General features: G+C 39.6%; 21 protein-coding genes and 3 long non-coding RNA genes across 33 annotated transcripts in view; 10 read left to right on the forward strand and 14 right to left on the reverse strand.

The window, feature by feature from the left end:
• Positions 1-6,435: 6,435 nt before the first annotated feature.
• Positions 6,436-26,588, reverse strand: LOC117304655. The gene is made up of 7 exons (XM_033789215.1): positions 26,315-26,588; positions 20,148-20,291; positions 16,442-16,707; positions 15,962-16,040; positions 13,449-13,589; positions 11,888-11,981; positions 6,436-10,178 (listed from the first exon to the last, which is right to left on the reverse strand). The coding sequence occupies exons 1-7, from the start codon at positions 26,388-26,390 to the stop codon at positions 8,900-8,902; spliced, it is 2,079 nt and encodes a 692-aa protein (XP_033645106.1). The 5' UTR covers positions 26,391-26,588; the 3' UTR covers positions 6,436-8,899.
• A 3,017-nt stretch (positions 26,589-29,605) lies between these two features.
• Positions 29,606-45,317, forward strand: LOC117304378 (carbohydrate sulfotransferase 9-like). The gene is made up of 4 exons (XM_033788794.1): positions 29,606-29,622; positions 31,257-31,433; positions 32,430-32,488; positions 43,398-45,317. The coding sequence occupies exons 2-4, from the start codon at positions 31,283-31,285 to the stop codon at positions 44,874-44,876; spliced, it is 1,689 nt and encodes a 562-aa protein (XP_033644685.1). The 5' UTR covers positions 29,606-29,622; positions 31,257-31,282; the 3' UTR covers positions 44,877-45,317.
• On the reverse strand, positions 33,568-42,685 carry LOC117304377 (protein dispatched homolog 1-like). The gene is made up of 4 exons (XM_033788793.1): positions 42,292-42,685; positions 38,317-38,440; positions 37,596-37,764; positions 33,568-37,138 (listed from the first exon to the last, which is right to left on the reverse strand). The coding sequence occupies exons 1-4, from the start codon at positions 42,417-42,419 to the stop codon at positions 33,993-33,995; spliced, it is 3,567 nt and encodes a 1,188-aa protein (XP_033644684.1). The 5' UTR covers positions 42,420-42,685; the 3' UTR covers positions 33,568-33,992.
• Positions 45,318-47,304: 1,987 nt separating the features above from the next.
• On the forward strand, positions 47,305-51,644 carry LOC117304718. Of its 3 annotated transcripts, none has more exons than XM_033789318.1 (7): positions 47,305-47,385; positions 48,714-48,968; positions 49,329-49,419; positions 49,867-49,997; positions 50,347-50,451; positions 50,891-51,034; positions 51,558-51,644. In XM_033789318.1, exons 2-7 carry the CDS (start codon positions 48,792-48,794, stop codon positions 51,633-51,635), a joined length of 726 nt encoding a protein of 241 aa, XP_033645209.1. In that variant the 5' UTR covers positions 47,305-47,385; positions 48,714-48,791; the 3' UTR covers positions 51,636-51,644. The 3 variants fall into 3 exon arrangements, with proteins under 3 accessions (XP_033645209.1, XP_033645207.1, XP_033645208.1); XM_033789316.1 differs by lacking the exon at positions 47,305-47,385 and adding an exon at positions 47,728-47,894; XM_033789317.1 differs by lacking the exon at positions 47,305-47,385 and adding an exon at positions 47,728-47,861.
• Positions 51,645-55,541: 3,897 nt separating this feature from the next.
• LOC117304793 (radial spoke head 10 homolog B-like) lies at positions 55,542-67,498 on the reverse strand. The gene is made up of 18 exons (XM_033789404.1): positions 67,248-67,498; positions 66,652-66,727; positions 66,099-66,167; positions 65,580-65,753; positions 64,996-65,202; positions 64,402-64,578; positions 63,857-64,004; positions 63,277-63,401; positions 62,660-62,846; positions 62,367-62,478; positions 61,686-61,863; positions 61,178-61,339; positions 60,467-60,631; positions 59,829-59,987; positions 59,343-59,427; positions 58,662-58,793; positions 57,630-57,781; positions 55,542-57,035 (listed from the first exon to the last, which is right to left on the reverse strand). The coding sequence occupies exons 1-18, from the start codon at positions 67,466-67,468 to the stop codon at positions 56,832-56,834; spliced, it is 2,733 nt and encodes a 910-aa protein (XP_033645295.1). The 5' UTR covers positions 67,469-67,498; the 3' UTR covers positions 55,542-56,831.
• Positions 67,499-67,835: 337 nt separating this feature from the next.
• Positions 67,836-73,258, forward strand: LOC117304864 (protein FAM166C A-like). The gene is made up of 4 exons (XM_033789490.1): positions 67,836-68,012; positions 69,256-69,529; positions 70,216-70,328; positions 72,683-73,258. Exons 1-4 carry the CDS (start codon positions 67,942-67,944, stop codon positions 72,834-72,836), a joined length of 612 nt encoding a protein of 203 aa, XP_033645381.1. The 5' UTR covers positions 67,836-67,941; the 3' UTR covers positions 72,837-73,258.
• A 1,677-nt stretch (positions 73,259-74,935) lies between these two features.
• LOC117304733 (mucin-2-like) lies at positions 74,936-81,248 on the reverse strand. The gene is made up of 6 exons (XM_033789336.1): positions 81,008-81,248; positions 78,414-78,707; positions 77,831-78,052; positions 76,537-76,800; positions 75,589-75,676; positions 74,936-75,368 (listed from the first exon to the last, which is right to left on the reverse strand). The coding sequence occupies exons 1-6, from the start codon at positions 81,246-81,248 to the stop codon at positions 74,936-74,938; spliced, it is 1,542 nt and encodes a 513-aa protein (XP_033645227.1).
• LOC117304667 lies at positions 80,510-88,675 on the reverse strand. 5 transcript variants are annotated; one of them, XM_033789231.1, is made up of 9 exons: positions 88,393-88,675; positions 87,398-87,540; positions 86,796-86,846; positions 85,963-86,065; positions 85,279-85,566; positions 84,641-84,868; positions 84,007-84,240; positions 82,902-82,983; positions 80,510-81,844 (listed from the first exon to the last, which is right to left on the reverse strand). In XM_033789231.1, exons 4-9 carry the CDS (start codon positions 86,045-86,047, stop codon positions 81,433-81,435), a joined length of 1,329 nt encoding a protein of 442 aa, XP_033645122.1. In that variant the 5' UTR covers positions 86,048-86,065; positions 86,796-86,846; positions 87,398-87,540; positions 88,393-88,675; the 3' UTR covers positions 80,510-81,432. The 5 variants fall into 5 exon arrangements, with proteins under 5 accessions (XP_033645122.1, XP_033645123.1, XP_033645121.1 ...); XM_033789232.1 differs by lacking the exon at positions 86,796-86,846; XM_033789230.1 differs by having other exon boundaries at positions 86,796-87,540.
• A 1,757-nt stretch (positions 88,676-90,432) lies between these two features.
• On the reverse strand, positions 90,433-96,473 carry LOC117304668. Of its 3 annotated transcripts, none has more exons than XM_033789238.1 (7): positions 96,205-96,473; positions 94,504-94,606; positions 93,994-94,275; positions 92,917-93,144; positions 92,290-92,424; positions 91,816-91,897; positions 90,433-91,357 (listed from the first exon to the last, which is right to left on the reverse strand). In XM_033789238.1, the coding sequence occupies exons 2-7, from the start codon at positions 94,586-94,588 to the stop codon at positions 90,934-90,936; spliced, it is 1,236 nt and encodes a 411-aa protein (XP_033645129.1). In that variant the 5' UTR covers positions 94,589-94,606; positions 96,205-96,473; the 3' UTR covers positions 90,433-90,933. The 3 variants fall into 3 exon arrangements, with proteins under 3 accessions (XP_033645129.1, XP_033645128.1, XP_033645127.1); XM_033789237.1 differs by having other exon boundaries at positions 92,290-92,490; positions 96,205-96,472; XM_033789236.1 differs by having other exon boundaries at positions 92,290-92,520; positions 96,205-96,471.
• Positions 96,474-97,342: 869 nt separating this feature from the next.
• LOC117304669 lies at positions 97,343-101,944 on the reverse strand. Its single transcript, XM_033789239.1, has 6 exons — positions 101,618-101,944; positions 101,010-101,297; positions 100,089-100,313; positions 99,355-99,513; positions 98,608-98,689; positions 97,343-98,418 (listed from the first exon to the last, which is right to left on the reverse strand). The coding sequence occupies exons 1-6, from the start codon at positions 101,730-101,732 to the stop codon at positions 98,013-98,015; spliced, it is 1,275 nt and encodes a 424-aa protein (XP_033645130.1). The 5' UTR covers positions 101,733-101,944; the 3' UTR covers positions 97,343-98,012.
• Positions 101,945-104,594: 2,650 nt separating this feature from the next.
• On the forward strand, positions 104,595-110,933 carry LOC117304670 (ornithine decarboxylase-like). The gene is made up of 12 exons (XM_033789240.1): positions 104,595-104,854; positions 105,571-105,700; positions 105,953-106,049; positions 106,155-106,231; positions 106,659-106,831; positions 107,007-107,141; positions 107,769-107,934; positions 108,340-108,541; positions 108,667-108,767; positions 108,946-109,072; positions 109,606-109,693; positions 110,420-110,933. The coding sequence occupies exons 2-12, from the start codon at positions 105,590-105,592 to the stop codon at positions 110,448-110,450; spliced, it is 1,308 nt and encodes a 435-aa protein (XP_033645131.1). The 5' UTR covers positions 104,595-104,854; positions 105,571-105,589; the 3' UTR covers positions 110,451-110,933.
• A 41-nt stretch (positions 110,934-110,974) lies between these two features.
• On the reverse strand, positions 110,975-115,741 carry LOC117304671. The gene is made up of 2 exons (XM_033789241.1): positions 114,763-115,741; positions 110,975-112,208 (listed from the first exon to the last, which is right to left on the reverse strand). The coding sequence occupies exons 1-2, from the start codon at positions 114,992-114,994 to the stop codon at positions 111,385-111,387; spliced, it is 1,056 nt and encodes a 351-aa protein (XP_033645132.1). The 5' UTR covers positions 114,995-115,741; the 3' UTR covers positions 110,975-111,384.
• Positions 115,742-121,110: 5,369 nt separating this feature from the next.
• LOC117304885 (cerebral cavernous malformations protein 2 homolog) lies at positions 121,111-128,817 on the forward strand. The gene is made up of 11 exons (XM_033789528.1): positions 121,111-121,275; positions 122,395-122,598; positions 122,858-122,941; positions 123,230-123,328; positions 123,831-123,918; positions 124,503-124,558; positions 124,890-125,013; positions 125,529-125,586; positions 126,241-126,334; positions 127,065-127,203; positions 127,671-128,817. Exons 1-11 carry the CDS (start codon positions 121,231-121,233, stop codon positions 127,937-127,939), a joined length of 1,260 nt encoding a protein of 419 aa, XP_033645419.1. The 5' UTR covers positions 121,111-121,230; the 3' UTR covers positions 127,940-128,817.
• A 13,629-nt stretch (positions 128,818-142,446) lies between these two features.
• On the forward strand, positions 142,447-170,091 carry LOC117304610. Its single transcript, XM_033789154.1, has 7 exons — positions 142,447-142,625; positions 157,112-157,420; positions 158,373-158,517; positions 165,426-165,620; positions 165,946-166,091; positions 166,524-166,737; positions 167,215-170,091. The coding sequence occupies exons 2-7, from the start codon at positions 157,136-157,138 to the stop codon at positions 168,645-168,647; spliced, it is 2,418 nt and encodes an 805-aa protein (XP_033645045.1). The 5' UTR covers positions 142,447-142,625; positions 157,112-157,135; the 3' UTR covers positions 168,648-170,091.
• A 6,890-nt stretch (positions 170,092-176,981) lies between these two features.
• Positions 176,982-179,677, reverse strand: LOC117304734 (nascent polypeptide-associated complex subunit alpha, muscle-specific form-like). The gene is made up of 2 exons (XM_033789337.1): positions 178,681-179,677; positions 176,982-177,154 (listed from the first exon to the last, which is right to left on the reverse strand). The coding sequence occupies exons 1-2, from the start codon at positions 179,675-179,677 to the stop codon at positions 176,982-176,984; spliced, it is 1,170 nt and encodes a 389-aa protein (XP_033645228.1).
• A 9,541-nt stretch (positions 179,678-189,218) lies between these two features.
• LOC117304477 (zinc finger protein 708-like) lies at positions 189,219-200,026 on the reverse strand. Of its 2 annotated transcripts, none has more exons than XM_033788964.1 (2): positions 199,989-200,026; positions 189,219-191,575 (listed from the first exon to the last, which is right to left on the reverse strand). In XM_033788964.1, the coding sequence occupies exon 2, from the start codon at positions 191,468-191,470 to the stop codon at positions 189,536-189,538; it is 1,935 nt and encodes a 644-aa protein (XP_033644855.1). In that variant the 5' UTR covers positions 191,471-191,575; positions 199,989-200,026; the 3' UTR covers positions 189,219-189,535. The 2 variants fall into 2 exon arrangements, with proteins under 2 accessions (XP_033644855.1, XP_033644854.1); XM_033788963.1 differs by lacking the exon at positions 199,989-200,026 and adding an exon at positions 192,310-192,385.
• LOC117304478 (ras-related protein Rab-23-like) lies at positions 193,560-210,040 on the forward strand. Its single transcript, XM_033788965.1, has 7 exons — positions 193,560-193,697; positions 200,057-200,392; positions 201,247-201,368; positions 205,931-206,016; positions 206,517-206,673; positions 207,073-207,239; positions 208,704-210,040. Exons 2-7 carry the CDS (start codon positions 200,360-200,362, stop codon positions 208,847-208,849), a joined length of 711 nt encoding a protein of 236 aa, XP_033644856.1. The 5' UTR covers positions 193,560-193,697; positions 200,057-200,359; the 3' UTR covers positions 208,850-210,040.
• A 5,810-nt stretch (positions 210,041-215,850) lies between these two features.
• Positions 215,851-217,386, reverse strand: LOC117304568 (BAG family molecular chaperone regulator 2-like). Its single transcript, XM_033789092.1, has 2 exons — positions 216,835-217,386; positions 215,851-216,504 (listed from the first exon to the last, which is right to left on the reverse strand). Exons 1-2 carry the CDS (start codon positions 217,214-217,216, stop codon positions 216,137-216,139), a joined length of 750 nt encoding a protein of 249 aa, XP_033644983.1. The 5' UTR covers positions 217,217-217,386; the 3' UTR covers positions 215,851-216,136.
• A 176-nt stretch (positions 217,387-217,562) lies between these two features.
• On the forward strand, positions 217,563-230,151 carry LOC117304632 (ubiquitin carboxyl-terminal hydrolase 14-like). Its single transcript, XM_033789180.1, has 13 exons — positions 217,563-217,705; positions 220,529-220,704; positions 221,466-221,570; positions 221,880-221,983; positions 222,559-222,751; positions 223,225-223,379; positions 223,871-223,985; positions 224,712-224,777; positions 225,509-225,601; positions 226,258-226,383; positions 226,985-227,063; positions 227,719-227,826; positions 228,328-230,151. The coding sequence occupies exons 1-13, from the start codon at positions 217,690-217,692 to the stop codon at positions 228,489-228,491; spliced, it is 1,500 nt and encodes a 499-aa protein (XP_033645071.1). The 5' UTR covers positions 217,563-217,689; the 3' UTR covers positions 228,492-230,151.
• Positions 230,152-230,999: 848 nt separating this feature from the next.
• On the forward strand, positions 231,000-235,651 carry LOC117304843 (MRG/MORF4L-binding protein-like). Its single transcript, XM_033789461.1, has 4 exons — positions 231,000-231,205; positions 232,084-232,205; positions 232,587-232,707; positions 233,950-235,651. The coding sequence occupies exons 1-4, from the start codon at positions 231,118-231,120 to the stop codon at positions 234,111-234,113; spliced, it is 495 nt and encodes a 164-aa protein (XP_033645352.1). The 5' UTR covers positions 231,000-231,117; the 3' UTR covers positions 234,114-235,651.
• A 743-nt stretch (positions 235,652-236,394) lies between these two features.
• Positions 236,395-237,811, reverse strand: LOC117304579. The gene is made up of 2 exons (XR_004520603.1): positions 237,725-237,811; positions 236,395-237,225 (listed from the first exon to the last, which is right to left on the reverse strand). It is a non-coding gene; the product is annotated as an uncharacterized LOC117304579 (long non-coding RNA).
• On the forward strand, positions 237,181-240,057 carry LOC117304578. Its single transcript, XR_004520602.1, has 3 exons — positions 237,181-237,266; positions 238,975-239,062; positions 239,689-240,057. It is a non-coding gene; the product is annotated as an uncharacterized LOC117304578 (long non-coding RNA).
• Positions 240,058-252,314: 12,257 nt separating this feature from the next.
• On the reverse strand, positions 252,315-260,305 carry LOC117304906. Its single transcript, XR_004520628.1, has 6 exons — positions 260,223-260,305; positions 256,528-256,705; positions 255,606-255,738; positions 254,274-254,398; positions 253,652-253,701; positions 252,315-252,566 (listed from the first exon to the last, which is right to left on the reverse strand). It is a non-coding gene; the product is annotated as an uncharacterized LOC117304906 (long non-coding RNA).
• Positions 260,306-264,297: 3,992 nt separating this feature from the next.
• The window catches only part of LOC117304703 (serine/threonine-protein phosphatase 6 regulatory ankyrin repeat subunit A-like), a 57,731-nt gene continuing 36,315 nt past the window's right edge, over positions 264,298-285,713 (reverse strand). Inside the window, exons 9-29 of the mRNA XM_033789299.1 lie at positions 285,449-285,547; positions 284,848-284,949; positions 284,239-284,340; positions 282,432-282,530; positions 281,272-281,400; positions 280,185-280,313; positions 279,119-279,235; positions 277,950-278,048; positions 276,682-276,882; positions 276,004-276,102; positions 272,253-272,354; positions 271,445-271,549; positions 271,080-271,181; positions 270,616-270,858; positions 269,682-269,789; positions 268,871-269,068; positions 268,308-268,406; positions 268,078-268,185; positions 266,073-267,423; positions 265,326-265,469; positions 264,298-264,597 (exon numbers count right to left, since the gene is read on the reverse strand). Of these exons, the coding sequence (XP_033645190.1) occupies positions 264,389-264,597; positions 265,326-265,469; positions 266,073-267,423; positions 268,078-268,185; positions 268,308-268,406; positions 268,871-269,068; positions 269,682-269,789; positions 270,616-270,858; positions 271,080-271,181; positions 271,445-271,549; positions 272,253-272,354; positions 276,004-276,102; positions 276,682-276,882; positions 277,950-278,048; positions 279,119-279,235; positions 280,185-280,313; positions 281,272-281,400; positions 282,432-282,530; positions 284,239-284,340; positions 284,848-284,949; positions 285,449-285,547 (3,945 nt within the window). The 3' untranslated portion in view covers positions 264,298-264,388. The remainder of the gene's footprint in view (positions 264,598-265,325; positions 265,470-266,072; positions 267,424-268,077; positions 268,186-268,307; positions 268,407-268,870; positions 269,069-269,681; positions 269,790-270,615; positions 270,859-271,079; positions 271,182-271,444; positions 271,550-272,252; positions 272,355-276,003; positions 276,103-276,681; positions 276,883-277,949; positions 278,049-279,118; positions 279,236-280,184; positions 280,314-281,271; positions 281,401-282,431; positions 282,531-284,238; positions 284,341-284,847; positions 284,950-285,448; positions 285,548-285,713) is intronic.

Below are 285,713 nucleotides of genomic sequence, written 5' to 3' on the forward strand. Positions count from 1 at the left end.
CATTTTCAAACCACTAATTAAAGCTGTACAAACGATGCCGTTTGATTTTTGTTTGTCATATTTTTTTTATCAGTTCACGAAAACAAAACTTTGCAATTTATTTGATAGGCTATATCGTAGGCCTACAGTGTTTGCTATGTTCAGATTTGTTTCGATTTTTTTTGTACAGAGTGGGCACCAGTCATAGCAATGTAAATTGTATGGATTGGCTGGTAACCAGTTTCTGCTTAGCAATACTTGTCTGTGCTTAGCAAGTTTGTGTGATTACAGGCTTTATGAAATTGGGCCATTGAGGTAGCTCAGAGATGGCTAACACACTTAGGCCTACTATACAAAAACACATAATGTCCTGCAAAATTGGACGAGTGGACCCTTGATTGATGCCCAGTCGAAACTAGTCAACGGGGGAAGTGAGTTAAAACAATAGAGAGGGAAGCTGTCGAAAAGCCCGCGGGGGAAGTTATTGCGATCCCTTCGAGAGTCAGCATTGCGCTTCGGGGAAAACCAGCCGACGGGTCCCATGAGGAGGTTTGGGCAATTTGCAATTCATGGTGATCTAAGAATTTGTTGTATCTTCTTGAAATTCCAATGAGGATGGTGTTCGTTTTTACCCAAACATGGTTGAAATGTCAGTTACAAATCTTAAAGACAGTGGACACTGTTGGTAATTGTCAAAGACCAGTCTGCTTACTTGGTGTATCTCAACATATGCATAAAATAACAAACCTGTGAAAATTTGAGCTCAATCGGTCGTCAAATTTGCGAGATAATAATGAAAGAAAAAACACCCTTGTCACACGAAGTTGAGTGCTTTCTGATGCTTGATTTTGAGACCTCAAATTCTAAACTTGAGGTCTCGAAATCAAATTCGTGGAAAATTACTTCTTTCTCGAAAACTACGTCACTTCAGAGGGAGCTGTTTCTCACAATGTTTTATATACCACCAACCTCTCCACATTACTGGTAATCAAGAAAGGTTTTATGATGATAATTATTTGAGTAATTACCAATAGTGTCCACTGCCTTTAAGCAAATGGACACATGGCTTTCTTTCTTTATTTTTGGTCTTCGTCCTAGGCCGTTTGCCCTTGTTTTCTTCTTCAATTGTCGACTTTTGCATAACCCATTAATTGAGTAAACAATTGTTGGTGTTCATTTATAGATTTTAAGATTTTCAGAGTCTCTTTTGTGTGTTTGCGGGGATCGAGAAAAACGAACAACCCAAATCCAATTATTAATTATGTGGAGTTACCTTGTTTATTAAGTCTGCTGCCACCCAGCGTTCCAAAGTCCCCAATTATATTTTTGTTTTGTCCTTTCGACCAAAACATTACTTAATCAAAGTGTTTGATAAGTTTTCACTCCAGTAAATAGTAGTAAAATAATATTTGTTGAAATTGTGTGTCTTTTATCCCATGAAACAAACTAATGTCCAAGAAAAAATAAAGGACTTTGTTGGTTTGTGCGAAGCGTTGACGACTCTTTCCTTAGACGCGTCACATGAAAGAGTCGTCAACAGGACACACGGCATGCGCAGCAGACGACATGTGAGCAGACGACACGGCCGCCATATTTCTCACATCGCACAATGAATTGTACTTGTCAAAAGCCCGTAATAACTTTGCCCATTGTGTCAGTTTCAACGCACACAAATCAGCTACTTATAGACAATAAGTAGTGGAGATGTTCGTTAGTCGGAGGTCAGGTAAGTAGGTTTTGTGTAGATAAGTCATTGAATTTAGATGTAAATCTCTCAGTTTTTCTGACTCGAAAATGGGCACTTTTTGTTTACCATAATTTCGTGTACAGGCAATGTTTATTAATGAAGTTATTGTTTGCATACTGTAAATTATCCCTTACTTCTTCTTGTGTTCCTTGCAGAAACATGCTAGTCAGTGTAGCAGACATTGTTTTGACTGTTTTGAACCAAGGATGGACACACATGCGTGCCAACTTCAGACAATAACGTTGAGTAAGTTTCTTTGTACTTTGTAGGTTTGTCATATTTGAGCAATTGTTGTTTCTGTTTTAGCCAGATATATAATATAGCCTGGTCAATCCACTTTGTATACTTGGCCCTAGCCTGTTTGTAGACCAAACGTTTCAGGGTTTTTTCCAGCTCTGTAGTTTTTACTCGTTATCTCTACTACAGAATGAGTGCTGTATAAAATATAGCTTCTAATGGTATACACAAGCATCTTAAACATACTGCAGCTACCAAAACGGATGCCATGCTGTATTTTACATGTAACTAAACCAGGTTTTATAGCTGTGTATCGCATTGCTTCAAATCGGCGTGCCATGGTGGTTGCTTGGACTATGTAGTGTTGCTTACACTTGGGTATCACCCAGAATCCTTTGCGTACCATTTTCTTTATGCATAGGCTATGACCCCTGGGGCTGGCACGACATACGGAGCCCACTTTTCACATAATGACCACCCTGTCTGCCATTTTATGGGTCAAATAGAATGATGCGCATTGTGTGGAGGTGCGGTTCCACATTCTGCCAGAGCATCAAAAGCTCTCTTTCCCAGTGGTTCTTCTAGCAAGCATGTCGCAGTTATAGGTTGGGGCTGGGGAAAATGTGACCCTTCAATTCAATAAAAACCCAGTTCATACTTCCTGCGAATGCGCATGCAGTTTGAATTTGACGTCACATCTGTTTTCGCACTGGTATTCGCTGGAGAGCTGAGCAGAACTCAAACCCTGCGAATTATTTGTTGTGAATTTGTGACGTCAACATTCCTATCACATTCGCATTCGCAGGAAGCATGGACCGAGCTAAACCCCACCACCCTCAGGTTAATCTTAGATTTCTCTGTTTATTTCTGATTCTGATGACCTTGGTGGGGGGGAGGGGAAATAGGCCTACTACCCCTACTGTACTCCTAAAACTATGAGGTTCGTTCCACTATCGTTGTTTTGCTTTGTCTCTACTTGGAGACGATAGTGGAACGAACCTTATAGTTCAGGAGGTTCACCACCCCATGGTCCATGTAGACAGTGATATTGTTGTTGTTATTTGTTTGTTTATCTTAGTAATTTTATTCTTTGCAAAACCCAGTGCAACCAACCAGTGTTCAAGTCGGTCTACATGATTTGCATTATCTTGGGAGAAAAACCCATTAAATTCAATCACTGTGCATGTTAGCTTAATTTTTAACAATTTACAGTTTTATTTTTAATTGCAGATAGTATGCAGTTTATTTGTGGGTGTATCTGGTGAGTTGGTTTCTGTTTTCCTAAAGTCTTTCTTCTAGTCTGGGTTAAACAAAGAACAATAGACCGATCCATTAAGCTCCGCCCCATTGCGTATCCAACCACAACTCATTGCACAACCAAAAGTCCGACACTATAGACCTTATCGCAAATACCAATGCGCAATCGCAGACTGTTGAATGAGGTGCATTGTGGGATATATATGGATCAAATTTGGATACCAGCAAGACCACAATGCACCTAATTCCAAGCTTTACGTGCGCGCCCCAGTATTTGCGAAAAGGTCTATAAGGTTCGACATGCGTGCGCGTATGCTTGGCGCACGCGGCAGAGTTGTGCAGAATGGCATTGGAGAGTCTCACGTGTTCTTGCTTACACGTGCGCGGTGGGCGGAGCCTCATGGATCGGTGTATTGACAGAGCGAGACTAGAACCTACAACCTTCGAACTAACCAGCCGGCTCTTCACCAGTTGAGCTTTCTAGATGTTGGCGGTTTCCCTATTATTTCTATGTCTATTGTTCAGTGGTGCCAGTCAGAAGCCATACAACCTGTCTTATAGCAAGGTATCACATCCCATATTTATAAACATGGGAAGTGGCAGCAGAGGGATCACAAACATGAGCTAGAAGGCTCAGTAGCTAGAGCCCCGGGCATAGGTGTGGCCGGTTCAACCCAAATAAGCCTAAACCCAAATTATTACAAAAAAAATTACCATGTCAGTTTCCCTTGTGGTTTGTTACTTGATATTTAAAATGAAAAGTCACAACACTTTTAAAATGTGATCCCTCTGCTGAGAGGCTTCCCAGGTTGTATCGTAAACTTGTGATCTATTGATCCCCCTGGCTACACAGCAGTTACAGGTTGAATGGCATCTAAAAAAGCACCCTCGAACAAAGATATTAAAACAAAATACTTCCAACATAGGAACATATTGATAGCCCAGCTCCTAGAGCACCAGCACATTAATCTGGAGGTCCCAGGTTCAAATTCCTCTGTGTGTTTTTTTCTTTATGCAACCAAAAATTAACAAACAAATTGACGCAATCAGTTTTCCTTGTCATTTGTTACTCGATACTTCTGGTTTTAATGCATTTGTCCAATTTCATGTTTAAAAGGGCAAGGCCATTTTCATTTTGCAAAGGGCACTTCTTAAAGTCACATTTGGAGGGGCACCAATGCCAAGACCAGGGGCAATGGAGTCCATGGTTTTGGTGGTCTGTTTGTAATTTCAGGCCTGTTTGTATGTATTTAATAACACCTTTGTATGTGTTTGTTGCAGTGGATGAAACTGTTCATCAGTGCAGCATAGTGTGATATTGACTGTGAACCAATGATGAGCCATGTGGAGCCCTACTTGTTACTTCAAACATTGTGTGGGGTAAGTCATTTTATGTTGTAGGTCCATCAAGGAGCAAGTTTGGGTGAGCGACTAGACCATCTACCAAAAACTATGGGTGTGTTCGATTAGCTTCCCTGGGTCGACCCCGGTATGCCCCTGGTACGTTCGAATAGCTTTGACGTCATTCCAGGGGCTCACCCGGGTCAGCCCCAAGTGCCCTGCTTGTGGAGTGGGTCACTTGGGACTGGCCCCCGGTGCATGACGTCACAACAAGAGGGTGAGTGATTGTTTGATCAGCTCTTGTCAGGGGCTCACCCGAGTGAGCACCTCGGGGTCGACCAAGGGAAGCTAATCGAACGCACCTTATAGAGCACAGGGAGATTGACTATATCAACCATGCACTGGAGCATGGTTGATATGGTCAACTCGAGATGTCTAGTCGCTCAATCAAACTTGCTTGAGGTAGTTAGTTTAGACTTCTGTGAGTTTTCAAAAAGGTATTTAAGAGTTATTTACAACTCGTGTTGTAATAAATAACTCTGTTTGTTCGTTTGTGTGTTGGGGGGGTGGGGGTGGCAAGGGTTGTGATAAGGGGACATTTCCCCAGCCCCTCCCCTCCCCAGCCCCTCCCCTCCCCATACCCTTATTGCCTACTCATTAAAACAGTACTGAATAGTCAGATTTTTTTATGGCTAATTATTGTAATCATCGTGTACTAATTAATAAAACATGTACAGATGTAGTCAGTACATTATATGTATAAGCCAAACCACGTACACAGTTGCTCAAATTGAGGAACTTTAAAAGTTCATGTGCTTTTACAAGGTCTGAATTACAAGGAAATTGATTTTAAGCCAAAGAAAGTGATAGGTTTTTCCTTACACTGTCTAACTTGGCAAGACTGGGATACTAGTCTACTTGGCAGCGTATGTGACACCAGGTTCCCTTAAAACCACTTTTAACATGATACATAAAACCAAAGGAAGTAGAGTCTGGCATTTCAAAGTGTTCTCCACATACATGTAGGTGTTCAAGAGAACAAGCAGAAAGTACTCATCAATTTGTGACTTTACTAGATTATATGTGTCTTTGGTGTGTTCTGTCTATCTATCTTCCAATAAGTACATCCCTCCAGAGAAGTATAGTCGTACTTGGGTGCAAAAGTGCATTGTCACGGGAACAAATATCAAAAAAATGTGCTACAGACTGAGGTCAAGGTCCAAGTAAAAAGATACATGTATCTGTGTGGTAGACTATGGAGGGTGAGTGGGTTCAGGCAGCGTGTTGTGGTATGTTGTGGCGTATCTTGGTCAAGCAGTCTATTTCACCAGACCGAAGCTCTAGTGTTGTCAGCAGCAGATTGTGGGTTCGAATCCCAGTCATGACACTTGTGTCCTTGAGCAAGGCACCTACCATAATTGGCACTTAACCATAATCGTGAAAAGTTGGGAAGGTAGTTCATTCTGCTCTACCAGCCAGGCTCCTAGTGGATTATACCCAAGCCAACATCCTTATGGACTGTAAAGGGGGTAACAGTAGTGTTCAGCCCCAGGAGTAGGAGGCAACAGGCCCCTGGCGACAGTTGATTTGGATTGACGGTCCCCAGTCGTTTAAGTGTAGCTCTCACCTTAAAGTGGCCAGTCGGGCTTGAGTTGGGTGATATGTCGTAAAAAAATTAATAAAATAAAATAATAAAAGGCAATCTGAGTCCTTCTCAGAACCAACACAAAGGATATTTTAGTTAACGATATTTTGTGTAATAGTGTGATTTGTGAGGGAAAATGTCAGAGTGACTACAATACTACAAAACGAAATTTGTAAAACTTCAAAGTGTCAGTAGGCCTTATATAGCATTGTGCACAACAGACACTCAGTTCATGTAAATGTACATTAGTTTAATCTTGATATTCACTGAATTCACAAACATGTATAAAAACTTGATTACATAATCATTGATTGTGCTAAAAAAAGAATAGTACAAACAAAAACCTTAAAAAGCTTAACACAACAAAATTTGATTGTAACACCAAGTGCATAGTGTCAAGGTTGGTATAGTGCTAAAAGGAAGTAAGACCCCACCCCTAACCCCTTAAAAATCAAAGGACAGGTACAGATGGGCTTTCGTCTATCCCCAACCAGATTGGGCTTTCTTGTGCACCATTTCTTTACAAAATTAACACATTTCTAAAACAATGTAGATACATTACAAACAAGCCATTGTGTATGTTGAAGGCGCCACAGTATGTCCTTAAAAAATTGCACATTATCTTACTTATTAGCTTTAACCTATGACATCACATAAGCACCGACTTCCTGCAGGCACAAATTATAAACAGCTTTAACTGCATGTGGAAAGCATAATCTTCATTTGTATGACAGTTCCACCCTATGTTTTGTGTGTAAAGTTTTTGTGCACAGAATTGGGGGACGTCAAAAACTTGTTCGGCTGTTGTGTATGTTGCGATGGTGTTCATGAACAATGAAAATTCCCATAATGTACTAGTTTTGTGTCTTGCCTGCCAGGAAGGCCGTGGAATGTACAAGGTCACTCTATAAAAAATACATGTTCGCTTGGTCTTAAGCCAATGTCTGAACTAATTCTGACGGCATATAAAGTTTTCGAAAAAGTTAGTAAAACTTTACCTCAAAAGAGTTTCAAATCCATACTGGCATTGTTGCCATTCCTCCGTTCATGCGGTACAGCTTGACTTGGTGATTGCATCCACTCTATCTATAAGCTTCGATTATTGGTAGACTGGTATTACACACACTACTTGTGTACTATCTGGAAGAAGCAGCCAGTAATGGTCGAGCAGGAGTACCAGCGAGAATTGCATTCCCGAATTTAAAAACCATCGGCAAAATAAGCAAAATCTAAACCACTTAATAAATCCTTCATGTCTGTGTCGAAATTTGATGCAAACTTTACACACAAGAACCACTAAATGAAATTTAAAATAATGATCTGTACACCCCACTCATAAAGACCCGCTATCAACCCACCCTTCGGTGGTTATGACGTCATGCTATGACGTACGTATGACGCCGCCTAAACGTATTAATTGACGTCACGTTACGATGACCCATCATTTGAGTGACCTTTTTTTTCTTCAAGAACCAATCTTGTGGTCGGAACAAAAATAAGAATGCGTTCAGGAAGAAGGCAAGTAAAAATCAAACAATATACACTCCATATTTTAAACTTTTATAATGACAACTGCTATAGTTCGTAAGCCCCTTCTTTTTTGTGTCTTTGCATAAGCGGGTTTTTTTCCTGCAAGAAAAAAAAATGTTCAAAAGACACAATTAACATGGGTTTCATGAGCATCTATCTTTAGATATCTATTTAAAACGTTGTGGGGATTGTATACTTGAGTCACACTCTTAATGAAGACGCAAAGTCCATGGCCTCACTTTGACCTGATCTTGGCCTTGGTGCCCTTTTAAAACCAAATAAAAGTGCCCTTGCAACAATTAGAAATGGCCTTGCTCTCTCAAAGGTAAACTTCTAGGTCTGGGGACGTCGTAAAGTAAAGTCTGTCCCGAGCCAATGGCTCATTAGACCGGTGTTTGTATCTAGTTTCAGTTCATGCCAGTAATCCATGCACTGTCTATTTATACACAGACCACCGATATTGTTAATAATAATACTTCCCTAGATATGTAATACCCATATTTGTTCACCACAGACTCACTCTGGTTCTGTATAATCAAACCATATCACCAAATATTTTGTATTTTTGAAAGTTTTAGTATTCTGATAATTGTGTTTTTTTGAATGAACAATTTGGGAAAATTTAGTTTTTCTGAAAAATGCACTTTCTGGTTACGAAATTTTTAGAGTCCCAAGATTTTAAATAATAATAAATAAAGAAATGCAACCCTTAAGTTGTTTATAATGTGTCCTTGCTGCACTGAATTGTCTACAAAATATATACATGTTTACAAGGAATTGTTTATGTAAAGAAAATATCTTTTTACAAACTTATAAAAGATTAATATCAATCAAATATTGTAAGCTTACCAAGTTTACCAGTTCAATTCAAGAAGTTAAATGCTACTCCTCAAGATTTGATCAGTATCCACTAAAAGTAACAAGTTCTTCTCTTAACAATATTGACAAGAAATGTAAATTATTATTACACAAGTTCAAGGTGTTGTAGAGAAACTATAATTGCCTCACATTTTCTTTCACCCATCATAATCGGTAATTGGGCTTAGCCTAGTCTTGCTCGAAGCCGTTTATTCTCAATATGGACCCCCAAGACCAAAGGAGCTAAGGGCCTAGGTCTAGTCCATGAGCTAGAAGCAGTTTTTTTAAATCGACCTGAGGTCGCTTTAGTCTAAATCTTCGTAATCATGGCTCGACTCTTTCCGTATGTTTTTCACAGTCAATAATTGTGGTGTTTCGTAGTTCGTGCGAGCTTCCTCCGACATTGACCTTTCAAAGCTGGCGTCGGATACTGCATCCGGGTCAAGTGTGTGGTAAAGACCAGCGTCCTGTGGTTTGGCTGCTGGCGACTTGATTGGAGTCTGGTAATCAGACTGGTCGGGTGTTGTCGGTCCGTGGTAAAGACCAGCGTCCTGTGGTTTGGCTGCTGGCGACTTGATTGGAGTCTGGTAATCAGACTGGTCGGGTGTTGTCGGTGAGGGCACATTACTAACTCTCTCTGGGGTAGGTTTCACAGTGTGGTTGTTGGGGCGGCGGTTGAGCGAGCTGTAGTGTTCACCTGACGGGTTGACTGCTTGGAAGAATGGATTTGATTGGTGGTTGGTTGTCGGGGTGTCGTCACGTGACATATCAGCATGCGTAGACAGCGTGTCATATGAGGACAGCGAGACGCCGTCGCCCCCTTGAGACGGTGGCGTAGCCGTACTGTACAGAGATGCTATGTTGTAGTTGGATCCGATCGAGTGAATAGATGGCGAAGTGTAGTTGACGATACCGGGTGAGTGACGGGGCGGCAGCTGAAGGAGCGGCGATTTCCTCTCCAAGTTGTCGTAAGTCGAGGACGGTTTCAAGAGGGTGCTGTTCATGCTCGGAATGGAGCTGATGGATGACGTGCTACCGTCGATCACACTGCACGTACCGGACATGAGGTCAGTGACCTCGTACGCAAAGGGACCATGGAGCGCCCCTTGGTCGATGGATTCGTAGAAGTCATTTCTTGGTGAGCCGCTCGTTGGTAGAGAATTGCTCCTGCTGAAGTTAGAATGCCTGCCGAGGAATCCTTGCTTCATACGGCCTCCCTTATCACTCAAGACTCTCTTCTCTTGGTCATCCCCACCATCAGCTGTCATTTCAATGGTCTCGTAGCACTCGAAGCTGCGTTTATTTGGCACCGTCTTGCTCCGTCCACGGTTGAAGAAAGGGATCTTGTTCGCCAGCCAGTGACTGTCGACCACCACGCCACTCTCGGAGCTCCGGGGTGACTGCCTACCGGCGTCGCTCTTCTCGAAGCCCACGGTCCGTTCCTCGTCCGAGAGGTACCGGACCGGGGCTTTCCTCTTGGTACCGTTGGTCGTTGGTTTGGCATCTGGTTTTGCGTGGATGGGACAGTTGTAGGCGGAGTTCAACAGGCTGACTGGTCTCTTTCGCAGTTTGACATTTCTTTTCCTGCAAAGTTACCGAGAGAGAAACAAACATTGGATGAGACTTTGTCGTAAAAAAAGGAGAAACATTTTGATAGTCAGTCACTCCTGTGAGTGAGTAAAATCAGTTGCCTCCGCATCATTTTTTTAAACAAACTTCCTTCACTTCCCTTAGATAGAACATCACATCTTTTTACCAATCGTAACCAACACAATTCACTCGTAAAAAATGTCTGAAATATAATAACTTCACTTTTCTTAAATGGATTGAAATGGTCTGATGATTAGCTTGAGACGTGAGAGATCAACTCGTCAAAGTGCATCAAGTTGTCAGACTTGACATTACTCTAACTAGGCCTACCCCAAGAAAGAGGAGGTTTCACGTCGAATTAACCCAATGTGTTGACTAACGTTTCCAGGCATTTTATTTCTCATGATTTGTCCTGATGTCTAGGACTTTCCCAAAACCCTGAGACTTAAAATATGTCTTGGAAGAAGTAAATGGCAGTCGGCGAAGTGAGCAAGAAAGGCCATTTAATTGTGTCCAAACTTTTAGTTTAGTGTTTCTGGACGTGCATGAGTCTGTAAACCTCCTGAATTATAACATCTTGTTGTAGTTTCTTGGCCTATACTGAGAAGAATCCAAGCCCACACAATCCATTTGTGTGGAATGATCACATTCTCTAAATCTTCTCCTAGTCACACTGAAGTCAAAATTTTGAAATGTATTTCATTATCATCTTCAAAGCAACTTCAGTCCAGAGAATAAGTGATTAAAAAAAAACCTGTCAATAATATGTATTTTGTGAGTCAATCTTGAAAACCTGAACCATTTCATAGATCCAGTTCCCAAAGAAAGTATCCTTAGGTTCTAAGAAGGTCCCCTTGCCTTGAAACCGCAAAGGGCGTGGTTCATTGCTCGGATCCCTCTACAAGATCCGCCTGAACCAAATCGACTCCTGACTCCGGGAGTTAGGGGAACTCTATTGAAGGGCCCGACTTCCGCTCCCTCTCCAATATTTATTTCCTGCTGGAAATTATAAATTTTCCAATTCCCTTTGCCTATCAGGGACAGTCATGCAGTATGTATCAGACCTCTACGTTATAATCCAGATGGTTACCATGTTGTATAGGACTCTAGGGTGGCTAGCACATTATTGACAATAGGGACATGTGTTTTAAACCGGTGTTTGAAACATAAACAGCAGAACACTTCAAACAGCACAGACGTCTTGCTCACATAATTCAGCGACCATTTTTATGCACAAGCCTGGAAGTTCATCTTTGAAAGGGCAGCACATTTTCATTTTACTAAGGGCACTTCCATTGGAATATCTGAAGGTCAATTGGAAACATTTGAAGGGGCACCAAGGCCAATACCAGGGGCAATGGAGGTCTTGGCCCCGATGGCCTGAATGTAATTCCAGGCCTGTGTACAACCCAAAATCCATACCCATATTGTTGAATATCTCGCAGTATTTTCAGTTAATTTAACAGTCAACTTGAAAAGGTATTTCAATGGGTCTTTTTTCTCTGAATGGAATTTTAACTTATGTATATAATAGTAAACATTTTATTTTATTTTATTGGTTGTAGATGTATACGTAAGCCTGGTGATGTTAAGTCTTGTCAGTGTTGAAGTTAATAATTGTAGCTTTAAAACTGCCCCACTTAACTGTAGCGATAACTAGACATGCCACGCGCCAGCACCTTTAAGAAAAGATAACAACTTACGCTCTCCTTCTCCAGATGACACAATGGATCGTGACACTGACCACAAATAACACGAAAGTAACCGTGAAGATGATTATTGCTAGCATCATTGTACCTGTAAAGACATAGACAAAATCACGATGCAAATTACTTCATGGAACAAATGCTTGGGTACTAAAAACGAGAAGAAGTGATTCTGGGTTCAGAGAGGAGCCCGGGGTCGATTTTACAAAGATAGTCCTACTTAGGACTATAGTCCCCTGACTCTTTATAGGAACAGTCCCAGAGAGGAGCCCGGGGTCGATTTTACAAAGATAGTCCTACTTAGGACTATAGTCCCCTGACTCTTTATAGGAACAGTCCCAGAGAGGAGCCCGGGGTCGACTTCACAAAGATAGTCCTACTTAGGACTATAGTCCCTCTGACTCTTTATAGGAACAGTCCCAGAGAGGAGCCCGGGGTCGACTTCACAAAGATAGTCCTACTTAGGACTATAGTCCCTCTGACTCTTTATAGGAACAGTCCCAGAGAGGAGCCCGGGGTCGACTTCACAAAGATAGTCCTACTTAGGACTATAGTCCCTCTGACTCTTTATAGGAACAGTCCCAGAGAGGAGCCCGGGGTCGACTTCACAAAGATAGTCCTACTTAGGACTATAGTCCCTCTGACTCTTTATAGGAACAGTCCCAGAGAGGAGCCCGGGGTCGACTTCACAAAGATAGTCCTACTTAGGACTATAGTCCCTCTGACTCTTTATAGGAACAGTCCCAGAGAGGAGCCCGGGGTCGACTTCACAAAGATAGTCCTACTTAGGACTATAGTCCCTCTGACTCTTTATAGGAACAGTCCCAGAGAGGAGCCCGGGGTCGACTTCACAAAGATAGTCCTACTTAGGACTATAGTCCCTCTGACTCTTTATAGGAACAGTCCCAGAGAGGAGCCCGGGGTCGACTTCACAAAGATAGTCCTACTTAGGACTATAGTGCCCTGACTCTTTATAGGAACAGTCCCAGAGAGGAGCCCGGGGTCGACTTCACAAAGATAGTCCTACTTAGGACTATAGTGCCCTGACTCTTTATAGGAACAGTCCCAGAGAGGAGCCCGGGGTCGACTTCACAAAGATAGTCCTACTTAGGACTATAGTCCCTCTGACTCTTTATAGGAACAGTCCTAGGAATCATTAGGAGTCATTAAAATTTACGGCTAGTCCTAAGTTATGACGAGTAACTCGTCCTTGATCTTGAGATAAGACTGGTCAGCTTTCTCCGGAAGACGATCAGAGCATACTGATCGAAACGTCGAGTTGAAACCAACGGTTGTTTTAAGAACCACCCCAACTCATTTTATAGAGATAGTCATTACATGGTGTTACCGCAAACCTTTCCATATAAGACTAGTTTCAACTCTTTGTGAAATTCAACCCTGACCCTGGCCATATTGAGCTTAATTGGCCACCATAAAATAGTACGTGAAAGTATTTTTTAGGCCTTTTTTAAAGCATAACTTTAGACGGGAAATGTTTAAGTTTATACTGGAAATGATTAATTCATGATTAAACTCTGAAAAAATGACTTGTCTTTACCAGTTGGTTGGTTGTGAACTCCACCGGTCGGCATGGTCATTTGAGGTGGCTTGTCCCCATTCATATCTGGACCTCCACCGCCAACAGGTACGGAGTCAATCGTGACTGGTGTTGTCAGTTTGGAAACAATGGTGCTGCTCTCTGATGTAAGTACAAAGTAACACAATAAATAAATAAATTAATAGGTAAACAAGTAAATCAATTACCTTCTAGTTTAGAAATGTGTGTTGTATGAAAACAACTTCGAAAGAAATCAGTTATTCTGACAGGTGAACCCTGATTTCTTTTGATAAAGAGATATTTTGCTCCTTTTTTCCTGACGTTTCGACTCGTGTTTTCAATTTTGTCAAGGGTGAAGTGTTCTCCATGCATCAGTCTCTTATATATGAATGTTTTTGCTCTCTTTGTTTTTATGAAGAACCAAATCGTTCACCCTTCCAATAGACCAGTGACATTTCATGACCTTAAAAAATGTATGTTTTTGGCTTTTGAAAAAGCATCATACAGACTTCTCTCCAGTTCGCCCAATCCCCATCTTTTTATTTTCCACTTTCCTGTCCAGCACATTGCAACTTTTTGTAACTTTGCCTCTAAGTAAACTATTTTGTTATAAACGCTCCGTGGTACGTCACATGTTTTCCTGGTGCTCGTTGATTTTGTGTTGCCAAATTACATTGGTTTCTTGTTGGGTACCATGAAATGGCGCAGCCAACGGCGGGACAGACGCACGCGTTTAAAAATTAAAGAATGTGATGTGTTTGAAATGTTCTTCAAGAATTATAGTGACAGAAAACTATCAAAATTGAAAATGAAGTAATATCTCTAACACAACATATGACATCTTCAACAATAAATTTACTATGAGGGATTTTGTTGACGTCCTTACGTTAATGTATTGTCCGTCTGCTTTGGCTTAAAGAGAATAGGGATAACGCATGTCAGACGCGTTTTTGTGACGCGCACGTATGACATAACAAAACCAAACACAAAGTGTTGCTGGAAAAGTCACCTTAGGGCTATGAACTTTGGTTTGGCATGAAATAATACGGAAGAACGTGTTACGGTTAACACTGTATGAAAACAAGACTGCCTTGCCCGCAAAGGTTAAGTAAAAAACAGTTGGTTAAAGTTTGGCATTTTGAAGCTACGCCCCGATCGTTCTTTTCCACGAAGATTGCTTTGATGTGCTATTCTTGGCGAGCTTCAAAGAGCATTTTTTTTCTGGGTGATAGGCTGCCCAAAGCTGGCCACAAAAGCCACTTGGATTTCCAGTAAAGCACCGAGGATTTCGGTACAACCTTAGTGTTTTTATAACAAATGACAGCATAATGTAAAGGGCTTCACAGTTTCTATGTCCATTTTTTTGTTTAGCCTTCGAGAAAGACTATGCTGGGTCGAAACATGGGTTAGTAAGTTGTTTGCAACAGCGAACTATATTTTCTCTACTTTGATTAATTTAAAATGGAGAAACATATTATAACATACTAATTACCAGAACGCTCATATTGATCGCATGGCCACGTGGAAAAATGGCGTCGAGATCAGTTTTCAAAGTTGGAGAAGCCAGAGTTCAAGCCAAGGTGGCTGAAATCAAGCCGCTGAGGGCGGTTGTGTCGTTATATCTTCAATTTGGTTACATAGGTAGAATGGGATCGAGTGTGGTGGACATTGGAGGCCAATCGAATACAGAACTTCGTCACCACTCGTTTCCGTTCGGTGATGTTCGGTCATGTGGCAGGCTATTTATAGTTTCAGCCTCGTTTCGATCAATCAGCCTCATTTGGGTACATTATTTTAAATGGGGTAAACAAGATGGCTGCGCCAGAATTGAGATCCATACCGAACGGCCGAATAGCACAAAACTCTGCTAAGCACAGAAAAATTATTGGTTACCACCTAAAATACTGTGCATGCTCCATGATTTCTTATGGCTCACTGCAGTTTTCCGCTTGGTAATATGCTCAGCTAAGCAGATCGACTCCAGATGTTGGACCATAATAAAGTGGCTGAAATTACAGCTGACTTGTGCTAGCCAAAACGGGAGAGCAACTTGTTTCGGGTGGAAACAGTCAGTCAGGTTGTTGGGCTTGCTGCCCATATACCTCCTGGTGTAGGGATGTCTGATTGCCCACTTAGCACACAGATCAGATTAAGAGAACTGTTTGATATTTTGACTATATTAAGGGAAGTACCCTGTTGGCCCTTGTTTCCTCATGGGGTTCGAAATCTCATAATCATGTCTGGTTAATCTAAAGGAAAGATAGATCATTTGTTTTTACCCGTGTGTAAGCGCTGTATTCTCAGTACTTCCACGAGTTCTGTGAACATGATCAACTTCTCAGGAGTATTGGCATTGCTGTGTGGACTTTATACTTCAGTCGATGAGCTTTCAAACCGAAACTAGTATTTATGTTTTAACGTGCAATATTTGGGTAACGGATTTCTTAAACAAACCCGAAGGGTGCATGACTACTGCTTTGTAACACCTTTTTTTAAGTGGTTATAAATTATACCTTTTCTGTTTCCGTATAACGAGATATCATCCAGTGCGATGTTGCTGTGGTTGGCCAAATGGACACCTTCAAAAATAACCTGAAGGAAAAATAAGGAAACTTTTAATTATTTTGTAATCATAAGTATGCCCATAGATTTAAAGCTATCTCGATGTACAGTAAAGAGTGGAAGACAAACCATGTGACAAAAGAGTTGTAGTTCTGAACGAGCCAGGGGTCCCAACCTCGACGTTTCAAGCAGTGTACTTTATTGGTCTTCAGGAGAGAGAAGATGAACACTGACACAGCACAGAGTTCGAAACACCAGACTTATCGAACCTATAGATTTTTTTTCGTAAACTCAATATCTGTCAGGAAGAGGTTGTTGTGTTCTCTATTAGCAAACATATGGCATAGTAGTCGATTCTAAAATCAGTGCCATCTGAAATCCGTTTTATCGATAGTTGACCCATGACCCTTGACCCATGACCAGGGACTAACCTTGAAAGGGCCGCTGCATTTGACCGTTTCCTCGGCCCGCAACCAACTGCTCATCACGGGCCCGGATGGACCGGAAGTCCAAATCCTGTCCATCTTGTCGCCACATTTAATGTCCACGTTCAGCACGTTTCCCGGGGCTCCCCACGAGAAGTGGTAGAAGGAAAGCACGCCCTCACCGGTTGGAAGAGTCAAGTTTCCCGTTGTTAGTTTTGGCGCGAATGTGGACGCGATCAAATCGGTTTTTGAGGCACTGAACACGTACTTCCCTGTTGAAAAAAAAGTGGTTGAAAACTCATAATATCAAATTATTTGATAACTGCACAAAAATGTTTGCTTTACTGGTGAGAATCATCGAGTACTTCTTCATGAGTTGTTTTTCATATCGTCAATGAATATTATGCTGATCTTCACGAAGAGTGTCTGTTCACGTTATGTGCATTACCGGTAATCACATGCATTCTAGTCTTGGTACCAGACGTCATTGTTCATCATCACCCAACTATCGCTATACATGCCTATGGTTTTAGCAAGCCAATATGAACGTCTTGCACTAAGACCACATTCATTCATGTTGCATGGCGCGCTCATCCACAAAATGTTGGAGCATCCCTTGACGAGTTAAGGGAAATTGGTGATTGATGTAGACGCCCGTATGGCTGCTGTCTTGTCATCTATCATCCGGGTATCCGGATACCCGTCTAAAACGACCCCTACCTCACCTCTCCACCTGTCGATCTCAATAGCATTCATATGTAAGACTTCGACAAGTCTAAAATGGTGGGGTGGGTATTCAAATCTTAATGGCAGGCCGCGTGTCCAAGAACATGGATACAATGGTGCGTTAATCTGTATGGGTCTTCCGTAGAGATACCACCCTAAGGACTTATACATGTCTATTAAGGTGGCACGGGTGCGCACACCAGTGACTTTTTATTTATGATTGTCGTAGACCACTGATCTCTATTATATTATGTGATTGTTTTGGTGTTTCAAAATGGCGTCCGTGGTGACTTCCAATGAACGCACTGAATCCGCTATCAGCAGTCAGTATAATTATATATATCAGTGGTGTAGACCCGCACCATTATCTTTACATACGATTTTACTTTCAAAATGGCAGACTCTGGGGGAGCTGCGCCAGCTTGTGACTTCAAGGCACAAGTTCTTATACATGTACACGGGAAACATAGACAAGATGGCCGCGGTAAACATTGAGCCAGTGGCGTCACTTTGAAGCTTTTGACTGATCAGTTAGCCTATTCATCGCATTTTTGTTTCTGCATGTTATTGTTGGTGCTAGTCTATGATCCCACGTTGTACCATTGTGTGCGTAGACTGTGACCGAAGGGGTTTATGTGTCTGAATGTAACCGCCCCCTTCTTTGTTATTTTTCTACTATTTGCCACGCCTCTAGCATCAGTCATTGGGACACCCTCGTGACACCCACGTCACCACATGCTCTATCACTTAGAATACCACGCAATTCTCGCGTGAATTGGATTTCGGTTTCTCATGTTGGTTCCCACTTTTAATATAGCCGTAATGAGAGAATTTAACAAAATGTTGCATTTTAACGGGTTCCTTTATTTTTTTAGTACGCGAAACATGCACAGTCCAGAGAAAGCAAGATTGGACCTCAAAAACCATTGACAACATTAACATTAATTTTGATACAGTATGGGGGCAGTTTAACTAGCGATCCCTCGATGGAAAGATTGTCTGGAGAGGAGGCTGACTAAGCTTATAGATTCCATGAAAGGTGCTTATAAGTACAGTGTCAAATTGCGGTCATAGAACGAGTCATCCAAATCAGCGACTTTGAGATATTAGTTTGGAATTTGTGGCCTGGTACTTTGCTCTTGTTAAGGACAAAGCGGTTCTGCATTGTTGTTCAATGAGTGATGTAGACATTTTACTGCAGAATTTCAAGGGGCACCAGGGCAATAAAAGGGGCATTAGTAGTTTAGAATTTAAGCCCTGGTTGTTCTTGAAAAGGGGAATTTCATTGTTTAACGGCAATTCAATGAAGGACATAAGAATTTATTGTGGAACTCCAAGGGGCACCGAGGCAATGACACGGGGCATGATGAACTTGCCTCCATGGTACCTTTGTGTAATATAGATGGCGTTGTTTTATCTCAGGCCTGGGCAAGTTTTGCATTTTTTCAAGGGCACTTCAATTAATAAGAAAGGTCACCGAGTAAAACATGATAAAATTAACATAATCTCGTTCATGAATCCGTAGGGAACAATGCTGTATCAAGTCTGACCAGACGTGTACTGCGATTGCATCAAACGTCAACGTACCACAAGATCCCGCGAGGGTTCAGATTTGCTCGTATAGGTTCCGGGCCATACGATTAAAATGATGTGTTGTCTGTAATTATTTTTATACAGAAATTACTCTTTGCTTGAGCAGTTTTATGACATTTTGACACTGCACTTTGAGCATGGAGGCAGTTGCCTCATTTGAAGTGTCAGTCCTGTTTCTATCAATGTAAAAGCGAAGTCAGTTTTCGTTATCGTTGAAAACGAAAAAAAAGGTGTGAATTGGGCCCACGGGGTTGCCTCTGTAAGTTGTCTTCGAGAAAATTCATTTGGTCCAACTTGTTCTTGGGATTTACGTTGGTGTCTCACAGAGCATGTAGACACAAAGTTTTTCCGGGCCTTTGAGCGGGCCGGGGCTTTTCGCTTTGCGCGCGCACAGAACTCTCTCCACCGGCGCCAACACTTAATGTTTAAAGTTGGAGAGCATTGGATACGCCCGACAAAGTGATCGGGTAAAGGGGAAATCGCCAACTTTGTTCTTGTTTTGTGCATTTTTATGCCCAAAATACTCCAAGGTTTGAAAGTATCGCATGTTCAGACAGGCAAATTTAAACCGGCTGTCCACACATCGACGAGTCACCCAAATGGATGTCGAGCGTTGATATATTAAGGATAGCTGTCGCTGATTCAGTTTTGGTATTACTAGAGATTATAATTATGATCTACGGTATTACCCAGAAGTGACGGTCATTGTGACTCAGTTGTAAACAAGTTGCCCATCAAAAATTAATTCCTTCCAAGATGAATTTGTTCCTCGATCATATTGTGGTTATCTTTTTCCATCTTGCTTTTTATGCTTTTGTTTGCTTCGTGTGCAATGTTAAATACCTGTGGGTAGCAATGATTAATTTGACATTTGTAAGCCCTTCTATAGAACTGTATTTTTGTTTAGTATTTTTGAATATTTTTTGTTTGGTTGCTATGTGGGAGTTTATTTTGTGTGGGGTGCGCGTGGCGAGATTTGCGGCGTGTTTGATTTGTATACTCGCCCACAAGGGCCCAATTTCCCTGAACTGCTTACGCATCAAAATTAATAGCCAAGCACAAACATTAAGTTGTGCTAAGCAAGCAGAAAAAAGCTAAGCACAACCATTTTCTATTTTTTTTAGCTTAGCAGACTAAGGTTACCAGGCAAACTACCATAACATGCGTACACCTTTTCACTGGTATCCTGCTCATTGTTTTGCTATTAGCAGGAAACCGTTAAGCAATGTGAGACGTTATAGGACACTAGGTGCCAGCAGACTATACCAGGTTAATCCTGTCCTCGGTAATGTGCGCATGTTCAGAATTATGTAAACAATGGACATTGACCTTGTAAGTCTGCTGCCACCAAGCGTTCCAAAGTCTCCCATTTGTCCTAGTGATCTTCACTCACCATGATCAGTGCCCCACGTATGGTCCGCAGCGGGACCCTGTCTCCCCAGTAGAACTGATTTATCTTTGATATTCCAGGAGACTGTCATGGCGTGGTGGAACAAACCACACTCTTTATTTTCATCAAACGTACAGGAATAAATAACTGCAAAGAAAATATAACACAAATATGTAATTTAAAATGGTCATGAAATCAAAACCTGGTTTGCAATTTTGTTTTCTGCACTACGAAATTGCCACGGTCGTAGTGCTTTCCAATTGCAAATACCCACTGCGCAAGCGCTAACTGTTGAATGAGGTGCATGCTGGTCTAGTGCGGGATCAAACTGGAGCGCTAGCTAGACCAGCATGCACCTCAATCAACGCCTACAGCGCACGTTCCGAGTATTTGTGAAAAGGTATTTGGGATTTTTTCCTTCTAACTAAATCGATTCAAAAATGGGAATCCTTAACAAATAATTAGGGAAATGTTTGAGGATGGCAATTCTAAACAGAAAAACAAATTGTGATCCGGATCCCGCGGGGCTTGACCCATTTCGGGATCAGTGACCCTGACCTGAATATGTGTCAGGGGTCAATCTCACACCTTTACAACTTTAAGACAGTGGATATATTTTGTTATGCAGTGATAATATTTCTCTTTCAATTAGGACGGTTCGTGCGACCTTTGTGGGTGTCCAAATCGAACAAAGTTTTTGCCGAGGATGTACGTCAGTACGGCCAGGAAATTGGAAAGGCAATTCCTGCCGAGCCACAGTGAAACACAAATGAGAAGAGCAGATTTAGGCCTTTTACAAATATAAATGGGGTCACAATTTCAGGCATGCATGTTTCGTTTTTTAAAGTGCTAGAACACCAAGGAATTTTCTAGTAGTTAAAGGGCATCCTATGGGGAATTGTAAATTTCTACTGGAGCATTTCAATGGCACCAAGGCAATGGCCAGGGGGCATGGATGCAATCACCTTCGTTGCCTCAGTGAAGTATCAGGCCGGCAAGTAAAATGAGCAGTACTAATAAAATATATCCGATTCTATTTGACAACAATGGAACTTTTTTATTAAACAACTTAAAATTAATGGGGCTGGCGGAACAAAAAAGGCTGTTGCATGCGTCATAAGTGTGGAACTATAAATAGCCGTCGTGTTTGGTTTGTGTTTATTGTTGTCTTAATGGCAACGTGGAATTTATTGCAGTATGAACAGCTTAGTTGTTGTTATGTGGCGCTGTTAGCCTTGGGTGAAGAGCGAAACAGGAAAACTTGTGGAAATTTGCATATTTTGTTTGCCGAGGACGAGTGGGTTTGATGAATGTATTGTGATGAAGCGGGGTTGGTTCATTGTCAAGGGCAAGGTAGTCTTGTCGAAAAAGGTCCCTTCAATGGTGTAAAGTCTTTTGTAGCCTACAGAAAGAATGTGAACATATTAATAGTTGATTGCGTCGTAGTTTCTTCAGACCCTCACACTTTCAGTTATGTTTCTCTTCCATAAATAAAAAAGATAAACAAAAAGGGAAAACAAATTTTCAGAAAACTTAACTTCAATATTATTTCATGCAATAATGATTGCCAAAAGATCTGAAATCTGATCGTGTTTTTCTGCATTTTTATGGATTTCAATTCAGAATATTTCCTTTGATTTTTGTTAAGTCCACGGTGGAAAAAAATTACAAGACCATGCACCATTTTAGCGGAACGTACTTTTTTAAATCTCGGCACCGAAACACTGATTAATCTTCGTGTTTCAACAATCACAAAATATTTTTTCCCCAGAGTTTAGTTTTGATGTTGGCCAATCAAGTCCAAAACGAAACTATGAAACAACATTTTGCAATTTTTGAAGAAGTGTAGCGGGGTCTTTTGACAACTATATCTTACTCTAGTCGTTCAGTATTCCAGGAAACTTTATCATGTAGAACGTGATGTCAGAATAGCCGTAAGGTATATACGGCCATGAACTTGTTGTAAATAAAAACCAACCACCAAACCACAAAGTTCCTTTTTGTATCATTTTCCAAAGTGGAACTAATTTATAAGAGAAAGTATGTGAGGGCAGCGGAGGATAGGTCCTATGGTTTCGCAATACTCTCACAAAAATGTATACGAATGTATACCGTCTGCCAGAAAAAAACAACTGTCACAGAAAACAGTTATTAACAATGTATATTCCACTCGGGACTCTGTAGCAATGGGACAGCCAGGCACCAGGCTGTTGCACATAGTCATGAATTGATGGGACATAAGACAGGGACCTATTCCAGCCAGTACCCAGACGCCCATTTTGCATAAAAAGTAACGTAAAATCCCAAGGTTCTAACCCAGACTTTTATGACAAAATCCTCATCGTCTTCGACTAGAAATTGAAGTGGCATTCTTGAATAATGCACAGGATATGAGCTATGGTGACATGGACGCACGGGAATTGATCTAGGCTAGATAGAGCGTGTCCACCTGGTAAACTTCCCCCGGGGGATTGGGGGTTTGTCTACCCCTATGTCTCCCAAAAAGTCCCCAACGTCTGTTCTCTTCTCGGAGGACGTCCAATTCATCTTTACACCAACTTTACTCTTAAAATTAAAGGGTTGTAGTTTGTTAATTGGAACCCAGTCACCCACTGTTTGTTTCAATCTTATAACTGTAAATTTTACTGTACAAATTTCGCTTCAAAAGGTAGAAGCATTTTTTAGATTCGCCGAAAATCCGAGCGATTCCACGCAGAACGAAAATCCCTAAATTGAATACACAGTCTGAGAAGCGTTACTGACAGTGACGCGTCTCTGACTCAAATTTTGTGGGATAAAACTTATACATTTGTCCAAAGCCACATTACTTCCAAGTGAAATTATTCTCAAATTGTCAGTTTTTATATTTAAGACCCAGACAACTTTCTTGGAACCCTTTAATCGACGCACATTAAAGGGCCTCGCCCTGTTGTGAAACCAAAGCGATGGAAAGATATTGTAGTTTCGAATCCGGTTAGTGAAGGCTTTTAGTCCTTCTCAAGTTAATTGCTGTATTCCTGTTTCTCTTCGAATCTTAAAGGGACTATTATATTATTATTTCAGTGAATACAATGCAACCATACTTTGAGAACTCTTGGAATTAACGTCGTCCCGTTTTAAAGAGAGGGTATACCGTTGGTAATCAGTTAAAAAAGTAATGACCATAATTACCGAATTTGGTTTAAGAAACACTACATAATAGTAGTCTATGACATTTTGAGAAACAACTCCCTTCAAAGGAATTTAGTTTTTAGATTGAGGGATTTAAAAACATTTCTGTGAAACATATTTGCATTAACCGTCCCTCAGATCGTGTATTCAAAGAACGGAATATTCTTCCTGCGTGGACATGCCCCTCCAGGTTGCCGTCAATGTCTAACAGAAACCTCTACTACTTTTTAAAATTAAGTTAACAAAGGCTGCTTTGACATTAAGACATAGACGTAAGAACCTTGAAGTAAATTTGATCAATATAAGCATAGAATTTATATATTATAAATGATTGTTTTTTCCAAATTCTCTTCTACCCAGGAATCGACCTTATGCAAATGAGGTCACAAGAAGAGGTCACCTTCCCTCGGGTCGGAGGTCAAAAGCAGGTCGTTCATTGGCCTATGCTGTGCGATGCGCAAACCAAACGAGGTGGCGACTGGACAACGTGAGTACATTAAGTTCTATATTTCATGAAAAAAAACAAGGGCTATCATTGACCGAGAGTCGTGCGCTGCGCGTATACACGCGTGCATATTTTACTTCCAAGATGGCGGTCAATGACGTCATGTGCAATCCTTCCACACACTAGTAATGGACCACTTGCCGGAAATTGACTTGGCTCATTGAAAATAAAGGGGGATTTCCTCGCGTCTCATGAGGAGTACCCTTGGTGAGAGAAAATTAAAAAACAACTCTCACTGGATAGGGAACTACTGTGTGCAATATTGAACCAAGATTTTTGAGGGAACAGAAAGTCGGTCGAAGGTCAGGTGATGTTAGCTAATTTTCATTGTACTAACATAGCGGGCATGATACTTGTCCTAATTATATGTCTGATTTGGAGTAATTAAGCATACATTGTGTTAAAAAGCCTGAAGGCCTGCGCTATGTGGTACTTGTAGGACAACCGTTATACTCAATAAAATGTTCCTCCTAAGGAGCAAACAATATGCCATATCACGATTGTGTGTGGGTTCGTTTTAGCCTCCCCGGGTTGACCAAGGTCCACCCAGGTCTGACCCCACAGCAGTCCATTCGAGTATCTGTGACGTCATTATTGTGCCTCAGCTGGCTCAGACCCAAGTTACCTACTTGTTGAGCTGGCTACTTATAGCTGGTCGAGGTGCGTGACGTCACAACGCAAGGCTTTCTCAACGGCCACCATTTTGTTTGTAATTCAGCGAGTACACTCTCAGTAAATTTAACACAAGTTTTCTTAAACCCTCCCCTCCCAATCCCCCTCACCCAAGACGTGTCATTTATCAATCGCACCCACACGCGTCCGCCACGTGATCGTTGGTGCCTGTTTTATAAAGTTACTAACACCATAGGCGATTCCCTGTAATAATGTAGGAGTTGAATCATCATCCCAAAAAGCTATTTGTGACATATCCATAAACGTCTGAGAGGTTTTCTGCATCATAAAGGGAACCGCCAAGGGATAATGACCTAAGCATGGGTGTGGCCATAGAGGTTGAGATGGAGGAGGTCGACGTCCCAAAATTATTGTTCCCAGTCTCCACTTTGAGCACCAAATTATTTGTTAATTCAAGTACTCAGTGTCCAGAGCATTTCTCCTTCCAACATGTTGTCACTTGTATCAAAAACAATTCCCAGCATTCATTTCCTCATTTTGATTTGACAAGAGAGAAGAGTAATAATAACAACACGAAGGAAGAAGATTTTAAAAAAAACTTTAAAAAAAATAGATATGTGATGTTTTTTTAACAAACAAGAAAACAAAGAGTTTGAAGGAGCATAACAAAAAACAACTAACATACACATTCCTTTAAAAACTACATTGGATATCTTTTACAGATCTGAATCAGGAGGAAATTTGCCAACCTTTTTATAAAAAGGAGCATTATTTTGGACCGACTTCCCCCCCCCCCCCTCTTTCATTGACGCATCATTTGCACGTCCCTGGATATGACTATGATTAATGTGTCGAGATCTCCATGTGATTCACAGCCGCTAATGTTAGCATTTTTGCTTCCACGGTGAAAAACGGAAGCCACAAACGCCGGCTCATAAACGTCCATCCGTGACATCCAGCTTCCCCAGTAAAGGTTCGTTCAACTGGGTGTTTTTTGGGCTTAGTGTTACCCAGACGGGTGTCTGTGTGTTTTTATTGCCAACACTAATATAATCAGATCTTTATTTTAAGGGTGTGACAGAAAATGGAGTAATTGCTCCCCGCATTGCACCCTTACTAAGCTCTCTGGCTTTTCATATTATCACCAATCAACTTTAAAAGCTATATTAATATCATACATGGCCCTTTATTGTCAGGCTAAATTGATGAATTACTACATTAGGAAAACCGATGGCCGATATTATCATAGACTATAAAGCAAGAAACGGAAAGATTCAAATGAACCCAAAATAAATCTGACAATCAGAGGGATGTTTTAGTCTCACACCTCTGGGCTTGGTAATTTGATTAAATGATGACCTAATCAAAAGAAGCAAGCGTAACACTGATTATGCATAAAAAGGCACCGGACACCTTTGGTAATTTTCAAAGACTTGGTATATCCCAACATGTTATAAAGCATCAAATAACAAATCTGTGAAAATTTGGACTCAATTGGTCATCAAAGATAGCAAGAGAATATTGAAATAAAAACACCCTTGTCGCACAAGTTTGTTTGCTTTCAGATGCATAATAAAAGGCTTCGGGCCTGAAATATTCTATTATTTGAGTTGAAATCACCTCTTTCTCAAAAACTATATTAAGAGGGAGCCGTTTCTCACAATTTTGTATACTATCAACAGCTCTCGATTTCTCGTTCCCGCAGTTAATTTTTTTCGCTGACAATTTTGCCTGGCTAGTTACCAGGAGTGTTCATGCCTTTAAGGGAAAGTTCCCAATGTCACCCACACACACTCATATGTTTCTCTTGGCATTTAAGGTACATGTGAATCAAGACAAAAATAGAAACACTGTCACTAACCTTCATTGACTGCGTCCGTAAGTTGAATCCAACACACAAGCAATGTAATGTACACTTGCCTCTTTAGTAAATCCATGGTCCCAAGTTTCCTATAGCTTTGATTTGAGATGGTAGTTCATTCCGTCAAGTGGATACTGCTGTTGATTATAGTGTTGCACTCGTCATAACAATAATGTGAAATCGGTGTGCCCTAAAAACCACACTCGGGTTGTGGACGTTTTTGTGCTGTAATGGAGTTTGCACGCTTTAGACCGTTGCGTTGCGTGTTGCCGCCCACGCGTCCCGTTCGTTCACCTACGCAAAGTATGAGCACAAAACTTTTTGTACGTCATTTATAAAGGGGGAGTCACAATGTAGAACGGCCAGTCAAGATCAAGTTTTTGTTTATCGTCCACCAAAAGTGCCAATCAAAAGCTCGTCGATAGGGTTTGGTTATTATAGAAAGGTTTGCGGTAACACCATGTTATGATAATCTCTGAATGAGTTGGGGTGGTTCTGAAAAGAACCATTGGTTTTAACTCGACGTTTCGATCAGTATGCTCTGATCGTCAGTGGATAAAGCTTTTTGAGAAAGGCTGGTTTGTTCAAACCCCGAATACTGTTGTTGCGTTAGTTTGGTGTACGTTTAGACCATGCTAAGACTAAAAGGACATTATTCCCGGCTCAATGGTGTACGCAAAGCTTGCCACCTTATTTATATTATTCCGAGTTGTTAAAGCACAATTTTTACTAACACAATTTTGTATTATAATAAGTCTAATTAAAGTGTTGCATTCAAGGTACTAACAAAAGCCAAAAGCTGATGTCATCAACGGGTACTTTCCGGGTACGTTCCCGGAACCAAAATACAAGTTGAGTTATTGTGAATTTGTACTCATGGCTGGCCAGTGGCCTATGCGCAGGCGCGTTAGGGGTGCCTTTATTGCTGTAATCCACTGTTTTGTGTTACCTGGCAACTGATGCGTGTCCAGTAGGCGGCACAGTCATGGGCAAGGGCTGATTGACCTCGAGTGATGGTGTGTTGTTACAGAGAATTATCCCCAAAAGGAAGGAATGTGATTAATTGTGAAAATGTTTAAAACTAAAGCCCTTGTGGTGTGCACCTTATAACGAAGCCAGTATGAATTGGGGTGTTTAGCTATCATGATTAATTTTGAGACTTTTTGTTTCCATTCCAACTCGATCCGCTTCATGTATGGGCCGTTGAGGGCGTATGGTATGGTATTTATATGTGACCAGGGTTATAATATTAATTTGGCGAGGAAACGGCGTCTGCTTTTTTACCCCGTTAAAATTGTACAATGATCTCTGTCAATATGGCAGCACTCTTATTTTGTATTCAAAATATATTTATTAAACTTTAGATTGTTACTTTATTATTTAGAGTATATTTATTAACGTTTCTGTCCAACAGTTTATTTAGAGACTTTTTTCTCTATTCCTACTCGAACCACTTCTTGCATGGGCCGTTGGGGGCGTGTATATATATTTATAAAACGGGGAATTAGTGCTGAAAGTGTGCTCATAAAACGTATGATGCTTCTGCTGTTGCTGCCGCATGCTGTGGCTCAGCAGTTGCTTCTGTTTTTTATAATTTGTTGTTGTTTTGTTTTTTTGTTGGTTTTGTTTTAAGCGACGTCCCCGTTTGTGTTGTCTTATTTTTATTCAAAATTTGTTTATTCAGCTTTCGATTAAGATTTCTTTAGATTTCTTTAATAAAAAAAAAAAAAAAAAAAAAAAAAAAAAAAATGGTTATTACTATTTTTTAGACGTAGGGAACCCATTGGTACTTTTCAGAGACTTGACTTTGTTATCTTTTTGGCCCTAAAGGGTAACTGGATACAATTGAAAGTACTATAACAACAAACAGCAAAAAAGCAAGATTTAATTAAACACAGATGGGCACGAATATAGATTACGTCAACACAAGCAGATGTGGCAGAGCGTTTTGTGTGTGTCTAGATCGATGGGGTATAAAATGTAAAAAAAAGAAAAAAATATAAATGCTCCTGTGCTTCATCCCCCCCCCCCCCCAATCTCTGACCGAGTTATGGGTCTTTGGATGAAATTGTTGAGTTAATTTCTTCATTTATTCGTGTCCACATTTTATTCAAAACACAAATCTCATTCAAATTCACGCATCCCCCCCATTCCGCTCAAACCAGGCCATCTGTTTATCTTTTAATGCATTCAATTTCATGGACATATGATTTTGTTTTGTTCGGTCGGCTTCGTTTTGGTAATTCTGTTTCGTTAAAGCCATTATACACTTTCGGTAAACAGTATTGTCCAAGTCCCACACTTCGTGTATCACAACTTATATATAAAATAACAATCCTGTGGAAATTTAGGCTCAATCGGACATCGGAGTCGGGAGAAAATAACGGGAAAACCCACTCCTGTTTTCGCGCGTTTCGCCGTGTCATGACATGTGTTTATAACAAATCCGTAATTCTCGTTAACGAGAATTTATATTGTTTTACCGTTTTCTCAAAAAGTAAAGCATTTCATGGACTAATATTTCAAGAGAAGTCTTTCACCATTACCTTCTGTAAACCCTATAAATTATTTGTAAATCTGTGAACTTTTTTTTTTCTGTACCGAAAGGGTCCAATGGCTTTAGAAGGGCATTCAAGACTACACTTGGACAATGCTTTAATAGGTTGAATCTCTACTACATATTTGATGACATTGAATGGTTGTCCAGCCATTGGTGCTGGCTTTCGCGAAATAGAGTATCGCATCCTAATGAAATTGAATAATCTTATATTTTGACCAGAAAATGGCAATACTGGTGAAATTGAATTAAAGACAGTGGACACTATTGGTAATTGTCAAAGATTTGTCTTCACAGTTGGTGTATCTCAACATATGCATAAAATAACAAACCTGTGAATAATTCAGCTCAATCGGTCGTCGAAGTTGCGAGATAATAATGAAAGCAAAAAACACCCTTGTCACACGAAGCTGTGTGCTTTCAGATGGTTGATTACGAGACCTCAAATTCTAAATCTGAGGTCTCGAAATCAAATTCGTGGAAAACTACTTCTTTCTCGGAAACTACGTCACTTCAGAGGGAGCTGTTTCATTTATAGTATCAACCTCTTCCCATTACTCGTTACCAAGTAAGGTTTTATGATAATTGTTTTGAGTAATTACCAATAGTGTACCATGCCTATTTTATCGATAATTGTTTTTACCCTGCAAACCCGGAACATCTGCTCAACCAGAATCCACACTCACTAAGGCCAACATAAAATAATTCATTCTTACTCCAATCATCCGGCTGACAGGAGGCGTATTCTCAGGTAGGAATAATTCTGCTATTTTAGTATTTCAAAAAAAAATTCTAGGACAAGTTATATAGTTTCAGGTCTTGAACTTCGCTCTTGAAGGGGCACAGAAATTTTCCGGTGGTAAGGGGCACTTCGGATTTGTATCGGAACTGTGCAAAGGGCACCACGGCAAAAGCACTTACCGGAGAGAAATGTATGTGCTGTTCTAAGAGAGAAGATGGAAGGCATGTACTGTTGTGTATGAGTCTGCCTAATATATTATATTTAAATAAAAAATTAAATAAAACAACTTTCAGACGCAGTATAGGCCTAGACCTTTAGGATTTGAAACTTTGCATGGTGGAAATACGATATGGGAAGGTTCGCGGTACGACCATGTAATGACTATAATCTCTAATGAATTGGGCAGGGTAGTTATGAATGCTCTGACTCCAGAAGACTCTCATTATCCATTCCAAATTATCAAGTTTTTGTAAATTCCTAAATAATGTTCTGTTAATTTTCCTTTTTGTTATCAACTCTCAATGTGTATTTATGGCTGCATAGCAAACGAATTTTTTAAAAACAGTTTAATTACAAACAATCATTGTTTTGTGTTATTTTTGCTGTATGCACTATACCTTTCACCGTACCTTAATTTAAATAATCAATATTGTTATTGTTATAAACTAAAACCTATTAATTTACATTATAAAGGGTCCAGGCTCTGTATAAGCCCAGGCTTTTTCCTGGTGCCCTCCTCTTATCACTCGTTGTTCTTATTTCGTGTATGTTTCATGATTATTTATTGTGATATTTGGAAATAAAAAACAAACAAACAAACAAACAAACAAACGATCAGAGCATACTGATCGAAACGTCGAGGTAAGGCCTAGACCTTTAATATATATATTTGCTTCGTTTTACTGCTGTGTGTTTTTGTTCATGTCGTCGTATTATATTAGGTTAACTAGTTGAAATAGGAAACTAAAGTATTATGGCCTTGAACTTATTGAAAATGTTTTTAACTTTCTTGTGACAGGATTTGAGCGCTATTTAAGAAGCCATTGTTACTATTTTAGTGAGTCGTATGCAAACAAAGCTTTTGGGAAAAATTCCGTTCCAATGCCCTCTATCGTTTGTAACCCCCGCCCCCCCCCCCCTAACTCGTATTGAGTGCCTTGGGGCGGATTGTGCCCGTACGGCGTTTATTATTGGCATTATATAGTTTTTTTTTTTTTTACGATTTCAGAAAATGTACTAGATATAAGAAAAAGCTGTTCCGTGTTTTTTGGTTTTTTTTATAAACTCTAGATCTTTAACGGGAGCTTCACTTCGAAGATACTTCACTATTAGTGCTATTCACACGACAGCAATTTAACTGAGGTCCCTTGCTTAATTTTAGCATGGTTGTAAAATGTAGCAGTGTTTGGAAAGATTTAAAAGAAAATTGTTGTCCTTTCACACGAGGCCAATTGTGTAAAAAATTTCCAACATGTTATAATTTAGCGTGGGACACTTGCTAAATTGCCCTTGTGTGAAAGGGGCATTTGGCCCGCCCTTCTTTTCTAATTTACCTTAACTCCACAAACCTAAAACCGGATCTTCATTCTGATATCCTGACTCTAAAACAATTACATTTTCTCCTCAACCTCTTTCCCAGATAGAGTCAAGCTGTACATGTGGAGTAAACATGAGTTTGAGGTTGCGGAAACTTTGCTCTAAGCAGAGGTTATCCTTATTGGCCTGCTTACATGTGGCGCTGTTCATACTTTGTTACCTAAGTCTTTGGAGGACAGCTAAACCAGATGTGTGTGGAATCGTTTGTGCGACGTCAGAGAAAGGTTCGTTAAAAAAAAACAGCCTTAAAGGAACACGTTGCCTTGGATCGGTCGAGTTGGTCTTTGAAAAGCATTTGTAACCGTTTGTTATGAAATGCATATTGGTGGAAAGATGTTGTAAAAGTAGAATACAATGATCCACACAACCATGCCTCGAAATTGCGCGGTTTTCTTTTTACCTCGTCGACTAACACGGTCAGCCATTTATGGGAGTCAACTTTTTGACTCCCATAAATGGCCGACCATGTTAGTTCGCAAAGTAACAGGAAAACCACGCAATTTCATTGTGTGGATCATTGTATTCTACTTTTAAAACATCTTTCTAACCATATACATTTTATAACAAACGGTTACAAATGCTTTTTATAGACCAACTCGTCCGATCCAAGGCAACGTGTAAGCACTTTATGTAATCCACCATATACATAAACTGACAAACCTGACGAGGTTTGAGATCGATCGGCCATCTGGGTCACGAGAATACATTACATATTTTGCATGACATTGATGCAAAAAAAATTAGTAAAACGCCCACTGAGTGATAAACTCCAAAACGCAAAATTAAATTATTTATTCTCATCAAATATGACATTTCAGGCAGAAATATTTCAAGGGATGTTTTCTACTGTCATCATCATTAGACCGTGTAAGTTTAATGTAAATCTGTGATCTTCACGATTTTGTTGCTGACCAACTCTGTAACGTTCCTTTAGGCCCGGTTCATATTTCACTGCAAAACTGGGGGTATTAAAACTGACTCTATGGGTGTTGTCACTCATAGATAAAGCACTGACTATCAAAATTAACATCGTAGGGTGTTAAAAAAACACCAATGTAAGTTTTGTCTCAAGAATTTGTGTTACCTTAGCATCCTATGTGTACTTTTGTTAGTATTTATACGTGTGCTAATTTTGGCCCAAATAATATTTTGGTATAATGTGATTTTGTGGGGAATTCCGACCATTTAAGAGAACCAACTGCACATTTTCTCCTTTGCAGATACAAAGAAATCGCCTACAGATCAAGCGACTGGAGTGAAGGCTAAGCTGATTCCACAGGTACTGTAACTATTCAACAATAATTTGTAACTTGCTTTCAAACATAAGTTGCCGCCGAACGTTGTCAACATTGCAACCAACCATGGGTTAATTTAACAAATGTCAATAATTTAGGAATGAAAACTGAACTTGCAGGATAAAATACATGCAATAGTATAATATTTATTTCATAAATAAATTTTTTGTCTGAGTAGTATATAACAATGCCACAATTAAGTTTAAATTTGTAATTCATCAAACGCACATTAGCTTTATAACAGATATAACATTTTAATTTGATTAATATTTATTTAACACAAAGCTTTTCCGTGTTGTTCACTTTAATTAATCGCTTCGGGTTTTTTCAGGTCAGCCCTAAATGTCGGAACAGCTTTTACATTGTTGACGCAAACAATAGATGTTCCGATTTATATGTCGGAACAGCTAAAACACCTTAAAAGTATCATCCAGGATTCATAAATCAAAAGAGGTTGTTCAACTAAAGTGTGAAAGTTCACTGATAATGAGGTTCATTCTAACCCTGAATCCTGTTTTCTGAGAAATATTTCCCTTTAAAATGAAGTCACAATCGAGAAAACAATACAGAAAACCTCTAACAAAATGAATACCCGCAAGAGCTAGTAGTAGTTCGGCGAATTTTACAAGCTGTAAATTGTGTAAGATATTTCGCTATGTTTTTCCCGACTCGCATAACGGTTTGAGCCCAAATTTCCTCAGGTTTGGTCATGTATTTTAAAATATCTTTGAACAATCCGGAGAGAATAATTATGTCCATGAATATCTCCGAAAAATCCGAAGAGAATTATGTCAATACAGATTAATTCCTGACTCGATAACACAATCTGAGTAACGTCACTGACAGTAACGCTTCTCAGATTCAAATTGTTAGAGCGCATGTAAAAGCTGATATGTGCATATGTACATAGGGTGCGTTCGATAAGCTTTCCTGGGTCGACCCCGGTCTGCCCCCGGTACGTTCCAATAACTTTGACGTCAATCCAGGGGCTCACCCGGGTCAGCCCCCAGTGCCCTGCTTGTAGAGTGGGTCACTTGGGGGCATGACGTCATCACGAGAGGGCGAGTGTGATAGTTCGATTAACTCTTGTCAGGGGCTCACCCGAGTGAGCACCGCGGGGTCGACCCAGGGAAGCTTATGGGATGCAACCATAGATACATAACTTCGGAGTAAAATGTTTCTCAAATTGCTTTTATCGAAAGCTGCTTTATATAGGCTTTTAACCAACATGTTGTATTGCCGATAACTTTAAGAGTGGTTACCAAACATGTACATTCCATTTATGCACAAAGAGTAGTTCAACACAAAAATAATTTCGCTTACTACAATAGGGTAAAGGTACCACGTCACACGTGCAGTTCAGACTGATTTCCTGCTAACTTTGGCTTAGCAGTTAACTATTTACCCTCATCCGAGTTTCAGCTCAGGTACGACTGTGGTTTAAAACATAAACTTGCATACAAGTCCAATCATTAAGTTGTGTATCCACTATCGCACGCTTGGTCTTGGTAGGCTTTGATGAGAGGACTGAGGCAAGCGGTCAAAGTCTACCACAGAGTTAAGTGTGTAAACTTGATTAAAGTTTGGTGCGCCAGCGTAGATGTTTTCATGCGAGGCGTGTCTTTGGATTGCCCCGTTTGGTGACCCACGGGCCAGTGCTCTTTGGTTTGACCCATGCACTACTGACTCACGGGCCATTGTTCTGTGGTTCGCCCCATTTGGTACTACTGACCCGTTAGGCACTACTGACCGGCGGTCCACTGCTCTTTGGTTGTGACCAAGAGATCCATATCTGTCATATTGTTCCCGGGTCACATGGTTATCGTGTGGCCAAAGGGAGCCGGATGTTCTCCTGTGACCCTGAGGTGTGGACCTGTTACGATGGCTGGTGCGAGGTTCTGGAACACCGTACTGCCCGGTAGGGATATGACCATTGGTTTGAGTTTTGTTGTTCTGCACAAGAAAAACAGATCCCTCTAGAGGAGCAGCATCGACAAGACCCCTACTGATAGTCTGGACTCTTTCTTCAGTGACAATATGTCTTGCAAGTGGGTTATCATGACTCTGAGTAACGGCGGACCTATGGGCCGGTTTGACCTTAATAGCTTTCTTGGGCTTCTCGCCCAGCCTGCAGCATTCACAGCATGGCAGGCAAGGTACGTCGCCACAACTCCCTTGCGGACCAATTGTAATGCAAAGAGTTTGAAAGAAGAAAGTTCCATGACTCCAGCTGACACTGACTACGAGCATTAGGAAGACTCCGAACTGGTAGTAGATGAGTACCGTAGCGGGCAGCACCAGAGCCCCTGCAATGAAGGTTGATAGAGCGGCTATTGTGATAGCAGCCGTCATGGTTGTTAATGAGTAGCGAGTACGTTGGTCACGATCCGAGCTAGGAGAGAGCTTGAATGCCACACCGTAGTGAATGGTGAAATCAACTGATAACCCAACAGCCAACGTGATGATAGTCGCTTCGATGATATTCAACTCCCATCCAAGAAGAACGAGGCTAGCTACTGTTACAAAAACAGCACTTGTTATTGTAACCATAGCGCAAATTGTTATCAAGACATTCTGGATGGTCAGGAGTAGGATTCCGGATGCTATCGCCAACGTAATGACCATAGAGATTTGTGTTCCGGATGCAAGACTCTGCTGAAGATCGTAGAATAAAAGTCCGTAGTTGAGTTTGGAAATAAACCATCCATTCTGTAATGGATCCGGGGCTGAGCTGATCTTCTCTTCCATCCAGGGATTTACGGACTGCCAGAATTCATCATTTGATTCATACAGAAAAGTATAAGGATATTGTGTGGTGAATGTGACTCCAATAACTGCGAGTTCCGAGTTATTTCTCCGGAAGTAAAGATCCGGGAAAAGGCCATTGGTTGCGAACGCGTTGAGACAGACGTCAAAGAGAGCGGGGTCATACGGGAAATCAACTTGGTTGCAGCAGGGGGATACGTCTTGGTTTGTACAGCTCAATTCCATGTAGTATTTGAAATTTTCAATGAAGCATCTCACTGGTTCATCCGGATTGACAAAGCTTTGGTTACGGAGCTCTGCGCAGAAGTTCAGCATCCACGTTTGGTGTTCCGGCTCGTAGAACTGGAAACTATCGTCTAGAGCTAAAGTTCCAGAATCGCCAGGTTTCCAGTGATTCCCGTTATCCACAGCCTGGACGCCCCAGATGATGGTACCATCGGCATCAGGAAAATTCTCCTCACTGAACGAGAACTGATCTTTGTAAACAAAATCGTACAGTTCAAAAGGGTGGGAGCTTGCAAAGAACTGAAATTCAGCTTGGGAAGGAAGTTGAAACCCTGGTTGGAAGAATATTACAACAGCGCCACCTATCATCAACAGTGTGAAAATGGTTATCCATAGATATCTAAGTTTACTCACTAAGAATGGGATAACGCGCTCAAAAATTACTGTGATCGGTTTGAACAAAATGTTTAGACAACTCGTGCATTTCGTTTCAGTGTTGGGTGTTGAACGCTGCGATTTTGATCCACAGCAGCAGACGGCTATTTTATGTTGCATAACGATGACGGCAGGCAACAGCGTCAGAGTCAAGACCAGGTTCATCATGATCGAGGTACCAGCGAAAACAGCGAAGCATTTGACCACTGTGATGTCACTGATGACGGTAGCAAAGAGTGCAGCTGCTGTAGTCACACTTGTAACGAACATCGTGACCGAAGCATGACGTAACGTCTCATAGACAAGTAGTGGCAGGTCCTCGATACCAAGCTTTGCCCTCGACTGCTTCCATAAGTCCATAAACACAAAGGTGTCGTCAGCACCGACGCCTATAATCAAGATCACGGTCATGAAGTTCCCAAACGGAAAGAAGGGTCTGCTGAAGACAACAGTGAAGAAAAAATACCCAAGGACCAATGAGAATATCATGTTGAAAAGTGCCGCAAGGGTAACCAAAAACGACCCGGTGTACACCCAGATTAAGAGGAAGATGAGGCCTATCCCAATGCCCATGTACAGACTATCTGCGAAGAGGTTCGAGGAAAACAGTCTGAATTTGATGAAGAACTCCACAGCCTTGATTGTTGTGATCCCATCTTCGTATGCAACTGGCATAATGTTCTCCGTAAAGATGGTCTCTAAGGTGTCTCTCTGGTGGCTGTATATCGGGTAAAACACGGCAGTGATTTGACTCTCTAATGGTGTCACGCCGTCTAGTATACCCTTGGTGAAAACTGCCGGTAGAAGATAATACAGCACAGTGTGGACAGCAAAGTTATGTTGACTGCATTCAGCAGGGATCGAACCGGGTACGGCATACTCAAACTCACGCTCTGACCGCGTTCCGTTGTGCACAAACTTTGCGCATCGTTGAAGTAAAGCCATAGTGGATGCAACATCCTCGTCCGATATATCCGCACACGATGACTTGTTAGAGAACAGTGCTATGTAGTTACCTAAAGACCATGTGCTAGGGCATGCTCTGTCCGTGTAGGTACCGACACAGAGGCAGTTCGCCGTGAACGAGGGATGGGTCGTGACGAGCCGTTCCCCGGTAGTGCAAACCGATTTGATTGCCGACGTTGTGAGCATGTTTCCGCCGTCTACTGTCTCAAACACAATGACGGGAACAAACTCGCCCCAATATTCTGTACACACAAAAGAAGCACAAACAAAATGCAATTATTGTGATAATTCCACTGTCTCCTTGGAAACTATTCAAACAGTGACGTAGGGGCGCAATGGATTGATTGGCAGAAAAGAAGTTTCTTATAGACCTTATCGCAAATACCAATGCGCAAGCGCAGACTATTGAATGAGGTGCATTGTGGGATAGATATGGATAAAATTTTGATACCAGCTGGACCACAATGCACCTAATTCCAAGCTTTACGCGCGCGCCCCAGTATTTGCGAAAAGGTCTATGTCGAGTTGTGACGAGTTACTACTCATAACTTTTGGACTATTTTTGTGCTATCGACCCCAGAATTTGTTTAATTTTTATTATTGTGTTAAGCTTCTTTGAGTGGACACTTTCAGATCGTGCACTTTTTTAATGCTACAAAAATAACATGTGGTTGGAGATATTGGTTACTGTGAACTTACCAATGGAATAACAAAACTGGACACCAGCATCGGCTCCGATCTGTCGTTTCACTCTTGTTTGGCTCTTGTCTACCGCTAGAGGGCGAGACATCACTAGGTCTTCATCATCCACAAGGTTTCCGAGACTTACAAAACGTGATGTTATTATGGTACCACGCGTCTCGAAGCCCTGTGGAGAACATAGTATAAAGAATTAATCAAAAGTGTTATTGAAGAGAAACCAACAAGTGAATAACCTGAGGAACTTAGCATGGTTTATGTCAGTGTCCGTGCAATATTATGACCACGAACACCTCTTGTTATTGTCATGGGTGGTTTTTGTTTTCGTCTCCATCTTCTTCTTCTTCCCTGGAAATCTTATCTAAATTGAACCTTGAAACTCATTAGACAATTGTACCTCTAAGACTCCTCAAATTCCTAAGCCACATAGGACAAATTTTAATGCATGAATTTATCAAGTCTCCCCATTAGTTGACGCACAGAGGCCCAATGTTCGGGTTGTTATATTATTGTATATTCAAGAGTATAACTTTAGGTTTACAATATTTCAAAACCATAGATGTGATTATAATTTTATAAGATGTGTTGATCGTTGCCAGTTGTGCGTTTATATTCTCTTTTGAGAGCTTTGCCGAGTTTCATTGTTAAGAAATCATAACAATAAACAAACAAACAAACAAACAAACAAACAAACAGACAAAAATCCAATAACACAATTTACCTCCGAGGGGTTTGAAAAGTCCGGAAGCTCGTACGCTGTCAACGACAAAGCGGTGTACGCCCCCACCGTCAGGAAAACGAGCAGGCAGATCACGTACCAGAAACGGGCCAGGATCCTCGAATACCTGCACGTGATCGAAATCAATAACAAAGTCTTGGTCATGTTACATCAAAAAGAACCCCCTCTACGTTACACCATAAATCATGTTCTACAGTCTTAAAGTAACTGTATTCCCTACGGATTGAGAAAAACCTTGTTTTGTTTTAATGGAGGCGGTCATTAAAATGATTTACGAGGAAGACAATGCGTTACTTTGTAATTTGATTCCGGTTAGACGCACTCAATATTATTGCGAAGAACATAAACATAGGTTTGCAAAACCCACAAATCAATTTAAGAGAATGCTTTAGTCAATAAATAAATAATAAAATAAGTAATCAGGTGATCAATACTGTTTCTTTTGATAACAAATAATCGGTTTTCTTAAGTAGGAGCCACTGTTTCAAGTTTTGCATTGACGGTTTTGTGGTTTTGGTTTTGGTAATCAATTTAATAGATGTTTAATGTTCACCGGGGATAAAGAATATTATCAAATCGTTACAATACTCGCTGCTAAAACTGAGGATTCGAACTGCCTCTATACTATAGCTACCGGGCAATCTCGGTGGTCTAGTTGGTTTGACACTGCTCTAGAACTTTGCAAAGGTCGTGGGTTCGAATCCCATCCGAGTAATATATACGCCTGTGATTTTGCTCACAGAACTTGGGAAAGAACTGAGTTTACAATGCCACACATCGGTGTATTATGGATAACACCAAAATGAATGTTGAGTATCAATTTACAAGGTATTTTGTTTATTAATACGCGTAATTTGATGTGAATTTCCTTGGTGTGATCGATTTGAAATTCTGGGTCTTGAATATTATTTTTTTTCGCCTAAAAGTTGTTGTTTTCTTTATTATTGAATAGATAAAGAAAGAATATTAATTTTGTATTATTAATTTTGATTTTACCCCTATACACATTGGTGTTTATGGGTAAAACTACATAATAAAAATACATTTGAGCTTTAATATCCAAAGGTATTATTTTAACTGTGACAGATTGGATAAAAGGTTTGAGGTCGTGACGGTAGTTGACAATATCTTAGTCCCATACAATGTTTCATCCAGGGTAGTGGAATGTTCTTGCATCCGGGTACCACCCACGAGCTAAATGTAGGATTGGTAATGTTCGAAAACAACTTAAAGGGAAGGTATAGACCTTTATCACGGTGTGGCCATCTTGACTTTACTCCAATCCAACTCATTATAACCAAACTGAGGCTGGACGAAATATTAGTCTGGTGCCATGTTTGCGCAAAGAATGTTAGCATTCATTACTGTGATAGAAACAGGGAATATGACCAAGATGGTGACAGCGTGAAAAAGGTCTATACCATTGGTAAGCACACTAAAAATGAACGGCAAACAAATTAACTTTGTTTAAAAGCCTAGTACAGGAGATTTCGATAGTATAAAGCATTTTGAGAAACATTTCACTTCGTAAGTAATTTCACTTCGTAAACCTGACGAAGACTAGAGCAAGCTAGTCCAAACGTTGAGACCAATTCAAGAACTGACTCCGCGGACGTGCAGTTATTTACGACCCTGAAAGCTATTGAAGTAGTAGTCCCATCCAACCTTCCGCCCAGGTAATAGTTAACCAGCAGGACAGTTCTTTTCACAACTGAGAAGTCTCCCGAACATCCGATAAATCTACTCCGCGGTAGTAGAATAAAGAAAGACAGTTCTCTAAGAACAAACTCTACCTGACATGAGTTACCACAAACCAGTAATTAATGTGGTTATGCAAAAATAATTGTAAAGAATTTGAAACTGAGAAGCGTTACTGTCAGTGACGTTTCTCAGTTTGTGTATTCCTATGGGGGATAATTCTTCCAGCCTGGACTTATTTGCACCGGATTTTCAAAGGTTTGCCTTTAGACAGCCCACTCATTACAAAGTCTATATACAAAAACTCGTCCTTAACAACAACATCGCCCCCAACAAAGTTGCCTTCTGCGACACTGGCGGGAGGGGGGGGGGGGGGGCGGGCGACTTTGTAGGGGCGAGCTTGTACATGGAGGAGCGAGCTTGCTGGGGGCGACTTCGCAGGGGGCGACTTTGTAGGGGGCGACTTTGCCGGGGGCGAGATGACTGACAATCAATACAACCACCCAAAGAAAAAACTTCTGTCTGAGAAAACTCGGACCCAGATCTGCGAAGTGTTTGGCAACACAATGGGAATAATTTCCCATGGTCTAAACAGAGCAGGTGCTATATTTCAACGGTTTTGCCGTAAATCTCCGTGGAATTAAGTTAGTGCGTCCACTTCACAGCGAGGGCCTACAAATTATAACAACCATGTTGACAATCTGGTTTATGGAAATGAGGTACGATGCATAGCCTGGGGTGTTTAAATTCACACCATGGATGCAGATACATATATATACAGAAAAGATACAAAACATAAGGTGTTGAAATAGAATTTCTGCCAGAAACAAATTCATTATTTTTGTGTTTTTTGCACACCCTCTTTGTTAATATTTTGCTTTTGTCTTCGGTATCTTAATGTAACAACACCAGGAGCAAGTTCGATCAAGGGACTATAGTTGACTTTTGTTGACCATTGGGCGATTTTGCCTGGTACCCAGGATGTATTTCATGCAAAGGTAATCATGGAACATTGACTATGACGATTGCTGATCGAACTTGCCCATGGTGTCAATTTGAACTCGGTTTTTGCATTTTATATTCGACTTTTTATGCAAGCTTTCATATCTTTTCTTTTTCACATGGAAATACCAGTTACGTCAATCAGCAAAGCTATTTTTGTCGGCTTCCCTATTTATCTTAGACCCCTGAATAATATGGCGCTGGTTGCTGCGACTTCTTGCTGTTTTTTGTATTTGTGTGTGTTGACTGACACGTTGTAAGGGGCGCCTGTTTGGGTATTCTTGCGGGATTCCCCTCAAAACTACCTCATAGCGGGATAGAAAATGAATTTGCTCAAACAATTTATGGTGATACAAATTTACTTGGTAAGAACATGAATAAAAGAAGAAGTATAGCAGTGTGAGGTAGTATATCTTTGAGAAATTGTTCACTTCGAAGTAGTGTTGTTATGGAAAAAGATATCTTTTTGTTCTACCCCGTCCCCCAAATTTTGAATCTGAGAAGCGTTACTGACAGTGGCGCTTTTCAGAGTGTGGTTAACGGATAGTTGTTATCGCACAGCTAGTGTTGTTAATGGTCAAAGGTCAGTGGCCACACTTTGTGTGGCTCTAAGTTATACATGAAATAAACACCTGTTGAAGTTTTAGCTCAATCGGTCATCAGCGTCAGAAGAACATAGCGAAGAAAATAAATCAACGTTTTCACTGTTTTCAAAGATAATGTTCATACACATGTTCATACACACCTAGAGCGTTAAAGGCAAACATACTTCTAGGAAAGTTTGCCTATGCCCATCTTTATACCAAGTTATGATCAAATAATTGTGTGCATATTTTCAAGCTCAAGTTACAAGGTGTAGAGGGAAAATCATAATATGCTTGAATTTTAAATATAGTATTTGGGAAAACGTTCCGTATCCTGCCAGCACCTTTTCACTCATTCTTACGAAAAGGAATATCTCATTTGATTGAGTTAGATACAATTTAAATTCATAACGAATAAAATAATGGTGGCAGGATCCGGAAGTGTGTCCAGTATTTGTAGCAACAACAAAACGCTTGCAATTCAATTAAATCACACATGGATGCGCCCACACTTGAATCAACAAAGCGATATTAGTCACCAATGATTCATATCGATTTATGGTAAAACATGTATTTTCCTTCCTCCTTGGGTAAACATTACTGAACCGCACTATCTAATACACGGTTGACCCACTAAATCGTTAACAAACTATTGATCATCGCAAATACTTACATAAAGCAAACACCACCAGGTCGTGGCCGTTCATCCATGCCGTCACTTTGACGTTTCACACGGCGTGGATCTCCGTGCGAATCCCGCAAACGATCACTGTTCCCGGAAGCTCTACGTACACTCGTCATGTTATCAATATCTTATTTTGTTAAAGACACTGTCTCTTGAATCATGGAGGAAGAAAACTAACACTGCACGCAAAAGTACACCGACTATCAGGGTATAACGTGTGTGAACATGCACATCAATATCATAAGTCATGATATTAATGATGCCACCGAACCCCTGTTGTTTCAAAATGAAGACTACATTATTTCTGAGCAGGATATACAGTTATTCAATACCAGACTTATTTCCGTAATGTTGGTGTTAGTTATTGCTCCATGCATAGAGCAAACTCTAGACGTTAGACAAGTACCAGTGCGTACCGCCGTACTGCAGTCGTACACGCACTTTATGTGTACACCTGTGTCATACAGTTCCAGTACACGTGAGACGCACCCAGGTGGAACGGTTGTGCAAGCAGACGTGGAATAAGTGAAAGTAGAAGGAAATGACTGGACATTATTTTGTTCGTCGAGGGTCTTTTGTAACCTATTATTTGACGAGAACATACATGTTGTATTATAAAGAAAGGACATCTTTGTAACCTAACAAATACTAAGCCGGGCTGATGGTTTTTTTCAAGGGGCATAATCCTAAATTAATTGCCTCGCTTTCATATCGAATGAGCATGCTACAAAAAGTAATGAGCAGTTTTCCGTCATCGAAGTACGCTCATTTATATAGTTGTAAACAGCTTGACATTTTCATAACAATAATAATAGCCCCTCTAGCACAAAGCGCTTCACAGAAGCTAGACAGAAATAGAATAGTCATTTGTTGGCTTTGAGTTCAGCAACCCGTAAGCCAACTGTTAACGGGACCGATTATTTGTCTGTTTGCTTAGGATTTTCAATTATGACTGGTGCTGGTCTAGGGTATTTTGGCAATTTCATGGTAAACACGTCTACGTTTGATACTGACTGAATCTGATTTTGTAAATATTTTTTTTAATAAAATTGTAGTTTATTTATTCATGATTGTTATTATTTTTTATTTTGCAGGTTGATGTAACCAGTGGCCGGGACCAGTCTTTGACACTGCGTCACCACAATGACCTCAAAGCAGACGATATGAGGTATACTAACAAACAGGCATCGCTAAACGAATTGAGGTACAACCGAGGGACTGTATCTAACGAGAAGAGGTACGAGAATGCAAAAACCTCACCAGCTGAGTCTGATACTAGACCAAAACTGGAGAGAGATAGAACCTCTCCAACTGGATCTAGACAGGGTGAAGATGATACCTCTAGGAGTAGACCTCTGCCGGAACACATCCAAGGTGCCACCACAACTTTACCTAAGCAAGAAAGTGCAACCACAACTAGACCTAAGCACGACCAAGGTGCTACCACAACTAGACCTAAGCACGACCAAGGTGCTAACCCAACTAGACCTAAGCACGACCAAGGTGCTAACCCAACTAGACCTAAGCACGACCAAGGTGCTAACCCAACTAGACCTAAGCACGACCAAGGTGCTACCCGAACTAGACCTAACAGTACCTCTCTACCAGTAGCCTCACAAGACAAAAACTCAACAATGAACTCCTCGACAAAAAAGCAGAACAAAAGCACCAATATCGTAAACAATGAGGGTTACATGCAATTAAATTCGTCTCTGTATGAAAAGTGGACGCAAGAGCAAGAGTTGAAAAAGAAACACGTCCAAGATACATGTAAGTCCCTCCGGAGTGATTCCAGGTCAGCCAACCTCAAATATGACCTAACTGAAGCGGTACTCAAAACACTCAACCATCTCCTAGTAGTGGACTCGCACAAAATCATTTACTGCTACGTTCCGAAAATCGGATGTACAAGCTGGAAGCGGATTCTTCTGGTGTTACTTGAGAAAATTAAAAGAGTCGAGGATGTTTCCCACATGGGTGCACACTACACACCAATTCCAAACCTATCAAAGTTCACTCTAGACGAAGTAAAACAGCGATTAAGAAACTACACCACTTTCATGATCACAAGGGATCCGGTCGAGAGGGTGGTTTCATGTTTCAGGGACAAATTTGAGAAGGACAATCCGGACAACCGTGCCTTACAACGGAACGTCATGCCGGGCATCCAGGGTAAATCCGGTAACTATAACAAATCCGACAAGATCCTGCCCAAGGTTGACTTTCCACAGTTTGCACGGTACGTCTCTGACTCCCAGAACATTTTCGGTAACTACGGACCGACGGAACACTGGAACGAGGTGTATAAAATGTGCCATCCCTGCTTGGTGAGGTACGACTTCATTGGGGAGTTCGATAAGCTGACCCGGGACTCGGAACTCATTTTGAAGGCAACGGGACTCGAAAACACCGTGAGGTTTCCGAAGGCAACGAACCCTACCAATAGCTCCGGCGATTCCGTAACGAATAAATATTTATCGTTATTGAATAAGACAGAGATCACTGCTCTTAATAAGAGATATGAAATTGATGCCGAGTTATTTGGGTATTCCGATCAACCAGTGCCGCTTTAAGTGAATACTTATGAACGCTAGGTGGCAGCAGACTTTCCAATTTCCATCGAGTACGTCGTTCTGAACATGCGCACATTTCCAAGAACAATGGACCTGTTAAGTCTGCTGTCCCTAGAAGTCTTCTATTTGAACATCCCACCATGTCGAACCGCGAACTCTAACACACAGGTATGGGTACAAGTGAACATCACCAGAAGCACACACTGCCATTAACATTTATTTGCTGCAATATTAATGATACGGTAAAAAATAACCGTTATTTTGGAAATGTTAATCTGATTCCTAGTTTGGGGTGCAAAGTAAGTGGCTCTGAAAAGAGCCAGTTTTTCCTCGACGTTTCGATCAGTGGGCTCTGACTGTCTTCTTAAGTCAGTGATGCATCTATATTATAAATGTGAATCCTTCTTGAAGAAGGTTAAAAGACCTAGGTCAAAATGACTAGGGTGGATATTTATGTGGTACATAAGCCTAGGGCCTACACGAGCGGTAATGTCCTCACAATTTTCGACCTAATCGAATTCTCAAAATCAGTAGCAGAACGTCTGTTCGGGTCAAAAAGTGATGCCTTATTATAATAATATCACGGGACATTTTTGGTTAGCTAGCAGTTTGCAGCGGTTTGTGTTGCTCTTTTTGTTTCTCTGCGTACCTGTCATTGTTTCACACATTGTAGAGGTCTCGAGCTAGGTCGTGGGACCTGGCAACGTGCCCTAGTAGGGTGCCTGGTAGGGGGGTTGGCTCGCTTTGACCCAATTACCATTGTGTCAAAACGCAGCCCTTGGACCCAGACGTTTTGTTCAAGGGCAGGATCCGGTTTTTAGGGGAGGAAGACTGAAAGCCCCTTTTAATTTGTTGTAGGCCTGTTTTGGTGAATGATGTTTATTGTTGTGTTTATTGGTTTGATTTTTAACATTTATTGATTATTATTTTGATATTTTACTTTTATAATCGGCTATTATTTATTTGATGTTTATTATTTGCAGGGAAAGGGATGGGATATGGCATCAGATTAAATATTTGTTATCTTTAATTCTTTTCAAATTATGTAATAAAATCTCAAACTAGATGATCGATTTCATTAGTAAAATAGTAAGTTAAAATTCGCTAATCTTGGTGCTACCCGCTTCCATTTTATTAAACATTCACTTAGAATGTAGCTTTTAAAACCGTTGTACTTGTATGTGAGAGAATAATAACTTGGTTTTATCAGGGCTGACCTAGCCACTGTTATAAATACAAGCTCGTCATTTTTTAAAGCTAAAGGCCAAGGACTACCCCAAGGACTACCCGCACCTCGCCAACACCTTCAATCATGACCACCAGCAGCTGCAGTGTGTGTCCTTATTAGCTTCGGTACTACCAGGCTTCTTTAGGCAGAAAAAAATATCAAAGTTTCACCTGTATTGTTTACCCTAAAAATGGTGTACTAATGGTTTTTTTTTGTAAACGGTTATGATTGGCCCATGTATCGTTTGCCACTCTCGCAAGTTGACAACCGTAGTTATTTTTTTATTTTTTTCAAACCACTCCGAAAATTACCCCAGTCCACGACGAGGACGTACAACTGTCCAGAAATTGCTATAAGTTCCATAAATATTGCGGATACACAAGGCCGCTTTGAACAAATTCCTACTGAAACATCGGGGTCGCAAACAACACACACTCGCCCTCTTGCAAAGTTGGTCAAAATTATAAAAGAGAATTACAGCTGTAACTAAAATCCTTACCACCCACACCAAAAAACTTGCTATACGCGTTTGTTGTTTGCCAAGACACCTAAGCTTTGTTTACAGTGCTGAACCCAAATGGTTTTAGACCTTAATGAAATCCACGTTTACCCAAGACTGTGGCTGTTGAAGACAGTTTGGTCTTGTCCCGTTCGATAGAAACTAACCAAGTTATAGCACAATGGCTCACGGGAAGCTACTGTGTCAGCAGATCACAAACTATAAACTCAAATCAAGTTTCAATTCGGTTACTGTCAATTCCAAAGCTGTGTTGTACTAGACTCTAGTTAACCTGTATTGACCCTATAAATCAGAACTGTATCCCCCGGCCTCGCGCCCCCGCCCCCTGTGAACAATTATTATTGACTCACCAAAACAATGATATTGTAACAATGTGAGGAGGACTTCATGGTTTGCTGTGGATTGTGCCGCCTCCGGGATCGACCAAGGAGCGAGGTTGGGGAATGAACAACATTGGTAAACTCTGTGTGAACAGTCGTTATTTTTTGTTCGAATTGGGATCTGGTGTCCCCGGGAATTTCGTCCGCCGGAGATCATTCTGTCCTCTTTATGAGATTTGATGGGCTGGAGGAGGAGCATTCAGAAGAGGGCGCTGTCAGAAGACGTTTGTACACAGAATCTCAGACGGGGACTGAATCTCATCCCACAGCATGGCATTTGCTTAAAAAATTAGGCGAATGAAAAAAACGAGATCGACACCCTCTCAAGTCCGGTGATGAAGCAAAGTTCTAGATTTGAACTTAATTTAAAACAGACAAAAAGTAAAAGTAAATAACTTACAGAATTAACACTCGTATTATTATACTGAACTTTGTATCTTACGTCGTTACAATTCGACTGACGATATCAAAATTAATACGGACTTGAGTGAAAACTTTATTATTAGGCCGTGTCCGAAACGACGACTTCGGCTACAGCTACGTCTAGATCAGCGCGTCTACCAGGGTTGAAGAATAGGCAGACGCGCGCGATCTAGCCGTAGCTGTAGCCGAAGTCGCCGTTTCGGACACGGCCTTATACTCACTTATTATTTATTGTAACGACAGAGGGCGACAGTCAAAACCAGCTCCAAAAAGGGAAAGCGCCCTCAATATTTTAGTGAAGTTCATTCGGCGTTACCGTTCAACACGGAAGTACGCAAGACATGCAAGAAGCTGCAAACGAATGTGAAAGTTTTAAACTTGAAGTAGATTGCAGAAATTAAAAGATGTGAAATTTCATAGACTGTGTATTACATGTAAGCCATTGTCGTTGATTAGCAGAGTCAGAGGTAGGAGTAATGATTCAAATAGATGAAAATGTCACTGTCAGGTTTTCGTGTCTTGCAGGAGGAGGAACTCACTCTTTCTTTCTTTTTTATTTGAGTATTGTTTTACTGTTGAGTTGAGTCTTGATTGTTGGTTACCGTTATGTTGGTTGTTTGGGCTTCGCTTCAGCAGTTCCTTCTACCTCCATGGTAGCACTCAGTACATGCTCATTGTCACTCACTACTGCACCGGTCTGACTGTTGACAGTTTATCCAGGGGAAAATAGGGAATGGGAAATATTAATCGACACTTTTTAGTGTGCTGTTTTAGTGTGCTGTTTTAGTGTTTACTTTAGTTTTACTTTTAACACTGAACTTAGTGATAGTGCCGCTCAGAGGAGCATTGCCGTTTTATTCATTTACATTGAACATTATAGCTGCCATTCCATTGTTTGCCGGTGGAAAACTTTCTGTATCCTGCAATCACTTTTTCAACCATTTTTACAAAAAAGGAATGTCTCATTTTTATAGGTAAATATTTTAGATTTGATAACGAAAGAAAAAGTGCTGGCAGGATACTACAAACTTTCTCAAAATAGATATTATTTAGTTGAATTGGTGGGCAAGCGAGGGCCTCAGATAGGGGAAAAAGCATGTAGATTCTAACTATTGCCATCGATGTTGTATTGTGACATTCGCACTTTGCTTAGCAATTGTCTTTCCGAAATCTGTGTATTTTGTTTAGTCTTTACTCTTTGTCATTTCATGCTGTCTGTGTGCGTAGTAGGACTATCTGTTATTGATATTGATTTAATGCCTTTTTATTGTTGCACATTTCCCCAGGAAGAAACACTTCTAATACAGATCAAGTGCAAGTGATCAGCCTGCTCGTATGAGGCCCTTCAGCCACTTTCACCCTTTATGTTCCGCAAGAAGAAGAAACAGCGCTCGGACCCTGAAGAAGTAGCCATTGCAGCTGCATTACAAGCAGCCGCCAGTGTCCATACAGGTCATCTGCCGCATCGTCAAGGCAGTCGGGAATCCGCAGTGCAGACGTCACATCGAGGTCTACAACAAGCAGCTAGTAATCATACTCAGGTATGCTTAGCGAAGTTTCTCCTCAAGGCACATTTGGGATTGACCCCAACACAAATCATTGATGTTTGAATACGGGGTGAATATTGCCAAAGTTCAAGCTTCAGGCCTTTTGACCGTGTTCTTCTTTGTGACATTTGATACTCCTTATCATTAGCTGTGTCTCATATCAGTGCACAGTGGACAATATTTTGATTAATTCTAGGGGAAATCTGTTCTGGGCAGCACAATGTGGTTTTATTCAGAGTGCTAGTCAAAAATTGTGAGTTGTGGGCATGCCCGCCCGGCACCAACCACCGTGGCTACAGGTTACTGTTTGTAAATGCTTTGTGTAATTTGACGTCTTAATTTTTGTGTTTGTAGGAAAGTGCCAACATGGTTCATCAGAGTCTTCCAGATAACCACTTGGTGATGAGCAGTCAACACATCACTGACCCTACCTCTGGATTACCAGGTAACTAATTGTATAATAGTAGTTAGGTTTTTTTATCTCGCTTTACACACGCTTCCAACATTATTACCCCTGGTCACTGGGCCATTTGATTCATTCCATAAACCATCTCAGCTCCCTGGGGAGTATACAGCCTGTGCAACAAATATGCGCTATCTACTAAGCTTAATCAATCACAAGAACCATCTCTGCCCTCAAATGTACCCAGTTTACCCTAAGTGGGGAGAAGCAATTATAGTTAAAGTGTCTTAAAGTGTTAAAGGAACACAAACCCACACTGTGCTGAACAGAAACACCAGAGCTTGAGTTCGGTGTTCTTATCCGCTCAGCCACGCCAGGTACAGCATCTTGCAGAAAGTAGTTGTTTACAAACATGACAGCAAAGCTGTCTTGTTAATCACATTTATGCTAATAATATGTTAATGATATGCTAATACCTTGCAACCACAGGTCAGTTGGTGTCAGTGGATCTGAGTGTGGACTTCTCTGTGCGATACGTTGGAATGATTTACAATGCACAGGGACTGCAACATTTCCAGGAAGATGAGGTGGATCTGATTAATGCACTTGATCAAGCTCAGGTATGGACACCCCTCCCCCCCCCCCACTCCATATTAACCTCCCCACCCCCTAAGGGTTTTAATTACACAGGGGTCACGGAGGCCATGTATTTGTAGACTGGTCTCCTGTCCGTATCCTCTAGACTGGTATTGGTTTATGTGAACCGATTACATGTATGTTGGATTTAACTGCGAATCTCCAGAACCATGACAAAGGCCATTAGGGACATGGGCTCAAGGCGGATCTCTGGCGTTATACACAAGCCTCGAAGTGTGGCGTCAGATGTTCAGGCTATTGCCTCTGTTGCCCTATTGCCCTAAGGTGAACAATTTGTCATTGTCATTGTCACTGTCATTGTCCTATCCGTAGATGGAGAACCAGTTCAAGCATGCAGAAACACAAAGGGACTTTGTTTACCTGAATCTCTCTAAACATGGCGTCAAGGTCATTGAGTCATATGCCCAAGCACCAAAGGTAAGCTGCAGGTACATTAAAGATCATGTGCACTTTGATTGCCTGTCACGGCTTAGGGATCTAGCGCACTGGACTCAAGCTCTGGTATTTTCGATCAGTAGACTGTAGATTTGACTCATCCAGGGCCTAATTCCATAAAGCCTGTAAACTCAAAAACCTGCTAAGCACAGGAAAATCTTGCTTAGCAAAAACAGATTACCAAACTACATTCCATAAAGTATTCATTGTTGCGACTGGTGCCCCTTCCCATTTTATGCTTAGAAAATAAATTTGTTAAAAAAGCAGTACATTTTGTTCAACAGTTTTAGGAAATTGGGCCCTGGGTTTCACTTAGTTTTGATTGACCGTTTGAAACTTTTCTGACGTGGTTTACAAAATGACCTTAAAATTAATATACTAACAATTTTGAATTAAGATTTTGATTGTAATTTTTTCTCAGATTGTAAGATGGCGATACGGCATGATCGAGGTCGTTCGCCTCGTTCATTTCGAAGACTCGACAGGAAGTCAACTACTAGCTTTAAAGATATGCAAGGAAGGCGATGATGTCTACGACTGTTTACTGTTCCATTGTGAAGACCAGGTAAGAGAATCACAATATATAACACTTCAACATGAAAGAGTTGTAGGTTTCTTTCCCGACTGTTTACAGTTCATAAATACTGTTCCTGGGAGACAGAATCCCCTGCCATTGTTTGCATTATGATTAAGGCCTGGGTGACTAGTGAAATTTAGTACTGGACTGGTTGCGCTTCAAACAGTTGCAACTTCGACACTGGTCTTGCGTAATTCCCAAGATGCATTGTGGCATAATGGTTGACGCAGGTGCAATAGTAAAGTGCATAAGAAAAAACTATAAACAAATAGTAAAGTGTATGCTGAAAGGATTGAAGGATCGTGTCAATTGTCGTGAATATTTGTGAGCGATAATATTTGTTCACCAAGCAGGAAGTCGTGACTGTTTTTGAAGTAGTCGTGGCGGCACTATTAACCGAGCAGTTTGAAAACGGTAGTCGCTACTCAACTAAGCAATCTATAGCCGCGACTACGACACTAGTCGCACTAGTCGCCAAGGCTTATTATTGATGTTGCATTTTCTCTTTTAGGCTCAGGCTAGACAGATCTGCCAGCTGCTGGGTGTCCTCTTTGACGCTGTCTGCCAAGATCCAAGTCTTCAACCTTGAACAACCTCCGGGTCAAAGGTCATTCCTCAAAGGTCATTCCTCCAAGGTCATTCCTCTCTGCTCTTCCACAGGTATTTACAGCAGACGGTGCTGGCGTTACCTTATCACAGGTAAACTCTGCGCTTGTAGGGAGCTTAGAATGTGTAGTGTTGCAAGAACCTTAACTTCTAGATGGGCAAACTTAGGTATTTCTTGGGATGAAAACCCACTTCATTTTGTTCAGTACTACTTCTTTTCTTTGCTTCTTAAAGGCAGTGGATAACTTTGGTAATTGTCAAAGACCAGTCTTCTCACTTGGTGTATCCCACCAATGCATAACACAACAAGCCTGTGAAAATTTTGACTCAATTGGTCATCAAAGTTGCAAGAGAATAATGAAAGAAAAACACCCTTGTGGTTCTATCAGATGACTAGAAAGGCTTTTAAGCCTTAAGGCTTTTAAAAGGCCTGAAGTCTTTTAATATTTGAGTGAGAAATTACCTCTTTCTCAAAAACTATCAGAGGGAGCCGTTTCTCACAATGTGTTATACTATCAACAGCTCTCCATTGCCCGTTACCAAGTAAAACTTTATGCTAACAATTGTTTTGAGTAATTACCAATAGTGTCCTGTGCCTTTAAGAAATCCATCAGTGCTGCACTCCTTTATGAATTATGTGCAAGACTGGCATGGTCTGTAGTGAGTTTTATTTTGTACATGTTTTAGCCCAACAACCCTTTCCTGTATTGACCCATTTTTAAACCACAGGTGTGGTTTTGAAAGATATTTTGAAAATGTGCACTTTAAACAGGCAGACGGGGCCGTAGCAGATTTTGTGTTTTGTGAAAGTTCCCGTTGTTTCCGAACTGAGGCTTGAAGGGATATAGTCTGTACCCTTGATATGAGTTGTAATTAGCACACTTGTAGGGTATTGTTAACACAGGGAGCCAGGCCCTAGTTGCTACACCATGCAAAAAGTTCAAACCAAGATGTTGTACATGTATGATATACAATATCATAATTCACGGAATCGCAATACATGTAATTTGTTTTTTTATGCAATTAGACATAAAGCAGTACTGAGTCATTTACACCAGGTACTCTTCAAATCTGACTGTCTTAATATGTGATTGAAAAAAAAATAAAAATGTAGGGTCAAAACACACAACAACAAACCTGGGTGCTGAATGAGTTAAGATTTTGTTTTGTTTTTTTGTGATGTACTGTAGTTTATTGAAACAGCAAATGTATATTTTAAATGTGTCTTCCAGTATTATATTTTGGAAAATATTGTTTCTATTTTTGATGATGATAATGCACACCGTGAACGGCACTGTCTCTCCATACGGTAGAGTTTAAAATAATTTGGGGTTTGATAAGTATTGAAGAGAGGAGGATTTGAACCAATGAACTCCCGATAACTAACCGCCACTCTAATAACTGAACTATCTAGCCCTATGTAGGCCGTCTCCCACACTACTTCCCATGGAGTCAAACCCACACTGTGTGGTGATATAGATCCCTTGCAATAGTATGCACAGCGTACTCACATGTGCCTATCCCGAGTGTCATTTTGGGTCTCAAAATCGTATACAAATATGCACAAAAGAGAGTTGACACCCAAAATTACGCGCATTGTTCGGAGCCGTGCTCTGTATTGTGTAAGAAATCAATAGCTCCCCCTTAAAGTGACACGTTGCCTTGGATCAGGCGAGTTGGTCTATGAAAAGCGTTTGAAACTGTTTTTATTGAAATGGATTGTGGTTAGAAAGGTGTTTTCAAAGCAGAATACAGTGATCAATACAAATATGGTTTGAAATTGCACTTCTTTCCTTTTACGTTGTGAATTAACACGGCCCCATATTTTGTGGAGCCCAATTTTCGACTGCAGAAAATGGCCGACTGTGTTAGTTCGTAAAGTAAAAGGAAACCGTGCAATTTCAAGGCATATTTGTGTGGATCATTGTGTTCTACTTTCACACCTTTCTGTTAAAATGTTAAAAAAGGTAGTTATTTTCTTGAAAGTTGTCTTCCAAACTACTATCAAAACAGATGCGGCCTTTGAACAAAAAATTTCTTCTGCGTAAAAAAAAAAACTAATTTTTTTCTCATAAATTCCATGGTACTATTCGTCTCAGTTGAGCTAGATTAAGCTCATCGAGAACAAGTTATAACAATTTTATTTGTGTGAGTTTATAAATCCAAAGTTACTTATTACACGTTTGATCATAAGTGTAGATATGTTTTTGATAAAATACTCTTTGAAGTTGTAAATTATTAAATGCCTGCTAGTAGGTTTTTCTTTTTGAATAAACTATTTTTGTAAACCTTATTCTTAAGGTAATTTGAAGTATGTTTTCATTGCATTGTTCACTATTTTGTTTATAGAATTAATTTCAGTTTCACAACCAGTATGTTGTTCTCTTGAGATTGATCAACAGTAGACTCTTATTAAGGCCGAGTTATAGTCGGTCGCGCGATGGTCGCGCGATGGTCGGGCGTCAGAAATCTAGATGCGCGATCATAAAAAGACACGTTTTTTAGGCCTCAGTCTTAGGATTGCGCGCAAGATTTCCGTCGCGCGACCGACTATAAACCGGCCTTAATACAAACAAGAGGGACCTGGATTGGCTAGTTGGTAAGACACTGCTCTAGAATTGCAAAGACAGTGGATTCGAATCCCACCCGAGTACTTAGTAACTATGCCTGTGATTTTTTTGTTCACAGAACTCAGGAAACTACCGAGTATACAGTGCTAACACACATTGGTCTATATGGGTACAACCAAAACTTAAATTCCTTATCCCTATTAATGCAAAGGTCGTGGGTTCGAATCTCACCCTAGTGACAAGTGATTTTGTTCACAGAACTCGGAAAGTCCTGAATATAGAGTGCTAACACACATCGGTGTATATGGGTCAAACCAAAATTAATATTCCTTATCCCTGATACAAATTTCCATCGTTTTTTTTTACAATTTATTTTAGAACTGAAATGATTCTAACAATGCATTTTTTCTGATCCAAATAAGTACATGAACACTTCAACTTGTATGTAGAGGAGACTTCTCTTTGCAGCGACACTATCTGATGAACAAGTTTGAAGATTTTTTGGACATGCTGTGTGTATATCAATGGAATAATGGACAGGAACACAAAAAGCTGATGGAGACTTGTGGTAAGTGAAAATCTAATGTAATCCCCATACTATATTTTCCATATGGAGTTTTGATATGAGGCATGGTGTACCCGTCCCCACCCCAATGTGAATTCATTTTGTACTTGGAATCTCACAATTTTTTTTACAGGATTTGAGGGATGCGTTTATTTCAATCTGACGTCTATATTAACTTCACTTCAGAATCTGCGGTGGACTTGAATGATATGGCGCATGGTGTACCCGTCCCCACCCTAATGTGAATTCATTTTGTACTTGGAATCTCACAATTTTTTTACAGGATTTGAGGGATGCGTTTATTTCAATCTGACGTCTATATTAACTTCACTTCAGAATCTGCGGTGGACTTGAATGATATGGCGCATGGTGTACCCGTCCCCACCCTAATGTGAATTCATTTTGTACTTGGAATCTCACAATATTTTTACAGGATTTGAGGGATGCGTTTATTTCAATCTGACGTCTATATTTACTTCACTTCAGAATCTGCGGTGGACTTGAATGATATGGCGCATGCTGTACCCGTCCCCACCCTAATGTGAATTCATTTTGTACTTGGAATTTCAGATTTTTTTTACAGGATTTTAGGGATGCGTTTATTTCAAACTGACGTTGATTATGAATCAACTTCACTTCCGAATCTGCGGTGGATTTGAATGGTTTAAGGGGTGTTTTTTTTTCTTTTTTCTCCGAGTCTCTAACTTCTCGTAAAAAAATCAAACTGAGAAACGTGTGAATTAAATAGCTCTCTGTACTTTAATGACTTTATAAACTGATAAACTGATTCCTTATTCAGAATTCTACACAAATAACTGTATATACACCAACATGACTAACTTGATGTTTGTGGACGGATTCACACATATTTACATGGAGATTTGATAAAAAAAAACAGAAATATGAAAACGCTATTCAAACGATTTATTTACAGTTATTACAACTTGTGAATACTTTTGCATGCATGAAGTATATTAAAGTATTTATTTCGATGTGACATAAGTTTGATCTGATTGGTATAACCCCCAAACCCTTCTTAGTTATACTTCGGAAGGGCAAGGGCACCAAGGCATTTCCTCCTTGGTAAAGGACACTCTATGAGGAAATTTATACATTTCTACTGGAGCATTAAAAGGGCACCAAGGCAATTACCAGTGGGCACAGAGGCAATCTCCTATATTTGTGGAGGGGATTGGGTAGGCTAGAGCCAATAAGTACATCAAAATCTGAACTTTTTGTGTCAATTCACTTTCAAGATCTATATTTGTTGTTGGATGACCATTGGCTGCTGCTTGAAGCGACAAGAAATGTTTCTTGAATACTTTTAAATGGTTGAATGTTTTCCCAAAATGTCTTTTGATTCATCTTTTTAACCCCTTAATATTTTGTTTCCTCAGCAAAATGTCAAATCCTACTTTAATACATTTAACATAACCTGCACCCACTGATTTTTTTTATTTATTTAACGAAGTATTTTGTAGACCCTTGTCGTTACGCACCACTCCTGTGTAACCAAGGTCTCTCAATGTGGGAGTCAGTTGCACAAAAATAAAACGAGAACACACTCAAAAATACCAAAGAAGACATTTTATGATAACTATCTCCTTTTTCTCCACGGTTGCTACTTAATCTTTCTCTTCTTCAGGACCATCTTGCAGCAAAGTTGGTTTGTAAAAAAGTCAACAATTCTATATTCAGGGGAACAGTTTTTCAGGGTCAATGGTTGGATTATGCTAGAGTTCATAGGTCAATGTTCTTATCTTCCTTTGGTTGGTGATGCTAAAAAAGAACTGTAGACGATTTCACAAAACGCTAGGATTAATCTCGAGTTCGGACGAGTAACCCGTCTTACCTTAGAATGGATTCAATGCGTCCTTATGTATTCGGATAAATTAACTAGTCCTATGACTAATCCTAAGTTGGGAAGAGTTTGGTGAAATCGACGGATGGACACCTTTGGATTGTCAAAGACCAGTATTCTCACTTGGTGTATCTCAACATATGCATAACAATTGGTCCAAATGGTCAAAGGCCAACTTTCTTCTTATCTTCCTTTGGTTGGTGATGCTAATGTGTCGTGAGAACTCCTGCTGTCAATATCTCCATCCTTAGACTCCATTCCAGAAGCTGATGCGGCTGCGGATAACTCTTTGGCCTTAGTCTCGGCCGCAAGCCGTTCTACTTCACGGGCGGCTTCGTAGGCTAGGATTCTTAGTTCTCTCTGCTTCCCGGCTTCAATGACCGCAGCCTAATGGAAATAAAAAGAGAAAGATGCAGCCTTGAGAAAATCTATCATGAAGCTATCTGGGAAAAAATAAACAAACCATACTTTGTGGAAGTTCTTCTAAAATCAGTCCCCATTTTCCATTAACTCTTTCTGTGCCCGCTTTTGTTTAGCATTTAGAACCTAAAATGCCCAGCTTTTTAAGGCTTTTCAAAATGATGTATACAAATTTGATAATTTTGTTTTTCGATTTATAACAAATGTATTTTGCTGATTTGTGTTGCATTGGTACATCCCAAACACTCAATAGTATTTCTTGACTTGAGTGATATAATGCCCTCTCGTACGATTGATGACACTTTTTGAGGACATAAACTAGATCGCACATGTACGACCTTGCAGGCCCAATACTTCACTGAGACAATTGCCTCCATGCCCCCTGGTCATTGCCTTGGTGCCCTTGAAATGCTTCAGTAGAAATTTACAATTTTCCTCATAGGGTGCCCTTTACCAAGGAGAAAATGCCTTGGTGCCCTTGCCCTTTCAAAAACGAAGCATACATGCCTGAACTTGACACTGAAACAGTTAACTTGACTCAAATTTCTCTTCAAAACCCACCTCTCTTTCTTCCAGTAAGACTTTCTTTGTCTCAGTGAGCTTGGCCATGTGTTCATTGGCTCGGAAGAGTTTGCGGATGAAGAAAATGTGAATCTGATGCGTCCAGAAGTTGAACTCTCTGGTCTCCTCGTCCATGTCTTCCTCCGGTTCCTCTGTCATCAGAAAAAGAAAGAAATAGAAATCTTATTTCAATCTCCTGTCGATGTATGAGCAAGCTAGTTGAAACATTGAGACCAAAACTCACTCCGCGGTAGTGAGGTTAATAACGAGTAGTCCCCTTGATCCACTAAAGCTAAAGTAGTAGTTCCAGCCAATTTTCTAGTAGTTAATAAGCAGGATAGTTCTTTCAATTGCCACACCCACTCTCTGGAACAACCTTCCGATCCACATCCGTGCCTCCTCTACACTGGACTCATTTAAAGGCAGTGGACACTATTGGTAATTGTCGAAGACTAGCCTTAACAGTTGGTGCATCTCAACATATGCATAAAATAACAAACCTGTGAAAATTTGAGCTCAATCGGTCATCAAAGTTGCGAGATAATAATGAAAGAATAAAACACCCTTGTCACACGAAGTTGTGTGCGTTTAGATGGTTGATTTCGAGACCTCAAGTTCTAAATCTGAGGTCTCGAAATCAAATTCGTGGAAAATTACTTCTTTCTTGAAAACTATGGCACTTCAGAGGGAGCCGTTTCTCACAATGTTTTATACTATCAACCTCTCCCCATTACTCGTTACCAAGTAAGGTTTTATGCTAATAATTATTTTGAGTAATTACCAATAGTGTCCACTGCCTTTAAGGCTGCTCTCAAAACCCACTTAATATTTAAACCAATCTAAACATGGTTACAGTATAAGCTATTTCATCTCACTTAAAACTATGTCATTTTGTTGTACACTTTATTATAGTACTTTGTTATTGTCCTTGTTATTACTGTGTTATTAATTACTAATTTCCGTTAGAAACCCAAAGCGCTAGGCCCTATAACGCACGATATTATTTGTATTATTTATAATAAATGTCTCTACCTTCTGGTTCTTCATTTTGTTCTGCTCCCATGGAGAGCATGGATTGTAGTAGATGTGCTTGCTGTGTATCCTCACCGCTCACTGAAGAAGCTCTAGGAGCATTGTGAGACAAAACACCAAGACCTGATGTATCTGCCGTAAAAAAGGACATTCATTCATAATCAGTTATTAGAAACAGTAAACCTATATAACACATGCCAAGCGCTATGGCCATTGATGTCTCTACAACCAACTACTGAACCAGTGTTACTGTATTTGAGTGCCTTCAATTATTTCAGTCTATTTTTTGCACTGTTCTTTCTCATTTATAAATTAGACCTAAGTACACAAATTCAGGGGTCTCCATCCAGGCAGCAAGCTTGCGTTAAGGAAACCTCCCCACTTAGTCTACTATGCTTGTTTTTCTCCTGTAATGTTATATTTTGTCATTTTAAATGATTGAGTGGAAATAAATTGAACTATAACTATGGCAGCCTGCCAAAGGTCTGGGAGAGTCAAGTTAAGACGTCTAAGCCTCGCTGGGCACTGGTTCCATTGGAGATAAAGAACAATGTTCCAGTTATCTCTACTCTAGAATGCAAAGGCCTCAGGTTGGAATCCCCCTTGTGGGTTTTCTTCCGCATAACTTACGGGGGATACGAGTGATAAGATCTTCTTATTTCAATTTGTTTTTCCTCTCACCAGATTTGAGTGTCTTAGGCTCCACGGTTACATTACTTGCATCTTGGCCAATATCTGTGTGTTGGCTGCCTGTTGCTATGGAACCCTAAAAATGGAGGGGGAAAAAACAAACAAAAATGAACATAATATAAACAGTTCTGAGTACACAGCTTGAGAAAGAGCTTATCAACTGGAAACGCAAACGCTGATTTGATCCAACCCTGGCCTCAGAGCTGCTTAAGCAGAAAATATTGCTTAACAATTGTCTGCTAAGCAGAAATGAGCAGGATACCAGTCACAAATTGTACATGTGACATGGTAGTTTAGCTGGTAATCTTGTTCTGGTACGCATAATTTTGTTGTGCTTAGCCACTTTTTTGTGCTTTAAGAGCTCTATGGAATTGGGCCAGAGTAAGCTCTGCTATTTGTTCTGTAGGACTCAAAAACCAGAGGTATCTATATAATTATTTTTTATTTTTTTATTTTTAATGATCAAACTTAACAAACCTCTACTTTTGTCGCAGACAGTTCCAAGTTTGAGCCCTTGTTGGTGGCATCTAGCGAGGAGGCGATCCGAGGTCCGGGGGACATGGATTCTGATGTGCCTCCTGTATGGTGTGGGGAACCAGGACCAGTGGTTCCCTGCTCTTCGCTATCGTCGAGTGGCTGTGATGATAAGAATAGTACAACTTACTTGACAAATGCAAAAACTGTGAAGACTTACTGGCCGCATAAGGTAAATATGCAAAAAAAAAATATTTGATTTGTGTACTTTTATGTTGTGGGAAACGTGAGCAAATTTGCTCCAACAAAGATGTAAACGGAGAACTAATTTGTTTTAAAGAAAATGTTCTATTTGAATCTACCCAAGGTAAAGACAAGCCTGTGAAGTCGTATTATTTTTTTCACAGCACACGGGGAAGCTTACAAAACACAATCAGACATAAGTGACACAGTCCTTCAATCCTTCTAGCATGAATTTTTACGATATTGCGTCAGTGGCAAACATATTTTCGCAATGCATCTTGGAAATTAAAAATTAGTGGCCACTAGTGTCGAAGTCACGACTATTTGAGGCGCGACACTTTGAGTAGTAAATTTCACTAGACGCCCAAAAGATCACCTAAAAGATAGAGTGTTTTTACCTGACTAGCCCTTGATGCTGAGGCCCCAGTGGTTCCACTGTAGCTACTGTGAGTATGAGAGATGACAGTGCTTGGTCTTGGTGTGGTGGGATCCTTTACTATATCTTCAGTTACATAGATCATTGCACAACCAATTAATGCCTCAAAGAACTCTAGAAATGTCATCTGGAAAAAAATAGCAAATCAAGTTGACTGATTGTTATTTATTTATTTTATTTTTTTCTTATCTTGTATCAGGGTCATAAACATTGTGGTCTTCTACATGGCCCAGAGTATAACAAAAACAACAACAACAACAACAACAAGAAAGATTTGTGATAAAATCCAACTCATAATACACTTCTTTATACATTAGATTTAAGGAGGGATTTCATAACTGAACTGAACTGAACTTATCTTAGATCTTGTCTTTGTACCACAAATTTCAAATCTCTTTTCAAAACTTATCTAGAGTTGAAACCAACGGTTCTTTTCAGAACCACCCCAGCTCATTAGAGATAGTCATTACATGGTGTTACTGCAAACCTTTCCATATAAAACTTCTCTTTTGTTACAGGTTTTCAAGGACTAGTTTTGTTATGTCTACCTTCTTGCGTTTTGTTTTGGGGTTTAACTGAGTCTTGAACACCCAGCAGGGTGGCTATGTGCGCATTAAAAGTCTTTCTTGTTATTATCATTACAATTTGTAATATCAGCACAAAGATGTTTTACCTCCAGCTCCAAGTTACATCCGTGAGAATCATACGCCCCTGGGTCATCGACTGACAGAACTTCCAAGATCCGTTTGGGAGTCAAGGTTTCGTTGATGAGCCGGTAGTCCTTCAGCATGTACAGGAATTCTCTCATCTTCAGAGTGGGCTCATAAGGAACATGCTGGTAAGGTTAGGGGGAGGGGTGAAAATGGAAAGATGAAAGTAGAAATCAACTTTAATTTGACAATGACTTAATCATCACTGAGTTTTCAAACTCTGGTGTTTCCGATAAGCAGAGTGTGTGTTCAAGTACCAATCGTGACGCCTGTATTACTTGTGAACTTGATGGTACAAAAGTGTGTATACGAGGAGTATTGGCTCTGCAATTCACAGAGCCTATGGTATTGTATGAACAATTTCATGTAGACATGCTCTAGGGTGCTGAACATGGAAATATGGACAACTTAAAAATAAGAAAATACAGATTTATAACAACGGGAGTAAAAATTCTTAAAAAGAAGGAATACCTTGTTTGTTGAGCAGACGGAGCAATATATTTCCCAGCATCGATCCATATACCCCAATGCATTGACAGCCCGTCTGGGTTCATAAAGGAACGTCCCTTGTACATCACAGGCAGCTGGGGTGATGTTATCCGTCATAGCTTTAGCAAGACACCATGAGAGCACCGTCCCACTCTCGCTCCTATAATGAATCAATAGACGCCATGTTAAGTCTTGGTCCTCATGTGAAATGGTTCAAATTATTGACTCCGGTCATGACACTTGTGTCCCTGAGCAAGACACTTGACTATAACTGCTTCTCTCCACCCAGCATGCCCAGGAGTAAATGGGTACCTGTGAGGGCAGAGATGGTTCTTGTGATTGATTTAGCTTAGTGTGCTACATACTTGGCAGCAAAGGCTGTATAGGGGCCTACTCCCCAGGGAGCTTAAATGGTTTAAGGAATGAAAAGGCCCAGTGATCAGGGGAAATACTGTTGGAAGTGCTTTGAGACATGGTGTATAAAGCGCTATATAAAAAAACAATTAACACTATTCTTTTCAGAACCACCCCAACTCATTACAGATATTCATTACATGGTGTTACCACAAACCTTTCCATATTATTATTATTATTATTATTATTGTATTTTAAAAAGATTGTTACTGTTTCTTAACTGATACTTATACAACAGCCAAGACTTACGTGCATTCCTCCTGGTAGAGGTGATAAGACAGAGTAATTAGGTTATTGAGGAATTCTCTCATCAGTAGTTTGTCCAGCGGATTATGAATATCCATCACTGTCTTGTTTGGAGCTATAATCAAAATACAAAAACAGAATCTTAAATAGAAACATTTGTACACATCAAATAAACAATACGGACATGTGCCAATTAAGTTGATCGCCCTCACTAAGAGCGAGTTTCGAGTGCCCACATTAAGTCAACCCGTGACGGACCACTGACCAGCATTCTATATTTCACAACAGAGACATACCTAAGATTCTGTCCATTTCCATGATGGTCAAGTCACTGTAGTGAAAGCGACAATCCTTGAGGAAGCGCCAGAACTGTAGTCTGGTCATGATGAATGTGTTGTCGGGCGACGCATCATGGCCAAGACTGCCGTAGAAATTGTACACCTTCTTGAAGGTTGTGATGTGGCGTAGAACAACAAACATGACCTTAGATTGATACAACAATACAAAAAGTTGAACACCCAAAAATATAATAAATGGAAATTTGCAAGTGGGACAAAGAAATTAATTTTGGTTTTACCCATACACACAGCACTCTATATTCAGTACTTTCCCAAGCTCTGTGAACAAAATCACAGCCGTATCATTCGGGTGGGATTCGAACCCACGACCTTTGCAATTCTAGAGCAGTGTCTTACCAACTAGACAACTGAGATTGCCTGGTAGCTAGAAACAAGTGAATCCTATTATTTAGCGGCAGGTACTGCAACGATTTGATAGATTGCAATTAGTAGTATACAATAAAGTACAAAAAATTATTAAAAGGGAAGGAGAAATAGTCTGGTTCCTTTTTGTACACTGACTATCAGCAACCATTACTGTTGTTGGATACAATGAACAAGATTTATCTACGTACCTGTCTGATTTCTTCATCCCGATCATTCTCGTTGAATTCAGTCAGCAAGTGATCCAACTCTAGGGTTAAACTTGGGCCCAGTGTATTACGACTGGAATCACTACGGGATGTTACATCACCAAATCCTACACATTAGATTTAAAATAGACATGAAGTAAATCCATGTAATGCAAGTGTATTGTATATATATTTGGTTTGCAGTAACAGCCCTGAGCTGCCATGGCGCTTTGAGAAGGCTTTTTCAAACACAAAATCAACCTCTACCCTTGCAGGTACCCACACGTATACCCCGTGGGTGGAGAGAAGCAACTAATAGTAAAAGTATCTTGCTCAGTCAAGGACACGAGTCACAGCCGGGATTCGAACCCACACTCCGATGACTTAACCAACAGGGGTGGATTTCACAAAGAGTTAAGACTAGTCTTATCTTGAGTTAGGACAAGTTACTCGTCCTAACTTAGGACTAGCCTCAAGTTTTTACTATCTCCAACCTAACTCTTTGTGAGATCGACCCCAGAACTTTGATGCTCATAACCCACAAGGCCTTGACAACCTTTGAGCCAAAGAATAATCTACCCACCTGGTCCGGATGGATCTGGAGTCCTTGTCCTTATATGTGTAATATCTGGAGTGTTAGCACCATCCATACTGAAGGCTGGGTACTCTGCCATTCTATCGTCCACAAACACTCCCTCAAAGATCCGACCATTCTTGAATGTAAACAGCCCCTGTAAACAATTTCATTTTTTTGACTTATTATTGATAGAAAAACATATCAGGCAATACAAAAAGGTACATGAACATACTTGAAAAAAAAAAGAAAAAAAAAAAGACCAACAGGGAAAACATTGTGATTAAAATAACAGCAGGTGTCAACAGACATGATGCTCCTCCTACTATAGTCTGATTTCCGATTTTCTTGCCCGTGGGAAAAAAATCAGAAAAAAGTGATAAAATAGTCTGAAAAGTCTCAAGTGTACGACATTTTTGTAGGTCAGCCCTTGTACGTGATAAAATATTCCAACTTTTTTCCAAGGAGCCAATATCATGCCTGTGTCAATTTTTCACACTCTGCTTCAACATCGGACGTAACGATAGATTTGATTGCATAGATGACAGACTTACCCTTCCACATTTTTTATTCTCCATCCACTCCCCTTCATACTTGGCTCCATTAGCATAGAGAAACACCCCATAGCCATGACGCTTGCCCTGTTGGAAGTCACCTATGTATTGATTACGCAGTGGGTACTGGGATCCGGGTAGCCTTCTTAAGTACCATGTGTGTTCACCATGACCATCCTGGAAATTGAAACAAATGAGAAGGCGGTTTGGATGACGATCGGTGTGACGTTAAGTGCTTAGTGACAGTCCTCAAGGAATCTAAAATAACTGTAAACACTTTTTCTGCTTAGCAGAAACAAGCAGGATACCAGCCACAAATTGTACTTGTGACATGGTAGTTTGGCAGGTAACCTTATTCTGGTAAGCATCATTTTGTTATGCTTAGCTACTTTTGGTGCTTAGGAAACTCTATGAAACTGGGCCCTGGTCTTGATGAATATATTGTCAGGGGACGCATCATGGCAAAGATTGCCATAGAAGTTGTACACCGCCTTTGATTGAGCTTTATCTCTTGGAGCTAGAGGGCTATTTCGTTTCATTGAGAGGTCCCACAGGAATCCATTTTGAATCTTTTAAGCACAATCACTTTAATACCTGAATGCCATTAACCCACTGGCCATTGTAAGACTCGTCTAGATCCACCCATCTCATGATACCCTGGCCATGACGATTATTAGCCATCCATTCCCCTTCATAGACATTGCCGCTGCGATAACGCCGGACACCATATCCCTGACGCATGTCGTTTACCCAGTCGCCCTCGTAGAACGATAAACCATCGACATCATAGCGAATGATTCCCTGTAAAAGTTCATGGAGAAAATATGTCAGAAATCAACTTTGGTTTTACCCTCACCAATGTGTAAATAAACTAAAAGGTTCAACAAACAATTACACAACCAGGGGTTGTGAAAAACAATGCGTCTTTGTAGGGGGCGACTTTGTCAGGGGCCAAAGTCCAAATTATGAGACCATATTATGCGGCACCTTATAGGCCTAAGGGTTTACAAGAAGAACGAAGCAATGGTTTAAAAGTGTCTTGCTTAAGGACACAAGTGTCATGACTGGGACCCGAACCCACACTCTGCAGATCAGAAACACCAGAGTGTGGCTTCAGTGCTCTTAACTGCTCGGCGACGACACTTCCACAGTATTTAAAAACTCAGATCTAAACTTACAGTTCCATGCCTCTTTCCTCCATTCCATTGCCCTGTGTAAGAGGATGGGACTGATGTACATCTAAAAGCACCCTGGCCATGCCGCTGGCCCTTCGCAACCTCCCCTTCATACGTGCTCTTGTCAGGCCAAGTGTACAAGCCTTTACCAGTGATCTCATTCATGTTGAAATCACCCTAGAGGACGGAACAAAGAAAATATTATAGATCAATGTCTCAATCAAACGCAGTATTTAGTCGATTAAAATCTCACTTTGGACTTGAGAGAACAGAGGTTCACAATAAGAATAAACAATAAATAAGAGTAAACTTTTGGATGCAACCATGTAGTAATTCTCTTTTGAGGGCGTGTTCAGAGCCGTTGGGGTCTCGTAGTTTTGAGCAGTATACTCTGTTGAAACGATGAGACCACACCGACTCTTTTCAGAGCCAACACTCCCACAAAAGAGATTTACACACTTGGATGTACCCGTAAGTTTACTATTTATTTATAGTTTCTTCCATGCAAAGCTTCAAACATACCTCATACTGAAGACCATCACTCCACGTGTATCTACCCTTGCCATGCATTAATCCCTGTGAAAATTGACCCTGCAAAGCAAAACAAAAAGGGTCAAGGTAGGTTTAATACATATAGAACAAAGTTGACCTGGGGGAGGAGAAGGTTACTCTCACCAACACATGACTCTGGTTTGGTTCTCGGCAAAGACGATGTGAGTAGAGTTGTATGTTGGTTCTTTCTATGAAAACTAGTCCACTCACCCCCAACAAAGTTGCCCCCTCACTTACAAAGTCGCCCCTCGCAAAGTCAGGGGGAGCTGACTTGCACTCCTTTCTACAACTCATTGGTTTTTCTCCAGACCCTTTGGTTTTTTTCTTTCACAAAAACTAGAGTACATTCGATCATGAGCTGTGCTTTGTGGTGATGGGTTGAAGTGGTTGGCTGCCGAAAGGGCCCTTGTAAGCCAACGGCTTGAACATGTCAAAGCTGCGAGTAATTAAGGCAAGGATTAGCCTCACAACTTATACAAATTAACATTATTGGGTCACATTATTACAACTTGCAATACTTTACCTGAAACACATGGCCACCACTGAAGTATGCTGACCCCTCACCATCGTAGAGTCCTCGTACTTTCTCTCCCTCAAAACTATTATACAAAGACACATTATTCAGGTGTGTTGAGGGGACTATAATATGGGAAACCATAAAGTTGGTTACTTTAAATTTGTGCCACATCACACACAAAAATGGGTAAGGGCTATCATTATTCATTCCCATTAAGAACTCTGCTTCTTTGCACAAAGATTTTCACAAAAGTAAATATAAAGATAGGCCATTAATTGTCAACCAAACCATGCATCCTATATCATTTATATTTTGTGATTTTGAGGTTCTGATATGTCTCCAATTTGGGCAAGAGAGATCATCATCACACACTCAGGGTTAACAGTAACACACACAATTAGTCCAGACAATCAAGTTGACAGAAAACAAAAAACAAATTATGATCAGGAAAACGTAATATTTAAAAAATCGAACAATGGTAAATTGAAGCCAAAACGAACAAAACTTTATATAGGGTGATATATTATTTCCATTTTCTGATTCTTTCTTCTGACCCATTTATTCGATAAAGCCAAAGAAAAACAACAATCTCGATCAATCACCTCTCGACAATCAATTCTGCCAGTGTTGGTTCGTCGTAATCAGGCGGGGGTGTCGGTTCTTTGGGTGGTTCCAACTCATCAGCAGTCCCTTCTTCGGTCGCAACTTCGTCCAGCTTTTCATCCAACTCTTCATCTTTCTTTTCGTCTGTCACCAAAGGAATTTCCTCCACAACTTTCTCCTTTTTGGCGTTTTTCGTTTTACCTTTTCCCTTCGATGCCATTTTGTTTATTTGGCGCAGACGATATTGACCTATTTTAACAGCGCCCTCAACGGTGTCCTGTTGTAAGGGTAAAAAGCGTTTACTTAGCAACTTGCTGTTGCTAGGATTAATTACAGCCAAAAGCGTGCGCCGTTAAAACAAATAGTGCCATTAAAAAATTTATATTTTACGCATTTTCCACAAGTAATTTCACTAAAATTTGATTTTGTTTCTCTCTTAAAACTAATTTGTTTACTTTAACTTGATATAAGCATTTGGGTTACTTCTTTTATTTTGAGCGGAAGAATATTTTACATGTTGTTTAGGTGATGAGTTGTAAACAAATCCATGTGTACATTTTGTGCAAAGTGTTTCATTCGCAGACGACAAGTTAGCAACGTCGTGTGTCTTCGGTTGCAGTGTGAAGAAGTGGATTTTTCAGCAAAAGTTAGTTACTTTTAACAGTTTTTTAAGCAAACTATCTGAAAATAAACATGTCGAACAGTGCAGGAACACTCCAGACGACACACCAGGCGACTTATATTCCGCCTAGGATGATGCCAGGGTAAGTTTTATATATATGGTTTTATTTATTATTTGTTTACCATATTATTACCCAAAAACAAAAATAAGGTTGGTTAAAAACACTTACATTCAAAAAGTAAGTAAACTTTTACAAGAACAAAATAAATAGGATTGAGCATGATTTGAGGCATTGCGTGGTGAGGTATCGATATATATTTGTTTTGCGGTAACACCATCTTGCCAGGTACAGTTTGTTCTTAGAGAACTGTCTTGCTTAATTCCACTACCGCGGAGTAGATTGTTCGTGTGTTCGGGAGACTTCTCAATTCTGAAAAAGAACTGTAAATATTATTATTAACTTACACGCACGAAATAGTACCAATAAAATAATGTTTAAAAAGTTAAATTTGGTCGAAGGACCGAGTTGACTTGGGACCGAGTTGACCTGGGACCGAGATGACTTGGGACCGAGTTGACCTGGGACCGAGATGACTTGGGACCGAGATGACTTGGGACCGAGTTGACTTGGGACAGAGTTGACTTGGGACCGAGTTGACTTGGGACCGAATTGACTGGGACCGAGTTGACTTGGGACCGAGTTGACCGGTACCCTTACTTTTACCCCTTTAACCCCCGCCCCTCCCTAAAAAAGATAGTAATTTAAATGTTTTGGTATCAAACTGACTACTGAGTCAGGTAGGCAAATAATTTTAGTAAGCCTATCTTTCTCCAAGAGTCCTTGACCATGGTAAACTGAATAAGTCTCTATTTTTTAAGGCCATACATTGTGCCAATGATTACCATCCTTCACCATGTTCATTTCTTTGACTGAGGCCGAGGGGAACGATCTGGGTCCGTTGAGGTTCACCTGACCGGCTTTGCAGGGGGGGGGGGGGGGGGGGGGAATGGCATGGCAATTTGAGGGATTCATGACTTTTATGTTTATCAGCTTCAGTTAAATAATCTGAAGAAAGAAGAAAAGAAAACATTATCTGGTTGGCAACCAAAAGCCTACTCCTTATTTTTATACAGTAGTGGCAAGTGAGATGACAGCAGAATGAACCTCATTATACATTGTAGCTGTGGATTTCCCTTCCAAAAATAGGCCCTGGGATATGAAGTTTACAGTAAATATTACAAGTAAACTTGAAGGTGCAACCATTTTAATAGTGGCAAGTGAGACGAAAGCAAAATGAACCTCGTAGTCTATATAGGTGCATCTCCATTCAGAACCCTTGTTTTTTTCTTTCAAAACATATATTTTTTTTATTTTGTCCGCATAGGTATAAAGGCCATTGCCCGACAGCAAAGTTTGACTACGGTGAAACTTATGGTAATGCTACCGCGAAATACTTCCAGGACTACAGATCGGAAACACTTAATCAGAGCAAGAGTAGCTACGCCAAAGGAGGACAGTTCCCGACAGTCTACACCCACAACCCTGACCTTGTCATTCATGCCAGAGACAGGTCAAGAGAACAGTGGAGAACAGCGCCTAAATATGAGCTGACGAATGTTAATCATGACCGTAGAGAAGAAATCAACAAATTTGATACAGTGAGCCTTTTTTTGTAATATTTTGTTATTTAAGAAGCTGTATGCAGACCAATTATTAAATGACATCTTAAAGATGAGTAACCTTTGTTTCATGAAGAAAACCTAAACATGGTAGAGTGTGCATGCCAACAAGTGGCTTGTTGTGGCCAAGTGGTGAGAATACCGGAATCAAGCTCTGGTATTTCTCATCAGCAAAGTGCGGGTTCGAGTCCTGGGCGTGACACTTGTCTTAAGCAAGACACTTAACTATTATTGCTGCGTCCTTTGGATGGGATGTAAAGCTGTACGTCTTGTCTTGTGTAATGCGTGCAGAAGAAGAACTCAAGTGATCTTAGTAAAGAGAACAGGTTCGCCTCGGTATTTATTCGTGCTTGTATTGGCTAGCCTATTGCACCAAAGCACCTTGTAAACTTTCACATGGTGCTATGAAAAGAAACATGTATCATAATTCAAAAGCAAACGTAGTTCTGTAAAAGATCGTTGATGAAACAATTTATATGAACTGCTGCAGCAATGGCGTTCTACTTGGCTTGAAAGCTGTTTGCTAAACACTTGTGTCATATCTGTAGCAAGTTGTTTTCCTTCTTTCACACGTCTATGTACCAGTAAGTTGAAAAGAGAATTTTCTGGTAAGTTGAAAAAAGAATTTTATATTTTGAACTTCATTTCAAATTTCTAATCCACAGCTTGCCCAAGGTCACCGCCAATTTTATAAGGATCGGACAGGAACTGTGCCACGTGTGGATGATTTTCTGATCCCAAAGAGTGCCGAGGATATGTACAGACAAGATATCAAATCGTAAGTACACCAAGTGCCTGTTTGAGGTGTGGAACTGATCTGCTTCCTTTCTGTGGTGTGTTGAATTTCTTCACTTGAGCTTGTTGTGTGGATTGAAATATTAATATGCACATTTGATATTGGTGTGGGATAACTCGACCTGGTGCTGGGTGTGGTACTAATAAAACAATTCTACTGCCAAGAAATAGTGTCAACTACAGACTTTAAAATCTGTGGATCTGAGGATCTGTACACTTTGATTGGATTGACCATTAAACGAGTACGACATGCTGAATTGGACACGTTTTATACAGACATGTTTATCAACATTGAGATGTTACCAGCACCCAAATAGATGAGTACTAATACAACAATGCTACTGCCAAATAGTGTGATCTACGTGTACAGGGGATTAATTTTAACATCTGCGTGAGGATCAGTACACTTTGATCAGATTGACCATTGGACTGGAGTACAAAGCTGAACTGGACATTTGTTATGAATACAGACATGTTTATAAACATAATATGATACTAGCATCCAACAGAACTACATCTGTGCTGCAGTCCATGTGTAAATGAAAATAAAGCATACAGTTCTAGATACTGTCACAAATCAAAGCCATCCAAACCCTAACCTAAAAACAATATTGCAGTTGGATTATTCTTTTATTGGGTATGAACACGGCATTCGACAGCATCAACACTGAACCTGTAATAATATTACTAAAAAAAATAATCCTTGTTGGTTTATGAAACATGCACTGTGGAAGTTTAAAGCAGTAGTGTGTACATAGTGAATGCTTTTAATTGAGTTAAGCCGCCTGGGATAGGAAAGACCTGAGATGAGGTTTAGTTTGATTTGATATTGGTAGTGTCACAGAAAGCTACATTTGTCTAAATCAACGCTGAACTCAAAACAATGCTCCTTTTTAAGGTTTTAAGGGTTATCTGTAGACAGTTAAAGTAGCGCGTACCATATAAATTCTAAATGAGTTAATTGTTGAAGCCTTAAGAGAAATAAAACTAGGATTATGTTTTAAAAACATACGCTGACCATCAGTTGGTTGTAGTACTACCGTTTTATTGTATTCTCCATAACTTCAAAAACTAATGAAAAATCAGCGAACATTCTGGAGGGAGCAGTACGGTTATATCCAAGGAAAAAGAAACTTAAGAACTGTATACTGTACAATAGATGGTTTGTTATGTCAACAAGTTATGTCTTAGAACATTGTATGTATTTAATCAGGGCCCATTTTCATGGCTCTGCTTACCGTATGCACGGCTCTGCCTACCGTAAGCAAATAATTGGTGCTTGCAGAAGCATGGAAATTTGATCATACATCAAGCGTATATATCCCCTGAATAGTTACACAATAGTTTGGAAACTATAAATAATATAAATAATATCTGTAACGGTAATGGTGAGTAATATAAATGGCATTCACTATCTAATGAACAGTTCCAAATGCATGCAGTTATTGCTACTTGCACCTGAAATGGTTATTTCATAATAAATGTTTCATTTATAATAATGTCATTACAGTACACTAAAGAAATACTTTTGCCCTTTTTTATGACGACTTTTACAAAGTTTGCAGTGCGTGCACAGACTACGGTCTAAATTAACACTTCTATGCTAACTCTTCTCCCAAAAAAGTAAGTATTGTTAACCATAAGTCTATTTATCTCACTTTCATTTTTGTGTGGTTTGGGTAAAGGGTTGTGAGCAAATACAATTAATCAGATATTAACACTTCTAATTCACAGAATACTTTATATCCTGTCTTCACGAATATTTAGCTTTTACTTGAATGTTCCACAGGGCTAGGTTTTATATTGCAGGGTCATGGGAGGGCTAGGACTTCAACCTAACTGTTTTGTTGGTTTGTTTGATTGTCATTGTTCCTAGATCAGGCCTACATATTTCTTTTAGCCAGGGGGAAGTTCTTATCCATTCCAGCCAGTCCTAACTCTTAACCAGTTTTCTTTATGTTTTATTGCAAGAACACTTTAATTTGGAATTAATTAAATCACAGATGCTTCCTTTTTATTAACTATAAAAACTTTTTTTTAACACCTTTTCTATATTACTACTGTATTGTACAGTTTATCTTCAATTTTGAAGCATTATTTGAACTTCTTATGTTCTGAAAGTTGTGGGAGAATTTTGTTTTAAATTACATCACAGCAAGTAAATGTAGGATGGGTTTTAGCATTAATTCCTTGTGGTAGTTTAAATGCACCTTTAATTGCAAGAGAGGCAGAACTCTTATATTCTTGAGGAGATATTAAAAGTTAGTCATCCTAGATATTACTTTGTTCAATGCAAACATGTTATAACTATGTGTGTGTGTAATTTACTCTTTACAGAGGTGAGGAGCAAGTCAGCATAGCATCTCAAGCTAAGATGACCAAGATGCTCAACAAGCCTGTAATGAGAACCCCAAAGACAGCATCTTCAACAAGCCGTAGTTCCACTGTGAGAGACCGTGCAATGAGAGATGTCGTCTTCGAATCAAGATAACAACTGAATTTAAATAAAACCTTTCCAGCAAGTATACAGCAGTGAATACTTTCTGTGGAACTGAAAATCCAGGCATTTGATGAACTTGCATTAAACAACTGTTTACTTTCACTAAACTTGAAGATAATCAGGAGAAACACACATCACAAAATTCCAAACCAAAACTTCGAAATACAATTGTTCACTCAGTTTTATTTTTAATCATGTTTTTTTTACCAAAATTTTATTCATAAGGAAAAGGTTTAATTTTTGTATTAACTTGTAAAAAAGAGTTATTATTTTAACATCAATTACAAGTATTCACTGCTTTATTATTGCTGAAAAGTACTTTTTATCTTCATCACAAGTATATTAAAGGAACATTACAGAATTGGTTTTTGCAAACATCAGTTGCTGGCAGTGTAAGCACTTTATGTAATCCACCATATACATGTACTTAAACTGACAAACCCATCTGGGTCACGAGAGAATAGTGAAAAACCGATTACAAATTTTGCATTGCATCGATGCCAAAATAACTCCGAACGCGAAGTTAGATTATTTATTTCTCATCAAATATGACATTTTAGACAGAAATATTTCAAGGGATGTTTTCTACTGTCATCATCATTAGACCATGTAAGTTTAATGTAAATCTGTGATCTTCACGATTTTTGTTTCTTACCAATTTTGTAACGTTCCTTTAATGTACAAATTATGCACTTTTTGTAAATATTTTGCAATTCTAAGTTTGATATTTTAACATTTGGAAGAAAGTATTTTGTTTACACAAAAGAATATTTTGGTTTTTAGGGAAAATACAACAAGAGGCTTATTTCTTCAAATTTTCACAATAAATTACTGCTGTATCTATTTCAAAGAGGCCATGTTTCTTTGTTACATCAATCAGAAAGTTTCTACAGAGGGTGCTCCATTAAAACCAACTTCTCGTACATAGCATTCAGTGTAAAAAGATAGAAACTTGAAAACACATGAAAAAAATACTTATAAGTAACAACTTCTCAGTGCAAAAAGATAAAAAACTTTTAAAAACTTGATACTTGATTTGTTATCCTCTGCTCAGTATAGAATATTTGGAGGACCTACAAAACAGTCTTCACCTCTTCGAGTCACATGTTTTTGCATTAAGTCATCAGGATTACTGTCAAATTTTCTGTAAAAATAGTCAACCATTGATGAAATATAACAAATTATTTTGAATGCCATTCATTGTAACTACTTTGACATTAAACATGCAGTTTACAAAATCCATCTTACAAAATATTGTGTCTGTATTGTATATTTATTGTTTATTAATTTTTATTATTATTTTATTCTGTAATTTCATAAAGTGTTCATCACCATCAACTTATTGAAATTTTACACCGGTATACATGTATGTATGATTCTTGTGAAATCTGACTATCAATTGTGCACTCAATTAATAATGAAAAACTGGAATTATATATACATATGCGCCTATCGTATAGAGAACTTATTCTGTCCTCTTTTGGAAGCAGTTGATATCACATGAGCGATTGACCTTTCCCCCTACTTGGTTTTTATTTGTGAAAGTATTTTGTACATATATAATTACTGGCTGACTTAATAAACGCATTGAGGTGTCCTATCGAAACAAAGTGTTAATCCATAATTGATAACCAATCCCCTGGCGGGCGGTCAACACCCTTATCCAGCGAAAAAAAGTGTTAACTTGACAAACCAATCCATAGTCAGTCATCACTCGGTGTCGAATGCAATTATGTCCTCTGTGCAATACTATCCGGAGGATATTATTGCATATGCAATAATGTCTGCCGGATTGTTTTGCATACATGTACATGTACATTGTATATGCAATCGTGTCCGCCCGGACGCTGCTGCACAATGCAATTGTGTCTGCCCGGACACATTTGCATATGCAGTTGTGTCCGCCCCCGTGCAAAACCGTCCTTGCAGTATTCATGCTGTATATACTTTGGTTCAGTGCATGCACGCTCGCTTATACGCGCGCACATACATGTACAGTCATGTACATAGCCCCAGACACGATTGCATATGCAAAAGTGGCCGGAGCGAACAGTCTTGCATGGCGGACACAATTGGATCTGACGCCGGCCCTATTCATAAATTGTGTTATCCACCCATCCGTCTTCCCCGTTTGTATCAATTTCTAATGAGAGTGGAAGCTCATCAGTGCTCGTACTCCCATACAAACTATTGTCAACCCATTCAGTATCTGATTGCCCGTTTGGTTCTTCGTACTGTTTACCATCATACGCTGATGACACAGACACGTAATCGGGTATCGATTTCACGTCATCAGGTTCCGTGTTAACGTCACCAGGTGTCGTGTACACGTCATCTGGTGTCGTGTTTACGTCATCGTACACGTCATCGTATACGTCATCTATACTTGGCTTTTGAAGAACGACTTCGGAGTATGTTTGAATATCCGGCGAGTCTTTAGCATTTTCATATATATTGTTTTTGAAAGTTGACTCCGTCTTGTCATTGGCAACTGCTGTAGATTTCTTGTCCATGGTGTTTCCTCTGCATATAAAATTGGAGACCAGAAATGTTGCGTTAGTCATTGATATGGTCCTACTGCTCATCTTTTGGAGATAACTTTTGTAAAGCATGTAAAGCTGATTTGGTTGACTTCGATATAGAAAAGCAGAATACTTGTCTAGTGGCTTTATTACCCCAAATATACAGGTACATGTGCTTCTTAAAGTGGTTTCAAGGTTGAATTACTTGATGGAAAGATTACCTTTTCCTCTTCCAGAAAAATATGAGCATTAGGAGCAAGGCTATTGTGACGCTGAGCACAACCGCAACTGTTATTCCCGCGATCTGCCCTGGAAGACATAATTAGTGAATAATATAAAAAGGACAGATATATTAAAAGTCTCGTGTTTTTTTTTGTTTTTTTTTTGGGGGGGCACAATATTTTACATTTACTTAACAAATTCAGATGGCCAACACCCGTCTATGACGTGCAGCGCATTAGGATGGACCAATGAGTGACCTTCCTTTGTCCTCTAGATGAGAGCGCCAAGTCTTTAGACATCACGGTGTGGGCTACTTGATTTTGCTCAATTCCAACTCATTGTAAACAAACTGGATGAGGTTGGACGAAATAATAATCTGGTGCCATGTTTGCGCAATGCATGTTAGCATTCATTACTGTTATGGAAACAGGAAACATGACCAAGATGGTGACAGCGTGATAAAGGTATATTGGCAGCATAACTCTATGGGTGCATTCGATTAGCTTCCCATGGTCGACCCCGATGTGGCGTATTTTATTTTTATCCAGGACGAACGGTGGCACACAATTACCCCTCGTTCGTCGTGGAAAAGTCGCATACTTTGTTTTTTTTTTAGTACGAACGTGTGCAGATGTTTACCCACGCCCCACCTGAAAAAAACCCCAGACGCATCATCACGTGAGCCTTCTCGTCGTGACTTCAGTGTACCTCGAGTCAGCCCCAAGTGACCCTATCCACAAGCGGGGCTCCTGGGGCTGGCCCGAGGTGCACTGACGTCACCACGGGAATGCTCATGTGATGACATGTCTGGGTTTTTTTTCCAGGTTCAAGGACGAACGTGGGGTAATTGTGTGCCCACGTTCGTCCTAGAAAAAAAAACCGCCACATCGGGGTAGACCCAGGGAAGCTAATCGAATGCACCCTTTGATTGGCAGTTGTTTTAATACCTAAATTTCCAGTTGATGGGAGTTGTAATGCAGTTGTTGCTTTGACTGTAGTGACCTCCATTGTCGGTGAAGTTTCACCACGTGTTATGCCATCAGTGTCGTGGCTGGTGGTAGCCTCTTCCGTGATCTCGGGAATACTTGATGTCACTACAGTTGTCATTGTCGTTGTCATTGTCGTTGTCATTGTGGGTGCACTTGTCATTGTCGTCATTTCCATTGTAGTGACGGGCAGAGGCGTTGTCGTACCAGAAGTGGTTGTTTGAGCTGAACAAGACAAAATAGAAAGTGAAACCGATAGTGTGATTTTTCCCACTACCGCTTTAAGAGTTCCATAATGTATTTTGCTTTGTATACGACGATGTTCTGTAAACTGGGTTTATTATAATGACTAACTGATACTTAGTGGCAAATTTGACCGTTGGCGTTGCCAATTTAATCATTGCATTGTTTTATAGCAATGAAAATTGATCACCTTATCGTTTTAAATCGTGGAGGTTTATGCCAGCATGTAAAGACGATGACCTATGTTTACATTCAAACCGTCTCTGTTGACAAAACACTGTATACGTCATGTTTCGCCGGGCAAAAAGACGCGTAGTCATGGTAAGATTGCATACACTTTCTAGCTGGTTGCCTAAACACAAAGGTTTTGCCCGGAGGTATGCACGCGAATCATGTTATGGTTTTCAAGTGACGTCAGAGGTCACATCGTCTATAGCAATGGAGGACGCAAGTTCAATGCAAACAAGGTTTCGATACTGATTACAAAGTTTACAAGTGTCCAGTGCTGATAAATATTTCCGTCTGAACTGATATATAATCCATGTAAAGGCACTGGATACGTTATGGTTATTGTCAAAGACCAGTATTCTCACTTGTTGTACCCCAACATGCATAAAACAAAAACAACTGCGAAAATTTTGCCTCAATTCGAATTTGCAACAACACAATGAAAGAGAACAAAAAACACTTTGTTGCATTACTTTGTGTGCTTTAATTCATAAGCCTAAAAGGGCTTCATGGCTATAATTTGAATGAGAACCTACCTCTTTCTCAAAAACTACATTTACTTCAGAGGGAGCCGTTTCTCAATGTGTTATACTATCAACAGCTCTCCATTACTCATTGCCAAGTAAGTTTTCTAATGCTTACAAGTATTTTGAGTAATTACCAATAGTGTTCAGTGCCTTTAAAACCAGAAAGCGAAACTGGAAAGATGTTTCCGTTTCTAGGGGCTAAAATATTGACAATGTTGATATAGAAATAGTGTAACTCATTGTTCAATAAATCATACCTTCACATGTTGGTACATCGTCACTCCACGTGGCAATATTGTCTACATTCCCACATGTTATATTTGCTGCACCTTGTAGACGAAACCCGGTGTCACAGTAGAAGTGGACAGTTGTCCCGAAGAACTTGTAGTTATTCAAGTTATAAGACAATTCCCATGGATTTGTGATTGATTGGTTTCCGTTTGCAGGGTCAACTGTATTAGTGCAGACTCCTTTTCTAACTATTTGAAAGATTTAATAGATTAAAATTAACATCTTTAATCGGTGATAAAGAATATTAATTTTGGTTTTACTTATTTAACACTGTATACTATACTTTCCCAGGCATATTACTCGGGTGGGATTCGAACCCACGACCCATTTGTAATTCTAGAGCAGTGTCAAACAAACTAGACCACTGAGATTGCCCTGTATTTGAAAGATGCAGAAAATAATTGATGGTTCTAACAAAAATGACACGGGTCAACGTGAGGCAGAATACAGTGCATGTTTCTTTTGTTTGTTTTAACACTTCCCGGGTCATTCTAACCCGGGAACTGGGTCAGGTCCAACTTAATAGCCTTAATTTCACAGCCAACTTACTTTCATAGATAGATATCCGTTCGGAGTCTCCGCACAACTGGTCTTTATTTCCCGTACAAGGATCTTCACATTCTCCAGGCCTTTCACCATGTCTGCCATAATCATCATTACTTCCACAGAAACATTCATATTCAAATTCCAGACCGGCGTATTTGTCTTTACGGATACCTTGCTGCCAATCCAGACATTGTTTGAAACATCTTTCCACGGACTGTTTATCATATGAGTCGAAAGGGCCATAATTTAGCGCACGATTCCATACTACGTCTCTAAAACATTCCAGAAAGCCAGGGCCTATATGAAACAAATCAAACAAACAAACAAACATAAAACAAATGAAAACAATATATTTGAATGGAGGGAGATGTTGAAAGTGTTAATAAATTGAGAAAATAATACATGTATATACGTTAAGTGAGTTATTGTCCCGTTGTATTGCGACAACTAATTACAAAATTAACTTGTTTTATTAGGCCTTCTGTCTGCGAATCGGAGGTGCTCCTCCTCTCATTCCATATAATTCATTTTTAGTGGACACTCTCCCAGACAAAATTCATTAAAATTTGTTATAGTGTGATTGGGTGTAGATGATGAATGACCGAAGACATAAACTCACCGTTTTGGGCCATCGATAACACAAGTTGGAAAGATAGAACCAACACCAATACCTTTACATACAGAGAAACAAAAGATCCCATCGTCCTTTTTTTAAAGATGAGCCGCCAGTTGAGAAGAAAATGAGACGAGTCTTTATTCGATGTGCTGTCACATTATACAAAAAACAACATCTGTTCAAGCATGTGCATCACTGCATCAGAGGGCTTTATATTGTGCACCATCATATTTTTTAATTTTATTTTGTTGGCTGCTACCGCAGTACACTTCTAGACAAAAAATGGTCTGATATGATATTTAAGGCTACATTTTGTTTCCGGGTTCAACAGTTGTTTACATAAAATATTGCTTGGTGAATCTTATCTCGCCTTACATAACATATTCCAAGATATGCTTTGTGAAGCCATCTGAGCGTTTCTCGTGTTTTCACACGAGAAACGTCATTAAAGGCTTCACCATACCAACAGCGTCGTCGTGGTAAAGTTGAAAGTCCAAGGGTAATGATAACCAACAGTCCCATGATTCCTTATGGAACAAAACAAACGCATGTGATGGATGAAATTTGTGGTAGCTAAAGCCCTAAGTTTGTATCAATATAACATTGTGTGTGACACTTGCACACTAACCTGAGCCCAATTTCAAAGAGCTGCGAAAAGTAACCTTAGCAAAAACAAAACTGCTTACCAGAATAAGGCTACCAGCCAAACTACCATGTTACATGTAAAAATTTGTGACTGGTATCATGCTAAATTCTGCTAAGCAGAATTGATTCAAGCAATTATTTAAGCAGGTCTATGAAATTTGGCCCGGGCATTATAGACAAGAATCAGTTTAAACACATTTTCATTTGAAAGTTGTTCCCTAATAATAATACAAACTTTGTTGTCAATTAAGTTAATATGTTAGTAAAAGCATGAGCTTTATTTTCGTATGAAGCGTTTTCTTTGCACAATTACGTTGACACAAAGTGTAGAGTACATACAAATAATAACAACGTGTTACTTGTGTAAAATAACCAACTTGTTCTTTACAATAAAACTCGAAGAAAAAAACCCAGATCAACTTCACTGTCGTGTAGTGGCTTATGCAATTTGTTTAAAGCAATATTATGCAAACAAAAATCAAATCATATAAACATGTTGTGATTATACAATGGGCTTTTTATATAGCGCCATTCCATTATAGACCTCATTATAATTCGATAATGAAGCAGAAATTAAGCAGTAATACCAATTCAAAACAACTAGCATTTTCTTGAAGACATAGTTTGAAATTCAGATAAAATTTGGCAGGCGTTCTTTCAGTTCCAATAGCTTTAACATTGCAATGCTGTTGTACAATGTATACACGGTGGCGGGTAAAATAATTTATCAGTTCAACTCTTTGTTAAATCTCCCCCCCCCCCAACCCCAATCCCTTATAATGTAGACTTTTTTATTTTAAGTACAACTGATTTGTTGTATAATGTACCCTTTTTTAAGAAGGTGACTGACAATTAAATGTACCCAAACACTAATTTTGTATTTCCAAATCGAAGTTTGCCAAATTGAAGTACAAACGCATGAAGTGTTATAATCTATTTCAACCTTAACACCGACTAAGCACTGTATACTCAGTGCTTGAAAAGTGTGTGTGTGATTGTCAAACCTTTCAGTAATTAAATACAATATTTTATGGTTACATGTTTCACTCTCGGTTTCACTCTAATTGACTTTATTTACAAAGGATATGATGATTACAGATGTTGAACTCTCTGAACGCATCCGACAGAAGAATTGAGGTAAGCTTGCAGATACAATTGTTACAACAACAATATTGATTCAAACTGAAGCCCGCATAGACTCAAGGGTAAACAAATATGATTTTGTTCAAACATAATTATTTCTCTCTTACTTTGTTAGGTCGAACGAACAAAACCTAACAGACCCACACTAGTGTAATAACAGGCACGCCATTGCCTTGTACTCTAAAGCATTCACTGTCCTTATTGTTCATTGTTGGTGTCGATGTCGTCGTTGTCAATGTCGTTGTCGGTGTCTCTGTCGCTGTTGTTGTCGCTGTTGATGTTGTTGCTGTCGATGTTGTTGCTGTCGATGTTGTTGCTGTCGATGTCGTTGTCGCAGTCGATGTTGTCGCTGTCGATGTTGTTACTGCCGATGTTGTTGCTGTCGATGTTGTGGTTGCTGTCGTTTTCATTGTCGATGTCGTTGTCGATTGCATTGTCGCTGTTGTTGTCGTTGTCGATGTAAGTGTCAATGTTTTTGTTGTTCTTGTTTTGGAATTATGGTAAACTCATTTGCCGACTCGTCTATAGATCAATCCCAGCTTTTAGTGAAATTTACCGCAGGATTTAAATCCAATGCCCATAATATTTTGATATACATAGCTATATAAGTATTGCATATTATTCGTAAATAATATTTTCAACCCATCCTGGCTGTTCTTCCATGGTTGTTAAGGCCCCAACATGCTCGTCGTTTAGATCATTGTTCCTCATCTCTGACTCGTCTTTCAATGCTGAACTATCATACAGGATATTGTCAACCAATCCGGTTTCATTTTCGTCTTCATTTGAAGAAGGCTGGATATCTAAGTTAACTTCATACGCCGACTCCGCTGCTAAATTAGTGACGTCATCGGGATTCGCGTACACGTTTTCGTTTTTAGTCCGGTTCTTGATAACTTGACTGTATACTGGTATAGTTGAGGCTTGGTTTGGTTCTGTGCTGACGACGTCAGAGTCTCTTTGGGTCTGGTTGATGGTGGATGTAACTTCAGCCATTGCCACGTCAGAGCTTGCGTTTCTCTTGTTGTCTCTGACAGATAAACAAAAATGCACACAGTTATAACTGCGTTTTACAGGTTCATGTTGGAGCACTTCTAGCCCCGTATATACGTGGCAGGTGGCATAATAGGGAAGTTTCGCACGCGAACGGATACGTATACGCATACGTTTACTCCGTAACCTACTTACGTGTAGCAAGCAGGATATCAGTGTCGTCTACACGTATAGCAGATAGCGAGTAGCGTATGACATCATAATGATAACGTATCTGACGCACTAACCGTATCCGTTCGCATGCGAAACCTCCCTAATTTGAAGTTGCTCAACACCATTAGTTGAAAGTAATTAGAATTGCCTATATTTGACATCTCTTTCACCAAAAGGAAATACAGTGCATTGAGCCATCGTTGAAACTCCCAAATTACCCATACTAAAGCTTTCGAAGGTTACGGGTTGAGATAATGGATGGTTTCGATTTAAAAACGAAACGAAGTGTTTTACCTGGTGTCCCTGTTAATATTTAGGAGCATTGGTTGATATGTCATGACATTTAACTTGCTATATGACAATGTCAAACACACGGAAATAACCACTCATATAGGAAGTTATTCGCTTCCTTTAACCCTTTCGAGGAAGTGTACCAATCACCCTTTATGTTTTTTTTTAATTGTGTTAATAAATTGGATTATTGATGTAGACCTACATTGTTTAAATACATGAACGTATTCATTTATGTATATTGAAGATTTTCTAACAATACAAGTAAAACAAATTTGAAATTAGAATTAGTTGTTGTAAACTGCTAACCAGCCAAAAGGATGGTATAAATACAAAACTAGTTAGTGGTGAGACGTTTCGAACCTGGCAGAATCATGGCCTTTTCGAAACGACGGCTTCGTCTTTGGATTCGGCTAGCTCAGGCTTGCTTAGCCCGCAGGTTGTTCTGAAGTGCGTACGCGCCCAGGGCTTCAGACGAGAGAACGGAGCCTCAAACCGAAGCCGTAGTTTCGAAAAGGGCCTATCTTGAAGGCCTAAACCAAGATATGGTTACATGTTACGTTTCCTCAGATATTGAGTGTTCTATTTACCTCCTTCGGAAAAGAATTATGACAACTACCGGAAGAATAACCAAAGCTGAGATCACTCCAACACTTGTTCCTATAATAGTCCCTGTGGGATAGTATAGAAGAAAAAACATTCAAACGTACCGATGCAACTCTTTGGAATCCCAAATCAACACTTTCCTAAATTCATTTCTTTCTTTCGAAATTGTTTATTTTATTTTATTTTGAAAGATATAGACATCGTTGTTATTTTGTTTTGCTTCTCCTTAAACTTGCCATTGAGTAAATTCATTCCCATCCTCAGGATTTTAATGAAAATGAACGGTATTCTTGTTCTATTAGATGTTAAATTTGCATCGTGGATAAAGAATATTAATTTTGGTTTTCCTCATATAGACACCAATGCGTGTTAGCACTGTAATAGGCCTACTCAGAACTTTGCCGAGTTCTGTGAATTTTTTTCTTTTTACTCGGGTATGATTCCAACCAACGACCTTTGCGATTCTATAGAGGGGTTGTACAGTAAAAAAATAAATAATAATGGTCCAGTAATAATGTATTCTAAAAAATGAGATATCAAGAGAGGGCCTGGAAACACGGTTTGTGGACTAAATGTATGTCAGTGATTTGATGAAAGAACATTGATATTTGTTTGAAGCTTTGCATGGTCTGGATAAATTGGAAGCAACTATAAATAAATAGTAAACTTGCGGGTACAACCATATGAAATATCGTTAGTAGGCCTAAGAGTGTTGACTTTGAAAAGATACGGTGTGGTCTCGACGTTTCGAACAGATCTCTGCTCATCTTCAGGAGAAATCAGGACTACTGGGCCCAAGTTCATAGAGATGCCTAAGCAAAATATTTTGCTAAAACCATTTTCTGCTCAGCAAAAATGAGCAGGATACGAATCACAAACTTTACATGCGATATATAAGTTTGGCTGGTAACCATATTCTGGTAAGCAACATTTTATTGTGCTTAGCTACTTGTTGTGCTTAAGCAGCTCTATGAAATTGGGCCATGGTGGTGATTGAACATTGTTATGATGATATTTACAACGATTGCTCGGTAGATTTCTCTGCAACATTGGAACAGCTGTGGTATGTGGAATTTAGTAAACGTATACCTGTTTTGGATGCTTGTGGGTTATTGGGTATCTCTCGCCCATCAGTGGTGTCACCAGGGTTACTCGATGGCCCTCCCGACGAGGCGGTCACTACCATGTTGTTAGTCTGGTTCGTAGTCGTGGGCACTACACTTGTAACTGTGTGTGAAACAGTTGTCATTGCCATGGGTGTGTTATTAGTCTGGGTCGTTGTCGGGGGCGATGCTGTGTATGAAAAAGTTGTCGGTGGTACAACTATAATATGGAAAAGGACGGATACTTAATGTCACTCATTTATATTAATAGGATTTGATTGTTTTTGTTTTCAAGCCCTATACTTCACGGATCCAACAAATGTGATTGACTCCATGCCCCCTGGTCATTGCATGCCTTGTGCCCTTGAAATGCTCCAGTAAAAAATTACAATTTCATCAATAGGGTGCCCTTTATACCAATGGAAAAAATGCCTTGGTGCCCCTGCCCTTTCAAAAACCAATGACACAGGCCCGTGTTTTACTATTAGCGATTAAGTACACCCCATTGAATTTCCTAACATCCATACTGTAAGTCTTTGGTTTTGTAAACCACACTGAAAGTAGTCGTAGTGAAGTTAAGAGTAATGTAAGTGACAGTTTCATGCTATTTTGAACTTTACCTGCTGTACATGTTGGTACAGAGTTGCTCCATTCTGCAGTGTTACCACTCCGTGTGCATTCGATAGAATCTTCACCTTGAATAACGTGTCCAGGGTCACACTCGAAGCGTACACAGGTACCAAAGAACTTGTAGTTTGCTAAACTATAAGAGACGTGGGTAGGATTTGTGACTTCATGGCTCCCGTGGGCTGGTGGGCCAATTACATTATTGCAAACTCCTTGGGAAACTGAAATTCAAACACACATGATGTTGTCCTAGTAATACCGGTTATTCTGATTAAACATGCTTGTGTCGCTGCAGCAATCATTATTTTGTACATTCACTTTTGCTTTTTAAAATCAGCCTAAATCATTCAAACAAGCATTTAAATGGACTTCATACAAAACAGACAATATTTTAAAAGTGTTGTGTGATCTACAATACACTTGCAATGATTATGCATTAGATGTCCCATTTCCCTTTAACTTCTCCTGGGTTGGTACTTGAATTTGTCAGCGCTCAATCGGCCCGGGCAGAATTAACAAAGTAAAACACCTTTGCTGTATAGTTGAGTTTTTAACTCAAGAACTTTCAACGAGCAGTTTCCTCTTGCATCCAATTCAACCAGCTATCCGATTATAAGTAAGTGGAACTTACTTTGGTAGATCGCTATTCGCCAAGTATCACCGCAGTATTGGTTGGAGTTGCCTGGACAAATATTCCGGCACTCTGAATCTGCTGCTGTCCCACGTCTTCCATAATCCTCGTTGTTTCCGCAGTAACATTCACGCGTATATTCGACACCAGCATATTTATTTGATCTACTGCCACAGTAATTGAAACACCACTCCACGGACAAGCTGTCGGAGGTTGTTGAATCCCCTCTCAAATTCCGACCACCATTCAATAACCTACCATCTTCAAAGCACCCCAAATATCCGGGACCTATAAAACGACACAAAACGTAGATAACCACAAATTGTTGTGCAATATTATCGCAATGATCCAAAAGAGATTATTTCACATAGGAGATAAACGTACTACATTTCAATCATGCTATTGAGAGTGATGGGGGAAATGCTTTATTTTTGTTGGGGAAAAAAAAATCATTATTTCGCGGTGCACTGTTTTACAGAGCACATGAGTAAGGCACGTTATTTTTGATAACACGAATACGGATTACTAGAAAAAAATATAATAGCAGTGAGTTTATACCTTACCATAGACCACACAAGTTATCGGTTTATTTATAAATGGCACAAGTTGTGTACTGTGAAGGCAATATTATTATTTTAATAAACACTGATTTTCAAACTGTGTATTAAAGAGAGATTTGCTTACCGGTAGCCTGCGCATTTGATGACGTCATTAGTTGATAAACCAACGCCGTCCAAATTAGTGCAGCTCCATACGATGTATGAAGCATTGTTTTGGATCCAAATGCCTGAAATCAAGTTGTACAAATAACTGGCTTGAATATTTGTATCTGTGAGTTTTGTATTGTACTGGGAGTGATTTACTTCAATCCTTGTGTCGGACTACACTTGCAAAGTTTCTATTGTATTATAAGTCATGCAATTAAAGACTCTGGACACTATTGGTAATTGTCAAAGACCAGTCTTCTCACTTGGTGTTTTCTCAACATAATGCATAAAATAAAAAACCTGTGAAAATTTGAGCTCAAATTGATGGTCGTCGAAGTTGCGAGATAATATTGAAAGAAAAAACACCCTTGTCACACGAAGCTGTGTGCTTTCAGATGTTTGATTTCGTGACCTCAAAAGCTAATTCTGAGGTCTCGAAATCAAGTTCGTGAAAAATTACTTCTTTCTCGAAAACTACGTTACATCAGAGCCGTTTCTCACAATGTTTTATACTATCAGCATTTACTTCCTTGTGTCCGACCACTCTTTCCAAGTGCTCCAATAATGGCATGGCTATAGTGCCTCCATCGCCAGATTATGTCCCTAGTCGACACTATACTAAAAACCCATTATTATTTTTCGACCAATATCCACGTCTGGGTTGTGTATACAACTCGGACACTTCTCAATGTAACAATTCCTCAAGCATTCACCCGTTATTTTCAAATCTGTTTCACTTTTAGTTTTCCTTTCAGTCTTTTGATGTTATTTGTCATAAATAAGCTATTAGTTTGTACAAGAAATGCTTACCTTTAAAGGGTGGTTCTATATGCACGGGATTCAAGATACAGGCCACAACCGCTACCAATCAGTAAGAGTTAGAAAAGAAGAACATGATTTCCTTCATACGGTAGGCCTACACCACTTCGTTTTAGCGAAAATATCATCCAATGCAGTCTGTGTACTTTGCAAAACCAGCTTTGTGCGTTCTTTCCAGTCAGTGATCAGAAGTACAGTCACAGTGCAATGTTCGGAAGATGTTGTTTTCATTTTAAGTTCATAGTGTATAAGGTTTAGGCTATTGCAAAACGTACAGGATATATTTTCTTTAGTTCCGCATTCCATGGTGTAAAACCACGGTATACATAGGTTTTGAGTGGGTGACAATGAATAACAGAGCCTAAAGAGCCCTCGCTAGTTCAAATCCGTGTTTGGCATATTATTGTACACTTTGGCCTTTTTTATTTGAGTACATTAGAATGCCTGCCATGGCAAATATTATATCCTCCTTTGTAACGAGTTTAAAGGAGGATAATTAGAAATGGTGATTTTCACGAGTTGCTTCAGCTCTTAGTTTAAGTAACGAAATAATTTGTCAAATTATTTCCGAAAATATGAAATATAAACTCTACCTCCACAAGACAGTAGCATCTTGTTCATCCAGCCATCTTATTCATTCATTCAGGTTCTTATACTGAGAGTGGATGTTTCATCAAGGGTGCTCTCGTGTTCTCATCTCATTATTTTATCCCCGATGCAAATTTAAGATCTCTTTCTATAAATAAAAGTCAGATACTGCTCTTTCAGTTTTACATGACAAGTTTTATTTTATTGTTGTTAACATGGAACACTTTTTATCTCAAATCTACGTAAATTTGTAAGACATTTCGTTATAAACTGTTCTTTCAGCATTTCCCCATTACTCGTTACCGAGTGAGGGTTTATGATAATAATTATGGTGAGTAATTACCAATAGTGTCCACTGCCTTTAAGCCGTGTTTCATAGTGTGCCCCCCCCCCCCCATAAACAAATTCTGTCCCCAGTCAACACTAAACTCAAAATCATATCCTATTTAGCGAGGCATTATTTTTCAAAACATCCCTGGAATCGTTGCATCTCCCACGATGACACTGTATAAACATGTATATTTAAACGCATTGTTATTCAAGCAGTATTGTTCAGGAAGGCATTATGTTTATTTGTATGAATTTTAAGCATTGTTTTGGGTTCCAAATGCCTGAAATCAAATACTGTTCAATTTTAAAACTTTTTTGAATATTTGTATTACGAATAGAGAGTTTTGTTCTGCTGGATGACATTTACTTCCTTGTGTCGGACCACTATTTCCAATTGTGACTGGCTATATATAGTCTGGACTGGCTATAGTGCCTCCATCGCCAGATTTTGTCCCTATTCGACACTATACTCAAACCCATGATTCTGTTTCGATCAATATCCACGTCTGGGTTGTGTATAAAACCTTTTTAGTTGACACTTCTCAATGTAACAATTCCTCAAGCATTCACCCGTTATTTTCAAATCTGTTCAACTTTTACTTTTCCTTTTGTAGTCTTTTGATGTTATTGTCATAAATAGGCTATTATAATTTGTACAAGAAATGCTTACCTTTATAAAGAGAGGTTCTATATGCACGGGATTCAAGATACAGGCCACAACCGCTACCAATCAGTAAGAGTTAGAAAAGAAGAACATGGTTCACTTCATACGGAAGGCCTACACCACTTCGTTTTAGCGAAAATGTCATACATTGCAGTCTAGCTGTGTACTTGGCAAAACCTGCTTTGTGCATTCGTTCCAGTCAGTGATCAGGAGTACAAGTGCATGTATAGTTTACTTGTTGCAAAACGTACAGGATGTAGGCCTACTCTCTTTAGTTCCGTGTTCCATGGTAAAGCCACGATTATTAGAATAACATAACAATATTATAGTCGATATTTATATAGTGCTTTATACACCCGAAGGGCGTCTCAAAGTGCTGAAACATACAGTATTTCCTGCAAGGTATGTGGGAATAGGTTTTTGAATTATGATCTACTCCTTTTACATAGCACCGTGTAATGGTTTACAAGGTGCTGTGGCGCAATATGCCGCCAATCCAGCCAGGAACGCCGGGGCGAACCCCTTCTCTTTTCGATCAAGTGCACTGGGTTCTTTTACGTGCGTTACAACACACGGGACCAACGGCTTTACGTCCCATCCAAAGGACGAAGTAATGTTTTAGTGTCTTGCTTAAGGACAATAGTGTCACGGCTGGGGACACACTCTGCTGATCAGAAACACCAGAGTTTGAATCCGGTGCTCTTATTCATGGAATGCCTTCCATGGCAAATAATATATCCTCCTTTGTTACGAATTTAAAGTAATGTTTGAGGATCATATACCCATTATGTTGCTTTTCATGAGTTGCTTCTGCTCTTAATTTAAGTAGCCACAAACTATTCCCTTATATGAAAATATAAATTCTCCCACAAGACAGTAGCATCTTATTCATCCAGCCATCTTATTCATTCATTCAGGTTATTATACTGAGTGGATGCTTCATCAAGCACCAACAGGCTTATCTAGTGTTCTCATCTCATTATTTTATCCCCGATGCAAATTTAACATCCTATAAATAAAAGTCAGATACTGCTCTTTCTGTTTTACATGGCAGGTTTTATTTTATTGTTGTTAACATGGAACAATTTTGCTATACTTTATCTCGAATCTTCGTAAATTTCTAAGACATTTCGTTATAAGCTGTTCGTTCGTAGATATATGTTTTAATAATGAGGCATTCGTGTTGCTTTAGAAGATGAATCAATCCAGTGATATACAGAATGTATATTTGGTTTGCGGTAACACCATGTGTGTATCTACTTGCCAGGTAGAGTTGTTCTTAGGGAACTGTCTTGCTTTATTCTACTGCCGTGGAGTAGATAATCGGAGGTTCGGGAGACTTCTCAGTTCTGAAAAGAACTGTCCTGCTTTTTAACTATTACCAGGGCGGATGGTATATATACAGAATGTTTGTCATAAAGTATCACTAAGAGTTCCTCATATTAGCAATACATTATTAAACGCATACCAATGCTTTATGCAATAATAATCAAAAATATTATTTAAAAAAATATTTGCTAATCTTTCAGCCCCTTGAAATAAATCAAGTTTTATTTTTGCTGGATACCCGTGGGGCCTGTTTTCTATTTGTAAAAGGGTTAACCATTGTATGTCATAGAGCTATGCGTCATATCTAGCGATCACACAAATTATGACAGTACGCCCTCTATCAATTAAGTTCCTCGTAATTATCAACACATAACTAGAAATGCATCTAATGCTGAATATTCGAAAAATGCTCAACAGTGTTTGCAAATTTGTCTTCCCCTGAAATCAGATCAAACTTATTTGCTGAAAAATATACCACTGGGTCCTGTATTTATATAAGTTTAGTCGTTGAATGATAGAGCTATGCATTTATTACGAAGATCCTTGCTGCATATACTAGGGATCAAACAAACTATGATTAGTGTGTCCCCTGTATCGACTTAAAATTGAAACAGATACAGGTCTTTAAAGTCATAAACATAGGTCAAGTACTTGAAACCACCATTAAGCAACAACTCTGGATCAGGTGTTATTTGTTGAAGTCAGAATTTTGTTTATGTACCCCCCCCCCAAAAAAAAAAAGTTTAATAAGTGTGACGTGCTCAACGAGTTCCTATTAATTTTGTCGGAGGGAGAAACACAGCCTTTATTTCCAGACCAACCCCGGATTATAAAGGAAACTTCCATCCTTTTAAAACCTTTTCCCTTCTCTAAACTTACAACATGCTTATGCAGAGAACGTTCTCAAAGCATTGACTTGTGACAACATCAAAAGGTTTTTGAAATGAGGCTAATGCGAGAAAAAACATTAGTAAAGATGTCCCCCTTTTTTAAAAGCTATTATGATCTTTCTACATGGCATTTCCATTTAAAGTGTACTCGACAGGGCATTTTATACAAGCAATGTTGCTAGAATTATTTCTCAAATTGTCATTTTCTTGCTTTTTACAAACTCTCTGATCCGAATTGACCTTTTTTATGATTATTTATTCCACCTCAACACCTGAAAGGGGTGTGTCGATATGACTCGGAATCAAGTCATGACGTCATCAGCCTGGTCTAATTCTGACTCAGTGACGTCAACTTGATATCTGCATACTCGTGAACAATGTCATTACTGGACTGCTCTTGAGTGAATTTGTGGTTTTTATTTGTTGGAGGCGGATTAGGAATCTCGTACGCTGACATCGCACTTGTAGTGACATCAGATTCTTTCGAATTCGGATTGACTGCAGCTGCAGGGCTTGGAGTTTCATACGTTGAGTCAGTAATGACGTCATATTCCGACGAATTGGGATTAATTGCGCTCTTAGGACTTGAAGTTTCGTACGTTGAGTCTTTAATGACGTCATATTCTGGTGGGTTTGAGTTAACTGTACCCAGACGGCTTGGAGTTTCGTAGGCTAACCCTGGAGTGACGTCAGCTTGTTTCGTGTTGACTGTACCATTGGCACCATTTATTCCCCCGTCTCTTCTTTTTTGCCTGTATATTTTATAGGACAACATAGTTTAATTAACAATGTGGTTAGTAAGTTTTTCAACTGCCCGACAGTAGGGCCTACTTGTTATAGGCAATCATTTTCACACGTCGTGGACGTAATTTAAAGGGCAGGTTGCATCAAGCATAACTGGTTATTTTCCCTGATGAAGTTCCTCATGTGCTTTATTGCCAAGGGAAGTGCGTCTACCTGTTGTCCTGTTGAGTCTGCTGCCACCGAGCGTCCTTTTTATGCAAGTCTGTCAAACTTGATGTAACTTGAGACATGTGTCTTGGTAGTTATAATGCATTTCATTTGAACTTTAAATGATAAATGGTCATCACCGTGACCCGTGTTGGTCATATTGACCCTATCCATAGTTAAGTTTATGCTTCAGATTGGGCCTCTTTGACCTAACCCGTGAAAACTAAAAAACGTGATCTGAAGACAGTTTGCATCTTACCTCTTTCTGAAGGTAATAATGACAATCACAATGAAAATCATCAAGGATACGATTACTCCAACTGCTATTCCAATGAAAGCCCCTGGTTGGATTAACAAAAAACATAAACATTATCCAGAATAGCGGATTTGAGACATGGTTTCTAGTAATCATAGCAACTTCAAACTCCTTCCGGTTCTCTTTGATGTACCTACTCAGTTGTTCCCTGAATATCACTGTGATCTGATATGAATAAGCTTCCAAATCCAGAGGCGCTATTATGTTTTTTTGTTGAAAACATTAATAATTGTTTTGGGGTGACTTTTGTACACATTATGAGTAAGTTTAAGATACTTGCTTTATTTCAAATGAAGCAATGACATTGGGGTCATCACAGCACAATAATTATCAATATTAGGTTCTTTAATAGTAGTTCGGGAGAAAACATTATTTCTCTGGACGATTTGAACTGGTATGAATTTTAGATAGACAAACCTGTTTTGGATGTTTGTGGGTTGGGTATCTCTCGCCCATCAGTGGTGTCACCAGGGTCACTCGATGGCCCTCCCGACGAGGCGGTCACTATCATGTTGTTAGTCTGGTTCGTAGTCGTGGGCACTACACTTGTAACTGTGTGTGAAACAGTTGTCATTGCCATGGGTGTGTTATTAGTCTGGGTCGTTGTCGGGGGCGATGCTGTGTATGAAAAAGTTGTCGGTGGTACAACTATAATATGGAAAAGGACGGATACTTAATGTCACTCATTTATATTAATAGGATTTGATTGTTTTTGTTTTCAAGCCCTATACTTCACGGAGCCAACGAAGGCGATTGCTTCATGCCCCCTGGTCATGCCTTGGTGCCATTGAAATGCTCCAGTAGAAATGTACAATTTCCTTATCATAAGGGTGCCCTTTACCAAGGAAAAAATGCCCTGGCGCCCTTGCCCTTTCACTGAACGAAGCATACATGCCCGTGTTTTACTATTAGCGATTATATCCCATTGAATGTCCTATCGATGTGTGTTAAGTCTATGGTTCTGTAAACCTTAATGAAAGTATCGTCGCAGTGAAGTTAAGAATAGTGGAAGTGAGGGTGTGTCTGATGTTATTGAAACTTTACCTGCTGTGCATGTTGGTACAGAGTTGCTCCATTCTGCAATGTTTTCCCTCTTTATACATTCGATGGTCTCGGCTCCTTGAATAACGTACCCAGTGTTACACACGAAGCTTACATGGGTACCGAAGAACTTGGAGTTGGCTAAACTATAAGAGACGTGGGTAGGATTTGTGACTTCATGGCTCCCGTGGGCTGGTGGGCCAATTACATTATTGCAAACTCCTTCGGAAACTGAAAGTCAAACACAAAATATTCTTTGATTGGAAGTCATATGTGGTTTAGTTTGCACATCCTAAAACGTATGCTTAAATGCAGTGGACACTATTGGTAATTACTCAAAATAATTATTAGCATAAAACCTTTCTTGGTGACGAGTAATGGGGAGAGGTTGATGGTATTAAACATTGTGAGAAACGGCTCCCTCTGAAGTGCCTTAGTTTTTGAGAAAGAAGTAATTTTCCACGAATTTGATTTCGAGACCTCAAGTTTAGAATTTAAGGTCTCGAAATCAACCATCTGAACGCACACAACTTCGTGTGACAAGGGTGTTTTTTTCTTTCATTATTATCTCGCAACTTTGATGACCGATTGAGCTCAAATTTTCACAGGTTTGTTATTTTATGCATATGTTGAGATACACCAACTGTGAAGGCTAGTCTTTGACAATTACCAATAGTGTCCACTGCCTTTAATATAATGTTATATATTTACCTAGTGTGAAACGGGCGTTTCGGAGTAATGTTATGTGACAATGTATAAGTTCAGCTCTGCTTTTCAAAAACAAGTTGAATCATTTAAACAAGCTGCAGTCAAGAAGACTTCATTTATAGCAGAAAATTACTTCAAAGTGTTGTGTGATATACTTGCATTGATTTTAGGAATATGTCCAATTTCCCTGTACCTTTTCCTGGTACTTAAATTATCAACCAACGCTCAATCGGGCGGAATTACAAAAAACAGCTGCTGGTTGAGTTTTTAAGCCAAGAATTAGCACATTTTTTTTACAAATTGGGGGGGGGGGGGGGCAAATAGTTTGTGGTGTTTTTTGTTGGGGGGGGGCAAGTAAGTTTCTTAGCTTACTTTTGTAGATTGATATTCGCCAATGACCACCGCAGTATTGGTTTGAGTTGCCTGGACAAATATTCCGGCACTCTGATTCTTTTGCTGTCCCACGTCTTCCATAATCCTCGTTGTTTCCGCAGTAACACTCCGTCTCAGATTCTACACCAGCATATTTATAAGATCTACTGCCACAGTAATTGAAACACCACTCCACGGACAAGCTGTTGGAGGTTGTTGAATCCCCACTCAAATCCCGACCTCTCCATGTCCCATCTTCAAAGCACCCCAAATATCCAGGTCCTATATAAAACGATACAAACGTAGCTATAGCAATTCTAATAGTGGTCACCAAAAGAGATGTTTCCAAAAGGAGATTAGCCGTTAAAAAAAGCAGTCTAATTTAAACACTTTGAACCACGCACACAAGTTGTTTTCTGTGTATTTGTAAAAGGCACGAGTTGTGGGCAGCGAAGACAAGAAACTAAAGCACTGATCTTGAAACTGTGTAATAGAGAGAGAGTTTCTTACCGGTAGTCTGCGCATTTGATGACGTCATTAGTTGATAAACCAACGCCGTCCAAATTAGTGCAGCTCCGTACAATGAATGAAGCATTCTTTTGGTTCCAAATGCCTGAAATCAAATTGTACAAGTAACTGAATATTTGTATAAGAATATGAGTGTGTGTTGTACTAACTGGGTGTGTTTTACTTCCTTGTCGGACTACACTTTCAAAGTTTCCTTTGTATAATATAAGTACTGCCATTAAGGACTCTGGACACTATTGGTAATTGTGAAAGACCGGTCTTCTCATCTTGCTGTATCTCAACATAATTAATAACAAACCTGTGAAAATTTGAGCTCAATTGGTCGTCGAAGTTGCGAGATAATATTGAAAGAAAACCACCCTTGTCACACGAAGCTGTGTGCTTCCAGATGTTTGATTTCTTGACATCAAAATCTAATTCTGAGGTCTCGAAATCAAATTCGTGGAAAATTACTTCTTTCTCGAAAACTACGTCACTCCAGAGGGAGCCAATTCTCACAATGTTTTATACTATCAGCATTTCCCCATTACTCGTTACCGAGTGAGGGTTTATGATAATAATTATGGTGAGTAATTACCAATAGTGTCCACTGCCTTTAAGCCGTGTTTCATAGTGTGCCCCCCCCCCCCCCCCCCCCCAATCAACAAATTCTGTCCCCAGTCAACACTAAACTCAAAATCATATCCTATTTAGAAATTTATTTTCTGCTAGGTGAAATTTACTTCCTTGTGTCGGACTACACTTTCCAAGTTTCCATTATAAGAACTGCCACTAAGCCGTGTTTCATAAGTCCGACTCCATCAACAGATTCTGCATTTCCCTATTCGACACTACTCAGCTATTCAGCGATGCATCTTTTTTTTCAAGACATCACCGGGCCCAGTGTCATGGAGCTGCTTAAGCACAACACTTTGCTTAAGCAAAATAATCCTTGCTTGGTAAAATCAGACCACCGGTCAAGACTCTATTCAATATTGTTGTTGTGCTAACTAAACAACAGCTAAATACCAGGCTCGAGCAATCTTTGTGGCATGAAATTTTGGTCAGTAAAATGTTTAATACGAGCAAGCTATTTTCGTGCTTAAAGGCACATTTTTTGCTTAAGCAGCTCCATGAAATTGGCATCGTTGTATCTCCCATGATGACATATTTGTTTCGAAAACCACCATATTTTATCAATGATTATGCTAATACATGACTATATTTGTAAATGAGTGAATTGCTTTGGTTCCAAAATGTATGAAATAATATTGCACAAGTAACTGTCTTGAATATTGGTATTAAAATTTGAGTTTTATATTTAGCTGGGTGTCGGACCACAGCGTCCACTTTGAAGTGTGGCAATGACCTGGCTAGTGCCTCCATCGACACTATACTTATTACTAAACCCAGTATTCAGACATCTGTCGTACTTCCATTGATGTCTACTTTCTTTCAAAAACCACCAGATACTCAGGCAGTATTATTCAGATAGGCATCCTGTATTATTTGCATGACTCTGTTTCGACAAATATCCACATCTAGGTAATTAGTACATTAGTTTTTATGTAGACACACTCTCACCAAATGTCGAATAATGCCACAAGCATTTACCCGTCAGTTTCAAATCTGTTTCATTCTTGGTTATCCTTTTCCATTGTTTTAATATTTTGTCATAAATCTTCGAACATAATATAAACTTACCTTTAGACTGATTCTATGCACGAGAATCAAGTACAAGCCACAACCGCAGCAACAAGTGAGAGTTAGCAAAGAACATACACATGCAGTTCCTTCATAGGGTACACCACTCGTTTTCGCAAAACGCTACAATGATTTCGTGTACTTTGCAAAACCAACTTTTGTGCTACCAGTCAGTGATCAATAGTACGGCTCAGTGTACACGGTGCACTGTGTGGAGTTTTTTTCCACTTCTTTTTTGAGTTCATCACCTGTTGCAAAAAATCCATGATACTATTCTTCTTTAGTTCCGCATTTCATTGTAATAGGGTGCGTTCGTTTAGCTTCCCTGGGTCGACCCCGGTGTGTGGTGGGGTTTTTTTTTCCAGGACGAACGTGGGTAATTATCTGCACACGTTCGTCCTGGGAAAAAAAACCCGCCACACACCGGGGTCGACCCAGGGAAGCTAAACGAACGCATAATAGGTTTTGAGTGTAACAATGAATAAAAGAGAGAGCCCTCACTCGTTCAAATTCGTTGGTATAATAGTATTGTATACACTTTAGGCCCATAAGGGTGTAAAATGCCAACTAAAACACTCGCACTACCTCCTTTGTTACGAGTTGCTTCGGCTCTTAATTTAAGTAACCACAAACTATTCCCTTTTATATGAAATATAAATTATTCCACAAGACAGTAGCATCTTATTCATTCATTCAGGTTCTATGAGAGTGGATGCTTCATCAAGCACCAACAGGCTTCTCTAGTGTTCTCATCTCATTCTTTATCCTCGATGCAAATTTAACATCTCTTTCTATAAATAAAAGTCAGATACTGTTTTTTCAGTTTTACATGGCAAGTTTATTGTTGTTAACATGGAACATTTTGGTTGCTATGTTTTATCGAATCTCCATACAATTGTAAGACATAAGTGCATAAAATAACAAACCTGTACAAATTTGGACTCAATTGGTCATTGAAGTTGCGACAAAATGATGGAAAACACCCTTGTTGTATAAAATAGTGTGCTTTTAGATAGGAAAAGTATTCTGGCCAGAAGTCTTTTATAATTTTAGTGAGAAATAACCTCTTTCTCAAAAACTACGTTACTTCAGAGGGAGTCGTTTTTCACAAAGTTTTATATTATCAACAGCTCTCCGTTGCTCGTTACCAAGTAAGGTTCTATGCAGTGCCTTTAATGCTGAGGCATTCGTGTTGTTTTATAAACAAAACAATCCACCGTGATATGCAGATGGTTGCGAACAACACTCCACTTAACAGGGTAAACATACCAATACATACATGCATAAAAAATGCTAACAGCTTAAATATTCAAAACAAAATCAAATCAATCATATTTGCCTAAAACTATAACTCATCACAAAGCTCCTTGCTGCTAATCTAGAGATCACACACAATTCTTTTTTCGGGTCCTTTTCGGCATAGCACGTCTTAGTATCAAGCTTATATACTAATGAAATAATATAGCGTGACAAATTCTATATAGGCTAACTATGACCACGTGACTGTTCACTAGGAACAGATCCTTCGCATTTGTTTGGTGGATCGTGCGTCATTCATTATCTATTATTTTGCTATGTTTTACTGACATGGTGCTCCAATATTGGAGTCCAATATGGATAGTTATCGGACACTCCGAGGCATCGTTCCCACTCGTTCCCGCCCGTTTGTCCAAACGAGCCAAGGGCGTGTCAACAAGGAGTCGTCGGCTATTGGTTGTATTTCACTTTCTAAATCAACAACCACAGCCAGGAAATGTATTTGCTTGTTGGCTTTATTCTCTTTCTGTACCATTATTATCGAAAGGGATTCATTCATAAATGATATTTTCAACCAATCCTGGATTTTCTTTCGCAGTTGTGAATGACTCGTACCGTCCATTTGAATCGTTTCCCGCCATTTCTGAATCATTTCCCGCCATATCTGGCTCGTCTCTGAACGAGGAACTCTCGTACAGAACATTGTCAAACAATCCAGTTCCAGCGTTCTCATGGGCCCCCGAAGATGGCTGAATGACTGTGTTGACGTAATTACTCTCGCCACTCCTGGACTGTTTCCGAACAACCTCACTGTAGAGCTGTGCTTGTGGGTTTTGGTTTGGCTCTTGAGGGTCCCTCTCCGTCGTTTGAACTGTGATCTCGTACATATTGTTTGAGAAACTCATCCCCATCGTATCCGTGGCAACAGCAGAGGGTGACGCCTTCCTCTTGCTTCTTCTTTTGAATAAATAAAATGTATAGAAAATAGTGAGATTTGCGTCTAGAAAGTTGCAAAGTTGAAAAGCGAGGACGACAGAGGTCGCTACTTTTTTTACATAGACCTTTTCGCAAATACCCTTTTTTGTTTTTACCGCCCAAGGCCGGGTTGCAACTTTCTGTTTGTTTATGTTTGTTGTTTGAACTTACCTTTTTCTGCAGATAAAAATGATGAAGGCGAGGCCAATGATAACTGCTAATAGTACTCCAATAACAATTCCAATGAGGCTGCCTATACAATAAAAGAAGATTGTTGTTTAACAAACATATTTTTAAGTTATAAGTAAGGATAATATATAGGAATGTTGTGTCAATTTAAAGCGGAATTGGAAATGCAAGGCATTTGAGGCAGCAGCCATTCTATGGGTACAAACTCTTTACTGAAATGGTTGAATTGACCTGTTGGTGTTGCTGCCACCTAGCGTCCCCAAAAGGGTAGAGTTTGACTTAGACTGGGCCCCTGTCTTTATCCTGCTCATGATCCAGTGATTGCATTGGATACAATGATATCATTGGATACGTGCAGTGACATGAGCTTTACATGCCCAAACAGAACACTGCTGTCACGTCCGCAATAGATTTTGACTGCGTATCTCTATGTGAATGGAATGAGGTGAAAGGTGAAAATACACGCCGGTTTGAAAGTAGGTCTCTGGCGTGTTTCACGAGCCTCGAAGTGTGACGTCAGATGTTCAGGCTATAAGTTTGACTTAGACTGTTCCCTGTCTTGTTATCCTCCAACCACTGGTCTTATCAGGCCCGGCCAGTGCGTTCATTTGATACAATGATTTCATTGGATAAACGTGATGTGACGTAATCTATTGTGACCATGTTCTGATGTATTTTAATGATAAAAACAGCCGGTTTCAATTTGTTAAAGATCTCCTTGATTCGTACCTTGATCTAAAGTGAGTGTTTGCTGGGATTTTGTCGACGCTGCCTCGGTGCTCGATGGTGGCGCACGACTCGCGTTTGTGGTTGTTATCTTACCGGTTGAGGGCGCAGTCGTGGTTGTTGTGGGCACAGTGGTCGTTGGAATCGTCGATGGTATAACAGCTTAGACGAGGAGAAACAAAATAGGTGTATCAGTTAAGGTTTCCCTTTGATGCTGGAGTGGTCAGAGAGGGTAATCCATTTCCAATAAATGGACGACCGAGTTTTATGTTTCAAAAGTTTGTGATGTCATCTTGGGTCACACAAAGTGTGGGTACTGGCATATATACCAGCATGTGCTTAGACAGTTCTGAGCTCTGAGAGTGGTGTGCAAAATAAACTTTATTTGAGGACCACATAAGGCCTATTCTCAAAGAGATATTATTGAATAGTCGGTCACATTATTAAAATCGAAAATTGGAGTAAGTGAGTCATTCGATAAGACGGACGGATCAATATATTGGGTCATTCGGTAAGACAGACGGATCAATATATTGGGTTGGTCAAAATATTTCGTAGAAAAATAGTCGGTTATTCTGAAATAGTCTTGTATTGTTTGTTATCTGCTTTGATCGCTTTTGCCAAATATGGATCACAGATAACAAATCTTGCAAGTGGCAGTATTCCAATTTGGAAAGCTTTCAGGGAAGATAACAATACATGTTTTTCAAATAATACTACATATACAGGCGTATTACCTCTACACGTTGGTACAGTGTCACTCCAGCCAACGGTGTTCTCCTGTAAGAGGCACATAATGGTAGAAGACCCATCGAGAACATACCCAGCATCGCAGAAGAAATTCACCCTTGTCCCGAGGAACTTGTAGTTGTCTAAATTATAAGACAGACCACTCGGGTTGGTGATCGAGTTAGTGCCATGGGCAGGTGGGCCTATTGCATTACTGCATACTCCTTGTGAAACTGACAAAAAAAAATAACAATATTTTATTCTTCAATCCACAACAGGGATCGATTTCAATTTTTAGTAAAGCAGATGTTTATGTCTACAAAAAACAAAGACCGAGTATAGCCAGCTCAGAGCAGGCTTAAGATTTAAGACTATAATTATAGACCGCGCTATTGCAATCGGTCCATAACAAAAGACTGTCTAAGCTGGTCTCAAGTTTAGCCGGCTATAGCGCATAGACTGGTTTAAGACCGCTTGGTGCCATCCGCCCCAGATGTTTATGTCTACAGGGGGCTAAAATAGCGCCCCCTTGTTGATTAATCTTTATCACGACTCGTCACAACTGATATCCTGAACATCTGACGTAACACTTCCAGGCTCGTGAATTACGTTTAGATACCATGGCTCTTGAGCCTATAAGTCAATCCCTGTCCACCACGAGCGTTCGTGACCTCGCTTCATTTTACATGGAGATTCGCACTCAAATCCCTCGTACATGTAATCAACCATTATAAAAAACATAATTGCATGATATGTAATGTACTATGTGCACACAAACATTATGCACGCTACATGCTGCAGACGTGACGTGACGACCGAAAGTGAAGGCCCTTGCTTTGGCTCGGCCCTTAATCGCACGGCCTCGACCCTGATGGTTTTTAACCAGTCGCTACCCTTTTATTCCCAACATTGAAGTGTGATTTGCTTACTTTTGTAGATTGCTATTCGCCAACCGCCGCCGCAAAACTGGTCAGAATCCCCCGTGCACGTGTACTCCTCGCAGTCCGACTCCTTTACTCGACCGTGTCGTCCATAGTTCTCATTATTACCGCAATAACATTCTTCTGCATATTCCAAACCAGCATACGTGTAGTCGACATGTAAATTGTCTTGGCAATGTTTGAAACATCGCTGAACGGAAAGGAGGTTGAAGGTTCTGGAGCCACCTTTGAGAGCGCGATTACTCTTATCCACAAAGCATCCGAGATGACCTGGTGCTGATAAAGATCCAAAAAGAAGAAACAAATTAAAACCCGAAAGTTCATCAATAATTATTATTCATAAATACCTCAGACAGTTTCGCTATTCCTATTGGTGGAGAGCGCGTCACGTGGGGTGTTTAAACCGTTGATAAAGACTTGGTGTGCACACAAAATATCCAACCTGCCCGGGTGTAAAGGAAAACACACTACAACAATATTTATTATAGTCCTTGAAAACCCGTGACATAAAAAGATAAGCTTTTAGAGATTTGACTTTTGTGGTACAAAGTTTGTCAAAAAATCAAAGGTTAAAAGAGAAATACGAGTTGACAAACCGTTAATTTGTGCGAGCGCTGATACCACTACTTGGCATATTATAATCCAAGCACCACCCCGCAATCTGCATCCACCTTTATGGGATTTCAATGTCTGGAACCGAAATTCTTTCATCTTTTCCCTCTGACGAGTAGCTTTTATATAGATTACAGGCAACTAACAGGCGCAAGACCAAGTATACAACCAAATCTGGCGTATGACCAAGGTATACAACCACTTTGTTTGATTAATTCAGAACACAAAGGCCTTTGTGACTGTCGTCGAATAATGTGTGTTTTTCTTCCTGTTTTCGAGGTGGTCATTTTACATAAAATTATCAATCTTTTGACCATGAACTGTGGCTGACACTCGCTGCCCACACAGGGGAAATATCACGCACGTTTTCTTCCTGGTGCTGGTGTGGTGGTAGAATAATATGTTAACTCCGATCAGCCTCTCATATGAGCCTTTGCCAAAACACATCCGGTAGTCTACGTGTCATAATGCACAATTCACAAACTCTCATATCAGTAGCGGTTGCATTATGGAACTGCATCCTCTTTTCATCATCCGCCAGTTGTTTCCTCTGGACCCAATTTCAAAGAGCTGCTTTGTCTTGTCTCTGATTGTCCAGTTGTCTTGTCTTTGTCTGTCAAACATCAAACTGATAGGCCTAGTATGGGCATCGGGTTATCAATTCAGCATCAATACTGTTAAACGTTTATACTGTCCCATGCAGTTTAAAAACTAAAGTCTATTTTGTTCAATATTAGGGAGGTTTAGTCGACGTACGTTTGCAAGCAAAAACGTGAACGTGAACGTCAGAAAATTGTGTCGTTTATAGGTGACGTCACCACTTTGTGCTTATTTTATGCTCGCGTATGACATCTGCACGTACGTACCTGACGTGAGAAACGATAACTTCATGTATGCTTAAAACGAGTTTGACAAAACAAATTGTTGACGTTCACGTTGACGTTTTTGCTTGCGGAAACGTGCAGCTAAACCTCCCTAATATATTTTGTATTATATTAATACGTGCATGATAAGGCGTGGAAGGACAGTCACACATAGCGAATCAGGGTGAACCTTAGTCAAATATATGTGGCATCCAGCACAGACCTAAGAGGAAGGAAGTCATCGTCCATGCATCAACAAGAAAACAATTTCCATGCAGTTGTAATACCGACCTTTCCGGGTCAAATAGAAGCTACAAACCTCCGAACCTAACACTCATGACCGGTACAAAACAAGTTATATGAAACAACATTCGTTTATGCAAGCAGGCAGACCAATAATGTTGATGCAAAAAGATACCACGTGGTCGAATTGTTGGTAAAAAAATGAGGGGTGGCATTTAACAGATTCTGTGTGTCTAGAAACCAATGAATACGTTGTACACTTCAAGTCTATAGACGATGTGACCTCTGACGTCACACAAAAACCATAACATGATTCGCGCGCATATCGCCGGGCAAAACCTTTGTGTTTTGGCAGCCAGCTAGAAAGTGTATGCAATCTTAGCATGACTACGTGTCTTTTTGCCCGGCGAAACATGACTTATACAGTGATTTTTTTTTCAACCGAGGGCGGTTTGAATGTAAACATAGGTCACATCGTCTATAACATGTGCAACATTGAGCAAGTTTGAGTGAGTGACTAGGACAGACTAGCTGACCAGAAACTGTGACATAGCTCTCGAGTTGATCACATCATGGAGGTAGACCTCCATGATCATATCGATCATGCTGCTGCAGTGCTTGGTTCGATATGGTCAATCTCCCTGTGTTCTATGGTTTCTGGTTAGCCTAGTCGGTGTAGTTGCTTACCAGAACTTACTAATTTGTATTAAATGGGGCACTTTGAAACACTAGGTGGCAGCAGACTTCCCAGGTAAAATGATATTGTTTGTGTAGTTCTGATGATGCGTTATTTCCGAAAACAATGGATTTACCTGAAAAGTCTGCTGCCACCTAGTGTCCCAAAAGTCAATTTTGTTCTGCTTATTTCTCAGAAACTATAGATGTTCACACAAAATCTTGTATGCTATATCTTTCATACTTCATCGTTCATGCGTTATCTTTTAAGCCACATTATTTGTAAATCTGTTATAATACCTTATCTTTCATTACGTTATCTTTCAACCTACGTCTGTCATAATGTCTTTCAGACAATGGCAAGAATAAAAGCCGCTTGTTACATCACTGTACTGATTCAATAGACTGAATATAACAGGGATTCTGCAAGGTAAGCAACAATATTACATTTTTGGTATAATTATAATGGGTAGGGTAGATGGCTTTAGCTTCGATCCAAACCCTGTTTATTATAATAAGATGCCCGGTGTTGAGATTCCCCCCCCCCCCGCGAAGATTCTGTCCCTCGTACGGCTGACCATAGACCTTATCGCAAATACCAATGCGCACGCGCAGACTGTTGAATAAGGTGCATTGTGGGATAGATATGGATAAAATTGGATACAAGCTGGACCACAATGCACCTAATTCCAAGCTTCACGCGCGCGCCCCAGTATTTGCAAAAAGGTCTATGGAGTACTATCCCTCTATGGGCTGACTGTGTACAAACTTCTCCTGTTAGCGCCCTCTTTTGAACCGCCCTCCTCCAGGCTCCACCCCATTATAAGTGTCCCATAATCGGGACACAAAATGTTTCTCGTGATCACCTTCCAGTCCAAGGCAATTGTGTATTTAATTTTTGCTTTTCTCCAATGTACTTGTCAAATTTGTGTATAACATAGAAGTAAGGAAATAAATGTGTATCTGAATTAAAATTAATTAACGTTGTGTATATGTCAATGAACGGAAAAAGTTGCGTCGGTTATATTTTTGTCATAGACACTTTCATTGTGAAATATTGTATGTGAAAGAAAGTCAAATAGCAGCAGTAAATGTGGTTTAATTGCCTCATCGGTATTCGTGCTACACTATAATGATGGTCTGCACGCATGCATCATAGGGTAGGCCATATGGTAGCTTGGGGTCGTTGGGTCTACAAAGTCGTTTGGAATGGATAACCTTTGTCAAGCCATCCATGAAAACAGTCAACATAATGCACAAAACGCACCTGTATAGAAAACACAAGTAGTTCGGTATTAAATCTGCTGTCTGTTTTCGGTTGAGCGATTTCTGGTTACACACATCGTGAATTCAATCGTTTCACTGCGTCCACGGATACAAATGAGCCTTTTGCATTGTGGGCGTTGGTTAACTGGGAATTGAGCTGCAGACACAGGCAAGGTAAGTAACCAACAAATCGTATGTTTCATTTTGATGCGAACGTTCGGCAATTAATACAAGTATTAGAATACAATGGTGTTAAGTGGTATTTTATATTTAAAACAAAGAGGCCGTTACGTCGCGTCATTCCAGAGGCTCACCCAGGCAGGCCCCAGTGCCCTGCTTGTGGAGTACTGTTAAAAACCGTGCAGCATCATAGTATCTACGCAGCTCCTGAATTCAGAGCGGGCCGGTGCTTGCGTAACATTTTGCGTAAAGAGCCTTGGACAAGGCTACCACAATGTACACCAAAATATATTCTAAGAAACAAACTGTTGTTGTACAGTGTTCACCAAGGCCAGTGATTTCAGCTCTAGATCAGCATCAGTCAGTATTAAATGCCAAACACAATAAGCTGTTTGATTTTTTCAATTGAATACTACTCGGCATTATCTCAGTATTAAACAGTTATCAACAACAATAATGACTTTCATAAACCTTATCGCAATAGGAAAAGTTTCCGTATGGCGCCACCACTTTTTCATTCGATATGAAATAATATAGTATCTAATTTACCTCAATGAGATATCCTTTTTTGTAAAAATTAGTGAAAAAGTGGTGGCGCCATACGGAATGTTATCCTCGCAATACCCGGTATACGCGCTTTAGGCGTTGAATGAGGTGCATATAGTGGTGAAAAGGTGGTTACCGGCTGAGCTTTTCATTCTTTGTTTTAGTGCGGCTGACTGGTTTGACATGGAGCTGTTCGAAGCAAAAAATCTCAAAGTCTCCCTTTACGATAAGGGGACGACAATCAGAGAAATTGCTGCTGAAAAAGTCAAAGTGCAAACCGACCCAGAAAGAGAGGTGAGAAATTAGGTGACCGACAATTTTTTTTTTTTTTTCTCATTTTCATGGGGTTTTTTTTTCAGCATGACGGTTAACCTCTGTTGATTATGAGTAACACAAATAACTTAATAAATACGTAAACAAATGCATTTTTCGAAATTTGATTCTCTTTCGGAAAGATAGTCAAGCATAAACAATAACACATGATAAAAACAACTCCAAACATAAATATTGTTTTTTGTAAACAAAATGCTTGATTTTGCTTGCTAGGAATTGGATGACCCTTTTTTTATATTCGACATCGGTGACGTCATCGCTAAAGACAGGCAATGGAGGGATTTACTACCATCTGTGGAAACATTCTATGGTGAGACGTACAGCTATCATGAAATTAAAAATATTAATATTTAGTTAAAAATAAATATAAGTTCAGGTTATGATATTTCAATATTTGTATATTCCTTCACATCAGCTGTTAAGAGCAACCCAGACCCAGTGATCGTGAAGCTGATGCTAGCACTTGGGAGAGGCTTTGAATGCGCTAGTAAGGTAAGCGGCTTGTTTTTTGGGGGGTTTTTTGGGTTTTGTTTTTTTTTTTGGGGGGGGGGTTGCTTTGTACTAGTATACAGTGCTAACACACTTCGGTGTATGGGTAAAAACCAAAATTTATATTCGTTATCCCCGATGCAAATTTAACATCTATTGTACTAGTTTGTTTATTAACTTTGATTTTTACCCATACACCGATCTGTGTTAGCACTGAACACTCGGTACTTTCCCGAGTCCTGTGAAAAAATACCACAGGAATATTACTCGGGTGGGATATGAACCCACAACCCTTGCAATTTTCAATAGTTTGTTTTCTGTTGGGGCGTTGTGGTGTTGTTGTTTTAGGGCGTATTTGTTTGAGACCTCAAGTCTCTTCCAGTCTACTTCATGGATTGAAGATTCTTTGATTTATTTTAATCCGGTGCAGAATGAGATTCAGATGGTGTTGGATCTTGGGGCAAGTCCTGAAAATGTAATTTTTGCTCATCCTTACAAGCAAGAATCGCATATTCGATTTGTCCAGGAGAAAGGGGTGCGGAAGATGACCTTTGACACGGAAGAGGAACTTTACAAGGTCAAACGGATATATCCGGGTGCAGAGTAAGTTTCAAACATGAGAATATATCTTGCAACTTCGATGACCAATTGAAACCAAATTTTCAAAGATTGGTTACTCTGCATAATTTTAGGATACTGAGTAAAAATGCTGGTTTTAACAATTACCAACTGTGTCCAGTGCCTTTAAGCAATGTTATAAATGTCATTGTTTGTTCAGGCTAGTTCTACGGATAATATACGACAGCAAGACGGCCATGTTTGTAACTGGAGTTAAGTTTGGCTGCCATGAGGAAGACGTGCTCCCTCTTCTAACACTGGCTAAGAAACTTGAGTTGGATGTCGTTGGGGTCAGGTAAGAATTCCCCTTTTTGTCAAAAGCACGTCGACACTTTGGAGTAGGGGATACTGTTTATTATGTGGAGTGGAGTATAGTGTTTATTATGTATGTAGTGTGGATCCGAACCTCGAGACACTCTGTGGACTTGCACACATCCACACCAGGTTTTTCTTTTTCCGCCACAAAGAAACTAGGACTCGTCCTAGGACACTTTGAATACACTGCAAAAACTGGAGTGTTAAATTGATTCTTCCTGGTATCTATATGTGACAACACCAACATGGTGTTATTTATCCCCATTACTAAATCGTTGGTGAAATTAACACCGTGTCGGTGTTGTCACATAATATAGATACCAAACGAATCAATTTAACACCCCCAGTTTTTGCGGTGTAGGAGCTATTCAAAAACTAAGTTAGGTCCTAAGTTAGGACGAGCAGTTATGGTCCTAGTTAGGTCAAACTCGTCCTGTCTCAAGTCTTAACTCTTTGCGAAATCCAACAAAGGACTATCGATAGAGTGTTTGCAACACAGAGCCGTATGAACATAAATCAGAAAGGGTTTATTCGTCTTGTGAGAATTAAATCTTGATGTTTTTATTTGCGTAAGTGACACTTGTCTCATTATTACTCGTGTTCATAGTTTCTATATTGGAACTGAGCTTCAAGACAAGGATGTTTTTGAAGGAGTAATACAGTATGTGAGCCCAATGTTTAAATTGGGGCGTTCTCTGGGTCTTAGCATGAATCTATTGGATCTTGGAGGTGGGTTCCCCGGAAGGTTGCGCCCGAAGACACCCTTTGAGGAGGTAAGGCACTTCATTCACTTGCTCTTCAATACATTTAACACTAAATACAATAATAATAAAACGGCTTTTATATAGCGCCCTTAACCTCAAAAGGATCCCGAGGCGCTTGACAGGGGTTACAAATATTCAGCACGTTAAGAAAGTACTGAACAATTTAAGAACAACAGATTATGAGTGCTTAAGAAAATTACAAACGACCAAAGACCATTTTTTTAAATTTAAGCAAACAAGAACAAAACTGGACAATTTAAGAAAAACAGATTAAGAATGTCTAAGAAAATTACAGACGACCAACAAAAATGTAAATGGACAAGCACAACCGCGTTTTGTTTATTTGGTTATCTGTTGAGAAACCGCTATGTATACACAAATAGTTATGCATAAATAAATTTGATCCCCATTTAGTTTGCAGATAGTATAAAGATGTCTTTGGCAAAGCATTTCCCACCAAGCCGTGGTGTTCGAGTCGTCGCTGAGCCAGGCACGTTCTACACACGATCAGCGGGATGGCTCCTGGCTAATATAATGGCCAAACGTTTCTACAAAGGACCCCAGGGTGTCCAAAACGTCGTCCAAAACGGTGAAGGGGATGTCAAAAATGTTGAAGGTTTGTTATTTGATGTCAATGTTGGGATGCACCTAGTGAGAATACTGGTCTTTTGAATTACCAAACGTGTCCAATGCCTTCAAGTGACTCAATACCGTTTTTAATTTCAATATTTCTATTATCAGAATATCCAGTTATGATGTACTACCTGAATGTTGGCATTTACAATTCATTGTTGATGTCATTTCTGGACCAAACTTACTTCGACCTTCCGGAGCCGCTAAAGGTAAAACAACATTTCAGTAAACAAAATTATATTCTTGTCAAACGTATATTCTTTAGTTCTTGATTTGCAGATGTTTTTTTGTTTCATTTCTATTCAAAAACAAAATGATAATTAGAATTCCTTGTACTCAATACCATAATATCATCCTCCATTGTTCCATTTTTGTCACATTTTAAAGACTTCAAGAAAGGACGCTGACCTCAAATTGTCTCGTCTTTGGGGCCCAACTGGTGATGGCGATGACGTTATAGTCACCCGCTGTATGTTGCCTGACATGGACGCAGGAGATTTCTTAATCATTTCCGGTAAGCACTTTTTTATTTCATACATTATTATATTAGTTTAATAAATTTATTGACAGATTCGTGATCTGCCAGTTGCATGCTTGTATAATCCACTTAAAGGCAGTGGACACTATTGGTAGTTACTCAAAATAATTATTATCATTAAACCTTTCTTGATTATGAGTAATGGGGAGAGGTTGATAGTATAAAACATTGTGAGAAACAGCTCCCTCTGAAGTGACGTAGTTTTCGAGAAAGAAGTAATTTTCCACGAATTTGATTTCGAGACCTCAGATTTAGAATTTGAGGTCTCGAAATCAAGCATCTGAAAGCACACAACTTCGTGTGACCATGGTGCGACAAGGGTGTTTTTTTTCTTTCATCTTGCAACTTCGACGAACGATTGAGCTCAAATTTTCACAGGTTTGTTATTTTATGCATAATATATTGAGATACACCAACTGTGAAGACTATAGTCTTTGATATTTACCAATAGTGTCCAGTATCTTTAACAATATTATTGGCAGCTCTTATAATACTGTCTCTTCGTTTAGATGCTGGAGGCTACACTACCACGTGTGCAACCACATTCAACGGTTTCTGCATACCCAAGACGTGTTACATCGCACCCCAGGAAACAAGGTTGTTTGTTTAACTCAAATCTCAAGAACAAATAACGAATACTTTCAAACGTGGTCCTGTCTCCGAATATGTGTCTTAGCTTACCCTCGTCCTAATTCAACCACATACACTTCTCGATCGGATCGCTTCTGCTTGAGCATATTGGTAATTATTCAAAGTAGTTAGCATAAAAACTTACTTGGAAACAATCAATGGAGATTGATAGTATAACACATTGTGAGAAAATTAGGCTCGCTCTGAAATAACGTAGTTTTTAGAAAGCAGTAATTTCATACCAAGTATTTTAATTGGATTCGAGACCTCTGTTCTGCCATCTTGTCGCTAATTTTGAACTCGTTTTATTTTCTCTGATCTATCTTGCGTTAGAGTAGTTGTCCTGTCATTCGTTTGCTCTTTTATCTGCATGTCTGTCTGGTTGTTTTGTTTCTGTGTCTGGCTGTGGTTTACAAACTTCTGCTGATCAAAACGACCCCATACCCTATTTTTACCCTGCTTACTGCAACTTAATGTTATTTTAGCTTTACATACTTGGTACATGTAACATCAAGAACTCTATATTTGTATAGCTAAAGCTCCCACTAATGAATGCTTCCCCTCTAAGAAATGTTACTTGTTACTAGTTAATCATAATGCATATTGATTTTAAATAACTGAAATTCGATAACCATTTTGATTTGTTGAGTTTGTTTGTTGTTATATCTTTTGTTTATCTTTTTTATTCTGTAGATCTGTCCTGGAGGAAGCGTTCCCATTGTAATAATAGACATAACATCAATGACAAGACGAACATGAGAATTCTCAACGTTAGTAATACTAATATTGGCTTATTATGAGCGCACATATCCGTCACGTAGTGACGCTCATTGCTTGCACATACAATTGTGCTATACTCCTAGGTGAAGGGTTGTGACCGGGATTCGAACCCTCGCCCGGTCACAAGAACTCGAATTTGATGCTCAAAACTTCTCGGCCATGACGCCCTTTATTCGACACATTGAAATGACTCCAGTCAGAACACCATCTCATTATAATGCTTTTATTTTTGCTCTTTATATCACTTAGAATATAACAACCGTTCTTTACAATACTATAGTAAGTCTAATGCAAGAGTAGATTATATTGTAAGGAAAATATAAAGCACATAACGAGAGTATACTTTTGAAGGTAATGGACACTATTGGTAATTACTCAAAGTAGTTAGCATAACAACTTACTTGGAAACAATCAATGGAGAACTGTTGATAGTATAACACATTGTGAGAAAATTAGGCTCGCTCTGAAGTAACGTAGTTTTTTTTATAAAGCAGTAATTTCATACTAAATATTTTAATTGAATTCGAGACCTCAGCTGAGATCTCGAATTCAACATCTCTAGGCACAAAACTTGAGCGTCAAAGCTGTTTTTCTTCCAAATTTTAAGAAATTGATTTTTATTCGGATTCCGAGTTGGGCTATATTATCCACAAACCAAGTAATAAATTTCCGGGGGTCAGGTTGACCAAGAAGCTGTGTCAAAAAAAAATTAACTCTGATTTTTTGGGGGCCTCATTTTATTTCTGGTCAGTGGTTAAAAATGGGATTTAAACTCAGATTCCGCACCAATTTGACCCGTTCCGAGTTCATGTTGACACATTTTGGGTCAAACTGACCCTGGAGTGGGTCAGGGCCACGTGGATTATATTAGTTGCCTTTTACTCCTGTGGTTCTACCAGGAGCTCAAGCCTTGTAATATAACCAAGGGGCAAGTTTGGATTTGTGGAAAACATAGTCAAGTCCACGTAACCATTGATAAGTCGGTACTCGTCTTTTCCTTCATCCAATATTTCAAGGTCCCCAATGTACACTGTACCCTTAAACCAATAGTAAATCTCATTTCTTAACACTTCAATCGTCAGATTAGCTGGCCCTGAAGCGTCAACTTCGCATTCCCCAAAGGTCCCAATTGACTTGGAAATAAAGTCTGGTGTACCATCCGAAAGTACGTCGAATTTATGTGTGATCTTTGCTGGGGCGCCCTCTTGAAACCCACGTGGAACGATGAACGCAATTACCGACTTATCTACGTAATAATTGTATGAGATAAGACCGATGTAAACTGCTTGATTGGTGAGGGCATACTTTGCAATGGTGACTCTATTGCTTAGGAATTGCTCATGGAATGGATCATTTGCCTGCAGATGGTGAACCAAAAGAAAGCCTTTCTTGTTGAAGTCGACATCGGCAAGATGACGTTTCACGGCTGCCTCGACCATCTCCTCGTTCCGCCGTCTCCTAAGTGAGTTCATGACGCTACGGAAGGCACCAATAGAAAGGTTCTCAAATACTGAGTGGACTGTCACCACACTTGGATGGTCGAAGTTGTCAAAGTAAAGAAAGTCTTTGATGTCACCGTTGATGAGGTTCAGACCTGGACCTTCTTGTTCCAGGGAATTGATGAAGGTTTGCGATGCTTTGTACAGCGATCCCACACCCGGTATGTACTCCAGCAAAACACTGATGGTATTGGCGACATCATCTGAAACATTGAAGAAAAAGAATGGGAAGACAAATTATTGATTAGGTTTTAACCCGTTGCCCACCAACACAGTGCATTAAAGGAAGAAGTGAGAATTTAAAGCGATTGTATACGTTTGGTAGTTGGAACCCACTGTTTGTTTTATTAATATTAAGTTGTTATAATACCATAAAACAACCCGTTAAGTTTTCATTTCAAAGGGAGAATATCTGTGACAGTTATGTCCACGCAGAAATAATAATCTGCAATTTAAATACACAATCTGAGAAGCGTTTCTGACATAATAAACGCTTCTCAGATTATTTTGATTTTTTTGTATAACTGATTTATTCTTTTCATAACCACTACAAAGTGAAATTTGTCTCAGAATGCTGTATACTATCAGAAGCTGCTGTACGTCGTCAAGTAATCTTGTATTAATCCATAATTTGAGTAAATGCTGGCCCAACGTACACCGACCCTTTAAAGGCGAAAGTGTAAACAAAAGTCGATGTCGTGTAAATTGCCCTGGACGCTATCACGACCATTAAACTAATTGTCCCCATAGTCGAAAACTTGTAAATTGATATCACAATATGCCTGAGTTTGGGTCCTTCGTAAAAAGGCTATAAATAATTCAGTTGATGCGACAGTCATTTTTAGTGCAACTAAAACTGTGCACTAATCATAAGTGTATATATAAATCTCTCATATTTGTTTTGCTTAGCCCAGATAAAACTAAATAGAAAAGATGAAATGTTAGAGTGTATAAAAACGACAGTGTTGCTTTAAAATGGAGACTTGAAACTTGAATAAAGAAAAATGCCAAGGCAAAGATTTAATCATCAAAGGGAAATTCTCAACTCGGCGCGTAGGTCTCATGGGGTGCGTTGGGTCGGAGAAAAACATGTGCACTGTTGTTAATTGTGTTGTTAAGGTTGGTTCAAAGTGAAAACCTCTATCTCTATTGACCCATTTTACCTGACGTCATCATCAGAAAAAAATCTTGAATGCGCCATACTGGTGGGCAATTTCACTGTCCGTTTTTATATACAACTCTATGCTGTGCGTTATGCAGTGAAGTGTGTAATTTAGGCGACGCGGCGTTAATATACGTAAACATCAGTCGCCGCGTGTGACGCGCGTGCAAGGGGTCAATAGACGATGTGACCTCTGACGCCACTCGGAAACCATAACATGATTCGCACGCATACCGCCGGGCAAAACCTTTGTGTTTTGGCAGCAAGCTAGAAAGTGTATGCAATCTTACCATGACTACGCGTCTTTTTTCCCGGTGAAACATGACGTATACAGGGTTTTGTCAACAAAGGGCGGTTTGAACGTAATCATAGGTCACAACTTCTATATTTATTATTTGGTTTGCGGTAACACCGTGTGTACATATACTCGTCAGGTAGATTTTGTTAGAGAACTGAATGATATATTCTACTACCGCGAAGTATATTTTCGGATTTCCGGAGACTTCTAAGTTCTGAAAAGACCTGTCCTGCTTTTTAACTACTACCTGGGCGAATGGTAGAAAACCTCTTTCCCACCACTGAGATCTGTAGCCCATCCTTGTTTTGTTTTTCTAGAGGATAGTTTCATGGACCAGTGTGCCGAACCGGGGGCCAAATTCACAAAGTGAGATTGATCTTCACGGAAAAAGTAAGGCTTTTGGTTCCTGGAACCGTTCGATTGTTTGAATCCTATAGACCATGTGAACTTTGTTTACTATAAGTGTTACCTTATACATTCTTTGAGTATTCTGGCAGGCAAGATACTGCACACTGGTCCTATGGGAAAGTTGACATTTTGTGTCATAATAAAACCAAGAGTTATGAAAGTAAACGCTGGACAGGTTTTGAGATGTGCCCCCTTTCATCATATCAAAAGTTGATAAGAATTAGACAGTGCAATCTCCATAAAATAAGATTTTCTGTTGTCTTCCATTGAGCTGTGTACAAATCGTGCCTGCAGGAAGTCCAGGCTCTGTGGCTCTTTTGTAAACATGTGATGTCACGGGTCACATCGTCCATAGGCCTACACAAACAAATAATGTATAAACGGTGCGTCCGTTTATCTGAGTCCTTTTGAAACGATATAGATTATAACGATTGTCATAACCGTGCATCACTATTAGTAATTACTCAAAATAATTTCTAGCATAAAAACTTACTTGGTAACGAGTAATGGAGAGCTGTTGATGGTATAAAACATTGTGAGAAACGGCTCCCTCTGAAAATGTATTTTTCAAGAAAGAATTTATTTTCCACCAATTTGATTTCGAGACCTCAGATTTAGATTTCGTGGCTCTCGAAATCAATCATCTGAAAGCGCACAACTTCGTGTGACAAAGGTGTTTTTTCTTTCATTATTATCTCGCAACTTCAACGACCATTGAGCTCAAATGTTCACAGGTTTGTTATTTTTTTTGCATATGTTGAGATACACCAATTGGGAAGGCTGGTCTTTGACAATTACTAAAGGCGTCCAGTGTATTTAACCCATCTTCAACACAATTGTTACTGAACCACAAGAAAATGGAATTTTTTTAATTTTTGTTTTATCTCACCGTCCACGTTGTCTGTACGCAGTGCCGACATCAGATTGTCCAAACGGGTCGTAATACTTTCTTTGATTGTCTCCAAGCCTTGAAGATCATCTTTGATTACATTAATGGCCGCCTGGACATCTCTGGTGTTGCTCACGCACACCGGGTTGGACGCAGTCGAGATAGCAGCCCCTCCGGTTACCGACAACACACCGGCAACTACCAACAACACAATACCAACAAATCGCTCCATATCGCTGGAAAATCTCCAGATTTATCGTGTCAAACTGAAAAGAAAGCTCCCACAAACTTATTTTCAGTTGCACTCTCGTGTTTTCCCCTCAACAGTGTTGTGGATGATGGAACCTTACAAGTAAATCGGGGCTCCCCGCCCGCCCCGCACGTTTTATTCCAGGACAAGCGCGGGGCCAATTAACATAAATGGGCGTATTTAAGACGCAACACGCGCACTGTAAGCCAATCAGGGGCAATCTCTTCTTGCCTTGGTATTAAACAATGGGTACGTCCACCATAGGTCAATGTGAGAATTACTGTCAAGGCCCTTTCCCACCCTTCATATTCCAAACTCCCTTGCGGACATTTCATTTATACAGAAAAGGCATCACGAAGTAAATGTATTTTGCTCCGTACCACGACGTTCCACTCCGTGGACTGGTACCGGGCGATACCACTGCTTGCCCCCCATGGCCTTCTGCTCAAATCGTGTCCAAACACGTTCACTCGTAAGTTGATATCACCAGAGCAGGATAAATTAAATTATTAAAAAATAACAATTTAAACTTTGCATGGTGATAGTAAGGTGTGCGGTAACATGGAGTGATGTATTTTACGCACTCCGTACCACGACGTTCCACTCCGTGGACTGGTACCGGGCGATACCCAAGCTTGCACCCTTGGCCTTTCTGCTCAAATCGTGTCCAAACACATTCACTGAACCATTGGGGTAAATTTATTTAATAACAAGTAGAATTTCAAATTGTGCACGGTGGAAATACGATATAGTTAAAGGCACTTGGAGTATCTCAACATATGCATAAAATAACAAACCTGTGAAAATTTGAACTCAATGGGTCGTCGAAGTCGCAAAAAGAATAATGAAAGAAAAAACACCCTTGTCACACAAGTTGAGGGCTTTCAGATGCTTGACTTCGAGAGCTCAGCTGATCGAGGTCTCGAATTTAATTCAAATATTTCAGTGAGAAATTACTTCTACTCAAAAACAATGTTACTTCAGAGGGAGCCGTTTCTCACAATGGTTTATACTATCAACATCTCTCCATTGCTCGTTACCAAGTAAGGTTTTTTTGCCAACAATTATTTTGAGTAATATTACCATCCAGTGCCTGGGTTTGCAGTAACACCATGTATACTGATAATCTCTAATAGAGTTGGGGGTAGTTCTAAAAAGAACCGTTCGTTTCAACTCAACGTTTCGATCAATAGTATGCTCTGATCGTCTTCTGGAGAAAGGCACTTTATTTACATTTAGTTTGTATTTATTCCACCATTGACTGTTTTTGGTTCGGTGCATACTTTGGTTTCATTGCAACACGACTTGCTTCAACAAGTTAACCAATGCTACTTGGTTCTTATGTAGATCACACATCCAGTAATATATAATTTTGTTGGATACGTCTGTTGACCCTTTTGAGGAGTAATGTTCTGGTGTCCTTCCCAGTATTAACTCGTACGTGGAAAGGACACGAGAAAATTACCCAACATGATAATTCATTGTGTTGTTTCGTTCGTTCACTTGTTCCTTTTGTTTTGTCATCACGGGAAACCGACACTACTATTCCTTTATTATTTAAAAAGGGTAATCTATACACATTTAAATGATGAAAACAAATAAACCATCGTTTTATAATTTTGTTTTGCTTTAATAAATTTCTCTTTGAGTAAATAACAGAAATATTATGATTATAGAAAACCATTCCTTAACATGTTTTACCAGTTTATTACTGATAGAGTATTTATTTTGGAAGCATAATATCACACAAGGATGAGAATATACTAAAATATAGGTAATCTACAGATTGTTGTTAAAGCAAACGCTGGGTCGTGGGTTTGAATCCTGACCAAAAAACATATTTGGATTGTTTTTTTCATTCCGGAAATTAATGAGTGCACAGTGTTTATATCAGATATCTCTATCAGAGAGAGGTATATACTAGACTTGTGGACAAGTCGTTAAATCGGTCCCACGCGGTGAAATAGTCGAGTTGTGGCGGTGCTCCCGCGAGATCACTGCTCTCGCGCGAACTGCTGGCTGCCGAATGAGGAGTAGAAATCGGGCAGCCAGCAATTCGCGCGAGAGCAGTGATCTCGCGAGATTACCGCCACAACTCGACTATGTCACCGCGTGGGACCTTTTTAACGACTTGTCCACAAGTCTAGGTATATACATGTAAGTTGCGATTAGAAGCTGTTCTGTGTCCCCAAACGTATGGAGAATACTGGGTGCCAGACTAGTCTGCCTATTGGGTTGTGGTGCATTTTGACTAGTTTCTTAGTCAGCCTAACCAAGGTGGGTCAGAGCTGACCTAGAATTGTGTGTCGGGCTCTCTGGCACCCAGTTCACTCCTGAAAGCTACAAACGAAAATTCAGAATTTTAACCACAATTCCAAATTGTATGGAGCTGCTTAAGTGCAACAATTAGCGAAGCACACCATGTATGCTTTAACACCACAAACAGCTTTTTTGCATGTAGTATCTGTGACTGGTTTTCAGCTTTTTGTTGATTAACACAAGTTTGTAACGCAACTTGTTCTGCTTTAAGCAGATCTGTGAAATTGGGCACAGCTACCGAGTCAACCTGACCCTTCAATGGGTCATGGTAATTGTGAAATGGGTCCCCCCCCCCCAAAGTGAGTTTATCCGGGAGTTTAAAGGAGTAAACAAAAACAACAACTCTTAAAAAACACAGCACACATGCAAACATGCATGGACAAAGGACAAACACATCAAAAGAACAACTGAAGATTAGAGCGTATTGTTAAATACAGTTGCTCGTTGTTATGCGAGGTATGACATTAGCTTGGAATAATTCAAATGTTTTGGTCCTGTTTCGGAAAAGTGTTTGAAAACATTTTTCAAGGTTTCAAGGGATACGCTTCCGTTTAATTCACTGGATCTTCAAATGCCACAAGCCTTGTAATATCACCTAGGGGAAAGTTTGGATTTAGAGAATACATAGTCAAATCCATGTAACCATTGATGAGTCGATACTCTTTTTTTTCCTCACCACCCAATATTTCAAGGTCCCCAATGAACACCGTACCGGTAAACCAATAATAAGTCTCATCCCTTAACATTTCAATCGCAAACTGGTCTGGATTTGAAGCGTCAATTTCACTCTTCCCAAATGTCCCCGGTGCCTTGACAATATGGTCTCGTGAACCATCAACAGTATAGTCAAACTTATACGTGACCTTTACTGGGGCGCCCTCTATAAACCCATTTGGAATAAAGACCGAGAATGCAGACTTGGTTACGTAAGTTTCGTATGAAATAAGGCCCAGATAAACAGCACTCTTTGTGAGGGCATACTTTGCAATGGCGACTCTATTGCTTAGGAATCTGTTGTGGAATGGATCATTTGCCTTTAGATGGTGAACCAACAGAAAGCCTTTCTTATTGAAGTCGACATCAGCAAGATGACGTTTCACGGCTGCCTCGACCCTCTCCACTCTCCTCCTTGTTCGACACGCGTCCCATGAGCGAGTTCAGGACGCTATACGGAAGGCATCATCAGAAAGGTCCTCAAAAACAGAGTGGACTGTCACCATACGTGGGTTGTCGAAGTTGTCGAAGTAAAGAAAGTCTTTGATGTTACCGCCGATGACGTTCAGACCTAGACCTTCTTGCTCCAGGGAATTGATGAAGGTTTGCGATGCTTTGTACAGCGATCCCACACCCGGTATGTACTCCAGCAAAACACTGATGGTATTGGCGACATCATCTGAAACAAAGCAGGGGATATGACAAATTTACTTCTTTTTTGGTTTTGTTTTTAGTAAGATTTTATCACACCAAATAAGCAATTGGCATACAAAGAGCTCTTATTGTTATTAAAACAATACCGATGTATGATTCTTAAAGGAACATTACAGGGTTTTTTTCTTCTCATCAAAACAGTTTAAACTGACAATGTCGGCACTTTATGTAATCCACCATAATACATAAACTGACAAACCAGTAGAAGTTTGAGATCGATCGGCCATCTGGCTGGGTCACGAGAAAAATGTTCGCTGGAAAAAACTCGTAAAAACTGGGGAAAAACAACTCAAGTTTTCCACCTCTTCCGATTTGGATGACAATCACAGAATGGAGTGTCGAACTCTGCAAAAGAACAGTTCGGAGCATCTTGTCCACAGTTTTTATTCATAGACAAGCGGTGGCCAGTTAACATATAAATGGGCGTTTTAAAACGCACCGGCGTACTGTTAGCCAATCAAAGGCATCCCTCCTTGACTTAGCAGACCATCGCTGAAAACTGTCAAGGTCCTTTTTTTCAACCTTGTAAATTCAAATTACCTTGGCACTTGTTTTGTATGAACTACAGAAAAGTATCCATGAACAGTTGATTTCATACCTTAAAGTCATATTTAATCTGAAAGGCAGTGGACACTATTGATAATTACTCAAAATAATTATAGCATAAAACCTTACTTGGTAACAAGTAATGGGGAGAGGTTGATATAAAACATTGTGAGAAACGGCTCCCTCTGAAGTAATTCGCAGTTTTCGGATAGAAGTAATTTTCCACGAACTTGATTTCGAGACCTCAAGTTTAGAATTTGAGGTCTCGAAATCAAGCATCTGAAAGCGCACAACTTCGAGTGACACTGTTTTTTTCTTTCATGGTTATCTTGCAAATTTCCACAGGTTTTTTATTATTTTTATTCATATGTTGAGATACACCAAGTGAGGAGACTGGTCTTTGACAATTATACCAATAGTGTCCAGTGTCTTTAAGTATTGAACTGCCCTTGTAGCTTTCCAGTTTTTCCTCTGGAGAGAACGCCGTGACGTTTCGTGCCAAGCACGGCACTGCCCCTGCGCAGCGAGGGGGCTTCTTTGGTTGCAAGGCCCCTGTGGCCATTGTTTAGCACCTGTTTAAGAAGGTTGTTTTTCCCCCAAAGTTAAGAGCATGAATTTTTTTTCCGACGTCTTTTTGTTTGTCTGAGTGTGTTGTTAACAATCCCAGGTTATGATTGCATAGATTTAGGTAATTATTTGCTCGCAAAAATGCTTTAAATTGATTAATCTAACATTGTTATTGCCATCGATGATGTATATATGATGTACACGACTTCAGTAAAGGGCGGTGCTGGTGTCAGATGCAATTATGTCCGCCATGCAATACTGTCCGCTCCGGACACTTTTGCATATGCAATCGTGTCCGGGGCTATGCAAAAACCGTCCGGCAGACGTGTACATGACTGTACATGTGAGCGCGTGAATATTCACACGTATTTTATGATTGCAGCGAATACCCAACGGCCGAACATTTCCCATGTCATTCATGACATGCACTTAGCTTGTAAACAAATGGCGAACGAGTTCCGTCGACCATGGGCATTTAATTGCACGGGGGCGGACACAGCAAGTGCAAATGTGTCCGGGCGGACACAATTGCATTAAGCAAAACCGTCCGGCGAACATTATTGCATATGCAATCATGTTCTCCGGATAGTATTGCATAGAGGACATTGACACCGCCCCCTTCCTCCACTTAAACTCTAAGCCACGCCCACCCACTGTTGTTGTTGTTGTTTTTTCTTTTCATTTCATGGTCTACCATTATGTTATTCATTATTTGTGTTTCACTTTCTCGCGATATTTATACCGTCAGCAACAACTCAGAAGAAAAAAAGCAGGAGCACATCAATAAACAAAAAACGACATTTTTAAGGTCCGCACAATAATTTTCATTATTTAGTTTTCTTTCCCCGTGATTTAATTTATAGTTTCACTGTTAGACATTCATTGCACATCTAATTCATTCATCGTTTTGCTTCGTTTTGCTTATTGTTCGGTTTAATTTTTAACAAAATAAACTAAAAGTGATTCATTTTGACACGTACTTCGACTCGAGCCTCTGCACACAAAAATAAACATTGGGAAATTCACTGGTCCCGTACCATTTAAGTACCAGTTAACACAGTAATGTGTGTATGTGTGTGTTTATAAAGCCTTTACGAAATTACGGCTTCTGGATTCTGTGTCAGGATCCGTCCTGTCGTCTGCTGGAGCCTTGAGTGCGCACATGCAAATAATTCGAAATAACCGCGGGGCCGAGCCCAAAGCCAAAGCCGTGGTTTCGAAAAGGGCTCATGAAAACATTTGCAGCAGACGACGCGACATCGGTAGGGCAACTTTCGGCCACAATTTTCCAGATAAATTATGTATTTTAGAAGGGAAAACACACACTCAAGTACTCCTTGAAGTCGAAATTACATGCCATGGGTATGGAAGAAGAAATTGTTCCAAAAGCTTCGTCGAAAAAGGTGAGGAAAATATTATTTTGTTGTGTTTTCAGTCTCGACTCTCGACGACTATTCGATATTAAAAACAAAATGGCCGATTTACATTGTAGCCCGTGGCGTAAGTGTAAAACAACATTCACAAATTCAACGCGTATCACTTTTTTTGTAGTATTTGGAGACTAGAAAATATCTGCATTCGGAAGTTAAATAATAAAGCTAGGCACGGTATCTGTCAGATATTACGGGTTGGCCATTTAAGTTAACGAACAAAGCGACCACACCCAACTGCTTTATCAACAGTTACCGTTGCTCAGACTGCATCTGTTTCGTGAAAAAATGTTTGACATCTGAAATGAGACCTTGGAAAAATTTTACGTCGCCACCATAATTTTTTTCTCTCTTTTTTTTCTGGATGTATATATGCGTTAACCCTTCTTCTAAGGTAAGAAAAAAATTCAGTGGTTTTGGAGTTAATTAACGGCGGATAAATTGGTGGCGACGACCGGAAGATTACCCGAGACCTTGACGAGAATGTTTTGAAGGATTATGACAATAGGGTTTGAGCAATGTTGTTACCATATAATGGTTGTGCTTTGTTGAAAGATTGGTAGTTGGGTTAGCAAAAAATATTTGTGTTCCCGATTTTTCAGATTAACAAACTTTACTGTTTGTCAAATTCACTTGTTAAGTTGTTGTTTATTTTATAACTTGTTCAAATGTTAAGCCTTGGTGAACAGTGGAATTTACTACTCGACTAGGTTACGCCTCAAATAGTTGCGAATTCGACACTTGTCACAACTTATTATTAACTCCCAAGATGCATTGCGTTTTTTTGCGGCATATTGTTTGCCGCGGCGCAGGCACAATATAACAAAATTTGTGCTGAAAACGATTGAAAGGTTGTGTCACTGTTGTTTGATTGTGTTTCATAAGTAATTTATGTTCTTATGAGCGACACATTGGTTCACCAAACAGGGAGGCACAACTTTTCTTTAAGTAGTCACGTCGCGACTATTTTGTTTGTAGTCATGGTTGACACGATCGACTCGACTAAGCAGTCAATAGTCTCGACTACGATACAACACTAGTCACCCAGGCTTGACCATAACATTGTCGTACTTTGTGTTTTGTCATCATCAGCAAGGAGGGCTAAAGGGTCTTTTCAACAAAGACAAAGACAAGGGTCGTGCCCCCAATCGAGGCTCCCAGGAAAATCCTGTGCAGTTGCAGCATCACAGCATGCCGGAAAATCGGCGAGCTTTAAAGACTGCCGAGTTCACTCCACCTGAGTACAAGGTTGATCCACAGCTACTTATCGATAGCTTCATTGAAATCGCAATCAAGGTATTACTATTAAACAAAGTTAACACTTTTCAAAAAAATATTTCCCCCATCAATTTCTCGCAACTCCGATGACCAATTGAGCTCAAATTTTCACAGGCTTGTTATTTTATGCTTATGTTGAGATACACCAAGTGAGGACACTGGTCTTTGACAATTACCAAATGTGTACCTTCCCTTTAACCATTTGTTGCATAAATACCATCGGTTGGTAAGTTGTTTGCAACAGCTAATTCTATTTCTCATTAATTTGTCTTGTCAGTTTCTAGGCATTATACCCAAGGTGTCCTATGGCCTGGATCCAACAAAGAGAACTGAGCTGCTTCGAATCATTGATAAAGCCAAGGTAATAATAATAATTATACTGTGTTCTGATACAGCGCTTTATCACATCCCTAAGGGCATATCAAAGCGCTCAGTATTTTGTCCTGCAAGTTTTGTGGAGCTACGTTTTTGAAGTATGAGACCTATGTAATGGTTTACAAGGTGCTGTGGCACAATATGCAGCTGTTCTAACAATAAGTGCACTGGGTTCTTTTAAATTTTGTTCAATAACCCCAAACCCACCCCTAACCTCAAAACCACAATCCTCTTACCCCTCACATATTTTTGTCTTTTTCTCTTTTGTATGAAGAAACAAGGCTTGCTTCCATGGAGCACCAGAGAGACCAAGTATGATGCAATCTTATCCGTATCAGCCAGACAGATGAAAATAGTCAGGAGAGATGGTGAGGTAAGCACTTGTAGCAGTTGGTCATACTACTAAGTAAATGCCTTATAATAATAGTTGCTTCTTATAAAAGTGGATTCATATTTTTCTGCAAGGTATGTGGGACTACATTTGAATTATGAGATCTACTCCTTTTACATAGCATGATGTAATGCTCCACAAGGTGATGTGGTGCAATATGCTGCCAATCAAACCAGAAAAACCAGCGCGAACCCCTTTCTCTTTTCAATAAGTGCAGAGGGTTGTTCTTTTACATGCAGTGCACAAAATACAGGACTAGCTGCTTTATGTCCTATTCGAAGGACAAAGCATTATGGTTAAGTGTATTGCTCAAGGTGTCTCGGCTTGGACTCAAAGCCACACCCTGCTGATCAGAAACATCAGAGCTTCCGTCTGGTGCTCTTAACCGCTCGGCCATGATACGCTTTAATGCAAATCAGTTTTCAAGATTGCTCTCACAGTTCGGGAACTTGACACTACTAAAGTTTTGTTAACCACCCTTTAGGAGACGTTAGTGAGGCTTCCTATCCATGACATTGCTGCAGTGAGTTACATCAGAGACGACGGTCAGCACCTAGTCGTTTTCAAAATCGGTGAGTCTTGATCTAAAATTCGGTAGAGTCGACCCAGATCTCTCTCTCCCTCATCATCATCATCAAGTTCGGTTTTAAGGCCATTGTCCAGTCTGTTCCGGGTCGGCCTGCTTTCTCCCTATGGCTCTCCTCCACCTTGCCCTGTCCGTCGCTTCCCTTGCATCGACTCCAAGCTGTGCATGTCATTTGACACTGAGCTCTGCCAGGTCTTGCGCGGTCAGCCAAGATGTTGGTACACCTCTTGATGACCCAAACCACCTAAGCCTGTGCCTCCTCAATACGGTGCGGATCCCCTCCACTCCGACTCTCCTCCTCAGTTCATCACTTGACAAAAGTCATGCATATAGATTTTTCTCCAGCTGTCACAAACCCAGTGTCCCTTCTCAGTAGATCAACATAAGTGTGGTGCCCTTTGACCTCTTTAAGCTCAGCCATGCTTAGGCTCCCGGAGGACAAGCTTGCTTGCTTGGAAGCTCAGGGTGGCGATAGCAGTGCCCTGCAAACCACTAAGCTTGGGGGAACTCGAGATAGAGATATGAATTGTGAAATAATTACTGTTTTAAAATTCATTTTTATTCTCACAGCAAGCGACAGCCAGCAGGAGGAATGTAAGCTGGTTGTGTGTGAGTGTCACTCGAAGGTACGTGGTATTTATAAAAGAAAGTAACTTTTTAGCACTCTGTTAACAAAACACTCACTGAACATTACACTCCAAATGGGAAACTAGATTATTTATTTCTCATCAAATATGACATTCCGGACAGAAATATTTCAAGGGATTTTTTCTACTATCATCATCATTAGAGCGTGTAAGTTTGATGTAAATATGCTATCTTACACAAGTTTTTTTCTTACCAATTCTATAATATTTCTTTTAACTGTGTAATGTAAGTTAAATCTGTGGACGTTTGTGTTTGTGTCGTACAAAAAGTAGCCAAACCCTTTAAATATTTCTGTGATTGTCGTAACAGGAAGGTGCAGATGGAGTATGCGCACTGTCACAACAAATCTTCTACCTAGTTTACACTGAACTCACAATGAAATACTTTGATCAAAGTATCATAAGGGCAGCGAGGAACACATCTCTAGGCAGTAGTAAGTCATTCACCATAATTGCTTCTCACCACCCAGGGGTATAAATGGGTACCTGCGAGGGTAGAGGTTGATACTGTGTTTGAAAAAGCCTTTACATCACCATGGTAGCCTGGGACTGTATACAATACTGTACACACTACTTGGCCACGACACACTACTACGCAGTGTGTCGTGGCCGAGTGGTTGCGTTCACCAGATTCAAGCTCTCGTGTGTCTGTTCAGCATAGTGTGGGTTCGAGTCCCGGTCGTGACACTTGTATCCGTGAGCAAGACACTTAACTATAATTGCTTCTCTCCACCCAGGGGTAAATGACTACATGTGAGGGCAGAGATGGTTTGTGTGATTGATTTAGCTCAGTGTGCTACATATTTTTTGCACAGTCTGTATACTCCCCAGGGAGCTAAGATGGTTTAAGGAATGAGTTAAATGGCCCATTGACCAGTGGGAGTAAAGTTGGAAGCACTTTTAGTAATAATAACAATAGTAATAATGTAATTGATGTTTTTGTCAACAGTGTCAAGAAGTGTTGCGAGTAGAACACCGTTGGATTTAGATGTCTTCCAACCTCCATCGTAAGTTAACAAATCAATTACTTTTGTTGTATTTTTGGGGCAAATAGAATTAGCTGTTGTAAAGTGCTTACCAACCAAAAGGACCTATGGTATATAAGAAGAACAAATAGTTAATGGCCTGACATTTGAACCCTAGCAGAGTCTTTCTCGGATGGGCCATAAATCCATAGGTCCTGGGTTTTTAAAGGGAAACGGCTCGCCCTGAGTTCCTGGTTTGATTGGCTGCATATTGGGCCACAGCACCTCGTAAACCATAACATATTGCTATGAAGGAATAGGTCTCATACTTCAAAAACATAGCCCCATGTACCTTGCAGGAAAACAAATACGGAGTGCTTGGATACATCCCTTGGGGTGTGATAAAGCACTGTGTAAGAACCTTCTATTATTAATATTATCATATAATATATGTATTCATTTTGGTTTTACCCAAATACACCGATGTGTGTGAGCACTGTATCTGTGAACAAAAATCACAGGCATATTTCTCGGGTGGGATTCAAACCCAAAACCTTTTCAATTCTAGAGCAGTGTCATACCAACTAGACTACCGAGATTGCCCGATAGCATAAGGCAGTCAATATTATCATTACACAATAAACCATTTTTTGAGATTATGTTATCAACTGATTGATTTGATGTGCATTTTTACAGGCCTGACCCAAGCTCACCCGCAATGAGGCAAAGCAACAGCATGGATGATCTCAGTGTGACAGCCAAGTTCCTGCTACAGGAGTATATAGAAGTGGTAAGAGTCAATAAAACCATCCCCAGTCCAACCCCCAGCCCCCAGTCCTCCGGAGAGATTGTGGCCTGTCACGGTCAAGTGGTTAAGAGCATCGGACTCAAGATCTCGGTCTTGGTTGTGACACTTGTCTCCTTAAAGGCAGTGGACACTATTGGTAATCACTCAAAATAACTATTATCATAAAACGGTAAACCTTACTTGGTACATGCTATGGGGGGAGGTTGATAGTATAAAGCATTGTGAGAAACGGCTCCCTCTGAAGTGAAGTAGTTTTAGAGAAAGAAGTAATTTTCAACGAATTTGATTTTGAGACCTCAGATTTAGAATTTGAGGCCTTGTAATCAAGAATCTGAAAGCATACAACTTCGTAGGACAAGGGTGTGTTTTCTGTTCGGCGACCAATTAAGCTCAAATTTTTACAGGTTTGTTATTTTATGCGTTGAGATACACCAAGAAGTGAGAAGACTGGTCTTTGACAATTACCAGTAGTGTCCAGTGTCTTTAAGCAAGACACTTAACCATGATTGCTTCGTAAAAGCAGTAATGCAAACAGCTTTTTACCCAAGTCTCTTCACAATGAGGCTCGCGGCAATACCTCCATGACTTAGGTTGAGGTTGATATCGATGCCTCAGTGAAGTATTAGGCCTGAGTTAAAATTATGAATATTATTATTATGGAACCATAGTTTATACTGAAATGTTTGTTGAATTTAATGTTCTCGTTGCTCAGCTTCGAAGTAAACTAACATCCGATGAGCTGCAACAATTCGCATTGATTCTGCGTGACTACAGACAGACGGGGTCCATCAAGGATTTCTGTAAAAAGCTTCAAACCCTCTATGGACCGGAACGGAAGCTCCTCTTCCCAGGTAAAAACTCAAACATATTTGTTAATTTATTCCTTCGTTATTTTTATTTTTTGACTGTGGTTGCCCTCAGGAAAAAGAGTAGTTTAAAAATGGCTGTAAATGTGGGAGGAAAACCTGGGAGAGCTGTTGACAGTATAAAACATTGTGAGAATCGGCTCCCTGTAAAGTGTGTAGCTTTTGAGTCAGAGGTAATTTCTCACTCAAATATTAAAAGACTTCAGGCCTGAAGCCTTCTTTAGGCATCTGAAAGCACACAAATTTGTGCAACAAGGGTGTTTTTTCTTTCATTATCCTCTAGGAACTTTGATGACCAATTGGGTCAAAAGTTTCACAGATTTGTTATTTTATGCACATGTTGGGATACACCAAGTGAGAATACTGGTCTTTGAAAATTACCAAAGGTGTCCAGTGTCTTTAATTGGTGACTGATTATTCTGATGCTATCTTTTACTTTCAAATGATCTCAGGGATGAGGCCCTACATCCCGGAGAAGGATATCGACTATTTTGAAAACGTCTTGGAGCGAATGGGTGTCCAAGACGTCGCAGCCAACAGCTACTACTACACGAGTCCGCAACGCTCACGACGCACCAACAGCGAGGCTTCGTCATCCATCGGTGGATTCGACATGGGCTTGTACAGCCACTCCATCATGTCGGAGAGAGACGAGCTAGATCGAGCTTTACAAGATATCTCTAAAGAGGTGGAACACCTGGAAACAAGCGTTGACTCGTGAGTTATGACTCAAGAGTTATGATGACTCACATATAAGAGACCCAAAGACACATGTGAGTTTTTTACTCTGTTGGTTACTGTTTGGTTATTGTTTGCAGTTCATTTGTTGGACGAAGGAATAGAGCGTTGAACTCACGAGTTTAAGACTCCAATGGCCTGATGACAGAATGAGTTTTTACTACTCTTAAAATTTGAGTCTGTACTACTTATTGGATAACAAGGTCACACAGCTGTATACGTCTGATGTAATATTAATCGCAGCGTATTGGTGTATTCAGGAACATTTAGAAACGAGCATTGGCTCACGATAAGACTACTTACGAGCGTTGACAAGAAAATGAGTGATACTCTTTGTGTGTTGATCTCAGTGTATTTGTTGGATGATAGAACACCTAGAAACTCACAAGACCTGATGAGTTTTCACTTTTTGATGAGGTTATACTCACTGAGTTGTATATAAGTGATATTGTTTGCAGTATATTTGTCAAGAAAGTGGAGACCTAGAGTAGAAACTCGTAAGCGATATTATGTGAGTATATTTTGAGAATACGGATTACTCAGGCGGATTACTCAGTCGCTCCAAAGTTGTGACGAACGGACGATCTATTCGCAAGAAACTCGTAATGATACCGAGCGTTGAAATTTGGCTCACACTGGATTTCTGATCGGATTTGCGCAGTCGTCGTCTGAGTGATGCTTACAATGTACAGGGATTCAACTCCGGAAATAACTCATATAGTTACTCAATTACTCAGTCCCCCCAACAGAGATAATCAGGGTCTAATATTATAGTGCTGCTTAAATACACAGGACACTATTGGTAATTGTCAAAGACCAGTCTTCTCACTTGGTGTATCTCAACATATGCATAATATTACAAACCTGTGAAAATTTGAGCTCAATTGGTCGTCGAAGTTGCGAGATAATAATGAAAGAAACAAAACACCCTTGTCACACGAATTTGTGTGCTTTTAGATAATTGATTTTAATGTTTTATACTATCAACCTCTCCCCATAACTTGTAATCAAGTAAGGTTTTATGCTAATAATTATTTTGAGTAATAACCAATAGTGTCCACTTCCTTTAAGGTAATGGACATTTTTTGGTAATTGCTCAAAATAGTAAGGGTGTTTTTTTCTTTCATTACTATCTTGCAATTCGAAGACCAATTGAGTCCAAATTTTCACAGGTTTCTTTCTTTATGCATATGTTGAGATACACCAAGTGAGAGGACTGGTCTTTGACAACAACCAAATGTGTCCACTGTCCAGTGCATTTAAGAAAAAATACAGCCAAGCACAACAAAATAATAAAGGTTATAGCCTAAATACCATTCTACATGCGCTATTTGTAACTGGTATTCTGGTAATTTTTGCTTAGCCGCATCTTGTTTTAAAGCAATATTTGCCGCTTAAGCAACTCTATGAGATTGGACCCTGGTTTCATCACAGAACTGCTTTTCAGGATACCAGCCACAAATGGACTGGGTATTTTGGCTGGTAACTTTAGTCTAGTAAGCAAAAACAAATTCCTGCTTAGCAATTTATAGGTGTAAGGGTAAAGCTAAATTAATTTTGATAAGCTCACTATTGATGAACTTTGTGCTAAGCAACCAATCCTGCAGAGAAATCTTTCCCTCTGAAATACTGTCAAAGTAGGCTTTAAATCCCCACAAAACAATGCTTCATTAGAGCAATAAACCATAAAATTTCTCGCAATTGGTGGCAGCTTCATGTATGCGCACGGACGAACTGATTCACCGACAGGATGACATCAATTACACCCAAGATGGCTATCTGAAATACTGTGGAGTATGCAGCACCGGCAACCTGTAACTAGCTGAACTCCTGTGGAGTATGCAGCACCGGCAACCTGTAACTAGCTGAACTCCTGTGGAGTATGTAGCACCAACAACCTGTATGCCTGAATGCTTAAGGATTATCCAGCATCACGTTGTTAAGAATTTTTGAAGAAAAATGCAAAAAACAAATGTCATGGATATGATGTATTTATAAAACAATGTGTATATATTCTAGTTTGTATTAAATTTGTTCATTCGTTTATTCACTGTTTACCAATGACTGCCAATTGTCTCAATTATTTTGGTTTAGAAACTAATAATGGAGAATATTTTTGTTTTCAAGTTACTACTTTTTGTTTTTGTTGTTGTTGTTTTGTTTTTTGGGGTGTTTTTTGTGTTTTTTTTTTGGGGGGGGGTCGGTTCTTACTTTTAACTTGATTTTCATGAAAAGAATGCTTGAAAGTGTTGCAAGCTACAGTAATGTGCCTGAAGTGCGTTGAAAAAAACCAAGACCTGTGACCCTATACCTTTATTGACCCAATAAAATGGCCCTCTCTGAGTAGATACCCCACCAGAAACCCTACCCCTCCCCTCTTCCTTTTCCTGGCCCCGCTTTTACAAAAAGCTAAGACTGGTCTTAACAGGGGATCAGTCGTAATTGCTAATCAAAGTCTGGTACGAATCACAAAAGTAATATCTGACAACTATAAAGATGAATCTTATTGCTTTGTGACCCCCCCCCCCCCCCCCCCGGTCACCTGGAATCCCAATTATATCTCTCGGTAATCTTAAGCCCCCGACTAGTGCCGTGTCCCAGGGAAATCTGTCCCTGTCCCCCCATGACGGAAATTAACGTGGGGTGAAGGTGGATGATTCAAAAGAGGGCGCTATCAGAAGTAGCTTGTACAAAGTTTGCCGTATGGGTGGGGGGGGGGGCATTCTACTGCCACACACCGGCAATGACCAAGCACAAGTACGATAAATCTTTCTTTGCAGCTCAGAAAAACCTTCAACCCCAACACATAATTAAAAAGTCATGAAAAGCCAGGCATAAAATTGTATGACCACCAGCCGCTGTGTTCTCTAACCCCCCTGTGGAGCCCAGTTAATCTCCCGCTCTTGTTCCTGGTGTCTGTATAAGTAGAATAATGGTGCAACGAGATGAATAATAAGCCAAGCACCATGATCCCTTCTCGCGCACGAGCGGGCACATCGCGGGCACGCGAATGGGGGTACGAGGCGCGCGAGCACCGCCGGTGATTCGGGCCGATGACTCCGGACATAAGCTTCGTGGTCAATGACCGTCTTGTGTCAATAAAGCCGGCGATAAAGAAAACATTATTAGAAGACTATTGAATAGAAAGATCATTAAAATGTGGGTTTATATCCCAGTTTATGAGCTGAATGGCTGTATAGCGTTGATGATATGGGTATAGCTGAACTTCCAGGTGCAATCTTGAAATGTTGGCGTCTAATTATAAGGAGTATCAATCGATATTTAAATGAGGTTTCTTTTTCCTTTTTGCTGGTAAGACGTAACTATTAATTTAGACGTCTGATATTCGTCTTGTTCAAGGCGGGCGGTTCGGGCATCGGCTTTGTAGCGATGTGCATGCGCTTGCAAGAGAAGTATATGGTGTTCATGCTCCAAGTTTTAACCATTGGAAAACAATTTATAGCTTTAAAGGCACTGGATACATTTGGTAAAATGTCAAAGACCAGTATTCTCTCTTGGTGTTAGATATAGGCCCTACCCCAACATATGGTTAAAATAACAACCTGTGAACATTTTGACTCAATTGGTAATCGAAGCTTCAAGAGAATTGTGAAAGAAAAAACACCCTTGTTGCACAATTTGTGTGCTTTATTTAAGATGCCTAACAAAGTTATGAAAGACTTCAGGCCTGAAGCCTTTATATTTGAGTAAGAAATTACCCCTTTCAAAAAAAAAAACTTAAAAAAAAAAAAGAAAAAAAAAAAAATACATTACTTCAGAGGCAGCCGTTTCTCACAAAATATATTATATTTTTAATTTATTTATTAATTTCTTTTTACCAAACCAATCCACAATCGTTCTGACAAAATGTAATTACTCAGGGCAACGTCAAAATAAGTCGAACAAGAGGAAAAAACAGATACAAAGAAAGGGACGCTGTTCGTAATTGTTCATGTTTATTTTTAAGTCCAGCGTGTGTCACTCAGTCCCTATCATCATATGAGGCCGTCCGTTCGAATGATTGGATTAGTGACTTAGAATATAAATCAGATACTGGCATTGAAAACGTCTTCTTATTCAATAAATAAAAAGACACGTCAACTGCGCATCACTGATTCTCAAAACAAGCCCAGTTTTTATCGCCATCTTGTGAATCTAGTCGCCTTTGTGCCGTTAAGCCGCAACGGCGTATAAACTGGGGGATAACTGACCAGCTCTATCCCCGTCCTTCAACCCCCCCCCCCCCCTTCTCCAAATCCAGAACCAGTTTTCAGGAAACCGCATCTTGTTTTGTTTTGTTTTGTTTGGTCGCCGAAAGAAGAAGGCAATCGCGGAAGGGACACCTGGTAGTTTCAAAGAGTTATTTTCATTATCATAATAATTAGACTTAATTGATCTGGATGGGTGATGGGGGCTTTATTACGTGACTACGAGCTGAAGGCTGTTGTCCGGCTCGGGGAGGGGCTACCGACCGGGGTGGAGGGAGCTTGGGACGGGGTTACTGAGTCCAAGTGAAAGGTCGCTCTCTCGGTGTTAAACGGCCACCACTAAGTATGTTGACTTAAATTCACCCCGGTGTCGGGTTGAATTTCCAAGTGTATGACGTTAATGGTTCCGTGACTCTTTTAGAAAGGATATGAATACAGCTCGATGTCTCCGCTATTTTGAACATGTTCACAAGCTTAAAACCATGGAGATAGACTCTTAAACCACTGATCCTTGCTATTTGCTTAAAGGGGATCCGGTAAAACGACGAGAAAAGAGAAAGGTCCGCATGTCGATTGCGTATACAAAACCACTGGGAATGTCGCTTAAAAAGTCCAAACAATGGTGGAAAGGTCTCGATTTACGATATTTATAAGCATGTGTGTGTACATCTGTGTCAGGGGATTCAGTGTGAGCCCCCCACCCCCGGCCAAACAATGCGGCGAATATGTAGCGCCCTCTTTTGAATCAACCTCATCCAGGCCTAATTTTACTCAAACAAAGTCTGCACCCAAGTTATTGCATATATATGACCCCTCCTCCACCCCACTGACGAAACCCCTGACCCCCCCCCCCCCCACCCTCCATGTGACCCACACTACCACCCCCACTGCAAAAGGTCCCCTCTTACGGTGCTGTATACCCAAAACCTGTCTGTATATTTGCGGGTAAGGACATTGGGCCAGTCTAACCTAACCTTGTCTTTGCTTCATCATAGAGGGCGTAAGATGTCGTTCGATGAGTTGTTTGTAGACTGGTCCCATGCGCTGATAAAGACAGGTATTAGTTTGATACTTCTACGTCGGATTTAACTGCGAATCTCCATGATCTTGAAGGCATGTAAATGAATTCGAGGTCAAAGGTTATTTTGGACGTGGACTCAAGGCAGATATCAGGCGTAACTTTGACGTCAGGTGATCAGGCTAAGTTGTTTGGTGCATCACACTGTGGCTCCCCAGTCTTCTAAACTTAAAACACCCCTGCACGACTAAACTGACCAGACTCCTTCATGAGAATTTATTTTTACTTATAAGGCCGTCGCAGTTTTATTCTTTTCGAAAAAAGTATAGGCCTAATAAGCAATGAAGCCATTTTAAAAATTTGAAAATTGCATATTTATGTAGTTTTTGGGGAATGATATGATAGATTGACTTTACAGGGGCATTTTATGTTTTGCGGCAGCCATTTTGAAAATTTGAAAAATTGCTTTTTATTATACAGGGCTTGTGGTCTGTGGCAGCCATTTTGAACATTTGAAAGTTGCTTAATAAATTACATACTTTGTGTAGAACAATAAATTATAGTTTGACTAAACATGTGCATATGGTTTTCATTCCTATGCCCCCCCCCCCCCCCCACACACACCAGTTGTAACTGATTGAATTGGGCATTATGGTTTTATTCAACAAAATGACCAACACGTGGGTGTTGATTTCTTGGAAGGCCAGCTCGCCCCAATAACCCTGCCGTCGTTCGGCGCTCTCCGCCCACGTCTAAACCCGAGCCACTGCGGGTGGTGCAACACGATCCGACGGAGTGTACTCGGACACCATGCGTGCACGAAGTCTGTTTAAAGTTAAGTACTGTCACGAGCATTTAAAACCTTTCTCTTGAAGATGAGCAGAGTATACTGTTCGAAACGTCGATATCACACCTGCTCTTTTCAGAGCCAACACTCCCACTAAAAAGAATTACACATGGTAGTACCCGCAAGTTTAGTTTCTTCCTATTTATCCACACCATGCAAAGCTTCAAACAGTACTCATTTTAATCTATTGGTTCATCTAAAACCAAATAATGCTTTAGAAGTTCTGCATGCACTGTTTGGAAATTTTTGATCTATATGCTGAAGTAGTTCCTTTAAATGATTGTAATTCTTATGTCATTTAAACTTATTGATTCGTCTAAAACAAATTAATGCTTTAGGAGTTCTTGTCCGGTTTCTTGGAGTCTAGTTGGTTGTTTTGCATGCCCACCTGTTGTCATGCCTCCTTGCTAGGAAACATGCCTATGTCCACTTCTTTGATTTAATGGACTTAATAATGTCCTGCACTCTTGATTTCTTTTATGCGGAACCAATGTCACGGAGATACTACGTTTTTTGATGGGAGCTTTTCGTGCGATTAACGACATTGGACAATGGGGATCAACGTCGTTCATTGACACGATTTGTCGCTTGAGCAAAATTAAATTTAATAGGGTCAACTTTACGACTTGTCTGAATAAATTTGGGTGTTTGGGTAAAGAAAATATGGATAAAAGAAAACCCCAACCAGCAAGTGTTTTTTGTTTGGTTGGAAGGCCAGTCCCCTCCGCCGCATTTCGCTCCGCTCTCCCCCGCGACGCACCGCGGTGCGGCGCCACATGATCCAAATTGTTCCCCGGACTTTGGGCGTACGAGGTGAAGTTGAAGCTATAAAATTTAACTACATGCCATGCTAAACATTCGTGGTCTTAAATTTCTGGTTATCATCTTGCATTAATAAACCGTCGCTTGAGGAAAGACCTTTATTATTATTATTTTCTTTTTGCATCGTGTACGTTTCTTCGTTTTTTAAAACGAAGACAGTTCCAAACAAAGTTGATCCCAAAGACCGTAATGCCCTCGGGCGATATGAGTCTTACGAGAAACGTGATATCACCGCTTATACAACAATCTGGCGGCTGTGTGTTTGTAGTGGGTGGTGATGTTTAATGTTACGGTACATTAATACTGACTTGCTTTCTCGGTGTAACAGTTAAAGGAACACGTTGCCTTGGATCGGGTCGAGTTGGTCTTTGAGCAGCGTTCTTTAACCGTTTGTTATCAAATTAATCGATATGGTTAGAAAGATGTTGTAAAAGTAGAATACAATGATCTACACAATTAACAAATATGCCTCGAAATTGCACGGTTTTCTTTTTACCTCGTCGACTAACACGTTCGGCCATTTATGGGAGTCAAATTTTTGACTCCCATAAACGGCCGACCGTGTGAGTTCGCGACGTAAAATGAAAACCGTGCAATTTTAAGTGATACTTGTGTGGATCATTATATTCTACTTTTAAAACATCTTGCTAACCATATGCATTTCATAACAAACGGTTTCAAACGCTCTCGTCCGATCCAAGGCAACGTGTTCCTTTAAGACACAGGGGTGGATTTCAAAAAGTATTATGACTAGTCTTTTCTTGAGTTAGGACGTGTTACCTAACCTAACTTGTCCTATCTTAGGACTAGCCTTATTAGTTTTCAATAGCTTCTGATGAGTCCTAGGACTAGTCCCAAGTTAGGACTATCTTTGAGAAATCGACCTGATACTTCACGGAGTCTTGCCTCAATGTCCCCTGGTCATTGCCTTGGTGCCCTCTAAAATGCTCTTTCCTCATAGGGAGCCCTTACCTTTACAAAGGAGAAAATGACTTGGTGCCCTTGCCCTTTAAAAAACGAAGCATACATGTATGTGAAGTGATACAAATAAAAGATTGCTTCACCCTGGGAAAAAGTGAAACACCTCACCCCTCCACCCTACCCCCCCCCCCCCCCCCCCCCTCCACCCTACCCTCCCTCCCAAGCCAGCCACCGGACTTGTTCACACCACCCCTCGACGACGAGCACTCGAATTTCGAGAATTGCGGTTAAACTTTTGTATACGTTGATTGTTTGTAGAGATTGTGCACGTGTTGTACCCTTAACTTCTTGCATGTTGGACTTTACCCACAGTGCGCACTTCAGACCGTGTTTCTCACAGTTGTAATATATAGGTGACGATATTGTATTTAAAGTCGGCTTTGAGAAATGCATGGGAATCAAATAGCAATCTCTACAAAAATTGGTTTATTGGTTTAGTAAAAACATTTCAAAAGTCACAGCAAAACGTCGAATTGTATTTGAATTACAAACATTATATAAAATAGTGGCTATGGAACTGTATACTGATTAGGAATAATACAAGTTTCACGAACTACTAATGGACTTGGTAAAAATTACTTTCGTTTTCGTGAAAGATGTTCAAGGGTTAAATACTTTGGTCGTGACCCCGCAGAAAATTCCAGATTAAATCAGCTTCAATATGGGACCTTTTAGGACGCTAGGTGGCAGCAGGTTACCAGGTAAATCCATTGTTCTTCACGTGCCGAGAACAACGTAAACAGTGGACATTTACCTGGTAAGTCTGCTGTTGCCACCTACCATTCCAAAGTCTCCCATTGTCAATCATTTCGTTTCATAAAAGCTTTTTTATATGTCCTTGACGTGGCATTTTTCTCATACTCAAAGCCAACTTAGAAAAGTTTACCCAGACTATATTGACACGTCATCGAGTGAAATGAAAGAATAACCCATATTAATTGTCTCTCTCCTCCAAATGAAACAAAAAAATCATCAAATAAAGTCTCCGCAGTGAAGTTAAAAATCAAAACCAACAACCTACCCACTTGTTGGCCGAATAATGTCAACACTTCAGCGGGTGAAAGGGCCAAAGTCTACGGCGTTGTTCCGACGGACCCCGGTGCTCGCAAATACCCCTCGGACAAAAGAATAAGCGAACCTATAGTCTATTTTTAAAAATTTGTGCGCGGAAGTTTTTTTTTTGCAAAGCGGCTAATTAGTAAAGTAGTCAATCCAAAAATAGACAACCCTTGTAATGGGGTGGCATGCGTGGATGCAATTACAACAAAACAAGCTCGTTTGAGAATATGCTGACAACTGTAATTAGTTTTAAGTGATTAATTAATGATCATACACCGTGAAAACGGTTCACCTTTGATAAAAAGTTTACGCTGACGGACGGCTATTTTTAGCATTATGCTAAAAAAAAAATAGCCTATAGCTCTAGGCCCTAGCTTTCTTTCTTTTTTTATTCAGAATGTTAATTGTCATCCCTTAGATATATAGGCAAACCGCCGAACTTTAACCCCCACAAACGTTCACAAATTGAAGTGATCCAGTTTACGTTACGGGCACACAAAAATAATTTTGAAAAATCGAAAAACAGTTTATTAAGTTTTGTCGCTGCCAAAAATAGTTATTGGCCAGACGTTTCGAACCTTAACTGAGTCCTTCCAGCAAAGTTTTGTCACTGTGATCTTTTCTTAAACCGATTGCCGCAACCAAAATAAGCAAAGACGGAATTTGAAGCTGGAAAATGAAAGGGCAAACCCTGAACTGTGCCTTGGAGAAGATTTCGGAATTATGTAGATGGCGGTCAGGTTGGTGTATGTCTTGCCTCGGCGTCCACCTCTTGGCACTGGTTCGAATCCTACCGGGGCACCGTGTTAATGGGTTTTCAGTCCCTACTTGGCTGCGTGGGTTTTCCCTGGAATAAATCTCTGGGGTTTTACTCCCACATCTTAAACTGAAACTTCTTCATTGTCTTCTTTCTCCTCGTTTAGCACTAATTAGAGCGTTGCGAATACTCATCCGCCCCCCCCCCCACACAGGCTAAAACGGAGAAAAACAAACGAACAAAATAGAAAACTACAAAAATAATAAGACAATTCCTGGACTGTACCCAATTTCTGCTTCGTTCCATCAACTCAAATGTTAAACCCTTTTTTTCACCCAATGCAGGTTTCTCAACTGCCTAATGACAGAATAGGATCATGGAGTTAGAAGGATCTTATGTACAGTTGCGCTGGAAATACTTCCGTGTGGAGACCATGTTATGTCGAACTTCACCACTCCGAGCGGGTGTAGACGAAGCGCTTCGACGGGGATGTGAACCATCCAGCGGTCGGTAAATTCACCCAATATCAAATCAACCTTTTCTGCGCCTTCCGTTCTTTTCTTACAGTTTTGTGGTGCGAAAATGTTCCAAGAGTCGTCGTCAGAGTGGGAAAGTTGGGGGAATAGTCTCGGTGTAACACTTATGAATTTTATCTAAAACTCTTTTAGATTGAAACTTAAAACATGACGTCACCGGAGTATAAAATCACATAAGTCTTAAAATTCCTGCAAAGGTAATAATTTTGCACCAGTCAAAAGCTCAAATTCAATGTCATTTTTGTTGAAAGACTCTATTAGAAAATGAGTGGATCACACAATTTGACTTTGTAGTCCCTCTTTAATAAACGTTTTTCATACAGTGGACACCCGCCTTTTTCTCAAACAGTATGCACGTCTTCTTCTTGTTTGTTGGTGTTTTGGTTTTGTTTGTTTTTCTATCAACGCATGTCAACAGCTTCGAGTAGCTCCGACATACAGTGCCGGTCACACTGAACAACACCTCCGACCGTGTAAACCCACGTTCAACGGGTCAACATTAAGCCGCGTGGATCTGTTCGTGCGACGTGTAAAAAAAAAAAAAAAGACGAGCACGAGAACACGGTGTTGTCACTTCGCGGACGGGCAGCCGCCGGCCGTCAATCGACGCAACATCCCGGGCCGGGGTCCGGGGGTTAGCCCGGCCACGTGCCCGTTCATTCAACTCACTAATCGGTGATCCGCTCCCGCTGTATTAACTGTCACGTTCACCGTAGACCGGGATGTTTGGACTACATGGCACGCGACCCTGCATTGTTGAAGTACGGAAGCTGAAGCTGTTCTAAACAATTATCTTTCCGGCTCGTCGAGAGGGGCGCATGGGTCTTATCAGAGGTGAGACCCCCGGGACGCGTGACGATAGCACCCCCTTCTCGATACGGGATAAACCATGGGATCCTACACCAGTGCTGCCAGTTATGACATATCAGTTGTTGAATGATAGATGAAGATTTAATCACGGTGGTTAAAATGTCATAATTTGATGTAAATTTGATTGTTCCCCGGGGAGTGTCACAGACGTGGCGGCGGTGGGTTGTTTGGGGGTAAGGGGTCCCAGAGGTGTCGTGGCGTGGACGTGTGCTTGGCTCGTTAGGTAATCTTTGAGGCCAACCATTTTTTTTTTTTGAGGTTTTCCTGACCAATGTCAGCAAAAACATCCCTCAACTTCAGGCCTGTATGCTTCGGGCACCAAGGCATTTTCTCTTTGGTAAAGGGCACCCTATGAGGGAAATGAGAAAATTTCTTCTGGAGAATTTCAAGGGCACTAAGGCAATGATCAAAGGGCATGGATGTAATCGCCTTCGTGGCCTCCGTGAAGTATCACGCCTGCAACTTCATTAACACGCATTCAAATTCACGCATTTCTTTTTTTCATCGACTCAAACTAAATATCTTTTTAGTTTTTATGCATTCAATTTCATTTTCGCGCGCACATGATTTTGTTTCTCACTTAGATTTATAGTTAAAGATAGATGACGAATCTAAAAGAACCAATCTCTTGTATATAGTTGTGGTAAACATTGGTTATGCTGGATCCTTGGTTATGCATCGGTTATTCGAGTCAGCCTGACCCGTAAATGGGTCAGAGCCAGCTGGAATCCGGCTCAATTTAAACTCGGGAATTTTCATTGTTTTATAGAAATGGCATTGTAATAAATATCTATAACTGTTACAGTAAAACACTTCAAGTGCAAATTATTTAAATATCAAAACAATGTTCAATGAAGTCACAATTCAAATACATGGGTCTCTTGATTTGTGTACGGAAAATGTTCAGTTCCTAAATTTTGATGATATTAAATCAAAAGTGGAATGAATTTGACCTTTGACTGAAGCAACCCCCCCCCCCCCCTTTTTGGAATGTACACATCTGTGTTTTTTATTACTATCCAATGACGTCATGTTTCAATTTACGTTTGAACATTGACAACAATTTTAACGTGAGGATTTTTGTTCATATTGACTCGATCAATTGGAAAATGAGTGAGTCACAGATCTGAATTTGATCTTTGAATTTATATAACACTATTGTACCTAATCATCAATCCGGAACATTCAAACCTGCAGTACCAAGGAACATTTGTAAAATGATTTTTAAAGGCAGTGGACACTATTGGTAATTATCAAAGACTAGCCTTCACAGTTGGTATATCTCAACATATGCATAAAATAACTAACCTGTGAAAATTTGAGCTCAATCGGTTATCGAAGTTGCGAGATATTAATGACAGAAAAAATACCATTGTGACACGAAGTTATGTGCGTTTAGATGGTTGATTTCGAGACCTCAAGTTCTAAATCTGAGGTTTCGAAATCAAATTCTTGGAAAATTTTCTTTCTCGAAAACTATGGCACTTCAGAGGGAGCCGTTTCTCACAATGTTTTATACCATCAACCTCTCCCCATTACTCGTCACCAAGAAAGGTTTTATTCTAATAATTATTTTGAGTAATTACCAATAGTGTCCAGTGCCTTTAAGAACTTCTGTCTTGTTCTACAGTACTTGTAATATGTTGAAGAGTAAAAATAAAAAATAAAAAAATCGATTCGATTTGAGCATTTGCACCCATTTAAGTATGCGAGTTTGTTCAAAATAGATGTTAAATTTGCATCGGGAATGAAAAATATTAATTTTGTTTTTTACCCATTACACCGATGTGTGTTAGCACTGTGTACTCAGTACTTGCCCGGTTGGGATTCGAACCCACGACCTTTGCAATTTTAGAGCAGTGTTAAACTAACTGGGCAACCAAGATTGCCCGGTAGCTAGAGGCAGTTCCAGTTTGTTTCACCTTTAATGTCAAGACATTCAAATGACTTGCTTATTCATTTACTCCAAAATCACAGATACACATTGAGAAAATGTTCAGTTTTAGATGTGGGAGGAAAACTTTAATTAATGGGGAAACCCACGCAGTCAGGTAGAGACTTAAAACAATCAACATTCAAGTCCCCAGTGCGGGATTCGAACAGGGGTCCACAGAGATGAAAGGCCTGGTCCCCGTTGATCTACATAGGAAAACTTTACTGCTGTTTTCCCAAAACTTGGCCCAATTTCATAGAGCTGCTAAGCACAAAAATTTGCTCAGCATTAAATTTCTTCCTTGATAAAAACAGGATTACCAACCAAATTCCCATTTGTTGCATATTGCTTGTTACTGGTACTCAGCTGTTGTTTACTTATCCTGAAAATCACGTGGAAATTTGGTTGGTAATCTTGTTTTTATCAAGGAAGAAATTTCATGCTAAGCAAATTGTTATGCTAAGCAGCTCTATGAAATTGGGCTCTGGTGCAGACTACTTCCATTCAGAAGATCATGAATGTTTCACAATCATTTTGCTATCCCGGAAAAACAAGTAAGTGTTAAGCGTCTGGACACTATTGGTAATTGTCAAAGACCAGTCTTCTCACTTGGTGTATCTCAACATATGCATAAAATAACACACCTAATAATATGGTCATCGAAGTTACGAGATAATAATGAAAGAAAAAAACACCCTTGTCACACCCTTGTCACACGAAGTTGTGTGCTTTCAGATGCTTGATTTCGAGACCCCAAAGTTTAATTCTGAGGTCTTGAAATCAAATTCTTGGAAATATACTTCTTTCTCGAAAAAACGTTAATTCAGAGGTAGCCGTTTCTCACAATGTTTTATACTATCAACAGCTCCCCATTACTCGTTACCAAGTAAAGTTTTATGCTAATAATTATTTTGACTAATTACCAATAGTGTACACTGCCTTTAAAGCATGGACAAACATTAACCATATTTTTAAAATGGCGTCTTAAAGTTGTATAGAGGGATTTGGTATGGGCGTCCGTATGCCAATCCATTTTTATTCATTTGAATGGTTAAAAATAATTATCTGCATCGCCAACCAGATTCTGTACTTCTACGGGTTGCAGGTGGTTAGAAATAATATGCAAAACTACAACTATCATAAAACTGCATTGTCTAAAACCTGACTCTTTGACTATACATCACTGTTCTACATTTACACACACCATCACAAACCATATTGCCACAAAAGCTTCTCATTATCATAATTATTCATTTTTTTATGTTAAAAAGTTCGTACTTAAAATTTATTGTTTGAGCGCGGAGCATGCGAGGCCGAAAAAGATATATATACGGGTTGGAGTTTTCCATGTTGTTTGGGAATAATTGTTTTTGTTCTGTTTGGTGCAAACTGCATAATTATTTGCTGGTACCTCAAACCGAAGCGGGTTTAGTCCAATCGGTGTAATTTGTGATATCGTTTCACACTTTCTTCTTCATTCCACTGAAAGGGAGACGAAGAAGAAGTCATCTTGTTCGTTCTGGGAGCTTCAATTTTGCATCATCCTCTAGACAACAGAACTCCACAGGTTTTTGTGTCCCAACTCTGCCATTCAAGTTCCAACAACCATTTCGGAATTATCAAAACCATTCAACACAGGTAAGTCGCAAGTCACTTTTCTGCAATCTGGTTATTTCGCTGTTCAAATTACTTGGGATTTACCCGCTCAAACTTACGAATAAAAACGGCTGGTATTTCGGGAAATCGCCTGGTTGTAAATTCAAGTTTAGTTTGATAATTTAAAAAACACAAAATGTGTACTGGCATACCGGCAGATGTACCATCAATGTCATACATAGGGCTCCATAAGGCGTAGGCCTACTTAATAATAATTATGGGCAACAAAAAATGATATTGCTATCATGGAAAAAATAATTACATGCCCTTATATACCCGTCTATTGAAATAATATACTGGTAAGATATTTTCTTCGTTAAATCACAACAGCAAATTGTTATAGCTGGTATATTTATACGTGCATTGCTCTTCTTTTTGCTATTTTGCTATAAAATGATATGTTTTCGTTTTTACTTGTTTATGCCTCTGAAGAAGGTCTGGTTTGGCTCGAAAGCTATACGGCCATCTACCCTACTAGTTTTATATAATATATACATTTAGAATATCATGTGTTTTTCGCCCCTTACACCGATGTGTATAAAGCACTGTATACTCGGTACTTTCCCGAGTTGTATGAACAAATAATAAATAGGTCTTTTACTTGGATGGGATTCGAACAAAAAACCTTTACCAGAACTGTTTGTCGTACAGATAGTGGTGCTGCTTTGTTTGCAAAACATTTTAGTGGCCAGACAAGTTAGGTGGAGTTTGCGGTAACACCCTTTGTAAAAGAAATTTAGTCGTGTTAGTTCTTAAAAAACCGGTGGTTTGCAACTCAACGTTTCGATCAGTAAGCTCTGATCATCTTCAGGACTGACGATCTATAGCAATGTCTGGCTGGAAATTTCGACAAAGACTCTGCTAGGGTCGAAACGTCAGGGCATTAACTATTTTTCTTAACATTCGGTCCTGTCGGTTGGTATGCAGTTTGCTAACTCTATAATGCTCATTTGTAATTACTTACTTAACCATTATTTCTTCGGCTGGTTGGCAGAAACACTCTGGTTATAGGTACACAAACGCAGATTTGTTTTTATAACAATTTAAATTAGCTAATCGAAAAACAAAAACACCGAGAGACCCCGCCCCGAAATGCGTTTCAATGCCTTTGAAGACCGACCGCGCGGACGCCGCTCTAGAAGCAAGTCAGTCAAAATGCAGCTCTACGGATTCGATGATGGAGGCAACGAGGACGATTGCCTCCATGCCCCCTGGTCATTGCCTTGTTGCCCTTGAAATGCTCCAATAGATTATTTACAATTCCTCTGCAAAGGGTGCCCTTACCAAAAAGAAGATGCCTTGGTGCCCTTGCTCTTTCCTTTCTAAAAATGAAGCATACAGGCCTGCAACACAAACCAACACCCGCCAAGAAACTTTGCTTGATCTGTCGTTATAACACACGCAAATTTGTAGTCAGGAGTTTATATTTCCCCCAGTATTTTCGACTTTTGTACATCTCATTATGACGTTACCGAACCAAAGAATACCGCCAACGGCCCTTTAAATAAATTATTATACGGGCAAAGCAGGTTTAATTCCTGATCAACAACAGTAAACAAACAAACAAACTAGATACCAAGCAAAACAAACAAACAAACACAACTGATGTCATTTTGTGTGTGCCACACGAGCGGTGCGAGCAGAGCAGAGAAGCGTAAACGACGAATAGCCCGGGGGGAAACGAGCCTAGGCGTCCGGGGACCCAGCGTCCCTACCACCACATAGACAAGGCCCGTCACCGCATTTGGTGTTCCTTTCTTTTCAAATTTGAACTGTTCTTTGTATTCATTTGCAACTAGTGATAGAATACCGCATTAAATTTAAATATTTCTTTGGCGAAAACAGTACAAATTTGCTGGTATGGTGGGTTTTTGTTTTCTTTTTTCTTTTCTTTTTTTCGGCTACGCGTAAGAACTATACACCAATGCACTCTTTCTTTATCAGTATCTGTTTTTTTCTTTGTAATGCTGTAATTATTGCTCAGACTATAAGGGTACACACAATGCAAGTCTGGAACACATATCTTAAATGTTAATGATTAGTTGTGCAAGCCCTATTAATATTTGTATATTTCTGTTGAGTTAGTTGACGGAAGGAAGAGATTGAAGGGCCTAGACAAAAAAGACGGTGTTCGTTTCTACACTATTTTTGATTCCTTTTGACTTTTTAGTGGATAATTTGGAGACGAGTGCGATAAAACCTTTAGAATATCAACCAATTTATTATTATGTTGTTGTTGTTGTTTTTTTTTTGGGGGGAGGGCTTTTGTGGAAGGTTTATCTGTCCATCTACCCTTGTTCAAAACTGCCAAGTTCTCTTGAGGGATTTTGGTCCGAAACGGTTTTTACTGGTGACAGTAGGTCCACCTAAACCCACCCTTTCACAACGATAAGCAAATGTCAGCTATAACAATAAAAGTTAAAGATTTGCATGGTGCTAAAAGTGAGAAATATAAACTATTTTACGGGAGGTGGCCATTTAATAGTCTTTACTTGGAAGTGATGTTTGGAAGAACCAGAGGTGATATAAAAAACTCGACGTTTCGAGCTCTGTTATCGTAGTCTTCATGTGAATATTTTAGTGGTTTCCTTTTTGTAACGAGTTGAGTGAGCGAAATAATAACTCGAGGTTATTTTACGGACACTCGCACCTTTTGAGCGTGATAGCCAGAGTCAGCTTGGCCGTTATAGACGCCTCTGGGCCCTGATGTTTCACGACGCTGTCCCGCCTCGCGTTCTCCACGTACCGTGACGTGTCTCTGTCGAAGTCATGGCACAATGCCGGCGATTTCCTAATCAATTGTATTGGTGGTGGATGGATCATTTAAAAAGACTAGACGATGGTTAATGCAACTTAACTGAAGATAAACGTTGTCGCCGCTAGCAGCACGTGGCCGCCAGAGCGCCGCAAGCACGGGTCAAGCCTTTGGCCTCGCGGCGGTACTTCACCCAAAACCCCGGTATTTTTTTATTTTTTTCGGACGGGTCAGCGCAGTAGCCCCAGGAAAACACCCCACTAAAAGGAAGATTAATATTTCTGTTCCTTGCTTGATTATACAGTTCTCTCTCTTAAGTCCATAAGGACGTCCGCCGTCCGATGGTGGTCCGAGAAACGGACTCCATTCAAGCCTTGTCACTTTCTTATCCTGTCGTTGACCATACAACTTTGCAGTAAACATGTTTTAAAAAAATTAAAAAAATTAAAAAACTTGTTGCACAGCTGGATTGTTGAACTAAATTTCGACAACCCTGTAAATTCCGAGATCCTATGGTTCGACAACATATTCGTGATTTACATGCTAAGGTTAGGAGTAGGGTTAGGAGTTAGGAAAATACACGGAACATTGTCGGAACACTGTCGGAACGTAGGCGCGTAAGCGATATTTCAATCTATAATTGTTTATACTTTGTGGAATTTGTTGTACAATTAAGTCTTATGTTTAATAAAAACAGAGAGTAAAACTCACTTCCAACAAGGTGGTACGTATAAACTATACAACAATAATGGTGTCAATGTTTATTCAGTTTGCTATAAACCATTGGTATACCCATGTGTATACCATTGACTTTGCTGTGTAGATTATTTTCTTAATGTCTTGCTATTTCATTTGCTACCGCAGGGCAGACTTCAGATTTTCGTTTCTGAAAAAACCTCCCCTGCTTTTCAGAGCATAGTCTCCCGAAATTTGCAAGCTACTTAGCAGCAGTAGTATAAATAGCAAGTGACTAGTTCTCGAAGAATAAATCAACTTTCCTGAAACAATTCTTGCTAAGCAATTCATTTTTTGCTTGAATTGCAATAAAGAATGGAATGCACATGACGTCATTGACCGCCATCTTTGATGCAGCAGAGTGGAAAAGTGCACGCGTGCACACGCTACGCACGACTCTCGGCCAATGAGAGCCTTTCAGTTGATTCTGAGTTTGTGCACGGGAAATACAGCCATACAATTAAACACTCACTTGAACTTGAGTTGGTTTTATTACCAGCCAGTCACGAACCATTATCAGATTCGACGGTACCCTTGCACATCATAATAGTCACTGGTACTCGACAACCTTTGTAAAATTAACTGGTACATTCTGATTTTTAGTTTATTTGTATCAGTTTTTATTTATTCTTATGTATATTTAGCTTATGTTAATTAGGCCTGTGGCTGATCCACTCTAAACCCTGCTCAAGTATGGTAACCCGCTAAAGAGGCATCAAATCACATAGAGCAACTGGTCCCCTCTCATTTCTTCGATCTTGTGACATGTCTAAAACTGTATGCAGTTTAGGTAGGCCATGTAAAAACACGATTCATTTGAAATGGTATCGGGTCAAAATACTTGCATTTTGAAACGCGCGTATATAAGCGTCCTTCAAGCGCCATGTTTACACTCATGCACGCAAAGTAGTCCCTTGTGGGAGCCAATCAGCGTTGTTTCTCAGTCCACCCAGTACCAGGAGTTAGTGATGGGAGGTATCAATATGGCGCGATGCACATGGTAGCAAGGAGCAAGTTCGGGTGATGAGCAACTGGACTAGACTTGACTGACTAAACTAACCAGAAACCATAGAGCACAGGGAGATTGACAGTGGGTGCATTCGTTTAGCTTCCCTGGGTCGACCCCGGTGTGTGGCGGGTTTTTTTCCAAGGACGAACGTGGGTAATTATCTGCACACGTTCGTCCTGGAAAAAGAAAACGCCACACAACGGGGTCGACCCGGGGAAGCTAATCGAACGCACCATATATCGAACCGTGCACTGGAGCATGGTCGATATGGTCAATTCGACATCTACGTCACAGTTTCTGGTCTCGTCTAGTCGCTCAAGGCTGGTCACTCTGTCATTCTTTGTTACTTTAGCATTATCTTGTCAAAGCCCCAGTAGTCTATCACAGCATCCTATCTGGGTTCAATTCAGTTAAGAAAGGTAGCAACGCTACCGTTTTTTCCTATGGGAAGCAACGCTAGACACAATAGTTACGCGGGGGCAGTCAACTTTAAAACATAATCTTTCAACATTTTGTGGCACGTTTACAAAATATTACTTACCCTTCGTGTACGAAAGAAAGAGATTTCATAAACAATGACTTTAAAAGAAAAACATAAACTCTTAAACATAACTGGGGTATAAACTTTTAGAACACCGCCATACGGATGATGTTTCACACTAAACTTATTTCTTATGACATTGTTTGTTTCATCTATTTTGTGTATTACGTTCAACATTGGGTTTTGGTATTTTTGTTAGACCTCTTTTGTTATTGGGCAATTTGTATGCTTGCTATTAACGCATAAAGGTTTGCCCTGCCATTTTTCGTCCAAAAACGTTCGCTGTAAAAACTGGTAAGTTAAAATTGACATAATGAGTGTTGCCACATATAAATACAGAAGAGATGGTGAACATTAACATCATATGTTGTTAAAATAACAGCAATGTTATTGTCTTGTTAGAAATCAGTCTTATTTTTAACAGACGACGCTACAGATTTTGCAGAAAGCTGATATCTGTTTACGTAACTTCATTACTGCGAAGTGAAATGTCTCTCACAATGCATTATTGTATTCAAAGCTGTTGTACTTCTTACCACGTAAGTTTTTATTGCCATTAATTTGCAGAGTCATTGCCAGACCCTTTAAGCACAAAAAGTGGTTGAGCACTATGCTTGCCTGAAGAGGGTTACCAGTCCAAATAGCACTCCACATGTTTCATTTGTGACTGGTAGGCCTCTATCCTTCTTATTTTTCCGTAGCGGAAAATTACTAGGCAACGTTTGCTGCTTAAAGGCACTGGACGATATAGTGGTACTCCTTTAGAGATAGTCATTACATGGTGTTACCGCAAACATTTTGCTATATCGTATTTCCACCATGCAAAGTTTCAAATCCTACTAATATATCTGTATTAAGTTTGCGGTAACACCATGTGTGTAGCTACTAGGTCTAATAAATAAATAATGAAACAAATGAACACAAAATATTATTTTGGATAGGCCATAGTTAAATGGGAAAAAAGGAAACAACTTGTCACTATTTCTGAATGCATTTTATTTCCTGAACATGATTTCATTCCGTCTTTCTCTTACAATGGGCTAACTTTGATTTCACCCCCACCGGATACAAATCACAACGGGGTACGGGGCGTTTAGAGACGGGTGTCCCGTCAGTGTTTAGCCCTCCTCGATCGATATTACTAAAGCTACCCCCTGCGATGACCTAAAACCCCATGGTGGGGGGGATTAAGGACAGATTTATCCGGTAGCTGTGACCCTGATTGGTAACAAGGATCCCCTGGGGTACAATCCCTCTAATCCTTCCGTCAATCATTGAGTCTTATCCCCTGATTCATAAACGTGAACGTGAGGCTGTACTGTGGTAACCAGACTATAATTACATGACAACTCTCTGAATGGTAGTTGGTTTGAATTGGGCGCTGGGTATTCACTTGTACTGCGGATATCAATGTTGCCTTTTGGGTATTGGGCATTCAAATAATATTTTTGGGCATTCATTCATTCATTTAAGTGTGTACATACTTCAGTATTAAAGCACAAGTTAAAGTGTCCCGTGTGACAGTCCCTCAAAAACCATACCTTTATAAGGTTTTGTTCATACAAATAGATACGTTTTCAACATCAAAAGTACTGAGTATACAGTGCTAACGCACATCGGTGTAAGGGTGAACCCAAAATAAATAGTCTTTATCCCCGATGCAAATTTAACATCCATTATTATCAGTATTACCTATTTTCATTGCGGTTTTGTGATATCATACTTTGCGTTGGATATTTTGATTCATACGTGACTTAAGATCTGTCTAATCCGTCATATCATGGATCTCTGGACAATGAAATAACAATGCAATTTGACTGCACGCGCTGGCGTGCGTGGAAGGAATTAATGTTGCATCAATCAATCATTGCGGGTATCATCTCTATTAGATATGACTCTGTATTAATTATAGACATGCAGCTGCCAGGCTGGTTGGGGGAGGGGGATGGGCTCTGTCAATAGATTCATCTGCCACCAAAACCTGAGCCCAATTTTCCAATTTTTTTTAAAAATATTTACTTAAAGACACTGGGCAATATCGTTAATTGTCAAAGACCAGTCTTCTCACTTGCTGTATCTCAACATATGCATAAAGTAACAAACCTGTGAGCATTTTAGCTCAATCGGTCATCAAAGTTGCGAGAAAATGATGAGAGAAAAAAACACCCTTATCACACGAAGTTCTGTGCTTTCAGATGCTTGATTTCGAGACCTCAATTTCTAAACTTGAGGTCTCGAAATCAAATTCGTGGAAAATTACTTCTTTCTCGAAAACTACGTCACTTCAGAGGGAGCCGTTTCTCGCAATGTTTTATACTATCAACCTCTCCCCCTTACTCGTTACCAAGTAAGGTTTTATGCCAATAATTATTTTGAGTAATTACCAATAGTGTCCACTGCCTTTAAATGTAATGATGTGGATTCAATTGTTCATCAAAGTTGCAAGAAAATAATAAATAAAAAACACACTTGTTGTATTACTCTGTGCTTTCAGATGAATAATAAAAGGCTTCAAATGAGGCATTAATTATTTGGGTTACAAATTACCTCTTTCTTAAAAAACTACGACACTTTAGAGGGGGCCGTTTCTCACAATGTGTTATGCTATCAACAGCTCTCCATTGCTCGTTCCCACGTAAGTTATAACAACTATTTTGAGTAATTACTTATACTGTCCAGTGCCTTAAAGCTTCTAACTCTGACAATTTTTGATGACAGATGAAACACGCACAAAGCCCGGCCCTCTTTTCAACTTTAATTTTATTCCCTTGTACATCAGACAATGATATAACTTTATTTGCATTGGCAAATAAAAGCAAACAAAGCCCGTTTTCTCAAAGAGCAACCCGCATATTCTTGCTTAGCATTGCTGCCAAGTGCCGGGCTTGCGGGCAAGTGAGAAAATTGGCTTATTTCATTGACTGATATAAACACGTGGAAGTCTCCCATGCATTTTAATTATCTGTTTTTGTTTTGTGGGGTTTTAGTTTTTTGTTTGGAATTTATTTTGTGCGGGTATATGGACGCTCTCAATGTGGTTTGCGACCAATTGGTTGGACGTTCGGGTGTTCTTGTCATGGCTTTCGGATTTTTAATGAATTCCTCTTATTTGCGTTACAAAATTTCGCGACATATGCTCGAAAACTGACATCAATTTGGTTTAGTTTGTGATGACACAATATCTATCTGTGACAACTCGACGTTTCGATCAGGATGCTCCGATGGTCTTCAGGAAAACCACTGCGGTTCTTTTTTAGAGCAATCACAACTCATATAGATAATATTGCACGTGCTACCGAACCTTCACTATCGAAATCTGCTTTAGTCTTCTTAACAAATGTCTGTATTGCCATTAATTTTAAGAGCAATACCAAATGTATAGGCCACTTTCTCTTTTTAAGACTCTGGATACCTTTGGTAATTCTCAATGACCAGTTTAGTCAATTAGTCAATTCAGTCTCAACATATGCACAAAATAACAAATTTGTGACAATTTGAACTCAATTAGTCGTCGAAGTCGCGAGAGAATAATGAAAGAAAACTCCCTTATCGCAAAAGTTGTTTGTTTTCAGATGCCTGAATTCGAGACAACAGCTGAGGTCTCGAACTCAAATGTATTTTATACATACATGTATTTTATATGAGAAATTACTTTTTTTCACATAAACTACGGTACTTCTGACTGAGCCGTTTCTCACAAAGTGTTATACAATAAACAGCTCTCCATTGCTCGTTGCTAAGTAAGTAAACAATAATTATGCCAACAATTATTTTGGGTAAACAAATTACCAATAGTGTCCCGTGCCTTTAAGGGTTCATAATGGCGGTATGGTTGTGTCGAATTTTGGAGGGTCTGGATGAAGGACTGACTTGGGTGTAAAAGTGGCCAGTGATTTGACTGAAAGGGGTTGATAGGTACATTATCTTGGTTCAATACTTTGGATTGAGTGTCAGCAGCTGGTTTGTGTCTGGGAGGGAATTAAGTTTGTCGGAAATTTCAGTACACTTGGGCCTTTATATTAGTTTCAAGAAAATAACTTTTTATCTTACAGCCTGTAAAATACACAAATTTATATATCAACATTATACACTTCATTTAATAAAAATACAGATAACTTTTTATTTCAAAGCCTGTCATTTTACAAATTAATATTTCAATATTAGACATTTCATTAAAAAATATAGATAACTTTTTATTTCAAAGCCTGTCATTTAACAAATTAATATTTCAACATAAGACATTTCATTAAAAGATATAGGTAACTTTTTATTTCAAGGCCTGTCATTTTTCAAATTAATATCTCAACATTAGACATTTCATTAAAAAATAAAGTTAACTTTTTATTTCAAAGCCTGTTATCAAAATTAATATCTCAACATGTCTTTAACAGTAAAGGTGTGCTCGTATATCAATATGATAGGTGATGTTAAAATAACGATATTACGGTCCTCTTGCATTGAAATTTGTTTCAATATCTGTAGTAGATTTTTCTGAATTCGGGAAACTTCTTCCTTGTTTTTTACAATTGCTGGGAGAACTATGTTGCGGTGCGATTTCACCAAAATATTAAAAATAATTTACTTTCAGGCATTAATAGTTTGTTCAACTTTGCCTAGTAGGTTACGGAAATTTTATTATACACTTCTTTTGCATAACAAAGAAAAATAGTTTACGTATACGTCCTGGAAAAAGCTGTAGCCGACAGTAATTTTCTTTGTTAAACACCCTCACTACACTCCCCAAATAATAACAATAAACTAATGAATGAATACACATTCTAGAATTCCATTAAGTTATTATATTATTTTGCTCGATGAATTTATAACAATTCGACCCTGCTATAAATTTTCGTGAAGGAAAATAACACAACAATGCACACATGAATGTCTTTTTCATTGTTTATTTATTCATAAAAAGTGTCGCGTGCCGGAAGCCTCCCGCCACGCGCCAGCTTTGGACAAGTCTTTTTAGTTAAACTAATTCTAAGGTTAACAGACCTTTTTTTTTTTTGTGTGTGTGAAGGTAGGTGCTGGGTGTTTACAGAAAACTCGCTAAGTTGCGAACTACATACCCTATTGTGGGCGTTGGTAATGGGTAGGGGGTAAGCATGCGGGTTGGTGCTGACAGGGTGGGATAGCCAGCATGTGCTATAACCAACATAAAATAAATTAGCATTGATGCAAGGTGTTGTTACGATAACCGTTGTTTGATTGCTAATTCAAGTTAATCCAGGGTCTTTGGTGACTTACACACATCGGTGGTTTCGTGTGGTTTTTAGGGCGATGGTTTTGCAATAATTGGGCAAGGGTGGGACTTTAATGGAGTTGTTGAACTTTTATATCCTTTGACGCTTTTTGATCACTTGTTTGGTTTTTGTTTTTTGTTCGAGTTACATACATGCCTTCGGGAAAACAAAACTATTGAGATTGATCTGTTTATGTAATATTGTCAACATTTTTAAATTGATTTATTGGTTACATTTGGTTGTTTTTTTGGTTTCTATAATATTGTGTGTTCTGTCACATTTTGTTTATTTGTTGTCTTTGGCCTTGGTGGGCCTTTTTTGTTTTTGTTTTGGACGGTTCGGAATTACTCTGTGTCTACATATAGGCCTATCACATCGATAGCTTCCCTTTAAAGACACTGGACACGTTTGGTAATTGTCAAAGACCAGTCTATTTTCTCACGTGGCGTACCCCAACACATGCAAAACAAACCTGTGAAAATTTGGACTTAATTGGTCATCAAAGTTGCAACAGAAAAATGACAGAAAAAACACCGCGTGTTTCACATGTGTGAAAGGCGCCGGGCCCGAAGTCTTTAAACGTTTGAGTGACAATTTACCTCTGTCTCAAAAACTACGTTACTTCAGAGGGAGCCATTTCTCACAATGTGTTATACTATCAACAGCTCTCCATTGCTCGTTACGAAGTAAGTTTGATACTAGCAATTATTTTGAGTAATTACCAATAGTGTCCAGAGCCTTTAAGAGTAACTTCCATGAAGGAATTAGAAAGTGTTTGGCGACAATCTTCTAAGGATTGAACCAAGAGATGGGACCTCCCTAGACTAGGTGCAATTACGTTTTCCATTGCACAATATGTAGCATCTTTTAACAACCCTTCAACAGTGTTGCTCGTTTTGTTGTCTTAGCTGACTATGAAGTGTTTTTGTTTCTCCCAAATCTTTGTCTTTTTCGCGGCAACTTTTAAGTACCACTGTATACCGTGTCGCGCGTGCTGGCGTAATTTGATTAACTGCTTTTGTTATTTAATGCACACAACAAACAGTACAGACAGGACTTGTCGCCGCAGCCCAAAAGGATTAAACTATAAAAGCAAATTTTCCGAAGTTAGGATGCTGTCTTTATTCTTCTCGCCTGCACTAAAGAGATCAACCTATCCAAATGTGAGACTTCGTTAGACTTGTTGAATGACAGTGTCTCTGTGTTACATACACATAAAAGCAAGAAGATCGGTAGCGACTTTTCAAACAATGTTTAATGACGTCTGCGACTGAAAAAAAAGCACAAAAACATCCTTGAAAAACACCCATTCATGCCTTCAAAGTGTTGACTTCCAATGTTCATCACAAGAATGAGATTGTGGGGTTCTTTATTAATGTTTGAATCTCAGATCGAAAGCGTAGGATGTGATTAGCTAAGAAGCGAGTTCTGAAGTGGTTCTTGAGATTTCCTTGCCCGTGGCTGGTGGCTTTTGTCCCCCATGAGAGTCGCCTTGAAGACGTGGTCTCCTCAGACTCCCCGGACAATCTGAAACACACTGATTGTAAGAGCAGAATGAACTTCTTGCTTTTCTCCTGCTTACAGACTGGTCGTAACAATAGCTCCCAGACTGTAGTAGAGAGCCATCAAAGGGTTTTTGTTGTGTTTTTCCACATCTAAAAGGTTCGAGGAGTCTTTTCTTATTTGTGTGGTGTTTCTTTTGATATATATTTTTTTTTAGATTTTCGCGATGCAGCTGTCTTTGGGACGCGTATACGCTGCTCGTTTCAATGCCATCCAAGCGTCTCAAGTTGTCTGGTGGAAAACAAGGGTTGGGGGGTGTGAATGGCATGGGGTGAATTGCTTGAGTAAATAAAACCCAGGAATACCTCTTTTTAATGTGTTAAAATTCAGGATTTGTAAGGATAAAAATATCATACGTCTTATTAGTTAAAGGGGAGGTGTACGGTTGGTAATCACCCTTTTAAAACTAATTGCAATGAAAACTGTTGGCTGTAGCAACCTAGAGCAGCTTTCGATAGTGCAAAAAGATCATTTTGAGAAGTGACATTTCACTTAGAAGTTTGTTCACAAAATATCAGTTTGCATAACTATGAGCGGAATAAGTGTCAGTAACGCTTTTGGTCAAAACTGTTGGTTATCGGAAACCTAGAGCAGCTGTCGATAGTAGTAAATCATTTTGAGAAACATTTCACTAATAGAAGTATGAATAACATGATATGAGTTTTGAGATGAGTCTCTTATGGGAGGCGTTGGTGTCTGTAATGCTTCTCAGATTTTACTCATGTTAGGGTCAGTCAACTGCGTACAATGTAAAAGAAATTTTAAATTTGAACGATGTCGACCTTTTGGTTGTTTTTTATTCAGATTAAAGGCAGTGGACACTATTGGTAATTGTCCAAGACTAGCCTTCACAGTTGGTGTATCTCAACATGTACATAAAATAACAAACCTTTGGAAATTTGAGCTCGATCGGCCATCGAACTTGCGAGATAATAATGAAAGACAAATACACCCTTGTCACACGAAGTTGAGTGCGTTTAGATGGTTGATATCGAGACCTCAAGTTCTAAATCTGAGGTCTCGAAATCAAATTCGTGGAAAATTACTTCTTTATCAAAAACTATGGCACTTCAGAGGGAGCCGTTTCTAACAATGTTTTATACCATCAACCTCTCCCCATTACTCGTTACCAAGTAAGGTTTTATGCTAATTATTATTTTGGGTAATTACGAATAGTGTCCATTGCCTTTAAATAAACCATTAATAATAATATTTGCTCTGGAGTGTCGGCGATAGCCTGTTTCGTAAACAGTGCCTCTGTTTTGAAGGCAGTAAAATCAGTTATAATCTCAGTGTATGTGATAACCAATTCCCACGCAAAATGTTTTCAAAGCGGACTCAAGACGCCGAAGACGCAGCAGCCTTTCAACTTTCACGGGTTGTTTGCATTCCTTGCTTCTCGGTTCAGTTATGTTTACATACATCATTAATGTCCCTACATTGGCTACGACTTGTGTCATTTCTCAAGAGGCATTTTATAGGCAACCAGTTCCAGGCAATCTCCAAGATTATTGGTGATCGTAAAACATTGTTCGAAAAAGGACTCGTGTGTGCTGCCAAAATAGTCCCGTTGCTTGCACTGGAGTTGTTACCAATATTTTCCAGTGCCTTTAAATTGTCTTTTGATGTGAAAACATTTGTCCATGGTGTATGTTTTCGACGTTGATTTCGTACAATACGAAAGATTGACGCTAAAAAAAAACAGCACTTTGAATTTTTCATTTGATTGTTCTATCATAAAACTTGTTTGTTTCCGGAAACATGCTGGTATAGGCGTCCCATTAATTTTTGTTGGATTAAACTGTTGAATTGTTTTGCTTGTTTACAAAAAGAGTCAAGCGAATGAGGAGGTTGGTGTTTTCATTCATTAAATCGGTCAAATCATAAGGAAATGTAATCATGAAATTAGTAGATATTTTTTGAGACAAATTACTCGAAAGGCACTGGGACTCCCTATACCAATTTGACCAGCGGATAATGGTTCAAGAGTCAATAAAAAATTACCCCTTTTCGGTAAAAATTGTGAAACTTCTTAGTATTTTTCGTGTATTATTGAGTATTTAGTATTTTGTACTGTATGCTATGGGAGCTTATTTAGTGTGGTGCAGCCCTAAAGAATGTATCTGTACAGTAGTAATCTTGTCATAGCCACTTGCCAGTGGTGCCAAAAAGTCACACACAAAAATCCCTTTTTCCACCAACATCGCTACTAACCCTATATGAAAGCCAGTCTAACCTACAGTGGTGTTTGAAGTAAAAACAACACTGTCACGGCAAAGAAAGCGTCACCTCTGATTTGCCCGAAGTCATTCAAACCTAGTTACGAAGTCAACAAGGTAGGCGTTACCCTTTGGTTTATGCACGCGTACGGTGACCACTGGAGTCAGCAACTCGAGGCACGCGAACGGGACAAATAGCCCGCTCTGAAGTCATCGACAGGCACGCGAGTGGGACAAATACCCCGCTCGCGTGCCTGGTGTTAAACACAACGGGTCACCGAGCACTTGCTTTGCCGATCGAATTGAACAATAGTTCATAGTTTCTAAAGAATAAACCCTAGCCTCGTCCTATTGTTTACACTCTCTCTCTCTCCAACATGTTTCTGTTGTTCTTCGGCAGGGGTCTCCGAGCGGATATAGGGGCATGGAACAAGTGGATCGAGGCACACTTGAGGGGTTCAGACCTCACCAAGAGACGGGTAACATCAGCGAGTCTGACGCGCAACAGGTCGCCTGCCAGAGAGCCGATTGTACCCCCGCGACATCTTCAGCAACATCCACAAACGGAGGGGGAAGTTTTGCGGGTGAGACGGCACAGAGCAAGACCACTACCCCAACGCGCTGGTCCAGTAGGAGGGCAGGTAGCAGGAGCAACAAAGCTGTAGATAGGGACGACTTCAAAAAGCAGAAGAAAATGCGCATAGATAAGGTCAGTTCTCAGGAAATAATTTTGTTTAAACTTTTTTTTAAATAGTTTTAAGAGATTTAAATTGAACCGTTAATTTGATTGAAACTCGCATTCGAAAAAAACACGAGAGCTGTTACAATTCGAATTTACATATGTAATAAAAATGATAATATCAAATTTACCACTTCAATGACATTTCTCCAGGTACAGCAACTCCCCAAAAGCCCTTTAGGTTAAAAGTTTGTTCACCCATCGACAGTAAATAGACGTTAAGTTGTCTTACACGTTTAGTACCTACGCCATCGTAACAGCCTCTTGAAGTGCTCCCGACCCGACGGCTTTTGTTTTTATTTTCTGCTGCGTGCAGGCAGACGCAAAGCACTTTCTCGTAACTTGTTGTTAGAAACAAACAATTTTATGACACCCCCACTTTTTGATTATTTGTACTTATAAATGTTTAAAAAGTTTGAGGGCTTGCGCGCAATGTGACCTCTTTAAAGTCACTGAACACTATTGGTAATTGTCTTCTCACTAGGTGTATCTCAACATGCATATATATCTCAACATGCACAAAGTAACAAACCTGTGAAAATTTGAACTCAATTGGTCGTCGCAGTTGCGAGATAATAATTAAAGAAAAAACACCCTTCACGAAGTGTATGTGCTTTCAGATGCTTGATTTCGAGATGCAGAGTCTAATTTTGAGGTCTCGAAATCAAATTCGTGGAAAATTAATTCTTTCTCGAAAACTACGTCACTTCAAAGGAAGCCGTTTCTCACAATGTTTTATTCTATCAACCTCTCCCCATTACTCGTTAGCAAGTCGGTTTTTTATGCTGACAATTATTTTGAGTAATTACCAACAGTGTCCAACGCATTTATTATTATTATTATTATTATTGATTTAAGCCATAAATTTCGACATTGCTTTATTTACCTCACCTTTATTAATCGAGGGATTTTTCGTTTTCAGTTTGACGATTTCTTGGAATGGATCGACGGGGATGCTGCCTTGAGGTATCATCCGAAAGATGCTGATGCACGGAAACACCTCAGTGGTTGGGCCATGCGCAACACCAACAACCACAACAAGAAAGTGCTTAAAAAGTCTTGCCTGGGTGAGTCATTTTGTCCACTATATATCACCATTTTACTGATGACACGCCATTGTGTTGAAGAAGCAAGCAAAACAACGCAGAGCGTGAACAACTTGCCCCAGTTTCATCGAGCTGTCAGTTTCATAGAGCTGTCCAAGCACGAATACTAGCTAAGCGTAGCAGCATTATGCTTACCAGAATGAGGTAAACAACCAAACTGCCATGTCACAACCGCAATTTGTGACAGGTATCCTGCTCATTTCTGCTTAGTAGATAATTTGTTAAGCAATTATTTTCTGCTTAAGCAGCTCTATGAAATTGGGCACTGTTTTTCACAGCTTAACGAAAGAACGGGGAAACAGCGGGCTGCTGGTCGGTGGGCCACCGGGCGTTTGGGCTCGAAAACCCGCTTGGAAGAATAGGCTATGCTGGGTTCAAACATTTATGTTCGGGCTACCATGTGATTTGTATAAACTTTGTATGGAAAAGGGGTTTACTTAAAACTTGTGCTTTTTTTTGTTGTTAGGACTTCATGATGGTAGTTACTTCACAAATTAATGATCATGAAACGACTTGTCGTGAACCAGTGTTCGGTCGTTTATATGCACATTAGTTGAAGTTATATCTGTATAAATTCACTACAACTGTTACATTATTGTTTATCTCTTTTTACTAGATTCGGTTAAAACCCGTTTTTTTTTTGTTTTTTTTTTTGGGGGGGGGGGTAAATATGACTGTACCTGCCTTGGGTCTGCAGTCCGCTCAGACGCAAGTCAGTTGTCCTGAACGTGCTTTCGGCATTGTTACCGACCCGTGGCACTTCTTTCTCTACCCCGGGGCGTTGACTTGCGGCCTTGCGCCGAGGCTGTTTGCCACTAATACCGGGTTGTATTCACGTAGGTGTCGGCCACACGTGTCGGCAGTTGCTCCAGACAAGATATTTTTTCTAAGAATGATAAAATTCTCTCCATTAAAATGAAAAAGACAAATTTATCAACACGTATGCTGTATTTTTAACCTTGCAGAGTTGTGGTTTGTTGTTGATGCTATAAACATAGGGATTGTGTTTTATTATGATGGGTATGGTGGATTAAACGCTATTCAATAATTGGGTTTATTATTTCGGGGTTACAGTTAAAATAAATCGAAACGCAGTTCTGCTTTTCAGTTTCCGTTTTTAATTTCGCAACCAACATTTAACAGTGTTGCCTTTGCCATCGAAGTTCCCAGAGCCTTGAGGATTTAGCTCAAAATTTCACTGACTTTATCCAAACATTTACTGCTTTGGATTAAAAAAAAAAACTACCGCAAACAGTTGATTGGGGTCTTTCGAGGCGAACTTGCCAGAATTAAATTATTAATATTACCGCGAAAGAAAATAATAATGGATAAGTTCGAAAATTTGGTACAGAATTGTGTAACTGCTATCAACTGTTTGTGCCCGTTCTGGGAGTGCAGTCATACAGAATTATTGTGTCGATAAGTTGTGTTAATTCTTTTGTACTTTTTTGTGTACAAAATTCATTGAAATGATGTACGCAGAGGGAGTGAGCGAAAAACATGAAAAGAAAGAACCAAAACAAAAACACGCATCTGTCGCTGCTCACAAAATGCTTATTATGGCAATTTGGGCTAAACTTGTTGGGGAAAAAACGAGAAAGAGAGAGGAAAGGGACGCGTTGAAAAGATGACAAGTTACTCTAGAGAAAACAGACGCTTTTACGGACGGTTGGTCATAGACAAGGCTCTTGTTGTGCCGCAGGGACTAGTTTTTTTCAGGGGGGTGGGGTTGTTGACGCCGTGTTTAGCATCAACGAAACCCCTGAAAACAAGGTCGGTTTGTTGCCCCCTTCTGAGCGATGGATTAGGGTAAAAAATATACGCAAAGATCGTTGAAACGCAAAAAGAAAGGGTTCAGAGGCTGGGGTGGTTTGTAAACAACCAATACAATGCGAGTCATAATTCAATTCCATTCAATTTAATCAATATTTATTTCCATATTGGTGAAAAACAGAATAATAGCAATATTATCTGAGAGGGAAAGTTATGAGAAAAATGCATATGTAGTAGGCCTTATTGGTTAAGCTTAAGGGACAGAGTGGGCAAGGAAACTTATTACAAATCAAAAGTTCCAATTTCTAATCCCTCGTAAAACATCTTTTGCTTTCTCTGCCCACTCGTTGCTGTCCCCTGGTGTTTTGCCTGAATTGGGGGTAGGGCAGTCCCCCCCCCCTTTCCCTTGTGTCATACGCGTATGTGTAGATGTGTAGGGGTACAACAATGATCTCAAATAAAAAGAAATCAAATTTTGATTGAACACTTTATTTTAAGAGCGACCTCTTACTCTTTCTGTTGCCTCTCCCCCTTTAATGATCTACTGTCAAACTAATTACAATTGAGTATGAATTAAACAGAGAATTATAACCCCGGACGAATTTAGTAGTCCCCGTTTCACTTTTTATTGATTGAATCGGATGGACTTAGCCGTACTTTAGAGGGGGGGGGGGGGGGGGGGGGGCAGGGGCAGGTGAAGAAAAGGCAACCAGTATAGAGCCAGGATTCTGGTTGTCGATGAGCCATTGTATAACCACTGGGGTACTCTGTCTTTATGAAAGGGATTATAATGGGTACGCTAGCGCGTACGTGCAACAGGCATCGATTAATGAATTATAAAAATGAAGGACAAAAAAAAACCCAGGATTTGCCGGCTTTAACGTCAACTGTGTACGGAATTGAATTGGGAGTGAGCATAAATCCGGGCGTACTATCCGGATTACAAGGCCGCATCCGTCCGGTACGGAAGATGGTAGTTTGTTTATTGAAAAGTCCGGATTGAAATTATTCCGGTTTAATTATCTCCTGTTTATCTATTTCGCGCTTTCGTTTTATTTCATCCGTATTGATTCTGCTAAATATCCTATTCGCTGAGATCATTTCAGATAATTAATTTGGGCTTGCTAAACCACAAACAATGAACATATTATATATTGGCTTTATATTTCCTTTTATTTTATTGTAACTTTCCGAAAAAATATTGTGTATTTTTGTTTAACTTGAAACAAACATTAGTCGCAAACTGCTCAGCAACAAAATTATGACACATAAATACAAACGGAAAAAATGGCCTCGCATTTAGACACATTTTTGTAGGTACATTTTCTCAGAAATACTCTTTGTTTGTATATGAAAGCCCAGACCGAATGCCTGACTGTGATGTCTGTTGCCAAGCAGCTCGTATACAAAACAAGACATAAAATAAGCCCTCGTGTTTTTCGTCACTCATTTGTTCATCGTGTTTTCTTTCTTCACTGACGGCAAAATAACAGTTCAAGAAACTTTCTCCTTTCATTCCATTATTGTCATTTCCTCCTTTATTACGCATCTGTTAATATTTGTTCCAATTTTGTTTTTAATTGATATTTTAAGGTAACCACATGGCTAAATCTGGCAAAAATGAAAGAAATTAACCCCCCCCCAAAAAAAAAAAAACGAGGGAATTATTTTTAGAATTGTATTATTCTTAGAGTGTTCTTTTATGAGCGTTGTTGTGTACACATTGAGGTTTTACTAACAAAAATATGTAAAAAGAATTGAAAGGGGGCATCTGGGCTGTAAGCAGGGGGTGGGAAAGGGGTGTGTAGCAGACCATGAAGCCATGCAGCACCGCTCCTCTCGACCGGGGGGAAGCGAGCCAAGAACACCGGGTCTTGCCAGCTGATAACTCAGTAGGACAAACAGACCCAAATGCTTCAACCAAAATGTGAGGGTTATTTTTATTTCACCCTCACTGAGCCTGAAGCGACTTGATTCACGTCAACAACACTCTGACGCTATTCCAGCATAATTACCATTATATTGCACAATACATTATACTAAGATACAATGCACTAAGCGTCATTCAGTGTCAAATTAGGCTTATGTCTTCACACAGCAGTCACATAAAAATAGCAGCCATAAACAGGTACTTAAATTTTTTGAGTAGACCTGCCAAGGCAGATAATAGTGTTGCTTTAACTTCTTTTTTTTCTGAGCAGAAGTTACTGGAAACAAATTAATTCAAATGAAAACAACGTCAATGTCAACTTTTTTTGAAGGCTTGAGCAGACTATTATTTAACAAAATTAAAAGTAAATTGATAACAAAATAATAGAGTAATAAATAAATATTTAATTAAACGAATAATTCATTATTAAAATAATTTATAACATATAAATAAATCAACTAATTAAATCATTCTGAAATAAATGAAAGGAAGTGATACGAAATGAATGATAAATACATCAAACAAACAAGTAAATAACAAATACAGAAGATCACAAATAAATAAATAAACAAAGAAGTACAAAAGTAAATAAAAACACAAACAAATAAATACATAAAGAATAACCCTCATCATCCTAAACAAACACGACTCTCAGCACCTGATCCCATTCTCGATGCTTTAATGTGACGATTTATTAATTCCTTGCTGATCTGACTTTAATATATAAGCTCAATCCCAACAAGTTTTAACCCGATAGCCGAACTTTGAAATATACACCCGTAAACTCTTTTGTCGTTCCCCCACCTGTTTGGGTAAATGGTTTTGTTTTCTTTTTCTTTATTTCGCGTCATTATTGAAAACTAATTTAAAGCAACCCCCCTCCCCCCCGGAACAATTAATCCATTTGGGCTAGTTTGACTTCTTGACTAACAAAGTTAATTGGAGCACTTTCTAATGCATTAATGGAGTTTTTGTTATTGGGGCACAATTATAGACACTCGGCTGCAGCTAGTCTCCGTTGCGCGGAAACGCTATCGAAAATAAGTGATGGTTAAAGGCTGTATCTTCGCCATTATGTTTACTGCTACATGACAACAAACTGAGAGGGGCCCCTCGTTGTTGAATGGGGCGGGGTTTACAGCAAAGTTGCACCTGCAGACAATTTCCTTTGAGGGTGAAGCCTATTGCGTAACACTTTCCCCCTAATCGTAAATTTATACGCGCCCGAGATTTGACTTTAATAAGTCCCGTTATGAAAAAAAGAAAAAGCAGGTTGCAGGAAAACAAAAGAGGCGTAATGACAATCAAGAGTTCCCGGTGCATTGTTGTGTAATGATAGGGCGAATTAAAATGGTCCGGGGAAAGGGGTACTCAAACAAAGATCCACAAACAAAGATTTCATTAAATACGGAAAAAAGGGGGATCTTTATCAGCTTTTCACTCTTCTTCTTTTTGTATGACGGTGACACTGCAAAAAGAGGCAGCAGTGTTTCAGCGGGCACTCGCTAAAAAAAACTACCGGATGAATGCAAATACTGCCAATAGCAACCTCACAACCATACTATAACACAGCCAAAGAATTCTTTCAGATGTCATTGACAAGGGAAGAGTAAACAATTCTGATCGGTGTGGAAATAGACTTCCTCTGAAGTGTGGAGAAACTTTGTCTAAAGAAAAAAGAAGAAAAATTGCAGCGGAGAAAATTAGGTTTTAATTGCTGATGATGTTATTGTACGTTTGACCGTTTGACCTTCGAGTATTTGAAATGTGTTTCATTCTTCTTAAATCATGACATCTCGAAAAATGTATAATCGTTGAGCGTCTAAAACCATCGCTTTGTAACTTTTATAAAATGCTTTATAAATATTATTTATAACTATACAATTATAAGCAAAGGTTTCTACAAGCTCTGACCGTCGTTACATATCTTTCTAATAGCTCGAGCACCCCCCCTCCCCCCCATTGTGGGTGAAATAATAAGCAACACTTCATCGTTATAACTATATAAGTGGATTGACATAGCTCTGCCACGCGTCGCCTCGTGCGATGCGTGTGCCCACATGCGCCGGACGTATTGCCGGCGGCATGGCCTCAAAATACCCTTTTTAGTTTCCCTGCACACGTGCTGCTTATAGTTCCGTAGATAAATAAAAAACAAACTACACCGTTCTCCCGCGCGCTTAAAAAATCAATGTGGTACGCATCAACAAATCCTAATAGAGCTTTCAAAATGACCGTGTGTTGGGGGCCTGGGTGTGTTCTTATATCAGGCAGATGAGATTTGTCGAGATATGACGAGATATGATGAGGTTATATGGGTGGCACTTCATTGTAAAAAAAAGTCAATAATGGCATGCATCAGCAAATCCTAATAGAGCTTTCAAAATGACTCTGTGTTGGGGGCCAGGGTGTGTTCTTATGGGTGCGTTCGTTTAGCCCCCCTGGGTCGACCCCGGTGTGTGGCGGTTTTTTTCCCCAGGACGAACGTGGGTAATTATCTGCACACGTTCATCATGAAAAAAAAAAACGACACACACTGGGGTCGACCCAGGGAAGCTAAACGAACGCACCCTATATCAGTCATACGAGACTTAACGAGTTATGACGAGATATGATGAGGTTATAGATGCCACTTCAGTGCTGGTTTAAACCAATCCATGTGAATGGACTAACTATGAGAACTAATCACATGTTCACATGACTACGGAAAGACGTACCGCCAGTGATAGGGCTTGACATGTGAACGCAAATGTTTGTTTAGTTTTTAAACAGGACGTATGGGTCCAACAGAAGCGCTCCTCAGATGTTAAATTTGAACACACCAAATGTTTGTTTTTCTTCAAGTGTTATGTTTAATGTGCATTCCTGTTTTGTTGAGTTTTTTTTTGTTATTCATGCATTTGGGTGTTGCTGGTTGGTCTTTGGAAAATGTATAATTAATTCAATTCAATTCACATTTATGTCCATACAGTCCAAAACACAGGATTAGAGAATTCATTTACAATGAAATAGCGAACAGAGTAGAAAAATTAATTATGAATTAAGAATTTTACAGTCAAAGAAAATGGACAGTAACTAACCGAATGTATCAGGGCATTTTTGGCCACAATGTGATTTTAACTGAGTGATAATTGACATCCAAAAATCGTTTTTTCTATTTCTCCAGGGGTGTTTGTTTGCAGCAGGTCTTGCCGAAGCCCCAGTGGGGACATAATCACCGTTCGACCGGCGACGTCCGACCGTGCACGCCGCAAGCAGGCCGACAAGAAATGCCCCAGGCCTGGATGTGATGGCAAGCTCTACCACGTAGCTTGCACTGGCAAGAACGGGTATCCGGTCACTCACTTTTGGCGCGTAACAGGTAAATACAAGGAGATGATTGGATGAAAGAAGTGAATATTCATAGTATAGTAGCCTGTACTGATTGGATGGACGAAACAAAATGAATATTCAGTGGTCTGATACTGATTAGACGGAATAAAATGAATATTCATTTGCATGTACTTATTGGACGAAACAAAATGAACATTCAGTAGCCTGTACTGTTGACGAAACAAAATGTTGAACGGTCAGCCAGTAGGAGGGTTGATGATTTAAAATTCCAATTTCTTGTAGATTTTGTCCTATCCACTCTGCTTTCAAGAAAAGCACAATATTATCAGAACATTTTACTTCTTTTTCTCTAGATGCCGTGGTTGTATTCCAATCAAAAGGCCATCACGATCACCCACGCCCAGACGTAGTGAAGACCCCGTCAGTGGCCAAAATGGCACTCTTCGAGTATCACAAAAACCACAAGCACGAAAGACCAAAGGACATCTGCAAACGAATGGTAATTGGGATTTTCTTTCAACCTTGAATTATGCTGTACAGACCATGTCTCGATTTCACTTAGAGATAAGACTCATCCTAACTGCAAATATTTCCTGATTGCTAAACACAGCCCGGTGTCCTTGAACTAATCCCTAGTGTACTGATAACTCATCGTAAACCATATTTAGACGACAGCAATTTTAGCACACATGTTTCAAAGCTGTCGGAATCGTAGTTTCGAAAAGGGCCGACCATAGACTTGTATCAGTCCGATGGTTTGTCAGAAGAGTCGGACTTCAGTTGTTTAACAGTGGTGTACGAATACAACAAGACTAGACTGTATTTTAAATCGGATTAACGCGTGACTAGTGTTCTACTGATGCAAATCTCTATGACTAGCTTGCTGTTTACATACATTGACCTAACAATGACTTTTATTTCATCAACTTAGGGGGTTCACATCCACAAATCCTTCAGTCGAGTAGATCGCGTTGCGAGGCAGCTCAGAGAGGTGCAGAGCGTCCTGTCCAAGGATGACAAAGAGTTCCAGGGGCACGAGGTGAAGGTTCAACATGGATACTCTCTCAGGAGCCCGCTAACGAGGTTGTGGTCTACCCATCACTCCAAGGTCGGAGGTCAAGTTGAGAACCATCAAGCCAGACCAGGTTGGTTTAGTAATATAGTGGCTTCTTAAAGCACGCATATCTGTCACTCAGAGACGCTCAAGGTGCTTTGTTAGGTCTATACTGTGTTTTTCTGCATGGTATGTGGGACTACGTTTTGAATTATGAGCTCAACTCCTTTATACATTGCACTATGTAAAGGTTTACAAGGTGCAATATGATTAATAATAATTTAATTCTTTGTTCGATAAAGTGCTCTGAGTTCTTTTACGTGTGTTAAACAACACACAGGACCAACGGACTTACGTCCCCTCCGAAAGGACGAAGCAGTGGTTAAAAGTGTCTTTGTTTAGAAGAAACAACTTGCTTGAGATTTTTCTTCGCTAAGCGAGAGATTAGGCATAATCAATGTGCATTACAAGTTTGGAAAAGCAAGACTTGTCTGTGTTTATCATGTTTGAAAACTCTATGAGTTGTAATTAATCGTGTATCTCTTATTGGGTTTGTTTCTTTTTCTAGGTTTGACCATACCTCCTGGTGGAATACGACACCACTCCCTCAACAACGGGTACCCTGACCAGCCTCAATACGAACAACACTGGACGCCGTCTGGGTCCTACATACCCCCACAAAACGCACTGCAAGGGGACTACCAACATGGCTACATGACTGGCTTCACAGCGCAGTTACCAACCGGGACCGCTGACTACTACCATAACGGCATGTACCCTGGATACCAGCTATCGTCCACAGGTGACCTCGTCTACGAGCCGTCCATCAACTTGGAGGGTTACAACACAGCCCCTAAGACAGAGACTGTCTTTGAGGGAAGCAAGATGACAGAGTTGACGGTCATGAATGAGCCTGGACGGGAGACTAGCGAATCCCTCAACAGCCCACTGAAGCATCTACCACTTAAAGCTAACCCCATGATGCACCAGGTAGAGGAAGTTGGCAGCCATCTTGACAACTATCAGCTAGCACAGACCGGGAGGGTACTGACAACTTCTCGGCCCCTGAAGCGCAGCCTACCTCCTGCCCTACATCACATTGACGCTAAGCAGCCGAAGCATGAGCAACCGAACGGTATGGAGTCTCATCACACTAAACAGACTTCGTCAATCAACATCGACATGTCGTCCTTCTCAGATATCTTCGACATCAGCGCGTCGCTCGGCGAAGAAGGCCTGGCCGGTCGCCCAAAGACCCCCGTGTTTCACCCGGCCTCTCCCCCGGTGAACGAGAGCCCACAGAAGCCGGCCGGTGCCGCGTTGATCAGCGAGGCACCCGCCTCATCCCCCTCAAACCTCAAGGGGGAAATCACTGCTGGGAGCCCGCAGAGCACCCTCTCCGTCTCGGTGGCCAGTTCCCCGTCCACAGTCCACGACACCACCGATCAGGATCCAAGCACAACCAGTCCGGGCCATAAATACCGGCAGATGATCCACCACTCCCCAAACGGCCCCGTCCTCACCCAACTCAGTACCCATTCCCACCCCAACCCAACCAACCCACCTGAGGACGAGAATGGCACCTACATCGACCTACTCGTCTCCATGTATCTTAACACAGACCCAAAAGACAGCGAAAAGCCCATCTCGACACTCAAGAATGAGTTCCACGTGTACACTGAGCGCAACAACCAGAAGGGGATGGCGTACAGGACCGAGCAGGGCTTACATTTTGCCGCCCATCATCCAGAACACTTCAAATCCCCCACCTCCTCTCAGTTTGACTTCAGCTGGTATGACATGGACCGACGTAGCCAGCACTACAGAAACATGTCCACGTCCCAGGGCAGCTTGCTCAGCCCGCTAAACATCGCTGGCCATTTTGATTACCCCGCACCGTATATAAAAGATGCCTTTTGCACTGAACCGTCAACAGAAGCCAGCCGTGTTTCATTTATGCGTCACTCACCAGGAAGCACAATTAACAGGCATATCTACTAAACAACTTTTTCACAATTTTCAAGTTGAAAAACTTAAAAACAAAGATGGATTTTGATGTTATGTTGGCATTGGGTGTAACGAGTATGGTTTGTTTTTACCCTTACTCTGACGTGTTTTCTTAATACTTCCCCAAATTCTGTGAAAAAAATTCCACAGGCAAATCAAAAAGTAAATAATGGCCTGATGTTTACTCCACCAGAATCTGTTAATAAAGGCTAAACAACTTGTTTTTTATTAAAACTCTGGCAAGGTCAAAACGTCGGGCAATTAAATATTTTTTGCATTTAAATTATTTTCTGCAAATTTCTATTTGATTTTTTTTCTCCCTTGTTATCTTAATTCATCCAAACAGGAACATGCTACATGCCTCTTTAGAAAACTTATAATTTTGAAAGAACTAGTTTTAACTTTAATCTATACCGCCTTGTTATATTTAAAATGTTATTATTTATCGGGTGAGAATGCGATAAACCTTGCAGCTTCACTTGTAAATATTAATAAAATAATATATTATTGTTTATATCAATGTAAGATATATATACATTCAATTTTAAATTGCCTTTGAAAATTGAAGATTTACTCAATTTTCTACTCCTTTCAACTCAAATTAATTATTCGTTGTTTATCACGGTAGCACAATGGAAAAATCGGGTACACAAAAAAAGAGAATTAAACTAGGGTGCTAACTAATAGCACCAAAGTAAGTGTTGTAGCAGTGTTATTCTAATATAGTATTTTCTCTTTTCGGTGTACATCATGGATATTTGACGACACTCGTCAATTTAACACCCCGGTTTTTAAAGTAAATGCAATCCTTTTTAGACATCTGAAAGCAAACACATTTTGTGCAACAAACGTGTTTTTTTTTTCATTCAGTATTCTCTTCAAATTTCGATGACCAATTGAGTCAAAATGTTCACATAAGTATTATTTTATGCGTGTGTTGGGATACACTTCCTTAAAGACTTTGACACAAAAGGTGTACAGTACCTTTAAAGTGAGAATACATGTACTTGTCTTTGACAGTTACCAATGGTGCCCGGTGCCTTTAAACCAGACACCATTCCATAATTGTATCAGACGAATTGTGTAAAATGAACACAATGCAAGATGAAAATTAGTATTCTGTAAACGAAATTACCCCCTGAATGGTTTGATGGCTTTGTCCAATTCGCTTTGGGATTATTTGCATAAACTCGGTCGTAAAAATAAAAATGCGGGCATTTTTTTTTGTATCCTCCGCTTCTTTCATTAAAGTAAAGAATGAGACAAAGATTAAAATTTTCAAAAAGATGGCTACGGTCACTCTTGGTATTCAGACGCTTTGTATAGAGATTGGACAACGTAGTAGTTTGAATGAATTAGTTTTAAGAAAACAGAAGTAGAAGTCGAATGAAATAGTATTTTTAATCTATTTATTGAGACAAGAAATAATCATTTTGTAATACAAATTGCTTGTGATTTTTTTTTAATGGCATCGTCAGCGCAATTTCATAGAGCTGCTTAAATCACACAAATTATGCTTACTAGAAAAGGGTTACCATCCAAATGACCGTGTAACATGCACTAACTTTTACTGGTATTCTGCTCATTTTTGCTAAGCAGATAATTATTTAACTCCCGTTTGTGTTTCTAGCAAAAATATCCAAACTGTGCGTTGTGTCGCTCCAAACTATTTTGTCTAAATGTCTGGGACCCTGTATCACACTTACGTTGTTTTCTGGTTGTGGAAGTAGAACGGCACCATATTATTTCAAAATTATTTAATATAGTAGGCCTATATGTATACTTGTAACGAAGCTATTGGACGGGTGTTACCTATTTATAATATTATTATTACTTTATCCGTTTTTGTGTACATTATTAATTTACCAAATCTACTCCATTTCTATTTATTTGTAATTATTTGAGTAATTTTGTCTGTAATTTCAATTCTGATTATTCTAGCCAGCTGTTTAAGACCCATCGATTGTTTAAAAATTTTCAGCAATTTTCCAGATGCAATATTTGAACGCCTGTGTAAATAACTATCTATGTGCTATTTAAAGATTTTAAGAAATTGTATCAACTTGTGTTGCCTTAAAGGTACTGGACACGTTTGGTAAAAGTAAATAAATATTATCATAGAAACTTACTTGGTCTTGAGCAAGAGGAGAGCTGTTGATAGTATCAAACATTGTGAGAAACGACTCACAGCGTAGTTTTTTAGTAAGAGGTAGTTTTTCACCTAAATATTTGAATCTGAGAAAGACTTGAGATCTGACACCTTTCTCAGGAATCTGAAAGCCCACACTTGTGCAATATGTGTGTTTTTTCTTTCATAAATAATTTGCAACTTCGATGACCAATTGAGCCCAAATGTTCACATGTTTGTTATTTTATGCATATGTTGGAATACACCAAGTGAGAAAACTGGTCCCTGACAATTATCAAACGTGTCCAGTGCCTTTATATAGACACATATATTATTTCATTTATTGGTCAGTCCTTTTATTAGTTAAAACTCACATCAAAAGGAAATTGACAACACATTGAAGCATAAAGAGCCATACTCAAATCATGCGTTTGTTTGTGTACAAAAAGCTCTTCACTTCTTTACATAAGCTATAGCTGCGCAATACTTTAGCCGTAAACACGATCTTCTGATCAATTTGCACATGCGTATTCATTGGCTCAATTTGCATATGTCAAAGGTTAGGTTTTGCATATTTACAGTGCGCTTTTAGTAAATCTCTTTTTGCTATGCGTGGCATCACAAACTAAGTAAAAATTAAATATTGTGCAATATAATAGACACCGTACTGCTGAAATAAAAAGTAGGCTATCAATATTTTTTAAAAGGAGAAGGAAACAAAAAGTTGCCGTCAATATTAATTATTATTGAATAAAAAATTACCGTTTAAGAAATATCGTTTGTTGTTTTGAATTCTATACATGTACTGTCTAAGCATGCTACGGTCCCTCCCTCAGCCGGTTTCAGCCCCTTTTATGTAGAAGCTATAGTACGCATGTGCTTCCATACGAAATATTACTTATGAAGGATCTTGTTGTGATGACGTCATGACGCCGCTATGTTAGATGTAAAAACGATGGTGGACCAATGAAAACCACACATACGCGCAGCGCGCAGGATGGGCCAATGAACAACCGACTTTTGACCTACTTATATGACGTCACGTGCTTATTCTGTTCCAACTTGATAGCATAAAGGCGATAGCCTTTGGGATTTGTGTGTGCGGTGTTTTTCATTTAGTGCATTTTTTTGTTTTTATGATCAGGAGATTTATGGTCTGTTGTTTTGAGAGCGACACCAGATATGCAAATAATGATTTTTAATTTGTTATGGGCTTTGGTTTTATCCCTCGCTCAGATTCCCTTTGACCAATCAGAACCCGCAATGGAGAAAACACCATACCCGCATGTAAGCTCACTCCGAAATATACGGGTTGGTCTAATCATGGTCTAACGATACCCCACAGCATTGGGGCAGCCCCTCCCCCCCCCCCCACCTTTTTACGCTTGCTTTATTTGGTACTTGTTGCTGGTACCAGACTCCCTGTCTCACTAGTCTTAAAAAGGTAAGGGACAATATTTGTAATTACTCAAAACATTTGTCAGCATAAAAACGTATTTCGTAACGAGCAGTGGAGAGACCTCAGCTGAGGTCTCGAATCGTAGGCAACTGAAGGCACACAGCTTGTGTGACAAGGGTGTTTTTTCTTTCATTATTCTCTTGCAACTTTGTTGACCAATATTGAGCTCAATTTTTCACAGGTTTGTTATTTTATGTATGTACTGGCCTTTGTCGATTACCAATAGTGTCCAGTGGATTTAAGAGCAGAACACCGTGCGCGCCAACATGACTTTGGTGCCGGCCGGGAGAAACATAACAAATCGGCAAACAACAAAATTGGTACTTTTGTGTGTTGGTGGTGGGTTTTTTATTGAAAGTATTTTAACCAGTCTGGGTGTTGGTGTTTTTGATTGCTTGATGCGCTGTCATGCATATCCTAGTGTTACGGCTCTTCTTTTTCGCTGTCCGATTTCTCCTCGACATGGTTTATGGAAGCGAAGAATTACTTTCACCCTTTCGTTTTCGCTCTGTTGATTATTGGGGTGTTTTTTGTGTATCTGTCTGTGTAATGAGTGGATCGAGAGAATGATGTTTTGTGGAGTGTGCCTTACATCTGGCTGGCCTGTTTATTTAGCTTAGAGAGGTGGATTATGTGATTTAGGGCTATGCTCGTTGAGGCAAATCCGTCATGCAGGTGTTCATCTGATTGTTGCATCAGAAAAAGTCTAATTACAGTTGGCGTGCTTCGGCGTCCTATTAGCGGTATGAATATGTAAAATTACTGGCTGCATTTATATTCCCTTCAATACCAATTCAAAAGTATTTAACACACTGTAAATTATTTTTTTGTTCAACAATAACTCTACCGCATAATAGTATTGCGTTCACTATTCCTAAACCAGACGCTACAAATTATGCCACTCGATGGTTAGACCATGGTTACAGATACTAAGTCAAAATGTTCGGCTCATTTTTTATCACTAAATTATTTGGATTTCAATTCTTAATTTGATTCGAAAAACTAAATGCCTTCATTTTAATGACACTTCATTGCTAAGAACCTGGTAGTTTCTGAGTAAAAAATAAGACAAATAATTTATTCTCGACCATAAGCAGCCGGTGTACAATTCGTAGGCCTATTGCAGTTGCATTTATTTTGTACCATAAACTACCCATTGCATGTGCCACCACAAAAAGGTGGATACAACAATTCATTTCGTTTTGATACAGCATATCATTATTCAACATTCGTACAGAAAACTAAGGCAATGTGATTTTGAAAGAAGATTTTTAAGTGGGCTTTTTTAGATTCATTTTAAAACAAATTCGACTTACAAAAGGGGTTTAGTCGTCTGATCAAAACTGCAGGCCTGTTGGGTTTTCATGAACTCTCACACACTTTTTACAGCGCCTGCACCCCCCCTCCTCCCCCCCCCCCCATCCCACGATTTGCTCCGGAGGGCGGGTGCATACAAGCTGTAACTCCGTGATTCATGTACAGCCACAGACATGGGCCCAAATTCATAAAGCTACTGAGCACAAACATTTGCTTAGCATGGAATTTCTTCCTTGGTAAGAACAGGATAAGGGGCCTACCAACCAAAATTTCCATTCGTTGCATTTTGCTTTGATACTAATATTCAGCTGTTGTTTGCTTATCCTGAAAATCACGTGGAAATTTGGTTGGTTAATATCCTTCTTTTATCAAGGAAGAGATTTCAAGCTAAGCAAATGTTTGTGCTTAGCAGTTGTTATAAAATTGGGCCCTGCTTTGATCATAGGGACGCAGTCCCACTGTAAAGCTTTGCTATAGTCTTGTATTAGCGCAACCGCGTACTTCAGAAATTCCGCATCTTCCGACCCCACGAGCACCACTCTACCTAGACCCGAGATAATTCACTTGTTGAATGGGCCATATACATTTTGGGTTATTTATAATTATCAGAACGGTTTTGTTATCTAGAATCTTCCTCCATGATTATCTGTATTAAAATATAATAATATTATATTTTAATACAGATAATACATATTAGGGAGGAATTTCCTCCATGTTCTGAATATTAGCTGCCACGTAGAGGCGCCCTCTATCACTGAAGGTCAAAGGTCAGTCTGCACTCTTCAACATGTGTGTTTGACTGACACGGAAAGCACAACATTAAGACGGTGCGTGGTCGCCTTTTCGTCCCTTTTGGGAGCTTCAGCGATGATGTGAGCTTTCATGGATGGCCGACCAAGGACATATTGTAAGTTAATCTTTATATTTTCTCAATTCAGTTATCACATGGTCGTTTGTATCATTATTTGCATTTCGGGCCAGTTGCCGTCTGCCATCTTGAGACAAGGACGCCCTCTCTTGCCCATGCCACTCGCAAGCCGCAACGATTGCCAACGCACGCTTGTAAATAATAATTAATACGAGTAATGGCAAGAAAGGAACAAGATTAAAACGATGGCAACATTTTAGAGAGCATTGCCTTTTTTTTTTAATATACTAATAATGTGTCCTCGGGGTTTAAAGTAACACAACATTAATGTTGTGTTACTTTCAACGAGCATGGTGTTAGTGGAACAATTAGGGAGTAACTGCTCTCTTATTGTTCCATACTCACCATGCTTAAACAAATCCTTAACGCTTCGATGACATGATTTATTTAAAGCCACCGCCAAATACTCTTTACGTCGTGTGGGGGCGCTGTAAAAACGTAGCATGGGGTGAACTACCGGCTGAGCGCATGCTGCTCGTACATTTCCTAAAATAATGTTTGGTTTGGCTAGGGGCAATGTGTGCGGTGGGGTTGGTTAGTATTAATAATGAAGAGTCTCGGTTAAATATGGTCAACTTTTGAAGTGTCATGTTTGGTAAGACTTCAATTGGAATGGTCAGGGTTTGTTAGGATCATTGCAAAGGGTCTGAAATGGTACGGCTTAATTTTACACGAGTCTGTTAAATAAAACACATGGTTTTTGTGCATAAATATTTTATTTGAAATTTGACGTGCAGAATTAAAGAACTTTAATCAAAAGAAGAACATAAATAATCCCATCAGGACCGTGGGCAATTTTTTTTTAGTTTCTATCGGGTTTCAGCTGTTACCATGGCAACCGTTTTACCGTCAAAATTTATATTGTTTTTGGATTCTTTCTTAAAGTGGTAGTGGTTGGTGGTTGTCATTTAATAAATGTGTTGTGAGAATTTGAAATGGGCGTCAAACTAAACCGCCATCTTGGATTTTGTGTCGAAATTATGTTTTTACATGCTAGTTAACCATGCGAGTTTTGACCCCCCCCCCCTCCAAACTAGTGTCTGTATAGTGTATTTATTTATTTATTTTAAACACGCCCGGTCCCGATGGGTTAATTCTATAGATTATAATCGTATATATTATTACATCAATTAAATTAAATATAACTAATCAATTTAGTCTGACGGATACACCATTGTCTCTTTTGAAAAGTTGAGGTGATGGCTCTGTGAGAGCCGGTTGGTTTATCCAATGAAGTGTGCTCTAAAGTAGTCGTTAAAGGAGACAGTGACAACGACGAGAGACTTGTCGAAATGTTGAGACTACTAAAACCAACTAGCTTTTACCGGCTCATCATTTTCTGTACCCGTAAGCATAAACTGATATCTGTCGTCACGTGTAAAGATTCAAGTATCACAGAATCAGTTGACTAATAGGGACACCGCCAACACATGGTTGGATAGCTCAGTTGGTAGAGTGCATGTACCGTAACCCAAAATAATGTTGTTGGTTCAAGTCGTGCACCCGTATGGTCAAATCTGTCTTTATGTGTGGATTCAAATCTCACATAATCAACATTGTTCACATTTATTATATTATACAAACATAGATATAGTCTCGACTTATATTTGAAACATTTGATATCATTAATTAACCAGAAAATCAAAATAATTACAATGAGGAATCGTAAGATCAAACTTCGTTGTGGGCAATTCCAAGAATTTGCGCAATTTAAACCGCTGGAGTACAACTGAAATAGTCATTGATTTCAATGATCTGTGTTATTTTTATGTTTGCCATTTGCCTGGACAATTCAGACAAAAAGTTGCTAGATCTTGAACATTGAACCACAAACAAACTGTTCTTTGACTATGCCCTATTGTTAACGTAAATATTGTTGCCTAATAATATGAAATAATTAAAGCTCCAGATTACCAACTTACTTGTAAAATAGTATTGTTTCAAAAGAAGATTACGAATGTAAACAGTTAACCGGTTTAACAATTTGTGTTTTTTGGTGTAATTACAGCCCACTATTTTGTAGTCTCAAAATAAGAATGTTTACTCCACAAAATGGCGGACCGTGTTTCCCACTGGTTATTTTTCCAAAGGCCCTAACACCACATTATCATGAGCCTTTCCTAACATCAAAAGTTTGATTAACTTTAAGATAAATAATGAGCTACTTTTTTGCCTCACAACACTTTAGTGCATGAAAAACCCTTTAAAACCACAGGTCTTTAAGTAAGCCTTTCGTAACGTCAACATTTGAATGATTTTAAGGCAACGTGCTCCTGTTGTATGTTTAGTGGTAGTTTGCTTAGAATATTTCGCTACTTTTCTTTCTCTCGAAACACATAAATTATTTGTTTTTTAAGTGCATGAAAAAATCTTATTAAACCACAGGCCCGCTAGTAAAGCCTTTCCTTTAGCGTCAAAATTTTTGAAAGATTAGAAAGCAATGCGCTTCTTCTATGCTTAAATAGTAGTCTGCCCGTAATTTTGAGCTACTTTCTACTAGAGCTGACAGATCAACCTGCGTGTAATAGCGGTATTACACGGCATGTCATTCCACCCCCCAAACTGACCTTCGCAGCAATCTTCCCCCGAGTCGACATTGTCTGGTGCACCGTCCATCCACCTCTTGTCCGACGCGTCAGTAATCTCACCATCCATACACCACCAGTCACCTGAACAAAGTCAATCCAAAACAGACAGTCTCATTACATCAAAGTAGGGAGCGGGGTCGTGGAAGTACATGTTCGTAAGTGAGTACAGGTTCGGAGGCCTTCTTAGAGGGCTGCCCGTGGGGGCCAACGGAGCTCCGTACCCCATGAGCCTGCGAGGGAGACGCGGTCCGTTGTATACAGTGCCAACACATATTGGGTTGGGTGTACATTGGGTAAAATCAATATTAATTTTTATTGTTATCCCAATGCAAAGTTCAATAATTGGTGCGGTACCCGCAACTAAAATGTAGGATTCGAACCGCCTATATCTAGACCGAGCAATCTCAGTGGTCTAGTTGGTAAGCGCTGCTCTAATTGCAAAGGTCGCGGGTTCGAATCCCACCCGAGAAGCCTGTGGATTTTTTGTTCACAGAGAGCTAGGGAAAGTACCGAGTATACACGATATTAGACGTCGGTGCAAGGATAGAACTTAATAAGTACACACTGCAAAACAAATTAATTATTTTTGTTTTGGAGTATATTCAATGTCCACACTATAGTCTACAATAAACCATATAATGGTTGGAAATGCAATAACTCCAATCCCACATTTTGCGGCTTCCACATTATCTCCCCCGGTTTTGAACACAGGGTGCGTTCGATTAGCTTCCCCGTGTCGACCCCGCGGTGCTCATTTGGGTGAGCCCCTGACAAGAGCTAATCGAACGATCACACTCGCCCTCTCGTGGTGACGCCATGCACCTCGGGTCACCCCAAGTGATCCACTCCACAAGCAGGGCACTTGACCAGAAACGGGGGAGCCCCCGGAATGATGTCAAAGCTATTCGAACGCACCGGGGGCAGACCGGGGTTGACCCAGGGAAGCTAAACGAAGTCGCACCCATAGATTTACTCCTATTGTGATTACTACGGTATGCCACACCGCTGCTCTTTGGAATTACCTATAAAAACCATTATCGTGGTTTACCCTAGAAAGGGCCCCTGTCTTTATTGTATTCGCAAGGATAAAGACAGGTCCCTGCCACGAGATCCAGTGATATGATATAAATTTTGATAAAATGTGCAGTGACAAAGACGGATAAAAACAATCACTGCTGCCACGTCCGCAATAGAATTTGACTGCGTATCTCTATGTGAAATGAGGGTAGGTCAGGTCTCGAGGCAGATGTTGGGCTAGTTTTTCCCCAACTCTGTTACAAATCGAGAGGAATATATTCTCTTACTCAAGATGTTTCCTTATTTTCCTTCGCTTAACAAAACTGGGGTGTTAGTTTTGATTCTGTTGGTATCGATAATTATGTGACAACACCGACACGTTGTTAATTTCACCAACGACATAGTAATGGAGATAATAACACGTTGGTGTTGTCGCCTTTAGATACCAGGAAGGAATCAACCATCCCGTTTTTACAGTATTGTAGCCCAAACCCTGGGTGTCATTTTGGCCTTGTGTTGGCATATTATTGTTATAATTATTTACTGAACTTAATTATCAGAGCATCATTTCTATACTATTGTGTACGAACCTTCAGATTCCTCGTCGGTGCAACCAATCCAAAAATGATCGCAGGTGCACACGCTGAGGAGGTGTCGTAACTCATCAGATTGAGGGACAACCATTGTCCCACCCAACTCAACACATTTATCTCTGCCAGCCCAAAATGTAAGTGGGTCTGCGTGCACCTTGTGGCATTTGTCTTGCCACTGGCTCCAAGTAGGGGGGCATAGCGGTGTGGTGCTGGGTGCTCCGGTAGGTGTCCCTCCGGTGCTGGGCGCTGCCGCTCCGGTAGGTGTCCCTTCGGTGCTGGGGGCTGCCGCTCCGGTAGATGTCCCTTCGGTGCTGGGGGTTGCCGCTCCGGTAGGTGTCCCTCCGGTGCTGGGGGCTGCCGCTCCGGTAGGTGTCCCTCCGGTGCTGGGGGCTGCTGCTCCGGTAGGTGTCCCTTCTGTGCTGGGGGCTGCCGCTCCGGTAGGTGTCCCTCCGGTGCTTGGGGCTGCCGCTCCGGTAGGTGTCCCTTCGGTGCTGAGGGTTGCCGCTCCGGTAGGTGTCCCTCCGGTGCTGGGGGCTGCCGCTCCGCTAGGTGTCCCTCCGGTGCTGGGGGCTGCCGCTCCGGTAGGTGTCCCTTCTGTGCTTGGGGCTGCCGCTCCGGTAGGTGTCCCTCCGGTGCTTGGGGCTGCCGCTCCGGTAGGTGTCCCTTCGGTGCTGAGGGCTGCCGCTCCGGTAGGTGTCCCTCCGGTAGTTGTCCCTTCGGTAGTTGTCCCTTCGGTAGGTGTCCCTCCGGTAGGTGTCCCTCCGGTAGGGGTTCCTCCGGTAGGGGTCCCTCCGGTAGGTGTCCCTCCGGTAGGTGTCCCTCCGGTAGGGGTCCTTCCGGTAGTTGTCCCTTCGGTAGGTGTCCCTCCGGTAGGTGTCCCTCCGATGGGTTTCCCTCCGGTGCTGGAGGCCTTCTTCCAACACCGCCCGTTTACAGCAGCATAGTCTGCCATCAAAAATATACCAACAACACCCAGCAGTTTGCTCGCCAACATTTTGCTGACCATCTCTTGACAAATTGAAATTGCTGCCCGATATAAGCAACAAGGCGACCCTTCAAAAAACGGAACCGTGCCAAGATCCTTAATTGGCAATCAAAACACCAATCATCGTGTCACACAAAGACACCGCGCAAAGAGGTTTTCTAATAACAGCGATAATTCAATCAACAAAACTTTATAAAATAATAATAAAATATAATATAATATAGAGTTTGAAAAAAGACCTTGACATATTACGATTTTGAGTTTGCATAATAAGCTGTTGCGTAGTACAAAATTTAGATAAGACAACAAAATCACAGAAAACTTACATGTTATAAACTATTTTCTCAATGACTTTTATTTTAGAAAAAGGGGATAAATTCGAGAGCAAACTAATTGCTTATATGCCGCTGACACATTCTACATTACAGTCTCTGTTCGTTGTTTGTGATTAATTGTTCATAAAAGTAGTGTTGATTTTACCCTCAACTGCCATAATTGAGACGAGGATTAAAGTACAAGAGTCATTGGATAATTTCTCCTTCTGTGTAAAAAGCTGTGAGACTTCTCAGAATTGTTCGTGTATTTTTGAATATTTTGCATATGCACTATATGCTATGGGAGTTAAGTTGTTGGGTTGCACCCATGGGAAAGTTGAATTCAAGATGGCGGCTGGATTGACGTCACTGCATAGCGTCAATATTATAATCGAAGAAACCTTGAAGTCTAGGAGCACGGTCGGTTAGCTTTGAAAGAAACCCTCCTCGCACTCACTGAATATTGGTATTGGCAGTAAAAGCAACAAGTCACATAACAAACTACTCTATAATTTTAGTAGAAAAACCGACCAAGAAAAATAACCAACCTTGAAGCTCTGACAAGGAAAGTTTGCAAATATGTCATTAAATTAAACAAAAATAGCTCTACACAACAAGGCTAAGTAAACGTAGTAAATTGTTTAAAGGCACCGGACAGCTTTGGTAAATGTAAAATACCAGTATTCTCGCTTGGTGTATCCCAACTATGCATAAAATCTGTGAACATTATTGACTCATTTGGTCATCATCGAAGTTGCAAGAGAATATTGAAAGAAAAACACCCTGTTGCACAAATCTGTTTGCTGTCAAAATGCCAATAAAAGGTTCAGGCCTAATGTAAAATGAATGAGAAATTACATCATTCTCAATAGCTACGTCACTTCAGAGGGAGCCGTTTCACACAATGTTTTGTGCTATCAACAGCTCTCCATTGGATGTTACCAAGTAATTTTTATGCTAATAATTACTTTCTGTAATAAAAAACCCCAATAGTGTCCAATGCCTATAATTTTAATTAATGAGCAATCTCCTTATGATCTCAGAGTAGATTATTGCTTGTCGTTTAAACGACAAGCAATAATCTACTCTGAGATCATAAGGGACTGCTCATTAATTAAAATTATTTTGTCAGCCCTGTTTGGAAATTCCAGTTTTTCATTAAAAGTTTACTTCAAAGACGGCGGCTGGATTGACGTAAGTGCATGGCGTCATCAATACTTAAGGAAACCTTGCAGTACATATATATCGGTATCCGCAACTGTTGATACAGATAGATTGCACATGACGTCATTGACCCGCCATCTTTGAAAAATGCATGGCGCGTATGCGCTGCGCACAACTCTCAGCCAATGATAGCCTTGCACGCGTGAACGTTTCATCAAAGATGGCGGCCAGTGCTGCAAAATCAAAGAGTAGATCTTTTTTAAGTGGATCTATGAAATTGGGCCCTGTGCATTGTGTTTACGTGCCTAAATAAGTGCATAAATGAACTGGTAGCGCCCTCTTTTGACTCCACCTCCTTTGGTTCATTTCCATTCGGGTTAATATTTTGAAGGGTCGGGGCTATAGCCTGAACATCTGACGTCACACTTCGAGCCTCTCGTGAATAACGCCATACAGAGTATTGACCTTTCTTTTGCAACGTCACAGCCCGAGTTTTTGCCAACCCAGATTGGAAAACTATAGAAAGCCATAAGTGCAAATCAAGAATAGATCGCTATTTTTGGTAACAATGTAACAAAATTTGTTGATTTTGTTCTCTTGACAAATTGAAATTGCTGCCCGATATAAGCAACAAGGCGACCCATCACAAAACGGAACCGTGCCAAGATCCTTAATTGGCAATAAAAACACCAATTATCGTGTCACACAAAGACACCGCGCAAAGAGGTTTTCTAATAACAGCGATAATTCAATCAACAAAACTTTATAAAATAATAATAAAATATAATATAATATAGAGTTTGAAAAAAGACCTTGACTTATTACGATTTTGAGTTTGCATAATAAGCTGTTGCGTAGTACAAAATTTAGATAAGACAACAAAATCACAGAAAACTTACATGTTATAAACTATTTTCTCAATGACTTTTATTTTAGAAAAAGGGGATAAATTCGAGAGCAAACTAATTGCTTATATGCCGCTGACACATTCTACATTACAGTCTCCGTTCGTTGTTTGTGATTAATTGTTCATAAAAGTAGTGTTGATTTTACCCTCAACTGCCATAATTGAGAAGAGGATTAAAGTACAAGAGTCATTGGATAATTTCTCCTTCTGTGTAAAAAGCTGTGAGACTTCTCAGAATTGTTCGTGTATTTTTGAATATTTTGCATATGCACTGTATGCTATGGGAGTTAAGTTGTTGGGTTGCACCCATGGGAAAGTTGAATTCAAGATGGCGGCTGGATTGACGTCACTGCATAGCGTCAATATTATAATCGAAGAAACCTTGAAGTCTAGGAGCACGGTCGATTAGCTTTGAAAGAAACCCTTCTCGCACTCACTGAATATTGGTATTGGCAGCAAAAGCAACAAGTCACGTAACAAACTACTCTATAATTTTATGATCGATTGCCTTCCGGTAGAAGTCACGTAGAAAAACCGACCAAGAAAAAATAACCAACCTTGAAGCTCTGACATAGCAAGTTTGCAAATATATCATTAAATTAAACACAAACAGCTCTACACAACAAAGCTAAGTAAACGTAGTAAATTGTTTAAAGGCACCGGACAGCTTTGGTAAATGTAAAATACCAGTATTCTCACTTGGTGTATCCCAACTATGCATAAAATCTGTGAACATTATTGACTCATTTGGTCACCATCGAAGTTGCAAGAGAATATTGAAAGAAAAACATGGCGGCCGGTGCTGCAAAATCAAAGAGTAGATCTATGAAATTTGGCCCTGTGCATGGTGTTTACGTGCCTAAATAAGTGCATAAATGAACTGGTAGCGCCCTCTTTTGACTCCACCTCATTTGGTTCATTTCCATTCGGATTAATATTTTGAAGGGTCGGGGCTAGCCTGAACATCTGACGTCACACTTCGAGCCTCTCGTGAATAACGCCATACAGAGTATAGACCTTTCTTTTGCAACGTCACAGCCCGAGTTTTTGCCAACCCAGATTGGAAAACTATAGAAAGCCATAAGTGCAAATCAAGAATAGATCGCTATTTTTGGTAACAATGTAACAAAATTTGTTGATTTTGTTTAAAATAAAGCAACTTATCATGAGAGGTATTTTATTTAATTGAACATTTGCAGAAAATGTTGAAATTTGTTGAAACATCTGTTTTTACGATTGAGTGTTTTACTAACATTCGGCCGACCATGCCAACCAAGGCGGTTTGTTTATCACCAAAAGAAAGGTCTATGGTTAATCCTCGTCCATCTTCACCTTTCACCTAGATTCATGTGCAGACGATAAAGCCAGGGGTCAAGTCTAGGTCGAGGTTGGTTAGGGGTTAATTGAAGGGTGGGGTTTGGTTAGGGTTAATTTCTAGAGGTCGAGTTGGTTTAAGAGTTACACGCATTGTAATTTTTAGAGGCTGAGTAAAACATGGCTTTTTGTGCAGTAATTTATTTTGAGCTTTCAGTGCTGGGCAAGTATTTTAAAACATAAACATCATCAATACTATTTTTATCGTTTACATCAATAATTGTTTGCGATCTGTTAATCTGACGGATACAGCATGTAATTGTCTCTTCTTGAAAACGTGAAGTGGTGTCTCTGTGGGAGCCGGTTGGTTTATTCAATGCAGTGTGCTTTAAGGTTGTATTTAGTCTTGAAATCAAGTCGATAAAATGTCTTATTCGCCACCCGCTGCTCTGTGTAGTCTCTCTTTAGTTTAAATAACATAATCTCAATTCACAGTTTGTATGTATATATAATTTCAAAAATTTGATCTACAAAAGGTAAACGTTGTCATTCAAGACTATAATTTTGAGCAACGTTTCACAGTGCAACGGGGCGCTCGCATATCACGTACATGGACCAACTATCACATTCTCTGTCGTGCCAGCCCGATTTATCCCCCGCCGTACAGTCTTCATTTGCGCCCCCACGACTATCTGGCTCACCGCTATACCATCTCTTGTCCCCCTCGGAAATGATACCTTCGCCATTCAGAGACACCCAGGTACCTTATCAAAGTCAACCAGAAAGAGAAAAAAAAAACAATTTTTGACTTGTGTTGTCAATAAAATAGTAAGTAATAATGACTTTTATTGAACATCATTTCTAGAATTGTGTACAAACCTTCAGATTGAATGTCGTTGCAACCAATCCAGATCCATGCCCAATCGTCGTTGCACATTATGAGAAGGTGTTGTAGTTCTTCGTTGGATTGAGGGACAACCAACACCCCGCCCGACTCTATGCACATCTGCTTGCCCACCATCCATGTAACGTGGTCACCATGCAGCTTGAAGCACTTGTTTTGCCACTGGCTCCAAGTAGGAGGGCATGGCGGTGTCGCTGTGGTGCTCGGGATCGTCCCTCCGGTGCTGGGCGCTGCCGCTCCGGTAGTTGTCCCTTCGGTAGTTGTCCCTTCGGTAGTTGTCCCTTCGGTAGGTGTCCCTCCGGTAGGTGTCCGTTCGGTAGGTGCCCCTTCGGTAGTTGTCCCTTCGGTAGGTGTCCCTCCGGTAGGTGTCACACTGGCAGGGGTCCCTCCGGTAGGTGCCCCTCCGGTAGGTGCCCCTCCGGTACTGGGGGCTGCCGCTCCGGTGCTGGTGGCACTCCCTCCGGTGCTTGGGGCATTATTCCAACACCGCCCATTGACAGCAGCATAGTCTGCCATCAAAAATATACCAACAGCACCCAGCAGTTTACAAGCCAACATTTTGCAAACCGTCTGCTGGTAAATTCAAATTGCTGCCAGATATATCTAATAAAGTTGCCGTGTATTATAAAAAAAATAACCAAGAAGGTCCAACTCTTCACAGAGAAGAGAACTGCGTCTACAGTCACAAAATCAAAGTCACAAAATCAAACTGCGCATGGTCAGTGTAAGCTTTTGGTAAGCTTTTGGCCACCACTGAACTACCATTTAGCTCATATAATTAAGTGATCAATGCCTATTTACAGTGTTTATGCACGCGCGTCGCACTAGCAAAAATTCCCTGCTTATCAGGGAAATTATGCTCAAAGCTTATAGACATGAGACAATAGTTTCCACCACTTCTTTCCCATTGTTATACTGCCATTCCTTGGCGGATACATTCACTTCAAAGTATAAATTCACAGTTTTTTTCTCAACTCATGTATACAGAGGTCGATATCGAATATTGAACTAGTAACTAGCCACCGGAATCTCTATATTAACACAGACTTTCATCAATCCATGCGCGTGCAGTTCTCTTCTTGTTTATGCATGATGGATAATATTAATTTGAGAAATATTGCTACCAAACTGAGTCTTTGCTGAAGACCAGCGAACTGTAAATCATTTTCATTATGCGTTAGCGTGGCTTCCTGAAATTAGGCCTATACCAAATGAAATGGAAAATTATTGAGGTTCGGTTTAAATTAGTTTTTTTTTCTTTCTATTTTTAAGCCTTCCTTATTGGCACCCTTCTGGTTTTTATTAAAATCTAAACCAGAGCCAAGGAATTTCGTAAATTTATTATGAAAGGTTGCTGGTTCAGATTTTTGGTTGTACGTTCACACAAGTTCTATTTATATGCGTTTTTCTTCATGGACATGTTCATTATTGTGTATGGATTTTATTATTAATTAATTGTGCCTTTTTGTAACTTCATGATTGTTGAGTGCTTTTAAACTTGTGCGAGCAAATAAATGTCATCTTTTTGGGGATAATACCGGATAATGCATTATATGCCTTATGCCTTAATGTCTTATACAGTTTACGTGTTCCGATTTTGCAATCAATGATAATGCTACAATAAAAAAAATAAAAAAAAGTCAAAACCAAATACTGTTTTCACTGAATATCATCAACATTTCGGAAGGATTGAACAAAAATCGTAATCTAGATAAGCTTTGCTACATTTTGTATTAGCGAATTATGTTAAAGTCTCCATACCCCCCCCCCCCCCCCCCCCCAGCTCTGCCAATGTCACTCCTACCTACAATCTCGAGTAGGCCCACTAACTCTTGCGTCCCTACTGTTAGTCACGTTTTGAAAGCGGCAATTTACTTATGTTTCTTTTATCTTGTATGTATTTTGCATGCAATTATACCTTCGCTGTAGTATAAGCTTCTCGGCAGTAATGGCGCCCTCTAGCAGCTCTTGATTTATTTATCTAACTCTGGAATGGCGAGAGCACAATAGGAGACTTTCCAACGCTAGGCGGCAGCAGACATACCGGGTAAATTTCCATTGTTTACGTAGTTCTGAACATGCGCATAATTCTGAGAACAATGGATTTACCCGGTAAGTCTGCTGCCCTCTATCGTCCCAGAAAGTCTCCCTTTGAGATCTTCGGTGATGATGTGAGCTAGTCATGGATGGTCGGTCGTCCAAGGACATAATTGTAAGTTTATAATCTATGTTCTCAATTCACATTTACACTTCTAATGCGCATAATATTATGTGCGTTTAAACAAACGGTTTGCATTTCGAGCCGAACGCCCTCTGTGTGTCAAAGCCACTCTTTAGCCACAACGATCAACTTTCACTCGGCCCCAGCGGCCAGTAGGACCGCTGGGATGGGCTAATCACTTGCACAGATTCTTGCTCAGGAAGTACGTCATGTATGCAGTGCATAGAAATATGGTGCAGTGTGAGTGTGATGCATGATGGGTCTGCGCATTATTAAACCAATGACAGTGCCATCCATCCCAGCGCATTTGGTTAAAGCAAGGCGCTGGGGACGAGCGAACGATCAACAACGCGTCCTTAAAACCATTGGACCCTTTCGGTACAGAAAAAAAAAAATTCACAGATTTACAAATAACTTACAGGGTTTACAGAAGGTAGTGGTGAAAGACTTCGCTTGAAAAATTATTCCATGAAATGCTTTACTTTTTGAGAAAACAGTAAAACAATATAAGTTCTCGTTAGCGAGAATTACGGATTTATTTTAAACACATGTCATGACACGGCGAAACGCGCGGATACAAGGGTGGGTTTTCCCGTTATTTTCTCCCGACTCCGATGACCGATTGAGCCTAAATTTTCACAGGTTTGTTATTTGATATAGAAGTTGTGATACACGAAGTGTGGGCCCTGGACAACACTGTTTACCGAAAGGGTCCAATGGCTTTAAGACTAGACTGGCCCCCTGTCTTTATCCGCAAGGTGCCTGCTACTCTGGCGTTTATTCACGAGCCTCGAAGTGTGACGCCAGATGTTCAGGCTACCTTTAAACGAGCCTCGAAGTGTGACGTCAGACATTTAGGCTACTTAACCTTAAAGGTCCTTGGTTGGTTGGTTGATTAGGGTTAATTTTGAAGGTTGTTTAGGAGAGCTGTTGATAGTTTGATACATTGTGGGAGGTAGCTCCCTCTGAAGTAATAAAGTTTTTGAGAAAGAGGTAATTTTTTTTACTCAAATTAAAATACATCAGGCCTGAAGCCTTTTATTTTGCATCTGAAATGACTAAAAGTAAATGCATCAAGGGTGTTCTTTTCTTCATGTTTTTCTTGCAAATTCGATGATCAATTGAGCCCAAATTATCGCAGGTTTGTTATTGTATGCATGTTAGTATACACCAAGTGAGAATACTGGTCTTTGACAATTACCAAACATGTCCAGTGCCGTTAATACAACATCAACAACTGTTAAGCGAGACATTTCACAAAATTTGAATTACCATGCATATTCATCATGTACTTTTATAAATTATATTTTATTCTATTTCTTCTTTAAAATGTTGGAATGGTGTTTTTTACAAAGCACAATACATTATAAACTAACCATTGTTTTAAAAACAAAAATTGACTAAAATTCTTATCTTGGCTCGAGTTTGTGTAATTACATATTACAATATTTATAATAAAAAAAAATATACACTTTGGTTGTGAACCAAGACAAATAACATCAATCTTTCATTCATATGTGCATGTTTCTTTTCTCATTTTAACTACGATATGGTGAAAATATTTCTTGCCCAGTAAACCTTTTGATGTAAAAGTCCTGGGCCCAAATTCATACTGCTGCTGCTTAAGGATGAGTTTTCTGCTCAACAAAAAATGTGCAGGATACCAGTTACAGGTGATACATGCAGAATGGTCTTTTGGCTGGTAACCTTATTCTGGTGTGCATAATTTTGTTGTGCTTAGCTACTTGATGAGCTTAAGCAGCTCTATGATATTGGGGATTGTGGTCTTGAGTACTTTATAAACATCCTAAACAAAAACCATTTAGAGAAAAACTAAACTGATTTTGTATTTCTCATCAAATTATGACCTTTTGGACAGAAATATTTCAAGTGATGTTTTCTATCATTAGACCGTATGAGCAGTGGATAAGTGTTATGTAAAATCCTTTTAAATACTTAATCACTGGTCTACATGGGAAATGATATAAAAGGATACATGTTTTAAACAAAGCTACAGCAACATACCCTTACTAATATCACAATAATATACTAAGAAAGCATTCACATTCTTTTGAGGATACTTGATTGGCGTTTTTTAAGTGACTTAAAAGTTTCATTCATTCGACAAGTGGGTTTTGGATTTTATCTCATTTTAATTTATTTTGTACAATTTTTTTTATATTCACTCCTCATAGTTTTCTAGATTTGAATGTTACTATGTAACTGCAGTGAGTTGATAAACTATTACGATACTTTAGAACGCCAGGTGGCAGCTGACTTACCAGGTAAAAATGTCATTGTTTTCGTAGTTCTGAGCATGAACACATTAACAAGAACAATAGGTTTTACCTGGTCAGTCTGCTGCCACCAAGTGTCCCAGAAGTCCCCCATTGAAGAATTGAGAACAGAAATACACGTACAGGCAGCGTAGAGTAAAAAATAACATGTAACTTTGTAGATGCATTTACCTAAGATGGATATTTGTAACAGACTTGCATTAATTATCTATAATTTCGTTGATGCCCCAGACAATTTTTAAAGCAATCCAAAATCAAAGTGAATAAGATTGAATGGTCACACAGTAGGAGGGTTGACTGTGTACTGTGCAGTATGCATTCATCACATGATAACAGTAACTAGTTAGCAATTGTTTATCTTTCATTCAAAACCACAGAGGTCTGTATTGAATGGTCAGACAGTAAGAGGGTTGACTTCGACTGTAAGAAATGTTACTGACAGTAACGCTTCTCAGATTCAAATTTTGGGATATCTCCTTTAAAATGAAATGTTTCTCAAAATACTTCATACCATTGGAAGCTGCTGAGGGCTTTTAACCAAAAGTTGTTATTGACATTAATTTTAAGAGTAATTACCAATTGTTTACCTTCCCTTTAAAAAGACGTTGTTTACAAAGTAAGACATACTTGTTACTAGAGATGTTTAGGACCAGATGCACATGTTGCACTCATCAGCCATGCGCATTGGCGCGCAAGCTTACAGCGGCACTAATAGCAAAACACAATCAACACAACGGTATTTTACGCTACCCTTTGACTGGCAGGTATCCATTGTGAACTTTTTGGTGAATAATTAAGCTGCGTTTGGACATAAACGCCCTATCACAATCCCACTGCTTGCATTTGAATGGTTTATCGTTGGTGTGCATGAGACGGTGTCTTTTAAGCACACTGGATTGGTTGAATGCTTTCCCGCAGACCACACAAACAAACGGTTTTTCTCCCGTGTGAATTCTAATGTGGCATTTAAGATTTCCCTTTTCCCGAAACGTCTTCCCACAGACCTCACACTTGAAAGGTTTGACATTTGAGTGGCTGAGTCGATGCTTGGTTAGTTCTTCAGACGAGGAGACAGACTTGTCACAAATGTCACAATGGAATGGTTTCTTGTCTTCGCCAGACAATGAGGAAGTACTTTCCTGGCTGAAGAGATCTACGGGATCGTCAAAAGAATCCTCCGAAGGATTTTCATCTGTCGGAGCTTCGTGGAACTCATCGGATAAAGTCTTGGTAAGGGTCTCAGATTTCAAAGTCACTCCTCCATGGATTTTTCGGTGAGTGATGAGATGGACTTTCTGGTTAAACACTTTGGCGCAGACATCGCACTTGTAGACTCGTTCTTCGTTGTGTGTGAGGTGATGTCTAGTCAGATCGTTCGACCGTGAGAACGGTTTCCCGCAGACGCGACAAATAAACGGGTTCCCACTGGTATGCATCTTAAGGTGATCAGTCAGTAATGATTTCTTCGAGAAAACCTCGTCACAATTGTCGCAGGTGTATGTTTTTTTATGAGTGACAAGATGCAACCTCAGTTCACACTGATGGATGAATTCTTTTCCGCACGTGCGGCAGATGTACGGCGTTTTACTCGAGTGAATCAACAAATGGCTTTTCAGATGGCACTTCTGAGTAAACCCTTTCCCGCAAATATCGCAGTAGAACGGTTTGTCTTTGGTATGTGTGCGATAATGCCTTGCTAGGTGGCTTAATCGCGTGAAAGCCTTTCCACAGACTGGACAGCGGAGTGGCGTTCTACCGTCATGAGTCATCTGGTGGACTTCTAAAAAGGCTTTTCGGTCGAAAACCTGATCACAGATATCGCAACTGTAGGGTTTGTTTTCGGCATGGGTGCGTTGGTGAATTGCGTATTCTTCCTGTTGTAGGAATTCTTTCCCACAGATGGTGCAGCTGAAAAGCTTTCGACTTATTTGAATCGACTGAGGGGAAATCTGTTGGGACGTTGGGCTCATTAATATTCTTTGAATCTCATCCCTGTTAGGCGGCCGATTGTTATGAGTCAATTGATGTCTCGTCAGCTCATTGGATCGCAGAAAAACTTTACCGCAAATTACACACAGGAATTGATTGACTTTGGAGTGAACTGTCATGTGACTCAACAGATTCTGTTCATCGTAAAAAGCATCACCGCATATGCTGCAGACGTACGACAGTTCTTTGGTGTGGATCCGAAGATGCTTCGTGAGATAGCCCATTTGTGAGAACGACTTCCCGCAAAATTTACAGTGAAAAGTGTCCTTACTTGTATGAATCAGATAGTGGCTTTTAAGATGGCATTTCTGCGAGAATGCTTTACCACAGGTTTCGCAGCTGAACGGCTTGTCTTTTGTGTGAGTTCGGTAATGCCTCAGAAGATGGCTCAATCTTGTGAATGATTTCCCACATATATCACAAGTAGGACGATTGTCCTGCGTTTGATTCTTTTGGTGATACCCATTCTTATCCGACGGAGTCGGGGGCTCATCAGAGTTAAAGTCGTCGGATGGCTCTTCCTTTGTATGCACATCACCATGCTTCAGAAGATCATCAAAACATAAGAAGGCTTCGCCACAGATTCCACAAACGACTGGATTTTCTTCAACTTTTGGAGAAACTATCGCCTTTTCGGATATCATTGCTGTTGTTTCACCGCCCCACTTGGACTGACTGTGGCTTTCACTCATTGTTATTGTTTTAGCACCAACATTCAAAGATGAAGGAAGACCTCAATAAATGAAATCTTGTCATCAAAACTTCTCCTGTTTAGGCTTGGAACGTAGAGGAAAATCCTGAAACAAAGTGAAGAGATTTTGAACACTGAGTTTAGTATAGAAACTATATAGGCCTGTAACAAAAACTAGAGTGTAAACAGAGTTGTGAATGGTCACAACTTAGAGATACAAGATAGTCGATCATTATGGTGTTACCGAAAACCTTTCCATTATTACACGTACAATGTATGTCACAACTTCCAACTTAAGTCTTAAGTTAAACAACTCTTTTGATCACCGACGACAGAAAACTTCTTTATGTCTGTCTGTCTTTCCGTCTCTCTCTTGCTAGGATTCTAAGTCAGCCCACAAACTTGCTTGTATTTGTGATTTTTAAGATTTAGAATGTAAATTTTCATTCAATTCAAAATCGACAAGAATCAAAGGCGGTCTAACAATTATTCAGTTCACTCATTATTTATAATACCAAAAGCAATACCTCGCTTTTAGTAAGTAAGATACGATTTCATTTCAGAATGAATGAAGAAGTGGCAGTTTGATACGGAAATTTCCCTGATTTAGTTGTTGACATAAGTTTGGACAAGTCGACCTTCACGCAATAACATTAACAATGTGACGGTCGAGTTGTCTAATGCTTGTGTTTCAAATGCCCTTGAAACAATCGCGATTAATGAGCTCTAAATTCACATCTTTTCAACACAACTACAGGTCTCAAAGGTCTTTCAACCTTTCATTATAACATTCATGATTCCTATTTTGCCAAAATAACCTTAAAATGTTGATTAAATTACCTTCATTTGTCCGTATTAAGTTCGAATTTTTGTTTGATCAACTCGGTAGACTCGACAAGTGGGTGCTTCAATGTTGACATTTTCCTAAATGAGTCACAAGGTGGCGCACTTTGGGTTGACCGTTAGCTAGCAGCACACAAAGAAAAGATGCAGCTAATAATAATCATATCGACAGGGTAAACTTTATTAAATAGATTTATTTGATCTCGAACATGTTTTAGTTTTATAAAATGATTATGAAACAGGTGTTTTATTTTTCAGTGCTCGGCCCAGCATTTTAGGGACCTAGCTGTCTACCAAAAGCAATTTTCATAAAATTGTTATGGAGAAAACCCTCTTGCTCTTTGCTTCGAGTAAACTCCCTACAGGCAGAGGGCGCTGTTTGGTGACACCACTAAAAAGTTAGAAGTGCTCCTCGTCGCACCACACACAGCACATGCACAGAGGCGCATTATAGATTTTCGCCGAAGCATCTTTTCTAATTTTCTGAGCAATTTGTTGTATGTGTCCCCCCTCCCCACCGCCTCAGTTAAAAAAAAAAAATGTAATTTAAACAAATTAAGCATTTATTTTGCCTCTTTTTTCCAACACCATAAGTGAATTGGCTTTTTGTTATTTTCCCGAATCTATAGACATTAACAGTTAAACTAGGTCTAGAGTTAAAAATACATAAAAAATGGGTCAAATCAGCCAAAATTCGGACCTATAGAGTAAGTAGCAACTTTACTTTTTTTCCCGTGCTGCTTCCTAATAAATTATTATATCTGTAACCAAATGGTATAAAGCATGCGACACATGGTTTCAAAAATGGATGACATTTTTTATTGAGTCTTTTTTTGTTGGATTAAACACTGATTAATGTGCGTTCCCTTTAAAATGAAATTCCGTAATCGGTTGCTATGTTACTGACATCATTGGAAATAAATCACTGGGTTGCAGCACCACTGCCTCCCCTCTCTGAATAGTTGAATCGTCCTGAAAGAACCTTTTTTCAGGCTTTAAAATGTTAACTTTTTACAATAGTAGTTTTGGACGTCGTAACATAATAAGGATATTATTACAACATAAATAGAAAACTTTACGTGAAATCCGAAAAAAACCCTGTCTCCTCCAATTAATTATGAATGTCTTACACCCTAAATGGTTACCGTAAGAAATCCACCTATCTTGTTCAGAGTAGCCAGACTAGTCATGTGACTTTTCATGGGTGGTTGCTTTTACGCACGACAAAATATTGCTGCCAAGGCGCTGCCATAAACCGGAAGAATTTAGCAGGCGACTTCGCGGAGTTATTCTTCGGATAAAGCTGAACTTAACTGCAAGCAATCCTTGACAACTCTTGAATGTCGACTGAAACACTGATTTGGCACCAATACTCTCGATAAAAGGTAAGTATTTTTCTTAATTTGTTTATTATAAATCTGAATTCTCGGTCTTTTGAAACTGGTTTGGAAACGAGCCGGTGATGTTTGGCCCAGTTTCCGGTCAATTTAGTGCTATTTGAATGGCACGGGAATTGTGTACAATGTTTTGCTGTAGGGATTGTCCCTACGAGTACGTCTGAATAAAATTAGTCCCCTGGCCTTATGATTGTTTGTGCAGTTGCAATTTTAGTCAGCTGCTTCTTTAAACCTAATATGCCGAATAAACGACAATAAACCCTTTATTCGAAGCTGAAATATTATTTTTGAGTGCTGTCAGAAATCATGATGAACGATGAAGTGTCTGCTGATATTGTCTGTTTTTTTTATAACAAGCAGTGTTTTTCACACACACGTATTTTGGGAGGGAGGGTCGCCCTCCTAAAATTTGGGCCGCCCTGCCAAAGAAGGTCGCCCTGCCCAACAAATGACAAACATAATTTTTTTATACTGCATTTAATACGATAATAAACGAGTACCTGACAAGCCAAAACCATCTTCAAAACTACAGAATTGGAAATGCGATCGTAAACACGGCCACAACATGGTTCGTATTTGTCGCCCACAGCACACCATAGATTGCTGTGATTGGCTGTTGATAGACTCCAACACAAAACGCATATTCATGAACCGAGAAAGAATTGCCACACAGTGTGCCGCACACCTGTAGAATGGTACAATATACAGCCTTGAAGCATATTCAAACATGTATAACTTTTGCCGGTTGAGGGCATGCCCGATGCGTGGCAAAGTTCATTGATAAAATAATAATATTGTTCTCTGTGCATTCTGATCGTTGAATCTTGATGATTTTATTGCAAACAAAAGTCTTAACGCCGGAAACGCTAATCACTAATTCATGAAAATGTTTTTTTGATGTTAAAAGTATTATTTAAGGGCTTTTATTATTTAAAAGCAGCAGTCTTGACTAGACATAAGTCAATAGTTGAGAAATTGACACAAGTCGCAACCCGAAATCAAATTTTGTAGAGCTGATATTTTGCTGATTGGGCAAGTCATGTTTATCTCAGTAAAAAGGCACCTCAATGAGGGAAATTAATTTCTAAACTGGAACATTTTAAAGTAGACTAAGGTAATCACAAGGGGGTGTTGAGGCGATGGCCTCCATTGAGTTTTATAACATGCATGTGATTTTAAAGTGCTGATTGAAACGGTGGTTTGTGTTCATGGCAAGTCAATTTTGAGATTTGTTTGTCTGGGCGCTGACGATTTTTCCCGGGGGCTCAACGATTTTATTCGGGCGCTACTTTTTTTAACATGCTCATTTGGTGTTTTTAAAAGGTGAACGAGCAGTGCGCTCGTCCAAAAATGCTAAATGGGGAACCTTGCACTATATGTTTATTTATATTCACATTTTCAAGAAACTGCTCAAATGTCATATCTTTCAACAAGTGTATTACTAGTAATTTCATGGGATAGCTAGTCAATGTCTTGTGCGCCTTTGCACATTTTTATTTTATTTTGGCTCTATATAAAGTAAATGTCTTCTGATCGATTGAGTGCTTGTACACTGTTTTACCCACACATACATGACACATGAATGGATCTGTTCACTGTCAGCAGACTGTACATGGAGATTAATCCAAAGTCATGCTTGACAAATAATGCTTACAATTAGTAGGCTAATCCAAAATCCACACACTCAATGCCTGGGGGTGGCTTGCATTAAAAACCCAAATGTAAAGAGCTGTTTTGCTTGATCCCGAAAGACCTAGAAAGTCACTGATGCATGGTGGATGCTTATTCATACCCAGGAACCCTTAGTAATATACAAGGGGAATGGCCTGGACCATTGATGTACCGAAGTAGGGGGTCTATCCTAGAAATCGGAACAGGGCACCGAATTTACACTGCTTTGAACCCTCTTACTCTATTTGACCGTTCAACCTAACCTAACTACTGTACACCAGCCTGTGATATGATATTATGTGTATGCAACGTACACAGTCATCCCTCCTACTATTTGACCATTCAACCTAACCTAACTACTGTACACCAGCCTGTGATATGATATTATGTGTATGCAACGTACACAGTCATCCCTCCTACTATTTGACCATTCAATAGGCCTATCACACAACTATTTCACCCTGTAGATATAATGTGAATGCACTTTTAGTACACAGTTAAACTTCCTGTTTGAGCATTCAATATCATAAAATAGCACTATAAAATAGCACTATAAAATAGCACTATAAAATAGCACTATAAAATAGCACTATAAAATAGCACTATAAAATAGCACTATAGAAAAAAACATCAATGTAGAACATAATCAACCCTCCTACTGTCTGATCATTATTTGAACAGAAAATTAACACTGTATCACAGGCCTACAGCCAATGTTTTTAGTGTCGGGCCAGTAGTGTTAACTCAGCATTCGAGAACTCTGACTGTTCTTGTTTTTCAGTTCATATGTTTGTTTTGAAGTAAAGATGCCCCAATGTTCAGTTTGAGTCTTACAGGCTACCTGTATTACGTACGTAATGTCTTTCCATTCAATTAAAGACAGATCTTTCCATGCTGTAATTTTTTTCCCATGACAGTAAAAGCATTCCGTTCAATTCAATGCACAGTAACCACACAAGTGTACACAGATCTAAACTATGTGTCAGTGGAAGTTACCTTGACCACACTGGAAAAAAAAAAATTCTGCCACTCAATAAATTCTTTGCCGAACCTTTAGAATCACAATAGACAGGTCTCTGTTTCATGTTTCAGTCTTGTTTGGTTAACTCATCTCACTTTACCCTTTATTTGGTTACTGAGCCCTCCGCCTCCTTTCCCAAACAACAGAAAGACAAATATTTGTTCGAGTTTTAAACAAGGTGGAAACCCTTGCTCAATGGTAAAACGAACAACTGTTAAGTGTTCACGACAACATGCGTATGAGTGTGCTGTTCTTTCATTGAATCTAAAATGTGTTCGTGTTGGCACAGACAGGGGGTGGTGTGCTCAACCATTATGGTGAAATGTGAAACCAACAAAAATTCTTTGTTGAGAAAAGAAAATTGTGTAGCAGTGTTTTCGAGAGTGTAGTGATGGATTGATAGGCAGGTTGTGGGCTGACCTGAAACTCCACAGGTCATTTTTGTTTAGGGGTCGCCCAAAGTTTTCACCTTTTCAAGGTCATTGAAAGAGTGTGTGGGTGTCTGAATTGGGTTGGACATTTACATCCCAATGTTGAGATTTTTTTCAGGAAAACTGCAAACAAGGGTCCTTGCTATTTGAACCAGAAACACGGGGGTTAACCCTAGCCCTATATGGGACTCTTTCTCTGTACACAGATACAGAGTCCTAACTATTGAAGCCCGTTTCTGGGGCGGAAAATTTTCAAAGCTTCATAACTAAAATCTTACCTGCAACAAGCCACTAATTTCAACAGAATCACAATCTAATGCGGCGTACATTTTTCTGCGGTGGGTTTTGGTCCTCATGAGTCATATTTGCCTCACAAATCCGTTACAAAATTCCCGTTTTGATCGTTTTCTCACAGTGTTGTCTGTTGCCGTGCGTACGCGTATACATTCGCGTGCAAGACCCATGAATTCTTGGTCAACATTATCTTATCTTGACTGCACAGCGTTAACACCCAAACGCAACGCAACATTTGCGCATTGTGCGTCTTGCGTACACGCGGCAGACTGTGAGAGTACAAACAAAAATTTGAATTTCTTAACGTTGGGAGCTGCATTATTTCATGAAAATGACGGATTTGTGAAGAATATGTGACGACCAAAACCCACCGCAGAAAAATATATGCTGCCATGGAATGTGAATCTGTTGAAATAGGTGCTTTCTTGCAGGTAAGATTTGAGTTAGGTGTATGAAGCTGTGAAAATTTTCCGCCCCAGAAATGTACCCTGATGTCCAGGACGTCACTGTAGTACAATACGAAAGTGTAAGGCCGCCAGGGCTAGGGTTAACCCCAGTTCTCCCACAATAAGTATTATGTGTTCTTTTTATAGTGCACTACCAATCCTTCTATGTACGTAGTACACAGGACCTACAGCTTAATGTCTCACCTGGTAGGACACAGCAATTATGATATAAATGTATCTTCCTCAAGGATACAAGTGTCATGACCAGGACTTGAACCCACACACAGCTGATCAGAAACGTCACAGCTTAAGTTGGGTGCTCTTAAACGCTCGGCCATGACAGTTTTTAAAAATAAGACCCTAGATGATGACATGCCTTGTAATTGCAAGGTGTTGTACAATGTACCCTCATCTGCAGCCAACTACAATGGATGCCAGAAACATTGAGGGCAAACCCCCTTCTCACTAAGTACTGATTAGTGTCCAATCCGAAGGACAAATCAATTACGGTTCTACATGTAAGTGTCTCAATGGTTCTCTCTGCTTTGGAGCAAAGACACTATACAGTTGTACATGTAGGTGCTTAGACCGTAGTGTGTACTAGACTCGTAGAACATGACCCAATTCAACACTCTTGCAACACCAGAGTGTGTACTAGACTCGTAGAACATGACCCAATTCAACACTCTTGCAACACCAGAGTGTGTACTAGACTCGTAGAACATGACCCAATTCAACACTCTTGCAACACCAGAGTGTGTACTAGACTCGTAGGCCACAACTAGTGCATTATGACAGCATTACCTGTGTACCTTGACATTTCCAATATGAATCAATTTTAAAAGACTCCTTGCATTATTTCATGAATCGATTTGGTTGATAGAATTCACTGACTGCTCAGCGAGAGTGGTGGTTGTCATTGTACGTGAAGGCGTTATGCACAGTCTGTTTGACGCTGACTTGTAGACACCCTGGTTTGGTGACTTCGGCATTGACACTTTCAGGCCTGATATTGCACAGAAGCACTGAAACTATTTGCGAAAAACTAGGGAGATTGCGGAAAAATGTAGGCTCAGTTGGTAAAACACTGGCATGTTAATTCGGATGTCGTTGGTTCGAGTCCTTCTCTAGTAAAATCTTCTTTTTTTATGATGTTCTTCCCAATACTAAAAAAAAGTTTCTTCAAACTCTTTCCATATCCTCCAGTTAATTGTGACAATTTACAAACCGTAGCAAACTCGTTATCTTGTTCAGTCTTTGCGTACCAATGCATCGTACGTATTTTAATACTTAACACGTTAAAGTGAACCAGCATAACCGAGCTATTAATATAATTGTGCTGTATGGTCTGTGTCCTTCAATGCAGAAAAAGAAAATTAACTTCTTGAACCTTCTGTCATCTTTGTTGGAATTCTTGGACCTTTTTTGTCTAACCATACATCATGAACATTCCGCAATGTTGTTCAAACACATCTAAAAGGGTCAGAGGGGAAAAGTCTAAATGCACACTGTATGTAATCCACACTACTCCACACTCAACCATGCAGTTTATGTTACACATTAGAAGCCCCCCCCCCCCCCTCTTCTTTTGGAGTAGAATAAACATTGTTAACATGGAATATGTATTTCCGTGACTGAGCAGACGGCTGAACACTATCTGTTTTTTTTTTAGCTCAAGGCCACGGGCTATCTGACTGTGTAGGTCAGACACACAAATTCAGAATAAGCCCCTCGCTGCATGAGAAATGATCTTTCTACTTTAGTCTGATTTCCGATTTGTTTGCAAGCCTGATCTTTCACGAAAACAACGAATGCGATTGCCTCCATGCCCCCTGATCATTGCCATGGTGCACTTGAAATGATCTGTAGCAGTTCACAATTTCCTCAAAGGGCATATAGGGTGCCCTTAGGAGAAAATGCCTTGGTGCCCTCACCCTTTCAAAAACAAAAAGCCTGTTTTTGACTTTGGAAAAAATCTGAAAAGTTGTGATAAATTACCCAGAAAAAAATGTCCATTAAGGCAAATTATCCCTTTTTTGTGGAACCGTCGATTGTTCTATATAGATTGTATACAATGAAACTAACAAGTGAATATTTTCATTTCAAAAGTTGTTCTCGTCTTTTAGATATTGCCAAAAAATTTGTATCCAATGTCCACGCATGAAGTATATCCCTAGTAAAAAACTATAAAAGAACCCAGTATTATAATACAAATAAAGAATGATTGTTAATATGAACAAGTTGTCAGCCCTCGTGTAAAAAAAAAATTTTACCAAATGGAAATGCCTGATAGCTACATATGAAATTCAATAATAATGATATTTATATATGTAAACAAAATTTCATTCATTCAGTCGACTAAAAAACACAGCATAATTGAATTTCTATTGTTATACTTCCGGCAGAAATTACTTACTCTGTACTTTGATTTCAGCAAATGATAATAAGATTTATTGTTTCCATCCTCCTATTTGTACCACACAGGTTCCTTCATCAAGTCCCAGTCATGACAAGCTTGCGCTGAGATTGGTAACCCATGGCAACAACAACGACAAGTAGACCACGCATCATCACGACCCAACTGAAGTGACGAACGGGACAACTCATGCAGAAAGCCCCAACGGAACGTTTCGTCGACTCATCCGGATAGTGCCCTTGTATCGTGTCTCTCCCCCCCCCCAACTCCGCAGTGTCAAGATCTTGACTTTGACTTCAAGTGTTGACAGACAATTTGGTGCTGCGACTGGCCGTTTCTTACCGCAGCGACTTGTTTTAGAATTTGACAAGATGAAGGAAGAGGATGTAGAAATAGCCATCAAGGTAAGCAGGGTGTATTTTTAAACTAAATCTTTAGAGAACAATAATATCAAAAGACCCAAAATAATTACCTGTGACAATTTAATAGATAATATTTTTGCTTTAGGGATATATCCAAGAAGTCGTTTGCTTTTAGCACTACATCGATTGTAGTTTAAAAAAAAAAAAAATTTTGATAGCATATTTTGTTTTCTTGTGAAAATATTTGGCAAACATTTTGAGTCCCGTGAGTCCTCTACTAATTTTAGCACTGGGTCAACCGAATAAATCCTACAGTCTAGTGTTTTTCCTGCAAACACATTCCGATAAACAGGCCTGTATGCTTCCTTTTTGAAAGGGCAAGGACACCAAGGCATTTCGTTCCTCGGTAAAGGGCACCCTTCATGTATGAGGAAATTGTGAATTTCTACTGAGAGCATTTCAAGGGCACGAAGGCATTGACTGGGCGCATGGCGGCAATCGCCTCCGTTGCCTCCATGAAGTTCCAGGTGCGAATATCCCTGTATCCCTGGGGCAAACAGACAACAAAAATGTACATTTAATAATAACAGTGGCTTCTTATTGCGCTCATATCAGTCACTCAGTGACGCTCAAGGCTGTTTAACATACACAGCTTTCTCATGCAACTTACAATGTACATGTGTATGTAGGATTACATTTTGGAATTACCACACTTTGGACCACCAAATTTGTCCTGTCTTGAGTTTAAAGGCGCATTACTGAAATCACTGGCCTCTGTATGTATTTCCACTTAATTCATGGGTGTTGTGTTGTCATTTACATCAGCTGTTGAAAAAGACCCTGCTACTATTTTTGCAAGTTTTCTTAAAGTGTGTTATTTTTGTCTCCTGCTCTAGGTGGTGATTGTTGGCAATGGAGCTGTGGGGAAGTCCAGTATGATCCAACGATACTGCAAAGGTATCTTCACCAAAGACTACAAAAAGACGATCGGCGTTGACTTCCTGGAGAGACAAATACAGTAAGTTTAGCCTATCTGTAACTTTGTAATCGTTTCATTGATTTTTGCTAGAATAATAATGCAGTGTGTCATGGCGGAGTGGTCTAGTTCACTGGACACATTCTCTGGTGTTGTCTGCAGCATAATGCGGGTTCAGGCCTGTGTGCCTCGTTTTTGAAAGGGCACCAAGGCATTTCCTCCTTGTAAAAAGCACCCAATCAGGAAAATTGTAAATTCTTACTGGAGCAGTTCAAGTGCACCAAGGCAATGACCAGGGGGCATGGAGGCAATCGCCTCCGCGAAATATCAGGCCTGTGGGTTCGTTTAATGTTGGACGCTGTATAAATCCTGCATAAATTATTTATTTTAGGCCTGCTGTACTTAAATTTTATCACCTCACACATCACGAAGTGATAGAAACCATTGCCCTGTTGAGAAACCAACCTGTCATGCTTGTACACATATGTAGGCCAATGCATAATCTTCAAGTCACACACATTCACATTTCTCAAGGTTATCTGCTCTTGAAGGCTTGAATAAAATGGAATCTGGATTCTGTATGTGTCACAGTCATATTGAGTTAGCTGGCACTCAGCAGTCAACAGCAAACTGCTCTGTTATTGATCTTGAGTGGGTAACATTAAAGGCAGTGGACACTATTGGTAATTACTCAAAATAATTATTACCATAAACCTTTCTTGGTGACGAGTAATGGGGAGAGGTTGATGGTATAAAACATTGTGAGAAACGGCTCCCTCTGAATCGCCATAGTTTTAGAGAAAGAAGTACTTTTCCACGAATTTGATTTCGAGACCTCAGATTTAGAACTTGAGGTCTCGAAATCGACCATCTAAACGCACACAACTTCGTGTGACTAGGGTGTTTTTTTCTTTCATTATTATCTCGCAACTTTGATGGCCGATTGAGCTCAAATTTCCACAGGTTAGTTATTTTATGCATTTATGTTCAGATACGAAGGCTAGTCTTTGACAGTTACCAATAGTGTCCACTGTCTTTAAAGGGTGTAAGCACAAAATTGCCAAACTTTCACAACATAGGGCTAGGTCTCCGATGTTCACTTAGCACTAGAGTAATGGTTTGCTTGTACTACTATGAGTGATATACGATACATGTTCATGTTCAAACAACCAGCTGGTCGTTGACAATGTATGTAAGGCTGCATGTTGTTTATTTCCCAATGAGGCAAAAATAATTTAATTACAGCGAAATAAATTTGTCAATAGCCCGACAGCGGAAATAATTTGTCAATAGGCCGGTGATATTTCAAAGGAATTGTGGAGAATCATTGACAGACATTCTTCATGCAGCCTTGCAAAAATGCAGTTTACATATCCAGGTACATGTAGATTCAGACAGTGTGGCTGGGTCCAGACTAGCAATCAGGGCTTAATTGCATGGCTTTGCTTACCGTAAGCAAAGCAATCCGCGCTTACCGAAGCAGGAAACTCTGCGCTTACAATGTACGTCAAGTGTATTTCACTGGTTAACAAGAATTTTTTTGCTGGTGCGCGTGTGTACTCCACATAAAATACATTCTTGGCTTCCACATCTAGCGCAGAATTTTGATGCTTGCACGCTATGCAGAGAGTGGTGACTGTAAGCGCAGAATTTGGCATTAAGCAGAGCCATGAAATTGGGCCCAGTTATGTTTTGAGTTGCTCAATATACAGACTGTACAGTCTGCTGTGTATTCAAAGTTAGTCCCTGCTGTATTAAGTTTTACGTGCTCTCGATTCTGTTTCTTCATGCTTAGTTTTAAGGTACATTATTACCCCAGATAGCTAAGCAGTGCTTTTAATTTTAGAACAAAATAAAAACACAACTCAAAATCTATCAAAGGTCCTATTAAAAATCTCAAAAACCAATAAAATACCATGCAGTTAGATTTTAGAATGCTTCAGACATGCACCCAAGGGCATTCATTTGAAACCAATAAACACCAACAAGAAAACATTTCAAGGACCGCGTTTTAGTTCAGTGATGATTTAGTTTTGGTCCAGAACGTTAAAGGGATACCCTGCTATAATAGTTCAAATGATGACAAAATGAAAGCAGTGTGGTTGAATTATTTATTCAATAATTTATTCATCATACCAAACTGACAGTCCATATGCTCTCACAAACATCATCAACATGTGTTCATATTGAAACAGTCTATGAATATTTTACACAATCATTGAAAATGACTGGGGACTTGGCCTCAATACTGACAACCGGAAATGAAAAAATATTCTTGTCTTGGTTGATCGTTTCTCCAATTATCAAATGTAGATTGGTCGGTTTGAAATATGAGGCCAAACTTCCTCCAAGCTGATCAAGAGGATTTCAAAAATTAATCTAGCCGCAATCATGAATAATATTTGGTCCAGTAAAAGATACGGGCCACTTCGTCGACCGTCGTAGTCTAGAAAAGTGTAAGCCCTGCAACTGGCATTGGAAGGGAATGTACTTACATGTTGTTCGGTAATCACTCTTAAAATTCGTAGCAATAAATACTTCTACTTGGTTAGAAGCGCAGTCATTTTTCGATACGAGTATAAAGCATTTTTGAGAATCATTTCACTTCGAAGTAACGTGGTTGTGGAAAAAGGTATCATTTTTTTTGCCCCAAAAATTTGATTCTGAGAAGCGTTACTGTCAGAAATGTTGCTCAGATTGTGTTTTCTTATTAGAGATTATTTTCCTGCGTTTACACGATTTTTTCGTCAATATCTCAAAAAACGCGACCATGTAAATTTTCATGGTCATTAATACCCACTCTATTAATGAAGATTTTAGATTACCATTATAGTATCAGATGTCATTTCCCGCGACACAAATTGCTTTTTTTAATTGAGGGAGCTGTATTTCATGAAAAGTAATATCCTCCGGGGAAAAATTTCCCCCTAAATTACCGGACTTTCACTGATTAAAAATGCATCTGATATGACTGCTACATGTTGTTTTGTAAAAGGTTCAGTGATTTATAAGGGACTTTACGTAGTGCTACATTGTGTATCTTTCCTCGCCTTCCAACTCTAGGACCCCGGTTTGAATCACGCTCAGGCCTGTATGCTTCGTTTTTGAAAGGGCAAGGGCACCAAGGCATTTTCTCCTTGGTAAATAAAGGGCACCATATGAGAATATTGCAAATTCGTACTTGAGCATTTCAAGGGCACCAAGGCAATAACCAAGGGGGCATGGAGGCAATCGCCTTCATTGCCTTTCGTTGAGTATCAGGCCTGCATTAAATTTGCAGTTGAGATAGATTTGGTTTACCTATACACCGATGTGTGTAAAGCACTTGTATACTCAGTACTTCTTGCGATATCTGTGAAAAAAAAATCTACAGGCATATTTCTTGGGTGGGATTTGAACCCATGACATTTCCCATTCAAGAGCAAATGTCTTTTCCTCCAACATCTAAAACTGAAACTTCCTTCATTGTCTCCTCTCTGTTGGATTCTTGGCTAGTACAGTGATTAAGTTCCCTGTCTGACTGCGTGGGTAGTTCAGTGATTAAGTTCACTTTCTGATTGAGTCCAGGGCTTCACAACCAGACTTCAAATTGAAAGGAAATCAAAGAAAATGTAGACAGGGAAGTCTAAAATTAATACTTCAATTAAATTCCTGTTTTAATAATCCTGGCTGTAAGTTTAAAGGCACTGGACATGTTTGGTCATTGTCAAAGACCAGTATTTTGCAAGAGAAAGATGAAAGAAAAAATACCCTTGTTGCACTCTTTCAAGTGTGGTTTCAGATGTCTAATAAAAGGTTTCAAGCCTGAAGTCTTTTAATATTTGAGTGAGAAATTACCTCTTGCTCAAAAACTAAGTTACTTCAGAGGGGGCCTTTTCTCACACTGTTTTGTACTTACTATCAATAGCTTTTTATGCTTACCATTATTTTGAGTACTTATAAATAGTGTCCTGTGCATTTAAGTCTCCAATTAAACGACGTGGTGATGAAGGTTTTCTATCGCCATGGTTATCAAGAGAAGCAGAGCTAATCAACTTGCCGTGCCTGTAATTTGTTTTATCTGTCAGTCTTCACTCTGGAAAAAGAAATTTCAGTGTTTGATTGAAAGACTATATTTAAAGTAGACGTACAACTTGCACGACAGCCGGCGGAAAATTGCCTCATACGAGTGGTAGTGGTTTATGTTGACCCATACTTTTATCAGAATCAGGGGAAAAAACTATTGTTTTACATCATTATCAACAGAGGAAAAAATGTACAAACAGCTTTTGCTTGTTTGTCTTTTGGTTTGTTTGTTTGTTTGTTGGTTTGTTTGTTGGTTTGTTTGTTTGTTTGTTTGTTTGTTTGTTTGTTCGTTCGTTCGTTCGTTCGTTCGTTCGTCCGTCCGTCCGTCCGTTCGTTCGTTCGTTCGTTCGTTCGTTCGGTCGTTCGTTCGTTCGTTCGTTCGTTCGTTCGTTCGTTCGTTCGTTCGTTTGTTTGTTTGTTTGTTTGTTTGGATATGTGCGCATTACAAGTCTTTATTATTACACTTAACCCTTGTTTTTCAAATAATGAAGTATGATTTGTTTCTCACAAACATGGTATTATCTTGGATTGTTTTACAGAATAAAAGAAGAAGACGTAAGGTTAATGTTATGGGATACAGCAGGACAGGAGGAATTTGACGCTATTACTAAGTCCTACTACAGAGGTGAGAAAAAAACATGTCTTTTTAGGCCAAGATTTTCTTGCATTATTGGTGCTCTGCATTGGTTTTGTTGGTTTTGGATTCTCCATTTGTGTGGTTTCATCGTAAATATGAAACCGATGATTACACAATCAGGTCTTTTAAAACCAATCGACCAAAGATAACACCAAACGTGCTTCGGCCTAACTTAAAAAAATTGTGGGTCCAGAAGCCCCCCGTCATCATTCAACAAAGACTTGCGTCCATGGCCGCCTCATCCTCGAATTGTAATGGGGGCGTATTCCTGTAGTCGCCACCATCACCTGTTTTCTGTCAACCACTGCTCTTCTCAGCTTTCTACACCTCCACTTTGTCACATATTCTATCCAGCGCAGCTAAGGGGTGACCTCTGCCGCGAATTGAAAAGCTCCCCAGTTTTGAAAAATCCGGGGGACATACAACCCTGTTAGCTGATGTTCCAAGAAATAATTTGTTGCCAATAATGTCTCATCTTTTTTCCCTAGGTGCCCAAGCTGGCGTAGTGGTCTTCTCAACTGTAGACAGAGCATCGTTTGAAGCCATCGAGAAATGGAAACGGAAAGTAGAAGACGAGGTTGATAACATACCACTGGTGCTTGTACAAAACAAAATAGACCTGGTAGATGAAGCTGTTATAGCCCCGTGAGTTAACCCTCCTACTATTTTAACCTTTAATATCATCCAACTATGCCAGTCTAGGGGATGAAAAAAGCTCTATGCAGATTAAGTTGCCACTGCCAGGACATCGTGGTGCAACTGATCTCCCTAAATTAATGATGGATAGATAGAATTGATTTTTTAGAATCAATTTTCATAAAGCTGTTAAGCAGAAAATATTGCTTGGCAAATTTCTTTGCTAAGCAAAAATTGATTGGGGCACCAGTCACAACAATGTAAATGTAATGTAACTTTGGCTGGTAACCTATTTCTGTTGAGCAATACTTTTCTGTGCTAAGCAAATTTTTGTGCTTACAAGGCTTATAAAATTGTTCCCTGGTGTTATTTTTCTTGCTAATTTTCTTTCTGCGTTTTCTCTACCAGTGAGGAAGCAGAAGCGTTAGCCAAGAGGCTGAAACTACGATTCTACCGAGCGTCGGTCAAAGAGAACCTCAACGTTGACGAAGTATTCCTCTACCTCACTGATAAGTATATGCAAAAGTTACAATCACAAGAAGCGGAAGACAACGCCACAACTAACCCAAAGATTGGTAGGTCATGTTAATAATAATAATAATAATTTGGGGGGCTAATCATCCTTACTCGCAGCTAAGAGCTGAATTGCGAAGGACGCGGCTACAACGTGTTCGAGAAGCAGGCATGCAAGCCACATCAACCCATTATGACCACGGAGCACAGCCAAGATCGAAAGTGATTGATTTTTCCAGAGGGAGGAAAACCAGATGTTCTGGAAAACCCTCGTAGCACAGCAGAGAACCAGTGCACAACTCAACTCACATATGGCCCCGTCTGGGAATCGAACCGGGGTCACCTTGGTGAGAGGTGGGGGCTTTACGCACACGCCAACCATGCCACCTTGTTAACTTATCATTTTAAGGCCGATTCACACTGCAGTGGTAATGAAAACGATAACGATCCTGACACAAAGAGAACGCATTCTATTGGTTGAATTGCTCCACGCAGAGTACGCAGACGCTCATTCAACCAATAGAATGCGTTCTCTTTGCATCATTATCGTTTTCGTTATCGCTGCAGTGTGACTCTGCCTTTTGATTTGAATATCTTCTGGTACAATGATGTGTTTGAAGTTACCACTTAAATTTGAATTCACCAGACTATCGAGACAGTTGCTATGTCACATGATTAGGGGCAAGCTTTTGCTAAGTTACGTCAGAGACAGTGAACACCAATACACAATTCTGAATGGATGTGTATGGCACAATGGTACTAGGGTTTGCTCATCTGGAGGTTGCTAGGCAAAGGCTCGCCCCGAACCATTTGACTTAGCAACTGTCTCTATTGTCTGAGGAATTCAAATGTAAGCAGCACATTGTGACTAAGCAAGTCATTGTACCAGACAATATTCAAATCTAACTTGCAAATGGCTTATTGCTTGTCTTTCAGTATGTTTAGATTTCAAGGCGTGTTGTGGCCTAGCGATCAAGAGCATTGGACCAAAGCTCTGGTGTTTCTGTTCAGCAGAGTGTGGGTTCGAGCCCCAGTTGTGACACCTGCGTCCTTAAGCACGACACTAAACCATGATGCTTCGTCCTTGAGATGGGACGTAAAGTTGTTGGTCCTGTTTGTTGTGTAATGCATGTAAAAGGACCCAGTGCACTTATCGAAAAGGGAAGGGGTTCGCCCCAGTGTTCCCGGTTTGATTGGCTGCATAATGCGCCAACAACACCTTGTTACCCATTACATGGTGCTATTTAAAAGGAATAGGTCTCTCAATTGCTTGCTACCTAGTAAGTTTTTATGCTAACAATTATGTTGAGTAATTACAAATAATGTCCAGTGCCTTTAAGGCCACAAGTGACGCGACTGGGACTCGAACCCACACTCTGCTGATCAGAAATAACAGAGCTTGAGTCCAGTGTTCTTATCCGGCTCGGCCCGCCACGCCATATTTTTTTCTGTGCAAAGCATCCTATCTAACAAATTGACTAAAAAGATTGACTAATTTTGACTTTTCCTCTGCTCTTCTCTTCTAGGTATCTTCAACACGACAGGACCACCCCTTACCAGCGGAAGCGGTGATAGTAAAAACACAGCCGACGAAAGTCAGACCATTAAGCTCAGACCAACAAAGCAAAGAACAAAAGGAAAGAAACAGCCCTTCAAGTGTCTACTACTCTGATTTGTATATTTAATGGAAGAATTTTGTACTTTTTTCCAAATTGTTTTTGTTGTTCTTGCAAATGTTGGCTGCGGGCACTTCAGGATGAGGGTTTTAAAGGACAGAGGAAACTAGTATGCGGCGATTGTGTTACGTTTCCACATTTTGAAGCGTTTAATTTAAATCGAGGCTGCAGGGGAACAAGGACTGGTCCCAGTTGTTGTCGAATATGCCCGAATTTGCATTGTCCGTTATCAATTGATACGCGGGGAACAAGACAGAGATGGTGTATGGATCTTTTAATTGTTTGTAGACACAAAGAAGCCATTTTGATTTTTGTTGTCAATGTGACCATGTGACCCTTGTTGCTCTGTGACAAACTGAGAAGGGTGAAGCAGTCTGGTGCATGTCTTGTTCCTTGACTCCCACATACAGAGCTGCTGCCAACTCTCCCTGATTCTGCAGAAAGTTCCAAGAAAATAAACAAATCTTCCAATATAGAAACATTAGGGTAACAGTCACCATGTAATGATAATCTCTAAATGAGTTGGGGTGGTTCTGAAAAGAACCGTTGCTTTCAAATCAACGTTTCGATCTGTATGCTCTCATCATTTTCTGGATTGTCTTTCCACCATGCAAGGTTTCAAATCCTACAAATCTTCCAATGTTCTGACAACAAATTTGAAATTCTCCCAGATTATGGAATTTTGTTCCCTTTTATATTGAATGTAATTCTAAACATCTCCCTAATTGTTGTACATAATATCCCTGATTGGAAAATTCAAATGTTGGCAGCGCACGGCATACTGTTTTGGCCACCCTGAACAGAAACAAGTCGTAAAATTCACAAAACACCCACCCCCTCCCTGCAAAGAAAAGAAAGTTTCCAAGTGCTTGATAATACAATGCATAGTTCAGAAGATGCAGCCAAACATGCAAGAGATATCGCCTTTTTACAAATGTATTAAATGCAAACATGGGCACAGTTTTGATTTTCGGGAGACACGTTTTTACAGCACATGAAGATTTTATCAAAGCATGGCTGAGCGTTAACATATGAACAGCAACTGTACTTCTTTGCTTGCGATGAGCAGAGAAATGAAATTGGGCCAGTTCTTCTGCAGCCTGCTCATCACCTCTGTTTAAAAGGGTGTATGTACTTTTTGTAGGACAAAAGACACAATGTCCACAGATTTACACTAAACTTGCACAGTTTGAAGATAATGATAGTAGAAAGCTTCCCTGAAAATATTATGTGCTGAGGTGCGGTAGTTTTGGGGAAAAACAATGTCATGAAAATAATGAGACCAAAATTATTTTGAGCATTTACAAACGTATTTTCATGACATTGTTTTACTCATTTCTCAAAAACTACAGCACCTCAGTAAGTAATAATTGAAGGGAAGCTTTCAACTATCAATATCTTCCAACCCTGTAAGGCTAATGTAAATCTATGGACATTTTGAAAAAGTACCCAAATCCTTTAATTTATGTATTCAATTGTTAAATTTTGGTAGTCGAAAAAGAGAGAGAAAAATTATCCAAACGTTTAATTAACCTTGAAAAACTGTCAGCAGTGCTTCATTTTATATATAGGTGTATGTATTCAAATATTATTTTGGTCTATGCGACATTCACAAAGATTTTTAACTATTATGGGGAGTCAGTTTTTTTGTCTGTAGACTTGTAATTTTCATAACAATGTATTCTTTGTAATTTTTTTTTTTTTTTTAAATATTAGGAAAAAAATAGAAAAACTTTTGTTTAAGTACATTAAGTTAATAACAGAAATGTTTTGGGTTTTATTTTTTCTTCTCCCCAATTCAACGTTTTTGAATCGAAACCAAATATTAATTAAGCTTATAACCTGGAATGGATTTAACTTGAGAAAAGGCTGAGTCACACTGCAGCAATAACGATAACGACGCATAGAGAACGCATTCTATTGGTTGAATTGCTCCACGCAGAATACGGCAGCGCTTGTTCAACCAATCGAGGGCGTGCGATTTTAATGTTTTCGTTTTCGTTCGTGTTATTGAGGCCTGTGTGACCGGCCGTCAATTTCACTTAACTCTTCCTAACTTAGGATTAATCTTAAGACTTAGGACAAGTCCCAACCCTGCACTGTAGCATGCAGACCCTAAGATTAATCCTAAGTTAAGACGAGTTACTTACCTAACACGAGACAAGACGAGTCCTAACTCTTTGTGAAATCGACGGCGAGCCTTTAGGATGAGTTACTTGTCTTAACTTAGGACTAGCCTTAAGTTTTGAATAACTCGTAAAGATTCCTAGGACTAGTCCTAAGTTAGGACTATCTTTGTGAAAACGACCTCAGGTAATGGATTTAAAGGGAAGGTACATGTTTGGTAATAACTCAAAACAAGTAATAACTTAAAAACTGCTTTGGTAACTGCATTGGAGAGCTGTTGATAGTATAAAACATTGTGAGAAACGGCTCCCTCTGAAGTAGCAAAGATTTTGAAATTTCCTACTAACATAATAAAAGACTTCTAGCTAGAAGTCTTTTATTCCTATCTGGAGCACACAAATTCGTCCTACAAGGGTGTTTTTTCTTTCATCATTTTCTCCCAACTCCCAACATTTTCTCTTATCTCGCAACTTTGCCGACCGATTGAGCTCAAATTTTCACAGGTTTGTTATTTTATGCATATGTTGAGATACACCAAGTGAGAACACTGGTCTTTGACAATTACCAATAGTTTACCTTCTCTTTAAATGGAATGTTAACAACTCTAAAACTGTGTTTGTAAACATTTCAACTTATGTTCTGTTTATCTTTTCTCATCTTGCTGTTTAACGCAGGCATGAATTCTGCTTTAGTCTGATTTGTCAAACTTTTGTTTAAATCTGGGAAAAAATTGTGGTTAATAGCCTGAAATGTCAATTTAAGCCTACGCCTTGTGTACATGTAGGCCACCTCTTGTACTCGATAAAAATATTCCTACTTTTTTTCTAATGACCAAATATCATGCCTGTTTAACGCTGGCATTTTTAAAGCTTATAAATACTTAATTATTTACCACTAACTTGTACCTTAACAACTTCAAATTGTACTTTTATACCGTCCAAATTCTAAGAATGTGTGTTATGGCAGTTGTTAATTTTGATTGTTCGCTTCTGAAAATTTGTTACAATTTTTTACAGCATTTTATTTGGACACATTTAGAGGTGTGTGACTTTGCCTGTAAGTTAACTTGTATTTTGATTCCAAATAGCTGTTCTACTTCTAGGAAAACTAAAAAGTTATTTATTAATTCTTGATAAAGGGTATGGTCATAGATTGGTGAATTTTCCAAATCTAATAACAGCAGGGCCCAATTTCATAGAGCTGCTTTTAAAAGCGGAATGAAAATGCTTAAGAATTGTCTGCTTAGCAGAAATGAGTAGGGTACCAGTCACAATTTGTACATGGACAATGTAGTTTGGATGGTAATCTTATTCTGGGAAGCATAATTTTGTTGAGCTACTTTTTGTGCCTAAAGACACTGGACACTATTGGTAATTGTCAAAGACCAGTCTTCTCACTTGGTGTCTCAACATAAGCATAAAATGAATTGGTCACCGAAGTTGCAAGAGAATAGTGAAATAAAAAACACCCCTGTTGCACAGATTTGTGTGCTTTCAGATGCTTGATTTCAAGACCTCAAATTCTAAACTTGGTCTCAAAATCAAACTTGTGGAAAATTACTTCTTTCTCGAAAACTACGGCACTTCAGAGGGAGCCGTTTCCCACAATGTTTTATACAATCAACAGCTCCCCATTACTTGTTAACAAGTACCGGTAAGTTTGTATGCTAAAAATTATTTTGAGTAATTACCAATAGTGTCCACTGCCTTTAAGCAGCTCTATGAAAATGGGCCATGGACACGGTCTAAATCCGTTTTCTTTTTTTATGGTCTTCCCTGTTGATTCGTGCTAAATGTCTCTTCTGATACATTTATTGATGTTTGATTTTATTTGTGTTGAATTTTTACTTGGACAGAAGGGGAAGTAATACTGCACTGGGCAAGAAAAACTTATTTTTTTCTACCAACTCCAAAGAGAAAATTGTCTTTCAACTGTAGTCGAGTATATCAGTATAGAGAACAGACAAAGCATATGCTATAAATAAAAAGTGAAGTTATAACTGTGCTTACCAATCAAGGCCCAATTTTATAAAGCTGTTGAGCAGGAAATGCTGCTTAGCAAATTGTTTATGCTAAGCAAATAATGAGTGGGTTACCAGTTGCAACAATGTAAAACTAAATGGGAAGTCTGCTGATAGTATGTTTTTGCTAAGCAAGATTTGACTTCAAGGGTTGCTTAAGCAGAAAATATTGCTGAACAAGTTTCTGCTTAGCAGGAATGAGTTGGATTGAAGTCACAAATTGTACATGTGACATAGCAGTATGGTTGTTAACCACGTTAACCTTATTCGAGTAAGCACAAGTTTATTGTGTTACAGCAGCGCAGCTGTTATACATTTTTTAAATGACCTGGGTGTTGTTTTTGACGCTGCATCTTTTGTTTGTTTTTCCAATTTTGAATATTCCATTGGCAAATTATTTTGTTATAAATACATTTTTCAATGTGAGATTGCAAATTTATCTTTTTAAGCGATTGTTACAACCATGAAAACACTGGCAGTAGCCTGCTCATTGTTGACTTAAAATGGTAGATTTAAAGACCACCATCAACAATGGATCTCTCAAACAGTGTATTCGTTTTGATTTGTTTAATTTCTGATGTTGTCCATTGTTATATCTGTAACCTTGAGAGAATTGTTTGACCAGCATGTTTGTAAAATACCCCCATTGTGTTGTTGAATCGATGTAGTTTAACTTTCGGGGAAATTACAGCATTTTGTTTTTTTTTCAATGGAAGATTTCGTTCATGGCGGCCATTCCATCAAGCTTTACAATCAACCATGGAGTATTTCTTTTAGTAACGGATATTATAAAGCAAGGGACCCCCGCTAAATTACTGCTGTGTGACAATCATTTTATCGTCATAATGTTACACAATCATTGTTTAAAAATAACAAAATGTCCACGATCCCCGAATTGTACTGTATTGTTTACATTTTAATTAAAATAAATGTTCTTTTCTGTTAATTTTTGCTTATCATTTAAATTGTATTTGTTTTCATCTATGGTCAACATATAACGTACTACTCAACAGCATGTAATTACTTTGTACTTAATCAAAAACCAAAAATATTTTAAAGAAAACAAAATTAAAGTTTGATTTCCAGATAATTTTTTAGTTTGGCTTGATTGTTGATTTTTTTGTTACCGTCAACTCCTGTGTGAGAAACTCTTGTACAATATGTTCAATGTAAAACAGGCCTGCAATGTCATGGAGGCCATGGCCTCCGTTGCCCCTGGTCTTTGCCTTGGTGCCCCTTAATTAGGCCCAGTTCATACTTCCTGCGAAATGCGATACCATTTTCGAAGTCACAACCCTGTTCTCACAGGAGTTGAGCATATTTCAATTGATACAAATTATTCTTTGAGAATTTGTGACGTCCAAATTCATACCGCATTCGCAGTAAGTATGAACCTTTCTTGGGTGTCCCACAGACTTTCTGTTTTTTGCAATTTAAGTGTCCTTTGCAAAATGAAAATGGCCTTTCCCTCTCAAAGATGAACTTCCATACCTGTGTATTTGTGAGTGAGCTTGTTTTTTAACCACACCTAACACATGCCAAGAATTTAAAGCAAATTTTCACTACAGTGTATTTGTATTCAGTGCACTAGACCAGATGTCTTGTCTATGGGAGACTTTTGAGACGCTGGCGGCAGCAGACATAAGGGTCTTTTTTTGCAGCCCTGAGCGTACGCGCACATGCTCGGAACAAATCGTCTGCTCAAAACTTTAAGGTCATTAGTGTAATTTATATGGACTTCCTAAAATGACCTTTGCATTTTGGAACTTGGAGTTGATCAAAAGTGGTAATCAATGTAATTGCTTGGCAAAAGGAATTAATAATTTGCGAAGTAAAACATTTATTTGCTGATTTTCATTTATCAGTTTTTGAACTCACGTATGCATTTTTTATTGAAAGAACATTTTATCATTACGGTTAACAAGTTTTAATTAATTTTCTTTATAAGCCAACGAGTTGTAGGTAGTACTGCTTATAAGCAATGGTAACAAGAAAAAAAAAGTTTGGGCGGAAAGTAGGAGAGACTTGGTTAAAAACTTTACAAGTTCATGTAGGCTAGCGAATACTCTTGCGAACTACTAAAAAAAAGTCGGGTCACTTTGGCTGTCAAGCCAATTAAAAAAGTTAATGGAAAACAGCAAACAGTAAATGGTCCAGTAGGCCTAATGCCTAGGCCCAACTTCATAAAGCTGCTTAAGCACAAAAATAACTTAAGCACAACAAAATTATGCTTAACAAAGTAAGGTTACCGGCCAAAATACAATGTCACATGCACCATATCTGACTGATAATCCTGCTAATTTTTGCTGGCAGAGATGTGTCAAGCAATAATTTTAATTTTGTGTGGCCAAACAAGTATTGCACTGTTAAAATAAATACCTATAAAACATTCTATATGCTTAGCTTTTTTTATTTTTTTTATTTAATATAAAGTAAATGGATAAGTGCAAAGTGAGAAGTACTGATAAATGTGTAATCTCACACAAAATACAAAATGAGGAAACCAAATACTAAAGATTTGCTTCCTAAAAGTGCTTTGCATGCTCTTCACAGAAAAATAAAACAAAGATATAATTTGCGGCAAAACCTATATATAATTTGCATTCATAGATTTTGCATACTGGGATGTTTTTTTCTTTGCATTCTTAAAACTCGAGCTGCATCTGAATTAATGATTTTGGCAACGCCTTCTGCATTTCGACCTTGCCCACAAAAAAAGTATCTTGACTGGTGTAGTAATGATCACGTGACTCCCTCAAAATGTTGCTACCAGAATAAGGTTACCAGCCAAACTAAGTATCACAAGTACATTGTACAATCTGTGACTGGTATCCTCATCCTGCTCATTTCTGCCGAGCAGAAAATTGTTAAGCAATATGAACTTGGGTCATATTGAATTCCATGGAGGCCACGGCCTCCGTTGCCCCTGGTCTTGGTGCTCCTGCAACAAAGTCCCATAGAAGTTGTGATGGTTAGGGTGTGGGTTCAAATCCCATCATGACACTTGTAATGGCCCAGTAATCAGTGATAAGAATGTTGCAGAAGAAAAATCCTTGAGTGACAGATTTGAATGCTATATAAGAAGTATAACTATTTTTAATTTAAAATAACGATAAGTCCAAGTGTGAGTTCTGATTTACTCCAGATCCATCGAGTTAAAAACAGACATCTGTCTTTCAGTGTCCTCCCTCGCTTCCGATATAGCTCCGAGTTTTTTGCGTATCTCCTTCTGATCCTCGGCTGCACAACCCAGCAGCGCCCCCTGGAACCGATCGTCAACTGGCCCTTTGGCTTCTTCCATGCAGCTATTCAGATATCTCTGGATCGTGGTCGCCGCATCGGGGACCCCATTACTGATGCAGTCTCGGAGCTTTATCAGGAAAGTTCGGACAGTCTGTAGAGATTGCTCTTGCGGAATGCTCCGGACTATCTGCACTGAGATGTCGATTGTGAGAAGTCGTCCTATGAGGCGGTCCATGTATATTTCCAGTTCCTGTCTTTCATCTAGAGAAATGAAAAAAAAACAATAGGTCTATCAGAATTATTTAAATCATTACCTAGTCCACCCAATAGTTACCTCAAACCACTTTCTCAATAAAAGAAAGACTCTTCCCTTAGTCTTTTATAGTTGAAAACCATTTCACATAAAAATTATCAAAAACAGATAATACTTGACTTAGTTCTAAGTTCAGTTTTGTTCTTCCTCATCTCCTCTATGAATATCCATTTTTAAAAACCTAGTTCTATGATTAGCAACAAGCAACTCCGGCAGTCCGACCTTAATAACTTGTCACAATCTTTGCAAAGGACAATTTTACAGTGTAAGTTATTTACCATCACTATGACGGCCTAGAGCTTCGCTCTGCATCAGTGTGTCTAGCGAACCCAATAACTGCGTCCGCTCCTCCACGGCATCCTTGACTGTCTCTCGAAGTTTCTCAGTCCGGCTCTCCATCTCGTCCAAAGTCGTCAACAAGAAATCGTCCAGGGTTGAGACTTGGTTTTGGTTTGATGGCGATGGGGTGTCAACTAACCCCCTTGTGTCATAACAGTTGCCATATCCAGTTGCTGAAAGTCCGGGAATCGGGGAGCTGCGGGGAGGTTGGGACGCTGTGGTGCCGTCAACATCACCGGGCGACGGCGGCGACTCAGACCGGAGGACGTTGAGAAGAAAATCCCCGTCATCCCCTCCCTGTCTAACTCCGTGTGCTGACATACTTACTGACTCCTTGGCCCGACAAATGAACACTGTTTTTATCCTCAAGTTGGGCGGTTCTTCATTTGATTTTGCTCATTCTTGCTTTTGATTCACGAGGAGACAATCCTACCTCCATGATGAGGAGACAGACAACAACAATTTCTCAACCATTCGGGGTTTTACCCTTTTTTTTTTAACAAACCGGCAATGTAGTCTGGCTCTTCAGTATGCGATTAATACACCTTGGGTAAGCAAACAAGACGTCTGGGAGTTTTTCCTAAAATACAACCTTTGCTACAGGGTTTTTATATGACGGATGTTAGTTTAAAGTATGCCGAATCTGAATACTTGGGTACGAGTTTGCTTTCGGTTGTTACACTGCAAAACGTGTGTTCTGTCTGCAGATTTAACCGGTGATTTACGCTTTTGTAACTTTTTATAGTGAGTTTTCTGACTGATGTACGTGACCAGTGTGGAGTTGTGGATTAAGAATGTCTGAATATAAAGGTGAATATTCGTTTATAGAAGTTGTTAAGTGTTTTTTTAACGTTGTTCTTTCTTCCTTGAATTGACCTTGCATTTGTTGCAATGTTTTTTGTTGTGTTGACCATATGAAAATGAAATGGCATTTTTATTGAGCATGTCGAGACCTAGTTGCGATAATCGTAACCCTCCATCCTCCCGACGGTCGGAGATTGGAGGGTTACGACACAAGACTGATATTATCGGTGTAACTAGCAGTTTTGACCAGTTTTTGCCAGACTCGTGATCAGATTCGTCCTTTTTTTCCACTTTCCAAAATCATGACAGACATTCTAAACACATGGAGTTGATCTTTATTGTATGACAACGTCATCTGGAACCCTTAAAACAACATCATGAAAATATTTGGCAGAAAAAACGACAAAAACTTACCAAAAGACTGACCGAATATATCCATAATCCATAGCGGGACCAACTAGTGATTTTGAACGTTGCACTTGCTTGGCAACAACCAATCAGCGTGACCCAACCATCGATGTCGTATGCGTATCGGCCATTCCAGCTTGCAAACTCACCGCCTGTGTGTGTAAGCACCGATCCCCCGCACCGAGTGCGCAGCATGCAGGCATGTACATGTACATGTACATGTACTGTATGAACATCGTGCGTGCACAAACTATACAGCTCGCAAGTACCGTGTGCTGCTCCATACCCCCACATGGCCAAACACACCCTGACGTTGTGTGTGTGTGTGCAAGTGTACACAATACATGTACATGTACATGCCTGCATGCTGCGCACTCGGTGCGGGGGATCGGTGCTTACACACACAGGCGGTGAGTTTGCAAGCTGGAATGGCCGATACGCATACGACATCGATGGTTGGGTCACGCTGATTGGTTGTTGCCAAGCAAGTGCGACGTAGTTGGTCCCGCTATGGATTGTGGATATATTCGGTCAGTCTTTTGGTAAGTTTTTGTCGTTTTTTCTGCCAAATATTTTCATGATGTAGTTTTAAGGGTTCCAGATGACGTTGTCATACAATAAAGATCAACTCCATGTGTTTAGAATGTCTGTCATGATTTTGGAAAGTGGAAAAAAAGGACGAATCTGATCACGAGTCTGGCAAAAACTGGTCAAAACTGCTAGTTACACCGATAATATCAGTCTTGTGTCGTAACCCTCCGGTCTCCGACCGTCGGGAGGATGGAGGGTTACGATTATCGCAACTAGTCGAGACCATTCATTAATCATGTCGATAAAATGATAACTTTGTAAAAACTATGGAAAAGTTTCCGTATGGCGCCACCACTTTTTCATTCGATATAAAATAATGTAGGAACTTATTTGCCTGATTGATATATCCCTTTTTGTAAAAATGAGTGAAAAAGTGGTGGCGCCATACGGAAAGTTATCCAAAAACTATTTTGGATCCGTACTATAAATATAACCCTCCATCTATCGCAGAGAGGGTTATTTAAGCAAACTGCAAAGGGCATAATAATTTAGCACAACATTAGGATTATCATTTACTTTTTGATTTGGGATTTTGTTTTTAATCTCTTCAATCAACAAACAAACCTAACAAATTCATTAGAAGTATTGGAATAGTTTCCGTATGGTGCCACCACTTTTTCATTCGAAATGAAATAATATAGTACTTTAATCTAGTAATTTTAATGAGATATCCCTTTTTGTAAAAATTAGTGAAATTAGTAAAAAAAAGTTATCCCAAGTATTTGTCAAAGAGAAGGGAAATGTAAACTTTCCATATCCTGTCACCACTTTTTTACACAATTTTACAAAAACTTAGAAGGATATCTCATTTGTTTGAGTAAGTTAGAATTAGATAAAACAAATTGTTACAAACAAAAACAGCGGTGGCAGGATACAGAAACTTTCAAATGAAGTAAATTGCCATGCATTGTTTTTGATTCATGATACCCTTCCAGAGCAAAATTTGTCAACTTCCAAAGCATTCAATGACATCTTTCTGAGAAAAATGGGTCTATAAAAAACCCAAATTGTCTTTAATTATCCCCAAAGCAATGTTATGTTAAATTTGCTTTGGGGATATTAAAGACAATTTGGTTTTACTTTTAACCCTTACAGTAACAGTTAGCAACAGCACTGTATACTTCAGTTACAGTACTTTCCCGAGCTCTGAGATAAACTTTTTACAGAACTTGGAAAAGCAGTGCAAAGCACTGAATTAATACAGTGCTTACACACTTCGGAAAGGGTAAAACAAAAATTAATCTTTATCCCTGATGCAAATAATTTTTGTGATTAATATGAATTGCTCAAATTGAGGAATTGTGATTTAGAAAGTAGATGATATTCTATTTCTAGTCACTGTAAAATCAGCAATTGGCTTGGGGGTTTTGAACCCTCAACCTTATATTATAGATGGATAGCACATAGCGTCATCGACCGCCATATTTAATGATAAACAATAGAAAAGTGCACACCTGTAAGCGCTGCGCACAACTCTCAGCCAATGTTAGCCTTTCACGCGTGCACGTTTCATTAAAGACGCCGGTCAGTCATGTCATGTGAAATCCACCTCTTTTATTGCAAGACCTGCAGTCTATCAACTAGATCATGGTTACCATGAAGGCCGAGTCACACTGCAGCTACATGTATAACAAAAAAAATAACGATCACGACGCAAACAGAACGCATTCTATTGGTTGAATGAGCGTGTGCGTATTCCACGTGGAGCAATTCAACCAATAGAATGCGTTCTCTTTGCGTTGTGATTGTTATCGTTTTCGTTATCACTGCAGTTTGACTCGGCCTTAAGGCTAACAGGTTCTTGTTCATATTTTCTTACTTAACCTTCAGTGAACATAAAGTGGGGTAAGGAGAAGTACACTTCCATTGAGTGTAATGTGTCCGAGTCTCCAGATCTCTTCAAGGCTCAGATCTTTGCCTTGACAGGAGTGCAGCCAGACAGACAGAAGGTCATGCTTAAAGGAGCAACCCTCAAAGAGGCATGGACAGGATTCAAGCTCAAAGACGTAAGTATCGCTCTCCTTGGCTGATGAAATAGGCGAGGTGGTTAACATTCACTTGGGTCGTACTATAAGTGTTTTTCTTCAGCTGCACCACTCATCTGGAACTCTCTACCACTTAATCTTAGATCTTGTCTTTGTACAACTAAATTTGAATCAAACTTGTTTTCAAGGACTAACTTAGTTGTAAGGCTGTGACGGGTACCCGGGTACCCGACCAATAATACGGGTACACGGTTTAAAATTTTCGGTCCGACTACCTGCAAAAAATGTGGCTGCCTGTTTTTTCAGGGGAAAAAATAAACTAATCAAAGTTATAGCTATGATTGCTGCTTGATTTTATTGCCGATATAAAACAAATCACACACAAACACGATGTTTAAAATAAAAATTCTCCCGGCACACTGAGCAGAATACACTGTGCTGGTCAGCACAGATTTCCCCCAGGTTGCACTTCAGCAATGATGGCCCAATATCTAAACAAGAATCATTTTGTTGAACCGCTCCCCATTGGTGAGAATTTAGTGCCCACCACCAAAATTGGTCTAGCTACAACACTGATGCATACATGTACATCCATATTGACTATACATGGGATAACCCTGTTTCAGCCCTAGGAGTAGGTGGCAATGGCCTCTGGAAAAAAATAATTGTAGCCCACACCTTGAAGTGGCCTTCAGGCCTTGTGTGTCTGGCGACCTGCATAACACAAAAAAAACAAAAAAAACACAAACGAAAATATATAATTATTATTATTTTGTTTTCAGGGAGTCACATTCCTCATAATGGGATCAGCGGATGCTCTTCCTGAAGCACCAGTCCAGAAGACTCTGTTCATGGAAGACATGACGGATGAGCAACTAGCGAGCGCGGTATGTAAAGCTGTTTCCTAACGCTTAGAAAACCCCTGCCACTCAAAAATCCCAACTATACATCATACTCATACGAATGCGATACAAATTTGTACGCCACAAACTCGCAACGAATAATTTGCATTAGTTACATGTATGTGTTCAAATTTTATGCATATGTTGAGATACACCAAGTGAGAAGCCAAAGGTTTCTACTACCTTTAATGACTACATATGAAGGTACTATTCCTGTTTCAGCACCCTGAGCACCTTGGTGGATATAAAACTTTATAAACTTTGTTAGTAATATTATTATTATCACTATTGCAGTTTGAGATGGCGGCTGGACTGAAGAATCTTGGCAATTCGTGTTACCTCAACGCCACAGTCCAATGTCTGCATAGTGTACCAGAGCTCAGAGACGTGCTGAAAAAGTAAGACCAAAAACTTTCACTGGATAAACAGACTCTAAACGCTTAAAGAACAGTAACATACGATTAAGCAGATTACAAATAAGCAGCTTCAAGCAATTGAGTTTTCAACAGAGACTTAAAACAGAGTTAAGTACTAGCCTCGGGCGAATATGCACAGGAAGACTATTTCAAAGAAATGGAGCAATGTAAGAGAATAATCTTTGTCCGTCCAAAATGGAAGAAGCTCTTGTAGTTTTGGTAAGCAAAGTCTGTTTAGACTATCGTAGTAGGGGAATAGTGGTGAACAAGTTCAGATAGGTAAGCAGGAGATTGACATGTTTGAGTGTTGAAAATTAACAAAAGTATTTTATAAAGCCCGTTTCATACTTCCTGCGAATGCTTCGTGCAAAGCGAAATTCTTTCCGTCATAAAGGGAAATGGAGGGAAATGGAGCGCGTACCGCTTGTTGCGTCACCAAAATTCGCTTCGCATTTGCATTCGCAGGAAGTATGAACCAGGCTTAAAAGCTTTCCCGCAATGAGATTAAAGAAATTTTGATTTTAACTTGATTCATTTTGATCTTTTCGATGAGCAAGGTTCGATGGTAAGATCAACCCAGGCATGGCAGCCATCCAGCCAGCTGAGTCCATAACGGCCGCTATGAGGAATCTATTTGATAACATGGACAAGGCAGCGGATGGAGTTCTCCCCATCTATCTTCTACAGCTCCTGCATATCGCCTTCCCTCAGTTTGCAGAGAAAGCGGAGAATGGCGCCCCACAACAACAGGTGTGTTACCAAACTTTCAGTTGCAACTTTTCAAACCTTTTATACAATTTTTAGATCAAGTTTTGGCCATTACATGAATCCCTACTCGCTGTGAATGAAGTTGTATGTGAAACAAAAATTTACCTGTAGAAGTTTCAGCTTCATATGTTGTCAAATTTTTTAGAAAACAAAAGTGAAAATCACAGAGCAATGTTTTTAGGAGAGTCACTTAAATACGTTGTACATTGTAAAATAATGTTCGTCTCCTGAGACGAATATTATTCTTGTGACATTGTTTTACTCATTTCTCAAAAACTACAGCACTTCAGCAAGTAATATTCAAAGGAAAGCTTTCTACCATCATTATGTTCAAACCATGTTTAAGTTAAATATAAATCTGTGGACATGGTGTTTTGTGTCCTACAAAACGTACCCAAACCCTTTAATGGGGGTTGACTGTTAATTTGTTTCATTCTATTTGTGCTACTTCCTAGGATGCCAATGAATGTTGGGTGCAGTTGATGAGATTACTGCAGCAAAAACTAACCTTGGCGTCACCTTCAGGAGAAGTCCAAGCAGTGGAGGCTGCGTCAGCAACAACAAAAAAAAGCTTCATCGACCAGTACTTTGGGGTCACCTTCGAAAGCACGTATCCTTAATAAGAGTTGTTTTCTTTTTTTTTCTCTTTTTTTTTGTTTTGGGGGGGGGGGTATGCAAGTCCCCAGACACACAAGTCCTGAAGGCCACTTCAAGGTGTGGGCTACAATCAACTATTATTTTTTCCAGGGGCCGTTGCCACCTACTCCTTGGGCTAAACAGTCCATTCGGATGTAGGCTTGGGTATCATCCATCAGACATGTCGGAAGCCTGGCTGGTAGAGCAGAAAGCACTACCTCCCCAACTTAAACATAAATATAATAATATATCGTCTCCTGATGAGGACTAGAGCAAGCTAGTCGAAACGTTGAGACCAATTAAGAACTCAGTCCACGGTAGTGAAACTAATAACAAGAAGTCCCCTCGATCCACTAAAGCTAAAGTAGTCCCGCCGTCATTAACCTTTGGATTAATTACATTAATCCCTCCCTCCCTTTCAATTTTAATTTGTTGGCAAATATTCTCCTTAATGCTTCTTATTAGTCTCAAGTGTGTGGAGGCAGAAGACGAACCGGTCACAAAATCTACAGAGCTCGTTCTACAGCTCAGTTGTTTCATCACTCAGGAAGTAAAGTACATTCACACAGGACTGAAAAATGTAAGAAAAATATCTGTTTCGGGTTTGGAAACTCATCTTTTGAGAGGGCAAGGCTATTTTTCATATTGTAAAGGGCACTTCCATTGAACAACCTTCAATAAGTCTATGGGAAAGTTTTGAAGGGGCACCAAGGCCAAGACCATGAGCAACGGACCTTTGTGGTCCATTTCGAAATGACGGCTTCAGTTTTGGATTCGGCTTCAGGCTAGCTTGGCTTCAGACGAGAGGACGGAACCTAAAGCTGAATCCAAAGCCGAAGCCGTCATTTCGAAAAGAGCCTAGGTGTAATTCCAGGCTTGCTGTTCAGATGTCAGGAATTTTCAATGGCATTTTTGAAGTGCTTTATAACGATGATGTTGAATGGTCACACAGTAGGAGGGTTGACTGTGTAGATGCATTCCCCACATGACACCATATAATAATAAATAATGGAATCATATTGTGGACAAGCATGGTTATCTACCTTTTACTCAAACCAACCCATGGTGGATGATATTGAATGGCCAGTCAGTAGGAAGGTTGACTGTGTACTCCGTAGATATTGAAAGGTTAGAGAATAGGAGAGTATTTTATGCAACACATAAATTTGTGATTATTTATATCATTTGTCTTTGTAATATGTTTTATTTCAAAAAATACACTAGACTGAGTAAGTTTTAAATAGTTTGGGTTTGAAAAAAAAAACAATTATTGACTCAATGTTTCAATATTTTTTATTTCATGCAGAGACTCATGGAAAATATTGAAAAGACTTCACCAACCCTAAAGAGAGACGCCCAGTACATTAAAGAGGTAATGGAAATCAGAATCTCAATTATATATATATGTTTGGTTTGAGATAACACCATGTGTGTATCTACTTGCCAGGTAGAGTTTGTTCTTAGAGAACTGTCTTGCTTTATTCTACTACCGCGAAGAAGTGTTATCGGATGTTCGGGAGACTTCTCAGTTCTGAAAAGAACTGTCCTGCTTGTTAACTATTACCCGGGCGGATGGTATAGAAAATTGGCTAGGACTACTACTTTAGCTTATAGGATCGTAAATAAATGCACTACCGCGGAGTCAGTTCTTGAATTGGTCTCAGATTCCACTAGCTTGCTCTAGTCATCGTTACGGAGACTGAAGAGATAAGAGAGAAGCGGGCTTATTAATGGGAACATCACACCAAGTTTTTGTAGAGAAGACAATGAAGTCTACATTTTCAAGAATTGTGTTGAAAGTGTGCACCGCAAAACGTAGGGTGCGTTCGATTAGCTTCCCTGTGTCGACCCCACGGTGCTCTTTCGGGTGAGCCCCTGACAAGCGCTAACCGAACAATCACTCACACTCTAGTAGCGACGTCATGCACCTGGGGCCAGCCCCCAAGTGACCCGTTCCACAAGCAGGGCACTTGGGGCTGTCCCTGGAATTGGAATGACGTACTGGGGGCAGATCGGGGTAGACCCGGGGAAGCTTATCGAACCGCACCAAACCTTTTGGATGTCTGGCTAATGATTTCTTGCGTTGTCTGTTTTTCTTTTCAGTCGCATATCAGTCGTCTTCCAGCTTACCTTACTATACAGATGGTTCGATTCTACTATAAAGAAAAGGAAGCTATCAGTGCCAAGATATTGAAGGTAAAAGATCTCCCTATGGCTCTCCTCCACTTGGCCCTGTCTGTCGCGTCCCTTGCATTGACTCCAAGCAGTTGCATGTCAATCGACACGGAGCTCTGCCATGTCTTGCGTGATCGGCTATAATGAATGTGGGCCCACCCAATTACATTGGCACACCTCTTGACCCAGTTGGCAGCCTCCTTTCTCTCCACATGACCAAACCACCTCAGCCTGTGCCTCCTCAATACGGTGCCAATCCCCTCCACTCCGACTCTCCTCCTCAGTTCATCACTTGACAGCCTGTCGGCCAGAGACACCCCACACATCCCACCTGATCTTTCTCGTCTCTGCTCGTTCCATGTGCTCCACCCTTGTGGGCCATGTCTTCCCGCCCTGCACCATGCAGGTTAACATTGACGTTACCAAATGACATCCTTCAATTCCATTGACAGGATGTGAAGTTCCCCATGGTCCAGCGTATTTGACCTGTGTCAGTTGACTATCACCAGTACCAGTTAACAGACAGTTTATAACAGTTAAAACAGTTTTCTATAACCAAATGTTTGGGACACCTCTCAGCGAATCAATGTTTTTCAGAGGTGCCCAGCAGCTTCCAACAAAAAATAATAACTAATTGATGAAAAATAAATAGCAACATCTTCCAATCTCTTTGACAGGATGTGAAGTTCCCAATGGTCCTAGATGTATTTGACCTTTGTACCCCTGAGCTGAAGGAGAAGCTGCTTCCGATCCGAGGCAAGTTTAAGGAGATGGAAGACAGGAAACTGGAGGAAGCGGCTAAGGTAAGACTCAAGATTGTTATTAAAGACAGTGTAACATATTACCTATAATATCACCTGTTACGATCATGTTTTAGCAAACCAGAACTGGCGAGAGGTGTATTACAAGAATTATAAGATGTGGTTGATTTCTGATAAACAGTCGATAAAATAACTCCTTTTAGTATTGGATGTTGACAAAATAATTCCCTCGCCAATGTGCAATAGCTCGGGGAGATGATATGGTCTATCATCCCTCAAATCATTACATATTTGTAAACTTTTGAAAGTTGTATTAAACAGGGCTCATTGGTGAGGGAATTATTTTGTCAACTTTCACTACTGAGGGGCTGTTCATCTGAAAATAAACAACATCTTAGGTTTTTTTTCTGGTGTTGATTTAGGTCATGTGAAAACAATTCTGGTCCAAAAATCAATTTAAGCTACAAGGTATGTGGTCTTGTGGGTTTCCCCCAAAATTGAGTTCTGGTAAACGGACGTAAAAGTCTTGGTTAAATATGTTTACCACTGGGTTTGTTTGTTTTTTCCTCCCTCACATCTTGATGGTAATGGTTGCTTGTTGTTGTTGATCAAACAATTTAATTGAAAACTGATTTGTTTGTAGTTGAAGCAAGCAGGAAACAAAGTACCGCCAAGTGAAAAGACAGAATCTGCAAAACTGTTGCCGTACGATTTCCCAGACGGTAAGTTAGAGCCGCCAATCGCCCTGATTCTGAAGATCTGTGCTCTTCCTGATTCTTTTGAAGGTCCCCTGAAAATAAACCAATCTTTTCATGTGAAAATCTCACTGATTATGGAAAACAAAAGTTCTTTTATTTTGAATTGTAAATACCTTCCGGACTTGGGACATCAGGGTGCTTCCAACCAATCTCCCCAATGAATCCCTACTCACTGTAATTGAAGATAAATGTGATATAATTTACCTGTAGAAGTTATAACTTCATTAGTCGTCATGTTTTTGAGTGAAAGTCGCAGAGCAATGTTTTCAGGAGAGTCGGGTAAATCTGTTAAAACAATTTCATCGAGACAAAAATTATTTTCGTGACAGTTTTACTCATTTCTCAAAACTACAGCACATCAGCAATGAGTGAAAATCACAGAGCAATGTTTTCAGGAGAGCCGCGTAAATCCGTTGTACATGCTAAACTAATTTTGACTCATTTCTAAAAAACTACAGCACATCTGCAAATAATACTATAAGGGAAGCTTTCTACCATCATTATCTTTGAACCTTGTAAGTTTAATGTAAATCTGTGGATATTGTGTTTGTGTTGTGCAAAAAGTACCCTTTAAAGGTTGAAGCACCTCTTTAATGTTTCTTTTTGTCTTTTTCTTAAGATGTGGGAAGCAACAACAGTGGATATTACCAGCTCCAGGCAGTCTTGACCCATCAAGGGAGATCCAGTTCCTCTGGTCATTATGTAGGCTGGGTCAAAAGGAAAGAAGGTATGGACTCCCTGATAAAGATCTCACTTAAATTCAACGCCTTCAAAACACTGCTGCTCGTTTCTTGCTTGCCTCGTTTCTTGCTTGCCGCGTTCTTACCATTATACCGGTACTAATAAAATTGAATTGGCTCTACACTTGAACACTTCAAACTCCTGCATCTTTATCCGAACTTGTTCACTATTATTCCACTACTCGGACTTAATGATCACCTCAATTGTGATTACTTACCACAACTACAAGAGCTTGTTCCTTATTTTATGGTCAAAGATCATTCTCTTACGCTGCTCCATTTCTCTGCGCCAGGTAGTCTGTACACTGTTTAAAGTCTCTGTTAGAACCCAATTTGTTTGAAGCTGTAATCTGCTTACTCGTGAAGGTGCAGTTTCTCATAAAGAAAACGCTGCCTGAAGCTGAACAAGAAATTGCTGTCTTTATTAAATGTTTTATTTTGTTATTTATTCTCTTTAAAAAATCTCTTTCCTTGTTGTTTTATTTCAGACGAGTGGATCAAATTTGATGACGACATCGTCTCGCTCATTTCGTCGGAGGACATCTTGAAGCTGTCTGGTGGTGGGGATTGGCACTGTGCCTATGTCTTACTCTACGGCCCCCGAAGATTGGAAGAGCCCCCGAAAGTTGAAGAGCCAATGCAGGAGAACTAACCTCATGAATATTCAAAGGGGGAGGTCAGCAGAATCCATTCCAGATGTGTCCGACTTGACGGCTTTTGGGAGCGGCTATGGATGGATCGCTTAATACCCATTTCAGACAGGCGCTACAGAGTCGCTCCAAACTAAATTCTGAGCTAAGTACATGAATTGTTTGACATCTGAGACAGTTAGGAGTGACTGGACGCGCTAGAAGTCTAAAGATCGACTTTTTCAGTCGTTTGGAACAACTCTGGAGCGCCTTGGTTTCAGACATTGGTCTTGTCATGAGCATAATGTAAGTGTTAGGTTAAGTTTGCCTGTCTACAGCTGTCTGAAACCAAAATTTATGTGGGTCGACCTAGAGTCACTCCTAATCTTTCTGGTTCGGCACGACACTGGCACGCCTGTCTTAAGTGGGTGTTAAAGGCCTATTCATTTACATTGTTGCTGAATCCAATCGCTGTAGCCATAGCCGTTTCATTTGGCCATTGACTGGACAATCATGGAAGCTTAGACTGCCCCTAGTAAAACCTAGCCACAGCCATTTATTTTGAGCGCATTCAGTTGACCTGTGGTTGACCTCCGACTTGTTCACTACCTACCTTAATGAGACCGAGGAACAAAATAGAAAAGGGAAGAAAAACCAGGCTGAATGAGAAAGGGTGTGACTGCCCTATGTTCCAACACCCTTGCAGGTATATTCTGACAACCCAATGATCCTTTAACGCATTGTCATCTGTACTTTAGGGTAAGGGTTAGGATTAGGAAAGGGTGTCTGAACATACAGTGTAGGTGTGTATGGGAGCGTCTCAAAACTCGGCAAGCCTGATGCTTCACAGAGAGGCAACAAAGGCGATTGCCTCCATGCCCCATAAATTATGTGGAGATAAGCCTATTATACTGCTGACAACGCTATTTGTATATCTCCCATGACCTTTACTAGGTCACGGGGATAGACAAATTGCGTTGTCAGCAGTAACAGACATGCGTAGCTGCAATTTGGAATAGGCTTATAGCTTGGGAACTAATAATTATGCTGTCATTGCATGCTGTTTAACTCTGCTCGTGTTACGACTGCTAATGTCTGCAGTTCATCACTCCACATTCTCTCTGTGTGTATTTAAAAACTCTCAATGACAAGGGCGCAATTTCATAGAGCTGCAGTACAAAAATTACATAAGCACAACCAAACTATTTTATTACTAGAATAGGGTTACCAACAAACTACAATGTCAAATGTACAACTTATGTTTGCTTATGCTTAGCAGAATTTGGTTTAAAGCAATGTTTCCTGTTGAGGCATCCCTATGAATTTGGGCCCTGAAATTTATCATTGAATAGCCCTCTACTTATAAAGTGATGTGATGAGCAACCAGTATAGTTCAATGTCTTGCTCAATGCTCATGGACATGCCAAGTGTCATGGCCGGGATTCGAACGTACACCCTGATGACTCCGCACCAGAACTTGAGTCCGAATCACTTAACCACTCAGCAGTATGGTCAGTATGCTCTGAGCTTATTTTGTTCTGAGAGATCTTTTGCTTCAAACATTTGAGGTCGGGTCAAGTGAACTTATTTAGAAAATGAGGAACTCGCAGGCAGTGGACACTTGGTAATTACTCAAAACAATTATTAGCATAAAACCTTACTTGGTAATGAGTAATGGGGAGCTGTTGATAGTATAAAACATTGTGAGAAACGGCTCACTCTGAAGTAACGTAGTTTTCGAGAAAGAAGTATTTTCCAAGAATTTAATTTGAAGACCTCAGATTTCGAATTTGAGGTCTCGAAATCAAGCATCAGAAAGCACACAACTTCGTGTGACAGGGGTGTTTTTTCTTTCATTATTATCTCGCAACTTCGACGACCAATTGAGCTCAAATTTTCACAGGTTTGTTATTTTGTGCACATGTTGAGACACACAAAGTGAGAAGACTGGTCTTTGACAATTACCAATAGTTTCCAGTGTCTTAAGGGGCTGCAGTCCAAGGTTATAGTGTATCTGTCACTAAGGAGACTCGTGCCCTTTCATATTAATATTTTGCTTTTAAAAACAGAGGTGGTTCTGCAGAGTCGAAAAGGTTCTGTGGCAATGGTTTTATATTGAAAAGGGAAATAGTTGAATCCCATCAAGAAGTTATTAATTATTACAACTTTCATGAATTTGATTCATTGTTTATTGCTGTAAACATAATGTGTTAAGGAATTCTATTTGATCCAATTAAATACAGCCTTGTATAAATTGAAACAAGTGTGCGAGGTTTTTCATTTTAGAAATGTTTGAAAAAGTAATTACCAAAAATGTCCTGGGGATGCAATTTTTTTATTTTTGGTCGAACAAAGACAATTATTTTGACCAGTGGGAGATTTGTACCTGCTACCTACTGATTAATGATTTGTTCAAACCTCGACAGTAAACTTTCTTCTAACTCAAAATGATTAAGTAGTTGATATGACATTTTACTTTGTAAGTTTTAGTAAAAACATACCGCCAAACTTATATAGCGCCCTCTTGTGACTTGTAGTTGTGCCATTTAATTTGTACTCGTGCTTTGTGTCGGAGCTGTACACACGTTTATTTTCACACAATCCAAAGTTGTCGTTTTCACATAATTTTACTGATTTTGTGATCTGAGAATGGCCGTAGATGAAGAGGAGTCGGTTGCATGGAGCGTTGAGATGGAAGTGAGCTTGTTCCATGCCATGAGGGGACACAAACCAGTTGGTGAGTTCAGTTTATTTTCGTTGCCCAGTTTCCGGACAATATGAATTTCAGATGAATGACAGGTCCGTGTGGTTTGTATCTTCTTCCAGACGAAGACTTTGTTATTTTGCTATCGACTTATTGTATTGACTTATCTCATTGAAATAAAGGTAATAGTAAAGGCCCAGCACAGCAGTGCAGGTGGTTTTGTTGATTAAAAAAGCAAAAAATCTGTCACTGACACTGACACCGACAGTGACCAGGGTCAGAGTGAGATGACACTCACTGAACACTGACAATGTTGCTGACCATGCTGACCCGGCCGTGACCCGACTGTCAAGTGGCAGTATACAGTGACAAACTTACTTAGGACAAACATGCATAAAATAGCCCCATGGCATTAGTGCCACTGTAGTAGTGTTGTAGCTCTGCTTCTAATCTGAGGGAGGCCTTGCCCCAACCATACATGTAGTGATGTATGTTACACTTACAATGTATGCCTTAGGAGTCAGGAGCTAGATAGAAACTTGTCCGTTCGACAACTCGAGGGTTCAGATAAATCGACCGTTCGACAACGCGAAGGATATCCGTCGAGTTGACTCAATCAAAGTCGAGTTGTCTGAACCGTTGAGTTGTCCGAACGGTCGAGATGTCTGAACCGTCGAGTTGTCCGAACAGACGAGTTGTCTGACATTCTAGAAACCCACACACAACAGCAAATTAAATCAATTTTGTGCCCTCATCTTGTGTTAATTTTATGTTACAAGTTCGCTGACTGAGCGGCTGTTACACAGATTAAGCTACATCAACTTACCCAACATTACACATAAGTCTCGGCTCAATTTGTTATTAATCTTTTACTGTAATGCATAATTCTTTTTCCCTCTTTTTAATTTTAGGTGTGAATAAGAATTTTCAGATGATGTGTATACACGACAAGTTGCAGCAATCCATGGGACGTAAAATCAGCTCACAACAGATCTGGGAACATCTCAGCACCATGTACGACATGCAAGCATTGGTAAGTCCAGTAATATATCTGTAATGCAAAGCGTGTTGTAAAGTACTACTTTAATTTAGAAACTGTAAAGTTAAAAATGGGTGTCGTCCGCGGCTACACAACAGTAGTTACAGGTTGAATGGCTTCTGAATGGCACCCTGAATTAAAGATATTGACAAAATATGGAGTCTGCCAACATATCTGGATTGCTCAGTTGGTAGAGAGATGAAGGTCTTGTTGTTAATATCATGCTCTAGTAAATTTATTGTTGTTTTACCAAAAGTTATTAAAAAAATAAAATTACCTTACCAGGTTTCCTGGCTTATTACTTAAATATACAAAATGAAAGAAAAACTAAGCAACCACCTTGTTTTGAACTCCTTTGCTCTTGAATTTTCACAGCACGAGTCCGAGATTCTACCGTTTCCAAATGCCGAGTCTGACTTCACTCTGCCTAATGATGACTATGGAGACATGATGAAAACTAAAACCAGCGGGTCAACATCAGCTGGCATTGAAGACAGTAAGGCAATAGTTTCTAAAAATTTTACGATGATTTTTGTTGTTTATTTATTTCTTATTTACACTTGGAAACACCCAGGTGCCCAGTAATATAAACAAACATTATAGTTTAAAAAAATGACAAGAACATTAACATTATGAGTGTTACAATTTATATTACATAAACCAGGCATGATTTATTGATTTTACTTTTTTAGTCTTTTGTCTAATATTATTTGCCCTGGATAAATGAGTAAACAAAATTCTTAATAAGGCCTAATAAGCTGAGGCCATGCCATGTGTACATGTAGGTCAGCTCTTGTACTCAATAAAATGTTCCTATTTTTTTTTAAGGACCAAATGTCATGCCAGGGCCGAATTTCATGGCTCTGCTTACCTCCGAAATCTGCGCTTACGATCGCGATTCCCCGCTTACGTGCAAGCGCCGAATTTCTGCGCTAGCCTTGTAAGCGTAGAATGCCTTGTAATGTGAAGTACGCACGCGCAGAAGCCAAAATTCGCCGCTAACCTGTGAAATACGCTTGCCGTAAGCACAGAATTCCCTGCTTCCATAAGCACCGACTCTGTGCTTATGGTGAGCCCTGAAATTGGGTCCTGATCAACTACAAATCACTAGTCTATACCCATGATATTTAACAAATAACGCTGAAACGCTTTGAAAACAACTTCGCTTGCTCCTTATCTCTCAATGAATCATACTCAAGATGATGCTCATTGTCCACAAAGCACTTAATGGCAAGGCTCCCCTCTGTATCTCAGAACTACTTCAAGTTTACACTCCGTCAAGGAATTTTCGATCAAGTTCCATGCTTCTCCTCAGTGAACCCAAGTCTGGCTACTCTTGGGGTGCAAGTATTTTTCTTCAGCTGCGCCACGCATCTAGAACTCTCTACCCCTTAATCTTAGATCTTGTCTTTGTACCACAAAATTTGAATCTCTTCTCAAAACTTGACTTTTGTCATATGTTTTCAAGGACTAATTTAATTGTGTCTGTTTTCTTGCATTTGTTTTCGGTTTTAACTATGCCTTGAACACGCAGCAGGGTGGATAAGTACGCATTACAAGTCTTTACTATTATGAACATACTGATCGAAGCGTCAAGTTGAAACCAACGGTTCTTTTCAGAACCACCCCAACTCATTTAGATATAGTTTAGTGTTACCGCAAACCTTGCCTCATCGTATCTCCACTATGCAAAGTTTCAAATTCTACTGATATTATTATTATATCTTTTATTACACAGCACCTCAAAAAGAATCCCTCAAGACGACTATTCGCCTTCCAACAATGACCTCCCTGGCTGCCGTCACCCCATCTGAAAAAGACAACTCACCTAAGAGAAAGAGAACGCGGCAGGGAACGAATACACCTAACCCAGACATCTTGGCCAGCAAAAGAAGACGGTAAAAACTGCATCTTAGAAGACGTCATCGTGTCTGGTTACCTGTTGTCTCTGCAGGTATAAACAGAATGTACTTTGGAAGGGGACTGACTATTTTTCTAATGATGAGATGTTCCTGAGGCCCTCGTCACACATTGAAAATCATTGTCTGTAGCTGGACGGTGTCTGCAAATGATGTCTTTTTTAAACTCAATCTTCTGGACGGCACCAAAAGAAGATTTAGTTTGGCTTTCAGCTTTACGGTATGATGTAGGGGTCTAAGGTGAAGCTCTGTAGTCATAGCCAAAGTCATTATTCTGGACATGCAGGGGCGGTGTGTTTTTGTCCTGAGGGCGCTGTTTGCACATCCGAACAATGAGAACATGACCCGAAAACAATACACTCGAAACAAGATCACACATCACCTTTCAGCTGGGATCAGTCAAGAACAACACTGTACAAAATGGCGCTACATCATCATCATTCATTCGGAAGACACATGAACAGCAATCCTAGGTGTTCATAAGCGTCCAAGAACACACCGCCTGACATTGATCTGGCTTAGGCTGTGTACGAACTGGCAGCTACGGCGACGGCTGGTTTGCCTTGTCATCATGCGTTGAAGTGTAGGACGTTTTTATAAGCAAAATTTGTAGCTGTAGCTTCAGATGGCAATTTGGATAGGGCTTTATGAAGTACATGTACATGGGAAACTGAGTCCATTTGTTCTGGCAGGTCATCCTGGACATGACTTCAAGGATAACCCTCCTACTATCTGACCCATCTTTATTTTCCACTAAGGTTTTAACTGACACTTTGATAAACTGTACACAGTCACTACTGTCTGACCATAAAGTATTACGTTTGTGGTTTTGAATGATAGGTTAGTGTCAGCTTGCAATTATATGGCATGAAGTGAATGCATTCACATGGGACAAAGTCAACCCTCCTGATGTCTGACCACTCACTATCATCCATTGTGAATGGCAGATTTGTCACTGTGCTAGACTCCAATATAATTTAATGTGGGGAATGCATTTACACTGTACACAGTCAACCCTCCTACTGTGTGACCAGTCATTCACATCCACTGTGGTCTTGCAGCACAAATTGTTAATACTTAGCATGGTTGTGTACCGCCTTACACAACATGTCCAGTGTCATGGCACAAACAGTAGGAAGGTTGGACACGTTTTTTCATGGTCAAAGCTTTAGTTTTGCCATTGGCTCGGCCAACCCAGTGAAAGTCATTATAAAGTCTTAAAATGACAAAGTGTCCCGAAAAAATTATTTCCAATTCCATAAATTATGTAAATACTGCTGCAATTTTTCTTGTGTCCCATCTTTTTTATGTCCTCTTTTTTTTATACTAAATAAACATACTATTTAACTTGACATCATGATGCAGATTTTAAAGAAAACATAAAGGAAACAATGAACGAACCACAAACCAAATCAAATAGACACATAATAAACAATTTTTATGATGAGTTTTGTGTTCAAATGGAATGTACTTTGTTATACCTTATAATAAATTGTTAAACTGCAGAGATCAGATTGTTTAGAAAAAAATACACAAGACCAGCCATCGATTTCACCAAACTTTTCTTAAAGACACTGGACACTATTGGTAATTGTCAAAGACCAGTCTTCTCACTTGGTGTATCTCAACATAATGCATAAAATAACAAGCATGTGCAAATTTTAGCTCAATCAGTCGGCAAAGTTGCGAGACAATAATGAATGAAAAAACACCTTGTTGTCACAAGTTGTGTGCTTTCAGATGCTTGATTTCAAGACCACAAATTCTAAATCTGAGGTCTCCAAATCAAATTCGCAGAAAATTACTTCTTTCTCGAAAACTACGTCACTTCAGAGGGAGCCGTTTCTCACAATGTTTTATACTATCAACCTCTCCCCATTACTTGTTACCAGGTAAGGTTTTATGCCAATAATTATTATGAGTAATTACCAATAGTGTCCGCTGCTGTTAACTAAGGATTAATCTTAGGTCTGAGGAACAGTTGTTCCTCATTCTTAGTCGTTAGGACGCATTGAACCCATCCTATAGTTAAGATGAGTTACTCATCTCAAGATATGATTAATTCTTGCGTTGCAAGAAATCGGATGCTGGGCCCTATTTCATAAAGACTTTAAGTGGACATAGTAAATGCATGGATGGTAGAAAAAGTTCTACCTCCATGGTAAATGTTAATAGTAAATATTGTAAATATTATCTTTTCCAATTATGCTAATTTTGAACAGTAATACCATTGAAACCAGCAAATTCTGAAGACTATGATTCTGTTTTATAGAATATGAAAATTTCTGATCAGAATCTTTCAATGGATCTTTTTGTATAACCAGACTGGAGTTAACATGTTACAGGTAGTTGTGAACAGCCGTATTGCCCTGAAAGTTTTCAAGTAAATATTCTTAAATTTGTGTTTTTAATAGCTGTGAAACTTTCAAGAAACAATAAAATTAGGTTGGAAACTGAGAAAATTATTGAAAAGTAAACAATTTTGTGTTATTCTTTGCATTTGAAAGCTTGCATTGTGGTACGTTGTTACACTCCATGTATTTGTTGATTTTGTGCTTTTGGTATAACACTAATAAATATGTGGGTTTGACAGTTAACTACATGTATTTTGTTTCAAAAACACATTATTTGTAAAAAATTTGCAGGTGGAACACATTTACATGTAGTTTAAAACAAACGGATTGTGTAACTATTTTGGGTCATATATAGCACTTCCTTGAAACAACCTCAAATTTATGTTTTTCAATAAAACGAATGTCTGCAAAATCACTCATGGCTCCAAATGTAGTTTCATATAAAGACTCTAGGCCCTCAATATTGCGAAATTGTAAACAAAGGCCTAAGCCAAGAAGTACATTCAAATGTATTGTTTACATTTTTATGTGATTGCTTTAATTATTCATATATGGTGCATAATTATGACGTAAAGCTTTAAACAGGGTACCAGTGCAGCTGACCACGTGACATGTAACATTGCAAGGAGACATGCGGATGGGCACCAGCGGACGCCATTTCTTCCTTTCGAGAAAATTCCACGACGTCGACAAAAACTCCAGTTTTCACTCCGTACTTTTCGGTAAATTTCTCCGTTTTATCTAAACAGTTGCGGGGAAAAAAACATTTCCAAATTCAAAAGGTGAGTTTCTCATTATCTTGGTGAAATATTTTAGTTGAAAATGTGTGTTTTGGGATGTGAAACTTGTACTTTTACTGTTGTTTTTTTTCACCGGGCGCCGATTTTAAAAACCACGAGGTTCGAGGGGCGTGGTGTTAGGGCATGTTGGCCGAGGGGCCGTGAGTCGTACATTTCCGACACTATGACAGGTCGGGGTTTATTTGCGGGGGGTGTGGGCGTGGGCGGGGTTCAAAACACCCTAAAATAGGCGGGAAAAGTGCTTGACCTTCCCCTCTTTACACGTTTTGTGCAGTGCAACCTTATTTATGATGGACTCTGTTTCCACATGAAAAATAATTCGCCACAATTTTACAGCAGAAGTGTACAATTAATGGGAAAATTAATTTCACATGGTTCAATCCAGAGTAGGGTGGTAGGGAAAATTGTGTAGCTGGATTAATGCCTGTCGCATACTGTACCTGAAACCGGTGCCAGGAGTTCCCTTTTAATCTTTAACGGTGTCGAAAGTTTGTCTGGTTGAAGGTCCTGCGATAATGTCTGACCTCTTTGAAAGCAGATCTTGGAATGACATACCCCACCCAAACTAAAGACTGCTAAGAATTCCTAAGCTCACCCAACCATGGCACTCACTCTACAGAACAATAGTCACCTCTCAATGCACACATTCACTACATCAGCCCATTGTTCACTCAACTGTAGTTCACTGACTGCATCACAAAACAAAATGAATATTCATTGGGTCTCCAAACTCTTGACCAATACCATAACAGAGGGAAATAAAAAAAATACACATGGTTTATTTACAATACTAGATCACTTAGTGACAATGAATAGTTGCCAAAATAGCTCAATTAACATTAAGAGTCAATGTAAGAAATTATATTGCAGCCTATTAGTAAATTGGCCTACTCCCTTTCACTAGTAAAGCTGTTGTGTCCTTCCAGGCTCACAAAAGGCCTATTATAATTGGGTTTTTTACCCCAATATTTTTGTATTTTTTTTTTTTGTATTTTTTTAGCCAGCATGGATAACTGCAAGCCCTCTCCAATTATTGTCACCATGCGTATGATTCATGTTTGACTAAATTATAAATAATGGAATAAAATGGTAGCGACGAGTTTGTAATTGGCTGTTTGAAACCGGCAGGGTCGTGGCCTTTATCGCAAGGCCACGACCCTGCAATTGAGGTTTTAAACAGCCAATTAAGAACGAGTCACTATACCCTTATTCCCAATTCCCATTCATTTTGGTAAAAAGGCGTAATAAAGTAGGAAACTCTGTAAAAACTGATCTGCTTCCGACATCCTTGAGCTAGCTCTACGTGTGGTGCATTTTTATGAGACAGTTTTCAGATATTTATTTGTGCGCGTAGTAATGCATCCTAGTATTCATGGGCTAACTTTGCAAGATCGATCACCCATGGGAACAAGGTTGTCGGCTAACCTGGACAATGCTATATAATCTGAAAACAACCGGTTATAAATAGCTCCAGCTGGTCATTATCAACCGTTTAAACACCCCCAGGCTCTCCACAAATGGGAATTTAGCAAAACTGTCTGAGGTATTTATGAATACTTAACTTTTAATCTGTTTTGGAGGTTATTGATGGGGTAAGCTTGTGTAACAGGCCTTCATTCTGGGTACACCGTGTATAGTACAAGATTTAGTTTTTCCCTCAATAATAAACAAACTATTTCATTTGTTGCAGGCTTTTTGCTGTAGTTCTGCCACTGAAAAAACATCAACAACAAAACTAACGGATCCTCAGCACCATGAATCAGGATCATCTTAAACTGGTAAGCTGAATTAGCCTACATCTGCCAACTCAACCCATGCTGTGTGTAGACCGTGTCCGATTTGTTGTATGGCTGTGGCTGGCTCGATCTCTGCAGCAATTCTACTATCGTAGCCATAGCCGTAGCGGTTGAGCCAGAGTCGCCGATGTTGACATGGCCGTAGTTTAAACCATCCCCTGATTTTGCATTAATACAGACATAATGCCTATGAATTTAAGTAGAATTTGGTACTAAATAATTGTAAAACAAGTAGGTATTTTAGACACAAAATGTTAACTCTACATGTATATTCCTGATGCTATCTGGTTTTTACATGGCACACCTACAAATGTCTGCCCCCCCCCCCTAAAAACTGGAAATTGAGATACATGATCTGGTTATTTGAGCTGTTAGACTTGGCCCTTGTGATTATTTTTTTTTTATTTTTAGGCCAAGATTTGACAAAACTGCTGGACCTACCCCTTGTGATTTTTCAATTTCAGGCCCAAATTTGATAAAACTGATGGACACCCGCCTCGTGTAGGCACAATTTGCATAAAACTGAGTAGCTTTTTATCAGTTTTTGGCCAAAATATAATTAAACTGATGCAAACTTATTTTTGTCGTTTAACATGTTTTTCTTGTAGTTTGTCTCATGTCTGCCACCGTCATGAAGATGTCAAGAGATCACCAGTAACAAGCTCATAATGATCTGAATATGACTCAGGTAAAATACATAATGCCTTTGAAGGTTATGTTGAGAAATGGAGCTTCACATCAATTAGAATTAGCACCCAGATTAAACTTATCTAGCTAAAGGCTAATCACTTTGTAATGCAATTCATTTTAAGCTTCAAATAACTCCAATTGTTTTTGAATTTGCATCTTAAATGGCAATGACTCGATACAAGCTACATCTAAGTCCAAAGCTTGACTTACCCTTAGCGTTTATTTTTTAAATTTTAATCCCAAATTTGATAAAACTGCTTGACCTTACCCCTTCTGATTTTTTCATTTTAGGGCCAAAAATTGACAAAAATGCTAGACTTAGCCCCTTAGTATTTTTTATTTTATTTTTATGGCAAAATTTGATGAAACTGCTGGACTGACTGACCCCTTTATTTCAAATTTAGGCAAACATTTGATAAAACTGCTAGACTTAGGGGGACCTACCCCTTGTGATTTTTTCATTTTTAGGCCCAAATTTGACCAAACTGCTAGACTAGTGCTTGCAAAAGTTCACTTAACTACATTAGAATCATACTCTGTTCAATCAGATTATTAAAAAGAAGACTTATGCAAGAATAATTGCTTTATTTTTACATGTGAACCAACTGCGAGGTGGTATAACAACTGCATCTCCCGAGGACATGAAGGAGCACCTAAGTCAACAGTATCAGCAAGGCTTGAATGAACGAACCCAGGGAGATTCAAGCTCAATAGTATGGAAGACTGACACCTGCTGCAGCCTTGGAACTGTCAACATGTGAAGCAAACATGTAACTCATGTTTCTACAAAATTTTGCCTGAAAATGCAACTAGGCTATAAAGCAATGCGTGTTTATCAAATTTTACTCGAAAAAGCAACAAGGCTAAATAAATCAACACCTTGCAACGAATATGCAACAAAAAGCTTTGCGAATGCAACAAGGCTATATAAAGCCTTCAGTATTTTTGCTATAGCCTTGCGTTTTAATCAAATTTTGCTCAAAAAGCTACAATTTAGCCTTGCGTTTTTATTAAATTTTGCTGAAAAAGCTACAAGGCTATAATAGCCTTGCGTTTTTATCAAATTTTGCCTGAAAATTGAAAAGGCTTTATTTTGCTCAAATTTTGCTCAAAAAGCTACAAGGCTATAACCTTGCGTTTTTATCAAATTTTGCTCAAAAAGCTACAAGGCTATAGCCTTGCGTTTTTTATCAAATTTTGCTGAAAAAGCTACAAAGCTATATATAGCCTTGCATTTTTATCCAATTTTGCTCAAAAAGCTAACAGGCTTTTTTTATCAAATTTGCGTTTTTTATCAAATTTTGCTCAAAAAGCTACAAGGCTATATATAGCCTTGCGTTTTTATCCAATTTTGCTCAAAAAGCTACAAGGCTATAGCCTTGCGTTTTTATCCAGTTTTGCTCAAAAAGCTACAAGGCTTATATAGCCTTGCGTTTTTATCAAATTTTGCTGAAAAAGCTACAAGGCTTTATTTTGCTCAAATTTTGCCCAAAAGTGCTACAAGGCTATAGCCTTGCGTTTTTTATCAAATTTTGCTCAAAAAGCTACAAGGCCTTGCATTTTTATCCAATTTTGCCTGAAAATTAAAAAGGCTTTATTTTGCTCAAATTTTGCCCAAAAGTGCTACAAGGCTATAGCCTTGCGTTTTTATCCAATTTTGCTCAAAAAGCTACAAGGCTTTTTTTATCAAATTTGCGTTTTTTATCAAATTTTGCTCAAAAAGCTACAAGGCTTTTTTTATCAAATTTGCGTTTTTTATCAAATTTTGCTCAAAAAGCTACAAGGCTATAGCCTTGCGTTTTTATCAAATTTTGCTCAAAAAGCTACAAGGCTATAGCCTTGCGTTTTTATCCAATTTTGCTCAAAAAGCTACAAGGCTATAGCCTTGCGTTTTTATCAAATTTTGCTGAAAAAGCTACAAGGCTATAGCCTTGCGTTTTTATCCAATTTTGCTGAAAAAGCTACAAGGCTGTAGCCTTGCGTTTTTTATCAAATTTTGCTCAAAAAGCTACAAGGCTATAGCCTTGCGTTTTTTATCAAATTTTGCTCAAAAAGCTACAAGGCTTGCGTTTTTATCAAATTTTGCTCAAAAAGCTACAAGGCTAAAATATAGCCTTGCGTTTTTATCCAATTTTGTCTGAAAATTAAAAAGGCTTTATTTTGCTCAAATTTTGCCCAAAAGTGCTACAAGGCTATAGCCTTGCGTTTTTATCCAATTTTGCTGAAAAAGCTACAAGGCTTTATTTTGCTCAAATTTTGCCCAAAAGTGCTACAAGGCTTATAGCCTTGCGTTTTTATCAAATTTTGCTCAAAAAGCTACAAGGCTTATAGCCTTGCGTTTTTATCCAATTTTGCTGAAAAAGCTACAAGGCTATATATATAGCCTTGCGTTTTTATCCAATTTTGCTGAAAAAGCTACAAGGCTGTAGCCTTGCGTTTTTTATCCAATTTTGCTCAAAAAGCTACAAGGCTATAGCCTTGCGTTTTTTTTCAAATTTTGCTCAAAAAGCTACAAGGCTTATAGCCTTGCATTTTTTATCAAATTTTGCTCAAAAAGCTACAAGGCTAAAATATAGCCTTGCGTTTTTATCCAATTTTGTCTGAAAATTAAAAAGGCTTTATTTTGCTCAAATTTTGCCCAAAAGTGCTACAAGGCTATAGCCTTGCGTTTTTATCCAATTTTGCTGAAAAAGCTACAAGGCTTTATTTTGCTCAAATTTTGCCCAAAAGTGCTACAAGGCTATAGCCTTGCGTTTTTATCAAATTTTGCTCAAAAAGCTACAAGGCTATAGCCTTGCGTTTTTATCCAATTTTGCTGTAAAAGCTACAAGGCTATAGCCTTGCGTTTTTTATCAAATTTTGCTGAAAAAGCTACAAGGCTATAGCCTTGCGTTTTTATCGAATTTTGCTCAAAAAGCTACAAGGCTATAGCCTTGCGTTTTTTATCAAATTTTGCTCAAAAAGCTACAAGGCTATAGCCTTGCGTTTTTTATCAAATTTTGCTCAAAAAGCTACAAGGCTATAGCCTTGCGTTTTTTATCAAATTTTGCTCAAAAAGCTACAAGGCTATAGCCTTGCATTTTTTATCCAATTTTGCTCAAAAAGCTACAAGGCTATAGCCTTGCGTTTTTTATCAAATTTTGCTCAAAAAGCTACAAGGCTATAGCCTTGCGTTTTTATCCAATTTTGCCTGAAAATTAAAAAGGCTTTATTTTGCTCAAATTTTGCCCAAAAGTGCTACAAGGCTATAGCCTTGCGTTTTTATCCAATTTTGCTGAAAAAGCTACAAGGCTTTATTTTGCTCAAATTTTGCCCAAAAGTGCTACAAGGCTATAGCCTTGCGTTTTTATCAAATTTTGCTCAAAAAGCTACAAGGCTTATAGCCTTGCGTTTTTATCCAATTTTGCTGAAAAAGCTACAAGGCTATAGCCTTGCGTTTTTATCAAATTTTGCTCAAAAAGCTACAAGGCTATAGCCTTGCGTTTTTTATCAAATTTTGCTCAAAAAGCTACAAGGCTATAGCCTTGCGTTTTTTATCAAATTTTGCTCAAAAAGCTACAAGGCTATAGCCTTGCGTTTTTTATCAAATTTTGCTCAAAAAGCTACAAGGCTATATAGCCTTGCGTTTTTTATCAAATTTTGCTCAAAAAGCTACAAGGCTATAGCCTTGCGTTTTTTATCCAATTTTGCTCAAAAAGCTACAAGGCTATAGCCTTGCGTTTTTTATCCAATTTTGCCTGAAAATTAAAAAGGCTTTATTTTGCTCAAATTTTGCCCAAAAGTGCTACAAGGCTTATAGCCTTGCGTTTTTATCCAATTTTGCTGAAAAAGCTACAAGGCTTTATTTTGCTCAAATTTTGCCCAAAAGTGCTACAAGGCTATAGCCTTGCGTTTTTATCCAATTTTGCTCAAAAAGCTACAAGGCTATATTGCGTTTTTTATCAAATTTTGCTTGATACTTTATTAAATTGTCTTATTAAATTGTGAGTGTTATTTCAATTGTACAAGAATAAAAAAGGCTGATGCTATTTACAGAACTGTGTCTCATTATTTGTCTCGTCTACTTGGCCGCCATGTTTTCCCACAATGCAACAAATTGGGTGTGTATTAATTTAATAGGAGTTTCCTTGCGCAAAATGACTTGCTAAAAGCGACTTATATACGCACCCAATTGTATTGTGGGTAAAAATGGCGGCTTGAGGGTCACATCAGGATAAGGTGGACCCTCAATATTTAATTGGGGGGGGGGGTAGATAAAGTTAAAACAAATAAAACACAAGTTACAAGGAGAGTCACGTTCAATTTTTTATTGAAAAATTTGGCCAAAAAAAAAGCAGAGTCGTGCAAACACCTGTGCCTGTCGGTGGACCCCCTCGGCCACCTGGAACTCGTGATGACCTAAAGGCCCAAAGTGCAATGGTTGATATGTTCTCTGTTCAGTGAAGTTCAATTAGATGAACACCTAGTTTCTACTTCAATAATGTAATGTCTCACAAAAATACAAACGAGCTAGACGCAATTTTGCGCTGTGTTTTAAACGCAAGCATTGAGCAGAAGGTAGTTGTTGCTTGCTTAAATGAACTGGTGCCCTCAAGGGCCTAAGATTTCACCGATTGTTGTCTTGCAACCAAGCAGCACTGGTGGTGCCAAGAGATGTCGACGATTGTTCCGATGGGATCCTAACTTAACAGATGGTGACGACTTCTATCCAGATGATGATGTGCTGGTTGGAGAAACAAGTTTTGCAATGGCCACTAATTTCCCCCTTGCTTTTCATGGGGCTGCAATTTGGACACTCAGATGTAGTCAACTAACAAAATGACTACATGTGAACTTATTTTGACCAACTTTGACTTCAAACAAAGTTGACGAGTGTATAAATCACATAACTTGTACCAAAAGCTTCAAGTAAAATGCTAGACGTATTGACGCTAACGTCGCAAATTTATGAACAGTTTTAGTAAGCTGAATAGTGACAATTTCTCACTATTTGCTTGCCAATAAATGATAACAAAGATGACATTGGATTTATATAACTTCTACCTTTTCTTAAAAAGACCGACTTTGACCATAACTAAACTTTTCAACCAACTGAGATTAATCAAGACCAGCACTTGTATGGAAGACTATGGGTAATCCAAAACACAGGTGAAAGTGTAGAGAATACGCCACACCAGGGGAAGTATGGGTAATTCAAAACACAGGTGAAAGTGTAGAGAATACGCAACACTACGGGGAGGTATTGGTTATTCAACACACAGGTGATAGTGTAGAGAATACGCCACACCAGGGGAAGTATGGGTAATTCAAAACACAGGTGAAAGTGTAGAGAATACGCCACACCAGGGGAAGTATTGGCAATTCAAAACACAGGTGTAAGTGTAGAGAATACACGACACAAGGGAAAGTATGAGTAATCCAAAACACAGGTGAAAGTGTAGAGAATACGCCACACCAGGGGAAGTATTGGTAATTCAACACACAGGTGATAGTGTAGAGAATACGCCACACCAGGGGAAGTATTGGCAATTCAAAACACAGGTGAAAGTGTAGAGAATATTCAAGACCAGGGGAATCATGGGTAATTCAAAACACAATTGAAAGTGTAGAGAATCAGGGGAACGGGTATTTTGTCACACATGTACAGAACATGCAACACTAGGGGAAGTATGGGTAATTAATCACACAAGTAAAAGTGTGGAGCATAATCCACACCAGGGAATTATGGGTAATTCACCATGCCTGTGAAAGTGTAAAGAACACAGACACCAGGGGAATTATGGGTAATTCATCACACATGTGAAAGTGTAGAGAATACGCAACAACCGGGGATTATGGGTATTCAAAACACAGGTGAAAGTGTAGAGAAAACGCAAGACCAGGGGAATTATGGGTAATTCAGACACATGAAGTGTAGAGAATATGCAAGGCAGGGGAATCATGGGTAATTCAAAAAACAAGTAAAAGTGTGAAGAATAAACCACACTCAGGGAATTATGGGTAATTCTCCAGGCATGTGAAAGTATAGAGAACACAGACACCAGGGGAATTATGGGTAATTCAAAACTCGGGTGCAAGTGTAGAGAATACGCAACACCAGGGGGATTCCAAAAACAGGTGAAAGTGTAGAGAATACGCAACACCAGGGGGGTTGTATGGGTAATTCAAAACACAGGTGAAAGTGTAGAGAATACGCAACAACTGGGAATTATGGGCAATTCAAAACACGGGTGAAAATGTAGAGAAAACGCAAGACCAAGGGAATTATGGGTAATTCAGACACATGTGAAAGTATAGAGAATATGCAAGACCAGGGGAATCATGGGTTATTCAAAACACAGGTGAAAGTGTAGAGAATACGCCACACCAGGGGAAGCATGGGTACATGTAATTCAAAACACAGGTGAAAGTGTAGAGAATACACGACACCAGGGAAAGTATGAGTTATTCAAAACACAGGTGAAAGTGTAGAGAATACGCAACACTAGGGGAAGTATAGGTAATTCAAAACACAGGTGAAAGTGTAGAGAATACGCCACACCAGGGGAAGCATGGGTAATTCAAAACACAGGTGAAAGTGTAGAGAATACACGACACCAGGGAAAGTATGAGTAATTCAAAACACAGGTGCAAGTGTAGAGAATACGCAACACTAGGGGAAGTATAGGTAATTCAAAACGTACAGAAAGTGTACGCAACACCAGGGGGAAGTATGGGTAATTCATCACACAAGTAAAAGTGTGAAGAATAAACCACACCTGGGGAAGTATGGGTAGTTCAAAACACAGGTGAAAGTGTAGAGAATACGCCACACCAGGGGAAGTATGGGTAATTCAAAATACAGGTGAAAGTGCAGAGAACACGCAACACCAGGGGAAGTATGGGTAATTCAAAACACAGGTGAAAGTGTAGAGAATTGCTACACCAGGGGGAGTATGGGTAATTCATCACACAAGTAAAAGTATGAAGAATAAACCACACCAGGGAATTATGGGTAATTCAAAATACAGGTGAAAGTGTAGAGAATACGCAACACCAGGGGAAGTATGGGTAATTCAAAATACAGGTGAAAGTGCAGAGAACACGCAACACTAGGGGAAGTATGGGTAATTCAAAACACAGGTGAAAGTGCAGAGAACACGCAACACTAGGGGAAGTATGGGTAATTCAAAACACGGGTGAAAGTGTAGAGAATACGCAACACTAGGGGAAGTATGGGTAATTCAAAACATAGGTGAAAGTGCAGAGAATACGCAACACCAGGGGGAGTATGGGTAATTCATCACACAAGTAAAAGTGTGAAGAATAAACCACACCAGGGAGATATGGGTAATTCACCATGCATGTGGAAGTGTAGAGAATACACGACACCAGGGAAGTATGGGTAATTCAAAACACAGGTGAAAGTGTGAAGAATAAACCACACCAGGGAATTATGGGTAATTCACCATGCATGTGGAAGTATAGAGAATACAGGACACTAGGGGAAGTATGGGTAATTCAACACATGAAAGTGTAGTGAATACGCCACACCAGGGGAAGTATGGGTAATTCAAAATACAGGTGAAAGTGTAGAGATTACACAACACTAGGGGAAGTATGGGTAATTCAAAACACAGGTGAAAGTGCAGAGAACACGCAACACTAGGGGAAGTATGGGTAATTCAAAACACAGGTGAAAGTGCAGAGAATACGCAACACCAGGGGGAGTATGGGTAATTCATCACACAAGTAAAAGTGTGAAGAATAAACCACACCAGGGAGATATGGGTAATTCACCATGCATGTGGAAGTGTAGAGAATACACGACACCAGGGAAGTATGGGTAATTCATCACACAAGTAAAAGTGTGAGGTTAACCACACCAGGGAGATATGGGTAATTCACCATGCATGTGGAAGTGTAGAGAATACACGACACCAGGGAAGTATGGGTAATTCAAAACACAGGTGAAAGTGTGAAGAATAAACCACACCAGGGAATTATGGGTAATTCACCATGCATGTGGAAGTATAGAGAATACAGGACACCAGGGGAAGTATGGGTAATTCAAAACACAGGTGAAAGTGCAGAGAATACACCAATGGTGGGAATGGGTACTTAAACTTTGAATGATAAAATTGAACTTTCTTACATGAATTGGAATCTAGACTCGACCAATTAATGACTCTTGACACAAAAATGGAGATCGAGTATACAACAGGAAAAAAAATAATAAGCTTTTACAGATTGAATGTTGGCAGTGTGCCTTGAATATTTATGTGGAATGGCCAAACCATTAGATGAGATGAGATTTTGAGCTGCTGAGTTTCTATTTTATGTTCTAGTATAATTAATGTTAAGAGCTTTTTAGAGAAGTTTAATTTTTTATAATCAACCTTCTGTATTGCTGTTTCTAGTGAGTTCGAGTAAAGTAAAAACAAAATATATTTAAGATTCCTTTTTTTTTTTCAAGAAGTCTGTAAAAAATAAATAAAATGCTTTTAAGCATTTAGTTCTTAAGCCTTTTGTGGGAATGTTCCACGATTTTAGAGAAGTATACATTTTTATTTATACTTTCAGTTTGAATGATGTTTTGAAAATTTAAAATTTGATCTCCTGCAGTGATTTGCCCTTGACCATGACCAGACCCCAAGAACATTGACATAGACCTGACCTTTGACCTCTTCTAAAACCAACCAATACAAAACAACTATAAATTATAGGAATCCAATGTCATCTTTGGTATCAAAAGGCAATAAAATTGGTGTTCTTACTAGATATTTTGATGTAAAGTGGCATGACCAAGCAAAACATGTTTCTCCAGCCATCATATCATCAACTGAATAAAAGTCCTCGCCATCCACCAAGTCCAGATTCCATTGGCTCAAGGGAAGACATCTCAAGGCACCTTTGATGATCACGAAGGATCCCCAGTGCAAACCTGTTTACTCAAAAACAAAAGAATGACGTGACCAACAAAAGGCTAAATAATAAGGGGCCCTCATCCCGACGTCTTGAGAGATCTTGCCGACCAGAACTTTTTAGGGACCAACCACTACCTTCCAGCTCAGGCCCTAGTACAAACGCATGCTTCCAAAAATGCTCGCTCTAGCTCGTCAAATTTTGTAAGGCATTACACCAGCGAAGGAGAACACTAGTCGTGCATCAAATTGAATTTCAGTGAACAAAGAACATACCCTCCATTGCACCCAGGCCCGCAGGACCAACACTTGTTCCAGGCAGCCGAGGGGGTCCACCAACAGGCACAGGTGTTTGCACAACTCTGCGAGTTTTTCAGAGGGTTTGGATGAGGCCCTAACATACAGTAAATGGGTTGCTCCTACACAATGAGTCCATGTTTTAACTCTTGGGGGAAAAAAAAAAAAAAAAAAAAAACATTTAACAGAAAAATGAGGAAACTGTATTAACAATTTACGCTATTTTCCAAGCTCTAAAATATTTTCCAAATGTCTTTCATAAAAAAACTTTTAAAAACCTTAAATTTTATTAACAAAAGTAATGAATTTTTTAATTCTTTTTAATAGAAATTTCCATATCTCTGCAAGATACTGAGATTTCCATAGTTTTGTTTTGATGTTTGGTAAATGAAACAAAGTTAATGGCTTCGCTTGCAAGAAAAGTCATTAACTTTCTGACAGTTTCACTCTTTTGAATGGTCTCATTTTTTGGTAGGAGCAACTCGTACATTTAACTTAAATAATACAAAGACATATGATTCAGAATACAATTTAGTCTATATGATATTTTAAGCTGTCAAAATAAACAACTGTATTTTTCAAAAAGTTTTGCAAGCCTTTGTTAAATATTTCACGCAACAGTTTTAATCAGAGTGCCTTCTCACTAGTAAAAACTCCCAAAAAGACAATCAGAGTGCCCTGATTATCTGCATGGGAAGGTATCATTTACACACATTATAAAGTTCTGCGAAGATTTTGTTTAAAATTTCTTTTAACAGTTACAATCAAAGTGCTCTCTGACTGGTTAAACTGTTTCCCAAAAAGACGATCAGAGAGTGCCCTGATTATCTGCAAGGGAAGCTTTTCTTTGATTTTTAAAGATTTCTTTGGTGAATTTGGCATGTACGATTCTGAATCATATATTTTTGAATGATCTTAACAAACTAAAGTTTAAAATTAAGTAATTTAAGCACACAGGGGGAAGTGTGTATAAACCTAAACACAAGTCAGAGTAGGTAAAAGTGGATGACAATACAAGGGAAAGTGTCACTTACTCACTACCGGAGGAAGTGTGAGCAACTCAGAGTAACACAAGGGTGTGTGTCAGTTACTCATTACACAAGGGAAGTGTGAGCAACTCAGAGTAACACAAAAGAAAGTGTCCGATACTCATTACACAAAGGAAGTGTGAGTAACTCAGAGTAACACAAGGGAAAGTGTCAGTTACTCGCTACACAAAGGAAGTGTGAGTAACACATGGGAGAGTGTCAGTTACTCGCTACACAAAGGAAGTGTGAGTAACACATGGGAGAGTGTCAGTTACTCGCTACACAAAGTGTGAGTAACACATGGGAGAGTGTCAGTTACTCGCTACACAAAGGAAGTGTGAGTAACACATGGGAGAGTGTCAGTTACCCGCTTCACAAAGGAAGTGTGAGTAACTAAGAGTAACACAAGGAAAAGTGTCAGTTACTCGCTACACAAAGGAAGTGTGAGTAACACATGGGAGAGTGTCAGTTACCCGCTTCACAAAGGAAGTGTGAGTAACTAAGAGTAACACAAGGAAAAGTGTCAGTTACTCGCTACACAAAGGAAGCGCAAGTAACTCAGAATAACATTTATGGGAAAGTGTCAGTTACTAGATAGCTACACAAAGGAAGTGTGAGCAACTCAGAGCAACACAAGGGAAGTGTGAGCAACTCAGAGTAACACAAGGAGAGTGATGTCCGATACTCATTACACAAAGGAAGTGTGAGTAACTCAGAGTAACACAAGGGAAGTGTGAGCAACTCGGAGTAACACAAGGGAGAGTGTCAGATACTCATTACACAAAGGAAGTGCGAGCAACTCAGAGTAACACAAGGGAAGTGTGAGCAACTCAGAGTAATGTGTCAGTTACTCGCTACACAGAGGAAGTGTGAGTAACACAAGGGAGTGTCAGTTATTTGCTACACAAAGGAAGTGTGTCACACACTGAAACATTGACTAATTTACAAAAATATTTAACTAACTTAAAAATAAACAGTAAACATTAAGTCAAATTTTGTTTGACTTCTAAGAACTGAGACACTAACATGTCTCCTATTTCAGGCATGCAAGTCTGTATTTTGATCAAAGAATTGACATTTCCAGAAATTCAGGCACAGCAAGATATTTTACTGTTTTTTTTTATATATTTTTCAATGGTTAAGAAAACCAAAACCATAAAAATCAGATCTTGCATGGCTGCTATTGCTGATGTATGAGATGGGCAAAACCCCGCCTATCTAATACCCTCTTGGGGAAAAATTCCCATCCGGCTCCACTATATGGCAACCAAGTGTGTCAAACTCCATACATCAGCACACGCCTAAACTGGAATGACCTAATTGAATGAGATAGATCAGTGAGAGAAACATTTCTTTGACAACGTTTCAATTTGTGAGTTCGATGATTGACCACACAAGGGAAGTATGGATAATCACATAGAGGGAAGTATGAGCGATTCACCACACAGCAAAAAGTGTGAGTGATTCACCACACAGCAAAAAGTGTGAGCAATTCTCCACACAACAAAATGTGTCAGCAATTCACCACACAACAAAAAGTGTCAGCGCTTCACCAAACAACAAAAAGTGTGAGCGATTCACCACACAACAAAAAGTGTGGGCGATTCACCAAACAACAAAAAGTGTCAGCGATTCATCAAACAACAAAAAGTGTGAGCAATTCACCACACAACAAAAAGTGTGAGCGATTCACCACACTACAAAAAGTGTGAGCGATTCACCACACTACAGAAAGTGTGAGCGATTCACCACACAACAAAAAGTGTGAGCGATTCCCCACACAACAAAAAGTGTGAGCGATTCACCACACTACAGAAGTGTGAGCGCTTCACCACACTACAGAAAGTTTGAGCGGTTCACCACATAACAAAAAGTGTGAGCAATTCACCACACAACAAAAAATGTGAGTGATTCACCACACAACAAAAAGTGTGAGTGATTCACCACACAACAAAAAGTGTGAGCGATTCCCCACAGTACAAAAAGTGTGAGCGATTCACCAAACAACAAAAAGTGTGAGCAATTCACCACACAACAAAAAGTGTGAGTGATTCACCACACTACAGAAAGTGTGAGCAGTTCACCACATAACAAAAAGTGTGAGCAATTCACCACACAACAAAAAGTGCGAGTGATTCACCACACTACAGAAAGTGTGAGCGGTTCACCACATAACAAAAAGTGTGAGCAATTCACCACACAACAAAAAGTGTGAGTGATTCACCACACTACAGAAAGTGTGAGCGGTTCACCACATAACAAAAAGTGTGAGCGATTCACTACACAGCAAAAGTGTAAGCAATTCACCACACAGCAAAAGTGTGAGCAATTCACCACATAACAAAGAGTGTCAGCAATTCACCACACAACAACAAGTGTGGGCGATTCACCAAACAGCAATAAGTGTGAGCGATTTTCCAACCATATCTCAATATAATTCTAACTTAATTCTACCTATATCCCTATAATATACAAGTAACTACGAAAAAGATACCAATGGTTGTGCATCTCTACCAGTGATGACGGTGACTCCTTGTGAGATGTGAGACTCTATGTCTGGATTTTGATCTGTGGAAGACAAAAAAAAAGGACAAAAAAAGATTAACCACTTGTGATGATCACTTAATACTGAAATGAAAACATGTGACATGTGTATTCATAATTAAACGCACCATAAGGGGCAAGTCCAGCTGTTATGTCAAATTTGGGCAACAATTTGTAAAATCACAAGGAGTATCAGTCCAGCATTTCTTTTTCAAATTTGAGCCTAAAACTGCAAAATAAATCACAAGGGCAAGTCTAGCAGTTAAAGCAAATTTTAGCCTTAAGTTTAAAGAATCACAAGAGGTAAGTCAAGCAGTTTTAGCCAATTTGGGCTAAAAGAATGCAAGGGGCCGCAATTCCAGCAGTTTGATCAAATTTGGGCCTAAATTTAAAAACAATTTGCAAGGGGTCTGAGTAGTTGGAGGTACACGACAGTGATTTAAAATAAGTTAAAACTTTTCCTGATATTAGCAAGCTTTATTATATAACACCCAAGCAGATCCTTGCCATTTGATTGGAGAATTGTACGTCACGTGATAGAAAATATAAGTACCATTGCACTCACCGTGCTTTTTCGTCCCATCAGAAAAGTACTATTGCACGCTGCAGCGTACAATAGTACTTTTCAGATGGAACGAAAAAGCTGAGTAAAAACATCACTGCGTGTGCGTGTGTTTGGTAACGCAGCAGTGTTACTGCAAGACATATTAGTAAAATTACTAGCATTCGGCTTCTGCGTGTCTCAAAATAGCTGTACAGAACGCACATTGTGACTGTTGAATCCAACAGGCCGACCCAAAAAGAAACGGGTGTAATTTCACAATTAGGTCTACGCTTTGTTTGTTTTGAAAGTTGTATCTTCCAATCAAAATTAAAACGTAAAAATGATAAAACCAATAATGAATGTTTTTCATTCGTGCAATAGTGCAAATATTTTCATTTTCATTTCATTTGTTGAAAGCTGGAATGTTCCATTCAACTCGGCTCTGCCTCGTTGAATAGAACATTCCATCTTGCAACTCATGAACATATTCGCACCATTACACTCATAAACATCATTATGTGTATACCTTACACTGTCGAAAATGTATAATTATGTATAGGCTTACCTGCTATAAGGTGTTTATTGGTTTGACACTCTCTGTCTGGATTAGTTGATCTGAATAGATGAAAGAAGGGAAGAAAAGTTGAACATACAAACAATCATGTAAAGACATTTAAGAGCAAAGCATTTTACGTTCAGCAAACATTCGGGCTAGACAGCTCAAGACAAGAGTCTAGCAAATTAACCTGGAAGTCACGGGATCAAGTCGTGCTTAAATAAACTTTGTATTTTTCAACCCCAAATCACTTAAAGTTAAATATTAGGTCACTTTACTATGTAGTTCGTCTCTAGAAGACGATCAGAGCATACTGATCGAAACGTCGAGTTGAAACCAACAGTTCTTTTTTAGAACCACCCAACTCATTTAGAGGTAGTCATTACATGGTGTTACCGCAAACCTTTCCATACTTGATTATGGAAAACAAATGAAAGTTCTATTTTATTGGAAGATGACGGTTTTATTCTTGTAGCTAAATTTTAAAGTTTAATTAGCTTTCTATAAGCACGTTGGAAAATAGTACAAATGCGATTTTTGCCGTGGGGCGTATTTATCTTTTGGTGAACAGTGAGCCTGTGAGAAATATGATTCACACATTGTTATTACCAATATTAACTTTGTGTCGTACCTGTACAGAAGTGGCTGACTGAGTTGTCAAAGCAGCTTGCTGGTTGGTCTCAAGGGCTTCAATAACGACCGCTTGGAGACATTTCCTCTGCTCAGTTTGACGAACAGAGACTTGGCTCACTTGATCTGCAGATGAAAAAAGAGGGAACGAGAATGAAACTCAACGCCTAGTTTGTGCACTTTGAATACAGCCATGCGGAACAATGTCCCTTGTAGAGTTGCATTTCATAGACTAACTGGCCCGATCCAAGACAACGTGTTTAAAGTGCTTATTAATACTTCTACAATGTTTTTTTTTCGAAGTTTTTGCATGAACTGAATTATTGAGAACCCTTCATATGAGGATTCCACAAGGCGCTGCTGCACACTTGGCAACCACTACCATAAACACCCCTTCTCTTCGGTGTTACTGAGTCCTTTGCATTACAACATGACACCATTTGATTTACGTCGCATCCTAAGGACGAAGCAATATCGGTTCAGTAAGTGTCATGCTTAAAGGCAGTGTACAGTATTGGTAATTGTCAAAGACTAGCCTTCACAGTTGGTGTATCTCAACATAAATATGCATAAAATAACAAACCTGTGAAAATTTGAGCTCAATCCATCATCGAACTTGCGAGATAATAATGAAAGAAAAAAAACACCCTTGTCCTGTGCGTTTAGATGGTTGATTTCGAGATCTCAAGTTCTAAATCTGAGGATTCGAAATCGGATTTTTGGAAAATTTCTTACTTTTGAAAACTATGGCACTTCAGAGGGAGCCGTCTCTCTCAATGTTTTATACCATCAACTTCTCTCTCATAAGGTTTTATGATAATAATTATTTTGAGTAATTACCAATAGTGTCCACTGCCTTTAAGGAAACAAGTATCATGACCGGGATTCGAACCTATACTCTATTGATCAGAAACACCATGGCTTGAGTCCAATGCACTGGACGGCTTGCTCATGGCACGTTAGAATCACAACAGCAAAAGACTCAAACTTGGACTCAATATTTTACTCGACCTTGACACTGAGAATGTGTACGTAACTCATATTTTGGGTGGAGAAAATTCACTCACAAAGGGGATTGTTCTGAAGACTAAGTACTTATTTCCACATAGTAAGCTGCAGGCCTTGAAGTAAACCGAAGCATCCACATGCAGCAATTGCCTTGATGCCCTGTGCTTGTGCTGTGGTGCCCTCTGCACGAAGGTTCCAATATAAACTTAAATTCTTACCAAAGGAAAATTGTTGTGCTCTTTCAACATGTTCAAGACCAATTCGGCCTAAAGCTGCCATGCTAAAAACATTACTCATGGTCCAATTTCAATCGTACATATCGTACCTTTAGATGTGAGCCGTCATAGATTGCTGTTGACTCTGCGATGCTTCAACATTGATAGATTGAGACATCTCTGCTCAGTGTGATGGGTAGCCACCATGATTGAAGACCTGACACTTTGTCTGCATTAGTTCACCTGTAGAAGACAAAAGATGTAGGAATAAGTACAAATTTAAATATTCAGTGAGTAAACTACTCATAGAGTCAGGGTTCTCCACATACGGTGTATCCGCCCGTCCAAAACTCTCAAAATACCAATTGGGTCTGTTTAAAAATGTTGAAGTTTACTATAATATGAACACAAACCACCATTTTAATGCGCCTTAAAGTCACACACCAGCATTAATCATAGATCGATGTGTGATATATATATAGTGTACAGCGTCAGGTATCTTCAGATCTTGTAACGCATTTCGCCTGCATATTTCTCTGTGTCAGAAGGTTAATAACTAATACATTTTTAGACAATGATTAGAACCATATGACCAAGACTCAATTTTGAGTAAACCGTGCTCTAGCATGAGAGATTTTACATTGCCAATCAGGGGCCTGATGAAGCTGGCAATTCCATGGATGTTTAAACAAACAGTGCGCGATAAAAGGCAAGACTGCTGAACTCTGAGAGCAGGATAATAAAAAAAATACCTGGGTGCAAGTCTTTACTTTTATTCAGAGTAGAATCTATAGGGCGATCGTGCACAAAGTGGGATTTTAGTTTGAGACCATGGGTTTTGTTTTGTGCTGAAAGGGTTTGCAAATATTTAGTGCAATATGTGGATCGTGTAAGAATAAATTGCACAATTTGATGATCGAGCTGGTATGGTGAGAGCCCAGACAAAATGTCACTCTGTGGAGAACCCTAGGTGTCTACAGAAATTGTCCAATACAGTTGGTTCTACACAGAAACAGTGCTGTAAAATCGTACCTGGTGATCATGACGTTGAGTGAGTAGTCAATACAGATTGCTGGCGACTCATCGAGGCTTCAACATTGATTGATCGAGACATCGCTGCTCAGTGTACATTGATAGGTTGAGACACCTCTGCTTGGTGTGATTGACATCATCTTGATTGATGATCTGACAATCTCTGTATGGAGTTCTTCTGTAGATGAAAAAAGAAATGACAACAAAACTCGTAATTGCATGAGTGCCTTTTAATTAATACTGACATGCAGAACAATGTTGTATGACTTGGGTAGATTTCACATTAACCCTTTAGCACGCACGCAACATTAAACATAATGTCACATGCTCCTTAGTGCGCAGGAAAGGTCAATCGATCCAGAAATCGTTGGATAACTGTCGGTGTGATTATTTTCTTGTGTTCCAAGTTGAGTTTATTTTGTAGAGAATGAAATTATCTTTTGGATGATTTTCACAGTTGCTTTGTTTTGTCTCACAAAATTCAAGCTTTCAGGTTGGAAAAATAAGAGAGATCAACAAAAATTTGAAAACACTGTTTGCGTATCAGTGAAGGTTTGTTTACGTGGAAAGTTGTGCACACACGTTTTCTCAACTTAACTGTCGTCCGACAGGAAAACAAAGCTACGAAAAGTGGTTGAAAATAATCACACCATACCTTAAAAAATGAAAATAAATGCCTCTATTATCAACAGATAGCTTCTGTACCAAGTCTTAAATTAATAAAAGGCTGAAACGCATGGAGGAAAATTGTTTGTCTGTGTGTTTTACCAAATAGTATTTGGTTTAGCTTTTGTACTAAATTCTTCCAACATTGAGGTTGATAGTATTAGCGTGAATCAATAGATTTAGTAGTATGTGTTCTCATTTTTGAATGAAATGGCATGGTCCACAATAGAGCATGGTATTTTGGCTACCAGTACTTATTCTGGTAAGCATAATTTCGTTGGATGCTTGGCTACTTTTTGTGCGTTAGAGCGCTCTCTATGAAAATGGGGCCCAGAAGCAAGGCTTCAATAGGGTTATTCAACTGGGGTCCACAGAGGTAAGGCCGAGTAAAAAGGGCAACATGTTTAACGTCCGGGTTTCTCAAAAAAAGGAGGGGCTTTTTATTTTAAGATGACTACCATTATTTTTAAAATGTCAAATATGTTTTTTTTCTACTGCTCAAACACACACTACAAAAATGAAACATTTTGGACGAGACATTCAGATTAATTTAGCTGAGATCGTTTAAAATAACCCTTTATTCATAAAAAAAAAATGTGCATACAAAAAAAAAGAGGGACGGCCTCTTAGAAGAAAGCGGGCGGGGACGCTGAACAAATTTCTTTTTTACTCCGCCTGAAAAGGCAGGGAAGAAACCATTGACTGAGCAAGTCGTATAAAAAATAATTATATTTGCATGTTTTTGAATGAGCTGTGTTAGTATGTGTAAAACAAAACAACTTTTTGTTTTAGTTAGAGCGAAGAGCCAGGGCCAAATTTCATAAAGCCTGTAAGGCCAAACAACAAAAAATACCAGTTGATCGTCCGGATTTTTCCAAAAAAAAGGAGTAGAGGGCCTTACTATTTACTATTTTTTTTCAAGATGGCCACTAAGTCTTTCAAATTAAACAGGCCACCAATTATTTAGTTTGAACCAACCGCAAACTTATTTATACCTATTAGTTGCATGAGGACCTGTGTTAACACTAACAGGGTCGGATAACACTAAAAAGGTTTGCTGGTAGGCATTCACTAATATTGTTTTATGAAACAGGCGTTTACAAGCGTTTGAGAGCATCACGTTAGATTCGGGAAAAGCTCCTAGGCCAGTCCTTTTGAAAAGATGGACTAAAAGGAAAAAAAAGAAAACCCTTTTTTTTTTTTTTTTACAAAAATCGAAAAAAATAGTAAATAGTAAAAAAAAAGATGCGGCCCCAAAAAAGGATGCGGGCGGGGATGATCAACTGGTATTTTTTTTTATTTGGCCTAAGCCCACAAATTTGCTTAGCATGAAATTTTCCTTGATAAAAACAGGATTACCAACCAAATTTCCATTTGTAGCACATTGCTTGTTTATACTGGTATTCACCTGTTGCTTGCTTATTCTGAAAATCCTGAAAATTTGGTTTGTTATCCTGTTTTTATCAAGAAAGAAATTTCACACTAAGCAAGTTCTGTGCTTACAGGCTTTATGAAATTGGGCCCAGTTAAGTTGAGTCTGTTTTGTTTTAAGAAGTCAATAATAAAAAATAAATAAAAAAGGAACTTGTGAAAATAATTTTTTTATTTGTTTTAAAGGCAGTGGACACTATTGGTAATTACTCAAAATAATTATTGGCATAAAACCTTTCTTGGTGACGAGTAATGGGGAGAGGTTGATGGTATAAAACATTGTGAGAAACGGCTCAAGGGTTGTTTTTCTTTCATTATTATCTCGCAACTTCGATGACCGATTGAGCTCAAATTTTCACAGGTTTGTTATTTTATGCATTTGTTGAGATACACCAACTGAAGGCTAGTCTTTGACAATTACCAATAGTGTCCACTGCCTTTAAAAGTTCTGTTGAATGAAATAGAGGAGACTGCGCAGAATTAAAAACTAAAAAACTGCAAATACAGGCAACCAATGGGACCTTGTGGTGTTGACATTAATAAATTAATTAAAGGCAGTGGACACAATTGGTAATTACTCAAAATAATTGATAGCATAAAACCTTTCTTGGTGACGAGTAATGGGGAGAGGTTGATGGTATAAAACATTGTGGGAAACGGCTCCCTCTGAAGTGCCATAGTTTTCGAGAAAGGAGTAATTTTCCACGAATTTGATTTTTAAACCTCAAGTTTAGAACTTGAGGTCTCGAAATCAACACCATCTAAACGCACACAACTTCGTGTGACCATAGAGTATTGTGACAAGGGTTTTTTTTTTCTTTCATTATTATCTCGCAAGTACGATGACCAATTGAGCTCAAATTTTTACAGGTTTGTTATTTTATGCATATGTTGAGATACACCAACTGTGAAGGCTAGTCTTTGACAATTACCAATAGTGTCCACTGCCTTAATAGAGGTTAATGCAAACATTAAAATAAAATAATAACAAAATTTAAAAAAAATCTTTCTGTATTCTGCTATCCACTTCTTTTTCACAAATTTGTACTAAAATAAAACTTTAATTTCCAAAACTAATGAAAAAGTGGTGGTAGGCAAGATGCAAAACCTTTCAAAAAAAAAATGTTAAATTGTAATTAAATAAGAAAAGAAACAATGAAAAAGTTGTAGCAGGACCTACAATTCAAACTTTGCAATCAAAAATGTAACAAGAAAACAAACGCTAAACATATTTTTTATTTTTAAGAAAATAAATAAATAGGATTTTGGCAACAAGTTAGAAAAAAACAAAGCCACAAGGGCCCATCATCATTCAACTAATACTAGAGGGTATTGACTGATTAAAATAATTTGTTAAATAAATAGCGCTGGAAATGACAACACAATACACCCCCCTCCTCACAAGATGTTTACGCCCACTTTGGTTTGGCACATAGCCCAAATACTCGCAATGCATGATGGTCGCCATAATGAAAGAGAAAAAGCCGTGAAAAAGCCGAACCATTTTTGTAAAAAAAAAAACGAAAGCGTGCTCTTTTAAATCTGTCCACCTCACAATAGTTTCTATGGGTGTCAATGATAAAAAATGAAATACTCACGCATTATTTTGTCGCAAAAATACTGCTTTTCCGGACCATTTTCCTGTACCCACGTGTGAAAATCACGCACTTCTCTGCTGTCCTCCATCTTTGAATTGTGCACTCGGCCCGCTACAAATGGATGCGCGCGCATGCGATGAGCAGTGACCGACGTGGAGTGACCAATCAGAGGGCTTGAGGGCTTCGCGCACTCTTCCTGAGAAGTGCTGCAGTGATTGGGTTCAGAATCTAAGACGATTAACATCTTTATGTAAGAAAGGGGGCCAACGAAACAGTCCATCGACATGAGATTCCCCCCCCCCCGCCCCAGAACCTTGTTTACAGTTGACAGGGGATGTTCATTTTGTTTTTCTATATAAAAATATTTTCAAGAGAATGAGAAATTCTACAAGACTATCGAGGCAACTGAGGGATGGGGGGGGGGGGTGATTGTTACAGCTAACACTGTTTATTATTGGTGTTTTTCCACTGATTTCTTATCTTGAGTAATTAAGACCTAACAAAAAAAATTGATAAAGAGTGGGGAAAAACTTCACAAAGTCAGACTTTAGGGGATCATTGTGATGAAATTGATGCAAATTTAACAAGTAACTGATGACAATTAAAAAGAAGAAATAAACAGATGAAAGTATTTTTGTTTCCTCATTATAATTTATTCCACTATTACGCTGTAATACTGTACACCAATTGCAGTTGGTTTTTGTAACCACAAAACCCACCAATAAGCAAAATACAATTAAATGACATTTTTGACCAGTGTCTCCAAATTTTACCACATGGTTATCCATATAGCAAAGCATGAAAATAATAAAAGAGATTTAAATTATTACACATAATATAATTACTAAAAGCAAAAAAGAAAATTGGAACTTCCCAATTTCGTTTCAATCTCAGTGAGGGGGAATACCATGATTATAGAGAAGTTCACGAACTTCAACTTTGGAGAAATTTACTACAAAGAATACTTTGAAAAAAATAATGCCAGATGACTGACAATAATGCATAGTATCTCAACTAAACATGGCCCTTTTGACAGGGGCCAACTTTCTTAGAGCTGCTTAATCAGAGAATTATGCTAAACACCTTTCAGCGAAGCAAAAATAGCAGAATACCAGTTACAAAATGAACATTTGACATTGTACTTTGGCTGGTAACTTTATTCAGGTAAGCATAATTTTGTTGTGCTTAAGCAGCTCAATGAAATTGGGCCCTAGGCATATGGCATACTCTTTAAGTAAATGTTGGGTTATCGCTAGATATTTGCCAACTTATTAAAAATGCTTATTTAAATTATTTAAAGGCCGTAGACACTATTGGTAATTGTCAAAGAGTAGCCTTCACAGTTGCTTTATCTAAACATTATGCATAAAATAACAAACCTGTAAGAGTTTGAGCTTAATCGGTCATCAAACTTGCGAGATAATCATGAAAGAAAAAAACACCCCTATAACACGAAGTTGTGTGCGTTTAGATGGTTGGTTTCGAGACCTCAAGTTCTAAATCTGAGGTCTCGAAATCAAATTCGTGGAAAATTACTTCTTTCTCAAAAACTATGGCAGGGTGCCGTTTCTCACAATGTTTGATACCATCAACCTCTCCCTATTACTCGTTACCAAGTAAGGATTCATGCTAATAATTTTTTTGAGTAATTACCAATAGTGTCCACTGCCTTTAATGTGCCTCTTTAAGCATAAAGTTCACAGCCTGCTACACCACTGACAATGAATATGTAATATTCTTGGTTGGGTTTGGGTCCTTCTTCCTCTTCGAAATCACAATATTCTCAATTCCAAACCAACCGCGCACACTTAATAATTTGCTCGCGCTTTGTAATTAGCTCGCACTTTGCGGTTGGTTTAGGGTAGATCACTACAAAAATGTATTTGTTTAAGTACAGTTGTAATAAATATTTGTGTGTTTGTACAGAAGTAACACATAAAAAATATTTGAAGTCCGTCTACTGTACATTATTATACATGCATGTAAATATTTGTTAAAAATATATTTCATTTACAGATACAAAACTTCATCTTCATTCACCCCCCCACCCCCCCCCCCCCACAACAACATGAGTTAAATCATGACTATTATGCTTAAAGGCCCCTGTTTTCAAATTTTACTTCTTAATATTCTTCCCTTATAACTTAAAAAATATCACTAGCTGTTGCAAACTGCTCACCAACCAAAAGGACCTGTGGTATAAATGCACAAAATTTTTAATGGCCTTACGATTGGACCCGAGTCTTTCTTGGAGGGTTAAAGTCTTCTTAAGGCCCGGTCACACAGGCCTCAATAACGAGAACGAGACGAACGTTAAAAATGAAACTGGTTGAATAAGCGTGGGCGCATTCAGCGTGGAGCATATATCAAACAATAGAATGTGTCCTCTTTGCGTCGTTATCGTTTTCATTATCGCTGCCCGTGCCCTTCGAGAAAGACTCTGCTAGGGTTGAACTGCCAGGCTTTAGTTAAAACTATTTTTTTGCCCTTGATTTTTATAATATTCTAAAAAACTGTTGGTCCTTATTACCATAACATCTTCCCTCTGAGAGACAATTCGATTTTGGATTGAGAAAATGGGATGTACCTATCACTACCCTAGAGGTAAAGTTAAAACAAATAATAGAAATTGAATCATTCCTTTAAAAGAAATACTGTTTACCTAATTCACCATCCAACACTGCTGAGCAAGAAACAGTAAAAATTTTACCATCTCCGTGTTCAGAGTCAGCTGCAACTTATGTACACAGGTAATGCTGTTGGGAATATTGCAATATTTTAAAAAACTATAATCGTTTGCTTTTAGCAGTTTAATCGGCAAACTCAGAGGTGACAAAAATGCTGAAAATACCTTAATAATTGATCTTATTTTGCATCAGGGATAAAGAAAGAAGTTGGTTTTTAACGATTAAATGTTGCGGTAACTGTTGCTGACACATAGGATTCAAACTGCCTCATTTTGGCTAGCTTGGTGGTCTAGTGGTAAGACATCTGCTCTAGTAATGCAAAGGTCGGAGGTTCAAGTCCCATCCAAGTGATTTGCCAGTGGATTTTTTTCACAGAACTCCGGAAAGTACTGAGTATAAAGTGCCAACATTGATGTAAGCGGTAAAAACTATTATATAGACTCAAATTATATTCATTCAAGTTGCTGTGAATAGTCACTGGCTCCCAAAATATATCATAACAATAATATACTTTTGTCTATTTTGTCCCTGTCAATTATGGATAATGCTGACTAAGGGCCCAATTTCATAAAGCATGTAAGCAGAGAAACTTGCTAAGCACTGACAAGTCTTGCTTAGCTCAAAGTTTCATTATCGTGAGTGGTGCTTCTCTCATTTTGGGCTAGCAAAGAAATTTGCTAAGTTGCAATTTCTGCTACACAGCTCTATGAAATTGAGCTGAGAAAGTGAACTTTTTCCCACAGTTTTTACAAGAATTTAATCCTTAAATACAAATCAAGGCTTCATAAAAAATGCTCAAGGTGTTAGTAAAAATTGTTAATAATATTTAAGTATTTTTACAGAATTTACATTACAAAGTTGTAGGATTCTTAACAGAAATGCATCATCTCTCTGCAACTGAACAAAATAAATAATGGCTCTTTTAAATAATAACATTAAGTATGACTTGTTTTTCACTTGCCATAGTCAAGGTCCGAAGTGGAATACATTGTACCAGAAAACAGTTGAATACAAAATTTGAAATAAAATACTCTCAATGAGTAGTTTCTGAATATCTTTACGCTTTAAATACAGAAGCTTAGCATATTTTTACAGACGGGCAAGGAGGGACTGGACCAATACCATGAAATTCGCAAACAAAAAATCTGTTGGGCAAAATGAGGGAACATCTTCCTCTTTGAGGGGCTGATGTTGGCATGACACATACGCGTTTGTGCGTCTGCCTCATGCACGCAAACCAATCATGTCTGTATACATGAGTTCCCTTGACGAGAAGATCATCTAAACAAACAAGCAAACATTCCCCATCAGGCCTGTATGCTTCGCTTTTAATAGGGCAAGGGCACCAAGGCATTTTCTCATATGAGGAAATTGTAAATTTCTACTGGAGCATTTCAAGGGCACCAAGGCAATGACTAGGGGGCATGGAGGCAATTGCCTTGGTTGGCTTCGTGAAATATCGGTCCTGCCCCATCACCCTCAGACTAAATGATTTGTTGTCTTCATTCCGTCGCTCTTGGCGTTACTATTCTGATGCGTCTGTACATCTTCTCCCCCAGGGTCGTCATCTTCTTTAACGTCTTCCTCAAGACCCTTAATGACGAGGTAACGACGCACCACTTTATCCCAGTCCAGTACCTCCTCGATCCGGATTGGACCGTTCCCGTTTCCTGCACGGAGAAAGCCACCTAATGGAGAGAAGAAAAAAATCATACCTGTCACCGACGCCCAATTTCGTCAAGCTATTTAGTAGAAAATACTGCTTGAAAAATGTCCTAATAAGCAATACTTTTCTCTGCTTAGCAAGTTTTTGTGCAGGCTTAATGAAATTAGGCCCTGAGCAGAAAGAAGGCCATTTCATGTTAGTACTTTTACTCAAGTTTAGTGGCATATTGTGGCTGATTGTTCTAGCATACTGGACTTAAAGTTCTTGTGGCTGATTTATCCGACAGGCCTGCAGTTACACAGAGACCATGGAGGCCATGACCTCTGTTACCCTGGTCTTGGCCTTGGTGCCCCTTTGAAAATTCCCACAGACTTTTCCAATGGAAGTGCCCTTTGCAAAATGAAAATGGCCATGCCCTCTCAAAGATGAAGTTCCAGGCGTCATCAGAGTGTGGCTTTGAATCCTGATCATGACAATACTGTCTTTCAGAAAGACACTTAACCATAAATTGCTTCTCTTCACCAAGGTATCGATCGATCTTTTTAGTGTAACTGGACATTTTGCTGTTGGAGGAAAAAAAAGGACACTCTCTGAGGCCATGTCCGAATTAGCAGCAACAGCTAGAGCTGCGGCTAGAAGTCCGTGTCATCATGTGTTGAAGTAGAGGACGTCCTTAGCAACACACTTAGCAAGTCATAGCCGTAGCTGTAGGCATCAATTCAAATACTGCCTTAGTGACTTTTGACTTACCATCCGGTGCCACTTGTGTGTTTCTTCTGACGACATTCCTGAGCCAGTTACCCTGGCCGAAAGGGTCGATGGAGCGAGCATCTGATGCAGCATCCTCCTCATTGTCATTGATGTAATCTCGAGCCTGAGCGCTACAAACTTTACCTGCACATTAGAAAACAAAAACATAAACAAATGGAGTTCAACTCGATGATGGTTAATAGGAAATTTAGGGGTCATAATTACCACTAGCCCACTAGCCCGGAACTACCAGATTAACAGCTGGGCTACTCATTTATCTAGTTTGATAGCCCGGCGGGCTAGTGGAAAATGAAATACTTTCGGTGACCAATTTGTGCCGTGACTCAAGACGTATAATGTGATTTTCAGGCTACCAAAATCTCATCAGAGCAAGATACGTCACTTTAATTGTTTCTCTTCACCCAGGGGTATAAATGGGTACCTGCCAAGGTAGAGGTTGGTATTGTGTTTGAAAAAGCCTTTGTAGCGCTACGGCAGCCTGGGGCTGTATACTCCCCAGGGAGATGAGAAAGATAGGTGAGAACTACCAGGGCACCAAAGTAAAGCGCATTGATCCATTAGTGTGTAATGCGTTATACAAGAACTCCGCAGTAGTAGAATTAAGCAAGACAGTTTCTCTTAGAACAAACTCTACCTGGCAAGTAAATAAGAACTAGTTTGTTAGATTTCCCACAGGGGTAATGAATATTAACTTTTATTTTAATTATTATTATTTATTATAATCACCTTTGTGTTTATACGCCGCCTTGCAGTAAGTGGCGAGCTTGGTGAAGATATTGAGTGGCGCAGGTGTTGCTGACGACTTATTCATTTTACGGATCAGCTTGGCTCGGCCGAACTTCCACTCCACGTCGGACTGAGCCTGGATACGCTGGTACGTGTCACTCATCATAGCGATCAGTAAATTGATCAGAACAATCAACGTGACGATGAGGTACGTGCCAAACACAATCTTGATCAGAATTGTGGTGAAGGCTGGATTGCGATTGGTGCCCGGTAGGTCGTTCGGTTCCACGAGTCCAAAGAGCGAGAAGAAGAGAATATTGAATGTGTCGACCGGGGTCTGAATCGTCGTGTCGTTCACGTTGGCGTCTGGGTCGATTTTATACACTGGCTGGTAAACGGCGGAGAGATGCAACATGAAACCGACCAGGAATATAAGCAGGATGACCATGAATCTCATCAAATCCTTCATGAGGTCTCGGATGATGATAGCCCACGGTCCGAAAAGGTGGTGGAAGGAAAGAAACTCCAGTAGAGCGGCGAACGAGAAAAGCAGACACCAGGCAAAGAGCTGGTTCCGAGCATAGATCAGGTTTAACCGTGTGGTGCCGGTGAACGGTATGGCGATAATATGTATCACGCAGGCCACCGCGGAGAATGCGAGTATGATCACACGTATCCACCCAAGACCCTGTCTGTCCCCGGGGTTCGTGATCTCCGAGATTAACATTCCTGTCAACCATGCAAGTAGCAGCCACTCATACCAACTGGGAACCAGCGACTCCGACAGGATGAAAGCTTCGATGAATGGCGTTACAACCGTCGTAAGACACAGCAGTGCGATCAGGTAAATATGCGACACGAGGTAACCCATGAATTTGATGATGGGTAGTTTGTTGAAGCGACACTTGAGCGGCAAGGAGAAGAAGACCCAGATCGGGGGGAGGATGATGAACACCAGGAAGAGGAGAAAGATCTTCCAGGAGGCCCACGTCAGACTCCCCATCCAGAGATCCGAGAGGTAGCGCTGCACTGACGGATGCGCCACAACTTCCTTCTCCTCGCACTCGATTAGAATGTCCAAGAACGCAATCCCCCGGCTGTCCACCGATCTCAGAAGGTGACCGGCCGAACTTGTGCTCGCCGACACCGACAGCAGATCCACCGCCATGCATTCGCAAAAGGTACCTGCCTCGGTCAGGTCCCGCGCTCTCTCTTTCTCTCGCGTCGACTGCACACGAAAGTTCTTGGAGAGTTTTGCAGCTGTGTCGATAGGGGCGGGGGAGCGAAGAATAAATTCCTGGATGGACTCATTGTTGTTGTAGCGACCACAGACCATCAAGTCAAAGACAAACTACAGAAAAAAAAGAAAACCAGACGTCAGATATCTGTGGTAAATGTAATGATCACAACCGTGGAAACTCTTTAAGTGTAAACAATTTCCAGAAGATGAATTTTAATTTTTGCTTCTTTTGTCTTACTTGTCTTAAGTATAGACCCTGTGAGTATTTACAAGATGTTGCGGTTGCATTCAGCAGCCTTCTCTTGGCAATAACTGGGTTCTTTTACCTGCATTACCTTAACTGCAGGAGTTAGAGTTTTTGAGTAAGAAATGTAAAAGCAAAATCCTATTATTAATGAAAAAGGTAGTTAATGGCCTGACGTTGCAACCCTAGCAGGGTCTTTCTTGAAGACTAAATGACAACACAACACACATGAACAGGTAAATTGTAACAGCTTTGTTGGAAGTAGGTGTGGCTTACACAAGACTTAAACTTCGCTCTTGATTTTTCTCAGGTAGGGGGCACGCTATGAGTCAATTTGTAATGGAACTTTGCAAAGGGTCTGACAGCAAAAGCACAGGGCACCACGGTAATTGCTGTGAGTGCTGTGGGTTATTTCAAGGCCAGCTCACAGTAGCATTAATGACACACTTATGAAAAGAAAAAGGACAGGGGAAAAAAGAGAATCGGTTAAGAAGTGGAAGTATATACGAATGAGCTGTTACCTTTCTGTCTTCCATGAGGTGCTGCGTGTTATGATCTTTCTTCATCAGAAAGCTGAGTACAGCAAGATGATTGGCCATGGCTGCGTAACAGATCGCTACGCGACCATCCTGATTGGATAAGAAAACAAAATGTGACTCAAGATGTATTTCATTCATCGGGTTGGCTCAGTGGGTTCTTTATAACAGTGCTCTATAGCGAGGGGTGAGGGCATTTCTGCTAAGCAACGTACCTTTGTTTCAAACTTTGGTGATGCTCCGCTTTCTATTAATAGCGTGACCACGTTGAGGAAGCCAGCCTTGGAGGCGAAATGAAGCGGAGTCCATCCATTCTGTAAGTAAAGGAAGAAACAAAATAAATGAGACTCGAGACCAGGGCCAAATTTCATAAAGCATGTAAGCATAAAAACTTTCTAAGCACGGACAAATCTAGCTCAACAGAAGCTGGCCAACAGCCAAAATTCCATAATGTTTTCTGCTGAACAGCTCTATGAAATTGGGCCCAGAGCCCAATTTCATAGAGCTGCTTAATAATTTTATGCTAAGCAACATTGAGCAGGACTACCAGTCAGAGATTATACATGTGACATGCTATTTTGGCTGGTAACCTTTGAAAAGATTTTTCTGCTAAGCAACACTGAGCAGGAAAAACAGTCACAGATTAAACACGTGACAAGAATATCCTTATGGCTTATTCATCTGGAGGTCGCATGAGCTCCAAATCCTGCTCTAGTGAATTTTTCTTTGTCGAACCAAAAATTTGTAATTTACTACGAATAACCTTTCTGATTCTTACCTTATCGAAGGAGTTAATATCCGACCCCTGACCTAGTAACAGAGACACCATATCATAGTGGCCGTTCGCTGCGGCCAGATGGAGGCCAGTGCGCCCTCGCTTGTCCTTGACGTGCAACTGTGTGGTTGACTTGCTGAGGAGAAGACCAACGACCGCCGTGTGTCCACTTTGCGACGCTAGATGCAGTGGGATAGTTCCCTGAGCAAAATCAAGGAGATAAGATTGTTACAACGAAGCACCCCCTCTGTTGACAATAAAAAATCACACAAATTTATGAAACCCCTGTTCATCTGGCCCTATGCATTCCTCAAACCATCTCAACTTCTTAGGAATATGCAGCACCGCCAATATGGGCGCAAAGGTTGCTAACGATTCACACCAACAATCTCTACCCTAGAAGGTACCCATTTACTCCTGGGTGAAGAGAAGCGATTATGGTCAAGTGTCTTGCCCAATGACAACATAGTTATGACCAGGATTCCCTACCCACAATCTCAAACCTAGCAGGTAACCCATTTACTTATGGGTGAAGAAAAGCAAGGTATGGTTGAGTGTCTTGCCCAAGGACTAGACAGGGATTCTAACAACTCCAATTAAATAGACCCCTTGTGACGTCACACGCTAAAAAAGGGCCCTCACTGGGGTCAAAAAGCACCCACACTGGGGTCAAAAAGCACCCACGCTGGGGTCAAAAAGCAAAAAGAATCGGCCAACATTTTTCATGTTTATGTTTATTTACTATTTGAGGGGAAGGGGGGGGGGGGCTGTGGGTAATGCATTATATGTCTTTGATTCCAGAGTGTTTACATACCAGTTCCTGTGTCGGCATGTCTGGTTGAACACCAGGGAAGTTGAGCAATAACCGTACCAGACCCTCATGGCCAGACTGTGAGGCCAGATGCAAAGGTGTCAAGCCATACTGTAAGAAAAACAACAAAAGAAAATAACCAGCACTGGAATAACACAGAGGCGGTGAAGGCAATGGCCTCTGTTGCCCTTGTCTTGACTTTCGTGCCCCTTCAAACATTTCCCATAGACTTAGGTTTTTCCAAATCAAGGCGACTTTTGCAAAATGAAATAACCCTGCCCTCTCAAATATTAAACTCTATGCCTGTTTTACGGAAATTAATTCAATTTTAACTAAAACAAGGCAAATGAGAAAAATCAGAAAGGGTTTGGAAGAAATGTGCATGCACTTACTACCTAAAAGTATTCTAAAATTAAAATAATGAGCTGTCCTCAGTGATTTGTTCTTTTTGCAGCTACAGTTAAAATTAGGTATCCAACTCTACATAGAAAGATCAGTTACACCATCCTTGTTTTTATAAATGCTAAGAATTATCGTAATAAAAAAACAATGTGTGTGGTTCGAACTGCCTCTAGCTGCCGGGCAACCTCGGCAGTCTAGTTGGTAAGACACTGCTCTAGAATTGCAAGAGTTGTGGGTTCGAATCCTACCCGAGTAACATGCCTGTGATATTTTTTCACAGGACTCGGGAAAGTACTGAGTATACAGTGCTAACACACATCAGTGTATGGGTAAAAAAAACAAAATTAATATTCTTTATCCCCGATGCAAATTTAACAGCTATTAATGTGTGTGGTGTCTGGGTCAAAGGTAGCATCCTTCAAGCGACCATATCGTGGCTGCTGACATCAGCCTAGGAGAAAAAATTGCAAACACAACTAAAGACAACCCCCTAAAAGTCATTCACGAAAAGATTCAGTATTCAAATCCTACTTACATCATGTACTGAGATCTCTTTCAGGTCCCCTGGCATTGAGGCCGGGGGCTCACTCCGTACCGTAGCAGGCACCTTGGTCAGCATCTCACGGACAAAGTCACTCTGACCGTAGTGAGCGGCGATGTGGAGGGCAGTCAGACCTGTCTTGACGCTGGGCGCCTTCCAGGATACTTTACCCTTGAGGGCGTCCAGGACTGGCACATGACCGTTCTTAGCGGCGAGGTGGATTGCCGTCATCCCATCCTGGCAAATCAAAATCAGAGCGTGATTAAATCTAAACAGTCCTGGGGTGGATTTCACAAAGATTTAAGACTAGTCTTATCTCGAGTTACTCGTCCTAACTAATAGGACGAGACTAGTCTTAGCTCTTTGTGAAATCGACCAAAGAAAGTCAAACATTCTCATTCTAGTGGAACCATTTCATTTGGGAAACTTGTGTCTATGAGTTGGATGTGCAAACTTACAGCATTTTCTTCTGTTGCTGATGCTCCGTTATTGATAAGAACGGACACAACTTCCTGGTGGCCTCCTCCAGCAGCTAAATGCAAAGCAGTGGAGTCATTTGTCTGCAGAATAAAGAAATCACTAACACCATTTAGTAACTTACATACAACATAATTGTATCAAGAACACAGCGTTTTAACTTAACACCCAAACTGTTGGTCTCTAATTATGCCGGATCTCATCCAAAGCATTATCAGTTTATTTGTTTACAGTCCAACAGAATCAGACAAAAACAACTTGGGATTTTGATTGATTGGGTATGGTTAGGATTTTGATGGGTTGTGTATGGTTGTGTACGGTAAGGATTAGTGTCCGATAGTCCTACCTTATTTTTTGCAGTACAGACGCCGATCTTATTGAATCTTAGCAGCTCCTTGATGACAGCAACACTACCCTTAGATGCAGCGATGTGACCACACGTAGATCCATCCTAACAAAAACAAACACAAAAAGTAAACGACATAGTAAAGTGAAGTTTGTCCCGAGCCAATATTGCTCATCAGGCTGGTGTTTATAGACCCCTTTCAATACGCGCTGCATACTCACAAGTGCCTATCCTGGGTGCAATTTTGGGAGTCAAAATCGTATACAAACATGCACAAAAGAGAGTTGACACCCAAAATTATGCGAAACGTTCGGAGGCACGTTCTGTATTGTGTAAGAAATCTACAGGTATGCTGAGGTCACGCGCACGTTTTTATGCACAGAGAACAGCTATTGTCCAATGATCTGCCTCCTTTTTGAGAGTGTGACTTCATATGCAATGGGGATATATCCAGTTTCCTTGGCATTACACGACTGGACAGGATGCCAGTTTATAACTGGTTACTCTCCAGCTCTCGCCAGTACCCACTGTACTCCTGTATGGAGATTGTGACAAAGTGCCTCGCTCAAGGACACAAGTGTTGCATCTGATCAGGCCAAAAATTGAAACAACATTCTGTAAATTATAGAACTTGAGTCTAATAAAAGGGCCATATTTTGCTTGTTTGAGCATACACGTCTTTCAAAAAAGTATGAAGGCAAACAAATCTTTTTAAAAAATAATTTAAAAATGAAAAAAAAAAGAAAAAAAAAATCAGGGGGAAAACACTGACACATGTCTATGTTCTCCCTGTGTGATAGAGACTTACCGAGTTGGCCATTGTGACGAGTTCTGGTTTGTGCTTCAGGAACAGCTTGACAATGTCTGCATGATCATTCTTGGCTGCCAGATGTAACGGAGTCTGTCCATGCTACACAAATACACAAAATGCAAAAATCAATTAGAACATGAATTCAGTTATAATACTACGAAAGAGTTCAGCTGTGCTGAATTCCTGCGAAACATTTACAGCGAAAACAGAGCTGTGTCTTCAAGTTTGCTTGAACTCACAAAGCATTCGCATGAAGTATGAACCCGCCTTTACTCAACACGCAAACTGCTGTGCTGTTTCCCAAACCTCAGGTTAGGCTTTTGGATCAAGCTTGTGCTCCGTCATCAACTTTGGAGCAGTGTACATTTTGTATGGTGTTTCCAAAATCAAATAAAGTTCAGAACCTGCGCCAAGGTTTGGAAAAAAAACTAGACTCCGATTTGTGTGGTATGCCTTATCTTACTAGGATCCTTCCCCATTCTTACAAAAACCGAACACCATACAGTAGCCCGACATCCAGACTGTCGGACTCTGGTTATGGTGGAATGCCGATTCCATGTAAAGCACCAGTCTTCAATCCAACAGAATCAAACAAACCCAACGTTGGAGTTTGATCAATCTTGAGGAGGGCGGGTTAGGCCAAAGAATTATGTAATACCTTTGCCCAGGGATATTATAAGCGCATTCCAGAAGAAATTGAAAGCGCATTCCAGAAGAAATTGAAGGAGTAAAGCAGTACGTTAAGAAGTTTTTTCTGAAGTGAACGCAAAACAGCTGAATGATTATCCGAGGTGCTTTAATCAGCCCAGGGCAATACACAGTCAAGTTGATTTAATCGGCAGACAAGAAATCTTAGACAAGAAAGGGTGTTTTAAGCTTTGAATAAATATTATTTTTGACAATACTTGCTTTAGAAAAGAAAGGAAAGTATGTTTTATTGCAATTTAAATACATTCTTCCCAGTCTACGGTCTTCTCAGAATTATAAGTTCCTGTTGTCTTTGATCAATAAAATAGGTGATTTTCTGTAAAATTACCCTTGACGTGTGCCAGCATTGGTGCCGTAAGTGGCGATAACTCTATGCGTGCAGCAAATGCGCATGCGTGTGGTGCAATGACATACTAACAGAATATATAGCTTCAATGTAGGGTAGGAACAGAATACATGCAGGCATTCCATGGGAAAGAGCGAAAGTAGTTCCATAGGAGAAATACAATTAATCATAGTTGCGATTGATTACTTACTGCAGGGGGGGAGGCTGTGTTACAATTTCAATAGGGACAATGTTACTGTGCAAATATGCCTCACATTGTTGCTCTGACCAAATACATACTAAGACAGTGAAAGTCTTTTCTTACCAAGGCTTCCAGTACGTTTATTAATTCTTGTCGTGAAGTCAAGGACTCTCTGAAAAGCGAACTGTTAGAACGAGGCCCAATTTCATAGAGCTGCTAAGCACAACAAAATTTGCTTAGCATGAAATTTTTGCCTTGATAAAAACACGATTACCAACCAAATTTCAACGTGATTTTCAGGCTAAGCAAACAACAGGTGAATACCAGTAACAAGCAATATCAAACAAAATCATGGAAATTTGGTTGGTGATCCTGTTTTTACCAAGGAAGAAATTCATGCTAGGCAAATTTGTGTGCTTAGCAGCTCTATGAAATTGGGCCCTGATCTTTTCAAAGCCAACAATCCTCTCAAAAGAAATTTAAAAATGGATTTACCCAAAATGGGTTCCTCACCTTCCGCCTCTGGAACCCCCGGTTCGAATTCCACCGGGGGAACTATATGGATTGGGTTTCAGTCCTTTACTGACTACATGGGTTTTAACTGGTCAGAATAATTCCCTTGGGGTTTTCCTCCCACATCTAAAACTTCAAATTCCTTCTATATTTTCTCTCTGCTGGGTTCTTAGTGGCTAGTATAGTAATCAAGTTCGCTTTTCAGAGAGTACTTGGCGTCACAAAATTTACCCTCCATTGTGGTTTATTATTTAAATTTGAATTCCTCAGACTACAGACAGTAGCTAATACGCATGTTTCAGGACAAGCTTTTGAGTAGATGCCAAACAACTTATATGTGTATTGAAAAATGGTACCAGGGTTTACTCATCTGGAGATTGCTGTACAAAAACATGCCTGAACCACGTGACATAGCAACTATCTCTATAGTCTGAGGAAGTTAAATTTAAGCACTAACTTGCGACTAAGCAAGTCATTGTATTCAAATATAACTCTCACAATGGTTTATTATTTGGCTTACCACATACTGTACATGTTCATATTACATTAACATGCGTTCCATACTCTTTATATCAAGGCAGGTTTGAAGTGAAACAGACAAAGAAAGTTAAGATTTGACTTCAGAGGGATGACAGTAGAAAGAGGTTATAAGACACGATGCAATTAACGACTAAAGAGATACATAAAGAGAGGAAAATGAAGGGCAGAATGAAATTATTACTTGACAGTGAAATATATTTCTGCAAAGACAAACAAAGGGTTAAGACAATATGCAAATAACAAGGAACACAAAGAGAAACAATCAAGAAGGGAAGAAAGAGTGGCATGAAAACAATATTAAGTTGACAATGAAATACTATACATTTACAGGGAGAGACAAAATTTAAGTAACACCAAAAGAAAAGCTATAATACTAAGTGGAGAGACAATAACTACAAACATGACAAAGGAAGGTATGATGCATCTTTACAGAGGAAACAAAGGGAAGTAATCGACAACAAAAATAAAGTGAAAACTGTCCAGAAAGACAGGATCATTGAGAAAAGAACAATACAAAGAGAACAAAGCAGAAAACAATAACAAGTAGAAAATAATAGAAACAAAAATGTACAAAAAGCAGAACACAATGAAAAGGAGAAAATAACAGTAAAAGAGGAACAATTAAAAAGAACAAAAAGCAGAAAACAATGAAAAATAGCAACAAAAAAGTAGAGGATAACAGAGAACAAATGGCAGAACAAAGGGCAGAACAAAGGTTGACAACAAAGGAAAACAACTGACTCATAGCTCCTATGGTTGTACTCACACTATCAACCAATTTGGCCTAGACGTAGACGATGATGAAATGTAGATGAGGGATCAGCAATTGTTTAGGATGGACGGTTAGTTTACAATTAAGTTACAGAATAAATCATTAAACAAATGTGATGGATAGCACAACGATATTCAATGAATCATACACAGGGGTGGGATGAGATGAATGTAAACATTTTTTTGAATTATCACTTCTGGGTTCCTTCTTATTTTAGAACCTGCAAAAAATAGTTAGTGGCCTGACGTTTCGACCCTAGCAGAGTCTTTCTCGATGTCTAAAATCTTATTTTAGAACCTGTAACTATAACTGGCCCTTGAACCAGCGTATATTGTGTTAATGCTTGTATGCTTCTATCAATACTTGCAAATAACTGGCCCCTGAACCTGCGTATATTGAGAAAAACATTAAACGTATGCATTGTAACAATTTTCAACTTATTATGTGCAAAATTATTTTTTTAAGTTAAGCTGGACCCAATAGGAGCCATATTTCCAGTCCAAGTCGGTTAACTGAGTGCAAATTTTGTTTAGCTATACAAAATAGCTATACAAGATACTACAAAACTGGAAGCAATATGGATGTTTAAGTCGTCAGCCTGTTTTCACCTTCAAGCCTCAATTTCATCTCATTGACCTGTCTGGTTGGGGAAAACAAAATGGTAGTATCTTAAAGAAGAAATGTTTACCATGTCCGTGGCGTTGGAGTCCGCCTTCAGTTGCAGCATGGTCTCACAGACTTCGAGTTGGCCATTTTGAGCTGCTTGGTGTAGAGGCGTCTTCTTAGCCTGTGGAAGGAAGAAAAAGAAAGTTGACGCTATCGTAAAATCTTACAACCAACAATATTTGGTGTGAGGCGGGTGATGTGATGTTTAAGCAGGTTCTCAGCTTTCAATTGACGGATTGTGATCATCATCATCACTCCGTGTCATCTCGCAATTGCTACATTAACACGGAAGGTCGTTGGTTCAACTCCCGCTCCAGTCAATTTTTCTTTGTTCAAACCCAAACTATTATTACTGTTAAAAGATTGTCTCATATAAGATTGGTGTGCCCAAACTCTGGAACAAACTTCAGAAGCTTATCAGGGACACAACATATTTCAAAACATTCAAGACACTTCTGAAAGCCACCTTTTTAAAGGAGGCCTACCATCAATGACTATTTCTTTTCGCGTGACGGCGTAGCGCCTTTGAGAAAATCTTTGATTTAAGCGCTTTATAAATTTTGAGTGATTGTTTGATTGCATGGCCTAATGGTAAGCACTTGCTGTTTGGACTTGTAGTGGCCGATCCCACAAAGTCAGACAGCTTCCTGACTAGGACTTTGGAGGATTTTAGGGGCTGTTAAGGTTTGACTGCACTCACCAGTGACAAGGCATCGATGGTTGCACTGTGTGTGGAGACAAGTAGTTTAATGAGATCATTGTGACCATTCTGGGCCGCTAGGTGAAGGGGTGTGATGCCCAACTTTGACTTGGCGTTAACAAATGCCTTATGCCACAGCAGGATATCTGCAACTTCTTTGTGACCGTTCTCCGAGGCAAGATGAAGGGCTGCTTTGCCATGCTGTCAAATGCAAAAAAGGGAAGATTTTTATTATTTTTAAACTATAACATGATTCCTTTTTTAAGTTATAAACAACAAGGGGTAGCTGACTGGATGAAAATAATTAATACAGTCAGCTACCCTTGCTGTTTATTACTTGATATTTGAAGTACAAAACTGCATCCCCTTAAATTATAAAGTTAAAATTTCTCGTCCCTGGATAGAGTTGAATAAAAAATTGAATACTTTTGGAGGAAAATGACATAAAACTGCAGGGTGTTTTAGTTTTCTTTAATTAAAAAAAAAGGACAGTCAAACACGAGAGTGCAGTGAGGTTTGCAGTAGCACCAAGTGTACAAATCTCTTTTGAAGTATTAATTCTGAAAAGAACCACTGATTGAGAACTCCAGAACCACTGATTCTTTTCGAAACCAACACTACTCAAAAAAGATTCACACATGGTGCTACCGTTTAAGACAGTGGCAATATTGGTAAGTACTCAAAATAGTTATTATCATACAACCTTACTTGGTAACTAGTAATGGGGAGCTTTTGATAGTGTAAAACATTGTGAGAAACGGCTCCCTCTGAAGTAACGTAGTTTTCAAGAAGGTAGTAATTTTCCTTGAATTTGATTTCGAGACCTCATAATTAGATTTTGAGGTCTCGAAAGCAAGCACCTGAAAGCACACAACTTTGTGTTACAAGGGTGTTTTTTCTTCCATTACTCTCTTGCAACTTCGACGACCAATATTGAGCTCAAATTTTCACAGGTTTGATATTTTATGCATATGTTGAGATACACCAAGTGAGAAGACTGGTCTTTGACAATTACCAATAGTGTCCAGCCGTCGATTTCACAAACTCTTCCTAACTTAAGACTAATCTTAGGACTTAGGACGAGTCCCAACTCTGCACTGTAGCATGCAGACCTTAAGATTAATCCTAACTCGAGATAAGACGAGTCCTAACTTTTTGTGGAATCGCCGTCAGTGTCTTTAACCTCACCTGATTATACTCCAACCATGCAAAGTTTCAAAACCATCAAACAGAGGGGAGGATAAATTACAATAAGCGAGGACACTTACTTCATCAAATACATCAACTCTTGCGTTGCTCTGTAGTAACAGTTTGACGATTTTAACATGGCCTTCTTCGCTAGCAACCAACAGTGGAGACCAACCGTTCTATCAGAGAAATAAATAATAATAAATATAAATAAAAGTGGCTTCTTACATAGCGCTCAAATCCGTCAGACGGTGACACTGATGGCGCTCGTACATCAATACCCCTGGTCACTGGGCCTTTTATTACATTCCTTAAAGCCATTGGACACTTTCTGAACAGAACAAAAAATAAAAGTTCACAGATTTACAAATAACTTACAGGGTTTACAGAAGGTACATGTATTGGTGAAAGACTTCCCTTGAAATATTATGCCATGAAATGCTTTACTTTTTGAGAAAACATAAAAACAATTATCGATTCTCGAATACCAAGAATTACGGATTTATTTTAAACACATGTCAAGACACGGCGAAACGTGCGAAAACAAGGGTGGGTTTTCCCGTTATTTTCTCCCGACTCCGATGACCGATTATGCCTAAGTTTTCACAGGTTTGTTATTTTATATATAAGTTGTGATACATGAAGTGTGGGCCTTTGGACAATACTGTTTACCGATGCTGTGCAATTGCTTTAAACCATCTCAGCTCCCTGGGGAGTACACAGCCTGTGCTGCCAAATATGTAGCGCACCGAGCTAAATCAATACAAACACAATCTCTGACCTCACATGTACCAATTTACCCTGGCTAAAGAGAAGTAGTTTGATTTAAGTGTCTTGCTCAAGGACACAAGTGTCATGACTGGGATTCGAACCTACACTCTGATGACTCAACCTTTAGAACCTGAGTTTGATGCGCTGAACCCCTCAGCCAAGACACACCATAACACCAGTTATCTACAGCCAACATGGGGAAAACCCTAGTGCATTACAAATAAGTCTTTAAAAAAAATAATAAAAAAGTTTGACAAAAGCAAAATGTTCTGCTTAACAGCTTTATGAAATTGGTTATGAAATTGATTTAAAAAAATTATTTTACAATTTTTTATTATCCTCTGGTTTATGAAATTGATTAAAAGATGTTTTAATCACTAGACAATGCTAGACCACTAAACGAGACCGGTGTCAACAATCTAGTTTGAATCCTGCAATGAGCAGCCAGGACAACAGATTATTGTAAACAACCGTTTACCTTGCTCTGTCTGTTGACAGCTAGCTGTGTTCGGTTAGGGCCGAGGTGGTTGATCATCTTGATCATGATGTCATTATTGCCGGCCCGGGCGCAGTAGTGGAGAGATGATTCTTGAGTCTGCAATCGAAATAACAATAATTATAAGATGTTAAATTTGCATCGAGGATAAAGAATATTCATTTTGTGTTTTACCTATACGAACTGCCTCTAGCTGCCGGACAATCTTGTTGGCCTAGTTGGTATGACACTGGGTTTGAATCCCACCTGGGTATATGCCGGTGATTTTGTTCACAGAATTCAGGAAAGCAATAATACTCAATGCTGTATAAGGGTGAAACAAAAATTAACAATAACTAAATTCTCCTTGTGATAACTAGAGCAAGCTAGTTGAAGCAATTAGACCAATTCTAGAACTGACTCCGCGGTAATGCAGTTAATTACGATCCTATAAGCTAAAGTAGTAGTCTCAGCCAATTTTCTACAACTTCCACCCAGGTAGTAGTTACAAAGCAGGACAGTTCTTTTCAGAACTGAGAAGTCTCCCGAACATCCGATAAATCTACTCTGCGGTAGTAGAATAAAGCAAGACAGTTCTCAATATATATTGATACCTCACCATGCAATGCCTCAAATCCTATAAACTAAATTCTCTTTTTCGAGAGTCAGTGGCTTCACAACCAGAATTACAGGGTTAAAGGCAGTGGACACTATTGGTAATTACTCAAAATAATTATCAGCATAAAACCGCGATTGGTAATGAGTAATGGGGAGCTGTTGATAGTAAAAAACATTGTGAGAAACGGCTCTCTCTGAACTGACATAGTTTTCAAGAAAGAAGTAATTTTCCACTCATTTGATTTCGAGACCTCAAGTTTAGAATTTGAGGTCTCAAAATCGAAAGCACACAACTTCGTGTGACAAGGGTGTTTTTTTCTTTTATTATTATCTCACAACTTTGATGACCGATTGAGCTCAAATTTTTACAGGTTAGTTACACCAAGTGAGAAGACTGGTCTTTGACAATTACCAATAGTGTCCACTGTCTTTAAGGAGGGGGTGTACATACCAGCTTGGTGACTAGGTTAATGTCTGCATCATACTGTAGCAATAAGTCCATGATATCGGTATCTTCAGTAGGGTAGTGAATCATCTCTTTGGTAATCTCAGCAGCGTAGTGAAGTGGTGTCTCGCCCTCCTAAACAATACACAAGATGGAATAATAACAGACCGTGCCAGTCATTTCCTCATCACTACTTTTAAAGCAATTCATGGAACATGCCCCAGCTACCTGTCTGGGCCCAATTTCATGGCTCTGCTTACCGTAAGCACAGATTCGGCGCTTATGGAAGCAGGAAATTCTGTGCTTCATCAAGCGTATTACACGGGTTAGAAGCGAATTTGGGCTTCTGCGCATGTGTACTCCACATTACTAGGTATTCTACGCTTACAAGGCTAGTGCAGAATTTCCGCGCTTTCACGTAAGCAGGGAATCGTGTTCTTAAGCGCAGAATTGGGCGGTAAGCAGAGCCACGAAATTGGGCCCCGATCTCATCATCCCATATGTACCAGCCCGTCCACTCCGTTCTTCATCACAACATCTCCTCACCATACCATCCTTACGTACTAAATCTTTCGATTCAAGGACTTTCTCTAGTGCCGCCCCCCAACTTTGGAACTCTCATCCCGGCTACATCCGCTCTACACAGAGCATGGAACAGTTCAAAACTCAGCTTAAATCCCATTTGTTTTCTATTGCTTATTGTTCAGTTTAATCCTTTTGTTTGCCTCTTCTTAGTGTATTTAGTGTTAGGTTGTTGCCGTACGCCTTTTGTTTTTGTAAAGTGCATTGGTATTTCTTTCACTTATGAAATGCGCTATATAAGAATTAGCTGTTTTTCTTATTATTTTATTTAACAGCAAATAAGTGTCAATTAGCCTTTAAGAAAGACTCTGCTATGGTCAAAACATCAGGCTGTTAACTATGTTTTGCACTTATTACTAAAGGTCCCAAAGGTCCCCTAAGTCTTACCTCGAGTTAGGACCAGTTACTTGTCCTAACTTAGGACTATCCATGCAATTTGTATGTCTCCTAGGACTAGTCCTAAGTTAGGACTCGTCCTAACTCTTTGTGAAATCGACCCCTGGTTACTTACCGAGCTCTGTTCATTGACAGCCATGACAGCATCCAATCTGGACATCTCATTGTGTAGAAACTGAAGGATCTCTTTGACTATCGGGAAGTGAGCGTGGCGGACTGCAATGTGGAGAGGATTTTCTGCTGACTATACAAAGAAATAAAAAATAGACACGTTTGTTAACGACAGGTACTTTTTGTAACACAAAACACAATGTCCACAGATTTACACTAAACTTACACCGTTTGAAGATAATGATAGTAGAAAGCGCACCTTAAAATATAAGTTGCTGAGGTGCTGTAGTTTTTGAAAAATGACTAAAACAATGTCATGAAAATACGTTTTTACATGCTAAAATAGTTTTCGTCTCATGATCACTGAGACAAACATTATTTTCATTACCTTGTTTTACTCATTTCTCAAAAAGTACAGCACCTCAGCAAGTAATATTCTCAGAGAAGCTTTCTAATATCATTATCTTCAAACTGTGTAAGTTTAATGTAAATCTGTGGAGATTCTGTATTTTATCCTACAAAAAGTATATAGGCCCTTTAACAGAGGTGCCCAATGGAATGTGCGACGATCACTCTTTTTCGTACACAAAGTGTACATGGGTACACAAAGTGTACATGGTCTTAAGGATTGGTAATGGGAGACTTTCTGGGACGATAGAGGGCAGCAGACTTACCGGGTAAATCCATTGTTCTCAGAATTATGTGCATGTTCAGAACTACGTAAACAATGGAAATTTACCCGGTATGTCTGCTGCCACCTAGCGTTGGAAAGTCTCCTATTAAAAACCACAAGATGATAATTTTCAATGCAAAAGTACACTGATTATAAAATTCAATATAAACCACAAGGGAAACTGACTGGGTAAATTTTTAAATGATTTTTGGGGGTTGAACAAAGAAAAATTGACTAGAGTGGGACACGAACCAACGACCTCCAGATTTACGTGCCGGCACTCTATCAACTGAGCTATATCTAGCCCTATGTTGGCAGTCACCCTATTTTGTCAATATCTTTGTTCGAGGTGCTGTTCAGAAGCCATAAAATTCATAACAACTCAACAAGGCAAGAGTGTATATCTGAGTAGAATCAGAAAGTCTGGTTTCACGCTGGCGACATGCCATGATAATTATGACGCCAAGTTGATTATATCCTTTCCTATGTACCTTAGACTGGCAGACAGGATCCCCTCCTTCCTCCAATAACGCTTGTACCATGAGTAGATGACCGTGCCTAGCCGCTGTGTGCATAGCTGTCTCGCCATTCTGTAATATCAAAGACAAACATTCAGTGATCAAATTTATGAGAGGAACTGATTAGAACAAACTGATTAATATCACATCAGTCTGAAAGTGCACTGATCATAAATTGCATCTGAGTGCAATTCCTCCAGAGAAATAGCTCTGTCTGTAATAATATCATGTTGAGAAAAGTGCGTTTAAAGGTACTGGACACTAATGGTTATTAAAACATATTTGGTTCCTAAGTCACTTTAAATAGGCACTCTTTTGATCCTTTTTTTTTTATTATAAACTTCTTTGTTTTGATTTCTTTTCCTCTCCAACACCTCGGATTAGTTGTCTAGATGGCACTACATAAATGCTTGTTATTATTATTAATATTATTAATTATTATTATTATTATTACTCAGAATAATTTTAAGCGTAAAAACTTATTTGACAGCGAGCAATGGAGAGCTGTTGGTAGTATAAAACATTGTGAAATACAGCTCCTCGAAGTAATGTAGTTTTTGAAGAAGGGGGAATTTCTCACTCAAACTACATGAAGAATTTATTATGCACCTGAAAGCACACAGATCTATGCAACAATGGTGTTTTTTCTTTTAATCCAGGCTGAAGTTTTCTCTGGGGTTTCCTCCCAAATCTAAGAGACATTTGCAGTGTTTTCTGCTCAACAGCTTTATTAAATTGGTCCCTTGTCATTTTTTTTGCCTTTGTCTGGTGCAATGGATTTGTTACGTTATCAGGGTGTTCGTCTGAAGTCCGGCATGACACTTGTGTCCTTCAACAAGCAATTAACTTTAATTGCTTCTCATCAGCCGGGAGTAAATGGATACCTGCCAGGGCAGTGGAGACTGTATACTCCCCTAGGGGGTTTGAAATGGCTTCAGGAATGAGTAAATGGCGGCGTGATTATAAAACTAATGTATATGAACCATTAATGGCAACATTGTGGGAAAACCCAGGCAGTCAGGTAGGGACTAAAAACCCAATCTACATAGTGCCCCTGGCGTGATTCCAACCAGGGTCCTAGAGGTGGAAGGCGAGGCGAGATACCACTATGCTAACTCCAATTGGAGTCCCTTAAATAACGGTGTGATACTGTCATGTTTCTTAGATCTTCTTGAAACAAGAGTGACAGCAATGGGAGACTTTGGGGCGCTAGGGGGCAGCAGACTTGCCAGGTAAATTTCCATAGACCTTATCGCAAATACCAATGCGCAAGCGCAGACTGTTGAATGAGGTGCATTGTGGGATATATATGGATCAAATTTGGATACCAGCAAGACCACAATGCACCTAATTCCAAGCTTTACGCGCGCGCCCCGGTATTTGCGAAAAGGTCTATTGTTTACGTAGTTCTGAGCGTACGCACATGACCGAAAAAAAAATGGATTTTACCAGGTACAGTGTAAGTCAGTGTAAGAAACTTGATGAGCAGAATTTTCTTCTTACCACCATTATGAAATTTGGCCCTGCTCAGTAAACTAAAGCTAGTGCAAATGGAAAACTTTTGGGACGCTTGGTGGCAGCAGAGTTTCTTGGCTAAGCAAGAAATGACCGCAGTACCAGTACCATCAATGGTAACTGTATGGCATTCTGGCTAGTAACCTATTTTTGCAAAGCAAAGGTTTGCTTGTGCTAAGCAAGTTTCTGTGCTGACAGGCTTTATGAATTCAGTAACTCTGTATAAAAGTGAAGACCAGCTGAATGAAATGTTGAATGACCTTACCCCCATGACTGCGTTGACCTCTGCCCCGCTCTTCAAGAGCATCTCTGCTACTTTCTCCCCCTCCTTGATGCGTGCCGCTATATGTAATGGAGTTTCCTCCGCCTAAATAAAGAGGTAATTAAGGAGTAAACTTAGAGGCCAGAAATAATGGTTTGCTCAGCTAACATTAGATTCAAGGCACAAGAGACAACTAGTTACTTAAAAAAATAGTTGTCAATATTAAACTTACTTGGTAACGAGCAATGGAGAGCTGTTGATAATATAAAACATTGTGAGAAACCGTTTTCACTAAAATATTAAAATACTTCCGGCTTTAAACCCTTTTACTATTCTGATGTATTTATTTATTGCACTGGCGGCCACGCAGGCCAAAAAGTACATTTACAAGTAATTTTTTTTATTCATTTAGGTAACATTATATATATATAATTGTTCAAAAGATTACAAGAAAAGCTACAAAAACACAACCACATTAAAACCACAAAATCAAATACAAAAAGCTGTAACCGACAAAGAAAAGGTACATTTTAGGCATCTGAAACAAGGGTGTTTTTTCTTGCATTATTCTCTGGCAACTTTGATGACCAATTGAGCTCAAATCAGACTAACCTTCCCTCCTTTGAGTTGCACTTGTGCCCCATGCCCCAACAGTGTCTGTACTACTAGTGGCTTGCAATGCTGAACTGCAATGTGTAATGCTGTGTAGTTATCCTAAAAGTAAAGGGAAAAGACATATAAGGCAAAGTTCTCCTGAAGACGATCAGAGAATACTGATAGAAACTTTGAGTTGTCAACCACAGTTATTTTTCAGAACTCAAAAAGAGATCAACACATGGTGCTACCGCAAACCTCACCTAAGGCCAAGTTCAAACAGGACCATTTTTGTCAACTACATGTAGCATGACTAGAGGCTGATATTGTTACCAACCAGATACTTCAAAGTGTGAGCAGTAGTACCAGTTACACTGCTAACAAGTGTATCAAATAAGAAAACAAGATTTTGTCTGCAGGCTTCTTCGTGAATCAGAAAACACTTGGATCCATTTAAATGCACAAGAACTGTGTACAAATGTGTACATTTTGGTTTTACCCACCGATGTGTGTTAGGTAGCACTGTATACTCAGTGCTTTCCCGAGTTCTGTTTAAAAAAATCCAAGGCATATTACTTGGGTGGGATCCGAACCCACAACCCTTTGCAATGAGGTATACCTTTGTAGTTGCATCAACTAGGGAACCCTTAGTAAGTAGAGACTTGACCACTGCTACGTGACCTCGCTTGGCTGCTGCATGTAGACAAACGGCACCCGCCTGGAAGAACAAAACATATACATGTACAAACACGAATGTCATGAATCTTTAGGCAGGATTTGCCGTTAATGCTTTTAATTTTTATTATTCAATTATGACACAACCAACATCACAATTAGCACTTAAACAGGAAGAATAGGAAAGAAATGTTTGGCAAATAGCATGA

This window comes from Asterias rubens, chromosome 21 (assembly GCF_902459465.1).
Source record: "Asterias rubens chromosome 21, eAstRub1.3, whole genome shotgun sequence".
NCBI lineage: Eukaryota > Metazoa > Echinodermata > Asteroidea > Forcipulatida > Asteriidae > Asterias > Asterias rubens.

Bases quoted from the DNA above. Each gene is read 5' to 3' on its own strand.
- LOC117304655 (XM_033789215.1), bottom strand. From the start codon at position 26,390: ATGGATTTACTAAAGAGGCAAGTGTACATTACATTGCTTGTGTGTTGG. The intron at 20,292-26,314 runs GTTAGTGACAGT...TTTTCTTTGCAG, and splicing joins TACGGACGCAGTCAATGAAG to TTATTTATTCCTGTACGTTT. The intron at 16,708-20,147 runs GTGAGTGAAGAT...TTTTTTCAACAG, and splicing joins TACGTGGGGCACTGATCATG to GGAAGTACGTGTTCAGTGCC.
- LOC117304378 (XM_033788794.1), top strand. From the start codon at position 31,283: ATGAGTTTGAGGTTGCGGAAACTTTGCTCTAAGCAGAGGTTATCCTTA. The intron at 31,434-32,429 runs GTTCGTTAAAAA...TCTCCTTTGCAG, and splicing joins TTGTGCGACGTCAGAGAAAG to ATACAAAGAAATCGCCTACA. The intron at 32,489-43,397 runs GTACTGTAACTA...TTTATTTTGCAG, and splicing joins AGGCTAAGCTGATTCCACAG to GTTGATGTAACCAGTGGCCG.
- LOC117304377 (XM_033788793.1), bottom strand. From the start codon at position 42,419: ATGACGAGTGTACGTAGAGCTTCCGGGAACAGTGATCGTTTGCGGGAT. The intron at 38,441-42,291 runs GTAAGTATTTGC...GATCACGTGCAG, and splicing joins CCTGGTGGTGTTTGCTTTAT to GTATTCGAGGATCCTGGCCC. The intron at 37,139-37,595 runs GTAAGTTCACAG...TTGTGTGTACAG, and splicing joins CCAGTTTTGTTATTCCATTG to AATATTGGGGCGAGTTTGTT.
- LOC117304718 (XM_033789318.1), top strand. From the start codon at position 48,792: ATGTTCCGCAAGAAGAAGAAACAGCGCTCGGACCCTGAAGAAGTAGCC. The intron at 48,969-49,328 runs GTATGCTTAGCG...TTGTGTTTGTAG, and splicing joins CAGCTAGTAATCATACTCAG to GAAAGTGCCAACATGGTTCA. The intron at 49,420-49,866 runs GTAACTAATTGT...TTGCAACCACAG, and splicing joins CCCTACCTCTGGATTACCAG to GTCAGTTGGTGTCAGTGGAT.
- LOC117304793 (XM_033789404.1), bottom strand. From the start codon at position 67,468: ATGGCATCGAAGGGAAAAGGTAAAACGAAAAACGCCAAAAAGGAGAAA. The intron at 61,864-62,366 runs GTAAGTCTTGGC...GATTCATTATAG, and splicing joins CTCTACCAGGAGGAATGCAC to GAGCGAGAGTGGGACGGTGC. The intron at 59,428-59,828 runs GTTTGTTAAGTT...CTCCATTTTTAG, and splicing joins TGTCTGCGACAAAAGTAGAG to GGTTCCATAGCAACAGGCAG.
- LOC117304864 (XM_033789490.1), top strand. From the start codon at position 67,942: ATGTCGAACAGTGCAGGAACACTCCAGACGACACACCAGGCGACTTAT. The intron at 68,013-69,255 runs GTAAGTTTTATA...TTGTCCGCATAG, and splicing joins CCGCCTAGGATGATGCCAGG to GTATAAAGGCCATTGCCCGA. The intron at 69,530-70,215 runs GTGAGCCTTTTT...TCTAATCCACAG, and splicing joins AAATCAACAAATTTGATACA to CTTGCCCAAGGTCACCGCCA.
- LOC117304733 (XM_033789336.1), bottom strand. From the start codon at position 81,248: ATGCAATCGACAACGACATCGACAATGAAAACGACAGCAACCACAACA. The intron at 78,708-81,007 runs GTGAATGCTTTA...TGTTTCATATAG, and splicing joins AACAATGAACAATAAGGACA to GCCCTGGCTTTCTGGAATGT. The intron at 78,053-78,413 runs GTAAGTTGGCTG...TCTTTCAAATAG, and splicing joins ACGGATATCTATCTATGAAA to TTAGAAAAGGAGTCTGCACT.
- LOC117304667 (XM_033789232.1), bottom strand. From the start codon at position 86,047: ATGCTTCATACATCGTATGGAGCTGCACTAATTTGGACGGCGTTGGTT. The intron at 84,869-85,278 runs GTAAGTTCCACT...TTTGAATTTCAG, and splicing joins GCGAATAGCGATCTACCAAA to TTTCCCAAGGAGTTTGCAAT. The intron at 81,845-82,901 runs GTAAATAGAACA...TTTATCTGTCAG, and splicing joins ATAATTCTTTTCCGAAGGAG to AGACAACAAGAGAAACGCAA.
- LOC117304668 (XM_033789236.1), bottom strand. From the start codon at position 94,588: ATGCTTCATTCATTGTACGGAGCTGCACTAATTTGGACGGCGTTGGTT. The intron at 92,521-92,916 runs GTAAAGTTTCAA...TCCATATTATAG, and splicing joins TGTACCAACATGCACAGCAG to TTGTACCACCGACAACTTTT. The intron at 91,898-92,289 runs GTTTGTCTATCT...TAATCCAACCAG, and splicing joins CCCACAAACATCCAAAACAG to GGGCTTTCATTGGAATAGCA.
- LOC117304669 (XM_033789239.1), bottom strand. From the start codon at position 101,732: ATGAAAGAATTTCGGTTCCAGACATTGAAATCCCATAAAGGTGGATGC. The intron at 98,690-99,354 runs GTACGAATCAAG...TTTATTGTATAG, and splicing joins AACACTCACTTTAGATCAAG to GCAGCCTCATTGGAATTGTT. The intron at 98,419-98,607 runs GTAAGTTCAAAC...TTTATTCAAAAG, and splicing joins ATTTTTATCTGCAGAAAAAG to AAGAAGCAAGAGGAAGGCGT.
- LOC117304670 (XM_033789240.1), top strand. From the start codon at position 105,590: ATGGAGCTGTTCGAAGCAAAAAATCTCAAAGTCTCCCTTTACGATAAG. The intron at 105,701-105,952 runs GTGAGAAATTAG...TTTGCTTGCTAG, and splicing joins AAACCGACCCAGAAAGAGAG to GAATTGGATGACCCTTTTTT. The intron at 107,935-108,339 runs GTAAGGCACTTC...ATCCCCATTTAG, and splicing joins CGAAGACACCCTTTGAGGAG to TTTGCAGATAGTATAAAGAT.
- LOC117304671 (XM_033789241.1), bottom strand. From the start codon at position 114,994: ATGGAGCGATTTGTTGGTATTGTGTTGTTGGTAGTTGCCGGTGTGTTG. The intron at 112,209-114,762 runs GTGAGATAAAAC...TCAATGTTTCAG, and splicing joins GCGTACAGACAACGTGGACG to ATGATGTCGCCAATACCATC.
- LOC117304885 (XM_033789528.1), top strand. From the start codon at position 121,231: ATGGGTATGGAAGAAGAAATTGTTCCAAAAGCTTCGTCGAAAAAG. The intron at 122,599-122,857 runs GTATTACTATTA...TTGTCTTGTCAG, and splicing joins TCATTGAAATCGCAATCAAG to TTTCTAGGCATTATACCCAA. The intron at 122,942-123,229 runs GTAATAATAATA...TTTTGTATGAAG, and splicing joins GAATCATTGATAAAGCCAAG to AAACAAGGCTTGCTTCCATG.
- LOC117304610 (XM_033789154.1), top strand. From the start codon at position 157,136: ATGGAACAAGTGGATCGAGGCACACTTGAGGGGTTCAGACCTCACCAA. The intron at 158,518-165,425 runs GTGAGTCATTTT...CTATTTCTCCAG, and splicing joins GCTTAAAAAGTCTTGCCTGG to GGGTGTTTGTTTGCAGCAGG. The intron at 166,092-166,523 runs GTAATTGGGATT...TCATCAACTTAG, and splicing joins AGGACATCTGCAAACGAATG to GGGGTTCACATCCACAAATC.
- LOC117304734 (XM_033789337.1), bottom strand. From the start codon at position 179,677: ATGTTGGCGAGCAAACTGCTGGGTGTTGTTGGTATATTTTTGATGGCA. The intron at 177,155-178,680 runs GTTCGTACACAA...GACTTTGTTCAG, and splicing joins CACCGACGAGGAATCTGAAG to GTGACTGGTGGTGTATGGAT.
- LOC117304477 (XM_033788964.1), bottom strand. From the start codon at position 191,470: ATGAGTGAAAGCCACAGTCAGTCCAAGTGGGGCGGTGAAACAACAGCA.
- LOC117304478 (XM_033788965.1), top strand. From the start codon at position 200,360: ATGAAGGAAGAGGATGTAGAAATAGCCATCAAG. The intron at 206,674-207,072 runs GTGAGTTAACCC...TTTCTCTACCAG, and splicing joins GATGAAGCTGTTATAGCCCC to TGAGGAAGCAGAAGCGTTAG. The intron at 207,240-208,703 runs GTAGGTCATGTT...CTTCTCTTCTAG, and splicing joins CACAACTAACCCAAAGATTG to GTATCTTCAACACGACAGGA.
- LOC117304568 (XM_033789092.1), bottom strand. From the start codon at position 217,216: ATGTCAGCACACGGAGTTAGACAGGGAGGGGATGACGGGGATTTTCTT. The intron at 216,505-216,834 runs GTAAATAACTTA...TCATTTCTCTAG, and splicing joins TCTAGGCCGTCATAGTGATG to ATGAAAGACAGGAACTGGAA.
- LOC117304632 (XM_033789180.1), top strand. The intron at 222,752-223,224 runs GTGTGTTACCAA...GCTACTTCCTAG, and splicing joins ATGGCGCCCCACAACAACAG to GATGCCAATGAATGTTGGGT. The intron at 227,064-227,718 runs GTAAGTTAGAGC...CTTTTTCTTAAG, and splicing joins GCCGTACGATTTCCCAGACG to ATGTGGGAAGCAACAACAGT.
- LOC117304843 (XM_033789461.1), top strand. From the start codon at position 231,118: ATGGCCGTAGATGAAGAGGAGTCGGTTGCATGGAGCGTTGAGATGGAA. The intron at 231,206-232,083 runs GTGAGTTCAGTT...TTTTAATTTTAG, and splicing joins GAGGGGACACAAACCAGTTG to GTGTGAATAAGAATTTTCAG. The intron at 232,206-232,586 runs GTAAGTCCAGTA...GAATTTTCACAG, and splicing joins TGTACGACATGCAAGCATTG to CACGAGTCCGAGATTCTACC.